Raw genomic sequence first — 288,358 nt, 5'->3', positions numbered from 1 at the left:
TATCTTCGCAAAAACTGAATAAAAAACATTTTTTAATTTTTTTAAAAAAAAGTATTCCGCGAATTTTTTAATTTTCAAAAATTATATACAGTTTTGAAAAATAGACAAAATTACCTTTCCATTGATATATAACATGCCTACCTAATGTTTTTTAAGTGACAAATTAATTAGGGAAAACTCAACATCTTTTAGAAAATTTACCTAGCACTATTATTTTCATCCATATATGTAACAAATTTAAGAGTTAACCTTATGGATGAAAATAATAGTGCTAGGCAAATTTTCTAAAAGATGTTGAGTTTTCCCTAATTAATTTGTCACTTAAAAAACTCGACAACACCTCCTCTTTGTGCGTACCAAATTTCATCAAAATCGGATTAACCGTTTAGAAGTTACCGAATTATTTCCCTCTTTTTTTTTTCCTATACCACTGTGCGTTCGCTATATAAGGATGTTAATGTTAAGCATTTGGCTGTTCGTTATATCGGATTTTCGTTAAAGTGAGATCCGTTATACCTAGATTTGCCTGTATATAATTATAATTACATACATATAATTATATATGTATACTAAAATTCAAGGCCATTTTGCGAGAAAATTGCGGGTGATAGAGAAATACAGATATCATATTCGTTTTCAGCAGCTAAAAATACATTAAAATCAGTCGAGTTGGTTTCAAAAGTTTTTATAAAACTTATTGTACCCTCCACCACCATCAGTGGAGATAGAGGGTATATATAAGTTTGTCATTCCGTGTATAACACCTAGAAATATTCATCTGAGACCCAACAAAGTATATATATTCTTGATCCTTGATCACGTTAAAACTGAGAAAAAAAGAATAAACCAAATTCACCAAAAAAATATTCATTGTTGTCCTAAGCAGTTTGGTATTGAAAATCAGCAAAATCGGTTCATAACGTTAAAAGTTATGAATCAAAATTTCAGACTACCTCAAAAAAATTAATTTTTTTTTTTCGTTATTCTTAAGTCGTTTTCTCAGAAACTACAAAAGTTAATTCGATAAATTTTGTCACACGTTATTTTTTTACCCAGGGATCAATTATGTTGAAAATCAAAACAATCGATCAAAAATTTCCCGTAGCCCCCATACAAAGGTACATATTTCCGGAAATAGATTTATCGTTAATAACTTCCTCAAATATATCGGTATCAACTCAAAATTTTGAACATATAAATAAAATATCAACAAAAATCATACTACTAACGTAGATTAGTATCGGTCCACAATTGGTCACAGCTCCCATATAAGGCCCTCTTCCGAAAAACACTCAAACGTGCATATTTCACTGACAAATAAAGCTGTCAAGATAAAATTTAACATGAACATATTTTGTGTATGTATAAATCACTCTACGAAATTTTTTCCGAATCGGTCCATAATAGGTCATAGCTCCCATATAAGGCACACTTCCGAAAATCATTTAAAAGCTCATATTTTATTGCCAAATAAAGCTATCTTGATAAAATTCGACACAAATATGTTTAGTCTAAATATGAATCATTCTACGAAATTCTTTCCGGATAGGCTAATAATTGGTCATAGCTCCCATATAAAGTCCACTTCCGAAAATCACTTAAACGCATATATTTCATTGAATTATAAAGCTATCGGGATAAAATTCGACACAAATATGTTTTGTATACATACAAATCATTCTACAATTTTTTTTACGGATCCGTCCATTATTGATCATAGCTCCCATATAAGGCCCACTTCCGAAAATCACTTAAAAACACATATTTCATTGTCAAATAAAGCTATCGTGATAAAATTCGACATAAATATATTTTGTCTAAATATGATTTACTCTACTAAATTTTTTTCGGATAGGCCCATAATTTGTCATAGCTCCCATATAAGGTCCACTTCCGAAAATCACTTAAGAGCATATATTTCATTGAATTCTAAAGCTATTGGGATAAAATTCGACAAGAATATGTTTTGTCTTTATATGTGTCACTCTACGAAATTTTTTTCGGATAGGCTCATAATTGGTCATAGTCCACTTCCGAAAATCACTTAAACGCATATATTTCATTAAATTCTAAAACTATAAGGATAAAATTCGACTTGAATATGTTTTGTGTACATATAAATGATTCTACCACTTTTTTCCCGGATCGGTCCATTATGGACCATAGCTTCCATATAAGTCCCTCTTCCGATTTAATTGTCAAATAAAGTTATATTGATAAAATTCGACACAAATATGTTTTGTGTTCATATGAATCACTCAACTAAATTTTTTCTGGATAGGCTCCCATAAAGGGTCCACTTACGAAAATCAGTTAAACACATGTATTTCTTTGAATAATAAAGCTATCTGGATAAAGTACGACTTGAAAATGTTTTGTAAGCATATAAATCATTCTACCAAATTTTTTCCGGATTGGTTCATATATGGTAATAGCTCCTATATAAGGTTCACTCCAAAAAATCTCTTAAATGCATATATTTCATTATCAAATAAAGATATCTTGATAAAATTCGACACACATATATTTTGTGTAAGGTCATAGCTCCTATACATATAAAGTCCACTTCCGAAAATCACCTAAACACACATATTTCATTAATTAATAAATCTATTGAAGTAAAATTTAAAATTTTTTTTTGGCATATTATACGAAATTTTTTCCTTATCGGTCGATAATTGGTCACAACTCCCATATAAGGACCCTTTCCGAAAATTACTCAAATGCACATTGACCATCAAAGTTATCGGTATAAAATTCGTCATAAATGTGTATTTTGTATAAATAAATCATTCTACGGAATTTTTTTCCGGATCGGTCGATAGGTTGTCTTAGCTCCCATATAAGGTATATTTCTATCACTTAATATCATTTAATTCGTAATTAAATTCGTCATAAATGTGTATTTTGTATAAATAAATCATTCTACGGAATTTTTTTCCGGATCGGTCCATAGGTTGTCTTAGCTCCCATATAAGGTATATTTCTATCACTTAATATCATTTAATTCGTAATTAAATGATTATATCCGGATAAACTTCAAAATGAGTATGTTCTGTGTAATAGTGCTGTTCAAGTATCGAGTATCGAGTATTTGCCCTATTTTTTGGGTACTCAATACTACAATAAACAATGTAAAAATAATTTAAAAACTGTAATAATAGTTAAAAAGTTACAAATATTTAATGACGCAATCTAAAAAAAAATGTCTCAAAAGAGGTGTGATGTCTGGTCTAACTTTACTTAAAAAAAGGAAAAATCCCTCGTTTTTAATTTAAAATAAAAGAATTGAGTACCCAAGCGAAAAGTATTGAGTAGTATTGAGTAATCAAAAGTAGTAGAATGTTACAGCACTACTGTGTACAGATAAATCATTATATTAAAATGTTTTCAAACTGGCCTATTAATATACATTTTTCTCGACCTAATTAAAATTAGTTCGACATATGCATAAATGTTTCCTCAATACGGAAACAAAAATTTTGCCAAGTTATCTAAAAATTAGATAGTTAAATGGGTTTCAATAAAAAGTAGCTTGCTGGTGGAGGGTATTTAAGATTCGGCATAGCCGAATATAGCACTCTAACTTGTTTTTTTTAAGTTTAAACGAAACGAAGTGTAACGTGCAAATTCTGAGTTTATTTAACGAAAATTGAGACATAGATGGTACTGTTTTATTTGTGGTGGTTTGTGTCTCGACTAGTGAGGCTATTGGCGTCCACAACCAACTTCATAAATTCACCTTAAGTATAAAAATGTTCAACACTACTCATGCATTTAAATTATACTTTTTTTGTCTGGTTCAAAAAAATAAAATACAAAAAGCCATGATTGTAAATTATACTTTTGTAGAATTTTTTAATTTTCATCAAACTCTTATTTTCCTGCACAAAAATTAATTAAAGAATTATTAACTTCAAAATTGGAAAACGAAAAAAATTGGTCTTAAATCTATTTTAAATTATAGGAGTTTTTTAAGTTTAATATGGCTTTAACGCCAATTATAAACTAGCACTTTTTGGGTTTATTTGGTTTTTTTGAAGAATTACTGAAATTTCTTTGGTTTTTATATACAAATTAACACAATTATGTGCCTTTTTCTGGTGGTTCGATTGTATGTGGGCTAGGTTTCGTCCTTTGCATACAAATTTGGGGTAAAATTTATAAGATCTTCTGAACACATAGTTATATCTAGTAATTCTTCACTGATTCGATTGACGAAAGTTGCCTTATTACCCAAGTTTCATATGTAGCCGATATTGACAACCCTGTTGAGAGGATTCAACATAAGATACTATGTTGTATTGGCCGATATTCTATTGGCGTAGAAAAGAAAGAATAATGTTTACATTATTTAATCCAGAAACATTGTTTCGAATCATCCAAGGTTCTTGGATTATATATTACCTATGTTTATTTTAGTTATCAGAACATTGGTAGTCGTCTGGTTCCGATGGAGGTTTATTTTATTCCATTAAAGTCTAGATGACACTTAAGTTGGAGATAGTGTCTAATGATGCTGTCGGAACCATCTTAGGTGTTTCGGTGTTCTTATCGGTACTTGTTGTAACAGTCATTCCAATCAACACCTTTCCAATTATGGAAAAGACAGCTGCACTGTATTCTGCGGAGTTTTTGATTACCTCCTCGTTTTTAGGATTTGACTCCTCATTATGCTGTGGGCACCGTCTTAAATATTTCGTTGTCATTGTTGTAAAAGCCCTTCGAATCGGCATATTCCCAATTTTGAAGATGTCTCTACCTTTTTTCTTGGCAAGACAAGCCATTGAGTTTTGGTCAATACAAGTAGACTTAACTCAGGATCTTCTTTTCTCTGAAAGACATTACATTTTTCCATGGCCAGTTCAGCATTTTAGCTTCAAAGGATTTTCAATATTCGCTCATTAGCCAGTTTATTGCCCCATCCTTTTATGTAGGACTTTGAGAGCACCGAAAGTTCCTTTTTCTTTGCTAGCCCCATCTTAGCGCCGCCCTAAGGACGGGTGATACTTTCCACCAAGTTCTTCAGAATACCAACTTCATCAACATCAATCCCATTCTCAGCTCACGATCTCTATTGGTTGTTTAACCTTTGAAGCGAATGCGATCTCTGTTGCAGTGCTGTCAGATAAATTTGTAAAAAAATTTAAAAAATCGGAAATGGAAAATACGTTTTCTAACCAAAGAAACATACCACATTTCTTTTGAAACACACTTAACTTCGATGTCGTTGTCACCCTTACTCGCAGGACTCTAACTTGAGATTTCTTTGAGTGAGATATGGCTTGGCTTTGATTGTATATTAGAAAACGGGGAGCTTTTTTTCTTCTTAGGTTTATTTTCGGTTGCCAGCTTCTAGGAAGATCTGATCCTCTTTGCCTCAGATATTGAGAGAGAATCTAATTTTTCCTTCCTCCTCTGTTCTCCAGAAAATCGTTGTTTAGTAGCAGGTAGTTTAGTTATGCTATTGCTCATCTCCTTCACCATTTGCTCCACTTTATCATTTTTGGGATTTGGTGTGAGGATCAGAGTCGGAACTCTCGCCAATATTTAAAGGATGAGTTAACTTAGAGCTCTAATATTTTCGTAATTTTTTAATATACCTATATAATGTGAAATAAAAATACATACTACATCTGTATATAATGTTGTAAGTATTTACATGTTAATGTTATTTATGTTATTTCTATGTATGTACATTTAGAATAGATTGGGGTTCTTAAAATATGCGTCTGAAACATTTAAGTATTAAATGAATTATTTTTACTAAGAAAATAATGTGATTCCTGTGCCCATCCCTTCCTACAGCCAAATAAAGTGATCTTGCATCCACCCATCCATCTGCATCTGCTCGAATGGATGACTAAATAAATAGTATGTTTGTTTATTTTAAGAATAAAGTAGCGACACGAGTATGCGCGCACATGTTGTCAACCTTAAAGATGTTTATTTATATCTGTGCATTTTAAACTTTGTATTTACATACGTGATGCAAGAGTATATTATATCTTTAGAATAAAAAGTGTGCGTGTGCTAAGCCAATTGGACTCTAACTATGTATTTCTGAATCACTTCTTTGAATTACTGTAGATATACTTACATATTTATTGAGATTTTTGGAATATATACTTTAATATATATGTAAATATTATGTACATTCTATATAAACTTCTGACAGGATCGACGGAAGTTAGAAGTTGAAAATGTTTAAAGTTCACTTAAAACAATTAAATATTTAACTTTTTGTAAATTAACCGCTTTAATTTGGAGTTTTAATTGCATACATACATATACTAACGTACAATGACCTACCACAAATATTACGAGTAAAAGTAGTAGAAGTACTTGTACAAAAGAAAATTATATGAGTTGGTTGTAACCGCAGAAGTAACTACTTAGTAGAATGATAAGAGTTTTAAAGCAATAACAAAACAAAATATTTGAAAATGAATGTTAATACAATACCTACATACATACAGAAATAACTATAAACGTTTGTAAACATTAATGCAAAATAGTATACCCAGCAATTTATGAATCAAGTTCCGTAACAACGTTTGTAGTCGTAATAATTTGAAATTGAGAAGCAATACAGTTGCCTATAGAATCCGTGTCCTCGAACTAGTCATGACGTAGAGTATGTACCTATCAGGGACTTGATTGCAGCTGGACTTTCGGAATAGATATATTCGATATCCTATGGCACCAGAGCCAGTTTGCTTTTCGTTTTATGGCAAATATCTAAGCCTGATTTGGACGACAATCATTGCCGATTCCGAAAGTAATTCTGACTCCTTATTCTGGAATAAAAATGGCTCCCCTTACTCGTTTAGAGCCATCCTTGCACATACATATATAGGCTTCGTGGAGAGAAATTTTCCTCCAGTTCCATATTTTCCGAGATGAGGAGACCTTAGTTTCTCTTGAGGAAGGGCTTGGGGACGCAAAAATCAGTAATATCCGGTAGGGCTTCTATCCTATTGTTAAAACTTCCCATATGATCTGTACGATTTATTGCATTCAATCTGAAAGCCGTTTTGAGTGCTTTTTTTCTGACCAACAAGTTTCGTTAATGTTGACCCCATTGAACCGGTTATTAGTATTGATATTATCCTTAAAACTTTGTCAAGGAGTTTGCAATTTATATTTAGTGCTTTCCACCAAACAATCACACAATTGGCTTAATTATTGCTTCAAAATTCATTTTACAAGTTTGGGTTTATCTCTCATTTTGATCCTATAGTTTCTTACACATGTACATTGTAGTTAGGGCTTTCGTCGGTTTTGCCATGAGGTTGGATTTCCATAATAGTTTACTATCGAGAATTACGCCTAGGTATTCATCACAGTCCGAAAGTGAAGAAAGAAACCTGGGATACTAGTCTGACAACCTTCATTGCAAACCAGAAACCGACATATAGGTACTTCCGGCTTCATAAGGTATATAAGAATACACAGGATTACAGGCACAACTATAAAAAATTGGATCAAGGGATTCTAATGAATGCAGAGGAAGTAAAGAGGGCATTGAAACTCTGGAACATTGTCATCACCAGGATTTTACCGAAATTAGATCAATATATTTTGGAAGCGTTGATATTCCATATAAAACTTAGATTGGAAAATTATAATCTAAACTGACTTTTAACATATAGAGTTGACATATGATTCCACAAGAATTCCGCATTTTATTACGATTTCTCGTGAGAAACATTGGATTAACGTATTCTAATGAATGTTGAGGAAGTAAAGAGGACATTGAAACGCTGGAACTTTGTCATCGCCAGGTTTTTTCGAAATTAGATCAATATATTTTGGAAGCGATGTTATTCCTAATAAAACATTACTTAGGGATACTGATTGGAAAATTATAATCTAAAGTTAATTTTAACATATAGAGTTGACATATTATTCCACAAGAATTCCGCATTTTATTACGATTTCTCGTGAGAAACAGTGTGGTTAGAGCAACAGATAGGTGCACCAATACAATAACATGATTTCATTGGTCAATACCGATCCATGAGAAATGTCAGTAAACGTGACCAGGTCCTATTAATGGAATTCACATCGCAAGCCGTAAATTAAATTGAAGAAACCTTCTTGCATGATTAGCCGTTAAGAAACCTCTCATTACCAAAAAAAATTTTCAAAATTTTGTAATGAGTAATCTAGATAATGTAGTTTTTTAATACATTACCTGATAATGAGTAGTCGTTATCAATAACTTATTATTTAATTTGTTTGAATGGGATTTGTAGCCAATTATCTAGAGCATCAGTCCAATTATCTAAAGCATCTATCCAAAGTTTGTGGTTCGATTCATAGTTGATATCAGTATTTTTTTTTAAACGTCGATTTATACTTTTATGTAAAAACTATTCCAAAAAGTACTATAAAATAACTTGTTAATGGAGTACTGAGTATGCGGAAAGACTAATAAACACAAAAAATAACTGAAGAGCCAGGTTTAGGCCCGGAAAAGTTGGGTAAGCACATTTGCAACCAGTTATTAAATAAATAAAATAATTAGTTATTCACCCCAAAAGTAAGTACTTTCACATTGCTCCAATATTACTTGCTTGCTTACCGGGTAAGTAAAGTTTTTCCTCGATAGTAGAGAAGCACCTATAAATTGCTATATTCAGTTAAAGGTGCTTTTATTATTTTTAAAACTACTGGGTTTATGATGGTGTATGTAAAAAAACGAAAGCTTTAACTTTAACTTTTCCAAATGTTGGCTCACTGACTGACTGCAACATCCAAAAATCCATTGCCATCATTTTGTGCCAAAAAAAACGTAAAATCAAAAAGAAAGCAACAAAAATACTCTGAAGCTAACATTTGTTGCTGTTTTTATCTAGATACATACGTACACGTTACACACTTACATAACAGCATTGTGTGATGTAGTTGTATTATTTGTTTGTACGTTTTCAGAACGAATACAAACTGAAAATAGAAGCGGAAAAACTTTTAAAACATCAAAACTTATCCTAGAATACATAAAAAAATACGTGCAAACTTTCATTCCGTTTATTTAGTTAGCGCTTCAACCAAATTTTTTTTTTCATATAAAACAAAAACGTTTTCTACACTTGGAAAAATAAGGAAGAGAGTTTTTTCATAAATATCTATGTATATTGATTTTGTAACATTGTGTAACACATCGAATGATTGCTTGCACATCGTTAAAAAAATTTTACGTTTCATTGATAAAATTTTTTTCCGTGTTATTAACTCAATAGTTTTCTATTACAAAGCATTTGCTGCCTCAAGGCACAACTCGTGCACTTTTGCAGTGCTTCAATTGTACTCGAATACAGTATTTGTGTCTTTATACATATGTACATATTTCTATATGTGTGTATACGGTTGAGCTTTTGTCTGATGTGGGTAACAAATCTTTTTTTCGATGTCTATTTGTCAATGTGTGTATAATGGCTTTTCTTTATACAAATATTTTTTCAAACCATATTTGCTAACGATTTTATTGTACATGTACAAGGGAAAAAGTTTGTACAATTTCATCTTTTTGGTACATTTCGATCTAAAATCTCAAACGGTTCTTGAACTTAATAATTTAGCAACAGGTTAGTTAGGTTAAAAATTTGATTGTATTTTATATTAAGAGTACTACCTGTTTATTTAAAATATTTATGTAAAAATAAACAAATAATTGTCTAGTAAATTAAACTGTTGGTACAATTTATTTTAAGTCTTTGTATTTACTTCTCATCCCTCACCTGTGTAATTTTTCTTTGGCTTTGCAGTTTTGTGTAAATGAATTCAACATTGTAGTTTTGTTGTTTTTGTGTGAAAATATTTTTTTTTTATTCTTTTTTTTTAGTATAAATAAAAACAAAAATAAAATTTTCTATTTTTTAGGTTATAATCATTTGAAGTTTTTTAGTTTGTTAGGTTTGTGCGTTGTTTAACCTTGTCAAGGACATAGAATATAATTTCAAAATATAACTGCATTATTATTCTTTTAACACAAAGTGAATAAAATATTAATACATACTCATACCTATCGTACATAAGTAAAAGTAATCATAAATGTTAGTTATTAAAAATAGCTAAACAAAAACGATATTTAAAAAATACCCAGCATTTAAGAAATTACCAGACTTGTACTTATCAATAACTTACTTTTCAATGTCAATTACATATCATCTGCATCACTTAAAAGGAGTCTTACTATTAATTCAATATACTATTAGTATTTTTAGGCTTTGCTATTATATTTGATCGCAAGTTAACAACAAAATTGTATTTGTATGTGAAAACCTTAATTTGACGCGCAATAAATAGTTAAGCAGTAATGCAGTTAGTACAACAGTATGAATAATGTATTCCCCTAAGAACCAAAAACTGGAAAAATACAAATATGGCAAGTGTCGTCATCCTGCAACCTTGAGCAAAAGACTACCTACGACCCCATGGCGGACTATGCGTGAAGTGTATAGCAAGCCATTGGCAAAAACATAGGTGTGAAATAGAAGAATATACTCGGAGAGATCTGAATCCCCAGATGATAATAAAAACAACATCACAGCGAATCCCCAAAAGGAATCCCAAATAGAGAAAATGGTGAAGAAATTACAAATAAAGGGCTTTCTGTAGCCCAGAGTAGGAAGTTGAAGAAGATGCTTCAGTAAATCATAATGTGCCAATCCCACGACACTCCGAAAGAAAAATCTTATTCGTACCAGATACAAAATATGTCGGGAACTTTGAAAAACTGATATCAGATAGAATATCATGGTCAAGCGAAACTTTAGTGCAAATATCCGTAGAATTCCGGATGGCTCTAAATTGGTAGGCAAAGTAGGCCTGGAGTTCTATATTGTAGACTCAGAAACAGAAATATACCACCGTGTACATTGAATTAGATTAAATATGGCCCTACAGGGCTTAACATATTTACCGACAGCCAGAATGCAATTAGGGCGATATCAGGTGATAAAATTAAATCTAAGACCGTATTGGATTGTAAGAAATCAATATCCGAATACTGTCCCAGAGGTAAGGTTTACATTATATGAGTACCAGACCACTTGTGGGTAGTCGGCAACGACAAATCGTATGTAATAGCTTTTATTAGAATAAAGCTCGATGTAGTTAACTTGACGAACGCAAAACCATATGACGCAACTAGGGCAGAATTAAAAATATGTGTGAGACAATCCCATAAGGCCTCTTGAAATAATGAAACGGTAGGTAGAACCACAAAGATTCTATAGGTTGACCCAAATGAGAGCAGGACGAGAAGCGTCCTCAAAATTAGAAAGTCTTATGTTATAATGATGGTACGTATTCTGTGTGGACACACAGGCACAGCTATACAAAATTGGACGTGTGGATTCAGACGAATGTAGAGCATGTGGAGAGGATAGTGAAACTCTGATTCAAATATCTTTGGAGTGATATTATTCTCTCACGAACACTGATTGGAAAATTTTTAGGAATTACTTCCAAGAAACTGAGTTTCTGAACAACGGACGATAATGCATTCCTATTTCTTCGGATTTGGTGTAGATACTAGGGTGATCGATTATTTGACATTTTCCAAAAACCGGTTTTCGAATAGTTCGAATAGTTGACATTTAAAAAAAACCGGTTGATATTTTTCAAATTCTGAAAAAACCGGTTAACCGGTTTTTCATTATAAATAAAAAAAATATATTTTAATTTGAAAAACTTAATGTTTATGTTTAAATTTGATTAATAAAACATGGCCCGAAATGATTTTTAACAGTTTAAAAGATTATAACTAGATAGATCTAGTCGTCTGATTTACATTATTTCTTTAATATAAAAAATTAGGAAAAAAGTGGGGCACTTCTGTTAAATAATCCTAGCTTATTTAAAAGCCCTGTTTACGAAATTTGCATAGGCATTCCATCACTTTCATAAAATTTCAGCCGTAAATTAATTATTGTAATTGTAATCTTAAGATAGATAAAATTTTATCAAACAGTTATCAATTTTACAAATAAATGTTTTTAATTAATTAGGAAAATCAAAAAAGTTTAACCAAAGGAGCTGTAGAAAAATATACGCTAGTTCCTCGATTCGAATATTTTTAAAATTTAGACGGGCTGTATTATTATTTACTTAAAAAATTTAATTTAAATAATCTTTGAACACAAAGCTAATAAAAGTATTCGAAACCGGTTGTTAAAAAGTGAAAAAATCGGGTTATTCGATATTCGAAAAATCAACATTAAGAAAAAACCGACACTGGTAAAGCAGAAAAAACCGGTTTTAAAACCGGTTGAAAAATCGAGTCGATCACCCTAGTAGATACATCCTCCTATCAACCTAACCTAAACTTAACAATGTGGGCATCTAACAGTCTGACGGTATGCTGCCACGTGATAATCTTTTTAATAAACGTTTAACTTGGCATCACCATATAGATACTACAAGGTTCCATATGAGACTTAAATCTTGCAGAATTTGCTGACGAATTAACCATCTAATTAGCTTTCGTTCGTGAAGCATAATCGTCAAAACTTCTACTAAATTTGGATATCCTAATAATAATTAAATAAAATTAAATATCAAAATGCTTTGTGAGAAGTCACATTAAACATATTTTCCACCGTAATTATTAATCTACAATAAGTAAAATAGTGCAGAGTCAATACGCTATTTGAACACTTTACATACATATGTACATAAGTATGTATGGAGCTATTTAATAATCAGCAAATTCACTTGTTCGGTAAATCCATTCCGAACTGCAGGAATACTTTCCTTTCTTTTTTCGAAAAAGCACTCATAATTTAGGTTCTCAGTAAAATGTACTTTAAATAACTTCATTATCCTTTGGTATTTCATTAGTATGTGTGACTTGTGCTTGTATTTCTATAATGATTATTAGTTCCCTAATGTAGGCTCTACTTGAAATTTCTTTGTCGTAGGTCAGTTATGTATCTCGTATCCTTCTGTGTGAGAATTCATTGACTTATTCATATGCGTAACCACAAAGTTCTCCATATTCGTTTATATACACACAATTACGCACACACAATAATAAAACTCAAATACTTACACATTTCGACAAACAAAAGTACAAACAAGCAGTATCGTGTGCTTTTTGTATCTTTTATGTTTTAGACATCCAATGAATGTATTCTTACAACATTGATCCTTGTCTTTTATCATTTACTATTTTTTTCTATTAGTGTTTGTTGTTGTATTTTTTCTGGTCCTTTGCCTCTTTTTATTAGTGTAACAGGATGCGTTGGTTGAAAATTTTATAAAGAAGGGTTAAACGTACGAAAAATATTCAAAGTACTAAACTGTTGCATATTTATGAAATTGTTTTCTGTCATTTATTGGGCTGATTACGAATACATGTACATAAACCCTTCCTTTTTTATTCATTAGTTGATAAGTGTTGAATTATAACCCAACATACAATTTAAACAAGTTTCCTCAATGTTGCTATTGTTGCTGAGTAAAGCAGTTAAGAATATGGAAATACACACTTCTAATCAAAAAATAAGGGCAGATATACTCATATGCAAAATGTGTACTTGGTTGCATGATATAATAAAAGACAGGTGCTTTTTCATGGTTCAGAAATTATGTAAAATTATATTTATAACTAATTTAAGTATTCTTTGCTATTTTTATGTAAGTAAGATGAAATTTTTTGCACTCGTGAGAATGTCCACTAATTTTATACAGCAAAATTTATTATTGACCTTTAAAGTTTATAGAAGCAAACCCAGCATAAAATATCGAACTAAGAATATTTTGATTGTCAGTTTAACTAAGTTTTAGATAAATCAGCTATACTTGTAATAAAAAGCCAACAACATTGGAATACTTATGTAAGAGAGATACCACCACCCAATCAACCAATTAAAATAATTCTTCATCCACCTTAAAGTATACTAATTTTCTTAGTCGACTGATCCTTGTTCGTTCGTCCGTCTGTTTAAACATGCACCATAAATCTCAATTTTTGACGAAATTTCTAGAGGTTGTCTAGGACTTTTGGTCATATATCAGTTATTTATAAACCTATTTTGCTGACTTTAAATAAGAAACTCCTCAAAAGCATGTCTCAAAGAATTGTTGAAGATTTGGTTCCCGAAGATATCTGAGGTCTTCAGAAAATTTATTGCAACAAACATACAGGCGGAAAGACAGACAGGCAGACGGACATAGCTATAGTTCGTAACTTTTTTAACAAATTATTTTTTATGTGTAACACATGTCCTTCGAGAATCACGACACATTACTGTTTGTTCCACTACTTTGTTGCATATAGATTTTTTTCTTTCCAAAGTAAATCTACCCCCAAAAAAATCTGGACATTAATTTAGCACAAAATAAAAAAATCATTAAAAAATTAAAAATAAAAAAAAACAACCGGCTAAATTAATCTTATTTCACTTAAAATTTCATATTTTGTAGAATACTTGCACATTTTGATAATATCATTCCTTCTCCTGTACACAATCTTCACCAGAACCCACTAGAAATTTCATGGCATAAATTTTTTTACTTTCAGCCCATAAATTGGCAAAACTCTTATGCATTTCTGCTTTTTTTTTTTTTTTGTTGCTCCATTTCATTTCATGTGTTCTCTATTGGATTGGGATCGATAAATTATACTAGGAACCTCAAACATGTCAATCCTGCTCTCTTTAAGCAGGTCATCTCTTTCTTTTAGCGTATTTGATGTTATATGTAACAGATATACTACTTAGGGTCGGAAAATTATATTAATTACAAACGGAATGACGAACTTATATACATACAGTGTCTCTCATAAGTATTCGAATTTAATGTATTATGAAAACAGACATCATTTTATAATAGATTTTGTGGGAAAAATAAATAAATAAATTTATTATGTTGTCCAGACAGTCCTTAAATTCTATACCACATTTTAAAAATTAAAAAAAAAAATTATTTACATAAACTAATTTAACTTTTTTTTAAAAAAGTGCAAAAAATAGCTTCACAAAAGTATTCGAATTTTTTGTATAAATCATATTTAGATTAGCATTATGAAGTAAAAATAAATAATTAAAATGAAATTAATGTTTTGTATAGTAGCCTTTGTTTTTAAAAACAACTTCCAATCGTCGTGGGACCGTTTCTACCAATTTATGGAATAGTTCTGGCGTTATTATGTCCCATTCTTCATGCAAAGCAACCGTATGGTGGTTTTAGAGGATAATGAGTGATTTAAAAGTTGTTCTTGTAAATATAACCACAAATTTTCAATGGAGTTTAAGTCCAGACATTAACTCCATTGAAAATTTGGTGAAAGAAGATACTTAGTGTTGTTAATGATCAACATTTTCACGTACCAGGTCGTGTATTTTGGATCGTTTTTCTGTTGAAAAATAAATTGAATGGGTTGTAGCCCCATTTTGGTGGTACTAGCATGCAAATTCTGCTCTAAAATTGACAAGTGGACCTTCTAGTCTATAATTACAATAATAAATTTTAGGAGTCCAACACCGTGGACGGACACAGAACCCCAAAATATGGCAGAGCAACTTGGGTCCTTTACAATTGATTTTAAGTTTGATAATTCCAAGGCATCTCCAAGCTTTCGCCATATCATTTGACGACCATCAGAGCCAAAAATATTATATTTGTTCTAATCGTAGAAGATAACCTCCTTCCAGAATCCAATATTCTTACTTATGAGTCTATTTGCGGAGTCAAGACACTTAACATCGATTAACTTCGATATGAGCGGTTTCCACCTTGGTACTTGACCATGCGAATTATTGCTCCCTAGTACTTTGCGCACAATTTCGACACTAATTTTTATTCACAGGACTGTCATGAGTTCGTTGTTAATTTTTGGAGCTGATAGATGAAGGTTCTTTCGGTATTTCTTCAGTATTTCTCTGTCGCCCTGTATTGACAGCAGTTTTGGACGACTTGATAATGGTAAATACTCGATGGAATTCTTTGTTCCATGCGTGTAATGACAAAATATATTGTCGATGGGAATCTATCAACCATTTCCTATATATATTTAATTGATCGGCCTTGTTTATACAGATATAAATTAATTTTTTAATTTGAATTGATCAACTCTTTTTCTTTGAACATTTTAAGCACTTACACAGGAAGGATTTACAACATAATTATGCAAATTTCCAAAAAATATAATGTTAAATATTCCATATAACCACTACCTGCATAATGGGTTAATTAATGGGCAATAAAACACGTGTTCAAGGATTCTAATAAAGTTCTTAGAAAAAATTCGAATATTTTTGCGCAGTACCTGAAATGACCCTTTTTGGGTTTTTTCCATTTTCTTGGAAACCATTAATGATTTTTTATTACTTTTTTCTTGTATTTTGTAAAAATAATATAAATTAATAAAATTTCATTAAAAAATTTTAAATACTATTATTATTTTTAAAGTAGCATCATACAATAACACAGTAATTCATAAAAAATAATAAATTCGAATATTTATGTGAGACACTGTATGTATATCCTTCCCACGAAGGTGAAGTGTATAATAATTAGTTTGGAAACGATGTTACACAATGTTCAGAAACTGAGTTTCTAGACGTAGATCCTAAAAATGTTCAATCATTGTTCCTGACGGATCTAATTTAAACGAAAGCCTATTAATGACAGAAAAAGTGTTCTAGTACCATCACACTAACTTCGGACTTAATCATTCTGAGAAGGCTTTTTGAAATGTTTACTATTTTCGGCGTGGGAATGATTCCTGGTAATAAATTTCAATCTTCTACTTATGTACATATGTATATGCTCTAACGTTTACGTTATCCAAATGTCTTCTACATGAATCTATTTGTATTCCTCTTTAATTGAAATAAAATTATTGAGCTACAATAAACGTGAAGTTGCCTGCTTCATTGAATTATTAAATGGCAATCTTATCTTGAAATAAATTACCATGTTCTGATTAGCTACTGTGTGTGTATGTGTTCCATTCTTACTTACTCCAATCGTACCTCGCTCGTGATCTAATATAGATGATTCATTCGAACATTCAACCATTATTATTTAAGTTCAGGCTACAACAGCAACGATAGAAAATGCGTTTCGTGTGAATGTTTCATTTTTCCTTATATTCTTCAGGTTGCTTTCAATTCCATTATGTTGCGTCTTTTGGTATGGTATCAAACAAGTTTGATTGAAATATAAGAACGAAGTTTGTGTTGGTTGTTCTTTATCATTTGTTTTGCAACCCAATATTGTTATTGTATATGCATTAAACAAATTGTCCTGCATTCTGGGTTTATTTCAGAAATATTTGTACAGTTTTAAAGAGATGAAGATTTAATTTATTTTAATATTTGTTTTTCAATGAATACAGCAACAACCAACATGTGTTAATAATTTAAGAAATTTTGAACTAAATGAAACACTTTTACTTATGTTTTTAGTTTAAGAGATTTAAGTGAATGTTATTAAATCAGTAGAACTAAACTAAAGTGCAATTGGAGTATAAACATATGTATGTATCTATGTATGTACACGTGTGTATGTATTTGTGTAGGAGGATGCCATATTTTGAATTATTGGATATTGGAAAAAATTAAGTTTTGAGAGGAATTAATGAAATATTTACATATTTCTTTTTTTTAGGAGAAGTGAATTGTTTCAATTGTATTTGTAGAAACTGCTTTATAAACTATAACTTAAAGATTTTGTACATACATCTGGCATCACTTTAAACAAGTATCCTTGTGCTTAGGGTCTTCAAGTAACTTTATGTAGATACAGGCATGTGTGTACTATCTGTGAGTTAATTTTAATGTCTTTATTTAAAAACAAAAATTATGCATCTGCACACTAAAAGATGATGTAGATAATTAAAATACAAAAGAGAGAAAACCAACCAAAACGAATTCAAAACAGTTTGTGTTTCATATCCAAAATGCACACAATTCGTTCACACTTACACAAGTTGAATGGACTTAAAATCAGGATAAAATCATTGTATTATTTTCACTTATTTTATGTATATAAAAGGTACGTGAGTATAAGTGTGTATTCGCGAATATGCATTACAACATTTCTTATATACAAATATGTACAGTGTCTCGCATAAGTATTCGAATTTAAGTGTCCTTTTAAAAGAAACATAATTTAATAATATTTATTGTGTGTAAAATTAATAATTAAATTTGATATATTGTCTAGAGAGTTCTAAGGTTTAATATCACACTCCTTAAAATTTGGATAAATTACATTTATTTAAATAAAATTTAACTTTTTAAAAAAAGTCCATAAAATTACTTCACAAAAGTATTCGAATTTTTCCTGTATTTTATTTTTGACCATATTTTACGAAACACAAAAATTAGAATCGAATGGTCTTTTTGCTTAAAATTGTTTTAAGGGGTTACTATCAACCGAAAGGATATATTTTTGGCCTATTTGGCCCACAATTTTGGGGCATTTGTACCATCTTTTCATATAATGTCATTAAAATGACGATTTTTGACCATATTTGTCATTTTTTTTCTCTTTTTCCAGAGATAAAACCAAAATTTAATATTGGGATTTAATAGATTCCTTGAGGTATCTAAAAATAATAATTTTTGTTATAAGGATCTGTTTTTAAATATTCCTAGATATATTTTTGGTATCGTTCTTCTGTTCCTAATTGAATTATCTGGATCTTAAGTCCCTTTTCGTACCACTAGGATCGATATTTTCCGACAAAGTTGGCTAGTTATATTATTGTAGATATCAGTACTAATATATTTTAAATTTTCAAGACATCGTAGCGGTATACAACTCCAAAACATGCCTTAACAAAACGTCATCCTATACATTAGATTTTAGTTTTTACTACTCATAACATTCACGATTATGTTGCCCATTACAACAACACTGTATGTCCAAAATTTTGGGTTTATTTTGATCATAGTAGATAATATTTAAACAGATATCAATATTTTTGACTTAGACCATAATGATATGGTGACATTCAGCCTAGAGGCCATTGGTTATAAAAAGAATGATTCCACTATATTGAATGGCGTTTCTTCGAGGCATGCTTTGGAGTTGTACACTTCCACAGTATATTGAAAACTTAAAATGTATAGCAGCTGATATCTAAAACAATATATAGAAGACAAGTTTCCCCGAAAATTGTTGACCCTAGTATTATAAAAATGGACTTGAGTTCCAATAAATTGAATTAGCGATAGAAGAATGATTCCAATAATATATCTTGGAACGTTTAAATACAGATTCTTGTAACAAAAAATATTATTTTTAGATACCCCAAGGGGTATATTAAATCCCAATAACAAATTTTGGTTTTATCTCTGGGAAAAAAGGAAAAAAAATACAAATATTGCCAAAAATCGCCATTTTAATGATATTACATGAAAAGATGGTACAAATGCCCCAAAATTGTGGACCAAATGGTCCAAAAATATATCCATTCGGTTGATAGTTACCCTTAAAACAATTTTTAGTAAAAAAACCATTCGATTCTAATTTTTGTGTTTCGTATAATATAGTCAAATATGAAATACAGAAAAAATTCGTATACTTTTGTGAGGTAATTTTATGGACTTTTTTTAAATAAAGCTAAATTAATTTAAGTAAATGTGAATTTTTAAAGTTTTAAAAAGCGTGATATCAAAGCTAAGGACTGTCTAGAAAATTTATCAAATTAATTTATTAATTTTGCATACAAAATATGATATTAAATTTGGTTTCTTTTCATATTATACCTAAATTCGAATACTTATGAGAGACACTGTATGTACCGTTTACGACTTGATCCTGTTTTAATGATTTCACCTAAAAAAACCAAGGAAGAAAGTTTAGTCAGTAGAACTCGAATATAAGGTATCCTACAAAGAAATTTTATGGACAAATTATATGGGGTTTATGGTCTTTGGATTTGTAAAACTCATTTATGTCACATTTCATCTTAGAACCAAATTTTCTTCAAAGAAGTAGGAAATTATAGTCGGGCATGGCCGACCATATAATACATGGCCGACCATATAATACAAAAAAATTTGTATTTTTCATAAAGAAACTTTTATCTTGAATTTTACCTTAATTTCAAAGTATTTAAGCAATTTATTGATAAAAAAAACTAATTTTCTATATGAGGCTTTATATAGGAGTATAGGTCAAACATGGGCCGATCCTCATTAAATTTGGGAAAAGGATATATTTTTAAATAACAGTTAGTTTTGAGTTTCATTGCGATGCAAATGGTTACAAGTCAATTTTAAACGTTTAAAACATTTTTTGAAGGGGGTTTGTATGGGGGCTAGGGTCAAATAAGGGTCGATCATTACAAAAATCTGCAATGTCATTTATACTTATATAAAACTTATTTGTGCTAATTTTTAGAGAGATAATAGTATATTTGACGTAATTATGGCATAAAAAGCCCTAGGGGCTAGGTGAAATAATGGACCGATTTCAACCCTTTTCAATAGGCTTCGTCCCTGTGTCAAAAAACATGCTTGGTCCAAATTTCATCAAATTATCTTGAAAATTGCAGTCTGTACCTTGCGCACAAGGTTTACATGGGCAGCCAGCCAGCCGGACAGACGGACGGACATACCTTAATCGACTCAAAAAGTGTTTCTGAATCGATCGATATACTTTAAGGTGGGTGTAGGACCAATATTTTTGTATGTTACAAACATTAGCACAAACGTATAATACCCTCCGCACTATAGTGGTGTAGGGTATACAAAAGTGTACAAAATTTTTTTTGGAACTATGACAAATAACACTGACATACCAAAGAAAATAGTTTATTCTCTTTTGGACTTTAGTGGATGATTATGGCAAATTAAGTGGTTATAATCTAGGTTAGGTTGAGAGGAAGATTTATAATACATCGAATACATTCTAACTACGATTAATGTCTTAAAGTTCGCGACAACTTACATACTTAAATATGTCTCTGGTATACAATTGTGCACATCCGATATTCCTGAAATAAGTCCAGTATAAGTAAGTTAGAATTCCGCTTTTAAATAGCCAGCACCGATGTGCCTTGTTGATCGTATTCTCTATGTGGTGTCTCTATCTTAATTTTCTATCAAGGATTACACCAACTCAGGAATTTTTGTTTTTCTTGTGATGGAAATGATTTATAATGTCCGGTTTTGGGAAACATTTGTGTTGTGAACTAATAAACCAATTTTTACCTGTTTGTCCTTGATGAACAGAAGATCACTTACCAAAATTTTAGCAAAGTCGTATTTCCACCCATAGGTAGGGTGTAATAAATTTATATAAAGAGAAGCTTAACATGTTTTTATTTTGTTTTCTTTTATTTCCATCATCTTCAGGTACATCATCGTCTTCCATTTCTGGACTTATTCTATTTTGGTATATGCGAGGAGATGTTTAATCTAGAATATTTTGCTTATAGAACATTATTTAACTTCTGTTATACATATGTATATGTATATGCATTTAATAAAACCTTAAAAAAAATTCTTAGACAACAAACGTTAGATTATTGTTAATGTTGTGAACTTCCTAAATGTCCACATATTCTTAATGGTACAGGAAGATATCCAATATTTGATTTTCACTCTCTCGGCTTATAGCCGCTATAGTAATTGGTCTTGAGTTAAAATTATTTTATAGAAAAAATCATGTGAACAAACTTTTTGAGAGCAGATTTGATTCGATCAAACCTTTTCTAATTTTATATTTGAAGTTTTTATGCGCCAACATGATACTTTACCCACAAGATTTGCTCTCGCTCATCCTTTGTACTCGTACACTCACACATGGACACCATAAATATAATTCCTTTATTTTATATTTATTTTGTTTCAAATGTAAAAAAAAAATCGTAACATGAGAACACACAAGGCTCTACATAGTAACAACAACAAAAGAAGGATGAAGAAAAAAAATAAGCAAAAGTAACAAAAACAACTACAACAATTCCACGGCAATGCCGCTGCATACACAAAACCATATTAAAGTACACTATTTTTCTCTCATGTTGTTTTTGTTTCTCTTTTAAATTCCTCTTCTTCTTGTTCGTTGTTGATGTTGTTTTTTTCATTTCGAGTTTTCCGAAATCATGAAATGAAAGGAGCAGATGTTAAATTTTTAACATTTTATTTGCTGTTCTTGTTGTTGTTACATTTGTATGAATTGTTTTGTTGATTCGTTTGGTAGTTCAGTATGATTTTATTTTTTACAATGAATACAACAAACTCATACATCCTGGCTCATGTACTCAGATACAGACAAATACATACATACATGCATATAAATATTTGCTGTTTAAAATTGTTGTTGCTGGTGATGCATGTGTTTTTTTGCTTGGCCTTCTTCCTTGTAGGTTTTTGATGGTTTTGTGGCTAAACTAAATTGAACTGACTAACGTACTATTATGATTGGATGATCAAAAGGATGGTTGGTCATAGGAAACAGCTAAATGGTGCATTTGAAAAGAAGTCTGCCTGCATGCATTTGTAGTTTGTGGAGCCACTAATGTTCAATGTTGATTTTGTGCAGAAATTATTGTTACCATCATATAAACGAAAAAAAAATCTATTCTATTGTAAATTTATTTGTCAATTTAGAGAAAATAGAATGAACATGTCAAAAAATCGATCCTTTGATTCTTTTGTATTCATTATCAATTGTATTGCTTTTGTCTGTGTATTTTCGCTGAAGTCAAGTGCAAGAAACAATTTTTCTTCATAGGAAATTTGCAAAAACTAAGACAAATCAGTTGAGAGATAAGGATCGCACTTATCCCCTCCTAGCTATAGTATTTATCATATTTATCATAGTCGTCAACCGAACAAATGTAAAGCCTTCTTTCAATGAGAAACGTTGTAGACAACGGAGTAGGCTGGATATGTATGTATGTATGTATGTATGTATGTATGTATGTATATCGATGTTGATAATAGAATAACTGGACACTGGGTGCTAGGCTTGGGCACCCTTCCAATGAATGCTGTTTCACTCTCAAAGACAGTGAAAGGAAGAGACGGAAAAGATGGAAATCTTATCTGCGAAAGCCCTGCTCTAGCCGCTTTCCCCTGCGGCATGTTACCTTGATGAATCTTCCCCCATCTTGGTGTTATTGCAACTCCGAGGAAAAGTGGTGCTATCAGTACCTCTTATCTCCCCGGACTATAAACTGGTGATGATCAAATGCATGCTCGGTCTCTCCTTGGAATGATTTGACATGGGATCGAGGCAGAGAACCATGTAATCTGGTACCATGGAAGCCGCTAACCCACAAGGCAGAGTTTCCGACTTTGTCTTGTCACGGTTATTGTGGAGGTGCCTTCGGGTTGCACGTGGTTTCCAAATTCGAAAAGAATATTGGTTAAAAGACTGATGCACGACGGTACTGCATATAATTTGGGTTAAGTTCGGTGTTGTTGCAACAGACAAGAGATACCCCACAGAGGAGTGACTGTGCGACTAGGCGTTGGAAATGAGTTGGAGCAATTGTATATGATACGGGATGGATGAAGAGGTACGCGAGCCTTACCCACCATTTTACCTAGAGGGAGTGTGTTGGATGTTTTTCTCAACGAGTGTATCGGATGAATGAGAAGTATGCTGGGTTCAAAGGATGTAAGGTACCTTATACAAGTGATACGATTTAATTTTACTTCCTTGTCCGGGTATGTTCTGGGTTTACTCTGTTCATAGCAGATATACCACAGTGTGTTCCCTGTGACTTACAACAAGTTCTCGGCTTATTTGATGGATTCGTGTTCTGCCCATTTCTGTTGCCGACTCAATAGAGGCCATCCCATCTACGTGGTTGTAAACGGAAGTGATGTTTTTGCATCTCGGAAGTTGAGCAATGCGGCAAAAAAGGTTTGATATTAGATAGCTCGAGTAATTGAGCAAAATGCTTATATATGAACCGGTAGGACCATGTACAAAATTTGCCACCGTCGTGAGTGATACACAATGGATCGGTGGCGAGTCGTCAAAAAATCTCACCATGTGGATGAAAAAGGCCGCCGTAAAATTAGGCCGTCAATGCAGGTGTTCACGTAAAGCACTTCGACATTTTGTTCTAGCCACTAGGGGAAACAGTTTACTTGGCGATCTCTTCAAATCCATCCTTGGTGAGATATCAGTGTCAAAAAGTAATGGCCTCGTGAGATTTCTTACGGCTACAGACTGGATCTAATACTATACAAAACATGATTCCTGGAACATAAACGTTTTTCATATTGATGGCGAAATACTGACAATACATAACTATTACATCTTTATAACCCATATCAATATAGAAGGGAGGGTATAATGCGTTGTGCTGATTGATCCTATACCCATCTTAGAGTAAAATAACCTATGTCCGTCTATGTGCCCATGTAATATTGTCTACACGCTACAGGTCGCAGTTTTAAAGCTATGTAAACTTCAATAGGCCATACCATTCTTTTAACTTGACCAGAAAGGAAAAAATGGGGGAAAACGGTTAAAATTAGTACTCCTTTATATAATGTTAACTTTTTATTGTAATGTAAGATTATTTTGGTTTTATCTACATATACTTACATTATGTATGTATGTATATAGCGTTGCAACGCTGAGGATAATTGAATAATTATGTCATGTGTGAAGAGGATTTGAATGTGCATTTGTATGTTATGTCAGTTTGTAGGTTTCTATTTTAAATGTTTAACATTAATTATATATTTATATCTTTATGATTTTACTTACCTATTAGTAAAAATAACACCTTATACTTTTATATTCCAAATGAAATATAAAATTTTGCTTAAAGGTATTAAGGTTATAATTACTACGCCTTTAAAACAAATTTAAGTCCATATGTAGGTTTGTTTTAAAAACATACTTACATACATATGTATGTATGTATATGAAATTTCGAACAAAATTAAACACCTGTAGGATTTGGTTTACAAAATACATTTAAAATACGAATGGTGTTACACGCAGGCACTTGTAATAATTTTGAGAATTGAGTGACAAGATGATGACAAGTGCCACCACATACAAGTTTGTATGTATATGTGTGTTGTATGAGAAAGTGTGTGAGTTAATATCTACATACAAACGTATCTTTAAGATACAGACAATAGTGTGATACATGTTTACATTTCCTTCCTCTTTATACTCAAATTGTAAAACACAAGTTGTGTCATAAAATTAAATGGTGTTTATTTTTGCCAGTCATTTATAGTTGTGAGTATTTTTTTGTATTACATTTTGCCAGTTCCCTTGACCGATAGTGTACAATTTTAAAGTAAAATTTAAAAAAAAATCACAAGCAACAAATAAACTTTAACAATACAAAGCAACATGTACATCACCTTCCTTGTGAGTTCAGTTTTTCCGAAATCTTGAGAAAAGCAGATGTTTATTATTTTTCCTTTTGGACTCACATACAACTTTTAAACAGGCACAATAGCAACAGCAAAAAGTTGGGCGAGTATTGTTTGTTATTAACGATTTCTTACCTTTAGGGAACAGGTTAAGTTGTACGCACTGCACTGCACAAGTTTGAATACGAAAATAAAGAACAATGTTGTAATTTACTTTGTATCTGACAAATGATGGTCAATGTTGTAAAGTTTTCGGGATTTTTTTTTTATTGATAGTGTACTATTTTTGGAGGTCAATTCTGTATATAATTTTGGTTTGGATTGTTAAAAGTCGTCTTACTGCAATATTCTAAAATGATCTATCTGTGACCTTTAGTCTGCCGGTTGTAATGAAAAATGCACTTTGCAGATTGCAGACACCTATAGTCTATATTATTGTTAATATAAAATATAAGTACATTCATATGTATGTATATTTCTAAAATATTCCCATCTGTAACAAAACTTGTTTTTGTACACTTCCGTTCATCCATCTGTACCATCACTGCAAATCACTCATTCATTCATAAATTTAAAAAAAGTTTCTTTAAACGAATAAAATTATGTGAATCATTATATAAATTCGTTTTAATCAAATATTTTTTTATCAAAAAAATAACGTGAAAAACGGGACATGCCATCCTTAAAAGAAGAAGGACAGGCAAGACAATCTTTTAAACCGGAAGTCTGTAAATAAGATTTATGTTTTTGTTTATTGGCAAAAAATGGACTCAAAAAAATTAAAAAAAAACTGGATTAATTTAGCTTTTAAATGAAAAATTTGCGTTTTTTTTTCTTTGCAGACGAAACGAACAAAGTGACATCTCAAAAAAATGCTATGGACAATAAGGGATATTCAACAAAAACACCTTACTATCGCGATAAGTTGAGAGAGGAGGATCGTCTCAAACGCTTATATGGCACTAAAGAAGATAATAGGAAATATGCGAATTTGAAAAAGCAACATTCCACAAGAGTGAAATATAGAAAAAATAAGAGTACATCTTGCAGTAAATTTAAAAATACCAAAACTGTCACACATACTAAATCCTTTTATAATAGAGCCAATGTGATGCCGCTGCCTCATGTTATTTTTGTACCTGTGCCGCTGATAATGCCAGATCCTTTTATGAGATTTTTCAATTTCCCAAATGCAATGCCCAATATGATGACACCTGTGCACTTTCAACAGATGCCAACATTTTCCTATATGCCTGTACCTGAACATGTAAATTGTTGCAATATGAGAAATCAATTTAATAGATTTGTTTAAATTATAAATTGGTGATTGTTAAAATACTTACATACATATACAATTTAAGGAGGGTGAAAGTTAATAAATGATGTTTTAAATAGACTTATTTTATTAAAATTTTTTAAAATAAAAAATTAAATGATAATTAATTGCAAGAAGTTGGTAAGTAGTATTTGTAATTGCATCAAGGTTATATGTACTGTAGATTAAATGAATTGCTAACTGGTCCACCTTTTCTACGTAAACGTTTAAGATATGTTGTTTACAATTAGAAATGTAGACTCCTCAGAAAATATCGATATCAAATCTTCCAAAATAGAAATTTCCTTCAACATATCGTTTATTTACCACAAGACTGGTATAACTAAAAATCGTTTTTTAGACCGAATATTACAAAAATTAATTATTTTATTTATTATTTTTAAAAATGTGAGTAGTTTTCGGTGCTAGTGTATTCAAAGAAATCAGAGACGCAAGCTTTAATTGAGAAATCATTTAAGCGACAATAGCAACACCAGCTTTGAAGGCCTAGTTTCACGATTGCCTTTTCATCCACAGGGTGATCTTTTTTGACGACTCACCACCGTCCATTTGTGTATCTTAAACGCCGTTGGCAATTTTTGCACATGTTGCTGCAGGTCCATGTACAAGCACTTTGCTCAAATACTCGAGCTATCTAATATCTGACCATTGCTGCCGCGATGCTTAACTTTCGAGATGCAAAAACATCACTTCCGTTTACAACCACGCATATAGGATGTCCTCTATTGAGTCGGCAACAGCACCTAGAGGCGTAATCGGTAGACTGAAACACGAATCCATCAAATAAGCCGAGGACTTGTTCCTACTCCTGTTGTAAATCTGGTATGAACAAATTAAAATCTGAAACATACCCGGAAAAAGAAGGAAAATTCAATGGTATCACTTGTTTAAGATTCCTTACATCCATCATCATTCAACACAAACACACCCAACCCCTAGATATATGGAGAGTCACGTGACATTAGGGTTGTCAATTATTCGTGTTTAAAATTATTCGAATAAAAATGTCTATATTTTTTTCATTCGAGTAGTCGATTAAATTTTAAAAATTAATTGATTATTCGGACCTTCAAAATTAATACAGTATCAGTAACTTAGTTGAATCTCAACCTATTTTAAAAGTGGAAGCTGAGGCCTTTATAATGATATACAATATGATGTAAAAACGTCTGCAAAACATGTTGGTTGTTTTGCAGACTTTTTACTAACTGTTTTAAATAAGAAAATCGTACTATTTATTAATCTATCTTCTTGCCCAGAAAACAGTGTTCGGTATACTTAGAAATTGTTGTCTTTTTTTGTGAAAACAGGTACTTAAAAAGCAAATTACTTAATATTTATCTGTTTCACTTATTGCAAACATTTGAAAAAGTGAAAATAATCACTTTTAAAACTAGAACTATTTTTAATATTTAACACAAATTTTTAAAAACTGCAAAAAGTAATAATAGTTTTGTTTCAATTATAACATATGTTTATATTTAGATTTGTTTTCCAAAATATTAACATAATTTCAATTCTATGTATAATAAAATATTCGTAAAATGTAACATTCAAATATTCGATTAATCGACAAAAAATTGTTTGATTTACTCTTTATTCTAAATTTAAAAATAAAAATAAAATTTATAGTCCCGGCAGACTAGAGGTACTGGTAGCACCTCATCAAGGTAATATGCACCCGAGAAAGGTTACATTAAAATCATATAAAAGTTCTCTTTACCTGATTTCTAAGCCATTACGCATTGTCAACAGCATCGCAAATTGATCTATTGGCAGTCAATATGCATATACATAACCAGAGGGAAAGGAAATATGCACGCCTGGTACCAAATTGATACCAAAGAGTTTATAATTTTTCAATAACATCCTTTGTCAAAGACAACGCAACGTTGTCAACATTGCAGCAATTCGTTATCGAAATCTAAATTTTATACACATCTGTTAACATTTGGACAACGGATGTGTATAAAATTTAGATTTCGACATCGAATTGTTGCAATGTTGTCAATATTACATAGTGTTGTCGTACTTTCACAACGGATGGTATTAAAAAATTATAAACAGTTTAATGTCAATTTGGTACCAGGCGTGTATATTTCTTTTTCCCTCTGTGCACATGTAGCTACTGACAAAAAGAGCCAGCTATGATTTATAATAATAATGATAAGAAGTCTGGGCATAATTGAGTAAAATAACTTAAATTTTAGTAATTTTTTCTTTAGACAAGAGACATTTTCAAATCAAATGACACAAATTTAGTATTAAATAATTAATTAAAAGTTTAACGTTTTTTAAAGAGTTTATTACATATCATTTCTAACACGAGTCTTCATACATACCTTTTATTTGTATGCATTTAACACTTTCTGGTTTTTCAATTATTACCAACGGTGTTATAAGATTAAAACAACCTCTTAATTGATTCGTTGACCTTTTTTAATGATTTTTCTTATAAGGAAAAATTCCTTTACTCGACAGAAAACCTCTTCAACCTTAAGTCATTCCTCATTTCTCACAATAGTACGCATTCGGCAATGCACATACAATTAAGAGAAGCCGAAAGAAACTCTCATTGAGGCAACTCAATCAACGATGTTATCTTTTGAAAACAGTTTAATTATTGCAAGTATGTACTTGCAACATTAAAAATAGGTTACCCAATGAACTAAAGAATACAACAAAAACAACACAATACACACATGCATACACATCCTACCACACATACAACACAAATGCATACATACTGCCACAATAAAACACTGACCGAACCATACAACTGTGTTTTCTTTCTTTTTTTCTGGTATTTTTCATGTTTAATGAGCGAATGAGTGAGTGAAGTGAAATCCCTTGTTAGAGTGTAACACTTGCACAAAACAAAATAGAATTCAACAAAATGTACAATTATTGCAAATTCTAAAATTCATCAACATGAATCATGAATCATAGAAACGATGAAAATGAAATGTGTAAATACCAAAATTAAAAACAAAACGAGGGTTTGCTATGTGTAATTAAACGAAAGAAAAGAGGAATTGAAAATAAAAGTACATTTAAAAAGAAAGTGCAAACTATATAATTGCAGAGCAGCAAAATGTAATACACACATTTGATAAATAAGTTTCGAAGAAGAAAAAATGTGTGTGCATTAAATGTTTATTGCACAACAAGAGAAGCATCAAAATAAATCAACAAATCATCGGAAACGAAATGAAATGAAACAGTTTTTGAATGCATTTCCCTTCAAACAACGAAACCATCACAAACTAGTTGCGTGTCGTCATTTTATTCATACAGAGATCTTACAACGTCACACCACCATCGTACCATTAACAACAAACAGTCAGTGATGTCAACTATGTATGTGATGATTGTTTTTTTTTGTGATTATTTGTTCAACTTCGTCTTTGAAAGGAATGTGACGTAAAATAAGGCTAACCCTTTATTTTAAAGTCGACAGATTGGGCTTTCAGATGATATAGGTACACAGAGGGAAAAAGAAATATACACGCCTGTTACCAAATTGACACCAAACTGTTTATAATTTTTAAATACCATCCGTTGTTAAAGTATATACATACGTACGACAACACTATGTAATGTTGACAACATTGCAACAATTCGTTGTCGAAATCTAAATTTTATACACATCCGTTGTCTAAATGTTAACAAACGTGGTAAGGTCACTATTGACAAACAATCCGTTGCCAATAATGAACTTACCACGTTTGTTAACATTTAGACAACGGATGTTTATAAAATTTAGATTTCGACAACGAATTGTTGCAATGTTGACAACGCAACATTCTTAGTGTTGTCGTAGGTATGTACATATATACTTTGACAACGGATATCATTGAAAAATTATAAACTCTTTGGTGTTAATTTGGTACCAGGCGTGTATATTTCCTTTTCCCTCTGTGTAGTAGATTTTTATAAATAAACGTGTCTTTACGATATTATCTCAAACGGTGTTTTTAAAACTTTAGAATCCGATGTCTCGAAAACATGATGTGATGAAGAAATTCTGAGCCCAGATTTATATGTGTTGGTATGTTGGACCCTTGGTTAAAAATTTGTGTGGCCTGTGTATTACGATGACATCCAAGAAATCAGAATTTCCCAAAAATACATTAACACTCTTCGTCCTAGGCACTTCCCATAGTATAAATAAATACAATTATATCGGATGTTTTAAAGGCAATAACGGTATAACAAACTGATTAGACAGAAGCAATATTTTGGATATAAATTAGAGACGATATAAGAAATCATTGCTGTCAAAATAACATATGATTTTAAAAGATAACTGGTGTGTTATCACGATTATTTAAAAACGCGATATGTTTTTAATTTGTTGGCATCACTATCTTTGGCAGCAATATCTTTTACCCATCATCATCATCGTCGTCGTCAATTACCACCATACAAGCATAATGCTAAACATCCAACTTCATGCAAGAAAAATAACGCATGTTGTTTCGTACACAATTATGCATACATTCATACTCATTGGTTGACCCTGCAATTTTAAAGGTTAAATTCTTATCTTACGACAAGTTTTCATACTATATTTTGTTGTCAGATCTTACAACGTTGGCAGAAAAGTGTTCAGAAAATGTCTAATAACCGTGTGAACTTAAAATGTTTGTCTTGTAAAGTTGTCAGATAAAGCATTACCGGTATATGTATTGTAAAACAATAATATTGTCAGATATCTAGCAATCGTTTAAACACATTACGTTGCCATTGCCAAATAATTGTCTGAAAATTTTTATTGTCAGATGTGTGAATTTTATACATCTGACAATAGAACCATTTTCAGATATATGTTTTCTATTCGCGCCGTATTGCATTAAAAGAAGCTAAAATAAAATAAGCAGCTAAAATAAGATCTGGCAACTTTTGTCATACAATAATCTGACAACAGTGTGAACTGACAATTTTTGTTGGCAGATAAATTTATTGTCTGGCAATGAAATTATAAGGTTTTCTTATAAACATCTGAACTGACAATTTATCTGTTGCTAACAATTTTTCATTGTCAGTACATTACCAGATCTGCCAACGTTGTAAGATCTGACAACCGTGTATACTAGACTGACCGGATCTTATATGAGGAGAAAAAAATGTCGGGATCTTGTTCGTTTTAACCCTGAAGTTATATATAAATCGAGAAAGCCTAAGGCGTAAACTTTGGAGGTCAAAGGTCAAATTTAGCAATATTTGGAAATTCTCATTAAAACATGTGGAAATATTATTTATTTGTTTGCTATATTTACTAAAATTACAGGAATATATAATATATGGACCGATATTTAAAATAACAACAAAAAAATAAAATTAATTTTAGTAAATATGGCCAAAAATAAATAATATTTCGATATGTTTCAATGAGAATTTCCAAATATTGAAAAATTTTACCTTTGACCTTCAAAATTTACGCTTTTGGATTTCCCGATTTATATGCATATAACTTCGGGGACATATTTATCATTATCTGAGAAATAATATTCTGTAAATATTTAAATGTATAACAGTAAAGAATTAGGACTTATTTTGTAAAATATTACAAAAAAAAAAATAGTTATTCGCGAAATTCGCAGAATTCAAATCGCAGGTACAGCTTAACTATAAAAGGTATTGACCTATTTTTTTCACTATTTTATTCCCTAATCTATTGAAAATAAATTCCCCGCCGATATTTAAAATATTTTAAAATTTGTTTAACAATGATTTAAAAAACTGAAAATGGATTTTTAAACTGCCGTGTAAAAAAATATTTTTTTTGTCATAGCTGAGAATAGGTTTACGATATCTTTTAAGGGCAAACACTTATATTCTGAGACACGTTAATGGCCTGGGGAATTTTTAATAACTTTTACATTTTTCAATCAACTTTTGTGTTTTACATCCGTTTGAAATACTAAATCTATGTACATTATGATTCTTTAACAATAATATGTATAATATTTATCTAATAGCAAAATTTACCTCATAATATCAAAATATACGAAGTATGCTCCTACCGCGACCAGGTCACGTTTTTGGAGACAAAATCTGTTTGACTTAAAGTAAAAAGAATTACATATAATATATATAATATAAATTTTAAAGTACAATATTAGCTTTGTTTTGAGGTACTAAGTGTGTTTCTATTATTTTCCGTTCTGGAGTTTTAGCTTCATATGTTAGCTTTTCGGCTATCTCAATATCTGGAAAGGGGAATCATTTTGTGGGGTTTTTTTCTTCTTATATAAGATCCGGTCAGTCTAGTATACATAGCTTTACTAACTTAATTCAATGTTAGCGGACGGTGTCAATCGATCACCGTCTTTCGTCAGTACAATCGCTACTTTCATATTTGGAAACGAGTTTTTAATTTAAAGATCCGCTTTTAAATTAAAATTAATCTTTGAATGTTGTTCTCTTTATGTTTTAAATTTTAAGGGGCCAATAGGTCAAGTTTTTATAAGACATACTAAGTCCGGATGATGGGAAAATGTTAATATTAAATTCTTTAATTTCCCATTTATTAACTGACGTCTGATGTCGATTTAGAACTCTGGCGCATTGTGTTCCATGGACTGCAGGGCATTTTTTCTCTAGATATTTAAAAATGTGCATTAGTGTGTGCATTCAAACAAAAATAAAACATAAACACACACTCTCGCACACACACAAACTGACATCAAAAACACATGAGATTATAACGAGCAAAGAATATGTAAATAGCAACAACAACAAAATAAAAGAACAACACGAACACCAAACCATACGAACGAACAAGTCGACAGCAACCAGGCAGGCAAAACAAAAACAATCAAACGAAGAAAACGAAAACGGTATGAGTGGCATTGAAACGGGGGTTGGTTTTCATTTGCTCAGGCACGGCGCGAACAGTTGTTGTGTATCCTTCGAAGGGTGAAAAGTTTTGTTTGTATGGAACTTTTACACCGTAATTGTATTTGCCAGCGGCCGAACGTTTTTTAAAACATTTTTATATATTTTGAATTCATTTTCCCTATTGTTTTGTGAGTGTCTTTTTTGCACAAAAAGCCGCCGTTATTCAAATAAAAAACTTCCACTGTTCGTTCTTTTATTGTTTTTGTATCGCAACTTTGTAAATGTATTTATTACGTGCTATTTTATTTACGAATTATAAGAAGAAAAGCAAATAAATAACAAAAAGAAAATCATAATCCTACAAAAAAATAAAAACAAAAACCTGGTTCAATTTGCTCGTTTTTAAAACGCGGGTGTTTGAAAATTAACAAAGAAAATAATAAATAAACAAAATTAATAAATAAAAAATATATATTTAAAAGAAACCTAAAGGATAAAGTGTTTTATTTTTCCTTGCAGCAAAGGACTGCTTGATGAATTTAATAAATATTATAAAACCCCAAAAAAATATTTAATTTTTATAACAAATAATAATTTAAACAGTGCTTGTTTTTAATATGTTTCAATATTTAATTTAAGTGTTTAATTAAGAAAAATATTTTATAAAATTTATTTATATAAAAAGTGTGTTACAATAATATTTGAAGAAAAAAATATTTTGTTTTATTTGTCATCCTGTTGTAATTAACTTTAGTTTTACAACATTTATTTTGTGTCATTTAAACTACACGAATTTGGATTACATTTTTTTACAATTTTTATAAAACTTCGTTTGGCAACCAGCTCCGCAAAGAAAACAAATCAACAAAAATTTTTGGATTAAAATCAAACAACGGTTGGTATTTTTTTAAATGTAATTTTATAGAAATTATTTTTGTTTTAGGGAAAGTTTAATAATAAATTGCAATTAAATGCCCGAGGATTAGAGAAATAAATAATAATAAAAGCATTTATTTAAAAATGTTTTTTTTTATTTGTTTCATGGATGAATGATTGTGTAAAGTAAATAGTTTTTTCTTTTTTTAATTTTATACAAATAGTAAAACATATTTAAATAGTTCTAAGTTTTACAATTTGTTTATTTTATCCGGTAAATTTCAACCCTTTGGAAATAATATATATTTTAATTTAGGGGAATTTAAATAAGTTTTAATGGAAAATATATTTCAATTAAAATTGCTTTGTGTTTTTGGTTAACAGAGAATTTACAGCCTGAAGGATCTAAATTACTTGATAATTTACCAATTTTGACTCATACAGCATTCAACACTTACCTTTCAATATTTCTAATAAAAAATCGAAATAATTAGTTAGAAATAAGTTTAAAACATTTCAATGGGGTAATATCTTAAGTATTTTAATCACTCCTATGTCTGTGCTAGTTTCAGATGCTAATTAAATTCATAGTTTCCTTAAATTTTTCATTTAAATCCGATTATAATATACATATAGAGGGACTATATTCAATAGTCTTTATCTAAAAGACTATTGAAGATTTTTGAAATTTTTCTTCTACAATGTATTTGTACGACCATATTCTAAATTGTTATATAAAAAGAATTTAAAATTTTGCATTATTTGCAAAATTATTCACAAATTTATATCAGATAGCCTTTTTTTCTACGAACATTTTTTTACAACCTTCAGATAGAGAGTTTTTCATAGAAATATAAATTTTTTATTTGATTTATAACAATAAATATTATATTTTATGCAATTTAATGAAATAATAGAAACCAAATTGTTGAAAAAACAACAGATTATAAGGTTATGGTCCAAAATCAATGTTATATGGTCAAACACGGCAATAAAATTAATCAGATTAGTATCATAATGAGCGATATTTCGAAAACTATTGGCGGATTTGTGTTCAGCATGTCCAAATTAGTAAAAACACTTATTTTGCAACAGAAAATTATCCAAAATAATAGATTTTGAACCAATTTTTGAATAAGATAGAGAGTTTTACATTCAGAATTTTTCTTTTTTAAGATAGAGAAATTTAAAAATTCCTATAAAATTGTAAAAAAAATATTTTTTTCTTTGAAATTACTTGAATTACTTTGCCATCAAAATCTTATTTTCATGAAGATGACAGATAGAGACTATTGAATATAGTCCCTCGATATACATTTGTACATTCATATGTATGTAAACATATTCCGAAATTGCTTTTTAAACAATTAACTATATTCAGAAAAATTATTAATTTTCCGAAATTGGAGGAACTATTGGACATAGTTAATGTTAACATCCATAAGATCAGGGGCCGAAATTTATCGCTTAGGTGATTAAATAAACTTTCTTATCGAAAATAATTACATTTCGATATCGAAATTAAGGAAAAATGTATAAGGTTTCTTGTTCGATATAGAATGTATCTTTAAAAGGCCTTCAAATGATTTGTAAAAAATTTAAGTTTTGACCTCATATTGCTCATTTACTACAAGACTGGCGTAATCCAAAAATTAAGTAGTTGCGAGAAAAATGTCTTTGAATGTTTAATGACATTTTACTATTTTTGAAATAACTTTTAAACAAATCGAGGGATTTGAAAAATTAAACCAGATTCAGTTAGTAGTGGTTAAATATGTTTCTGATCTAAATTGAAATTTAATTTTTATTTATTTAATATATATGCGTGAAAACATGAGTTTTAAATTTTACGTTTACAAAAAAAAAAAAAAAAAAACGATCTCTATATAAATAATTTAGTATAAAGCATGTTTTATAGTCCTCAGATCCAAAATCCCGAATTTGGGATTATGCCAGTTTTGTAGTAAATGAGTGATTATAGGTACATGTATTAGAACCAATTTATATAAAATTTCATATCAGAACATTTATGAAATACAGAAATGCGGGAGAGGTCACGTATTGCCATTGTTTTTGGCCATTTCCATTATATGTAGTCTGTCCGACAAAATCGAGGGAATTTGAAAATTTAATTAGTATTATTTTATCCAATAATATTCCTGCAAAATCTTAACAAATCTATTTTAATGTTTTTTTTTCAAATTTTGGAGTCAAAGTTAATTTAAAGATTCTAAAAAAAAGTAATAAAAATTTGAAATATGTAGATTAAGGAATGACTAATAAAAGAGTAATCTGTTAGATGATATTCTAACAGACTTTGAGAAAAGCCTGGGAACCAATAAAAGAAACAAACTACAACGTTATATAAATATTTATTTAATTAAAACTAAATTTAATCAAAAACCAGCTAAAATAATAAAAAATAAAAACAATATTTACAAGTAGCCAAATGTACTGTTATTTATACAACTACGAGTATCTAAACAATTGCGTTAAATAGATACATATTTCTTTTATCTAAAAACCATAAAAGCAGATATATTTTATCAAATAAAATAAATAAAAAAACGAAGTAAAAAATTCGTCATTCATTCATTCATTCCTCCACTTAAATGTAAGTAAAATAAGTCAAATTTCCAAACTACGAAAATACAAAATTGACAAAAATTCACAAAAATTTCTTGGAAAACGAGTATAAATAAATTTGATTATTGAAATTGAAGTATTTGTATAGTGCTCTAGAAAATAAAAACGCGCACACACACACATAAATAAATACATTCAGGAGCAACAGAAGTTAGCGTACACGCATTTAGAAGATTCAGAAATGAAAGAAGAACAAGAACTGAGAAAAAATAAGAAACTTTATTTGTTTAAACATTAAATGGACGTCTGTAAACAACATGTTAAACAGCACAACAACCATAAGCAGCAACAAATACAAAAAAAAAAAAAAAATACAATATCTATCTATACAGATACTTTAATACTTTTTTATTCTACTTGATCAAATTTAACTATTTAGTATATGCTACCAGTTTTAATAGAGTTTTGAAAGAATTCAATCTTAAATTGAAAGAAAACAAACGTTTAAAGTAATTCCATACTCTTAGTTTGACATTTTACAACAAAGTAGTTATTTTATAATCGTGATGATTTCACCTTGGAAAAAATCACGCTTGATGATTGTTTCAATTCAAAATGCTCGCTCGGGTGACGAAACCTTCAAAAGACAGACGGATGGAAAAATAACGACTTTAGACTTTTTCTTTGGGGTTTCATAAAATCGCTGGTCTTTGATAACAAGCTTTTGTCCAATACCAAACAACAAAATGGGTTTGAAAGTAAATAACTCTTTAACAAATCAAGGGATTCGAAAAATTAAACCCGATTCAGATAGTAGACTTTAATATCGAAGGAATGTGTATTAATAACTAGGCTGTGAAGGATCAATGGACATTCTATTAGGATTAGAACATATTCAAAGAACTAGTCTAAGAGATAATTCGGTAATCAAAACTACAGGGCAGCCACCTAAAACTTATGAGATTCAGAGTTGTGCAATCTGCAATAAGTAACTTATGTATATACTCTTATATATACATATACTTATGTACATAGGTATTTAAATAACTCTCGATACAGAAATATAATGTAATGGTACTTAGCAGTATAAAAAATTCTAATTTAATAAAAGTTTTATAAATTTATTAATTTATTTTAATTAATGCAAAACCTTCTTTTACAATCTGTCAACAACTAGTCAATTTACAATATAAATTCAAAAGAATATGAGATACATATTTATATAAATAATAGCAACAACAACTATCTACTACAAAAGATATAAAAAATTACAGGAATAACATCAACAATAACAACAAAAAAAAAAAAAACAACTTGGAGCCGTGATATTTTTAAAGTTCAAAAACGTACTGAACTAAAAATCGAAAAAAAAAATAAAACCTAAAAGAAATTCATAATGAAATCAAAAAGAAATAAACATAAAGTTTTTCCTTTATTTCTTCTTTATTTTTTTTTTCATTTTTCTTTATTCAGTCTTATTTTGTTATTGTACAAAAAGGAACGAAAACAATTTGCAAATACTTTTTTTTTTGTATTACAAATGCAAAAAAAAAAAAAAACGAAAAATAATAAAATTGAAGAAAAAAAACCTAAAAGAAATACTAAACATAATGATGATTTTTATTGTGTGACAATTGTCAATAAAAAAATAAATGAAATGAAAAACATTCATTTCAACTTCAGGAAACTGTTGCTTTTAGAGGACTGAAAAAAAAAAGAATTTAAATTTTTTTCATAATAAAATTGGAGTGTTCGTTGTTGTTTTTTAGTATTTTCCATAATATTCATACAAATTAGTTTTCATATAAAGTTTGACTTAAACTTTTGAATAAAAATTGTGCTGTTGTTTTTAAAGAATATAAAAAAAAACTAAAGCGTTAGAAGACAACAAAAACAATTTGAAAAAAATATATATTTTATCCATTTTGTTTAAGCAAGAGATTTATAAAAGAAAACGTGCAAAGAACGTGCTTGACATTAAAACAGTCATACAATGAAATGTACATACATACATATATATTTATGTGTTATAAGAACACACTCTGGACTAGGTTGGTGCAAAAAAATATTCGATTTTCATAATATAAATTCCAACTGTTCGGGATTACTGTCCGTAACTAGTAATTAGGTTAAGGTACCTATGTATATCCAATTACAGAATCAAATGTATAACTATAGATTTTGAACTTGTCAAACGCGCAAATTAATTAGTCCTACGATGATTCAATTTCAAGTGACTTTTAATTAGAAATGAACTACATCCTGAAGTATAATAAAAGATAACAAGTTTCAAATGTCCCCCCTTTCGTTTACTTCAGGACTGTAAAGTGACGAATGTGTCGACTCTCTCGTTTGCTTGGGTTTCAGTAAAGTGACCACTCTCTTGTCGCTGTAATCCACAGTTTTGGGACCAAAGACTCACTACGCACAAGTTAGAGTTAACCAAGTGGTTAGACATTTGTGAAAATTCTCTCTTTTATTTTTTATTGGCTCTTGGTCGAACATATTTATATCGTTGACTCCCGATTTATAAGGTAATCAATAGGGTGTCACTTGGACCACTTTTGTGGAGGAATACCTCTCAAAAGATGCGTATTAATCAGGATTGGCAAAATTGGTGCAATTGTACTTTTTTTTGGTACAATTCGATCTTCAAAAGTACAATGGTACACCAATGACTTATTTTGTACAATTTTACATATAATTCACTTACTGAAATAATAATTTAAAATTGTACTTTTAACACAAAGATGAAAGAACTACGGTAAAATTTTTACTAAACTTCAGAACAATTCTTGTATAAGGAATGCTTTAAGAGATTACACGGTGTAAAGAATCCGGGAAGAGATTACAACCAGACAGCAGTAATAACATTTACTAAAGAGAGTATTTAGTGAATTAGTTTGGACTAGTATTCGGAAGGTTATTCAGACAAGACAGTACACTAATCTAATGTGTAATCTATAGAGTAGTCTATAAACTAGATAATAGATAGATAATAGAATTCTCTAGACAATAGATACAATCTAGTCTAAGAATCAGTATACTGACTAAATGGTCTTGTTTATTGTTCTAATGAATAATCTATAGTTTTAAAAGTACACTTTTAACTAGACGTTTAAAGTATTTTTTACTAGACTATATGTTCGTCTATTGACTCGTCTAACCAGACTTGTCTAATGGTCTCTTTCAAAAGAATTATTTAAAATTTTTCTCGTGTTTAGTCCATTAACCCCCATTATCTCAATGTCTGGTTATATTTTATCATAAGATTCTTACAAAAATTATTTTAACCGGCAATATATCTACCGGTTAAGAGATAACCGGAGGTGGAGTTAACGGGGCTAAGAGGTATTAGATTCTTAAAAAGGCTCGGAAAACAATCAACTTCCCTCCGCGTTAAAAATAGTACATGCATTAAATGTTAAAGACATACATTTGAAAACGCTTTTCTCATCTAAACATTTTTAGGGCCCAGATAAGAAATATATATACATAAGAAGTCTTGTTTTATGTGAGAACATCTTAAATTTTTTTGCAGCCATCCTAATAACAATCTATAAGCGAAAATTGTTTTAAGTATTTGTAGTAAATAACGGTACCATGCGTAATATGTACATAAAATTATGGTTGTTTTATGTATTAAAAACTATAGAATTTAGACCAATAACAAAAAGTTATACATCCATATATACTTCTTAATACATTAACAAGATATTATTTTGACCCTCCAGTTCGGGGTGGCTGATATTAAATTTCGATTACAAATATATAACTGACCCTGCTATAGAATACTCTTGATTGATAAAATAACATTAAAAAGATTGACTCCCCGCTTAATTACTTGGGGACACCAAAGTGACATTTCTCTTATACTAAAAAATTGATTTATTTGTGACAATCACCATAAGAAAAGGATAACTCTTTGCAAAACTGCTGGGTTGTTTTAGCACGTTGGACATGTGAAGGTGTTTGTGAATGTATGGATGGATGAGTATGAAGAGAATAAAAAACAAGTGAAATAAAATCAGAAAAAAGCAGCAATTTAGCTTGTATTTTATAATTACAAAGAGTGGGAGACAAATGTCCACATACGGTAGTTTCTTAAGCAGAAGACCAAACAAAAAAATATATAAATACAATATTAAAAGAGTTGCCATATAAAAACAAAACTTAAAGCTTCAAATGGAAATTAACTAATCTTTAAAAATAGAATAAGAAAATAGTTTAAGATCATACTGAAGAAATTAAAGGATTTTTGTATTCTTTTCCACAGATTTCTTGATTCCAATAAAAAAATTTAAAATGGTAATTCTGTCTACAAACATACACTCAAGAAACAAACTAAAAGTTATTAAAAAATAAAAAAATAAACTGTTTTAGAAACAAGAAATGAAAAAATTTGAACAAAAAATCGACAACGTAACTCTGCACAAGGCCCCCAATGAACAACATCATTTACACACAACAACAACAAAAAAACGTCACAGACATAAGCAAAAAAAAACTTTAAACAAATCTACAAAAACAAATAAATAAAAAATATGTAGTCATATCATCATTCCCCACTCCCCACCCATCCAACCTACCAACCATTGAAAGCTGGCTGCCTGGCACAAAAAAAAATGGAAAATGTCTTAAGATGAGCCGCCACACATTCTTGTAAGGCTTTTTTTCATTGCTTCCGTAGATACAAGAACGCGTTGTGTATCTGGTTGTGTGCGAATGTCTGTCTAAATTTTTAAATTTACACAAAATACAGTAATAAAACTAATGTAAAAAAATGGCTAAAAAAAGAAGTTCAAGTTCAGCATTTACTTGACGACGAAAAAACACGACAACGCTGACGACTACGATGATGATTAAGATAATGATGATCTGAAAGTCAACGCAAACGGATAGTGCTGTAAATATAGGAAGATGAAATGTTTAAGGCCTACCCATACCATTTAATAATACGAACAACAACATTTAAGGAATACACATAAAAAATGACAAATATATCGACCAGTTTTGAACTTCCCTGCAGTTCGAAATGAATGTCCAGAATTAGTGATTATTAAGATTATTTAGAAACCTATTATTTTGCAATTAATTAAAATTATGGGTAAGAGAATACTCTTGGAATAATGAAACTGTGGGTAGAACCACAAAGATCGAATGGGGTATGGTCACCCCATAGTAACAAAAATTGGACGTGCGGATTCAGAATGTAGAACATGTGGAGAGGACAGTGAAACTCTGGAGCACTTTTTTTACCACTATCAGTCGAAGGTAGATCCAAATATCTTGGAAGTGATATTATTCTGGATATAACTGAGTTTCTGAACATTGAAAGATAATACCTTCCCAGCTAAAACTCGGTATTGGGTTCCTGGTTCCGAAGTCCCTGGTTCGTATTCTAGCTGGCTCTTTTAGTTATTAATAAACAAAACAACTTACTCAACAACTATTTTGTAGGAGAAATTGCAAGTACTTCTTTAACTCCCTATTTGTAAGCGAGCGTAGAAGTACTTGCATCCAATGTTAAAAAAAATGACTCAAAATGCTAATGAAGAAGTAGTGAAAAGAGGTTTTATTAGCTTCTTAACTCATTACTTTTCAATGTAAGTTTTTCCTGGGTTTCAATTAACAATTTTTTTACCAATAAATTTTAATCTTACATGAAAAGGAACGTGCAATAGTGGTCTAGGTGTATTTCTTCGGATTTTATGTAATTTACATTCTCATATAAACCTAATCCTCTAAATATAATAATCATAATTGACTTGGACGTATAACGTAATGGAATGACCGTTACTACTTTGAATCAATTCGTAAAAGGTACTGTCTAAAAAGGGTCACATTGACTCCTATATAAATGCCGGATTAGTTTTTTGCTCTTAAGTAGACATTTTCATTATCAACAAAACTAAAATTGCAATACAAGATGTACGTATGTATTTGTTTAATATACATACATACTTACATAAGTTTACGCCTGTCATTTCTATATTTTTACACTTTTAGTTGTATCCTTTCCTAAAAAGCATATACTGGCGCTCTAATGTTTTTACTTGATATTTATTGGTGCAGTTGTTATATCTTTATATGAGCTGGCGTTTTCTCATATTTTTCTTATTGTACTTTACGTTTTTACACTTGACAACATTGTTCAATATTTCTACAGAACCTGGCAGTTCGGGATGATCCCCTTCAAATTGTGATTTCAAATAACATTTAAATATACAGAATTAGCCAGTTAATTTAAAATGTGGACATCCCGGGTAAAAAGGCATTTCATTCGGATTATAAAAGGACATATAAAGAACAACTGGTTACTTGGAACGTATCAAGTAATAAATAAATTTCTTGTCGCTTTACAAAAACAAAAATATTGATTTCCCATAAAACTGCTGGGTATTGCTTAAGAGTACATTTGTTCGTATAACAGTATATGCATATGTATTCGGATCTAAATACAAACATTTTCATTTGTCAGTGTATGTGATATTCACACATGTTTTTTTAACATCCTCATAAAAAAGTGTGCTGTTTTTGCAAAAATAAAAAAATGAAATAAAAATATATGAGAAAATAAGAATAAATAGTACAAGTATTACTTGTACTTGGCTATTTTTAATCTTTTGTACCCCCAATGAATTTGCAAAAATATTTGCAAAGACAGCCAGCCACCATACACCCATGTAGTGAGTGTTTGGATGGATGAATCCAAGGAGATGATGTTTTAGATGAACACGAGTGCACGCGCATCATTAAATGTATTTATGTGCAAGCACATTTAAAAATATACATACATATGTATTTGTGTGTGTGTATGAATGTCTATTAGGGTGGTATTATTTTTAATTTTATCGAATTGCGAGTGTTTGAATTATTGTTAGACTTTTAAATATCAACCAGTATTGACAGACAGTAAAATGTCGAAAAGACCTAAAAATCGATAAACTCTCTCCAGTTCTTCCTGAAATTGACTAAGAAATGGACGTCGATATTTACCATATTTATACCTAGCTAAACCATCATGGGATAGGGCAGGTCAGTATTTGGCTACAGACTCCAATATCACCACGTTATACTGGATACACATTTCCATCTATGATATTTCAGCCTATAAAATATTACATGGGTCTTATGTGTAAATCTTAAATACAATTTTAAAATTTTCTGCAATCTTTTCGTAATGGGTCTCAAAAATTTCGTAATTTTCAGCTGATTTTGGAAAAAATAATTTTACAATTTTGTTGGAGTATTTTTGGTCCACAAAATGATTTCTAGTGGGTTTGAGAGGCAAAATTCAAAATTGTCGTAATTTTTAGCTTATACAGAAAAATTGTTGGGCATTTGGTCAATTTCAGAATTTTTAAGATAAATGGTCAGAAAGTCATTTTGCGGACTTAGAATAGTTCCACAAAAATTTTAATTATTTGTCACGCAATAAGCTCAAAATTACGGAATTTTTGAGACCCATTTCGAAAAGATTATAGACAGAATTTTTGTTGAATATATTGTAGTGAGATAAAGATTTTCAAAAAATTATTTGTTTTTTTTTTTGTGTTCAGTACATTAATACTCATCAATTGAATTGTATTCCTAGAAAAAAGTGGTCCACGGGACACCCTAATGTATATTTTTTGTAATTAAATGTTATTTTAAAAATAGATTAAAACAAGTTAATATTAAATTATAAAGTTGCAACCTTAAGTTGAAAACTGAGTTTGGAAAAATTTTAAATATATAACGGATAAATTATATTTAAATTATGTATTTAACATTTAATAAATTTAATTAAAAACAATAAAAACTCCATTTATGAAATTTGTACACAGAGATACAAATGCAACAACTAAATTAGCTCCAATTCGAATGATTATATGATTGCAACAACAAAGAATTAGTTAAATAAAAGGAAATACAATTAAAGTAATGCTTAAGCAAATTAAAATATAGTTGCCAGAACAATTAAAGTTAGTTACTATAACTGAATCGAAATCTATTATCATAATGGATCTGTTTACTCTCTGTGTTTAAAACGAAAAATTAAACCAAAATTGTTATATTACATAGAACATTATAACTAGTAAAGAACATTATTTGGCTAATTGTCCAAAGATACTTTAACCCCTACGACTGTTCTAAAAAACGAACCTAACTTGTCAATAGTAATAACACGTTTGCCCTTACTCACCTAATCACCCACTTACTCGTTTACGCCTGGCTATTTAGCAATATGTGTGTATATTAGTTCAAAATGCATCATTTCTGTAGATTTAGATTTAAATGCTTAATTTATGCAGCAAATGCGACTAGTAGGTGATGTGCTAAATATCCTTTACTTAAGGATATTTAACACCAATTTTCACCATTTACCTTCATATAAAGGATTCTTTCTGTTTTAATGCATACATTTGTAACTGAGTTTGTGTGTTTTTATGTGTAGGGTTGTGTCAGTAAAATGCATTTTCATATTTATGCAACAACACAAACAAAGAAAAAATGCAAACATACTGAGGAGTACACAAACATACATACATATGTGGATGTATGTATTGTATGGAATACATGAAGTGCATTAAAATAGAAGGGATAAAAATGGTTGCAAGGTCTGTTTTGTGTTCGTTCGTTGTTGTTGTTTTTTTTTTCGTTTGTTATATGTAGTAGTCGATGTTGCACACTTTTATAAAATTAAAAAAAAAAAAACAAGAAAAACAAATGAATCCTTATGACAGTACCATACTGACACGATGCACCACTCATATTCGTTTAAACATTTCTACTGCCTTAGTAAGCCAGGAATACTTAAAATGCATTATATGTAAATGTGTGTATGCCATAGCAAATTGTATGTGCAATACAACACCAGCTGCAGCAGCAACACCAACAAAAACAACATACTATAAACGTATTAAAGCAACAAAGAAGAGCTGAAAAAAGCGGAAAAAGGAAAAATAAAACAGGAATGCACACAAAATATGTATGTATGTAAAATACACATGAATATATTTTTATTAAACAGTTGTGGCAGCAGCAGTAGTCCAGCGGTTCTACAAGGAGTCAATGTACCCTTTCTTATAGTTTTTTTGTTCAAATTTAAAAATATATCAATTTATGAATGGTTGCTTAAGTGGTTAGTGTAGTAAGTTAGTTAGATCGGATATAGGCAATTCTATAGTCTAGACTATAGACTATTTTATAGTTCAGACTATTCTGTGGTCTAGACAGGAAGATTTCTCATGTATTCATGCTCACAGAAGTGTAAAAAGCCAACAAAATCAGTCAAAGAGGTGATTTTTATATTATAGACTATATATAACTTTATATAACCCAGATTCTATACAGTCCACACAATTCATTATCTAGTCCTGACAATAGACTATTTTACAATTCTGATTATTAACTATTTCTTAATCCACACTATGTACTATTCTGTAATTCAGACAATAGGTTATTCCATAATCCAGACTATCGACTCCAGTCAACCCTATAGTCCAGACCAAAGCATATTCCTATTATTATCCAAATGGCACAGTCACCATGTACTGTGTGGAAGCAGCAACAGCAGAAGTTTTATGAGTAGTAGTGGCTGTTGTGGCATTACGATTAGAGTAAAAACATCAGCAGCAGTAGCTGCAGCATAATTTTATTTTTTTTTACAACATACGACGAGTAGTATTTGTATCTGTTGCAGTTATTTTCTTATTTAACAAAAATGAATACATTAAATTTGCAAAAGTTGATGCGTTTCGTTTAAGCTTCTTTATGTTGCTGTATGGTATGTTGTTGTCTGCAACAACAACAAAAAGGGTTAATACACGCTCGAGTGGTTGTATTATTATGTCGCAGCACAATTCGTAATACGTTAAAAGTAAAGTACATAACGTATTTTATTATTGTAGTTTGTGTATTTAAGTATGTGTGCGTGTGCTTGCATATTATCCTTTCTGTATGCACATTTTTCATAATCATTAACATACACATGTGTAACTATGCAATTTACGAACACACAGTGGTATAGGAAAAAAAAAAGAGGGAAATAATTCGGTAACTTCTAAACGGTTAATCCGATTTTAATGAAATTTGGTATGCACAAAGAGGAGGTGTTGTCGAGTTTAGGTTTTGAATTTGGACCTTATAGGCCAACCAGGGGCCCGGCGGGGGGTCCTCAAATTAGGACACCTCGGCTATGTTAAATTTTTAAAACGATCCTATTTCTTCATTTGAGTTCCGATTTAAAAAAAATTTCGTATATAGAATCTCCTCATCGAGCACTATAAAAAATGTCGTCGTAGCAGTAAATTATCTCTTATAGTTTAGGAGATATTCGCATTTGAATATTAAAATTTTAAAATTTTTACCGTCCTTACTTTAGTTTTTTTGATAATAGCAGGTCCAAATATTTCCGATTTTCGCCATTTTTTTTTATTTGCTTAACAACAAGTTTATATACCAAGCAGTGAAAGAATTATGTAAAAATCATGACTGAGTCCAAAGTTATAGGCATTTAAATTTAAAAAATTAAAAAAAGGCGATTTTTTGTCATTTTTTTGGGAAAAAAGTATCTTTTTCTTTTTAAGTTATCTAAAAAGTTTCTAAGAAGATGTATATAGAATTTATACTTTTTGGAAAGCTGACTTTACATAAAATACGATAAATGAAACAAAACCTAAAAATTTTTGATACCGAGGGGACCAGGTCCATCCAAAAAAACCCTATTTTTTATGGAAAATTAAATTTTGAGCAAAAATTCTCAAATCGCATAGTCGATATCAAATTATAGTGACCTGTTTTATATGACCCAATAAGTTCTTAATCATTTTGTAACGGGTTTCGATAACCCCGCCCCTGGTATGGATATAATAGGCAAAAAACCAAAAAATCCCATTTTTGGGATTTTTTAAAACTTTTTTGGGAATTCCGGGATTTCTAATAAGAAAATTCGAAATTTTTATTTAATTTTGGATTTTGAGTAAAAAAATCTACCTAACTGTAAAATTTCATCAAAAAATATTCATAAATAAAATTTTTATTGCAATTTGAAAAATTTGTATCTTCGCAAAAACTGAATAAAAAACATTTTTTAATTTTTTTTTAAAAAAGTATTCCGCGAATTTTTTAATTTTCAAAAATTATATACAGTTTTGAAAAATAGACAAAATTACCTTTCCATTGATATATAACATGCCTACCTAATGTTTTTTAAGTGACAAATTAATTAGGGAAAACTCAACATCTTTTAGAAAATTTACCTAGCACTATTATTTTCATCCATATATGTAACAAATTTAAGAGTTAACCTTATGGATGAAAATAATAGTGCTAGGCAAATTTTCTAAAAGATGTTGAGTTTTCCCTAATTAATTTGTCACTTAAAAAACATTAGGTAGGCATGTTATATATCAATGGAAAGGTAATTTTGTCTATTTTTCAAAACTGTATATAATTTTTGAAAATTAAAAAATTCGCGGAATACTTTTTTTAAAAAAAATTAAAAAATGTTTTTTATTCAGTTTTTGCGAAGATACAAATTTTTCAAATTGCAATAAAAATTTTATTTATGAATATTTTTTGATGAAATTTTACAGTTAGGTAGATTTTTTTACTCAAAATCCAAAATTAAATAAAAATTTCGAATTTTCTTATTAGAAATCCCGGAATTCCCAAAAAAGTTTTAAAAAATCCCAAAAATGGGATTTTTTGGTTTTTTGCCTATTATATCCATACCAGGGGCGGGGTTATCGAAACCCGTTACAAAATGATTAAGAACTTATTGGGTCATATAAAACAGGTCACTATAATTTGATATCGACTATGCGATTTGAGAATTTTTGCTCAAAATTTAATTTTCCATAAAAAATAGGGTTTTTTTGGATGGACCTGGTCCCCTCGGTATCAAAAATTTTTAGGTTTTGTTTCATTTATCGTATTTTATGTAAAGTCAGCTTTCCAAAAAGTATAAATTCTATATACATCTTCTTAGAAACTTTTTAGATAACTTAAAAAGAAAAAGATACTTTTTTCCCAAAAAAATGACAAAAAATCGCCTTTTTTTAATTTTTTAAATTTAAATGCCTATAACTTTGGACTCAGTCATGATTTTTACATAATTCTTTCACTGCTTGGTATATAAACTTGTTGTTAAGCAAATAAAAAAAATGGCGAAAATCGGAAATATTTGGACCTGCTATTATCAAAAAAACTAAAGTAAGGACGGTAAAAATTTTAAAATTTTAATATTCAAATGCGAATATCTCCTAAACTATAAGAGATAATTTACTGCTACGACGACATTTTTTATAGTGCTCGATGAGGAGATTCTATATACGAAATTTTTTTTAAATCGGAACTCAAATGAAGAAATAGGATCGTTTTAAAAATTTAACATAGCCGAGGTGTCCTAATTTGAGGACCCCCCGCCGGGCCCCTGGTTGGCCTATAAGGTCCAAATTCAAAACCTAAACTCGACAACACCTCCTCTTTGTGCATACCAAATTTCATTAAAATCGGATTAACCGTTTAGAAGTTACCGAATTATTTCCCTCTTTTTTTTTTCCTATACCACTGTGGAACATCCACTATCACATACATATTTCCACGTAAATAGATTACATTTATTATTACCAGAAGTGTAAAAGGATAGATATATGTCCTCATACTCACCACGAAGTATTCAAATCAGTTCAACTTAGTATCATTTTCTAATACAATTTAATTATATTATATTCTGCATAATTCGGTAATATTCGACCCAATACTTCATAGAGGGCAGACCCCAGCTTATAATCAAAGCGATTCAGATTTTTATTAGTAAAGGGAAATCATAGGAGGAAGTAAAATTTCCATCTCTATATAAGTCGCTGTGAAAATCAATTATAGACAAAAAAATAATGCATTCCTTTTAAATACTGCAAATTGTAGTTATATACCCCATTTGTTAAATTATACGTTTTTCAAACAAAAAGGAAATTTTTGCAAACGAGTAGGTGGTGTAGTAAATGCATTTATTGCATTGTTATCTTTATGTTTGGCAATATATTTCAACCCCCTTATTACTACTACATTATGCAGCACTTGCAACTAACACGGAAAAAAACACAACAACAATGTTTATTTAAACAATTCATGTACACGTACAACATGCCACCATTTTTACCTTGGCCATTGAAAATTCACAGAACAGTGTTTGAATTAAATTATATTTATGCAGTCTTGTCTCTATCGTTTTTTTTTCATAATTCAAGTTAAGGGATTTTATTTTAGTATCAAATGTTTTAATTGGGTCTTATTTGAAATAAATGATAATTTAGCATCGATATAATTTAGATGAAAAAAGAAATCTGGGCAGAAAAATATGGTCTTTTATTATGTCACGTTTCTTATCATAATTCTCATACATACATAATGTACATAATTTACAAGTCTTAAAAAATATATACACTTTCATAAACAAGTCCTTACAGTATTCATTATAACCTTAAATAAGCAACTAAGTGAAAATTCTATAAAAAAAAAACAATAACAAGCCAAGTATATTCCTTTACTCTCAATCGCTTTTTGTGTTTTGTATACAACACGCACAAAATAATTTAGACTTAATAACAAAAACAAAAACGACAATAATAACAAAAATTTCCTTCATAAGGCCGGTGTTGTTGTTATTTTTGTTATACTCATATTTCACCTTCACCTTGTAACATACATTCTCTTTGCTACATACAAAATTACACACAAACACACATTTACAAGGATATTCTCACAAATACTTTGTTAGCAGACATACATCTAGACAGTTTAAAATTTTATGAATGAATTTATTTGTTTATTTTACGTAAACAATTTGCCTGTTTTAACTTTATGGCCCCCCAAAAATATTTAACCCACTCTGTTTCTAACTCTTACATACAAACTTTTCTCTTCGATAAATTAAGGAAGACTGTGTCCTTTTTTTAGAAAACAATTAAAATTAAATTTATTTATTTGAAGACATTTTAATCAGGCTGTTAATTCCATAAATTGAGAGTCTCTCCCTTAGTTGCAAGAGAACGAGGAGAAATTTAAAAATATTAAAGTAAAATATTTTTTTCAACAGATTTCAGTAATGAATTATTCTTAAAATTAGTCAGTATTAAGTAGTAGCTAGAGTCAGATTTAGAAAAAGTATTCGAACCGATATTAAATTCCAATTAATATGCAGCATACTCTGCCGATAGATTTTCAATTCTGTATTAAACACTTACAAAAATACGTTGTTTATACCCACCAACAAAATATATGGAGGTATTTTGACTTTGTCATTCTGTTAGGAACGCATCGAAATGTTAGAGTAAACCCGGAGGAACTAGGGAGCTGGAAATTTAGGGTCTAATTATGTTAACTATGCAGCAATTGTAATACAATTGTCAGCATATACCATTCCATTCTATATAAAAGAATTTATTTTTCTATCAAATTAGGTTTGGCCTATAATACTGATTCTACCACGACTTAGTGATCACTTTCTCAAATTCTGTAGTGTTCGATCTATAATTGACCCAAGTCCTATAAAAGAACCTAATCCGAAAATCATAATATTAATATCGATATATGTATACAATTACGAATGATTCAATCCATAATGACCGAAAATTCGTCATAACTCTTGCTTGTAATGAAATTTGAGAAGTGGAGATTATTCAGAAACTTTCAATCTCTGAATATTTGAGATTAGAAAAATGTTAAATAGTATATTGATATTTGTATTTCTCGCAAATAATGCACATCAAATGCATTTACGCTAAGTTTGGTTTACGACTTGAACAGTCGAGCGGACTTAAGCTTGATCGCTGCACCATCCTACAAAAGATAGGCAGGCAGAATCCGGGAACTGAATCTCGAAAATTTTACTGCACATATGTATATATTTGGACAGCCTTTCATCTATCAAGGTTCTTCACTCTAACTTTATTCATTCGAAGGGTCATCTCAATTGCATCCCATAACTGGCACAACATCACGTCGAGTAAAGATGGGTCCCAGGATATGCGGATATCCAGGGAAATAAAGTGTCGGATGAATGCGCAACCAACGGGTAGTCCATAAGCGTGACTCTTGCGCAAAGGGATATTCACGCTCCATTGGTGACCCCATCGAAATTAATAGATGAATGAGCTTTGAGTGAGACAGAACTCAGGTGGTCAAATATCATCACTCTTTTGTCTTTTGGTAACGATTCGATTAGGCTTCTCACGAGTATAATCATTGAACACTAAAGCTATTTGGATGAGGAGGAATCGGTATAAAACCTTATACGTGACTGTCTAGCCTTATAAGAACATAGAATAATATATCTTGTTAGAGATCTTTTCCATGATCTGTACTGTCTCATAGATTTATCAGTGGTAAATATGATCAGATTTATTAGAAGTACTGGCTGGTTCTCACGGGGACTACAGGAACAGCATAATCAAATTCTAAAAACTACATTTTCTTAACTACGATAAATACCATGATATGATTTTCTGACTACCCATACATTCACATACTTTATATGAATAATTTAAAAACAAATATCGCAATATTTTCCATTTTAGTTGTTAATTAAGTAGGAATGGCAATTAAAGCAATTTTTAGTTAAACAAATTTAGCCAAACAGGTCCTTAAAGTATTTTAAGTTAAGTAAAAAAAGTTATAATGTCATAAAGTACAGTAAATTTGCATTAAGTTTTCAATTTTCAATAACTATAGTAAAACCAAAAAAAAAGGCGATAACTTTGTTCAACATACACAAATGTACGTGTTCTTAAGTAAATGTAAATTTACTATATATGAAAGTACATAATATATCTATGTACATACATACTTATGTAAATATAAACTACCTATTAAGTACATAAAAAATATACGTACATAGCATGTAAAATTACATGTGTGCATGTAATACGTTGGCATTGAGTGGATGGAGGGCATACATACATATAAATACACTTGTGTAAAAATTTTTATTTCTTAAAAACACGCTAAAATTGCAAAAAAACAACAGCAACAACAAAAGAAGCAAAGTCGACAACATAAATAAGGGAAATGGGTACAAGTACGACAACAACAGCAAAATCATGTTATTGAAGAAAAAGAAGTCACAGGTGTGCGTATCCTTGTACGGTTTCAAGAAGTCATTGCCGCTAAATTATAAATAAGAAACGTGAAAAACAAAAACAAATTTTATTTTATTTTCTGTTCCTGTTTTCCGTTTTCAGTTGTTTTTTTGTTTATTCTCTGGAATGAAATAAACCAAACAAATTTTAAAGTTTACACATGATGATGATAATGTTGTTCTACTTATAGGGCTTACGGAAATAATTGAACTTTAAATGAATATTAAAACAACAACAACAAGCTAAAGTTTTATGGTCTCTTTAAATTTAAAACAAAAACAGAAAATAAAAGCTCGAACTGAATGACTGACTGACAGTAGAGAATCGTTAACACAACCATTATAAATTGTTCGAAAATGACAATGGCAAAAACGAAAAAAAAAAAATTAATTCATGCTTCATTAAAACATTTGAAATTCAATTAAACTTTGGGAACTGAAATAAAACAAAACAAAAATTAAATAAAAAAATCTGTAAAATCGCGTATAATTGACAGCAAGAAATCAAGTATTTGTTTATTAATCCTTAAAAAAGCTCAAACACACAATAACAAAAAATATATATGGATGTATGGATGGATGTTTGTGTATGACATTATAAAAATTATTAAAAATATACATTGCAGCTGCTCGTTTAATAATGAAAACGCATTTTATTTTTACTGTTACAATGTAGAGACATATACGAGTCAAAAATGTAATGTATGTATATGGGTAATATACATACATACTCATATACTTGTACCTTTTATTCATGTATTTTAATTAGTTTCAATGTAGATATGTACATATGTATGTGTGTATGTATGTATTAAAACAACTACAAATAAAATGTTTTGAATGCAGATACTCAAATGAGAATAAATAATAAAATATGTAAATCTACAATCGGCATGTATGACTTTTAAGCACACACTTCTTTCAAAAGATTTTTTTAAGTTGCGATACTTTTAGTTTAATGATTATCTGTGATATATAATGTTATGCAAACTTTATATAGTTAACTCCCAATTACAGTTTAACACAGAGAAAATAACGCATTCTTGTAAAATTTTAGAGTATGAAGGGATTTACACACACATACATATGTTGGCTGATTTGATAAAACTTTCATAACGTAAAGTCTGAAGGTATAAGATTTGTATATAGATAGGGATGGCAACTATATATAGCAGTAATACATAGGGATGCAAAGCTTTCTCTACTAAAAACCAGATATCAAAATAATATCGCTATGGGTTTCGTTAGAGTATTGTGGAGGCAGTACATTTAGTTTGTGCTTCTGCTGCAGTTCCGTTGTATTATGTACCCAAATCCCAAATTCATGTTGAAATTCATGTTCTTTCAAATATTGTGTGTATATGGTGGATTTCATGTCAAGGGACCTAACTTTTGAAACCGATGCCCTTCGATCGGAATGACATTTGCCCCAATGTTAGTCCTATTGGATGATAGTTTAAACATAATTTTTCAACAAGATCGGACAAGAACTTCCTGAGTTACAGTGGGTCAAAGTTTGACAGTAATCCCGATCGAAAGAAATTGTTTTCATAAATTGGTCCACTTGACATGAAATGCCCCTTATAACTCCGAAGCCAAACATTAATCCGAACTTCAGTCCACAAAAATTCCACAATGCTTAAAAACGATATAGCATTTTCCAAAAATATACAACCAAAAAGTGGTACTTAACCAACAAGTACATTAGTATGTACATGTAGAGTACGTAGTAAGTAGTAAATATCAACAACATTATACAAGTGTACACTCGTAAGGGAAAAATATAACAACAAAATTAACGCGAAACACTGCATAAAAATGAATTAATAAATTGTGTGCAAACTGTTTTGCACATGGTTACATTAATTCAAAAAAAGGGTAAAATAAAAATTGCCAAAAATAAAAGAAAAGCAACGAAAAAAAACCCAAAATAAATGAATAAACCAAAATTTTTGGAGGAGAATAAGGAAAAAACACAGTAACAAAGTGTTTACTGATGTATGATATCTGTGCTTGTAGAATACTATACATACAGACATTCATCCATCCATCCATCAACCTTACATCACATGTATACATTTTTACATATAAATTTACAATGTATAGTAAGTATGTTTGGTTAAACGTACTTGTATTTGTTCATGAATATGAGGGTTTATTTTTTTATACATATTATTTTGCTCTTCTTCTTATTTTTCTCGTTGTATCAAAATTAGGTCAACAAGCATATGCATTTTGTAGGGGAATGTTGCACACAAATGAAATGCGAGAAAAACAAAACCAGAATCAGATTCTGAACCAACAACAACAACCAAATGTACGAAATATATAAAATCCGTTATAATAGTATATATATTTTTGCCTCACCTTGTCTCCACCCCCCAAAAAAATTTAAAAAAAATTGAGAGAAAAAATATGTATATTATTTATGCATCTATCCAACCAACCAACCATCCATCCATCCATCTAACCATCATCCATTCTTTTATTCATTCATCTACATCTCTTATATGCACTTAAATACACGTGCAATTAGTGTTTCCTCTTGCGAATTCTATTACGAACTCAACCAAACTACACAAATATTTTAGTATCCCAGTAAAAATAATGATATGAATAATGATAAGCATACTTTAATTTATTACCTAGAAGTAGTATAGTAATGACTTATTAGGAATATTTTATATAAACACTTAATCATCTATCTCTTATCATATTTTCGTAGGAGATTCTAATAAGTTTATAGCATTGTAATGCATTACTTGTAAGCATTTGTAGTAAGTCCTTTATAGTAATGAGTTAAAATGTTTATATGATGTAGGTGTAAATGTAGGTGTGAAAACCATTATTTTAATCCTTTTCTTTGAAATGAAAATTTTTGCTGGGTATTTTTAAAATAAATAAAAATAAAAGTAATTCTGTACAGTATTTTTTTGCTGCTGTTGTTGTAGTTATTTTATCAAACAATACCAAATCGGTAAATAAAAAATTGTATATATATTTATATAGATCTACCTCTATATAAATACATTTTAATACAAAAAAATTCTTTACATTAAGGCATATCACAGTTGGTGGTAAACAATGAACTTGATTTTAAGGATATCGTCAAATTTAGATTGACGATGACTGACGGGCGGCCTATACTGTGAATACCTTTACTAATTCAATATCAATATTTATAGGTAAACAGTGACAAAATAATGTTTTATGGTTATATTGCTAAAACTCAATTTAATGAATTAGTAAAAAAATTACAAATAATTGTAAATATTGTGATTAGAAAAATACTTAAACATTTTTTTTCAATTTATTTTATTTAGAAAATTGCAACAGCCCTTTTAGGACAAATAAAACAAATTTTTAAATCTAGCTAAATAAATATAAATTTATTTAAAAATGCTTAGTTATTAAACAAAAGTAATGTATGTATGTTGTTAAATGACATTTAATTTATAACAGAAATTTAACAATTACTGTCATTGTTAAGTATTTTTTTCTATTTCCATAATTAGAATTCAAATAATATTCAAACACAATTAATTCAATATTTGTTGCAAAAAAACATATAAAATAACTTATTTGGTGTTTTATTTATTATTTGGTTTTTATCTTATCTTTAACCTTTGAAAGCCATAAAATATGATATGAATTGAAATTACTGGCAATAAAAATGCAAAAATATTTTATATAATTTATACAAGCTGTTATATAAAGCTAAAATAAGTAAATTGGACATATTGAGATATGTACTATAATTAATATTTAGTTTAATAGTGCAAATATAAGTTTAATTATTAAATTATAAAGATTTTATAAAGTAAATTAAGAAAAACAGATTCGGGTATTTTGTAAGGTAGAGAATAAGCACTGAACATGGAATGAACAAAATCAGCGCTTACTATAAACAGTCAATATAATTTTTAGCTTTAAATGCAACAGCCGAAATTTATATACTAAATTTAATAATCGTAATATTTTCCTTTATTTTTTTACAGATATGAACAAATAAACCAAAAGCTGCAAAAATCTCCCAAAATTTAATGAAAAAAATTTTTAATAAAAAATTTTTGTAAAACAACAAGAAACAAATTTTAACTAAAACCAAAATAAATTTTATGAAAATTTACAAAATTTTCCCTTATAAAATAAATTAAATAAAAAACAAAATATACATAATATAATAAAATAAATTTAAATTTAATTAAATAAGTCAACAATTGTTAATTAAGATTTAAATAAAAATATATTAATAAGCAAAACAAACAAACCCAAGGAAGACATAAATTAAATAATTCAATAAAATAAATAAGCAATAAATTAATTAAAATAACAAAAAATAACATAAAACGCCACAAATTTAAGAAAATAATTAAAAAAAAAAAACAAACCTACAAATTTACACCCCAAATAATTAAAAAAATATTAAATAAAAAAAAAACAAGAACAAAAAACCAATGTTTTTCTTTTCTAAATATTATATTAATATAAATATATTTTTATAAACAAAAACAAAATAATTACTAAACAAAAGTACAAAATACAAATTTTAACAAAAAATTTATTAGCAACGCAATAGTATAAAATAAAAACCAACAAAACAACAACAAATTTTTAATAAACAAAAAAACATAAAATAATCTTTAAAACAAGTCTGATAAATAATTAATAAACAAAAAATTATACCATATAACTTTTTTTTGAAAATAAAACAAATTTCAAACCAAAAATACAAATTTTAAAAAGAATTACAAATTTTTTTGCAAATATCCAAGTTTAAATAAATATAAATATTACTTATAACAGTTAAAAGTACAAAAAGAAACAATTTTTTTATTCAAAATTACCATTGTTAGTATAAAAAAATAAGTAAAAAAAAAAAATATTAACAAATATAGTCTGCACAATTACAAATTTTTCAAATATTAAATAATTCTATAATCAATAAATAAATAAACAAAGAAAAACAAATTTACTCCATAATCAATTAAACATTTTTTTGCAAAATAATCAAATACACAAAAATTATAACGAAATACGTACAACTTAAAACATCAACAAACAAATAAAAAACAAATAATTATTAAAATATTATTAAAAACAAAACTACAAATATTACAGTAGTGTTGTAGTAAATTTCTTAATAAAAACATAAATTATTCCCAGTGAAAAGCTAAAAATACAAAAATATGCTTAAATAAAACCCTAAAATTATTTTGAAAAACTACCTCAAAAGTGTAAAACAACAACAAGTGTACAAATATTTAAAACAACAAAAAAAGCTATTTTATTCAATAATAAAAAAATAAACAAAAACTAAAGCACAAAAGTTAAGGTACAAATTTCATGCAGCCACAAACAAACAAAAAAAATATTTCAGTTAAAATTTAATAAAAAAATTGTTTTTTGGAAAAAAGTTTAACGAAGGATACACACATTTTTCGAACAATATACCACTACAACTACAACTGCAAGTTGTAAGTAAAATAAATAAAAATTTCTGACTGACCCCTGTTAAGAGTGCTTACAACAACGGCCATGCAACAGGGTAAACTTAAATGGCGTCTTCAATAGTGGCACAATCCAGCGGCGGTACACAAGAAACGTCTGCAAACTCTCTACTGCACCATCATCAACAGCAACAACAACAAGCCCAACAACAGCAGCAGCACCAGTTGCAGCAACAGCAACTTAATCAGCAACATCACGTTACATCTGCTTCTGCAGTTACATCCAGTAATTTGCACAATACCCACTTGCAACATTTAAGCAGTCTAAGCCATCATTATACACACGCTTATCAAGCGCCCTCAACGGCCACATTTCAGCCGCATCATCCTCACCAGCAACAATATCAACAACATCACGTTGCCTATCCGGGCATACAACAGCACAGTCAGCCACATACACAACAGCAGTTGTATCAGCAACATCAGCTACAACAGCAACAACATTGGGATTATTATGCGCGGCAGCCACCGCCCCAGCAACAACAACAGCAGCAGCAGCCTCAACAGTCCCAGCAAACACAACAGCCTTTACAATCGTCTACACCCACTAGTACCAGCAATAACTCAACGTCAACTTCCAATAATAATGCCCCGACGGCCACAAATGGTTCAAGTTCCGTTGCCACAGTCGAAAGTCAAAATGGTACCAATCCAGGAAATAACAATTCTAGCAGCAACAACAACAACACACATGCCAGTTCGACCAGCAATAGTAATACCAATGATTCTGTAAGTTCTCAAACTAACGGTTCTAATAACAATTACACGCGCCCTTGGGAAATGGAGTCCAAAGACACAAACAGCAACTCCAGTTCCAATCCACCACAACCAAAGAGTGGCTTTGAGCCATTTTCAAAACTGCCCTCCTTCTCGAGTCAATTCCATGGCTTCGATCAATTAATGGCCGATGGCACACCCATACCGCCAACGGCCTCCTCCACCACAACTGGTCTTAATCCATCTTTGAATTCTCTGCAAACAGTGGCCATGTCACCAGCCAGTATATCGGTTAGTTCACCGGGTATGGTGAGTGTAGGTTCCCCTCTCACTCAGCTGTCGAGTTTGCAAACAAGCATAACGCCACCGACGACGGGGTTTGCACCTTTGGGTGCACCACCTCCACCAGTGCCGGCCAATGCTTTTCATCCTCATCACCGGCCCGCATATCCATTAGTGCCAGCGGCCTTGCCAGCTCGTGATATAGCGCCAAGTTTAACCAGTTCGGTGGCCAGTAGTTATGCTTCCGATCCGCTACTATATCAACCATTGACACCTTCATATGCTCCTCCCACGCCCAGTTCATTAGTACCCCCCTCGATACAATCCACATCATCATCACTGTCTTTATCGTCATTGTCCTCACTGGGCAAAAAGGATAATTCTATGTCAGCATTTGATCTCAATACAAATTCAAATGGTTCACACATGAGTGCTACTACATCGAATACGCCAAATACTATAGCCACGCCACTGGGCATGCATACGCCCACACCTTCGTACGATGGTGCCAGCAGTTCGTCAATGATGGATATTTCCAATAGTGGAGTAGGTGCTAATAATACTGGTTATCATACACCCCACTCGACCCACACTAGTACGGGATCTCATACACCACACACAACCCAGCCGCATACGCCCACTCCCTCGACAACTACGCCTCTGAAGGCGGACAAAGTTCTAAACTCGCCGGTGGCTAGAGTGGATGCCCGAAAGAAAGAGAGGCGGAAAAATCGGGCCCATTCGCTGGAGTCCAGCGCCGAATCTGAGGCCAGTGCCATGGATGTGGACCCCAGCAATCCCGGCCAAGTAGATGCTGTCTCAAGTACTGCTAATTTTAAGAGTCCCATAAGTAGTTTGGGCATAGGAGACAGCAATGATGGTACCGGGGAAAAACAGGTAAGTTAACATATTGACAAGATAATAAAGGAATGGAAAGTTAGACCGATCAAATATCGGTTCCATCTATAACTTTATTGTCTTGGTTAAGTACTAGTTTACGCAACAAACACCAATTGTGATCAAATTCTTATAGATGCCTTCTAACATTTTCCAGTCAAAAAAGAAACGTAAACGTTGTGGCGAATGCATCGGTTGCCAGCGCAAAGATAACTGTGGTGATTGTGCTCCCTGCCGCAACGATAAAAGTCATCAAATCTGCAAACAACGTAGATGTGAAAAACTGACCGAGAAAAAGGTAAGAATACAACAAATAAAAAAATGCAAAATTCATTCATGATTTCAAACAGTCACGGCTCGTATTGACTTGGCCAAAAAGGCCAAGGAACCGGACAAAGAAACAGGTTTCAATATAATCGCTTCTTAACGTAAATTATATCCATGTGTCTGTGAGTGAGTGTGCAAAATTTGTAGATTTTACGATTTATGTCAATTGTGTGGCAAAGTATAAACGCGTTTTTCCAGTAAATGAAAAAAAAAATCGTGAACCTACAAAACACCAGATGTTTTTTTCCTCCAGTACGTCGGTGTTGTGACCATAGTAGTGCTGCAGCATCTTTGTTTAAGGATTTTTGTTGCCATTGATGTTTATGTTGTTGCTCTTTTTGTTTTCACTAGTTTAATTGATGTGTCGTCTTCTCTTCTTCAGATTCTTTACAGTCTTCATCTGCGCTGATGAAGAACATGTGTTTCATGTTTGGCATACACATGCTTTTCAGCGTTTAAACACGTTTTTAGCCCGTTGAATAACCTAAATAATGTGTGTAAATTACAACAATAACAACAAAAATAACAAATAAAAGTACAGCTGATATCATATAATTAGTAGTTGAAAACAAACGTAAGCAGTCACAGGCATCCTTTTCTTCAAAATCTTGATAAACCAAATAAAAAAATATTTAATTCTGCCCGAGAATTCTGAATAGCAAACAAAAAAACTGAATGTATAAAATAAGTGTTATAACTGAAGATCATTTAAAGTTTTTTTTGTTGTTCTTGTAGCTGCTGTTATGACCGTATTTCCGTTTGTAATTTGTTCAAGCAAGTGACATTAATTATAATTGTCAGCATCAATTCGGACAGAGAAAAATTCACAAAAAGTGAAAAAAACAAACGAACAAAAATGAAAGGAAGACATCAACAAATTGATACGAAATATCATCTTACAAAATTGTTGACGAGATCTTCAAACTAGTTTTTGTTTCCTTTAACAGGAAGACGTTGTCCATATAATTTTACTTTTCATTTACACATACTAACTCAAAGATACACGAATAGTTGAAATAGGTACTTAAAGTATTTAAGTGTTTACAACGTACAATTAAGATTTATCATTTAAATATCTTAAAGATTCCAAAAGATTTTTTTAAGCAGCTGGAAATAAGTTATATGTACTTTGTTTGTTTCTCTTCCGATGGTAAATTCCTAAAGGCAGCTGTATTGTAATTAATTTAGTTATTTGGATACTTGTTTCGATTTGTACAAAATAGGTCAGTTGTTAGGTTAGAGTAAGAACCCATTTCTATTTAAAAAAAATATATATTCATAGACTATTGGACAAGACTTGATAAGAACGTTAAGTGGTCCATAAATGAACTCTAATTTTAACTTTAAAAACCTTTACACCGAATATAGTAGACTTTTTTTAAAATAGATAAAACTAAATAAAAAACCTTATAACGGTGTATACTTTTTATTATTCAGTTCAAAAAACCTGAATTTTGAATAATGCCAGACTTTTACTATATATTTTACAATAAAAACATTTAAAAATTTCAAACTGAAATTCTGTTATTTAGTTAAAAAAATAAAATGAAATGAACAGAATAAAATAAAAATATAAAGGAAACCGATGAGCAGATGTTCACTAAAATTCATGACGACAGACAGAAAACTACAACAATACGATCAGAGCAAAAAGAAATACACAGATACTCTTACACAAACACTCACACACAAACACATTAATAAACTCAGATAAAATATCAGCCTTTATGTGTTTGTGATTGTCAGACAAATTCTGTTTGTTATTAAAACAGGAGACAGCTGGACAGACTTAAAAATAAGAGACAGACAATAAATAATAAATATATGTATGTATGTATGTACGTAAGTATGTATCTTTTAAATATAAACAGCGCAAACATAGCAAACAATAAAAATTATTTGTAATCAAATTATCTAATTAACTTTGATAAAAAATTATGAATATTTTATTTGGGAAGTTAACTTTTTTTAAATTTTATTTGTGTATCTTAAACCTAATAATCCAACAAATTATCTATTGGTTTTTAACATATAAACATTTCTATAGTCCTTTAGACCCTAATTTAGTTCATGCTAAATTTTTGTATTTATTTTTTTTTTTCTTTTTTGGTTTTCATCCTTTCACGGATCATTGAACGTTAACCCGTTCGAATTTTAGCCGTTTTTTTATTTCTGTTGTTTCTCAATTACTCCTTTATTTATGGCCAATACTTTGATCATTATTTAGCTGCTCTGTTACTTTTGTGCATTTTGATATCAAAAGGATTTCAATTTTTTCTGGTTTCTGTTTTTAACTAACTTTTGCCGTTGTTTTGTTTTAAAACTGCAGATGTTTTGTTTTATTGAAAATATCAATAACTGTTTTTCTTTTTGATGAATGGAAATACATATTATGTAGTACATTTGTACAATTGAGGTTAAAAGGGTGAATGGACTTTTGGAAGATGTATATTTCATGTAAAATTGAGAAAATACATTTTTTTCGTTATATGTCAATTGAATTGATTTTTAGCCACGAAATTGTTATTCGTAGGATATTAAAAGTATTACTTACATACATATACTATATATGTCCTTATTTCTGTTAAGGTAGCGTGTCCTAATGTCCATGGACGTTATTACACATTTAAAAGTGGACATTTTGACACTTTTAAAACAGAAATATATTGGAAAATTTGTTTAGAATTTAAGAAAGACACTCTTATCCCGAAATGAATTGCTCCTAAATTTGGTGTATGTTGTATTTTGGATTCCTTTTAAAAAGTGTCGGCCGGGCACAGGGATTTTAAATTCTGGGGTATTTCGAATACCGGCTTCGCTAAATTAAGCCTAACTTTGATAAATGGACTCATTGAAATCCATGGACTTTATGTCACATTGCTCATGGACATTGTGATAATTTTGAAATTGTTATATCATTTATGGACATTATGGCTCAATTTAGTGTGTCCATAGACATTATGACACGCCACCATTTTGGATTCTTTTCAAAAAGTGTCCTGGATATCAAGCCTTCAGACGGCTTCGCTAAATTAAGACTCTGTGAAATCCATGTCACATTGATCATGGACTTTGTGATACTGTTAAAATTGCCACAACGTCAATGTACACTATGACTCACTTTAATGTGTTATAACGTCCATGGACATTGTGACACGCCACCGCCTGGTTAAAGCACAAATCGACAACCAAACGGTGCTCCTTATGTCTTACCAAAAAGAGTCATAGTATTTCAAACTCCGATGTTTTTTGAATTCCGGGTTCGCTATATTAAGTCTTTTCATGATGAATGGAATATTTGTAATCCATGGGCTTTATGCCACTTTTCTCATGAACATTATGATACTTATAAAAGTGGACGTTATGTCCATGGTCACCATGACTCTTTTTTGTTTGACATAACGTCCATGGACATTATGACACGCCACCCCTTAAAACTATGTATACTATACAAAATAAAACTGAGATTTGCAGGGAAACGATAACAGGATATTTAATGTTATTCCGAAAGCCCAAGATTTAAATTAACTTAGCATCTTAAACTTATTTAGCAGGCTTGGGGGTAATGACTACATTTTCAATTACAATTACATTTGAAGTAATTGTAATTGAAGCATTACCAATTACAATTACATGTAATTGTAATTGAAGTTTTGCCAATTACAATTATTTTTAATTGTAATTGAAGTTTTGTCAATTACAATTACTTGTAATTGTAATTGAAGTTTTGCCAATCACAATTACTTGTAATTGTGAATTTTGTTCCTTATAATTACATGTAATTTGTAATTAGTAATACCTAAATTACAATTACAAGTAATTGTAATTGAAAATTTCAATTACAAATACAAGTAATTGTAATTGGCAAAACTTCAATTACAATTACAAATAATTGTAATTAGTTATTTGTCAATTACACATTACAAGTAATTGTAATTGGAAAAATTCCAATTGTTATTTAGATACAGGCATGGGGGTAATGATTACACAAAGTAATTAATTACAAGGTCAATTACAATTACTTGTAATGTGTAATTGACAAATAACTAATTACAATTATTTGTAATTGTAATTGAAGTTTTGCCAATTACAATTACTTATATCTGTAATTGAAATTTTCAATTACAATTACTTGTAATTGTAATTTAGGTATTACTAATTACAAATTACATGTAATTATAAGGAGCAAAATTCACAATTACAAGTAATTGTAATTGGAATTTCTTCAAATACAATTACAAGTAATTGTAATTGGAATTTCTTCAAACACAATTACAAGTAATTGTAATTGGCAAAACTTCAATTACAATTACAAGTTATTGTAATTGGCAAAACTTCAATTACAATTAAAAATAATTGTAATTGGCAAAACTTCAATTACAATTACATGTAATTGTAATTGGTAATGCTTCAATTACAATTACTTCAAATGTAATTGTAATTGAAAATGTAGTCATTACCTCCTAAGCCTGTTTAGAAATAATATTAAACTTAATCATTATGCCTTCGGAAAGTATAATGGAAAACTAAAAATTTAATTTTATTATTACAACGAGTATAGTTAGTAGTAGTAAATGTAGAACTTTTATTTACATTATTAGAAAACCATTATACTTAAACTAAAAGTTAATAACTCTAGATGGTTTTGAAAATATTTTTACGTATCATATCTTTTTTGTTCTTGTGCAATTGTACACGCAGAAAAATGTTTTATGGATTACAATTTCCATTCAAATATGTTTATGATGGCACAGTAGTCATATTTATAATTGTCACCATCATATTCTGTTATATTAATCACTTAAATGTTTGCCGCAATCAAGTATATTATTATAGCAAAGAACAATATGTTTGTTATAATAATGTTTATGATTATGGATTGTAGTTGTAAAATATTGCATATATTTTAATCATTTAAATGATAAATTTAACAAAATGTGATTACGATAACTATAGATATAATTGTCGCTTTCATTTGTATTATAATCAATGAAATTTTTTCTCTAGGTGTTTGTATTCCAAAGAGGCCTCCTTAAAAACTAATACAACTAAGACTAAAAATATAAAATAGTAAAGTAGTAATAGAACAGATTCTTCATATATTTATATTGTAAACATGTAGTAGATCTGCAAACATTTAACTACTCGTACTCGCATTTTTATGTTCGTTCATCTACTTGTTCGGATACTTCATATATTACTAACACATATGTACATATATATTTACATTTGTATGGATGTGCAACATTAAATATCCTGATATTTGCTACCGTATACAAGTATAGATACATACATGTACTAGCAAACATTTACTCATATTTACAATGTTCTGATACCTATGTATGTATGATGTGTAGCATTTTTATTCAAATAGTAGAATATCATCATACATTTGCATTTCGCATACTACATACCGATAATATTCGTACAAACATACATACATATGTATGTATGTACGTATGGATTCATATTAAATTGTATATCTGTAATAGGGTTTCTTGTACAATTTCCTTTTAAGGAAACCAATAGTAAGATAAACTTTAAAATTCCCTGCAATTTATAAATATTAAGAAGATATATATGTATATATGTTTGTTTAAATTACATATTTGGGCAATTTCGTGTCAAGTGACCCAACTTAAAAAATCGATTTGGATGAAACTTGCACCAAGATTAGTACTATTGTATATAGGCCAGACTATTTGCTCTATCGGTCAAAAACTGCCGGAGTTAGAGCAGGTCAAAGTTTGATATTTTGGTCATACAGGGTTTTATTAAAATGGATGTAACTTCCTTTGTGTCTGGCCTACTATCCAATAGTACTAACCTTGGTGCAAATTTCAACCAAATCTGAAGTCATAGATTTTAAAAGTTGGGTCACAGTTGGGACCGGAAATTGTCCATATATCAGAAACCCTTTAATTATATAAAACACAAGTATATACACGTATTATACTATGGAGTACTAGTACTCTTATTGTATGATGAAGGAACGTTATACTACATTTGTATTGCGCTTTAAGTGCATTGCTCCTTCAAAATGTCGTTCGTGACATACTGCACTCTCCTCCGTAAATTTTCTTAAAAATCCTTATATAAATATAATAAAAAAAAAAAAAACAAAAATAGCAAGAGAAGAAAATAAAATGAAGTACTATGTTATAAATTTTTGTTTATTTAAGATTTTAAAAGCTTTTAACTTAAAATTTTTGTGAACAAATTAAATTTAGTGTTAGCAATATTACGAGTCAACTCCAACTAATAAGTTTAATCCTGTAACTAATGTGAGTAGTTTAAGTATAATTAACCAAAACAAAGACGCCAGCTATCGGGCGAAAATAAAACTTCACAGAAACACTTCCCACGATCCATTTACAGTAGTTCTTGATTTTAACGATTTTGAACAAATTTTACTTCTTTATCAAAATATATTCATGATAAAAGATGTATTGTTTAAATTTGTATGTAAATTCTTTATTTGATAAATTTAAAACTATCGTTATTTTAACATATAAGTAGTATATACCAAATAATTATAAAAGTAGTAGGTTAACAGTGTGGTCATATTGGTGCTTTTATTATAAGTGTTTCTATTATATGTAACATTAAATTTAGAATCTGCTTTTAGGGTCGATTTTATAGTTTTGTTCGATTTATTTCATATATTCCCTGCAGTTCGACAAAAATTCATCCGAAAAATACAATGATTTCCATTAACGTCTAACCACCTGGTTGACTCTAATTCGCCTTTCGTCTAATTCGTCTTACTCTTTGTAATCGAGGCTGAAGATATTCTCGTAACAAACATAAGCTTTTTGTCTGTCTTTTCGTAATCTATGGGGTGACGACTGACTTCTTCGTAGGACAAACACATGTTAAAATAGTTAGTCACCTGGACAGTCGGTGGCTATGTGTAACCCTAAGTGGTTTGTTAAATAGGTAGTTCGGGACTGTCCGACCGAACTGCTGGGTTTGGGAACAAAATATAAATAACAGGTTTTAAAAAAACTTCGGGAAAACTCTTATGAACCCTCTAAGGTCTTGTACATAAGGTAATAATGTCAATATGTGTTTAATTTTATTTGAACAGTAGACAACACAGTCTGAAATCATGTAAATGTATAATACAATGGCACATTACAGGATTTTTAAGCATCCTTTATATATTGTTGTTGTTGCTGCTGTTTTTTCACATTAAGCATCAGGTTTTAATGTTGCAGTTGCATTAGCAAGTACAACAAATATTATGGATTTCTACCATACACGGCATGTAGTCACATACTTACACACACGAGGCATGCAACATTATTTTGTATGCTTTATTATATTCGTATTTTTTCTGAATTTATTGTAGTTTTTATAATATTTTTTTTGCATCTGCCACGGATGCTGCTGAAAGTGTGTGAGCGTGAGTGTGTGTAGAAGTTTGTTTGCTGGGATATATAAAATTCTCGCTTGGTTTGGTTTCTAGGCATTGATAATATGGACTGACTGACTGGTTGTTGCACATTGCAGTTATGGTTGTTTTAGAAAATCTTTGCATTGTGTGATTGTTGTTGTTATTTTTAAAGGATTTATTATTTTGTTATCACGTATTTCGCATCTGAAAATTGCATCTGCATTTGAATTCATACGAAAAAAATTATTTTTTTTAAACTTACACGTACATTAATACATTCACAGATAAATATCAATGTATTTTATATGATTTTTATAACATTTATTTGAAATGCAAAAAATGCATATTTGTTTTGTTGCAAAAAATCTTCATTATTATGTACATAAGTACATGAATATAGGTTTGAGTTTGTTACATTTTTTTTTTTGTCTTCTTTCATAAAAATATAGTGTTTTTTCTCACCTGTGTCAATTAATTTTTAATTACACTGAAACATGTAAATTAAACACCATCCGCTTGGTGGCTTATAAAACTGCAAAATAAATTAAAAATCCAAATAAAAAAAAACAATAATGCAAAATGCGTGTGTTTGTAAATAAATATTTACATAAATATATTACAATTGTTTGTCATATTTAATCATTACAAATTTATGTTGAACACGTTTCATTATGTATTTAAAAAAATACGAAAATTAAGTAATTACACAAATTGTTTTAATTCGTATTTATTTGCTTTCCGTTTAAAATGTTATTTATTTTACATTGTTAAATTATATTGTAAAAAATATTATTACTTTTTTTGACATATGTAGTTATTTAATACATACTTTTAAAGGGATCTGTAGTAATATGCTGACATTTTACATACTATTATCGAAAATGTATCAAATTTGTTCTACATTTTTAGGAATTAAAAAAAAAACTTGTTTTCATTTTAATTTGATTGTAACTCTTTAAAGTGAGTTGAAAATTTTGAATGTTAAACTTTACTTCGTCATTTGCTTCAATGAGAATTCTGTCTGTCCGTCCATGTAAACCTTTTAATCAAACTACAGGTCGCAATTTTGAAGATAATTCAATGAAATTTGGTACATGATCTTCTATTGTCCCAGGGACAAAGCCTATTGAAAATGGTTAAGAGCGGTCCATTATTTCACCTAGCCCCCATACAACTGAACCCCTGAATAGGGCTTGTAAACCTTGTAATGAAACTACAGGTCGCAATTTTGATGATAATTCAATGAAATTTGGCACATGATCTTCTATAGTACCGGAGATAAAGCCTATTAAAAATGGTCCATTATTTCACCTAGCCCCCAACCCGACGAATAGGGCTTTTAAATTCATAATTATGTTTAATATACTCCTATCTCAACAAAAAGCTGCAAAACCAAGTGCTATACTAGTCTTGATGACTCTCATGAATTTTATAATTATAGGGTCTCATTTGACCATAACACCTATACAAAGCCCCCTTCAAAATTTGACTTAAATGTCCACAATTTTATTCAACAATAAATGGCTTAAGTATATCTGAGGCAAGGTACAATTCAACTTAAATGCTTTATTATGAAAACTAAATCACATTTTAATTTTGTAACAGGTGTAGGGTATTATATGGTCGGCCTCGCCCGACTATAATTTCTTACTTGTTTATTAATAAAGCATTTAAGTTGTTTTTTACTCTAATTCCGAAATATTTTAACAAGTTTTCAATCAAGTCATTTTCTAAAAAGGAATTTGTATGGTGTTAGGTTCAAATGAGTCCTGATCATTACGAAAATCGGCAGTATCATTTAGACTAATAAAAAACTAAGTTTTGAAGAATTTTGTAGACGCACTAGAACATTTAACATAGTTATGAGCTCAAAAACTCCATTCTTGAGGTCCGATTGTATGGGGGCTAGGTGATATAATGGAACGATTCCAACCATATTCAATAGTCTTAGTCCTGCAGCATGTGCACAAGGTTTACATGGACACATAGACGGGCATATTTTTATCATCTCAGAGATTCTGGGCCGATTGCTATACTTTAGGGTATGCGTGGGACCAATATTTTTGGGTGTTACAAACTTCACCACACAAACGCATAATACACTCCCCACTATAGTTGTGTAGGGTTATAAAAATGGGTGAACAGTCGAAATGCTAAAACTGAATTCAAAACTCTATGCTCAATTTTAAAATGGGTCATAATTTTAGATTTGTTTTCAATGTAGTATTTAAAAAAATTATAAAAGTGGAGATTGCTGCCTCTGTTACTATACTTTTGAAGCAATATTTTCATATGTTCGAACTTTGAATTCTCTCTCTCCCTATTTGGTGGTGTTTATTACAAACTAAAATTATAATAATTTGATTTCCAATGGGGTTTAATTCATTTATGTATATTAATATTTTGTTTGATTTTAAAACAATAATATTTAATTTAAATATTGTACAAGTACTTAATTTAATTATTTCCATAATTATAATTATTTATTTTAAAAATTGGCATCAAAATTGTATTTTTTCTCTATATTTTAAACCAAATTATATTAATTTTTTTATTTTTCTTTTAATTTTATTTGCAGGAACCTAAAGCCAAACAAGTATGTATTAAATTTCATTAATTTTTTATTTATTTCTTTTTTTCAACATACTAAGTACTTGTTTTTCAATTTTTTTTGTTTGTTTTTTTTTTAATCCTGTAATGTTTATAGAGTGTCCTATATTAGTACACACAAACTTACATACATACATGATGATTATGTGAGAGTGTATTTATTTATTTTTTTTTGTTATGATTAAAAGTGAAAAACAAAATATAAAAAAATTCAAGTATTAAAACCAGGAATAACAAGCAAACCAATTAAAACATGATATTTCATGGTAGAGCAGAACATACCAAAAAAAAACTAAAGAATATATACCAAAATATTGTTTAAGGCAGGTGGTTTTCAATGTGTTTCGTTTTTTTCTTCCTTTTTTGTTTCTCCTGTTGTATGTGTGTGTGTGTGAAGAGTTTTTATTTTTGGTTTATTTTGTTACGAGTACTACTCTATGGATTCACAAGAAAACTTGAAATTTTATATATGAAAAGAATAAAAACAAACTGAAAAAATTGTTGTTCTTTAATACATCTAAAGTTCAATAAACTTTGTTGCAGGTATTAATCCCAATTCAAACAAACACACATACATATTTTTCACACATACTTAACAAGTTAAGAATAAAGAAAAGGATATTCTGCCTGAAGAAACAAAACAAAAAACTATAAAATGTTCTTAAAAGTAACCAATTTTATTTAAAAGTTTCGATTTTACTTATTAATTTAAAGCGAGTATATTAAATATAAATATTTCGTTATAGTAAAACTGACATACATATAGATTAGGGTGGTATTTTAATATTTGTTTACGAATTATGAGTAGTGCTGGACATACATAGGTGACTTGGTTTAAAGCTAACATCCCAGCAAACACCTTTTATCGCAGAAGTCTAGCAGAAATATGTTCTACCAAAAAATATTTATTACAAGAATACGCATCTCGACGTGCGGGTTGTTATGATTTACACGTATTCTTTATGTGTTGCGACCCGCTATTAAATATTCTTGATTCTACGCAATCAGACGATCATATCGTGGAAGTCTTGCGTCCTCTATTTAACATCTATTATTTAACTTCTAAAAGACACCCAAACTATCATCCAGAAGAGTCTTAAACATATATCCAGAGGACCAAAATGATTTCACTCTGAATTGCTGATTTCCAATAAATTATGGTTTAGTTCAGATAATATATACTGCAACCAAATTTAGAAAGCCTAAAGCAAACCCTTCCCTGGGCAGTGTAAAATTGTCCTGTAATAATCAAGCATAATGGAAAGAATACCACCCTAATATAGTACATGTGCTGCATTCTAGAAAAAAAAATTTTTTGTCTTTAAATAATGCATTATAGTAAATTAAATAATAAACTACAATATTTATTTATGAAATTGTAAAAAAGCACTTCTTGGATTTGGATCCATTGTCTACGTGGATTGTGTGTGAATAAAATCAGACACAGAACTAGTGTTTGGTTGTTGTTGTTGTTTGGTGTTACACAGCTTCCGATGATGGTTGATGGTACATTGACTAGCTGCATATATGTACGTATGAATGAATGAATGGATGATGATGGCTGCTTGGTTGGTTTGTTGGTTGGTTAGTTGACTAAATGGGTATAAGTTGGGTTATATGAATGATTCTGATGATATTATGGATGATTATAGAATTCATTTAGACAAGCAGTAGTTCATAAATGTCAGTTATTTTTACTCACGAAACAAATACTCATGAACATTCATATAAACTGACAAACTGTATGACTCTGTAACTGGAATATTACATACAAACAAACATTAATTTTGTTTGTGTTTTTATTCATTTAAACATCCATTCATTCATCAAAATTTTAAAATACAAAAAAAAGTTTGCTGTAACAATAAAACAAACCAAATAATGAAAATAATAAAATCCAAAGAACTACAACAACTGATTGTTATGCGTTGTTAAATGATGATAATTTGTGACATCCTTTTTAACAAAAAAATAAATAAAACAAAATTCTAAAAAATAATAAAAATATATGATTTTGATTGAAAGTGTTAAATTGATAAAATACTCACTTTGACATACATGATTTGCAGTTAAAATGCTGATAAATGATGGTCAGTAGTTGTTGTTGTTGTATAGCGTATAATATTTTATCTTTCAATAATCTGCGGGTGCTATAAGTTCTAATAATACATCGATGAAAAATCTAACGGAAAGCGACTGCAATAATACCTTTGCTAATATCTAATTGATGTGCTACACTGAAAATAATCCATGTCTAATATATACGAAAAATGTCATACATTGTACGATTGTTTCGTTGTTTCGCACCACGAAATTGTTTCGTGATATATACGAATGGATTTTATTAAATAATATTTCGTATTATAAACGAAATTTTCGTAAATATTATGAAAAAATATTTACGATAGCTTATCGCTGTGAAGCTAATAGAATCAAAGACAAATATTAATAACTATAGTTATTTTTAGGTACAGTTCCAAAATAAAAGGTTTAGTGGTTCTTCTCTCTAGAGTACTTAGCGACATTAAAGTGGTGAAGGTTTTCTATACATGACCATTCTAGAACCATTGACTTCCTCTATTGGAAGAATTATGGGAACAATTTTATATATTGGGTATACATTGGGGGTAGTTTCAAGAAAAAATTTTGAAATTTTTTAAATCATTTTACTAATTCCACATAGGAACGCGGTATATCTTATAGAAATTTGTTAAAAAACCTGCATTTTGAGTTGTGCCGGTTTTGTTACAAATGAGCGATATTAACATTATAAAAGTAATATAATTTATCAACTTTATAGGTGACCTAATATACATAGATACATTCTCATTTCTTTTGTTACAATTTTCCCTATTTGGTAAAATATAAATAAATACTCGATATTATCTAGTAATGTATATTTTAATTTAAGCAAAAAAGTTTTTAAAAAACCGAATAATAACGTAAAATTCCAACAAATGTTCATTATTTTTAATATCCTTGATAATTTTTGTTTTATTATGCTGCATGGCAGAGGGGACATACTATTTGCTTAAAATGTTTATTTTTGGTATAAATTTTTTGTAATGCAAGTACATATTACTGCTGTAGCATAGTTTTTCTTAGAATGTTAAAAATTGTAGAAAAAAAGTAAAACAAAGAAAGGGTTAGTTTATCTTACCTTTAGGGCTCATTATATCAATACACTGAAAGAAAAGTTTGAGGAAATGTTTAGGACACCAAGTTTAGAGTTTGGTTTTAAAAGGCTTAAGGATTCACTAGCTGGCAGCAGTAAGTTGAACACTTGGTTGTCTAAATATGTTTTCTTTTGAATTGAAATTTCTTACAGTGCATTTGCAAGTATAAGTTCTACATTGAACAAGGTCGTTATTTTCTCATACAATGCTTAGCAACCAAGAGAAATTGAACAATGAAAGAAAACTAAAAGGAAAACAATTAGCAAATGCATTCGTTCTCTTTCTATCTTTCTTAATACATAGAAACCAACATATACATAAACACAAATACTCTTGCAAACATATTCAAATTAAAAGGAACCAAACATACCCTGCAGTTCGGAGTAACCCTCCCCAACTAGTAATTGTATCCAATATTTAGAACTAGATATTTGGTGGAAGTCTACTGTACCTTTATGTACAATCAAAATTGTGTGTCCTTCGGTAGGTTAGTGTTCTTGTCTGGTAGACCGGAGATTGTGGGTTCATTTTTCACTTGAGGCACTGGTTAAGGAGCACACAGCAGGCCCGATAGACCCCTAGGTATAGTTCTTCGGATTTGTTCCTTTCAAATTAACTAACAAAATAAATTTCCTTAAAAATTTACAATTGACTCTGCGATAGATTACCTATGGTGGGTAAAATATCTAGAGTTACAAAAATGCACTACAGAAAGAAATATTACTTGATTTGCACTAAGTCACGAGTTGTCACACTAAAGTGACAATTGGTTTCTGCATTAAAAATCACTCAAAAATAAACAATTTCCAGTTAACCAAGTATTTAAGCATTTGGAATACTGCCTAAAAGAGGAAACATTAACTGTCAGTAAAACTGCTGGACATTTAAGCACAGTTTGGTATGTGTGGTAATAGTGAAAGCCAATAGTTGCTGTTATAATTGCAGAGAACAGGTTGAAAACTGTAGTTAACCCTTTTTCAAAATTATATTCCCATAAAGACAGACAGACACACACACACATACACAACAAAGTGCAAGTGCAACTTTGTTATTTGTTCTTTAGTTATGACCAAATTGTGGTGTTTAACAAACCATGACACAACAGTCAGTTACACATTCAACCAGTCAGTTAGTCAGTCATCCAGTCAGCTCAACTCAATAACGAATGTTGTATAAATATTTGTTTGGTAAAATCAACGAACAGGAAAACAAATGTAAATGGAACTTTTGAACCTACATATACACACAAAATACACCTGCACACAATTACAAAGAAATACTATTGCAAATTTGTATTCAATATATTTGCTATAATTGTTGTTGTTGTGGAAATTGTAGTTTGATCAAACTATTATAAACAAGTCAAAGGAATTGGAAATTAATGCTTTTGAAGTTTTCTTACTCAAAGGATAGAAAAAGATTCAAAACTTTTATTTATTGAAAAATGTTTTTAAATAAAATTGCAGTATTTTTACATACATACATACATATGTATGTATGTAGTAAAAATAAATATAAAAGTATATAAATATTCAATATATTTTATTTATTATATACTTTTTTCCAATTTATTACATCATAATTTGTTAAAAAAAGCAAAAATAATACAAAAAAAAAAAAAAGACAACAATTTAATTTTCTAAATCGATTTTACATTACATACATAAATACAAACATATACGCCAACAAATACACACATTCATACTTTCCTATACATATTCTTACAAACACTTGTTTAGTCATCAATATTTTGTAAGTTATTGCTTAGAAAAAATTCAATTTCATGTCTTTTGATTATTTTTTTTTCATCTCAAGTTGTCTTATTTATTGTTTAAACAACAACCAAATATTACGAAAAAAAAAATCAGAGACCGGCCGAATAAAATAAAAATTTTGTTCTTTTAAGTAAAATTATTATCGAATGTTCTTTTTTTGTAGCACGATTTTCGTATTGTGATAAAACTTTTTCTATTTATGAAAATTTTAGGATTAAACGTGTATTAATTGCAATTTGTTCACAAATTCTTTATGTGTATAAGTTCTTCTATATAATGAAAATTTGTCTATAAATATCCAGACGAAAAATAAACCATGCCTAATATATGTATATGAAAATACATATACATACAACTGAACCCCCGAATAGGACTTGTAAGTTCATAGTTATGTTTAATATACTCGTATCTCGACAATAAGCTGCAAAGCCAAGTTATATACAAGCCTTGATGACTCTCATGGATATTATAATTAAAGGTCCTCATTTGACCCCAGCCCCTATACAAAGCTCCCTTCAAAATTTACATTTAAGTCCATTTTTATTCAAAGATAAATGGCTTAAGTATATCTGAGGAAAGGTACAATTCAACTTAAATGCTTTATTATAAACACCATATCACATTTTATTTTTATAACTGGTGTAGGGTATTATATGGTCGGCCTCGCCTGACTATAATTTCTTAAAAGTTGTCCTACATTTTTAATTTAAATCAAATTTCGTGTTATACACGAAATTTTCGTAAATATTATGAAGAAAGTAGTTACGAAATTCGGTGGTAAAGTTAAACATGGAATATTATGATGGCATTGGACTTTGGAAATGTCAGTGGAAATATGAAATTTTCAATCACTTGCAATTTTGTATCTCTATTCGGTAAAACACAAATCGTTTTAGTGTTATTCATATACATATTACCATAACTTATTTCTTTAATATGAAAAACAGCAACAATATTTTCTTGAATTAGAAATTGAAAGTGACAAAAAAACACAAATTATGGTCGTTGTAAATCGAAAAAATTCAATTTAAGTTAAAAATTTGTAATTTAAAGGTTTTACCATATATTTACGTGAATTATTTTTTTACAGCAAAAAATAAATTTATTATTATTTTTATATTTTTTCGCCTGTTAAATAAAAAGTCATTGCATTATCATCCCTTAAAGTTGGAAGAAAAAAGTTATCAAAACAACAACAACAAAAATATTGTAACTTCACCAACAACCACATAGCGAAATGGAATCATCATTATCATCAACATTGTACTCCTCATCATCATCATGTTTTTCTTCTTCAACACCATCATCATTTAACAACATTTCGTTAAGGGTAGTTTTTCTTTTATTTTTTCCCGGAGTTTTAACACAACAATTTCAACATCAACTTTAAAGTTTTTAATATGAAAACGAAAAAATGCGCAAAAAAAGTTGGAAATAAATGAAATAAAAATACGACGTACATCATCAAGTGAGAATTGAAAGCAGCAAAAATTGTGACGTATTTTTAATTTTTTATTTATTTTCTTCGTTTTTTTTAACATAAAAACACAGTTTTTCTGTTTCTGTGCTTCTTTGGCAACGTATTATATGAACCAGAGTAGAGTAGAGCAGTGCACAAGAAAACCACAACGAAAGCAGGCAAACAGGAAGCGTTGAAATAGGACCTCAGCGTTACAAACGAAGCCAAAACAATCTGAAAAAAACCCACACCAATATGATGGATTTTATGCTGTTTGTTTTTTTTCCTCAGTGTTTTAATTTTGTAAAAAAAAACCTTCAACATGAACATGAGTCAAAAACAGGACTTTTGCCACGAACAAACCCCCACACAGAAACTTTCAACTTACATACATACATACACACACACACACGCACTCCATAAAACAATAACCACCAAAATACATTACTTTTTTCTGATTTTTAACTAAAAAATCTAAAATACATACACTAACGTTTGCTAAAAAATTCCAAACTATAGTGTAAAAAAACACACTGCATAAAACAGTGAAATCCAACTAGAAAGGATGTTTTGTTTAACTTTTCGTGGTCAATTGAGTCATAAGGTCCATAGACTTAAGGCTTAATTTAGCGAAGCCGGTATTCTAAATAACCCAGAGTTTAAAACCCCTGCGCGCGGCCGAAGTCCGTCTATCCAGGATACTTTTTAAAATGAATCCAAAATTCTTTTCGGGATAAGGGTGTCCCTTTCTTAAATTCTAAACAGAGTAGAGTAATTTTAGACTCTAAGCTCACGTGGAAACGTAATGCTGAGAGTCGAATGAAGAAGGCATTTGGGAAAAGATGGAGTCTTAAACCATACATTGTGCACTGGATTTACACCGCGGTTATAAGACCTATTGTGACCTACGGAGCCCTTGTTTGATGGAGAGCGGTGGATACCAAGACTTATCTCTCCATTCTAAACAAGGCACAAAGATTAGCATGTCTTGCAATCACTGGCTGTTTGAGCTCCATCTCTCAGGCTAGTCTGGAGACGATGCTAAACATAACTCTCCTTGATATATACATCTCAATTGTATTCAATCATTGGCACAACTGATAAAACATCATGTTGAGTTGATATGGGTTCCAGGACATGAGGGCATCCGGGAAATGAAATATCTAATGAATGCGCAACTAAAGAGTCATCCCTAGACTTAACCCTTGCGCAAAAGGATATTCACATTCCCCTAACGACCCTATCAAAATTAATAGATGAATGGGATTTGAGTGAGACGGAACTCAGGTGGTCAAATATCACCACTTGTAGAATATCGAGACTGCTCTGGCCCACTCTGACATCAGATAGGACTAGGACTCTCTCTTGTCTCTTAGTAAGAACTTGTAGAATATCGAGACTGCTCTGGCCCACTCTGACATCAGATAGGACTAGGACTCTCTCTTGTCTCTTAGTAAGAACTCGATTAGGCTTCTAACTGGTATAATTACTTCGTACTGTATGATTGGACATATGTGGGAACGTATGGGCTACCCAAATTATAGTTACTGTAGAAGTTGCTTGGACGAAGAATAAGTGGAATCGGTACAACACCTTCTATGTGACTGCCCAGCCTTACAAGAGCAAAGACTACTTTATCTTGGTAGAGCTCTTTTCCATGATCTAGACTGTCTTAGAGATGCGTCACTAATAAACATGATCGGTTTTATAAATAGCACCGGCTGGTTTACACGGAGACCGAACGAACCATGTAGTCAACGAAATTGTTAATCTTTTTTCAGAGGTTCCACTGTATTTCAAATACCTCTTATCTATGTGTTATGTTTGCTTTTTTTCAACGTACATACATATATGTACTTATGTATCTCATAGTTTTAAAAATTGAAATTTTTACAGTTAGTTTTACTTTATATTTTGTTCTTTTTTGATTTTTGTGTAGATTGTGCTGATGATGTCATTTTTAGTTTGAAAACTTCATACAATAAACATGCATTTGTTCTGAATACATTTAATGTTTTTTAGTGGCTGTCACCACATAACGACTTTATAGTTAAAGCTTAGTTCATTTTTTTCGGGGAAAATATAATATTTGTTTTATTAAGCAAGTTCGGAGGAGGATGTTAAATAAAAGTAAAATTTTAATTTTCAGTTTGTTAGTTATTGGAGAATGTTTAAAAATATACATAGAAAGGATTTTAAAGTTCTTTTAATATATACAAATTATATCTTTAAGAGCCTCCAAAACGGTATCAAAGAACATCAATAAGGTAAGGTATCAATTTGGAGATAATACCTTACTGATAATCTATAAATCTCACCAGATAAACGAAAGTGCAGTTATGGGATATTGTCTTTATTAGGGCAACAATTTTTACATTATTTTTATGGGAAAATTTCTGAATATGAAATATGTTTGTCATAAAAGAATGACCAAATATAGTTACAAATTCAGTTTTTGTTAATTTATGATAGTGTCATGCTATGGGTGAAAATATTTCGAAGAAGAAAGGAGATATAAACGATGTTAAACTTTTATTTTAAAGTCTCGAAAACTTGATGTGATGAAGAAATTCTGAGTCTAGATTTGGTGTTAACGTTAAAAATTTGTTGGCCTGTGTAATAAAATAGAGAATGTACATATTATAATTGGTGTTAAGCTTTTGTGAAAAGCCGACTAAGGTTCGTGTGTTGATCTTATCTTTGGGTTCACATTCGCGAATAGTACCTTGATTCTTAGTACATATGTTGGTCAACATCTAAGTATTTTCTAAACAAAACTCAGATTTAACTTTATTTGCAAAAATTTTAGTATCTTTCGGTATGTGTTCCCTTATATGTATAAAATTGTTTAATACTGTAACCCTTTTTATAATTTATCCTTAATCATTGCAAATTCTTATCGTATAGGAAATATGATAAAAATTATAACAAAATCTAATAAAAAAAACTTAAAAGAAAATACAGTTTAAAGTTAAAAAAATAAATTTATCTTAATAAAGATAAAAAGAGTTCTCTTACTCATATTAAAAGCTATGAAAGCATAATTTTTTGAAAAATATAAACTTTAGATTGGAGATTATAAATGCATGTGACTTTGTAAAAACAAAATGCGTATCCTTGTTTATGAAAATTTATGAAATATATACATATGTATGTATGTATGAATAAGCATATCGTCGCCATAAATGAAAATAAGTGAAATTATTTCAGTTCTATTAATTGCAATAAATTGACATACATACATAGAATGTAAAAATATAAGTGCAACATTGAAAATTTTGCCACCACAACTAACTATGTACATGAACTCAGTTGTCACAACTAAAATTTTCGCATTTTTAATATAAAAGTTATATTAATATCTTTTTATATTTTTACTAACCTTAAGTTTTTCTACGCATATTTCTATCAAAGAATAAGAAGAGTCTGTTACAAGTAGAGAAATACAAACTTTATTACGCCTCAAAGTAAAACAAGCAAAAGAAGTCTTTTACGCAGCTTAACAAAAAATATTAGTAAAACTAAGTAAAACTTTTAACAGTTGTGCAACTTCTTTCTGCAAACTTTTTTCAAAATACAAAAAAAACTTACTCCTTTTAAGTATTTCAGAACTGGTAAAATGTTAAGTAAAGATTTGTTTTAAAGTTTATTTGTTTGCTTTTTAATAGGAAAGTTTTTTTTCGAAAAGAAGTTTTATATTATTTCAATTGTAGAGTTTGTAGTATTTTCTTGCCAATGACGCACTATTTTCCCCCCAAAATTAGTTGTTTTTTTAATATTTATTTCTTGTTACTCTACCGCTTCACTTGACTTATTTTGTCAAAGAAATACAGCTGCTTTACAAGTGCTTATTTTAAACTCATACTATTTTTTCACTTCTCTTAAGTTTATTGTAAAATAGAGCTTTTATATGCATACGTAGATACACCTAAAGAAAAAATATGGTAAAATTATTACCAGAAATTTAATAATATTATTGTGACAAAAAAACGTGTTATGTTAAATTCATCATTCAGATAACTGACGCTATCATATGTATGATTCCACGTGACCATAATATTGTTGAATTTAAGTACAATATTTTTCTCTCCGTGTAAATTTGTTCATATTCGCATAGTGTAGTATTAAATAGCTGATGGTACTTACTTTTACTTGCATTTCAAGCTAAAGGCTAGATCTACTAATTGTAACAAAGATTCTAGAACTTTGATAAAAAATGTACATAGTATTTATGTGTGAGAGTGTGTTTTTTATAGAATGTTTAGCAAATATTTGTATAAAATTCCTTAAGAATTGCAATCAAAAATACTATATACATATATAACAACATCGTCAACAACAACAAAAGGTTATATGACAAGTTGTATCCCCCATTTTATTCATAGAACTAAAAGAAAATTTCTGCATAGATAGAGTAAGAGTAAGATTTGTGCAACTTTAAAATGAAAGAAATAATAAAAGACTAAGAAGGGTTTCTATCTTCCAGTATATGATTTTTTTCTATTTATATAAAATATGTATGTACTTATATTTATGTATATATTAACATTCATGTATATAAAGACGTATATTTATGTACATTAGGGTGCTTTTTCATGAAGTGTGGGACTTATCGCTTTCACATTAAAAATTTTAAGCAAATCGGCTAATGTTAAGATCCAAAAGCACATGGTTCTTAGTTTGGACGTAAGTTCAATACTTCTTCTTCAAAAAATTTTCCTTCAGATCAGAAAGACGTCAACTTTTTTACGATGGAGGTACACAGAAATCAAATATTTTAACCTAGCAGACTTTACATTCATTCGACACACTCACTCTAGGTATACGGGTGGGTATGACCCATATATCCATATGAGGGATGAGTATCCCGTATAATATACAAATGACACCAACTCATTTCCAACGCTTAAAAAGCACCCAACTTATCCCGAATTATATACTTTACAGTGCATCAGTCCTCTAACCAAATTTCGTATGTATATACCTGACAACGGATGTTATTGAAAAATTTGGTGTCAATTTGGTACCAGGAGTGTATATTTTTTGGTACCAGGGGTGTATATATTTCTGTGTACGTGCACACCAAAAACTCTGCCCTGTGGTAACAGATTATGTGGTTCTCTGGTTCGACCCTATGTCAAATCATTCCAAGGAAAGACCTAGGCATTGTTGCACCTCACCTGGGATTGCAACAACACCAAAATGGGGGAAGTTCATCAAGGTAACATGACCCCGGGGGAAATTCCAGTAGTAAGTGAGCGATATGTATGTACATTTCTTACGGATTAACATGGAATAAAATGAGTCCAATTAACTTTTATGGCTTAACTACCGTTACCGCCAAATTACCGTTACCAAAATGACTGAAAAATCCAGTTGCTGTTAAAATAATGTCCTCGTTAGATTGCGAGCCTGCCAAGTAAACTACTCTAACATCAAATGCAAAGTGCGTAGTAACAGCACTAGTACTGTTATTTACTAACTTATTCAGTTACAATTATAGTAAAATTACTACCATATGCAGACATACATAGTATGCATATAAAGTATAAGTAAAAGAGTTTAGCAAATGGTATGATAATTTCATTTTATTCCAATTAAAATGCGTTTTTTTAAGTTGTTGCCTTAATAAAGAGCACTAAATAGATAAAGTTTTAAGATGTTTAATATTGATATGATACTTCCACTCACTCTTATATATTATTTTCTATTTACTAAAAGTTAGTATATAAAGTACAACTATTTACCAACTACTACCGTTTCCTATCCTTTAAAATAAAATTTTCAATTGAAGTACCTGTAAAAATATAGCTGTATTTAGTTCAAGTTTCGAGTCATCTTTTCAACTAGTTCAGCAAAAAAAAAAAAAGTATTAAGTATTATATTAAGTTTTTATTTAATTAAGTATTTATAAATGAAAAAGCAAGGTATATAAATAGAGTGGGTGCACTAAATTTCAAATGTTTACGTTACTATTTAAAATTACTTATACGCAACATGATACCAGTTACTAACGTATGAGTAATGATTTTCAAATTAAAAATTCCTATTAAAACATTAATAGAATTGATTAAAGTTTGTACCATTTAAGAAAAAAGTAAACTTCCTTTCCCTTTCCTTAGAAATTACTCCAACACCCTCTTAAAGTAGTTTATCCTTTTTAACTATTTATACAAAAGATCTTGTATAAAAAAAAAACTTTTTTTCGTCACATTAATATAAGGAGCAGAAATGAAATACTTAGTACATATGTACATAACTAGCATTTGTACATGTAAAGTGTTCACAAAGTGGAATGGAATTTTGAATGCAAAAAGAATTTCACATCCTGTTAAATGCACATACATACATATACACACATGTATCTCTATATACATGCATACATATTAAAGTACACATTTCTGTAAGACAAGTATGTATATAACATTTTACACATACTAATACAACAATACTTGCTACCAACTCCTTTTCATTTGTCTGAAACTTGCAATGAGCTGAAAACCAGAGTATGAAATACAAGAAGAAGAAAAAAAAGTTGCAAATAGAAAAATAAAATTAGAAATGAACAAAGAACGAAAGTTGCTCGATGACTATGATGTTGATGGTTGTTGGAATGGAATGTCTTAAACGATAAATGAAAGACTTTGAAAATGAACAAACAACAATAACAAAAAATGAAATAAAATAGAAAACAACTGTGTACTGGAGAAAAAAAGTTCTAAAAGAAGAATGCTGCAATAATATGAAAGTACAAAAAAAAAACTCCAAATAGAATCACCAACTCTAAGTAGTTTATGTTAAAAAAAATGGAAAGAAAGAATTGAAGTTAAAATCTACACACCACTGATATTTTTAGAAACATTCCAGCAGTTTGTGATGACTGCCCCCAAACACTTAACCCTGGATGTAACACTAGTTGAAAAATTTACCATGTGCTTATTCTTGAAGAAAGGCAATCGACCGCATTTACAAATGTAGCATTGACTATGTAGTAGATTACTTGGGGATGATAAAGTGTCGGTTGACGTCCTCAGCCTAATATTAAATAAATTACCGAGTGAGGTATCGATGATCATATGACAGTTGTACTAAAAGAGCACCTAAACCTTTGGTAGAAATCTAACCCACTACCCCTATACTTTTAGAGGGGTTTCAAACCAACTCAAAAATATAGAAATGCGAGTTAACCAAGTATGAATTTGAAAAAATATCTGAAACGGATACATTGATTTCTTGCAAAACTGCTGGGTTCATATTCGTTGTGATAAAAGAAGCAGCAGATGAAGAAGACACATAAGAAACAACAACAAGAACAATATAAAATGCAAAAAAATGTAAAAGAAAATAAACGTAAAACAAAGTTTACTCCATATAAACTTTAAGAAGGAAATAACATAACGTACACGTTGAAATGTGGCTGTATGTTTGTTTGTGGCAGGAGTAATACAAATGTATGTGTTTTAAGGCAGAGTTTTAAGGGAACGTGTTCTTCCTAAAAAGAAAAACATTTAAAAATCATAGCTAATACTTTTCTAAATTTATTCAAAGTCAAAGCCGAAGTCAAATAAAGTTTGACAGAAGCACTGTGCTTTACATCTAGAGAAAAAGTGTTTAATACTTAGACAACGATTTGTTTAAAATTTTGTTGTATATTACCGATTTTGAATTCAACTAATAATCTTGATAATATGAGACAATATCTGCTGCTCCACAAGAGGATTTCTACGAATTCGACTTTCGCAAATAGTTTCCTGTTTTCAGGCAACAGAATCTCGCCTGTTCCCAACCATATTTCATAAGTCATAAGTGAAAGGAAAATAAAAATTGTATCAGAATTTCGAATTAAAACGAATAAAATTCTAAATTTTGTTTAACAAAGATTCAATTCATTTAAATTACTGCCAACAATACAACTACTAGTACAAGTAGTAGAATTTCCGCTTCAGTTCTTTAGAAACTTTTGTGTTTTTGTGCTAAGAAAGGAAGAAGAAAACAACAGCAGTAGTAGCAACAGCAACATTAAAAGAAAGAAACCAACAACGACTTTAGTATTGTTGCTAAGAAGATGTTGTAATTGTTGTTGCCGCTAGTACGTGCAGAGGAGTATCCTTAAATGTAGAAGTATATGTTAGAAAAGTGAAGTGAATGTGCATGTGTTTTTTCCATTTTTTATGCGGAGTATATGTGGACGTTGTATTTGGCTTTTGCTATTTTACTCTACTTCTTTTGAAGTTTTTTTTTCTTACTGTTCGCTGTGGTATTGGTGGCAGTGGTAAGCTAGCTAGCTGGCTGATGGTTATAACGAGCATGACGATGATGATGATGGTATCGTATGTTCTTCTACATACTAACATATACATGATTGTATGTTTTCTTTATATACTAAATGCATGTTGTATGCCATTTCTTTTTGGAGGTCCTTTTGCATATTTACATTAATTTTATTTCAGTTTTTTTTTCTTGTTTTCATTTTATTTGCATTTCATGTATTTTTTTGCATTAAAGTTTCCTTACACTCGCGTCTTCTGGCAGATATTCTCAAAGCAGTTGTAATTTTTTTTTTACTGTTTTCTATCATGTTATTTGCAACATTTTTTTGTTTTGTTTTCATTTCACCGCTGCTGTTTAATGCGCTGCAGTTGTTGCCATTGCCAAAGGACATGCAGCAAACAAAATACTTGTATTTATACTAACTTGTATGCTACGCAAACCATTTGCTGTGTTGGTAGGTCAACGCACGTACAAAAGCCACTTCTGCTGCTTTGGTAAAAACTCTACTCTGCCAAACAAAAAAAATTAAAAAAAAACTGTAGAAAATGTAGGAAAAAAGTTTAAAAATAATAGCAAATAGAAAAAATGAAAATAATAATAAAATAAAAAAACAATGCTGCTAAAAAACCATCAGAACTTTATGTACGTAGAAGCATCAACTTATTATGATGGCATTGCATTTGAAATACAACCCCCGAAAAAGCGAAAACACCAACTACAACAACGACAACCGAAACTGACGAAGAAGATGAAATTTTGCTCAGCAAAAAGGATAGCAAAGCATTTGCTATTTCCGTTAAATGTTTTTGTTAAAATTTTGTTATTGCTGCTGCTGTAGTTGTAGTACTTTTTATTACAAATTTGCTGTTGGCATTGCTCTGAATTCATTTCATTTCGCCTTTTTAAACAGTTTTTTTTTTGTAATTTCATTTTTCCCTGTTGTTTTTCTTTCTTTTTAGATGCAGTTGGTTCGTTTTTTTTTTTCTTTTTTTTATATAATTTGTTTATTTCCCACATTGACTGCAGATATTTTTCTAGAAATTTATATTTCTGCTTGAAAACGCTGCACAGCTGAAATAAAAAAAAATATAATAAAAATGAAATGGAAAATTGAAATGAACTTCATTAGTACTGATGTTTTCTTTTTTTTTTTTTTCTTTTCCATATTTTGTTGTTTTCCGTTTTAATAATTAAAATATGTACCCACTACCATAAACTATATGCAAGAAAATTTCATAAATTAAATATTCTTTATAATTAAACATTCTGTTTTTAACATTTAAACACACTGAACAAGTACAACAACAACAACATTTAATTTCAAAAGCATAATGAGAATTTGCCCCAATATATGTGAAACAGGCAAATTTTGTAATAGATTTACTACATCTTGCTACACTTTCACTTTACTAAAGGACAATTTTGCAAAATTACACATGTACAAAGTACTGGTCACAATTTAATATAATTTTGTGGCATTAGTTTTTTGTTATAGTATTGCAATTAGAACTTTGAAATAAATATGAAGTTGTGAGTTACACTACCGGAAATTAAAGTATCTGGCTGTGAATACTACTTATAGTTAACATCAAACGAGATCATACATACACATCACTTCGTTTAGAAATGTACTCTGTAATAGACTAATTATGACAGTTACAATAACTACTTTTAAAATACAATGCAAAAAAGTTTAAAGTGTCTACTCTCTACATTACTTGGGAACAGTAAAGTGATTTTTGACTCCATTTCTGCATTAGTTGGGTATTATTATGTTTCGATTGTATTCACCTTGCATTACAAAGAGTACATTCAAAGTTCCTTATACGAGTAAGAATCCAGCAGGTGGTTAGACATCAAGGCCCGTCAACGAATTCTATACCAATCGAATGTGGAATTACATGCATTAGTATTTTCATTTTTCTTTCCTTAGAATAAGTAAAATTTCATCTTTTTCAGAATGAAAGAATTATAAATTTATATAGTTCTTGAGTGTATATTTGTCGTTCGTGTTAATGTTTGTTCCTTCGGGGCTGTGTTTACTTCCAATTAGGTAACTAAAACTGTTAGTGTCCTTAAAGAAATTAAGGGAAAAATTTTAAAATTGTCAAAAAACATTTTATTAATACCAATTAATTCCTTATCAAATCTTTACTAATCCAAAGTTCTTTCAACATTTATACCTACATATTTTCAAGCCAATAAACTAATCCTTTAAAATATAATTGAATGTAAAGGATTAATTTCGCTTTAATTACAAATGAATAATAAATTAAACAAAAATTACTCACACTCTCATAAGCAAGGATATTTTGTAAAGGTGAAAAAATAATAAATATTAACGGCTTAAAATAAAGGATGTAAAAGTTGGAATAAAAAATGTAACAAACAAATTTTAATTGACAAAAATTTAATATGTATGTATGTAACAAATGCAATATTAAAAATACTAAAGAAAAAAAATCTGCAACACTGTTTGTTTGTGTGTCGGCTTGGAAAGAAACAAATATAAAAATTCATTTCCTGCCTGAAGCCTAATCGTGTTTCCCTTTGTGATACAAATGAATGCAAAAAAAACTTATGAACATACCCTGCAGCACTTGAGACCAGTTACATGATAAGGAACAAACAGTGCTTGTCCGGCAATCTACTTGTAAGGTTTGTCAACTGTATTACACTTTAATTTTACAATAAAACAAGAAACAATTTAATTCAGATATATTTTAACAATTTGTTGACATAAAATGGGATTTTCTAAAAGAAGGGTTATATGGGGACATTGAGTTAATATGGACCTATCCTTATAAATTTTGGTAGAGGGATTTACGTCTACATTAAAGATATTTAAGCAGAAGATCATCGTGATATTAGTATTTGTAAGCGAATTTTGACCATCAAATCATATTCTGAATTAGACAGACAGACGGACATAGCTTAATATGAGCAGATTGGTATACTTGAAGGTGAGTGTTGGACCAATATTTTTCGAGGTTACAAACATCCTCACAAACGCATAATACCCTGCCCAATATAGTGGTGTAGGGTATAATAAATGATAATAACTACAATATTAGTTCACATTAAAACCTTTCTACCTTTAAAACTGCAGGGTTTATAGACATAAAGAAAATTACACATACAATAAAAAGCATACACAGATTCATTTAAATCCAAATTGATGAATACATTCATGCAAACAACAACAATATGCAGGCAATCATGCCAAAACCATAGACAGTTTTATTTGCAATACAAAAACAGCCTGAAAAGCAAAATGTTATAATTCAATATATTTTGCTATTGTTGTTGTCGTTATATTGCTGCTATTGTTTTTGTCGTTTGTTGAAAAAATTAAAAAAAAAAATAGTATAAAAGAATTTAAAGGATTCTAGTTGCTGTAAGTTGTTCTCTAGTCTCACCAACAACAAACACATTGTAATTGTAGAAGAAAAACTGCAGTCATATGAACATCTGTATGAATTATAAAGCATAAATGAAAACAACAACAAACACGATTTAAAAATAATATCCTTTTTATCCTTGTAGTCATTTTCAATAACACGTACATGGTTTTAAACACACACTCACACAAAACCATTTGCAATTCTTTTATTTCTAAACTATGGATGGTTTGATTCTAAATTGTGAAAATAAAACAAGAGAATCAAATCACAAAAACAGCAAAAATTAATGTGAATATAGAAAGATTGCACATGTTGGGATTTTATCATATCTCTCTCTTTCTCTATCTTTATCTTTTATATGCTATTTTGTTAATCATAGAAATTTTTTTTTGATTTCTTTTGTTAACAATTTCTGTTTTTGTTTTCAATTGCGTTACGCACATTTTTGTTAAAGGAAATAGCGAAAAACAATAACTAGAAAATAAAAATAAAATTGTATGATACATATTAGAAAATGAGAAGATGAAAAAAAGAAATAGAAAAGAATAAATAAATACATAAATAAAATAAAAATATGCTGGTGGTAGTTAAAATAATCATCATGCGAATTCTTCTTCCTGTTTTCTTCTCATACATTCATATAATTTCTGCATGTTTGTGTATATGTGTGTAACAGGAAGGACATGAGAGGTGGCAAAAAAGAAAAAAAAACTTTTTTGTATTAGTGTATGCTGTATGTATTACCAGTACTTGCAAAAAAAAGAGGGTGGAAAATAAATTATTTTTAATTTGATTTCAACTCAATTAAATGTCAAGAAATGGAATTTTAAATTAATTTTGTTGGAGTTTTTTTATTTTTGCATGTATTTGTATACGCAATAACAGCAAATAAATCAACTATATTGTAGCCTTGTAAATATAAAAATATTAATACAACAAAAATAATTAAAAATGCAAAGCACATCCTTACATACCGTTTTCGGCCGATGTATAACATTTATTGAGAACTTGATGGGAACTACACATTTAAAAAAAATCTAAAAAATCGTGGTTGAAATAATATATTTTGTTAATAATACAAATTTTGTAGGAAAACATTTCTGTTTTTAAAATTGGAATAAGTTAAATTTTAGGCTTTGGGGTAATGATTACAATTACTTGTAATGTATAATTGTGCAATAACCAATTACAATTATTTGTAATTGAAGTTTTGTTAAAAAAAATTACATGTAATTGAAATTTTGACAATTACAATTACTTGTAATTTAAGTTTTGCCAATTAAAACTACTTGTAATTGTAATTTATGTATTACTAATTACAAATTACATGTAAATCGAAGGGAAAAAATTCACATTTACAAGTAATTTTGATTGGAAATTCTTCAATTACAAATAATTGTAATTGGCAAAACTTCAGTTAAAATTACATGTAATTGTAATTGTCAAAATTTCAATTATAAATAATTGTAATTGGAAAAACTTAAATTACAATAATTCAAATTGGTAGATTTGAAGTAATTGTAATTGAAAATGTAATCATTACCCGCCAAGCCAGTTAAAATTTGTGTATAAAACTTTCATTCAGCCTGATTTCTGGAATTTTTGGTTGAAAATCGTGGTAATTCAAAACTGTTGAAAAAACTAAACTTTTAGGAAATATGTATCAAATGCAACATTCAGAAAATTTCTCTTAATTGGAAAATTTTGAATTATTACATACTTTTAATGCAGTCATAAGAACATCCTTTAATTTTACGGTCGAGTTTACCATGAGGTATCAAGCGTTGTTATGCTTATTCTAAAGTTTACATTTTACTGCCTGTAGGCAGTATTAGGAGTAGTGTTCTCATTTCTTTCAGAGAATTAATGTGACATTTTTGTTCCATTTCCAAAAAGTTAATTTCGGAAAAGTTGTTCGATAAATCATTTTTCCCGCAATATAACATACAAATCCCTAATTAGAGATCTTATAGATACATCTTTTGTTGGAACAATACCAGTAAAATCCCAACCAAACCATGGTAATGACTTGTACTTGCTCAACAAGATACTTTTCAATGACTACAACATACCGTTTGCATTAACATAGAAGGAGTCTAGTAATGTCTTACTAATAATATATTATGTTTCTTGTTTCCAAACTTTGTTTTATAAACAAACCAAAATTTTTTGTGAAAGCTAATAGTATCCTCGTAGGCAATCTTTTGTCAGAAACAAAACTACTTACTTAACTCCCTATTTGCAGGAGATCCTAGTAAGTACTTACTTTATTACCTATTTGTTAGCGAGGGTAGTAAGTATTTGTCTCCAATGTCATCACCGTGTTAAAATAATGACTTAAAAATGATATTGTGTAATTTTTAGCATTTTAATATGTGTGTATGTAGTTATTCGTGACATTATTACTTTAGAGCAGGCGAGTTAAAGTCTCTTCAACAAACTCCCTTTCGTTTAAAGAAACCCATTATCTCAACTAAACTAATAAACATTTTGTTGAATCCATAATTAAAGTTTAAATAAAAATTACCGTAATTGAAAGTCCAAAAAATTATGTCATTCAATTTTATAACAAGAAAGGCAGCTGTCAGTTTATTTTTTCGGTTTGAGCTAAAACTTTTCAACAATTTTTATTGTTGTTTAAAAATGAATTTTTAAATTTCAAAAATCAACAAACAACATCCTGCTAAAACACTGCAACAAACCTAGTTAACATGTTGTCATTGTTGTTAAAATAATTGTGTCAATTGAGAGATGGACTTGTGTCAAAATTTAAATTGTAACCAATAATAAGGGCCGTAATGAAAGAAACCAACAAATTATTAACATGTAATTGCATATGTACATTCGTTCGTTCAATCACTTTATTGTAAAGTAAATATGGGGCACAGTGCCAAAATTGTAAGTAGTAGCTGTAAAGTACGAAAACGAACCCTTTTTTTTGTCTTTTACTGGGTCTTATTAATATTTCATCTTCATTCTTGTTAATTCATTAAATATCAACCACAAAATGTAAAAAAATATAAATACATTCATATTGTATTTTCATTCTCAAAATATACACAAATTGTACGAATAGGAATACGTTGATTTTGTAGGTATGCTTGAATGTGGATTAAATACTGGTTGGTGTACATTTCATCAACACCATAATTGTCGTCATCATCCTCATCATCATCACCATCAACAACGTAGTCTTCGTCATCGTCATTATGAAAATGTACCCTTTTTGCATTTTTTTCTCTTGTTTGTGTTTTGTTGTGAAAATATAAATTACGTTACGTTTAACTGGTACAAAATACAAAACCTGACCTATGTTAACCCAAAATGTACTAATCAAGAACCTAAAAAAGCAACAACACAAAAAAACAACAATAACAACAATAACGACATTAAATAAAAACAAAAGCAACAAGAAGCAATTCAGTTACGTACTTTTACGCACGCAAACCCTATTAAAAAAGAGAAACTGATGCTTTTTTCTCCCCGTCTTCCTTGCGTTTTGGTACGTTTTTATGACACATTTATTACTTTTGTTGTTGTGTTTTATATAAAGTTTGTTGTTGTTTTTGTTTGTTTTTAGCTTTTGGGGAGAATCCTCAAAAATGGCAGGCAATAAGACCGAGTGAGTTCTTTGGCATTCATCACAATTAAAGGGGGAAATTGGAAACAAAAGATTATTGATGAACTTTTATTCTTTTGTTGTTTTTTTTTGATACTGGTTTTTACCGGTAAAAAAAGAACACGAACTTTTTTTTGGTTATTTTCAATTAGCTTATTCGTAAAATCAATATTTGTTTTTAACATAAGTTTTTAAAAGTTGGTCAAGTGGCATGAATACTTATTGAAAGGCTGATTTTAAAAATATTTATATGCGGTTTTGAAATTTCGAAAAATATGGGTCCCAAACATTATATAAGGGAATTTTGAAAATATTGTAGCCAAATTTCTTAACGAACGAGACGAATAGAGTCATCAATGATAGAAATTAGTTCAATAAAAATAATCCACGCTTAATATATACGAAAAATGTCGTACATTGTACGAATGATTAGTTGTTTTGCACTACAAAATTGTTTCGTAATATATACGAAATTGTACGAAATATTTTAGTGTAATGAAAAATAATTTTAGAAAACTAGGTACATAGGTAGATAAGTTACGTGGGTGATCGCTAGCAAGCGAGTTCACTCAGAGGACTCGTGGCCCATAGTGATACCCTTAGAATTACCATTCGCTAATATTGAGAGAATGGTTTCCCTCCCTAATTTCGTTGACTACTTGGTTCGTTCAGTCTCCGTTGCTTTTAATAAAACCGATCATGTTTATTAGTGACGCATCTCTGAGACAGTCTACATCATGGAAAAGAGCTCTACCAAGATAAAGTAGTCTGTGCTTTTGTAATTCTGGGCAGTCAAATAGAAGGTGTTGTACCGATTCCACTTCTTCTTCGTCCAAGCAGCTTCTACAGTAACTATAATTTGGGTAGTCCATACGTTCCGACATATGTCCAATCATACAGTGCGAAGTAATTATACCAGTTAGAAGCCTAATCGAGTTCTTACTAAGAGACAAGGGAGTCCTAGTCCTATCTGTTGTCAGAGTGGGTCAGAGCGTCTCGATATTCTACAAGTGGTGATATTTCACCACCTGAGTTCCGTCTCACTCAAAGCCCATTCATCTATCAATTTTGATAGGGTCGTTAGGGGAGTGTGAATATTCTTTTGCGCAAGGGTTAAGTCTTGGGACGACCCTTTGGTTTCGCATTTATCAGATATTTCATTTCTCCGGATGCCCTCATGTCCTGGAACCCATATTAACTCAATATGATGTTGTGTCAGTTGTGCCAATGATTGAATACAATTGAGAAGACATTTCGACTTAATAACATTGGAGTTAAGAGCCTTAATTGATGCAAGGCTTTCCAATTATACAATATGTGTAGTCGAATTTTCGAGATTTAGTTCCCGGATTCTTCTCGCGGCTGTCAGGTAGTCGAAGAGAGTAGAAGATTTAGTTTTTCGGAAAAAATTCCCGATCCCGTGCCCCTTTCTGTCTTTGAGCCGTCAGTATAGATTGAGATCACGTCGTCCCTTAGGACAGTGTTCGCGGCCCAATCATCGCTTGTCGGTATAGTGGTCTTGAATGACCTATTAAGATTTAGTTAAAAAACTAAATTTCATAAATTGTAAGATGTACATTTAGTAACGTTTTTGTTCATTTAGAATAATTTTTGCAATTTTAGTTAGCAAATTATCATCCACACGAATTTTTTTCTTATATATGTATGTATATTAGAAAATAATTCGTGAATTACATTAAACTTTTTTTAAATATTATAAAAATTATGTAAATATAATGTATTTAATATTATTATGTGTAATTTCTCTTAAATTTACGAAAAAGATCTTACAAAAGATATTCGTACTTTCGAAAAATTAGAAAGGTGTTTGATTAAATAATATTTCGTATTATACACGAAATGTTCGTAAATATTACGAAATTGTGTTCGTAAAGTTAAACATGGATTGTTTTCAGTGTAGGTAGGGATTATTCATGTTTTAGTTCTTAATTTTCCGTAACAGTTTCAGATTATAAGTTAAAAAAATCTGTTCACAGACTTGCCTTGCCTTTAAAATTATTGAAATGAGTTGATATCATATTCAAAAGTTTAAAGAGATAAAGTCTGTCCCTAATTTAAGTTGAATTTCATAATTTTTTTCTACGTCACAATTGGCTTTGTATGTAAATAAAAAAGCTCTGTTTTTACTGAAATATAAAAAAGAATTTAAAAACATTTTATGCCAACCTGAAAAGTATACAAATGAACTTGACCTTGATATTTAAAGTAGGAAGTATATAAAAACAATTCCTCGTTTTTATATACTTAGTGAAACATATAAATATATACATGTGTAAAAGCGTGTGAGCGTGTATATGTAAAAGATTAGATGACATTGATTATGTGTTTATAAACCTCCCCTCCCCTCCCCCATGCTCTGCATTTTCAAAACACACACGCATATACATACATAAAATGCGGAAATTATCTTTAAATATTTAAGGGTTTCCTTAGGGTTTTAACATGTAGCCGATCGACCCTAACCTAACACAAAAGTATTAGAGAGAATGCGTAGCAATATATTTCAAATACATACATATTTATATACATAGGTATATGAATGTATGTAAAAATGTATGTGTTTGTCAAACCAAAAAAAATATATTTCAAAACAAGGGTAAAATCATAAAATTAACTTGTATAAACACTTGATGGTTAAAGATTTTTTTTGAAAATCTTTTGAAGGGTAACTGAAAAAGTAATCAACACAATTTTACACTGTAACACCATTTTGGCACACTTCCTTAATGATTCATCTCGTTCGGGGTTCTTCTCCCCTAAAAATCTACTTGTGAAATGAAATGATTCACAGCTGTAGTCAGTCATAAACAACTCTCACATACAAATCTTTATTAAAATTATTTCAACTACTATTTCAAGGAACTACTACTGTTCAAGGACATGTTGCATATAAAAATTGTATTTTATTTTATAGGGATTTTTATGTTTTATTGTGTCGCCCACATTTTATGAGTCAGGAATTAATGTGGTTTGGTTGGTTGGAGGAAATTGCGTTTACAACATGATTGCATTTATTGCTGGTTATTTAGCATTTAAGTAAATAAAAACATAAGAGCAAATGGGGAAGTAAAAACTTTGATGTCCAGCCACAGTACACACACATACACAAAATAAAAACTTTAGTTATGGATTCAATATTGTCCTTTTTATTTCCTTTACTGTTATAACTGCTACAATGTGTCACTTTGTTATCACTTGTTTCTCTTTTAACAATTTTTTATTTTCATCTTGTTTGCTTTAAATGTATTATTTAGAACGCCGTCATCAAACAATAAAAATTCATGCTGATTAAAGAAGGGGTTTTCATTTAATTTTACCACTTAACCTTGAAATTATGTTGCTTATTGTTCAAACAAATTTAGGGGGAACTCAAGGTCTTTGCTTTGGTTTTATTATTATGATTATGTTTACGAAAACACACAAAAATAACCTTAGACAACAGAGATTTCTTTTCTTTTATTTTACGTATTTAGAATGTATTATTTTGTATACAAACTTTCCTTACAATTAAAAAACAAAACGAATCTGCAAAATGTTTAATTTTATTTGTTGTTTTATGAAAAACATAATTAATTGCATAAATCATGTCAAGTGTGCTCCGAAAGTATGCTTTAATTTATAAAAAATATTTGTTTTTATTAATATTAATTTTTTCACGAGGTTTCATTTCAACGATTAAGTTTCCCTTTTAAGCCATGTTCTCATGGAAAGATGAATTACTAAATTCACACTCTGAATTACTACGGCGAATAAACCCGTTCTTATGACAGATTCGCAATTCGATTTGACATATCATGTGTGGTTTTTTAACACATTATATTCACATAAATATACAATTCATAATTATTTAACAAAGGTTCTTATGAAAATTTGTTTGATAAATAATTTAAAATACTTACACTGAAAAAAATGCATGTCTGGTTGGTTGGTTAACGTGGTACTTCACTACACAAGAACTGTCAAGTAGAGTCGAAGTGACACCGTTTTGATCGAACCACTCCAATCGCCAAATGTTAAATTGTATACTATTAGATCCTGCCTTTAGCTGTGAGATATCATTAAGCTTAGATGCAGATATCTCACCAAGGTGGGATATAAAGTAACTGCCAAGAAAACAGTTTCTCTTAACGGCTAGAGCAGGACATTCACAGAGATGACCCTGCCTTTGCAACTGCGATAATGTTCATTGAAGGAGAGCCCAAGCCAACTTGCATGTCTGCCTAACACCCATAGTCCTGTTATTAATGCTATTAACCTCGATATATCCCACCTACTTCGGTTTATAAGGTGTCTTGTGTATTTCTCATTGAAAGAGGGCCACAGTAACCTATTTTCAGCCTTTTGAAGAAATTATCTGAGGATACTGCTCTTGATAAAACCTAAGGGAGTCGCTACTGAAACGGCGTTAGACATATAAAGAGCAGATCCCGTTCTGGCAAGCTCATCTGCCTGTTCATTTCCATAATATTACCTGTGCTCAGAGACCCAAACAAGGGTAATGTCAGACAGGCGGCCAAGCCTTGATAGATCCTTCTTATATTGTCTAACTAATAGGGAAGTGGTAGTATAAGATTTTAGTGAGAGAAGTGCCGCTTGACTATCGACAAAAATTCCTATATTGCCGTGAATACTGAGGTCATGCAGACGCTTACAGGCTGACATTAACGCAAATATTTCAGACTGAAAGACACCACAGTTGTTGGGAAGACAGTGAATATACTTACCCCAGCTTCTTCACAGAAGACACCAGAACCAACCCCGCAGTTCATTTTAGAACCATCTGTAAAGATTCTGGTAGTATATTTGATCGGTAGGTTACTTCTACACCACTCGCTCCTGGAAGGAACTCTGACTTTGAAAACTCTATCAAAGTCCGTGTGTGGGGTAATATAGTCGAATGATTGGTTCAAGATTGCAGGTAATAGGCTTATAATGTTAGCGTGTCCATATTTTCTTGATCTCTAACTTCCGGATGAGTTGAGACTCGCTGCGCTTCAAGCAGATATGGCCATTATAACTTAGCAGGATGTGCAATATAGTGTTCAGAGCTTCTGAATGACTAGTTTTTAGAGCACCTGTTATCCCAATGCATGCTGATCTCTGAACTTTGTATAGGTGATCTACAACAAATTTCCATGCCTTATATATACGAAAAATGCCGTACCTTACCACGAAATTGTTTCGTATTATATACAAAATTGTACGAAATATTTTAGAATAATGCAAAATAATTTTAGAAAAATGTAATTACATAAATTGTAAAATGTCAATTTAGAATGCAAACATTTTTGTTAATTTTAAAATATTTTTTTTTAATTTTGGTTAACAAATTATCATCCTCAAGTACTTTTTTTCTTTCATGTTATGACAATTATTCGTAAGTTATATGATAGTTTTTCTATAATTATAATGTAATTAATATTATTCTGTTAAATTTCACTTAAGTTTACGAAATAGAAAGTACGAAATATTTACGTACTTTCGTAAAATTAGTAAAGGTTTTTATTAAACAATATTTCGTATTATACACGAAAATTTCATAAATATTACGAAAAAGGTAGTTACAAACTTTTTGGCGTAAAGTTAAGCATGTATTATTTTCTGTGTAATAAGAAGTACTCATTGAGAGAAAGTGTGTACTTTTGTTTACTGCCAAACGTGTGTCAATCTAAACAAATTCGTAGAATTTGCCGCCATTTTTTCCTTCTATTACTTACATATTTTATGGTCTTGGTCTAATGATTCAAACGCAGAAAAAATTAGACATGAGTTTTCCATTCGTATTTATTTGCGCGCTACTCCTACGATTGTATTTTTTGTATTTAAGTATAACATTTCTTATAAAAGAAATTGTTGTTACTTTTATGGAATATACAATTTACTAGGACAATGTCAATGTCCTTATTTATAATATATAAATATGTATATATATGTTTGTATATGTGTGTTTTAAATATATATGTACTTCGTATGTGTGTTTTGTGCTTGTGTTGTTATCCTAGTTCCTAGAGAGCCTGTTTATATCCTTATTTTTCATTCATTCAAGTTTTATTTTTGTTGTTATTTCTGCTGATTTTACTATTATCGTTGTGTGTGCGAAAATTGCCAAAGTGTTTGTGAGTATGTGTGTGTCTATTCGTGTTGTTTTGGTTTTTGCCTATTTTGTTTTTTTCTTTTGCTCCTGCTTTGAAAAATAGGTTCCGTGTCTGGTTTTGTTGTGTGGGCGTTTTTATGACGTTTTTATAATAATAAAGTTGTGTTGATGATGACTTTGAACTTGATATTTACTTTGAGGCCAAATAGAAGAGAGTAGAATACAAAAATTGGTAAATAAACAAACATACATATAAACATAGATACTTACACGTACAAATAATACAAATTCATAGAATAATTCATAGAAAGGGACATTTATTTGGGTTAATAAAAGTTCATTGCAACCAATTTGTGACATTGAAAAGAGCGGAATATAATAAAGTCATCAATCACATTAGTAACAAATATATTATGTTGAATTATATTAAATTAATCATAGATTTTTTTGTAATAATTGTAGAATGATTATTTTTATATTATGTATTTTCTCTGGTTTAGAATTTATATTAAAAACTTATATCAAGCCGTAGTTCTTGCAATTACATCGAAATTCGAGAAGAATCTATTTCTATAGAAATATTAATAATACTATACGACAACTAATTACGACACTAAAATGTTTTTAAACATAAATAAGTCAACGTTGACATTACATTGATTATTTTCAATACTTCTAAACAATTTCTTACAGCTGTTGAATAGAAAATATTGTCAAAGCACTTTCAATTGTCAGGGTAATTGAAAATAAACATAAAAAATATCATAATTCAATATAGGAACCTAAAAACATATTATTGAAGTGTCTACTTCCTGGAAAACAAATCTTAACGTTCTAACCTAGCAACCAAACCACCCCATCTACTATACATTCATATACACCTAAATCCTACTTGAAATAAAATATTTGACAATTGTATTCTTCTGTAACACATTAAAACTAAGAACATACTTAAACTAAAAACATTCTCAAGACCATGTTGTCTTAAATTGTTTAGAGGGAAAAGAACTTTAAATTTTTGGGATTTGAAATTTGAAACCTTAAGGAAATCATTATTAAGAATTTTTATTGAATGACAATGGTCTCCAAAAAGAAAAAAATATTTAAGTGACATCTTAAAAGTTAAGCAGCGCAACTTAAGTGCGTAAATTAAAAACAGTTGCGTGTCAACGGTGAGAAAATGACATAAAATACAATAAAGTTGGAAATGATTCTTAAGAAACACATGTGTTTTTTGAGCTGCTCGTATTATAAATTAAGATGCGCTTGTAAAACGAACTAATACTTGTGTAGTTAGGGTTTTGAAAATGTATTTCTAAAAATTCCTATACATACTAAAGAAATACATAAATATCCTTCCTTTACTTCGTTGGGGTTCTAGAAATATTTTTAAAACTTTTCAAAATCATGTGTGTTTTAAATAAATGTATATGTATGTGGTGTTTTGTTTCTTTTCTTATTTTACATCTGCATTTTCAACACCCATCAGGCGTAAACACTTCCCCCCATTTAACAAATGTCACTTTTATTTTAAAAACAGAAAAATATTTCTCATATTGTTTTTTTTCTCCACGTTTTTCATGTGTTTTAAATTTGTATGCATTTACTTCAGTGCATTTATATGTCTCGGGTATTATGCGTGATAGAATCCCAACATTTATGCCTGTTATGGTTGACATGTGCTTGCACAATTAAAATGACAGCCATTTTTTCCTTCCAAACTCACACAAAACCCCAAGTATTTACTTGCTACTGTTGCTTTTCTTTTGGCATGCAAAACTATATATTTAAGTGCAAAAAGAAAAAATTAAAATAAAAATAAAATTGTGACACGCGTGCGCTGTTTTTACACACATGTGTCGAGATGCAAATTCTAGCATTTTAACATTAAAACATTTTTTCCCAATGCAAGTGCAATTTGTTAGTTTTTCTGTGGAACAGCAACAGCTCCTCCTTGGAAATGTTTCAATATTTATTTAAAGAACAAAAATGGAGAAACACGCCATACTGATCTCTATGTTGCGAACAAAGAAAATGTAAGAAAACAATATCCCCTTATAAAATATGTTTAGAGATTAAAAAAGATGGCTGTTTTCTTGTAAATTCTATATTTTTACCTTGATCTTGGTGGCTTATTTTGTTATTAATGCGAGACTTTATAAAATATAATGTCTTTAAAAATACTAGAATTTTTTCTAGGGAAATTAATGTCCTTTTCTAATATGCAAACTTTTGTATCTTTCAATATATTTTTCCTTTGAAAAACCTTAATTTTCCAACTTTCGAAAATAGTTTCCAGAAAAATATCCAGCTTTATACAAATTTTATTTAAAAATTGCACATTTGAAATTGTAAAACAATAAAACTATTCAGAGCCAATTTTTATACCCTACACCATTTAAGTGGGGAGGGTATATTGGGTTTGGGCTGATGTTTGTAATGTACAATAATATTGGTCATATACCCAGCTTAAAGTATACCAATCGGCTTAGAATCATTTTTAGAGTCTATTTAGCTTTGTCCGTCCATGTAAACCTTGTAATCAAACTACAGGTCGCAATTTTGAAGATAATTCAATGAAGTTTGGTACACGATCTTCTATTGTCCCAGGGACGATACCCATTGAAATGGAATAGGGCTTTTAAACTTTGTAATCAAACTACGCATTTTTGAAGATAATTCAATAAAATTTGGCACATGATCTTCTATTGGACCAGAAACAATGTCTATTGAAAATGGTTAACATCGGTCCATTATTTCCCCTAGCCCCCATACAACTGAACCCCCGAATAGGGCTTTTAAACTTTGAACCAAACTACAGGTCGCAATTTTGAAGATAATTCAATCAAATTTGGCACATGATCTTCTATTGGACCAGAAACAATGTCTATTGAAAATGGTTAACATCGGTCCATTATTTCACCTAGCCCCCATATAACTGAACCCGACGAATAGAATTTTAAGTTCATAATTATGTTCAATATACTCGTATCTCGACAAAAGCTGCAAAACCATGTTCTATATTAGCCTTGATGACCCTCGTGGATTTTATAATTATAGGGCCTCATTTGAGCCTAGCCCCTATACAAAGCTCCCTTCAAAATATTTATGACTGAAATGTCCACAATTTTATTCAACAATAAATATAGCAAATAATAGCTGAGGCATATAAATACTACATCTAACGAGTGGAGTGGTCCGGCCAAAACGAGTCTCTTCGACTCTACTTAACAGTTCGCGTACTGTAAACTATCACGTTAACCAACCATCCTTAAAAATAGCGAAGTTTGTCTGTCTGTCCATCTGTGTGTCTGTTGAAATCAATTTTCTGAAGACCGCACTTATTCACGGGGTTTAAATAAAATAAATACATGATTTTGAGAAGTTTCCTCTTTAATAACGGAGATATGAGCAAAAATCCGAGAAACCTCTGAAAATTTCATCAAAAAAAGACAATTTTTTGCATACATTGATAAAAAAGCAACAACAACATTGCTTATTGAAAAAACGTATGTTTGAATGTTTTTGGCTTTTTGTGTGTTTTATTTTGTTTGGCGTTTTTGTTGTTGTTTGTTTTGATTATTGAAATTACAGATATGAAATTATATAAAATTAATCTTTTAGATCCTTTTAAATCCTTTATTATCTTATTATTTTGTATTATATCTGACTTTGCAACCCTGGAAAACTCATTATTTTCCCTATAAATTTTAGTACAACAAAAATATTTATATTCACCTCGGTTGTAAACTTAACTAAATAACTTTTAGCACAGACACTTCCGCCTAGGGCTTTGCTAAACGCAAACTTTGTGGCAACTTTGAAAATTGTTTAATAAAAGCGACCTCTACTTGTAAGTTATAAAAACTCTCCTTACCTACAATCAGTATTAACTCCTGTCTACAATCTTAGGTTGAAAGTCACTAAAAAATCGTCATTTATAATTCAAATTCTCATAGTTTTGAGTATGTATGTCTCAGCCAGTGGTGAGATAAAAATGTTAACTTATATACCCAATCTTAGTCTGGAAGTCCCCAAAAATTCCCATAGTCCTATATGTCTCGCTAAGACATGTCGCTTAAACTGCGTCATCTGGTAGTCAGTGTAAAATAAAACTTAAAAAATGTGTCTTTGATAAGCGTACATTTAATGAAATATAGATGGCGCAATAGAGCAGACTCAAATTTGCTGCGCGCGTTTTTTGCAATCTTAGAAAAAATAAGAGATGGTAAAATAAGAGATATACAGATATATCCAGAATGTCAAATCACATATAAAAAAAATTTGACATTTATTGAAAGCACATAGAAAAATTTTCACAAATCGTCACCAAGTGTCACCTCACCTTTGAGGTGATGCTAGAGAGAGAGGTGCTGCGAATCAGCAGATTTTGCTGCGCCCTCACACAAACACGTGTATTTCTTATGGGAGCTAGGCTGCTGCGTATCCCTAGGCCCACTTTGACTTGACGCAGCACATATAAAAAAAATGGTTTTGCTGTACACAGCGAGACGAAATTTCTGTGCACAGCGGGATGCTCTCTTCTGTCTTTTTGAGAGTATTTATTTTTTTTTAATAAATAACAAGTTAGATTCAGCGTTGTCAACTTTAAAATTTCAAAAAGCACCAAATTGAAAAAGCACTAAGATAAAATATTTTTCAGTTTTTAGAGGAGCTATGATCAGTTATGGAGCGATCGTAAAACCATTTTATAGTAATATATCTGTGTATATAAGCAATACTTGTACCAATCGGATATCTTAATTTAGTAATGAGTTATGTGTGTTTAAGTAATTCTGGAGGGGACCTTGTATGAGAGCTATAACTAGTTATGGACCTATCGGAAAAAAATTCCTCAGTAATATTTCCGTGCATATAAGCAATACTTGCATCAAATTTTACATGGATATCTTAATTTCACAGTGGTGAAATGTTATTAATATACTTTTTTACAATTGTTAAAAAAGTAAAAGTTCCAGTGCTACATTCAACCAGTGTTTTTAAAAAAATTGTGAAACATGTCCCTAATCTTAGGCTGGAAATCCACAAAAATCCCATTTTTAAATTAAAATCCCCAAAATCATCATCATGTCTCAGCAAGTCATGTTGTCCCACAAAATGCTTCATCTGAAAGCATAGTCGCCATATGATACGCTACACCAGTCAGTATGTTAAAATGTGGATTATAAAAATAGGCGTTTTTAAGTTTATTCCAGAATATTTTTACCTTTTTCAAGAGGGCTAATAGGGAAGTATGGGTAAATATGGGCCTATACTTATAATTGTTGGTAAAGGAAGTTACGTCTACTTTAAAGTTATTGGTTTTCCAATCAGATTGTAATTGAAATGGATCTGGTTTTGTTTCAAAGAATATTTTCTAAAAATAAGATAAACATAACTTCCTTAGAAAAAATCTGTTCATAAGGGACCCATATTTTTATACATAGGTCTATTTTTCGAAAATCACAATATTAATATAAATATTGTGATAAATATTGATGTAAAACTCACCAATTTCTCTTCTAAATATTTAAAATTTCCATATAAATCTAAATTTTCACGAAATAATTCGCCCAACTTTTTGCGATGATCTTCAAACAAATCAAGATCACTGGAAAGAGATTTATCATACATTGTCGACAGAGGACCATTCTCTATAAAATAATTGGCCGAAGCAGCATGCAATTGTGCTAATTTTTTCAACACCGCTTTAGTATGTAACAAATCCAAACCCAAATGTCGATTAAAATTCTTAAAACCTTTTAGTCTTAAATCTTCCAGTATAAGAACATCATCATCATCATCATCAGATATATCGATAAATTACGGCACAACTAAGTTTTATAGAAGTCTTGATGACCCTGCCAAATTTCATAAAGATCGGCCCCATTTGACCCTAGCTCCCATACAAAGTCCCCTTCGGAAAAATACTTGAATGTCCCAAATTAACTTATAAACACAAATATCGCGATAAAATTCAGCACAATAAAATATTATGTAAATATAAATATATTCACAAAATTTTATCGGGCTTGGTCCATATTTGCCCCTAACCCCCATATAAAGCCTCTTTCAGAAAATTAGTTTTTCATCCATAAATTGCTTAAATGTATCGGAACAAGGGAATATTGAAGATAAATGCTTTATTATGAAAAATAAATCACATTTAATATTCATAACTGGTGTAGGGTATCATATGGTCGGCCACGCCCGACTATAATTTCATGCTTGTTTTATTTTTATTTTCTGAATGAAAATATTATTTGTCGTGTTACGATCATTTTTTTTTTCATATTTAACTAACCCATTTACAACTATCCATACCCTAGCCTCCATATATGGACCCTTTAAGACAATGGTTTTATGACCATAGCAGTCTTAAAAATATCAGTATAGCAATGAAATTTGATGTATGATGTTGTTTTAGGATGGGTTCATATGTCCCTCATACATAAAATAAGTTTACAGTTAACAAATCTTTCAAAAATTAAGAAAGTATGAGAAAATTCTACAAAAATGATTTGTTTTTGAATATAATCACCCGTTTAAATTATATAGACCTCGGTCCACAATTATACTCAGATATGTGGCATTTCATTCACAAACAAATTTAATACGTTAATTTGTTCAAAATTTTTCTATATTTCTATAAACGCAAACGGCCCTAACTAACCAAAAATTCAAAATTGATTTTATTGTTGATTCTAATATATTGCATCAAAACAAATGCCCACACCAAAATTATCAATTTTATTGACAAAAAACAAAAGGCCCTATCTACAAAAACATTAAAATTTTAAAGGCAAAAACTCCAATTTATCCATATTTATATACGCCATTGTCAACTATTATAACAAATGATAAGTTTCACTATTAAACAATTTGTTTATTTACTACAAATAAATCGCGTTGATAGAAACAAAATTTTAAAATGTTAGATACGTCCGTGTTTTGGCTAGAATTTTTTATTAAAATTTTTAAAAGTTATATTGCTATGAGTGGCCTCCGGTAGGTTAGTGGTTAATGTTCTAGTCTGGTAGACCGGAGGTGGTGGGTTCGATTCCCACCTGAGGCACTGGTTAAGGAGCGCACAACAGGCCCGATAGAGGCCTAGGTGTATTTCTTCGGATTTGATGTATATACATCCTCCTTTCAAACTAACTAACTAACTAACTATATTGCTATGAGATATGTCTCACCATGTATGAAAAAATTAGAAAAAATATTTAATTTTTAGATTTTATAATATATTAGCTATACCCAGCGTGCTTTGCTACCCTAAAAGCAATATACACTTAACGATTTTGAAGATTCTAACTATAATTGTTTCTCATATATATAATGAGATGCCATTAAAATTATTGCAAGTTCGCTAATTTTTTCAAACGTTAATAAAGATTTAAATGTAACCTATGGGCTAGTCCGCCCACTTTTTGTCCTAAATAATCATATTGACACTAAAGTGGCTCCGACAAAATTTGAGGACTCTATCTGTTATATTTTCTCAGATATACAGATTTAATATTTTCTTCATATGGAAGATGCTACGCCCACTATAGTCAATCCGCCCATTTTATCCAATAATATTCTTATGGATGTCAAAGTTGCCCATACCCAGCAAAAAATAACTGATGTCATACTTTACAAACGACATCTTAATCACATCTAAAAATGCGATTGCATACTTTTAGCTTTTATAAACCAAACATATACTTACAAATTAAAACACAGTTAAAAATGAGAAAAGAGATGTAGAAAAGTCACTACAAACAACATATTCGAAGTACTTCAAATTTTGATGAAATTAACATAAGCGTTTCATTGAAAGAATGTGGTTTATTTTTGACATACAAATATCGGATTTTTACAGCTTCTAAAGATAAGATTAGATGTAGTTCAAAGTTGTCGTTATGATTTGAACAAAAAAAAAAAAAAAATAAAACTTAAGAAAAATTATTATTTTCTGAGTAATATATAAAACTCAAAGAATAAGTTTTTTAATAAAACTTAAAAAATAAAAAAATCATTGCAAATCATTGTTTTAACCGATAATGCTTCTTTAGAGAAAACAAATGGTATATTAAATTAACTTTTACTCTTAATCCTTGTAGGTATTTGATTTTTGTTTGTTTTAAATTTTAAGAATAATCATTATTTTCTGTCCCTGAAAAAAATCATTCAATAAAACAAAAAATGTACATATCGTCATGTGAAATCCAAAAAGCCCTAAGTTACATTGAACAAATTTTTCAGGAGAAGCAAAAAAACCTTCTAAAATGATAAATTTTCCAAAAATTGTCAACATTTTCTAAAGTTAAGCTTATTTTTTATTGACAAATTAGTATTTGAAGAAAAACTTGGGGTTTTATAGCCACAGCAAGGTTTGATGCGTTCAATACACAAACATGTACATTTCTTACTTAATTGAAAAACTTCATCTTTTGAGAAAAACTTGCATTTTCAGAGTAAGGTGCAAAATAAGAGTGGAACAAACAAAACTTAAAAATTAATCAATGAAAACATTATATATTTTTGAAGAATAAAGTTTAATGTCGCATAATTTCCAAACTACATATCCAATTCTTAGTTAAAAAAACTAAATGCGAGTGAAAGTAATCATCGTATACAGAAGATTTCAATTCTCTGATCCCTTTTCCTTTTTAAAGGACTTTCAGAGATATAAATTTTTGCTTAAATTTTTTCAAATATTTATAACTTGTGTTCATGGGCGACAAATTAAGTAGAACGGTCTCTGTAAATGGCAAAGATAAAATTTATAATATATTTTATTTTTCAAAAATTTTAATTGATAATAAATTTAAAGAACATTATTTACAATTTTTCAACTTGAGAAAATTATAACAATATTTTTTTTTAATTTAATTATCTGGATAACAAATTCAAAAACAATTCTTCACCATAGATACATATCTTCAAAATTTATTTTTATAAATTCCTTACCAAAATGAGGTTATAATGTCAACGACAACGTATACAAAAATGTTGATCTTTAGATATCTTTAGATAGCTGAAACTATATTATAATTTTAGTGTTAGTATTAGAATAATCGAAGATACCTTTTTTTATACTTGACTCAAATATGTATGTTTTTGAATTTATTATACTTAAAAACTTTTAAAAATAGTAATATTACCATATAAAAAATACATATATATTTTGTTAACAAAAATATTTTACCTTTTATCCTTGCAGGTTGTTTACGGTCCTGATGGTACACCTGTGCGTGCTGAATCACGACGAGGTCGTGGTAAAGCTAAAAATCCAACCGGAAATACAACACCAACAACTGGGGTAAGTTTTTTAAAGTTTTTTTTAAAAGCTTAATATAAATAAAAAGCTAAAACTAGCCCAGTCTCGTAAGATAATAACAAATATTTGAATACTGTTCTGACAGTAAAGCAGGAAGAAATTAAGAATTTTTTATTAAAACATTTTTATACTCTACACGACTTTAGTGCGCATAGAATTAATGGTCCTATACCCATTTTTTTTAAGTATACCAATCGGCTCAGAATCATTTTCTGAGAATTAGTGCAAAAGTAACAGTTAAATTCCGTCAAAAGTAAAAGAATCGCCAAAAATAGCAATAAATGTTAATACCAATTTGGGGAAAAATCACCGTCATATTAAAATACAAAATTTGTTTTACCAAAAAAATATAATACCTCATTTTAGGTTAAAAGTAAAAATTAAACTATTTATTACACTTGTTTATACTTTTTTGTCATGGTAAAATACAAACCATCATAACTCATAAATATGTATGTATATAAAAAGTCTATTAAACGGTTGTTAACTACTGCAAATGTCTATGAATGACTGACTGCCTGTCGTGACAATGAATTTGCACAAAATTTACGCGTAAACACTTGTTTTATAATATTTATGAATGTTTGTATAAACGTATGCTCATTACACCAAACATCATTGCACTTGAGTTTTATCATATGAGTAGATTTCTTAAGTAAAGCTGTTTTAAAAATTTCTTTGTTTTTTCCCCTTTTTCTTCTTTACAAAATCAACATGTAAGCCATTTAGGCTCGTTTGTATTCAACTTGAAAATGATGATGATTTATGAAAAAGTATAAAAGTGTTTGTATGTGTGTGTGTGTCTTGAAGTATTTTGCAAATGTCTAGCAAATGTCTAACGTCTGCTGTCACAAATTCATCAACGTCATCAAAGCCTTAGTCATATACATACATACATACATACACTTACACATATTAAACTAACTAAAAGAAATATGCAGACATGTTGAACATATATGAATTATTTTGTTAGACTTACGAAAATAAAAACCAAAGTGATTTTTGTTGCTATTCAATATCCCTACAACAATAATAATAACAAAAAAACATTGGCAACAACAGAAGCCGGAATAAACAAAATGTGTATTTTATACAAAAAAGTTGTTGATAAATGAACATTTTATTTTGTATCCCAAGAGAACTTTGAAAGAATGAATTTTTGAAAAGCAAAACATTTCCTGTTGGCAGTTTATTAAAGAATTAATTTTTAAAATACATACGCCCGTTCTCTCAATCTTCAGTTATCGTTTACATAATTGGTAGATATTCTGCCGGTTTAAATAATTTCTGCATGAAAACTGTCAATTTATCGTTAATATAAAAATTTGGGTCAAAATGTATTCAAAATTTTGAATAAAGTCAATATAATAAGAATACTTACCCAGCAAAAACTTGGTAATAACAAGTATTTTAAATGAACTAAGCAGTGATGTTGTGAGTACCATAGCCATTAACGAACTCGATACCCAGATTCGTATTCTTGGTCTGAAATTTGTTTGTGCTTAAAACAAAACAATTTTTACTTCCTATTTGTAACGACTTATTTAAGTACTTATTTGTAAGTGAGAGTTGCAAGGACTTGCCTCCAATGACATCGCTGTTTTAAAATAATAGTGAAATGTGGATTTCTAACTCATTACTTTTCAATTTGAGTTTTTGCTGGGTATAAACCAATATTGATTACTAACTTTCATGACGCAGAATCACAGAATCATTCCAATTCCTGTGTAATTAAAGCACCAATGCTTAAAACATATTTAATTAATGCAAAATATTTCTCACTAAGTCTTCATTAAAGTTTAAACCCACTGTTTACAAGCCGGCTTAATGTGTGTAGGAATGTGTTTGGAATGTGTAAGTATTATTTTATTGTCATCACTTGTTGATTGAATAGATGACTTAATCATAAAAAAAGCTAAACCAAACACAAAAGCCGACAAATGTGTGTGTCTACTGGCCATAAAGACGTCTTAAAGAAAGCGACAACAACAGCCACAAAATCATGTACGCTGTCAAGCGACCACCATCAAAGTAAAACTAAAGAAAAAGAGTCATTCAAATGTACGAGTCCAATAAACACACCTCTGAAGAGGAACAGCAAGCAAGAAAAAAAAGGCACAAAGCTCTTAAATTACCACAGACAGTGCCAAACAATTTGAAAAGAAAAAAAATTAATACACATTCGTACATACAAACATAACATATGGATAAATATGAAAAGTTACTAGACAGACTGGCGCCAATAATAATGATGACGACATCATGGATGACGATGACTAGTTAGTCCGTCTGTCCGTTTATCCATTGGCTACTTAACGGACGGTGTTGGTAACTTGATGACGATGATACCGATAATAATGGAAAGTATTTGCCCATAGTAATGATTTTGTTATGGCATTTATACAAAATACTCCAAAGAAGACAACAATTCATTGGCAATGAAATCCAAACCCATCCATTGGTGTCTGGTCGGACGACGATATTTAGTTTTTCGTATTCGCATTACGCTGCATGATGATGATATTTCTCTGAGTGTTGTATCAATTGAAGAAGTAATGAAGAAGAATTTCTTAGCATGCGTATTCATCCTGTTTGGAGTTTGAGTATTATAACGTCACCAGACTTGAACAGAAAGAAGACATTCCCCAGCGGCATTTGAGCCAATGTTCGTGTTAATACTGCAGACAACTGAAAAGACATTGTGGTCGAAATGACTTTGTTGTTGTTGTTTTCTCTTCCCCAGTCAATAAGGCAGCCAGCCATACATCGAACATACAAATGAAGAAAGGAGGCACGAATCGTGCCAAACCAAAACAAACTGACGGACCAACTAACTGACATGAAAAAGAGTCAATGCTTAAGTAAGTGGTTTGTTCTTTGATTATTGGTCGGTCGCTCATCGGTCTGCAATGAAACAAGACACATTTTTTATATTCATTCCCATTCTCAACGTCATCAGCACCACCATCAATGGCATGAACATATTATAACCAAAGCCATCATCGCCATCACCAGCACCATCACCAAGTCAAGTAAAGTAAAGTTTAGTTTATTTTTCAAGCAGTCAGTCCAAAGCGCCAGCTTGTATTAAGCTAATCCATATTGCTGGCAGTTGTTGTTTGTCGTCATCGTTGCTGTTATTATTGTTTTTCATGCAACACCATGCGTTACGTTGGCACGTCTCTCCATGAATTTATACAAGTACTTTTAGCAACCGACAAACATAGATTCAAAATCTTGGTCACACACCACAAACAGTTGGGGGAATTTTTTTTGTTTTTGTTGTTGTCTTGTCTCGATTTTTTGTTTTGGCAGTACATGTGTGTACATGCCGGTACACATGATTACGATTACGACCAACAACAGCAGCAGCAGTAATAGTGTCAGTCAACAGTGGCATTTAAGCAAAATGCCACCAACATCTAGACATTTAGTTGGACAGACTGCCAACAACTAAATAAACGCCACCAGACACATCACAGACAATCATTGTGCTTTTTCAGTTCTTTTTTTCCTTATATCATTTCTTTTAAGTCTTTCACGCAACAGAAGCAACAAGAACAAATATCAAGGAAATAAAGTTGCTGTTAATAGTTGTGGCAGCCAGCAGTACAAGTAGTTTAAGGTAGCAATTGCTTGTCTCACGTACAAAGGCATCAAAGTGGTAGCAAACCATTTAAACATTCATTCATCTGTTCAACGTCCGTTGTACGTTCCTTCGTTCCATCTTACTTTTATACGTTTGTTCGTTCCATTCATTGCTGTTGGTGGTTATGTGGATGATGACGTTCAATGAAAGACTTTTTATGCCAGAAGGGTCTAACTGTGCTTTGTGACGTTTTTTTATTATTCTCTTTGTTTCGTCTTGGTTGGAGTGTTTGTTTCTAGCTGTTAGTTTGTGTTTTGTGCAAAAAAAGTTTACAGCTTCAATTCAAACGTACAAAAGTAACTGCTTTTTTGAAAGTTTCTATCTTCTCATGTAAAATATGCAAGAAAAGGATTCGACCATTAAAAGAATGAATTCATTGAAATTAATGAAACTGAAAAAATTAATTGGTTTGTAAATCAAATCCATATGTATATCCAAATCGAATTATATTGTCGAAATAAATCTCTTCCGGTGCATCAAAGTAACACCCTTCCTCTTCCCAGCACAGCATTGGTCCAAAAGAAAATATTTAATTTCCAAAGCCTCTCACAAACTAACAACAACCTTTAAGGATCTGTTCAAACGAACATATGCAAGGGAATCCCAACAGTTTTGAAGATTTCCCTTTATGCAAGTTTTTACTCACTTTCAAACCAACGACAAAAGCAGCACGTGATGTGTTGGGTTAATAAGGCAGCAAAGATTACATAAAAGCACCGCATATCTGAACACAGACAGTAAGCATTATAAAATGTATTGCCAGAGCCATAAGCCAGACAAGCGGTCTACTTTTTATGCCAGAACTGAAACAAAAACTTAAACACAAACAAAAGAGAGATGGGAAAGTGTAAGTAGGAAAAAAATCATCATTACTAAAAGTATTTAACACGATGATGATGATGATGAGAACTGTAAAGCAGACTTCCTGAGTTCAGTTGCTGTTTTATCAGGAACTTTTACCGTTGCCATTCATTACCACTGATGTTGCTGTTGCTGCTGTGGAAAAGGCAAGGGCGTTTGATGTTTGGTAGTTTCATGCTTTCCACACCCAATGACTTTGACCTGTTATTGTACGTGTGTGAGTATGTGTGTGTGGGCTTTCACTGATGACATTGGCCATGAGAGACATTCAAGTCTTTTTTTCTCTCTTTTTTATGCTGGAAGTTTTCACTATCGTTTTCTTTCTTGTTGTGGCAGTATTATCCATCAAGGACGTTAAAGTTCCTTTGAAACGTTTCTTAACGTACAGACTTACGCTCATGTTCACGTACATACATACATATATTTCAATAACATCATGCATAATCGTACGCAGTAAAAAGTTGTTTAAAAACCATTACATTACATTTCTTTTATTCAGTTTCAGCTTAATACAGACATTATTATGAAAAAAAAAAACTCGTAATAATAAAAAAAGGAAAATATCGAGATACTTTTGACATTGATGCTAAAGAAATTGTGATGTTTATGATGACACAGCCACTATGTGGTATCATCATTATATATGTTGTAAAATGTTGTTGCATGTGAGAGCATGTGTGTTGGCTTTGTTGTGCTTCTTGTTGAGAAAAAATCTTATTATGGGTTATAAAATGTGGAAAGTTGCTTTCATTGATAACACTTGTTGCTTAGAAAATTTTTAATAGTTTTTATAAGATTTGCAACATAAAAAGTAAGGTTGTGATAGTTTTAGCAATGAATTTGATAGAAATATATTAGATCTTAATCATTTTTAGGAGAATATATATGACAGTTATTTTTTAAATAATATAACACAAATTTATTTACTTTTCTCTTTTTGTTTAGTTTTATTTAAAATTTTAAAAAATTACTTGCTGACGTTTCTGATTATTTTACTGGACTAATAATAACTTTGTTTGACTTAAAAATTCAAAACACAAATCCAGTAATTGTAGCCGTGACAATCCCTATGTTCACACGCAAGTAAATTTCAACACGCAACCTACAAAGTTTTATAAAGGGCTAATAGCATAAATTAATTATGTCTACATAAATTTTGCTAGAAACATTACAGCACACACCACACCTGAATGCATAACAAAATAGTTTTAAAAATGTAATTTTTCAAAAAATATCTGGGGTCTTCTGAAAGCTGAGTTCAACATACATACGAACGTGGCTAAGTCGACTCTGCTATCAATAAGGATCCAGAATATATATATATGCTTTATAGGCTCTGAAAATTATATTACACCAAGATAAGGTACTCTGTTTGTAGCACACACATGGATACAGTTAAATAGACTCAGAATCGGGTATAGAAAGTATATTTAAAAAATTTTACTCATGTTAAAAAAAATCACATGCAACAAGTTGTTATTGAAAACTTACTATAGAAAGTAACACTTTATCCTGTGGATGCAGCATGACATTCATTTGATTTGAATAGTTTTTTATGTGTCAAGCATTGCACTGCATGCAAATGGGGAAGAGGTAAACATTTATAACCAAATAAATGCCTCTGCCTGTCTAGAGATTTGTTTTTGGCAACACATACAAACCGCACAATACTACTATGTGTTGCACAGAGTGGCTGGATAAAAGGAAATATATATGTATGTATGAAAACCCCATCATCCACCTTCAGCTTCAGAGGCAACCTGTGAAAAGGGAAACAATACAAAACATGGGAAAAAAGTGTTAAACGTGTTTAAACTAACTGTAATGGAGATACAATGGTGGTGATGATGATGCTAGTTATGGCAGAGATAAGTAATAATGATGATAGTTTTCACCATGTTCTATATTCACACCGATTTTTTTTTTTTTTTTTTGGAGGTACGTGCATAAAATGGCAAAGAAAAAAAAATCGCACAAATTCAAAACAACTCGTACGAGTTGTAGCAACATGCACTTGCTAAACGAAACAACATGGCAAAGTTTTTCTTTGTTTTTTTTTTTTTGTACTTTTTTGGCGTTTTGTTTTGTCTGTTGCAATTTGAAATGATTGTAGCAACAACCTTCATTTGTCGTTTATTTGCTTGTGTACTTTAGAGTAGAAAGAGTTGCTTTTAGAGTAGAATAAAGTTGAACAGAGTATAGGAAAATATAAAAACAGATTGTGTTGCATGAAAAAGCAGAGTATTGTAACTTTGGCATGACATTGAATGTCGCGTATTCAATGACTGCCATTTAGTTGCTGTGTTGGCTGACACACTTTAACAATATGTGTGTGTGTATATATGAGACAGTGCAGCTCCTCTAACAACATTAAAGGAAAGTTGTTCCATTGCAACAACAACAGCCAGCCAGCCAGTTCAACAAATAATACAAAATAGTAACAGCAGCAGCAAATAATAAAAAAAGAGTAGCAACACATTTTGGCACATAAACAACGCTTTGGTTTTCCTAGCATTTGCCGGAGTTTTTTGTTTTTTATCCACATCATCATTGGTGTTTCTGTAACTTTAACACAATCATCCACATGCACAAAACCATGGTCTCAGTTTTTTTTTTTTGGTTGCTGCAGTCGTCCCCTTTGATGCAGTTTGTTTGGTGCAAAAAATGTAGAGATTTTTTTCTTTTATTTAGTTCTATCTTTTTTGTTAGCTTACTGTTCCAGTAATACTGTATAGAAAGAGAGATTTCAAACAGAGTAATGTAGACATCCCTGATTGTCTAGTGTATGCAGTAGCTGCAATATCTCCTATTAGTATCAGAGTGTATCAGTGTTTTTTTTTGCTAGCTCTCTGTTGTCCGTCCGTTTATCCAGTCGTCGGTTTGCTCATGATGTGCGGCCTGGTTATTGTGAAAGTGAAGTTTCCACTTGATCTACATTTTCAGGGTAAACGATGATGTTATTCTATTTTATTCTTTTTTAGTAACGTTGCTGTTGGTTCTATCTATCTGTCTGCCTTTTCCGTATGTCTGTCCGCTTCAGTTCAGTCTGTCCATTTGTCTATTTGTCGTTACAAATACCTACTAGTATGTATGTATGTGTGTTATGCAGCAGACACATTGACACAGTTTTTATTCATTGTTTGTTTGTATGCATAACTACTCCTCTAATGGACTGAATTTGAATGTCATGCACTCACCCATGTTGTTTGTGTTGTTGCTCCATCCAGCCTTTTTTTGCATTTGTGTTGTGCATGTGAAGGTCAACACCATTGGAAAATATTTCTGTTTATTAAAGTTACAACTGTTTAACTGTTGCATATTTATACATACATACATCGCTGCATCTATAGTTTATGCCAAAGTGTGGCCAAAATATGATTTAATACTTAGTTTGTACTCTTTTGCCACAGACTGGTTGCAACTAGTTTCAGGCTATACACATGGGTTGGTTACTTTTTGTACTATATTATTTTCACAGCTCTCTGATTGTCAGCTGCGAACATCATTTGGCCAACGACCAGTTTTTTTGTCGCGATGTTGCTGCAATGTTGTCATTATATTATCAGTTATTTTTTTGGTAATTTATAAAATTATTTGCTGTTATTGAGTTAAAACCAAATTAGGTTAAGAAATGTGTGTCACAATTCACTTTCTATGCATATTAATGATTTGCTTTAAGAAAACATTTAAAAAAAGTTAAACTATTAAGGAAAGAAAACATTTATCGCAAATGTCCTTCAGAATAAGAGAGATGAGATATCTATCAATTACCCCAAAAGTATTTGTCAATACAACAAGTCAATAAACCCTCAAAATAATCTCTTTAATAAAACGACATACTTACAAAAGTCATTGACCTTTGAACTTCTTATTTCCTAAATCAAAAAAAAGGAAAATAGAAAAACGTGCATTATGGAAACAAATTTGAAACCCTTCAAGAAAATCATTTAACAACCTGTTGCAAATTCAACTTTATCATGCAACAACAACAAACAAGTATAAAAAAAATCATTTACAATGAAAACATGACCCAAGAAAGACAGACAAAAAATACTAGAAAAAAACATTTTATGTAAAAAAAAGGTCAAACTTCTGAAGTCAAGCAACCCACAAACAGCAAAGACAATCAATTGAATAAGAAAAGAAGAAGAAAAAAATTCACAAAAATAGCAAAGGATCAAATTGATTTCTTAGAAGACAACGACATGAAACAAGGAAAAAATTTTAACAGAAATCCACAAAACAACAAAAACACTTGCAATTTGAATTTTATGGAAAAATAGAAACTGTTCAGACACTTAATAGACACAAATGACATTTAATGAAAACCACACGAAATGTTAAAAAATGTGAAAAAAAGTTAAAAGAAAAGTCAACAAGTTGAAAGATGTTGGGAAAAAAGGACAGACAGAAATGTACATCATGTTGGGTTTACAACAATTTGTTTAACAAATATACAGCAGAAAAAAGGGAAAAACAATCCAGTTAATAAAATCAAACAAGTACAAATGCAAATCTCTGGTAAACGGTTGATGAACTTTCGAAAGATGCCAAAAAAAAGTTGTATAAGGAAAGAAACAAATTACACCATTTCCAAAGCTATTTCTATTTTTTCTATTCTCAGCTAAAAAAAGAGAATTATTTGTTATGGCAAAGAAATGGTGTACATTTGTTTATTTATAATATAAAAGGGACCAACAGTTTAGTCACGTGTTTTTTTTTCTCCTTGCTAACCAGGAACTACAAAGAAAATTCTTACATTACTTCCTGAAACTGATGCTACCGTTGCCGCTGCTAACTGATGCCAATTCAATAAAAAAGGGTTAAATATAACTTTCTCGTTTGTATTTATATACAAAAAAAGGGAAAAAATCTACAAAAACTTTTTTGCTACTTGAAAGGGTCAAAAAGTAGTAGTCAAAGGAAAAAATAAAAAAAGGAAAAAAAGTCGGAATTGTGTAATGAAGTGAACTAAATATGTATATAACAAGCCCAGCAGCAACTAGAGAAGGACGCACGTAATGAATTTGTTTAATATTGCAAGAAGATGAACAAGGACTTTTTTCACTTCCTTTAGCCTTGACCTTAATACTTATATTTCCTCCACTCGATGAAGAAAAAAAGGGTCTATTTATAATAAAATAAACAAGGAAAATGCTTAAAAAAAGAGTCTAATAAGGGTTTAAGTTTCAAGGTCGTTGCCAGCAAAACAAAAGTGACAAATAAACGTAATACAAGTATTGTAAGAAGAAAAAAATAACATTTTGTATATTAAAAGAAGTAATGACCTTAACCTAGAACTTGAAATATAAAACTTGTCAAAACAACCTTCAAAACAGACACCCATACAACACGCACCATACAAAGATATATACATACATACATATGTACATTGAAAGAGATAAGCCTTAAAGCATAATAGGCCTAATATTGTTATTATTGCCCAGTAGTTTTACAGGGAGTAAATGTATTCGTTTTTAATAGCATTTGTCCCAAAGGTCTAACTTTTTGTTTGATTCGTTTTTATTTATATTTTTAGATCATTTCACTACTGACGTCCTTTGTAAAACAAAGGAAGTCAATGGCAATTTTTTAAGTAATCTTATGTATAAAAAACACCGAAATATATTGCAAGATTTCATTTCATATATGTAATTCCTCCTAGAATAGACACATATTAAAATATATTAGAAAACTACTTTGTTTAACCTGACGTCATCCTAATTATTACATACATATATACAAGCACTACCTCGGGACATTCATTCCGAACTGTTGGTTAATAGAAAAAAAAATGAATCTATACATAAATGTAATCAAACATACGTCAAATGTTGTTGCTGTTATTATTCATGTGATTTTTGTTTTGTCAGTAAGTATGTGTTAGCAACAACAAATGACACTTGGTAACGTTAAAATGTTTGCTACAAAAATGTTACTAGAATTATGTGTTTGACGCGGTGGTGTCTGTCTGTCTACCGGCATATTTTGACTCGACAGTCTTAGCAGACTAAACCAAATCGACTTTAGCTTTAATACTACAACAACAGCACAACAACTGTCAATGACAATTGATACATTTGTTTTGGTTAAAAAAAAATCATTTTTTTCTGCTTTCTGAGTGTCTGTCTATATGTCTGGTAGAGGGTCTACTATAAATGTACGAAAGTGGTCTGAAAAGTTAGTGTGATAATTTTAAGTTAAATATTTTTTAAAAGTATTTATATTAATGAATTTTCTACACTACAATAGATCCAAAAAATAAAATTATGCTCTCATTTTCATTGAAAATATTAGTGAAAGTCTTTATATAACGATTTAAGACAGGAGTTTTCGTCCAAAATATCAGTTTCTAATATCTTTATTACATCGCTGCCAAGATATTGGGATTGAATTTCGACAAAAGCCTGTCAATGATAGATAAAGAGTTCCGGCATTTCACTGTCCCGTTCACATGCTCTGCATTCGTCTGAATCCCTTGATCCAATTTTATATAGTTGTGCCCCTGTGTGACCACTAAGAGTATGTACTAACCTATAACTTATTCTAACCTATAACTTATTCTCACCTATAACTTATTCATTATAAGAAAGGTTTGTCCCGTTGGGGTCACCACATAGGTTTACAATGGCCCTATCCACTAATCGATTATTCCGAGAAACTGCATGGGAATCTCTGGCCCCTGTTTTAAATTCAGCACTTGTTGCGTCGAAAGCTTTTGCATTCGTCAGGTTAACTTCTTCAAGCACTCTTCCCTTTACAGTGATTATCGCCCATTGGCTAGATAACCATATGATATAGAGCTTAACACTGGAAGAGGATTCGGTTATAGCTCTCTTACAGTCCAATAGGATTATATTTACTTTAAAACATTTCTAAAAGTAAAAATTTCTCTTAAAGGATTTCGAAAAGTTAAATTTTTTATAGAACTTTTTCGTTTAACCTCGTACATTTATGTTATTTTGTATTGTATTTGTTAGAGACGACATCAGTTAGACGTTTGCTCATGTTTCATTGCATGCTCTAACAAATTTGCTCGCATACAATGCGAATTAATGTGACTGTTGAGAGCAAAAGCAGCAACATTAACAACTACAGCAACAACAAAAAACCAAAAAAGGGGCTCGGCCATGTTTTAGTACCCAAAGAACATCAACAGCTATAACATGAGGCAACAGTCAACATTTATACATTTTTTATTATTTTCGGTTTCTATGACTAAACATGCATGTTTGGTTTTTCTGTAGTATAAGCTTCATACTCAGGGAACAGTAACAAAAACGTCAACGCCTCGGGAGTTAGACGATGACAGCTTAAAAAAAATAAATAAACAATCAAATACACACACACATGCATACAGAAAAACACATGTAATCCACCGGCAGCAGCAGTCGTCATGTTATAAATTGAATTGTACAAAAATGTTCATACGTACGGCCTTCGCAAAAAAACACACAACTAAACGTAATTTGTATCATTTAAGCTGTTAATACTCATACTAAAAACATTCAGACACCAAAAAAAAAACTCAGCCTGCTTATTATTAAATCAAACATTTAGTGTCGACTAAATGTCTAGCAAAAACCAGCTAACAACTGAAGTGTACAGAATTAAGCAGAACTGGTCATGATTGTATGCATGACTGTCTGTTTAGTTTATATGACGCCAATTGACTAATACTACATTTAGCCAGTCCACTTTGAGCGTTACTTTTTTTCTAATTGTGGTCTAGTGTTGGTTACGCATTTCTTGTTAATTTTGTTTTTTTTTCTTCACGATTGATTTTTGGATGTGCGTGTAATTATCATGGCCATTTCCATTGACACCAATGTCTGAATCATTTAAAATGACACTTACATTGCATGCACGTCATACAACATTACTTAGGCAGGCTTCTATTTTATTATTATTGAAAAATTCCCATGAAGAGAATGACTAATAGTTTGGCTTCCCTTAATTGAGAAAAATGTATGTAGTTTAATGAAATTTTTCATAATATGTCTAATTTAGTACATTTTAACAATATTTATTTTTGCGTTAATTTAATTATTCATAAGTCACTTAATAAAAAAAGTATTTGCAGAAATCGTGATGATGATAAAGTATTTCAAGATCCCTTATAGAAATCCTGACGATTTCCCTAAAACATTTGTTAAAATGTAAGTTAGCAAAAACCAGCCGATTATCAATACTAGCAAATCGGTGGTTGGCTTCTATTGACACGAATAACTGGGTAATTTTAAACAAAAGTTATATACAAAAACTTCTAACAATTCAATAGATTCAAGAATATCTATGAGGACGAACAAAGATTATTAAAAATCTGCTGCTTAAGTCCAACTGACATTTCAGCATTTATAATACAAAATCTCATTGTCATTAATTTTTTCTACTCCAAGGATATTCAATTTAACAATTAAAGAGTCTCTTAAAAATATTTGCATAAATTCTAAAATAAATTACTATTTTAGGTAATCTCTACTTTTCAGGCTTAACATTTAAACATTTTTATGTAAATTTTACTATAATATACATAATTTATAGTTCGTTCATTTTAATTAAGTTTTTTTAATTAAAAATTTTAATGTCAGTTCTTAGTCTCTACCCCCCAAAAAAATACAAATTAGTGTTCAGGGCATAAATGAAAAAACACAACAACTAATTTATAAAATTCATTTTAAAGCTTAAATTCCTTAAAAAACAAATGAATGCCATTAATCAAAGTTCAGTACAGTGAAACCTAAAGCTATGGAAATGAAACAACAACAACTAAAAACACACTAGTAACAACAAAAAGAGAGTAAAATAATGAAAAGATAGATGAGTCTCTCATATGGCAAAGTATTATTCATAAATAATTGCTTGTACTTGACATGTTCGTCATTAGACAAAAACACACACACATACACATAAACATACAAAACAACTACAGCTGTAGTAACGACCAGCTTCAGCAACAAAAAAATTATTAAGCAGTTTTGCATACATGTGTATTTGCATGTAAATCCTTTAAAACCCATCGAACAGTGGAATTGATAAAATAATTTGAAATGAGCTTTTGTTATTTAAGCATGATTTTGATAACGATTTGAGTATAATTATTTTATTTTTTCGAAAATTAGTTTTGAATTCTTTTGTTTGCTGGGTTTGTTGTTAGAGAAAGGGTTGAAAATATTTTGAGCAACAAAAACTAATACCCCAAAATGTCAAAAACAACTAAGTTTTTGTTTATTTGTTTCCATATGTGTGTGTGTATGTGTTTTTTGTAATTTTTTATTAGTAATAAAAAGGACGAAAATAAGTTGTGAAATGTTTATATTTGTAGTAGTTTTACTATAAATAAATGAAAAATCCCAGATGAGCAAGTTTTCTACTTCCGTTTCCGTGGGTGTTTAGAAAAAATAACATTGACGTGTCTGCTGGGCTTTCTAAAGTTATTAAAATGATTTGTGTTTAGAAACTTTAGGCACTTGTAATTTATTTAACATTTTTGTTTTTTTAATTTTATGATTAAATACTTTCTTAAGATGGAAATTTTATTAAATTATTAAATTAAATATTTTATTATACATATAAGTATGCATAAAGGTCCAATATAAATATAAATTCAGTTTGTAAATTTTTCAACCCCCTCTGGATTTCGGTTTATTTTGAATTTTTCCAAAATATCTTAAAGTTATTTATACACAAACGGATGTATACACACCTAACTAGTTTTGTTTGGTGGTGTGCACATTTTCCTAAAAAGCTTTTAAAATATTTTTATTTAAACAGCGAAAAAACCACCACCCTCTAAAATATTTGCTGGTTCTATAGAAATAAGAAAAATTGTATAATTTATTTAGAAGCACTTAAAAAATGTACATTAATTTAAAATGGATTTAACATTGTTTAACACATTTTGAAATTTTTGATTTTTCTTTTCTAATATAAATAATGATATTCCAACTCCGATCTGGAGATAAGCCACCTTAAAGCTTTTTGTACCGGCATAAAAATATCGGCTATAAATTGGAGAGTGTAACAGCGAAATCACTGAGATATAGCGGTAGAACTCATCTGACCCAACAAAGTTTTTATCTATCTATATATCTATATATGTATATATATAAAATTTAATGTTTGTTTGTTTGTATGTATGGATGTATGTTGGTTTGAAGTCTATAGCCACCTAAACGGCTAAACCGATTTTCTGGAAATTTTCACAGTGTGTTCCTTTATGCCTGGAAGGTAAAGTAGGCCACTTTTTGTTTTGAAATTTCAAGTGGGCGAGTTGCCACGCCTACTTACTAAATAACTATTAAAAGTCGTGTATCTTGGAAACTGGTACAATTAGAGTCCTCAAATTTTGCACGGACAACTTTGAAATCCATAAGAATATTTTTTGACAAAATTGGGGGGGATTGACTATAGTGGGTGTGGCAGCTTCCATATTAAGAAACTATTAAATCAGTATATCTCGAAAAATGTAACAGTTAGAGTCCTCAGATTTTGTCGGAGCCACATAAGTCTCAATATGATTATTTAGGATAAAAAGTGGGCGGACTAGCAGTAGGAGGCGTGGCACCTCCCATATTAATTAAATACAAAAATTCGTTTATCTTGGAAACTATTCGAGTTAAAAGCTTGCAATTTTGCACGAAGAACTTTAGCATCCATGTAAATATTTTGGGTAATAAATTGACGCTTCCCCAATGGGGGAAGCGGCACCTCCCATATGAATTAAATAAAAAAATATTTTATCTAAGAAACTAATAGAACTAGATTCCTAAAATTTTGCAAAAAGGACTTTCATATCCATCTGAACATTTTGGGAAAAAAGCGTACATCAGGGGGTGGCTTGGAACCCCCATACGAATTTTATAGAAAAATTTGTATATCTTTGATACTCTACAAGCTAGAATCTTCAAATTTTACATGAAGAACTTTGACATTCATGTGAACATTTAGAGAGAAATGGGTGGACTTTCAATGGAGGGATTAGCCCCTCCCATATGAACTAAATACAATATTATTCACATTTTTCATAGCTTATATTAAAATCCTTATTAGCGTTCGGAAAAATTGGCGAACTTGCAATAATTTGCGTGGCATCTCCCATGTGTAAGTGGGTTTTTTTATTTATATTTCTTTTAGGGTGGCAAAGCACACTGGGTATAGCTAGTATATTTTAAATCAAAATTATATAAAGTCTACATAAAAGTACTATGTACACAAAGCGAAAAAAACGATAGAAAAGTACCGAAATTGAGCTTACCACGTTTGTTAACAATTAGACAAGGTATGTGTATAAAATTTAAATAACACATAGTTATGATTTTGACAACCACCGTTGTAATCTAGACAATGCATCGTTGTCATTGTAACAAGGCATTGTTGTCATTTTGATTACGCTTTGTGTCATTTCGACATTGTTGTGACTTCGACAACGCAACATTCTGTTAGCGTTTTCACTCCGAAAAGATGCCCTATATAAATAAAAAAATCTTTAAGAAAAAATTGTACAGTTTCGTAGATAGCCGCCGACAGTCGTAGATCAAATATGTATATTTTATATTTTTGTTGTTGATTTGACAATGCACGTTATTGAAAAATTATAAACTCTTTGTGATCAATATGATACCAAGCTTTTATAATAAAATAAAATAAATGTAATAAAATAAATTTAATAATTTTTGCCTTTTGTTAAGATTTAATTAAAAAAGAAATATAATTTATGTAATAATTTCCATATAAAATACGTTGTACATTCTCCTTTATATGAAAATAAAATTATTTTCTACTTTTTCAATTTAATTTTCACATTTTCGCGTTGGTTCATTTTAATTTGCTAAAAAAAATAAAATAAAATAAAAATGAAAAGAAATAAAATATTCAAGATGGAAATTAACGAATGTCGAATAAAAAGTTTCAACATTTTATTTCAAAGTACTTTTAAAGTACTCACAGGCACCTACTTACAGTAAAAGCTCTTGTTAAGGGAAAACTTTGACATTATCTAAAATTTAAATTTGAAATTTTAAAAATATTCAAACTCTAATTCAAGGTAATTCTTCACTTTATATACTTATTCTATATTAAGGTTGTATACTATATAAAGATTTTATATTTGTATATGTATGTATGTAAGTAGAAATATTTGTATGTATGTATAATTTTTGGTAAAATGCTTTTAAATGACATGTTTCGAAAGTATTTTTTTTTTTTTAATTTTGCTCGTAAATTTATGTTCATTTTAAATTGAATTTCAAATTTATTGCTGTTGTAATTTGTGGCTGTAGTTGTGTGAGTGTGGCAGTAGTGTGTGTGTGGCATTAAAAGGAAACGGAAATGTTGTTGTTCGTTTCAGTTTCATTCTCTTTTTTTTGCTTCGTTTTTGTTTTAATCTTGATATATGACTAGAAGTAAGATTAAATAAAGCGTTAAAGGTAATTTAAATTAATTTAAAAGTATATTTCTTTAAGTCTCTAAGAAGAGCTTAAATAAATTAAAAGATTTTTTATAAAAATTAAATCTAAGGAATAAAGTATTGTACAAAACTACTCAATTGGAATAATTTTTTAAATTGCTTGTGGTCTTTTTAAATTTAAAGGAATTAAATTGGGAAAAAATAAATAGATTTTATTAAGAAAACGCTTGATAAAGAAATAAAAAAATTACTAACTCTCAAATTGGCTCTGAAAACATATTAAAATTTTTTACATCCAATAAATCCATCTACTTTAATATAGTCTTATGCTTTTAACACCAAACTTTAATATTTACTTTGTAACACAAAATTGATTAAAATTTTAATTACTTTTTTCAGGTTAATAACCTTTTTTACAACAAAAAGGTTTTATATTTCGAAAATATTTTCATTTTTTCAAACTAAGACACACTCATACTCATATAAATAATATTTTACATACGAACGTTTTAGAAAAAAATATATATTACATACATTAATGAAAACTCATTACAACTTAAAAGCAAAAAACTCTTTCTCTCACACCTCTGCACTGTTATGTTGTGAAAGAGAGAGAAAAAACATGAAAAATTTAAAGCACTTAAAATTCAAATAATGTTTTTAATAAGAAAATTTAAAATTAATTGCCAGACACAAAAGCAAAAGCTATTATTATTATTCACATACACTCACATCTACACAAATACATATCCTTTTACTTATACATACATAGTAATACATAGACATGTACATTAAAATACATGTATACACCGACATACACATATAGATACACTTTTATACATATTTCAGATGGTATTATACGAATGAGAAAAAATTGTAAGCATATTATTTTATAATACAGCTATGTTTCAAATACTAGCAATTAAATAAATTTTAAATTTATTAACTTAATTTTTAATTAGCCCAACTCATGTTCTATCTAGGGTAGGAAATATTTTCAAATTTTCAGAAAAATATATTTATGTTTATTCCTTATTCCCGATTACTGATAAAATGCTTTAATGACAAATGCGTTTAATTTGTAAGATTTTGCAATATAAAATCTATTCCCCAAAGTGAAAAGAAATTCCTAAATAGAAATTTCAACAAAGTTTGCTATAATTTTGAACTCTTCTATACACACTTCTACATCCATACAATATTCATATAATGTGCAGTGGTAGTAACTATACAACTAGAAGAGGAAAGGATGAAATACACATTCTATACACAGAAAAAAAAGTTTATATTAAGTGCAAAAATTTAATATTAAACCTCTATTATTGTATAACTAATTACATTACATTATTAGGTTACATAACTACTTTCTTAGCTAATGAAAAAAAGTGGATAAGTAACTTCTCTTTAGATTACTAAGGGATACTTAAGTAACGAATAACATTTTACAATGTACTGTAATTTATTTGCAATAGTGTAGTGGGTGGTGGTGGCGAGGAGGTTAGTAGGTTGGTTAAATGTATTGAAAGGTAGTTATTTGCGTTGGCAAATGCTGAAATACCACTACAAACAGAATACCACACACATACACATTCATAGAAGCAGGCACACATATACTAGTAAATACAATATTGTGGTAAAATGAATATGGGCAGCCGAGTAAATGCAGAAAATTAAATTTAATAATTTATATATAAAATACTTACATACTAATAATACACATACATTAATATATAGATACTATTATACACATACATAAATACATACATATATAAAAATTTATATACAAGCAAACATTTTAATATATACGCAAATATTCAGACATACAAACACACAATTTATGAGTATGCACAGACATACTTAAACACAAAATATATTTACGAGTTTAAAACTTTTTTGGAATATGACATAAAATAAGTTCCTAGAAAATAAATTTCATAAAAATAAATTCACATATAAAATAAAATGTATACAAAACCATAGATTTTTCATTAATTATATACATTAGACTGATCTCATTTTATACGAAACGGAAAAAAACATATAAATGCTCCTAAAAATATACCTTGTTTAAGTTGATTATGTTTATCAAGGAGTATAACGCTTGTATTTATAAAAAAATCTTATTTTGCTTTTAATGCACTCAATAGTTAAAGCACACTTTAGCCTTAAAAACCAATTATAAAATTGTGATATTCATAAACAAATAATAAACGTATATCAACTATTGTGCTGATTTATGTTTAAGTTGGCAGCACTGTACAATATGGCTGTCATTTTATGTGTTAGTGTTGCGTACAATTAGGATAAAATATTCGTTGATTCGGTTTTCTTAATTTCATATTTTTGTTTATAATAGATTTTTGACAATAAAAACAAACTTTTAAGAAAAATAAATATATATATGGCTTTAATAAATGTCTATTTAGTTCAGATGTATAAATATAACATATAATTTCTAATTATTATTAAAAGTATCCGAATAACGGATATTTTGCGACAAAATATACATCACTATGACACATTTTCTTATTTTTACTTATTTTCCTTGTAATTTTTGATAAATTTTTGCAAATATTGATAAATTTCTTTGATATTTGACTAATTTTAATGCCGGCGAATATATTTTGCATTAGTATAACACTAATCAATATAATTTACATGGTTAATTACTTTATGGCATTATATTAACCAACAAACTTTGAAAAAGCCAAATCAAATGATTTTGTCCATCATTTGGTTGACAGACGGGCACTTCCAAATTGCCTAAAAATAGTGCTGGACAATTGGAATATTGTCAAATATTCATGCATTAATCCAATAATGCCTAGATTTGAGTTTTTTCCTCAAAATATAATCGTTTAAAAATTTTCTGGGATTTTATTTACAAATTTGTAAACGTTAAAATTAGAATTTTTAGATTTTATTTTAAAAGAAACCATAATTAGTTTTCGCAATCAACCTAAAATTACCGGAAAAATCTTTATCTGAGAAAAAAATTGTTAAAAATCAACTTATTGTTGGCTTAAAGAAGGGTCGAGCCTACAATAAAATTCTTCTAATTGTCAATGGTTTATTGAAGGTGTTTTAAGCTATTTCACGTTTATAAATACGATTTTCCTGAATTTTGCCTAAAATTGTTTAATAAACCTAAAATAAGTTTTTATAAATACAGCCGTAAATCTTTTAGGAACAATTTAAAACCCTATAAATGTACCTTAAATATAAAAACTTGACCAAACATAATGAATAATCGCCCCAAATTTTGAACATTCATTTCTAAACATAACATAAATTCAGGCATACTTTAAGGGTTGTAATAAAAATTACAATTGTTTCTATTTCTATGAGTCGGTCTAATGAACATTTCATTTTCCAATACATACATACGAATGTAAGTAATATAATTTTGTACATTGTACATATTTATAAATATTTACAATTTCCTTAATTGTAAAATAAAAAAAATATTTCAATTAAGAATTATTATGTAAATATTTAAAACTACATTTACACGTGTATGTAATATGTATAAACTTTTTAAATACACACGTAGAAATTAACAGATTCTTTTATTATAAAATAAATTAATTTTGTTTTATTATAAACAAAATTTAAAAACAACAATAAAACTCAATATACATGCATACATTACAACATTAAAAACGCTAAATAAAAGAAAATTGTTTGTTTAACTCAAATACCTTCTCAAGATGGTAATTATGACAGGACGAAGAAAAGGACACACATACAGTGTCTCTCATAAGTATTCGAATTTAGGTAAACTATGAAAAGAAACCAATTTTAATAATATATTTTGTGTGGAAAATAAATAAATTAGTTTGTTATATTGTCTAGATAGTCCTTAGTTTTGATATCACGCCCCTTAAAATTTGAAAACTTTACATTTACTTAAATTATTTGTGCTTTTTTTAAAAAAAGTCCATGAAACTACTTCACAAAAGTATGCGAATTTTTCCCGTATTTCATATTTGATAATATTATACGATACACAAATTTTAGAATCGCATGGTTTTATGCTTAATATTGTTTTAAGGGGTTACTATCAACCGCATGGATATATTTTTGACCCATTTGGTGCACAATTTTGGGGGATTTGTACCCCCTTTTCATGTAATATCATTAAAATGGCGATTTTTGGCTATATTTGTATGTTTTCACCCTTTTTCCAGAGATAAAACCAAAATTTAATATTGGAATTTAATAGAATCCATAGGGTATCTAAAAATAATATTTTTTGTTATAAGGATCTGTACTTAAACGTTCCAAGATGTATTTTTTGGTATCGTTTTTCAGTTTCTAATTGAATTATCTGGATCATAAGTCCCTTTTCGTACCTCTAGGGACGATATTTTCCGACAAAGTTGTCTAGTGTATATTCATGTACATATTGGCACTAATGTATTTTAAATTTTCAATATATTATAGCGGTATACAACCCCAAAACATGCCTTAACAAAACGTCATCCTATATAGTAGATTTCAGTTTTTACTACTCGTAACTTTCACGCTTATGTAGCCCGTTACAATAACACTGTAAGTCCTAAATTTTGGTTTTAATTTGATCATAGTAAATAATATTTAAACACATATCAGCATTTTTGATGTGATCATAATGATATCGTGCCATGCAGCATGGAGGCCATTGGTATATAAAAATAATGATTTTACTATTTTGAATGGTGCTTCTTCGAGGCATGTTTTGGAGTTTTGCACTTCCACAACACATTGAAAACTTAAAATGTATAAAAGCTGATATCTAAAAGAATATATACCAGAAAACTTTCCCCGAAAATAGTTGATCGTAGTATTATAAAAATGGACTTAAGTTCCAATATATTGAATTAGCGACAGAAAAATGATCCGAATAATTTATCTTGGAACTTTTAAATACAGATTCTTGTAACAAAAAATATTATTTTTAGATACCCCAAGGGGTCTTTTAAGTCCCAATATCAAATTTTTGTTTTATATCTAGAAAAAAGGAGAAAAATTTGCAATTATGGCCAAAAATCGCCATTTTAATGATATTACATGAAAAGAGGGTACAAATTCCCCAAAATTGTGGACCAAATGGGCCAAAAATATATCCTTTCCGTGGATAGTAACCCCTTAAAACAATATTACGCATAAAAACCATTCGATTCTAAAATTTGTGTTGCGTATAATATGATCAAATATGAAATACAGGAAAAATTCGTATACTTTTGTGAGGCAATTTCATGGACTTTTTTTAAAAAAGCACAATTAATTTAAGTCAATGCAAATTTTTCAAGTTTAAAAGCGTGATAGCAAACATAAGGACTATCTAGACAATATAACAAAATTAATTTATTTATTTTGCACACAAAAATATAATTATTAAATTTGGTTTCTTTTGATAGTTTACCCAAATTCGAATAATTATGAGAGACACTGTATGTACATATGCTTTTGCTTATCAGTAATTCCGAAAGTGTTCCGATTATGATTACAAAGGAAATGTTAAGATCCTATTGGATACCGTTAATATTTATGTAATCGATACAAATGAATAGATGTCTAGATAGTTCTAATTTAGATTCCAGTTTACTCTATTCAGTTTGAGTTCCTAGTCAACAGTTTCAAATAGTTACTAGTAGTCTATCGATTACAGTTAATAAATAGATTCTAGTTCAGTTCTAATTTAGTTCCAGTTCAAGTTCGTTCTAGTTCAGTTCTAGTTCAGTTCTAGTTCAGTTCTAGTTCAGTTCTAGTTCAGTTCTAGTTCAGTTCTAGTTCAGTTCTAGTTCAGTTCTAGTTCAGTTCTAGTTCAGTTCTAGTTCAGTTCTAGTTCAGTTCTAGTTCAGTTCTAGTTCAGTTCTAGTTCAGTTCTAGTTCAGTTCTAGTTCAGTTCTAGTTCAGTTCTAGTTCAGTTCTAGTTCAGTTCTAGTTCAGTTCTAGTTCAGTTCTAGTTCAGTTCTAGTTCAGTTCTAGTTCAGTTCTAGTTCAGTTCTAGTTCAGTTCTAGTTCAGTTCTAGTTCAGTTCTAGTTCAGTTCTAGTTCTAGTTCAGTTCTAGTTCAGTTCTAGTTCAGTTCTAGTTCTAGTTCAGTTCTAGTTCAGTTCTAGTTCAGTTCTAGTTCAGTTCTAGTTCAGTTCTAGTTCAGTTCTAGTTCTAGTTCAGTTCTAGTTCAGTTCTAGTTCAGTTCTAGTTCAGTTCTAGTTCAGTTCTAGTTCAGTTCTAGTTCAGTTCTAGTTCAGTTCTAGTTCAGTTCTAGTTCAGTTCTAGTTCAGTTCTAGTTCAGTCAGTTCTAGTTCAGTTCTAGTTCAGTTCTAGTTCAGTTCTAGTTCAGTTCTAGTTCAGTTCTAGTTCAGTTCTAGTTCAGTTCTAGTTCAGTTCTAGTTCAGTTCTAGTTCAGTTCAAGTTTAGTTCTAGTTCAGTTCTAGTTCAGTTCAGTTATGGTTCTAGTTCAGTTCAGTTATGGTTCAATTCTAGTTCAGTTCTAGTTCAGTTCTAGTTCAGTTCTAGTTCAGTTCTAGTTCAGTTCTAGTTCAGTTCTAGTTCAGTTCTAGTTCAGTTCTAGTTCAGTTCTAGTTCAGTTCTAGTTCAGTTCTAGTTCAGTTCTAGTTCAGTTCTAGTTCAGTTCAGTTCTAGTTCAGTTCTAGTTCAGTTCTAGTTCAGTTCTAGTTCAGTTCTAGTTCAGTTCTAGTTCAGTTCAGTTATGGTTCTAGTTCTGTTACTGTATTTAAACTAATACTACATGTGTGTACAACAACAACAAAATGTTCTTGAGAATCGTAGCATACTTTTAGGGGCTTAAATGGTAAAAAATGTATTGCAATTCACTATATCAGAAAAGTGAACTAATGCTCCTAAATTTGACAACTAATTGAAAAATATCTTAAATATTATAAATACAAATCAAAGGAGTACTTCATAAATTATTCCTTTTGCAAAATGTTTTTTTTTTTAATTTGTTGCTTGTATAATAAAAATAGTGTGTTTGTGCCTGCATCTTAATGTACACAAAGATACATATTTTCATAATTTCATGGGAGTTTTAGTTTTTAAACTTGGCAATAACTTTGTTTTATTTAGTTTTTTATCAACATTTATGTTTGTATGTATTTCTTAAAATTTTTTAAATGATTATTTTACAACCATAATAAACCAGCCTTTAAGAAAACTACAATTTAAAATGCAAAGAAAAAAAACACAGAACTGCATCATAAAATGAAGTTTTTCTTAACGGAGTCGTAAAGAAAAGAGAAGAAACAACAGCAACAACGTCTACAAACCGTCAACTATACATTCATATGTATGAATGTATGTATGTAGCTTTATATTGCAACGAGTCTCTCGTGCAACAAACCCAGCAACCAACCAACCAAACAACAACCAGGCAACGTCGAAACTTTAATTGCATAATTATGTGCAGTTTGCAATTTATCATTTCACATTATTATTTATGGGTTTTTATGTTTATCCTGTCGATGTCGATACTTTTTTTTTCTTCGTATTTCGTTATTTTTTTCCTCTACTGTCTCTGGTGGATGTTTTTACGTTTATTTATATTTTTTTAATATTATTTCTTTTAATGCAATATTGGTTTGTAAGCCGTTTTCTATTTTTACATTTTTATTAACCCTTTAAGAAACATAAGGGTTTTGTAGTTTGTAAATTAAAACATTTTTGAAAATTTTGTAAAGTTTTATTTAAATTTATTTATTTTGTTAAGAATTTTGAAATTTAAAAAAAAATTGTTTTTATTTAGTTTTAAACATTAAAATTTTTGAAAATGTTAAATTTTATTATTCAAAAATAAACTAAAAAATTTAATACAGAAAAAATACGCCCTAGTTAATGTTTAGTCCTGAATAGTTTAAATGTAGGAAAAAAACTTTTCCATAAATTAAATTTATTTAAAAAAATTGCAAGAAATATTTGGTTTGTGATCATATATCAATATGAGTATAAAGGCTTTTAAGAAAATAAAATGCGAAAAATTTATTATGAAATTTTAATAAATCATACTTACATAAATAAAAGTAAATAATTGCAAATATTCGTTAAAAAAACAAAGAAATGTTTAAGAGATTATTGTTTTGTGTGGAGTTTTTTAAGAAAAAGACAAGAAAAAAGAACTGACGCAGCAAAAGCTCTATAACTACCCAGCAAAAACACGGTAATTACTTCTACTTACTCAACAAGTTACTTTTCAATGACTACTATATACCGCCTGTATTACTTAGAAGGAGTTTTGTAATAACTTACAAATAATATGATATGTCCTTACTTTTCATACTTGATATACATATTTCCTAAATTGGGTATGTGAAGCAGTTTATTTTGGATATTATGATGAATTTGTGTCAGACCACATCTTAACATGCAATGAAAAGAATATTAAAAAAAAATCGGAATGGTTTGTTGGTTTTAACAAAAATCTCGAGGATCAAACAATGAACGCTCTAAACACAAAAATTTTCATTTATTTTGTCATTTAGAACTAAGAATGTAGTTCTCACAACTTCAATAGAATTCATTGTATTATATTTTAAATATTTTATATAACTACATATTAACTAACAAGAAACCGATTTCTATTCCCATGAATTTTTATGGCATTTTTAATTTTCCAATAAATTAAAATTACCTATTAATATTCCAAATAAATTACCAATTTAAATTATGTTTAATAAACGAGTAGTAGTAGTAGCATTTTGTAACAATTTAATTTTTTTTCAACTGGTTTATTTATAATTTGTTTTGTACTTCTAATTTGCATGAATAAACTATAAAAAAATAAAATAAAAACGTATAAATATAAATAATGTTAACGTGTAGCCATTAAAAAACAGGAGAAGAAAAAAACAACAAAATAAAAAAATAAAAATAATAATATTGTAATAAAGAAAATTGCAAGAATGAAAAACAGCGTTTTCTCTTTAAAAACGAACACAGAAAAACAACAAAAACAAAACGTAGAAAAAAAACAAGCTAAATAAATATTGTACTACAACAAAAACAGCAACAACATTGACTAAAAGGAAAAAAAGAACTATGATGTGAAAAATACAACAAAAAAAGAAGAAAATTGATTGCGCGCACACGCTGTATAAGAATAAAACAGGCAAAAGTGGTAGAAAGAAGACAAAGAATAAGTTGAGGAGAAAGAGGAGTAGCAGCAGTAAGTATAAGGGGTGAGAGAAGAGGAGGCAGCACAAGAACCATTAGTGGAACCAAAAATACAATAAAACAACAACAAAAAACTCCAATAAAAGAGTGGGCAAAGAAGGAGGTGGTTCAACTACTGGTGAAATACGATTGTTGTTATTTAAAAGAATAAAATCCTTTTAAAAGGATAATAAGCCCACACTGAAACAGGTTTTATGTTAGCATATGTTAAGGCTAATATTAAAAGAAACACTTAAGAGAGTTGTGAGATCTTATTAATAGAGAAGTTTATGAAATGTGTTTGCATAATTTTAGGGGTTGCTTATACTTTAAAATTTTAAAAATGTACAAAATTTCTTTAACAAAGTTTTTAACACATTTAAAGCAATGGAGTTGCTTATTTTATGAAAAAATCTTTGTTTATACTGCCTACTTTTAGGCAAGTAATTAACTTAAATATTTGTCAAATTTTTAAGCAAATAGCCAAGAAAAAATTTAGCCTCGTCAGATTTTGGAATAGCATTAATCGCTATGCTTCTAAGGATGTTCAAGGAACTAATTCTTTGGCACTACCCTGCTAAAATGTAGACTACTCCGCACACTAGTGTAAAGAGTACTCCTCAAAAGTATTAAGACTTGATCAAAACTAATCCACATGTAATGAAAAAACATACTCTAATTAACATTGTGATGACCTAAGAGAGAACCACATTATACCGGGATTATGAAAATTATAAAATATAAAAAAAATGTATAAAAAATCTAAAAGAAAAAAGAACTAGTTCCAGAATTGTTCTGAAGAAAACTAGAACTAGTCTTGGGGGCGGCAAATTTGAATATTCCTTAGATCCAAAATAGAATGAGTTCAGGTTATAACCATGCATTCTTCAACTAATTGTGGAACTAATACAATCTAACCAAATCAGAAAATTATTTCAACAAATAATTAATTTACATTCTGCATTTGAATATGTTGAAAATAAAAGAAATTTGTTGGAAAATAAAATAAATTGCACAATAAAGAAAAATCAATGTTGTTCTAGAGGAGATACATATACAATCAGCCAACTTTAACTACATGGGAAGGAAGAATAAAGGCTGGTTTGGTTGTTTGCCGGAATAACAACGATTCAGGAGTTAGCCGGGAGGTATACGTACGAATATATAGAAGAAAAAATTCACAATATTTGCAGAAGCTTTAACTTTAAACAAGTAGTACTATGTATAGAAAAATAATAATAAAAGCTACAGCAGCAACAACAATGCCTTCGAAACGAAAACAAAAAATAATAGGACTAGTAGCGAGTAGCAGCAATAGCAGTGTAGAAGAATAGAGAACGACAACAACAAAATAACCAGTAGACATTAAAGTTGAAAAAGAAGTTGAGGAAGTGGCAGCAATAACAGCAACCAACAACAATAACAGCTAAAGCTTTTTTCACTACTAGTAGTAGAAATTGTAGTAGCAACAACGGCAGCAGTTAAATTAGAATTTTATGCAAATAATACAACAATATTTATATCATCAAGTATATGACAGCAGCAAACTAAGATACACACACTTACATAAATACAATATATTTGCACATAAACTGCTGTATAGCAAAACACGATTCTATTAATATGCATTATAAAAATTATTATACAAACACAGACAGACGGACGGACGGTCGGACAGACAGACTTTATTACAAACATATATTTAATAAATAAATATATAATTTATACTAAATTTTATACTATTTTATTTTACCTTATTTACCTTTTTTTGTAACATTTCTTTTGGTGCTTTGTTTTTCTTTTCGTCCTACCTTTTGCTTAAACTTAAACACACATCCAACCATGTAAAGCCCCATTTATTCATACATAATTCCTTCATATGGAAAAATGGCTGAAGAGACGTTTTATGTTTGTTAAATGGAAAATTTTGTTTGGCAAGCAATTAATTTTGATGGACTTGAGAGATATTTCATTATTATTATTATTATGAATGACGTCAATTTAATTTAAAATGAAATAAAATGCAGTCATAAATACTTCAATGTTATTTTTTTTTAATTTTTTTTTTTTTGTGAACAGACCTTGACAAGGATTAAATCTTTCAAGGATTTTTGTAGTAAGCATTGTTGTAGAGCAGTGTGTTACTATTTGTATATAATTTTATTTTAAAATGTTATTAGATAATAATTTCTTAGTTCAAGCTAAAAACTACTTGTAACCTTGAATAATTATAAAAAAACTGCGCTAGAGTTTTCTTTTTGCCGCTATCTTATAAAGTTGAAAAGATTTCCATTTGTATGACCAAATTTATAAGTATTTTACATCTCTGCATTTATATCTCAAAACACGTGATGTGTATTAAAAATATTTAATTTTACAAGTGTAGATAAGTATGTAAATATATTTGATAGAGTGTTTGTGAATCATCATTATTTAAAGAATTGAACTCTTCCAGCTGTTAATGAAATTTTATGTCAATCGTAAAAATAATTATGTTTATAAAGGTAAATATTATGTAGAAAGTATTCTTAAGAATCCATAACCAATCAGAAGTTTTCTATATAACATTTTGGCCTCAAGTGGGGCATTAATCCCAAAAAAGTATACTGGTTATACGATATGGTTATTAAACCAATCTTATTTGGCGGATCGGTAGTTTTGTGACGTGCACTAGAAAAGGCAAACTACCAATCAGAGCAATAATGACAACAGGGGCACTTAGAACTACTCCAACTAAGGAACCGTTCACAATCATTAGCTGTCTAACGCCAGACATGGTGACAAAAAATGTAGCTGCGAACACTGAGTTTAACTGCCACAGAGGAATGGAAGTCGTAAGTACTATTTTATCCGGGATTTGCTAGATATATCCCGAAAGGTCCTATTGTGACGAAAACTTTCACGTAAGTGAAAATATCATCCAAACGGATCAAAATCAAATGAAAGAGTCGACTGTGAAATCTATTCGATTGAGTTAAACTTGTAACTTTTAATAAGGCTGCCAGATCATTACAGCACCCTTCAGTCCGAAGTAATGGCCACTAAAGTAGCTGCGGATTAGATTCAGTATCACCGGATATTAGGCGGAAATATCATGATAGTAAAGCGGCCATTATATCCCTTGGGAGCGTGAACATCCCTTCCATAATTGTTCATGAATGTCTCTTGATGAGATAACAAGACATTCATCGATTACCGTCATATAGAACATGATGATATATATGGCCAGCTAAGAGCTGATATCTTGGATAAGGCGGCCACCACTTTGAATTCTAGCGAAATTCACTTTAAAATTTGTCACTCCTCTTATAAAGGGAAAATAGCTGATAGCGAAAAAGCTCCAATTAATTACAAATAAAAGATGGGAGAGGGAAAGCATCCATACAGAGACCAAAAAGATTTGGGCCTAAATGTATAACTCCATATTAAAACTTAGAAACCTCATAGTGGTTATAACTAGACATTAAACAGTGGGTAAATACATCAAAAGAAAAACAAACTTCCTTACAATGATTAATGTAGAAGTTGCAACTCTGAAGAAGATGAAACTACAGAACATCTTCTTTGTCACTGCCATGTATTTGATGAACCACGACGGAAAAGGTTGGTCATCGAACACTAACGAACAATACCTGTCTGTTAAAAAGCGATTTACAGAGCAATAAATTGGCTTGAAGGCAATAGGATTAGGCATGAATTAGTGCTGTTAGAAATGGTATCACAACGGGACCTATATCTAGGCACAAGTGAGCTATGCTATAGATGGCTATACAACAATAACCTAAACCAACTAAAATCATATCAAAACAAGTTATTGGGGTTTTTTATGCTTTTAAATAAATCTTTCAAGTTAAATTTTTTTAATTTGAAAATTCTTGAAGTTTTTTATAGTTCAAACTAAACATCTCGAAATCGTATCCTTAAATCTATTGGTCATACATTAAAATATTGTTATGTTTTTTGTATATTTTGTCCAATTCGTGCTTAATGCAGTTTTATCTTTTTAAAAAACACCATCATCGCCATTGTCATCAACAACAATTTGACATAGTTTGAGAAATCACAAAATATTTACTTTTAAAGTCACACACAGTTCCAAAACTAAATACGAAAAGATTTCATGTCAAATATTTGCGAATGTTAAATGCAATTTTCTGTCTTTGGAATTTATAGTTTTCTATTTGTTGTTATAAATTTATTTGTTTAAATTTTTATTTTCTTTTTGTTGTTAATTTAAGTTTTTTTTTTTGTTGTCTTGTCTTTTCACATGTTTTATTTATTTTGTTGGCCTTTTTTTGTTGTTTGGTTTGAGCATATAAACATATTTTGTTGTATAAGTTGTATGTTTTTTGTTGCAACAACTACAACATCATTTTGTATGTTCAATATTTTTTACCTTGTGTATGCACAACATGTTAAGATGTGTTGTTGCTGCATTTTTTGTGAGATCTGGAATTTTAGAGTGGCCGTGTCTTACAAAAAATGGAAAAATGTTATTAAGGGAATTGAAGGAGTATTATGGTCTTGTATTATAGCGTTTAAAAGTATATTGGAATATTTTTCAATAGAATATTCTTTTGGACAATGTGTAAGGCTCAGAATTCCAGTTAAATATATCCCAAAATATTTCTGCAATTCACAATCGGCATTGTATTATAGGTCATTTATTATAGGTTTGTTTTGGAAACAATATGACATACAACGATACAACTCTACGACACCTATTGTGAATTAGGCATTTGTATTTGGAACCAATTTTTCTGAACTTTTGTACCAACAATGTTTAGGTCTGTAAGATGTTAGAAAGTTTCGAAATATTGATTTGAACCAACATATCAAACTAGTTTTCTTGGCCCCATAGAACTGTTTAGAAATTAAATTTTGATTTGATTAGACTTTTTTTGAAGAATTATAAAATCTTTCGAGCTTTAAGATTGAAAAGTGGACCTGAAAATGTTTAATAGTTTTGGTCACCTTACTGTGGTGGTGAATGTTTGTTTAAGATGTTTTTTGTCTGTTTTTTGTTTTTGCGTTTCATTTCATTTTAGTTATTTTCCTTCGTTTTATTTTATTATCTGTTTATGTGTGTGTATCTGTATCTGTGAGAATGTTTTGTTCCTTTAAAACTAAGATCACTTTTTTCGTTTTTTTTTTGCCAGCATAAATTCTTTTATTATTTTTGTTGTTCTTGTAGCTTTTGGGATTCAATATTCGTGTTGGAGTGTTTTTTGTTCGTTAAACAAAAAATTTTATATATATTTTTTTCTGTGTCTCTCTGTTAGTTTATTTGAGTAAAGACAAACATATTTAGGTTTGTATATTTTTTTTCGCTAAACTTAAACTTTAAGAAAAAGATGATTGTGTTGGAGTTGAAGGAAGAATAAAGCAGCAACAGCAACAAAACAACAACAACAACGAGAAACATATATTTAGAAGGACAGACAGACGTGGCATGTAGACTTGTTTAGACCACATTTTTGCATTTTACTTGTTGATTTTGTTTTAAAAAAGATGAATATTTTTTTCTTTGCTGTTGTTGATGTTTTAGTTTGTATTTTCCTTTTTTTCGTTTTAGTGGAACTCGATTTTTTTTTCTCATTTTGTTGCTGTTTGTTTGTTATTTTATAATTTTATCAAGAAATTGCCTTTTTTCGGAGTACGAATGTATGTATGTATGTGCTTTTAAGTTTTCTTTTTTTTCTTTCATTTTAACGTCAACATAGATTTTTAATTAAGTTGGGTATGCGGTTGTCTGCAACATCAACGGCAACAGCAACAAAAACAACAACATTAAGTTAAGTTAAGATATCGACATGTTTGCACGACTTGTATATCTATGCCACAATTAAAATTGCATTTTTGTTGCTTTTTGTCGTTACATTTTTCATCTTTCAATTAAAATGAAAAAAAAAACAACTCTGTGCCACTTTTCTTTTAATAATTATAGTCCATAAAATTTAATATTTATTATAAAAATTAATTAATAAAATTGAAATTTTTTAAAGCATAAAAATAGCATCATTACAATTTGTTGCATAAACACAATATAAACTTTGAATATTTAACAACAGTGTTGAAACTTAATTTTCTATTAAAAAATCCAATTGTACTTTTAGAAAAACCAATTTACAACTATCTATGCAGGGTATATGGTACAGTTAAGTTGTTCTAAAAAATTCAAACTAATATTCATCGTATAAATTTAATTAATTTTATGTTCAAAAATTGCCATTTTTCAGTAAAGAAAAACTGTAACTATATTTAGAAAACTGTACCATCGTCATAACATTTAATTTTATACTCCTTCAGCCTTCTCTGAATAGTAATATTTGTATGTTGAGATGTTACTACTCTAGTCATATGATTGGTATACAAACAAATGTACCATCACCACCATCCATCTATGAAACCAACCAACAATTTAACCTTCTTACCATCCTACGTACTGTGGTGTATCTTTTCTTTTTCTATAATAATATTTCCTAGGTCTCCTACAAAAACAATATACGAAACACTTACTCCTCCTTTGTCTTTCTTCCTCACCCGGTTTTTATACAATTATTTTATTTTATGTAACATTAGTTTGTTCTTGTCAAATGCCCAGCGAAATGTTTGATGTTGAAAGTAATTGGAACAACAATTTGAAGGTTTCCATTAAGAAGTTATTCCAATACTGGTTATGAATGAAGTTTTTGTTTTGTGGTATTGTTCTTGTCATCAAATGGCATTTTGCATTTTATTTTAATTTCCCTAAAAATATGCAACATATTTTAATTTTATTTTAACTAATTACCTTTTCTATCGCTATGAGGTCAACATTTTAACAATTTTTAGGTCCAATCTTTCCATTATTTTCCACATTAGGCTAAATAACCATAACTAATAACTGGGTTATATTTATTTAAGTGTTTAGTTTTTGTTGCTTTTATCGTTGTATTGTAGTGTTTTAAAGGCACAAGGTGTAATTGTATTTTTAATGAAATTTTATCATGATTGCATACAATCCATTGCCATCCATTTTCATGGATGTTTATTTAATATTGAAAGCTTTTACTTTTTTTTGTCGGTTGTTTTTGTTAGTTATTTTTCAATATTGAAAGTAATTTTAGAATATTTTAATGAACATTTTTAGTTAAGGACCTTAAATATAAAAATAAAATGTTTATTATATTTTCACATAAAATAACAAAATATCTAGTAAAAATTTAACAAAAAAGAAATAATAATGAAACAAAATATTCAGTTTATAATAACAAAATAATTTTGCAATTAAAAAATAAGAGGAGGTAGCAAAAACTAAGGATCAATTTAAAAAAAAAAATCATTAAAATTTTTGCAACCCACAACAAGAAAATGCAAATTAAAAAAATGTACATTTAGCCTTAAACAGCTAAACAAAGTTCAATTTTTTTTTTGTTTGCTGGCTTTTTAGAAAAAAAAAAATGCATATTTAAAATAAAATAATCATAAAAAATATTATAACCACGTTTTTAACATGGCAATATTTAATGGAGTTACGCCCCTTTTTATAGTTGTGTCTGCATAAGAAAAAAAGTTTCTTTTAATGTCGTGATTTTAAGATTAGTTTTTATGTTAAAGTTTGGATTTTTTTCAGATATTTTTCATAAATACTTTTAGCAGAGCGTCTAAACAATGTGTTATTTTAGCATTTATTATATGGTGGTTGCTGTTTATAGAAACAATTTTTAATTTTTTGTTTAATTCTTCGATTTATTTTTTTCATTTAAATTCTTATTTTGTTTTCAAGTAACAAAAAAAAAAACATAAACAGAACTTAAAAATCGCACCCATATTTAAATACATATAATGTTCTTGCAACACACACTTACAAAACCCAACAGTTTTACAAGGATCTAAATGTATCCCTACAGTAATGAGTAGGTAGTTTAGTTATTTCATACATTACTTAGCAATGAGTGATCGTTATCGATAACATTTATTAATTTCTTTGAATAAGATTTGTATGCAATTGTCTAGAACGTACATATGTTTAATAAGGACTTAGCTTCGATATTAGAAGCTTTTTGAAGAAATATTGTTTTTAAATTTATGTAAAAACCATTCTAAATAACACAATGAAATAACTTGTTAATAGAATATATACACAGATAATAAATATAAAAGCAGGGTTTAATCCGAAACAAAAATAAGTAGTTATTCACACAAAGAGTAAGTACTTTGCTCCAATATTACTTGCTTACCTACCGGGTATAAGTAAAAATTTTTCTAAGTTGTAATGCAATTGTCTACTATTTAGTATTCCCTAGTAATCTAGCTAGAAGGCAATCGTATAGATACTTTAGTGTCTATAACGAATCTAAGTAGTAGTTACTTATTTGCTCTTCTATACCTTAACCCTTAAAGGGCGAATATGACAATACATATTTTATATCAAACACAAATAAGCTATAGCGGAGTTGACTTACTTTCAATCCGAACTGCAGGGTTGTTTAACAAATACACATACATACAAACTTTATTGAAATATACTCCAAACAACAAACACAAAAAAAGAAGAGGGAAATAAAAGCGATTTTAATTAAATGATATGAAAATCAACAAAAAAGAGAAGAAAAAAAAAATAACAGCAAAACAATATAATGAAATAAAGAAAAGAAGTAAATATAATTAAATATTTTTTGCTGGTGGGCGTTTGTAGGCGAATTTACTATAATCACATACACATAAACATGTTATTATCCTACACAAGCCCAGCAGTTTTAAAAGAATATCCTCATTAACTTACTCTCGCAACATGCCACATTATAGCCACTTTACGTTAGCACATTCACTAGTAATGGCAAGAAAGTCACTTAAAGCTTTCTCTCACATGAGTGTCAATAGCATGTTAATGTTTGTTAGTAGCTTACTAATTCTTCAAAGTGGTTTTGATGCCATGCTTTGCAGGGTTTAAATATTTTTAGTGTGTGTGTCTTTTCTGTTTATACATATTAATAAGAGTTTCATTTTTCTGTATTATGCCGCGCTTAAAAGCTTAAATATATAAACATGCAGCACATTTAAGGAAGATACATTTGTAGTCATTTTGTTGCTAGTGGGTGCGGAAACATTTAGTGAGTAGAGTATTTTATTTAGACTCCCAAGTCAAGGGTAAACAATAATGTTTACATGTAATACTTTTGTAATTGTTAAACTTTGTAAAAGACAAATAATTACAAATTTCTATAAGGGGGGAAGAGAGGGAGAGACCTTTAAAAGCGAAAATTTATGAATATTTGCAAATAATCGATATAACGGTACTATAAAGAAGTTTAAAATATGACAATATTAAATTTCTGTTGAAAAGGGAGAAACTAAGTTTTAAACTCATTTAATTTATTGATAGAACTTCGAATCATTTAAGTCAACAATCGGGCATGTGAGCTAAAATGTCTGTTCAAAAACGTCTAAATGTTTAAAATCACAAATTGAGGATCCTCACTGTAAAAGTTTATGTTTTCTGCTTTAGTTTTTAGTTTCTGTAATTAGCCTTATTGATCTATAAGAGTCTAAAGGCCCACTCTGTCATCGATTTGAAAACCAACAACAACTTACTATTCAATGACTACTACATACCGTTTGCATTACTTAGAAGGAGGCTTGTAATGACTTATTTTAATCACAAACAAAACTACATACTAACTTAACTCCTTATTAACAAGCGATGGTGGTAAGTACATATTTAACTCCCTATTTGTAAGCGAGCGCACTTGCCGCCATCAACATGTATTAACTTTAGATGTTGTTGTGTAAGCAAAATTTAACCTCTTACTTGGTAATGAACGTTTATGCTGGGAGCTTTACTTGAAAGCAATAAATCAATATTGATTACATATTTTTAAAACCTAATTTTTTGTACAAAAACAATAATTTCGTTATTTATGAAATAATAAAGTACATTTAATTAAAAGGTCAATGTTTTCTGCCAGTTTGTAAAAAAAAATCAACACAAATGTCAACAATCTCTAAAACGTTTAACTTTTTCTGTATTTGAACAAAATCAATCAATACAGTATTCGTGTAAAGTAAAAAAAACACACAAATACGACAAATAAAATATTTGCAATAAAACAAACAAAGTAATAATTTCACAGCAAAATATTTATGTTTAAATTGTAGCAATTGTTGCAACAACAATGAGAACGAACTTCTTAGTATCGAAAGAACATTAAAGTGCATTGTACTTTTAAGTTTGGTCAAGTTTAAAGTCAATAACACTTTGGCAAGTAACAGAAAAAAAAAACAAAAATAACAACAATTTGTAGCCGTTGCAAACAAATTTGCACTATTCGTTCGAGCGTACTACAATTTAGAATGAAAAAAAAAAACTAGAAGAAACAAAAAAAAGTACAAAAATTCAAATAAACACCAACTAAAAGTAGTAATCAAATATAATTTCCTAAGAAATACTTAAGCTCAGACACATATAAACACACAAATTTACAAACTTACTACGATAGCAATGGTGCTGTTTTTCTTTTTTTTCGACAACGAAGTATGGCAGATATACAAAACAGAAAATAGCAATAGCAACATGCAGAACGAACAAAAATTACAAAAATGGTCATTAAGTTTCACACACACACAAAAAAAGAAGGAAAAACAAAAAACCTTCTTTAGAGAAACCCTTTACTGCAAACTAAACTATACATATGTGTGTGCTACGTCTGTCTGTCTGCAGAGGATATTTACTCTAATACTAAACACTTTTTGCTAAAAACTTACAGTAGAGAGTAAAATTATAGTTTACTTTTTGCTAAATATTCCTGGACTATTGAACTGTGCTAATTGTTGGCTCATAAGTGTTTCAGACCCTTACTACTTAGGTCAGCACAAGTGTATGTATGTGTTTCCTAATGATAATTACAATAATGGAAAAGTTGCTGCTTTTAAGTTTGTGTTTAAGTGTGTGTGTGTATGTCTGTGAATTTTGAGTATTTTTTAAGCTGTCAGCATTAGTGTTTACAAATTTTCAAAACGTCCAGCTGGTATATTTTAAAATTAACAAAAAACAAAAAATGTCTGTTAAGAAATATGGTTTTAAAAACCCTTCATCAAACTTAAAATGTGAGCTTTTTTCGGTTCTGATGTTTGTTTTAGTTGTTGTAGTTTTTATGTTCTAAATACATACTTATTATTCGTGACTTTAGATGAAATGATTAAAAATTAATACAAGATACAGGTTGTTTTTTTTCAAATGTCTGCGCAAAAACACAAACAGCAACCGGCTGAAATCGCACTAAAATTCTTAAAATGTTAATTTTTTTTGTTTGGTGTTAGAGTTGGTTTAAGAACACAGCTGGTTTTAAAGTGGCAACAATCTGCCACATTCTAATAGTTGTGAGCTGCAATTAAATAGATTTTTTAAGAATTGTATATAAAGTAGAAGTATAAAAGGGGAAAACGGATTCTTCTTTTCTTTACAATTTTCGTAAAACATTTGTTGTCATTTTGAGAACCAACCAGAAATCTATAGCACGATCATCTTAACTTCTCATCCTACTAGTAAACAGTTGGCAAAACTTAATTAATTTCGCTACTGCTTACCAAACTGCTTACAAATATCTTTATTTTGATAGTTCTCATTTTCCCAATAACTAACAGCTTTACTAGTCTACACAATTTTTAATTATAAATGACACTAGAAAATACTACTTATTAGTAAGCAGTTTGGTAAGCATGATTCATTGACAACTGCATAAAAGCCTTCTAACTATAATCTCTAATTTATTTATATTTTTTTTAGAATCACAACTTGTTATTTAACAAGTAATAGAAAGACTTAAAAAAAAATGTGGTTGCTAACTGAATGTGGCAGCTTTATGTGTATTCCAGTCCGTCTGTCTGTCTCATGATAAACTCCTTTTTTTACTATTTATCAGTTATTTATCTAAAAGCCATAAATTCTGCAAAACTAAAACAAATAAATGAAATATTTCTATACAATAGATTAACTAAAAAAAAAATATTTCAAATAAATTTGCATTTAATTAAAAAAAGTTATTATAAAGAATACAGCTTCACTTTATTTACGTCCTTATTTTCATTTTTCTCAATAGCAATAAATATTGAAAACGGTTTTTTTTTATAAAAAAGAATTTAAAAAAAGTGAACAAAATAAAAGCTAAAAAATGTTTATAAAATATTGTTTATCTTAAAATTTAAAGCATAAACTTTAAATCATTATGAAGTCTAAAGACAACAACATAAATATTGGCAACAACAACAACATCAGCAACTACCAAAACCCAAGTAGACAACATAAAGAATAAAAAAAAAAAACTTAAAAAAATACAGCTTAACGTCCATGATTTATTGCTTCTCTGTATATTTAATGGCTTTAGCCCTAAAAAAGGAGCAAAAAATAAAACGAAAATACTGAACATTAAAAATTTTTACCACAATTTAAAAAAAGCTATTGATGAAAAAATTTTTTTAAATACTGGTATATGAAAAATATAAAACAATAAAAAATTTCAATATTGGTTTTTGAAAAAAAAAAAAGGAATTGTTTTTGAGTTGTTTTTGATATTAATTAAAAGCCTTAACTTAAAATGTTGACTTGAAAGTTGATGATAGGTTAGGTTAGGTTGATAGGAGGATGTATACTACATCAAATCCGAAGAAATACACCTAGGCCACTATCGGGCCTTATCATGAAAAAAAGGAACTGAATGAATTATTTTTCAGTGTTCAGAAACTCAGTTTCCTGAACGTAACTCCTAAGAATCTTCCAATCAGTGTTAGTCAGGAATGTTATTTCCGGAATAATATCACTACCAATATACTTGGATCTAACTTCGACGAATGCCTGACAGTTGCAAAGAAAGTGCCATCATACTAACCTTGGACTTGCTCATTTTGAGGAGATTTTTCGTCTTGCTCTCATCAGGGTCACCCCATAGGATCTTCGTGGTTCTATCCACTGTTTCATTATTCTTAGCTTACCTCTGGGAGAGTATTCAGTTAAAGCTTTCTTACAATCCAATACGGTCTTAGATTTAGTTCTATTGCCTGATATCGCCCTAATTGCCTTCTGGCTGTCGGTAAATATATTAAGCGCTGTGGGCGCCATATTTATTCTAATCAAATTTACGCATCCTGTTATTGCTCGTACTTCTGCTTGCAAGCTTGTGTTATGATTTGATAAACGGTGGTATATTTCTGTTTCTGGGTCTTCAATATAGAACCCCAGCCCCACTTTGTCCCCCAATTTAGAGCCATACGTGTAACAACGGATTCCTATGGTATTTGCTCTAATGTTCCGCTTGATCAAAACATTCTATCTGGGATCAGCGTTTCAAAGTTTCCGACATATTCTGTGTCTGGTATACGATCAGGCACGTCCGATGATTGTGTATAACCTTCCAATGTGTCCAGTATACATTGATGACGTGTCCTATAACCGCTTTTGGCCAGTTCGCCTAAGGTAAAGCACCGTTCGGCTGTAAGCGCCGCCTCATATCTTAAATATGTTTCAATGGGTGGAATATCTAGCAACGTTTCCAGAGCCTTGGTTGAAGTAGTACACATGGCACCACTTATACCCAAGCAGCATGTACGCTGAACTCTCTGTATTAGTTTGATGTTGCACTTTTTGTCTAAAGCAGTCCACCAGATTATTGAAGCATAAGCTAGAATTGGTCTAATTACACTTTTATAAAGGTAATTTGTCATAGTAGGACTAAGAGCCTATTTCATGCCTATAGTTCTCCTACATATCGCCTTGTTGATCCTATCCTCTATGTGGTGTCTCCATTTTAACTTTCGATCAAGGATTACACCTAAGTACTTAACTTTGTCTGTCACTGGTATCTTCTTGCCCAGGAAGCAAGGTTCAGTATAAGTAGAAATTTGTGTCTTTCTTTTGAAAAGACAGATTTCCGTTTTTGCCGGGTTAACATTGAGGCCTCTCGGTTGAGCACAGCTTAAGGCCGTATTCAGAGCCTCCTCAGCTCTCTGGATGATAAGTATCGGAATACTAATCTCCACGGAAATAATAATAACTAAATATTTATTTCAAAATTAATAAAAATTAGGGCCCTTTGTTGTTTTAGATTTGCTAAATAATATTATTACTTGATGATGATAAAATTCAATACACATTATTTCCTACAATTCAGTATTAACTGCTTTTTGTAATAAACATAATTTTAAATCATATATTCTACTTTTAATTTAGATTTCCTTTCAAAGAAATTTCTGTAGACTACTTAAGCTGAAATGAATTTTTCTGAATTGTTATTTTTATTATTATTGGATTTTTTTTCGGTTCTGTTCTTATTTGCAAATACGTTCCATTATAGTTGAAGTTACCTTTTCATTTGGTACGAGTGAGTGTGTATGGAATATTGTACTAATAAATAATGTGTATTCCTGGCTCTTCGTTACTGGGTTGCTCTTGATGTGCTGCACAACCGAAAGGGTATGTGCTATGTAGAACAATAAAGTAATAAGAAATGAGCTTAAGTCCAGACATTGTATGTGGAAAAAAAATTCAATTGAAAAAGCAATATACGAATAATACACACAGAGAAATGATAATTAAAGTATATAAGTCAATTTAAAATTTTTCATCCTCAAGGTAGGCAATGAATTTTTTTAATAAGTAAACAATTTTTATACCGAAATGACTTAATGCCGTTTCACACAGTAAAACTTTTGATTTTGCGTGTGAGAGAAAGAGATGGTTGATATTACTTTCTCTTTCTTTCACACACAAAATCTAAAGTTTCCCTGTATGATCCATCACTTACATGAGTAAATAGTACTTGTTGGCCTCTAGTCATACTTAAAATATGCAATACTTTTTGTTATGTCACATTTTACACTCTTAAAAATGATTTTCAATAATTAATACCAAGTTTATGTTTAACTAGATCTAATATTAAACATCATCGAAATGTTGATAATTTAGGTTTGATTTGGTTTTTCTTCATATTTTTCAAATATTTTTCTCCGTGTATTTGTCAGGTCAAAAGCACAACCAAAATCCTGTAATATTTTCATTTTTTGTTTTTATTTTTTTGCATTAAAACTTCTTACTCCCCTTACCATCAGCATAGAGCAATAACAATAACGAGGTGTATGTAGTATATAAAAAAAGTTCATATAAAGTATAAAAGTACTCCTCACTCGTGCGAACACTTTTTCGCAAACATGTATGAAAAGGTTACTCAAAGTTTTGTAGGAATATAAAGTACTATTAAAATATATATAAAAAAATATTCTCATTTAAGTTTTTGTTTTTTTGTTTATACACGTTGAAAAATTGCCCTTTTTGACTTTAAGAGAACAATAAAGAATGTGGAAAAAAAACCGAAAAAATCGCAACTAAAAGTAATAATAATGAAGGCAAAAAAAAAGACAAAAGGCTCATAAATTGTTGTATCCTTTTAAAATTTATTTGTAAATATTCTGTGTGGTGTGTTTCTCTATATAGTTTTTCTTGTACTATTTTCCCGAGGCCTATTTACAGTGTGGAGTAAAAATTTATCATTCATTATAGCAGCTGTTTTATTATAAAAATTTTAATTTAATTTTTCAAAATTTTGTATATTTTACTTAAAAACTATGGCATATTTTGGGTCTGTTATACAAACATATGTATTAAAATTTATATATTGTTAATTAAATTAATTCATTTGAAGCTGTTGCATATTTTAAGGATGATTGAAGTATTTTAACAAAGAATAAACAAGAAGTGAAACGCTGTCATTTTTTTACAACAATAACATTACGCTCTTCTCACAGACGAGTGCTGTGTAAATCCAACACATATGTAAAAATTTTATTCTCTCTCCAAACTTCAAAACTTTTTCGCGAAAATTTGAGGATAATAGCACTTTGAAATATTTTTTATCACTTAACATTATATTTTATAATTTTTTTGCACAATTTAAACACATTTAATAGCCCGAAAATAATATATTTTTTACAAACGAAAAAAAAATATTTTTAATTTTTTGACATTGAATTTTTGTTGGTTGAAATTAAAACTAAAAAAAAACAATGTTGTAAATTTTCGTATGGTAAACGAAAAAGATATTTCAAATAAATAATTTATTTTTTCAATATTATAGATTAAAAAACAAATAGACGTGTTTATAAAAAGTTTGTAGATAAAATATGTGGAAAATATCTTAAGAAACCTTTCAAAGTATAAATTGAAATGTAATATTTTTTTTCAATATTTTTCAATACGATTTTTTGCAACTATGTTGACTTGAGAATTCTACTAATACATTCTTAGAGTTAGGTACCGGATGACAGTAGACTTAGGTACTTTTGACAACAGTTTCATTTCTTATTTATTCTTTGTATTTTAATATAAAGCAGTATTTTAAGGGCGTAATTTTGTAAAAATATGTTGTTATTTAATCGACAAACTGATGAACAATTTTAAAATTTATAACAACACTATTCTTTGAGAGAATTTACATAATGTAAATACCTTTTTTCATGAATTTAACGCCACTGTTTGTTATAGCTTTATTGTAGTTTTACGTGTATTTTTAGTTATTTATTATATGCGTATTTATATAAATTTGTGTTGGTCTCTTTTACAATGATGTTTATGTATGCAGCAGTGGTCGGTATAAAGATATCAAGCCTCACATATTGATTTAAAATATGAGATATATTGAAAGTTCCCAGCAAAAACTTAGTAATGACTTGTACTCACACAACAACTTACTTTTCAATGACTACTACATACCGTCTGCATTACTTTTGAGTGCTCTTATAATGACTTACTAATCAGTGGTATTGGGAGTACGAAAGCTAACTAACGAGGCAAACGAGGTTTGTATTCTCTGTAAGCAATTTTTTGTGCGTAAAACTAAACCACTTTTTTAACTTCCTTATTTAAATAGTTATTTGTAAGCAATTGTGGTAAAAACTTGCCTCCAATGTCACTGCCGTATTAAAATAATGAGTTAAAATGCTAATGAATACATAGTAACTTTTACTTTTAACTTATTATTAATGTAAGTTTTTGCTGGGTTTGTTTGCACACATTTGACAAACATTATAAATTTCTTTTCGGCCCCTAATGACTGTAAATAACGACCATTGATATGTACATATGTATTTGGCTATGTAAAAATAAGTCTGTATTTTAAAATATGTAAAGTTTAATTAACATTTTGTTGTTGTTGCTGTTGCTGTTATTATTGTTATTTTCAACATGCATAAGGATGCTCTTATGCGTTGTAAAGTAATTTATATTAATGTTGTCGTTGCTGTATTCTTGTGTCTTTTATGGTTATAATTTTTAATTAAAATTAACATACATAATAATCCACAAAATATAAAAGGGTGTAAAAAATGAAAGCACAATACTCACACATACATACATACTTACATTCAAAAAAGTATTTTAAAAAAATTGAATTATTTTTTGATTTAATTAGATTTTATTTCATTTTCATTAAAATATGATGATAAATTTAAAACAATTAAGGCAGAAAAATACAATTTCAAACTGATTTTTTAAGTGACACTTAGAGTAAAATTAATTAATATTAAAAAAAAATTTGAATGATGATAAGATTTAGCAGAATTGAAATTTAAGAATATTTATATATTTTGTTGTAAAGTAAATCTGTTGTAAATATAATAATAAAAAACTTCTTTTAGTTTAAATAAACTATTTACTACTAAACAGCTGTTTTTGAGAAAAAACGTGTTCTTTTACCATAAATACTATTTTTATAGTAAATTTTTTATACAACAATATCGCACATGCAATACAGTGTTCTCTGGAATAAAAAAAGCTTCATTTATACTCGTATTATGCCGGCAGACGTCATAAATACATACAAAAATATGTGTATAAACTTTTACTTTCATTTCATATCAAAAAATAACAACCACAATTGTAGTTATATCGAAAAACATACATATGTATGTATGTACATTCACATATGTATGTAGATACACACGTACACATTTAAAATATAAAAACAAATTATTACTAACACTATTGGTATTACAATCAGATTGCAACAAAACTATTTACTACTTGTTCGTACAACAACGATGAGTATCAATAATATTATTGTCACCCATAACAAAAATCTAAAATTCACACACTCACTTATACATGCAACAGTTGTATTAGGGGGCAAAAAACTACAATACATACATACAATATATAAAAATGAATTGTGTACTATATGAGAATATGCAAAACTACTCAAACATACATATGCACACATATATACATATATTTGCAACATTATATGTCTGTATGGTTGCTACTTTTTTATGTTGCAAAAAAAGTGCAATAATATGCCATAATAATAACAACAATATCCAGGATTTTAACTATTAGTTTATTATAGATCAGATGCAGTTTGTTCGTTTTTTTTTTTTTTTTGTGGGTCGAGTTATAAAAACTTTTGCCACTCATACTTTTCATAGGAATTGATTCAATGCAATGTGTGTAGATTCATTGCATATTTTATATAGATTTTTACACGCAACATCAATTGGCGCCATTTAAAATTTTATGTTCTCTACGTTAAGCTAGAAGTGAGTATAGACTATTATGCAATAAGATATCTTTCCCTAGAATAGTTAAAATGTCTTACACGTTCGTTTGTTGAAAAATGTAGTATACTTTAAGGTTAAAAAATTAATCATATGTTTTGAAAATAAAGAATATCTTAGGGCTGTTTAAATTAAAAAAAACCTTTGGATATAATACAATATTTCAATAATAATGATACCCTTTTGGAATTTGTTAAAAGTTATCATTAAATAAACTTTAAACCTTTATATTTACATTCAAATAAAAAAATTAATGGAAACTATTGCATACATCTCGTCCACTTAAAACTATTTAAAATGGTTTTTTGAAATTCTATTAATCACTATAGAATAGTGAAGAGTATTTAAGAGTTCGTTTGTTGAAAAATGTGGCATATTTTAGGGCTAACGAATATAAATGGACAGTTTTGTGAAAATATGTCTTTCTCTCTCTACCTAGAATATTGTCATATAAACAAAATAATCTATTGCCTACATTCAGGCTGCATAATAACATTAAGAATTTGTGTATTGAATTCGACTTAATCGTTTAACAAAATACAGTTTGTTAAAAGAAAAAGAAAATATTGCCTACATTTAGGCTGCATAATAACATTAAAATGTGGTGTTTTGAATTCGACTTAAACGTTTAACAAAATCCAGCTTTATTTGTTTATACTCCATTTGCCGGCATGTAGTATTTTATTTGTTTTTCATATATTTCTTCTTTTTGTTATATTTGTTAGAGCCATAAAAAATTGTTTTTAAAACTCGAATTTTTTTCTGCTGTTGTTGTTACGAGCCATTTATGTATCTGTACGTAGAAAACATGACGTTTTAATGTTTGAAAGCGAAAGGATTTTTTTTAACTACCACAGTAAGCATGGGTTTAGTTTAGTCTACATGTCTATGACTAGTACAAACATACATGCATACATATATACGTATGTATATCTGTGTATGTGTAGAGATGTGAATTTTTATGCTGGATTCACTAGTAAAAATTCATAAAAAATCTACTACCAACTAGTATCAGTTTAAATAAACAGAAAAAATACCAGACAAAACATGGCTGAAATGTTTTGGTTTTTCTTCTCGTATTGTAAAAATAAAATTTATACATAAAACATAAAACTAAAAAAATATACATATAAACCAAAACCAAAGTAATAAAAAATTAAAACATTAAAATCCATACTTGTATTTATAACTTCAATAAGGGTAAAAATAGTACCAGCTTATTTTGCTCAAATTGTTGCTGCTGATATTCATTCCAAGGCAAATACGGCCAGGAGTCATAATCATGACAATAAGCTGTAGAGTTGGAAGTAGTAAGGTTCTATATATGACCATAAAAACAAATAATATTGCACTTTTTGCCTTTACTGCACTTTTTATTGCGAACGGTTAGTCTGAGATATTTTTTAAACATTTTTCTACATTTGTTTCATTTTACGGCTTTGACTTTAGTTTTTGGTTGTTTCCACAACATTATCAAATGAAATCAAATTTTTATGATTTTTTGCACTTTTTTAATTAAGTGAAAAATAATGAATTTTTCATGTTCATATATGCATTTGTCTATGTGTGTGTGTGTCTGTTTATTTATATGATGGTTTAAAATTTTATGTATTTGAAAAATTATTCTTTCATTGTTTATGATTTTATTACTTTTTAAAAATACATTTTTAAAAGCACTTTTTTCTCCACTGAAATTGAAGCTGTTGCCCTGTGGCTGCTGCAATGTTTCATACAACCACATGGAACGACAGACAGACATTTAGGCTTTCGATTCAGTCGAGCCTCTGTGTATTAAACATCATCATTATGAACCTCACCAGCATCATGATTATTATGTTTATTGTCATGATTTTATTGCAAAATTTTTTTGTAGTATTTTTTTTAGATTGTATTTTAGTACCTTTAAGCCATTAATTGGAGGAAACCAGTTATTGTAGGCCTTTTTTTTGTTTCGATTTATATATTTTTTGCTGCTATATCTATACATTGGCGAGTGTATATACAAATGAAAGTGAATTTATATGTTAAATGATGACATTGAAAAATTGTTGACTGGAGTTGAGTTTGAGATAACCAGGCAACAGTCAACCAGACAATCCACCAACTAAACATTCAGCCATGCCAAAAAGGAGAAAAAACTGAAAACAAATTAATGGAAATGGCATAAAAATGTATATATTTTTTAATTAATTGTTGATTAAAAAAATGTTAATGGTTTTTGTTACGAATAAAGAAAACAAGAAATAAATCAGTAGTGCAAAAAAATGAAATTTTCAAAGTATTCGCATTATTCAAAATGTAACAAAAAAAGGGTAATTAAAAAAATACGTCAGCCTAAAAATATGCTAAGCTAATATTCATTTGCTAAGCCGTAAATTATACTAAATTATGTTGACCGTAAATAACCTTTCCTCGGGCTAACTTAAAATACCTTTAAAATAAATGGTGTTTAAAAATGCTGTAAAAAGGTCTAACCAGTTAATTAACTGGGTGCTTATAGTCTTTAAAAGATTTATTTAGTAAACATTAATGTTATTATTAAAATAAATAGCCTACTCTACGGCGCTTTTTATGAGAATTGCTAAAAATGTACTAGAAAATAATTTCAATATGTTTTAGATATAATTTGAAATTCTCTAATATATGTATGTATGTATATCCTTAAATATTCCATTAGAAATTTAAATACATTTAAATTCCTTATGTATTTTTTCTTCAAAATTCCACCATTACATTGTTGTGGGTGGGGTAGCTAGAAGAATGTAACATTGATTTTTCATAAATTTTAATGCACCATTTAACGTAAACAAAACTTATTTACAACGAGAAAAAAACACCAACAAGAGAAATAGAAAAACTGCTTTAAAAAAGAAAACAAGAATAGAAAATAAGTAGGACATGGTAAAAACCTCTGAAAATAAATATACATAAAAGCTTATATAAGTTTTTGGTAATAATTTTTAACCGAAAAAATGCCTAAAAGTATACTACAACAAATACATTAAGTTTTTCTTTAAAATTATATAAAAAAAATAATAATAAACAACAATGGCGCTAAAACTTAGTAACAAAATATAATAATGTTTATATACATAAATAAAAAGAAATTTGTGGCTGCCACTGCTGCTGGGGGTAAAATTTTATGTAGCGTAAGTATTTTATGGCTTGAAAAATGCTTGTGAAAAAAAACACACTAAATTATATTATACAAAAAAATATTTATGTAATAAGATGAAAAAAATTGCTACTAACAATATAAAACTGTTTATCATAATTATAAAATACGTACATATATATAAAAATAAAGTAACTGCTGATAGTATAACAGTAGCAGCAGCTTTAAATACAAAGTATATTTTTAGGGGCTTTAGCGTTTTTTCATTTAGATATGCATTATTTTGTAAACAAATTACAACATTAATTTTCATTTTCTAAAAAGGAAGGAAAACATTAATATTTCTTTCTTTTTTTAAAAACAAAAACAAATCACCACGTGAATTTATTGTAGAAGAACAGCAACTACGACGTCATCATCAACATCAACACATTATGAAACGTATTGAAAATACAACTTAAATAAAAATTCTCACAATAACAAAACAATAAAATTTTATAAAGAAAACTGTGCAAAAAAACAACACAATACAAAACAATAAATGTATGTAAAAATATTTTTGTCTGACATTGAAAAATGGCCGGTCACGTTTTATAGCTTTTTTGAGTTAAAGGTTGTTTTGTTCGCTTTATTTTTACTTCATTTTTTTTTTTGTAACATGGACCTTTTCCCCCTAACTTTAAATACATTTTTTTTGTAAGCAAAAAATAAAAAAAAACTGCAACACAACATAAAACGAATTATTCACTATCCACAACCAAAAATAAACATATTCGTAGTCTTTCAGACAGTTTTATTTAGGTTTAATGAATACATTTTAGAAAAAAAAATTAGTTTTTAAAATCAGCTTTAACATCATATGTTTATGGAGCATATCAAATTTATCAGCCTAAAAATATGCTTAATATTTTTAACATTAAGTTGTTTTCACTATTCCAGAAAAAGAGCGGAATGTGCTGTTTATCTCTCTTTATACTTAGTGATCTGATTAGCGAAAACAATCCGGATATATATGTACATCAGCATTTTTAAAAAGAGAGAGAAAATTCTATATTTGAATCTTGTTGATATTATCAGAAAATGTTATTTTATCAGCAGAGAAATATGCTAAATTTGTACTAAAATTATGTTAAGCTATTTTTAAAATTCCATAGAGAGAGAGAGAGAGATCTGCAAAACTCTCTCATTTCTATTCAAATATCACTGAAAACAAATTGACAAGCTTATCACTTATGTAAATGTATTTGTATGATTTCACCAAAAGAAAATTTTCGAAACGGTTTATAAAATAGTTTTTGTTTTGTTCGTAATAGAGTAACTTCACTGTTTATTTTTATATTAATACCAATAGTATTACTTCCCAAGTTAGTTATAAAAAAATGTAAAATAAAACTGCAAATAAAAAAACTCTCTTCAAAATTACGAGTATATTTTTTGCAGTTTTTGTTATTCATTTTCGATTGTCAGCATCTGTGTCTGTGTAAAACCTGTGTGCAGCAGCTACTTTCGGCTGGTTGGTTGGTTAGTCGATTTTATTGTTGCTGTTCAAAATGTATTTTATGTTGTTTTTGATGTCTTTTACTTTTAGTACGTTACAGGGATGGACAATTTTGTTTGGAAAACTTGCAACAAAATCTATGGAAACAAAATAAAAATCACAATTGATCCTTAGGACATACATACTTTAAAATTTAGTAAACAATCATACCTCCTTGTTTTTTTCTGGGGTCCTAAGAAAACCAGCAATAGAAGTTAAGCATGTGTAGGTTAGGTATCGAGGGAAGCTGCTAAAAAAGCAGCTCACTTGGGTCCATTAAGTTGGTCCCGTTGTGTTACCCTTGTGGTCGCAGGAAGTATGTTCTAATGTCACTCTCTGCTTCCAGAACTAAACCAACCGGGTTCATTTATAAAGCATAGGATATTCTTCAGACCTATCCCAGAAAGCTTCTCCATGCCTGACAAGAAGAGAGCACCAAAGTGATGTTCCATGCTTTCAGTGAATGCAGGCCAATATCAAAGTAGATGCGATATCGTCTCATCTTCTTCCTCATTATGACAACTTCTACAGTAGTCATTATATGCAAGGTCTAGTCTTCTGGTCGATTTCCTCCTCATTCAACATCGCGCCGTTTATGGCTAGTTCATTAGCATTAGCAGAGTTGAGGGCAAGTTGAACGGCCAATAAGTCAACTGTTAACCAGTTTAACATGGTGAGCCGTGCTTTGGTCGGTAAGCATGTGTAAAAACTGTCCGTTTTTATTTTTGTAAGTTTTTAAAATCTTAATTCTCCATCTCTGTCATTTCTCATACGAACATAAATATGCTTATTTGTTGTAGTTGTTGGTGTATTTTTTTTTCAACATTATTTCAATTTTATTTTCGTTTATATCCTGTTTTTCGCGAAATTGAAAATGATATTTGTATGTTGTTATTTATTTTTTTTATTTCATTATATTTTTTTCTCTCTTGCAACTTTTATTTATATTTTTGTTTGTTTGTTATATAAAAATGTTCCTCTACTATGTATTATAAAATACATACATACATATTTATAAAGGGATGTAAAAATATATTGTTAGTCATTATTATTGGTATTTTCCAATATGTAGTATTAACAACCATCAATATTGATGATTGTTGTTGCTGTTGGTCTGCTGTTGAGTTTATTGTAGAGGATACAGACAGAGAGAGAGAGGAGCAACAAGACATACAATAGATAATGTTGTTGTTAAATTTTAATACAATTTAGTGCAATTTTAACATATTTAGTTGAAGTATTTAAAAGATAATACCTACGTAAACTATTTTTATAACAAATGTTTAACATTTTTAATTGAGACAACAACATTTTAGTATATTTTAGTTATCATTACAAAATTTTTGTTGCAGTAACTAAAAAAGCGAGTTAATGGTGATTAAAGCTTTCAGCAGTTAAATTAAACACTGTTAAAGCTAAGAAATCTTTAATGAATGAATCAAGTATTTTTTATTAAACCACCAGATTTTTAGTTTTTTAAAACTTCTCTTGAATAAGGAAATTAAAGCTTTATAACTCAACAATTTAACTAAAGTGCTGTGAAATTGTACCTTTATTAAAAAATAAACTATATACAACTCCATTTTAAGCTCATTTTTATTATACAATATTGTTGTTGTTTCTTTTTTTGTTATTGTTGTCTACATTCGCTATTAAAACTACAACATATTACAAAAACAAATAGAAAAAACAACAACAGCGACAGCAACAACAATAACAAATAATAACCGTTTACAAAATAATGCCAACTTAACAATAAAAGTGTTTAAAATGCAAAAAAATTATGTATAAACTTCATCATATAAATTAAAATATACAACACTGACAACACTACTCCTCACCTCATCTCAACACACCCACCCCACTTGTCGTATTGTATAGTGAAAAATACCTGTCTAGCTATACAAACACACATAAACTATATTGTATAAATTTATTTTAAAAACATCCTTTACCTCCTCTCCACCTCCTGCTGGCATAACATTTACACTATACTCCTGTTTACATTACATTTACATACATACAAATGTATATTTACATACATTTAAAGGTTTCTACATGCATACATATTTATAAACATTTTTAATTTTTTTTTCCAAAAGGAGTGGTGTTCTCATAAACAGCCAGCAGTTTATATAATGCTTATGTATCCTTTTTAGTCTAAATGATTCTAACTATTTAGTTGAGTCGAATTAATGTAGAATTAGATCTAGTATCCTTAAATAATCCTGCAACCAGAAGTAATTTAAAATGACTCGTTAAATCTTTAGTTTGGCATAGTTACCCCGAACTGCTGGGCAGTAATGAAAACATTATACAACAAAATATCTGTTTAAAATTTTTGGGAGGACATCAAGGAAGCATTTGCTGATGTTGTTATTTACCCATATTACAATATTATTAATAACATTTTATTATTTTTGTTGTTGTAATGTTGCTGTTGTTGATTTTTGTTGGTTTATTTACAATTTTTGGTTGTTGACTCTATAACAAATGCAGTATTTATACACTTTTAATTTCGAATAATTTTCGAAAATATTTTCTATAAATACCTACTCTACTTTCAAACTTTAATTTATTTTAAGTGTTTCAATATTGACATTTACCCTAACAAATTGCGATTTTATGTTGAACACATTAAGATGTTATCTATATACAGTTTCCATTAGTTTGTATTAGGACAGCAGACAGATCATAACCCAGCAAAAACTAGGTAATGGGTTGTACTTCCATAACCACTTACTTTTCAATGACTACTACTTACTGTCTGCATTACTTACAAATACTCTAAGTAATGGCTTTCTTATAATCTGATATAGAAGTACTATATTTTTGGCTTTGTCATTTTGTTTGCACATTTTATTTAATTGCGTGTTAAAAATATGTGAAAACCATTATTTGACGCGCAATAAAATAGCTGGTTCGTATTCTAGTTGGCTCTTTTTATTATTAAAAAACAAAACAACTTACTTAACAACTGTTTTGTAAGAGAAATTGCAAGTACTTCTTTAACTCCCTATTTGTAGGCAAACGAAGAAGTACTTACCTGCAATGACATCACCGTGTTAAAATAATGACTCAAAATGCTAATGAAGAAGTAGTGAAAAGAGGTTTTATTAGCTTTTTAACTCATTACTTTTCAATGTAAGTTTTTCCTGGGAAGTTATTTGAATTTTCAGCATTTTCAACATCAAATCTATCTTATCAGTTAAAAATATTTTAGTATAATTTTATTAGCTTAGAAACTTCTTTCAAGACCCCTATAGTGGAAAGAGCAGCCAGGAGAACGGTTTAGAATTTTACAAGTACCCAGAATAATAGATACATGTTCTTTAGGAGATCTACTAACAATTTTTAATGTAAATGAAAAATCAATACACAATTACTTAGAAAAGTTCTATATAAAAACTCTTAAATGATTACATAAAGTAATACATTACATAGTCAATTGCAATTACTCGTAATGTGTATTTTAGCAATAATTATAATGATTTGTAATTGTTGTTTTGCTAATTACAATATATTAGTTGACCAAAAACCAATTACAATTACTTGTAACCGAAGTTTTTCCAATTACAATTACTTGAAATTGTAATTTAGGTATTACCAATGACTATAATATGTAATGATAAGGGGAAAATCACAATTACAAGTAATTGTAATTGATTATTGCTTAAATACACTTTACAAATAATTGTTATTGTCAAAATACCAATTACAATTATATATAAAAGTAATTGGTACAGCATCGACTACAATTACTTCAAATGTAATTGTAATTTGAAAGAGACTAGAGTTTCTCCCGAAATTCTCCTATATTATATTTAGAATTTTTAGATACTTTGATAAGTTTCAAATTAACTAGGGAACAATTCTAACATAAACCTCAAATTTTGAAAATTTAGCTTCTTAATTTGCAATAACTTAAAAACTGCTGATCTTTATATATGTAAATTTAAATTTTGTTATTATATTATAAACCCTTTTATTTGCTCTTTTTAAAAATTTGCCCATTAATTTAAATATTATTTATTTATAACAATTATACTAATTACAAATTTCTTTCTTTTTATATCATTCTAGGTAAGTCATTTTAAGCTTCAAAAATATTGTGAATTTAACTAGTATATAGTTTTGTAAGTATGTTTTGTTTCTCATTTAAAATATACACACTCGTCTATTTACTGTATATACTACATCTTTACATAAAGATCCCAGTAGATCTAGGTGAAAGTGAATCAACAAGCAGTCGAAATTTCAAATTCAAAAACAAATGACCATCTTCTCGATTACTTAAGGGTACTATAGTATAGATTAGTAATGTAGACGAATGTAGCATATAAAGTAAACAAATGACTTTTATTGACATTACAAAAAGTTTTCAAGCCACAATCCATATGGTTGAAAACGCTAGGTGACTGTTGACTTTACACTAGATTACTCGAAAAGATATAGAATCAAGTCAAGCAAAGTGTTAGACATCTTTTACAAAAACATTGTTTCAAAGTGATACATAGACTATTTGCCAAACAGCTGGTATCCTTGTAGAAACCTTAAATTAAAATTTCATTTTTGTTTCTTGCTAAAATTTATATTTTAAATTACATTTTCATATTCCTTGAATAAATTATGTTGCTTTTGTTAACACAAAACACAATATTCTATAATATTCAAAAGTTCATTTTATTATTATTTGTTGTATACATAAATAAATTAGATTTTTAATTAAAATTAAAAAGGTTGGATATGAAAAAAATAACAACTTACAGACAATTTTTAAATTAGTTTGTTGCTTTAAGAACTTAGCAAAAATCTTAACATAGATTAATATGGAAATTAGGGAAATGTCATTAAAGGGCCCTTTAGACGATCACACTTTACGTACGTAAAGTCCAATGAAAAAGTAAAATGAAATTCCATCCGTATAACAAAAAAGAGAATAAAAGTCGTATGATTTATATTTTTTGTGTTTACACGATTGGTATAAAACAATAACAAAGTAAGATGGAAACAGCTGTTTCACTTTTTTTGTATGTGTTTACATAAAAATACATCCCTGATCTAATGTGACTTGCTTGTTTTTTGAATAATTTCAAAAAATTAAGAGAGCCATCTGTATTTTCTCTTAATGTTTGATAATTTCATTACATATTGCGTTTAGACGATTCCATCCGTTCTCTTCTAGACAAAATTTTGAAAGATCATATTATTTGTGTGCTCATGTGAAGGGGGCTTTAATATCGAAATTACTGCTTTAAAAAAGGAAAAGTTAAAAGTTAAAATTTCTAATTTGAATACTTTGCTATATTTGAATTTTAACATTTCTTGGAATATTTTAATTGAAACTTTTATTTAATTTAAATGAAAAATTTTCCCTGGAAATTAATTAATAAATTCTCTTTTATGTTGATGAAACTATTCAATAAAACAAATCAAATTCCTCAAATATTTTGATTTCGAAAATATTGTTTTTGTTGTCTTTTATCTTTTCATTCAATTCAAATGATTCATTAGTGAATAATAGAAAATAATTACTTGACAAAATATTGTACATCTGTGTATGTATGTTTGTACAACGACGTATTGATGAGCAAAACAATGACATTTCTAATGACATCTAAATGTTGAAATTTACTTACAACCCACACATTACGAATTAAAATTAGGGTTATTGTAACGAAAATTTCTGGAAAATTTTAGGGAATGATTTACGAACTCGGAAAATATTTTAAATTATAGAAAAAATTTAATAAAGTTCATTACTTATAGATCAAACACAAGTTCATTACTTGAAGAATACAAATGTCTCTATTTAGAAAGTTCTAACATTTTCAAGTCGCTAGTATAGAGTCTAGCATTTAGTATAGAATCCATACTTTATTATAGGATCTAGTATCTAATACTGAGTCTAGTAATTTTTGGAGATTCTTAAGAATTTGGAAATGTTTCTAAAACTACTTCAATCCCGCAAATGTTAGTCGAGGAATTTAAAACCCTTAACACAATATCAACAACATGTCTAACGAAGTGGATTTTCTGAAAAAATCTTTTTGGCCATTCCTGCTGCTGGCCATTGTAAATATCTGTAATTGTGCAAAAACGCAATACAGCCAACAATGCAAAATGTCCTTAATTTTATTATAATTGAATTAATTACTATTTACTTGTATAATAACACAAAAAATGATGGAAAGAAAAAAAAAAAAAGAGAAATACTTGAAAAAAAAAAAGAAATAAATGCGAATAAAACAAAATTTAATTAAAAAAGTGCATTAACTTTAATGAGTAAAAAGCATTTACCAGCATAGTTTTCTGAGAAGCAAAAAAAAAATCACTAAAAATAAAATAAAAATATTTCATATATGAAGTATAAAAAAGGCAGAAACAAAATACGTTTTAACTTAATTTTATAAAATATTAATATTGAAAATAAAACAGAAAAGAAAAAGCAATAATAACGAGAAAATCACTGTTGCCAATTTAGCTATTTTCTCGTCAAATCTAGCGATTTTTAATCCCATTTTGCGGGGAAAAATATGATTTAACTATTAGCGGGAAATCTAGCGATTTTTCTTTAGATTTTAAGGCGTTTTTATTCATTTATATATTGATAATATCGCTTAAAAGTTGCTACGAATGACGATATTTACATATATATATGTATGTATGTATGTATGTATGTATGTATGTATATAAAAATATGCATTCAATGTAAATTATTTGAGTTTTAGCTGTGTGTATTATACTTATTTTGAATGCTCTGAAGAACATAATTAGGAGCAAATATTTGTGCGTACAGGCAGGCCTGCCAGATTTGCCGATTTATCGGCATTTTGCCGATATTTTACCTTCAAAATAGTAAAGTGCCGATTTCCCGATTTTTGCTTAAAAAATGCCGATTTTTTACCCAATCGAACAAATTAACGAATTTATTATAACTTTACATAAGCAAAAATTACATGGAGCTTTTAAAACAATTGGGAAAGGAAAATTTACAGTACGGTAGAACACAATTTGCTCCATCACCACTGTCAATTGGATCGATTATGAAAAGGAAACACAATTTATGTATGAAAATCCTGAATAGGTTCTAAAAGTCTGATCTAAGGGTGCTAAAATTTTAAAATTTTTAAGAAATTTTTTATGGTTCGAAAATAAATTTACACATTTTTGTGGAAAAGTTAAAAAATCTGGAGAAAATTTCCCATTATAAAAATGTACTCAGCAAAATCTTTACCTATCCGGTTTTTGTTCGACGATAACCAATAACAAATGTGATTTATTTCCTGGATTTAAAATCGGCTTTGCACTAATTTTCTGTGTTTATTAGTCTATTCTATTTCATCGTGCAATTTGGAATGGTTTTAACAAAAATTTAAAAAACAATATTTTTTCAAAAAACTTCTAATATTGACTAGGACTAGAACCATTAACTAATTCCACATTAGACACACGCTCTAGACAATTGGTTACAAATCCTATTGTAAAAATTAATTAATATTGTTGATAACGATCACTCACTGTCAAGTAATGTATGAAATAACTACATCACTCATAACCAAAATTTTAAAATTTTTTACAGGGTAAATGTATAGTAATCCACAAATAATTATGCATTTACATTTTTCTGCAAAAGTGACACAAATTCTAATAGATTTTATTCCAGTAAACCAAAGTTTCGGTGTACCCTTACAAAGAGTTATTTTATTAGACCTATTCTGAATAAAAATTCCCTGAGTTATGCATGTATGTAAAAACAATATTGTGATTTTTGAATTTATTTGTGTTATGTTTCTTTGGTACAAAATATTGTTTCTTTCAATTGTCGATTTATTGCCGATTTTTAAAACGTAAGTGCCGATAAATGCCGATTTTTTGGGAAAAAATTGCCGATATTTCTACAAATTTATCTGGCAGCCCTGCGTACAGGTAAAGTTATACGAAAAACTTTAAAAGGGGTATATTTTGTTGTACTCAATTAAAAAACGAATATTTAATTATTCTAGTCTTTTAGTAAATGAGTGATATGATAATAAAATTTACCATAATTCTAAAAATTAGCGAACATTGGAAATAAGTGACGAAAGGATCGATCCATAAAGTCCTAAAAATTTACAACATTTCTAAGGCGTATAGGGCCGCATATCGATATTGCAGATAAACTTCCCACAAAAGGAGTGTATAATAATAATTTTGGGTGCCCCGGTAGGCTAGTTGGTAGTGTGCTAGCCTGTCAGTCTGGGGGTTGTGGGTTCGATTCCCAGCAAAGATCCTGGTCTGCTACACTACAACGGTCGTATGGTTATCGTCACCCTGCTCGGTAAATTAGGTTAGAATATAATTTGTAATTGTACTGTAATGGAAAAATAAAAATTACTCTTATGCCGAAAATAAAGGATCGATCCATAAAGGCCAGCATTTCGAAATTCAATTTATCTTTACAACATTTCTAAAGCAATCTGTATAGGGTCGCATATCGAAATTAACCTCAACTTGACATTTTTCCTAACCCAAAGTGAAAATATTTAACATAAAAAAGATTCTCTTATGTGTTTGTTATAAGATGTGTTTGTATCACTATCCCATTCCTACGTATGTATATAGATTTTAGCGATAAATCGCTGACTTTTTAGAATAATATAAAAAATCTGAAAAATTTAGCTAGTTTTTTTAGCTATTTCTTTTCAGAATCATATAATAAATATTATTTTGACGATTTATCGCTAAATTTTTCAAAATGTCTTGAATTTAGCTATTTTCTAGCTATTTTTCAGTCGACTTTAGCGATATTTTTGGGAAAAAAGTTGGCAACAGTGGAGAAAATGTATTCAGTTTACTGTACTGCTTGCTGCACACACACTTAAAAACAAAACACACACACATACTTGTATAAAATGGCATGCCACAAATTTCAATTACATACAGGAAGAAGAAGCATCATCATAAAATTGCTAAAATAAATAATAATAATGGAAAAAATTCACACGAAAAACAACAAAAAAAAACATAAAAGAATGAAAATAAAAATAATACAACAAAAACACAAAAAAGAAAAATAATAATGAACAAACATAAAAATATTTACCTCCAACACAAATACACACACACTTAGGAATTCCTTAAGCCCCCACTCTTCCCTTTTCTTCCCGTTAATACTATAAAATTGCCGGGTGGCTTTAATACAAAATTGGGAGCTTAAAAAAATGGAAATTTTTAAATTTTATATAAATAAAACTAAAATTTTTTATTAAATTTGCTTAATTAGGAAAAATCTATAACAAATATTACAAAAATACTTTACGAATCTGTGACATTGCTAATTTAATAATGAATAATTAAATGAGCAAGCAAATGGCACGAAATTAACAAAAATTGTATATTGTTGTAAAGAAATTTTAATTATTTTCAATACAACAACAACAAATCAATGTTGAAGCTTAAAATTGAAGAAATTGCTAAAGGGTGCGGAAAATGCTTACAATCTAGAAACCAAAAACAAAACAACGAAAGAAAGATTCAACCCAAACCAATATAAATTTCTCTCACACTTATACCAACGAATGTGCACACACACATACACTTGCACATAAAACATTGTTGTAAGAACAACAAATTCCATTCAAACCCTTGGTTTTACCAACACCCTCTAAAAATCTTCTTATACCACCTCCTATACCCCCTGCCTCTTATCGCAACAACCAAACACTAAACGGCAAAATCAATAAAGACGCGCAAAAGAGAATAATGGAGAGTGACGACAAGTTTGGAGCAAGAGAAAGTGCAAGATTTTCAAGAAAATTGCAGTGATACATACTACAACAAAAACGATTACGATTACTACACAGACTCAGGCCCCACGGCACACACACACACATACAGAGACAGACACCAATTCTGAAACGAAACGAGCAGGAAGAAAATAAACCAACAAATATCTAAGACTTTCATAAGTTCGGCTTTAAGGACATTTCGTGATAAAGTAATTTTATATCTATTCAAAATGAATATCGTTTGCCTTCCAAAATGCTTAAATTCTACAAGAAAGGATCCTTTAAGAAAAGTGTTCACTCCCATTTATGGGCTAGCTTTACTGATTCGAGATTTGGGTACCAGGAAGTGCAGGTCATGCTTTATAAAACAGGCTAATCCGGTATATAAATAAAATTGGACTTTTTAAAGCCACATTTAAGTGGTAACTAGGACAAAATTCTTTTCAAAGTTCCTTATTCCCAAGAATTTTTGTGGAGAGATAATAGACTCTACGCGTTTTGACGACACTCTTTAAGTGAATGAACAAGTTGTCACTTATGAAAAACTGGATTCCTTAGAATTGTACCAGAAATTATGAAAGTTCTAGGTATAAACAATGGTTGTACGTTGTCAGCTAAAATAAAAGACACCAGCAGCAGTTGTAGCAACAGCAAGCAAGAAAGCAACATACACACCAACCAGTCAGCCATTTAGACCGTCAGATATCAAGCCAGCAAAACTTAAAGTTCTAACGAAGAAACAAAACTGGCTGCCTGCTGTTAACTGCGATAACAAAAACGTTAACGCCGCCAATTCTGCCACAGATGTTTCTAACGCTCATGGTTGGTGTTGATAGCAATTGAAACAAAAAGAAAATATCGCGTAATAGAGACTCACATACACTTGCAGACAGGCAGGTATTTTAATATTCATACATACAAACATACACTCTCTTACACACACACACATATTGTTCCACCATTATAAAGTTAAGGACGACAAGAACGACAACGTCATTTGTACTCAGTGTAGAAAAACATCTCTGCACAAGGAAAATAATGAAAACAGCAGCAGCAACAACAACCAAGCAAAAAGATGGCGAAAGAAGAGAAGAAAAACAAAACGGAAATGCTGTTGAAAATGTATGCATATTTTACTCAAACACGTACACACAAACATATTCAAATTATTATTGTTGTACATGTGCACAAAAAGCAGCAGCAACAACAACAAAATTTGAAAAAAAAAACTTTATTACTTTTACCCTTGATGCGGTTTCAACACTGTATGAGTGTGTGTATATGCGGAAAAACATTTCAATGTATGTATGTATGTGTATTACAGGGTGAGGAATGTTGTCTGAGAAATATCGATTTTTGCTAGTGTATTGTGGAGTGCGCAGTAAAACTACTGAAATTATGTCTGTTGTGTTATGTTCTGTTCTTGATACGACTTAGCTCGGCTGAGTTTTATTCTAGTGTATTCTATTCATCTGGTTTTTATGTGTCTGTAGCTGCTTTTGTTTTTGTTGGCATTACAATATTCCTGCTAGTCTTTGTCTCAGTTTTTGTCCTGGTCTTTTGAAAACACTCATACACTAACACGTTGTTTATTTTAGAGTTTCCACGTCTAAAAGTTTCTTTCTGTTTTCATTTAGCTTTCGCTATATTGCAAATGTCGTCCGTTGTATGCGCGCATTGAGTATTTTGACATTGTCTCTTGAAATTTTCACACAAAAAAATGAAAGCTGAGACAGCTGGGTAGATAGATGGAATGCAGGCAGCCCATGGTTGTTTTTATATCAGTGCCACACAGTACGTATGAGTGTGTAAAATTGATAATTTTGTTGTTGCCCTCATCATCGCCATTGCTGTTGTTGTCGCTGTCGTCTTCGTCGCAGTCTTAAACACATACACACTTACTTACCATACCGTGTGGTCTTTTACCATATGTACCTCTGAGCTGGGGCTGACTTGACTGACAAAATGTTGCTGACCACGAACAACAAAGGAAATAAATGGAAAATATTTCTTAGAAACTAGATGATGAGAAGAACCAAAAATAATAATAAGTAAAGACAAAGTAAAATGAGAAGAAAATACTATCACTCATACTAATGTTAACACACACTTATACATACATATGTACACATAGGTAGATGTGTATGTAGAAAACTCACATACACAAAAAGGCGTTGTTATTTTCGTGAGCTGGCAGCAGCAGCAAAAAATAGAAACAAAAGCAACTGAATAATAAAAAATCAATAGAAAATTAAAGCTACTTTAAGGATTCCCAACAAGATAGAAAAATTAGCAAAATTTTTAAAATCCAAAAATTTTATTATATTTATTAATTTGATTTTTTTATAAATTAAAATTTCTTAAATTTTTATTTTAATTAAAATTGAATTATTAATTAAAATTTACTACAAGGCAATCTGTACAAACCTTCATTAATTGACGTCATTTCCGTAGTAAATAATTAAAGTACAAAAAAGTATTGCATATGAACAGGCTGAATGAGGATATCTTAAGTCATTCCATATTTGCTACAATTCCAGTTAGGTCAAGTATAAAAATTAATTTTCAATACACTTTCTATAAAACACGTGAGTTTTAAATAAATTTTATTTAAGAACTTTTTAAGAGTTTCTCACTTTGCTTTGAAGAAAATCCTCCACTCGACTTTTGTCTTAATTTAGAAGGTTGGAAACTTCGAACACTTAGATTAAGGTTGAGTTTTCAATGGTACTTCACAAATATATAGTTGGAGTTTGAAAGGTCTCCACACTGGTATTTTATGGTCTCCATCGGTCTAACAATAATCTTATTTTAATGAAATGAAATGATAGCGGTTAACGCAGACAACATATAACTTGAGACTATTATACGAAGTGATACATTACACCAGTACGAGTAAGATGCAAAACTGTAGAAAACCAAACAACAGTTATCGGCCTGACCGGCGATGACGCACGTTTTGTTCTTCAACTCAGACCAGTATTGCAACTCGAATATCGAGAAATTTTTTATCAAACTACTTCTTATTATTCACTATTACGCAAAAAGTGTTGCATATATGTAGGATAAATACGAAAATCTTTAGGAAATGCTCTGTGTGAGCATTCATTCACATATTTGACCTTTATATTTAACAAGATAAGAAATGATAAAATTTTGTTATTTAATTTCATTGATATTTTCAAATAAATCAACTGCAAACTTTAATGTTCAATACATTGTTTTCTATAACACTTATAGACAACTTTGTTTTCCTACAAAAAAACTTTTTTTTGAAAAAAAGACAACAAAAACACTAACAAACAAACCGAACAAACAAGGTTCTTGACCTCAATCTTAAAGATATTTAAGATTGACTTTAACAATTGTTTCTACACAGTTCTTGTTGTTTTTTTTTTCTTCATTTGGCTTATATCTAATAAACATTTGCAAACAAGCTTAAAATAAGTATAAGGAAAAAAATAAAATAAACAAAAGGAAAAACTTTAAGAAAAATTGGAAAACTTTCTATTTTTATCAATGCTTTTGTATTCGTGCTTGTAGTATTACTTTTCAAACTCAAATTCAAACAGGTATTAAGATTGTTATTTAGTTGTTTTTGTTATTGTTGTTACTGGTGAACTTGGGAATTCCCAATGCCAGATGTTAGACTTGTTGTCTGTCAGTCCGTCCGGGTGGGCGTATATGTATGAATGTGTAAATGAATGAATGAAATGTTGTTTTTTTTTTGTGTGTTCTTCTATTCTGTTTCATGAAAAAGTATCACTTCCGTTTCAAGCCAGACATTGACTTTTTTCCTTTATTCATTTCAAGCAGAAAAAATGGGAAAAAAACGACAGACATAAAATGCCTTTTTTGTCAATTGTTTTGCAAGGCAGCAAAAGTTGCGTAGCAAAAAAAAAACAACAAAATTATATGCCAAATCATAGCAAAACTTTCACACACACATACAAACATTTATCCTTGTATAAAAACTCAAACACTAAGAAAAAATTAATGCCACAGGATAATCAGAAGCAAAAAAAAAAGAAATAATAAAAAGAAAACACGCAACATCAGTAGCAAATACCAAACCCAAGCAACCAATGTCTGTAGCAACAACCTGTCAGACAACAACATCAGCAACAACACATTCCTATACTACTGATCCTTTTTTTCTCATTCTTCTCTATGGTTTAGTATGAAAACTGTAAAACTTTTCCACTTTTCTACTACTACTTTCAGTCTTATATATTTTTTTCTACTTCCTTTCCACAAAATTCAATGAATGTGTTTCAGACATGATGAAGAAAAACTTGCTGCAAATAAAAAAATATGAGCTGTATTATTTGAAAATAAAAATGAAGACTAATAGACGAATCATATACAAAACAAGAAAGAAATTGTAAAGAAACAAGTAGGAAAAAAAATAAGTTGAAATGAATCTCACAAATTCAAACAAATAGGAAAGAAAAACTCTTAAACGGGATTGTTGACATTATGAACTTGAAAAATACACACAAAACTCAACTTGATACTGAAATGAAAAAATATTCTTTTTGTTTCCGTTTTTTTTTTTATTATTTATTTATAATTCTTTTTTGCTTGACGTATCCCTACTGTTGCTGATGCCTTTCTTGTTCGGTTGGTTTCAAGATAAAAATAATAATATTGTAGTAAAAATAAAAATTCTAAAGAAATAAATAAAAACAAACACAGTTAACAACCACACATACACACACAATCACATTCATATTAAGGAAAACAAATTGTTGTAGAAAAAAAAGTAAAGAAAAATCATGAATGAAAAGTGTAAAAAATGATTTTTTGCGTATTTTTAGTATTTTCTAGAGTTGAGGAAAAAAATTCTTTTACTTAAAAACACTTTCCTTGTTAGAATAAAAGAAAAAGTCTGAATGAATGAATAAAAAAAAATAATACCCCAACATGAAAAAGTATCAAAAAGAACCCAGACGTTTTGTAATGTCTGCTTATGGTTTTTTTGTAATAGCAAGCAGCAGCAACAGTAGCAGTAGTTGTAGTCGATGTTATTGTGCTCAACATTAAGCAAAGAAAAAAATATGAATTTTTCAAGGGATTGTCTAGAGGAAACTCTAGCAACCAGACATATTCAAACAGTTACACACCAACAATAACAAAAAAAAAAAAAAACTAAAAGCATATAAAAAACTACAATAATACAAACATACATATACATACATACATGGTAAATAGTAAATATGACAACGCATAAAGTCTACTACAACTACTTACTACACGACACTACAACAAATACCGCAAATAAAATCTCAAAATAATAAAAAAAATTGAAAGGAAAACGGAAACATTATCCGCACAATACATGCAAGAAATAGTACGCACATATTCTAACACATGCATATGTACACAACAATTGCACTAGGGAGCGTTAGTGTGAAAAAAGTGTGAATTAAAAATTGCACTGAAACTTAGATTTTTGAAGAATCTACCTCTAACAGTTTCCCAGATATACGAATTTTTGTATTTAATTCATTTGGAAGGTGCCAAGTCACTGTTGAAAGTCCGCCAGTTTATTACCCAAATGTTCACATGTTTGTCAGAGTTCTTCGTGCTAAATTTGAGGATTCTAGCTCAAATAGTTTCTCAGTTATACGAATAATTGTACTTAATTCATATGGGAGGTGCCAAGGCCCCCTAATGAAAGTTCACCCATTTTTCTCCCAAATGTTCATAGTATGTTAATGTTCTTCATACAAAATTTGAAGATTCTAGCTCCAATAGTTAAACAAGTTTTGGTACTTAAGTTATATGGGAGGTACCACGCCCATGTTCACATGGATGTCAAAGTAGTTTGTGCAGAATGTTAGGGTTTTATTAGCTCTAACAGTTTCTGAGATATGCTACTTTTAATTCTTATTTTGTATGTGGGCGTGGTACGTCGCCCACTTGAAAATTTTATAAAAAAGTAGTCTACAGTTCCTTTTAGACATACAGGAATACACTGTTAAAATTTCAGACAAATCAGCTCAGCCTTTATCAGTCTATTAAGTAAAAACAAATAAACAAAATCACATTTATTTTTATATATAAAAATTTTAAAAGTGTTGCATACATTTAGGCAGTATGTGAACAACTTATTGAAGAATTACTATACATAATTATACATGTAGTATGTATGGGTGTTTGTAATTCATATAATGTATTGAAATGGTTTCTAATTTTTTACTCAAATAAATATACTTATGAAATTTTCTTCCCATTGTGCATTAATACATACGTAAGTTTTGAATACACACAACTTAAAGAGCAGAATACAAAGCAGAAAAAAAACGTTAACACTCGCGGGACACTTGTTATTTTTATGGAATTCATAGAGAATAAAAGTGTTGATGTGGAACACATAAATGTAAGCACACACATTCATACCCCTGAATAGCAGTCCGTCTGTCTGCCGGTTTGTCTAAGTATGTGCATGATGTCTGCAGTTGAGTGAGTCTGTATGAGTGTATGTTACTAGTGTTAAAGTATTTAACACTAATGTTCTGTTGTTGGAATTTTGTTAGGTTTTTTCTATTTCCAATTCCTTTGGATGCCAACTGTAGCAACGAAATAAGTATCTGTGCGTGTGTTTCACAAAACTCTCACACACTCATACAAATTATGCACAAAGTAGATCTCGACATGCTACAAATTCAAATGTTTAACACAAAACAAAAAAAATAATAGAAAACTTTTTATGAAAATCAAGGTCAAAAACTTTCTTTTTATGCTACTGGAAACAACTGCAGAAAGCAAAAAAAGAAAATACTACACAAAACAAGAAGAGAAACATAGAAATGAAATTGCAACATGATGGTCTTTGGCAACCCACAATTTGTTTTAAATTCACAATTTGTAGTTTTGTTTTAAACATGCATACATTCATTCATTTTCACAGACATTCTACATTTTTGCGCTAAATAAAAATGTCATGTAAACGTTTATAAAAACCTCATACATACATTTCCGCATCCGTTTGAAATGTAAATCGAAAATAAGAAGCAAAAAAACACCAAGTGAGTCCGAAAAAATGAAATAAATAATGAAACGTGCTATTCACTCCGCATATTGTTTGTTTCTTTTTGCGTGAGTGCAAGTGTTTTTATGCCACGAACAAATAAATGTTCCTGGCAAATGAATTCCAAGTTACGTATACGTCATCGTGTTTGCTACAAAAAAAAAACACAATTGTGAGTGGCCTTGTTGTTGTTGCAGCTAATAGTAGTGTTTGTAGCCATGTTGCCGTTGTAAACACCAATGACCAGTTGATGTTTGTTTGTTGTTAGTTATTGTTGTTGCTGCTGTTATTATTGGTTATATCTTCATTCTTTTATTGCAACTAAACGGGCAAAGTCTGCATGCTGCAGCATATGACGAGAACTGTGTTGCATTTTTCCAATGTGTGTGTGTGTAAATTTCGCGTGAAATTCATGTATTTTTTGTGGTGCCTTTTGTAAAAATGAAAATGAAATGAATTTCTTTTTAATTTTTTCCCCCGGTTGATTTTTGTTTGCTGCTCTCAGCCAACTTTTATTTTCAGCTCAACACTTTTGCAAATTTTGTGCACACATGTTTATGTCTATGTGCATGAGTGTAAAAAAAAATCAAACAAGCAACATACTTTTTTATGAATGTGGGATTCCTAAATTTTTACTATTTTTTTTTTTTTTTTGTTGTTATTTAAACCCAGCATTCACATGCATTGCATGCAACTATACAGCGACTTTTTTATTTTGTTGTTTTTCCCCGTATTTGTTTGCAAAAATTCAAATGTGTGAATATGCCGTGTGGATTACCAATGTTTTTTTGTTAGTTTTGCCATAGTTAGTAGTAGTTTTTCACATGCCACACGACCTATATTTCATATACTTTACTCTACTCACACAGTTTTAGAGTTTGTATTAAATACAACTACAACGTGTTGCAGCAACACCAACTTACATTCGTAGTATTTGTTTTAATGCGTGAACAAATGAAACACAAACTAACCATAAAATGGTTAAAATGGTACAAAAGCATAAGTAAAAAACTATGTTTTTCTAACATATTTCTATTATTTTGGTGTAATAGTTTTTTTTTCCTCCAAACGATTTATTTCTATTATCAAACCGTATAGCTGTTTATCATCATACGGCATCAGTTTGTTTGATTTAAACCAAACACCTGTTGTTTACAGTTTTGCCAAAAACACAAAAAACAACTAATAGCAGGAGGTAGTAAATGATCAAATGGTGTAAAGTTGTTTTAGCATTATAAACTTTCGCACAATGTTCGAAAGGGAAATTCTCGGTAAGATTCTTTGACCTGCACGCAGGGGATGATACCTTTCATGTAGTGGACATTTGACTTAAATCTTTTACATCAAAAAATGGCGTTGGATACCTCTGAGGGAAGTCTATTCCACATACGGACGGTTCTGCTGAAGAATGAATCGACCACAAATGGGTGTGTTCTTGATGAAAAACGTGTATTTCGTAAAAATATACGGGTATCGGGAACAAGATCCCTAATATCAGAGCAACACATTCCATTCTCTTTATTTCTATCTATATTTTCACAGTGTCTTCCTGTATGTCTGCAAGTAACTATAGGCTACCTTTTGTTTTAAAATTTCAAGTAGGCGAAGTGCCACACCCACATAATAATAATAAATTGGCGGACTACCAATGGGGGAGCGTTACTTCCCAAATGAAATAAATACGCAAATTCGTTTATTTGGGAAATAAATAAAACTAAATTTTTAACATTTTTCACGAAGAACTTTAATATTCATTAAACATTTTGGGAAAATTAAGCGGACTTTCATCAAGGGGGGCTTGGCAGCCCCATATGAATTAAATAGAAAAATTTGTATATTTGAGAAATTATTAGAGCAAGATCTTAAAATATTACATGAAGAACTTTGACATTCATGTGAAAACTTAGAGAGAAATGGGCGAACTTTCAATGGGGGGTAGGCACCTCCCATATAAATTATGTAAATACAAAATTTCATATATATATTTCGTATTTATATTGCTTTTAGGGTAGCAAAGCACACTGGGTATAGTAATATCGGTAAAACAGAGAAATACACCCCATGTTGCGACGATGATCTAGTGAATTAATAGAGTTGGATACTCTACTGCGAACAATGAGTATCTTCTCTATTTCCTGTACGCGGGCGAGTAGCTCCATAATAGACTTTGAAGCTCCCACCCATATTTGAGAGTTGTATTACATTTTCGGTCGTATTTACATAAGTGATATAAATAATGAGGTGATGAGATAGAGTGAAGTATGTCTCACACCGTTTTAAAAAACCGAGACACTTGAATGCTTCTTTCGACAGTTGAAAAATGTTTTTTGTTCAGAGGACATCGTGCTGGATTCTCATGCCCAGAACATAAAGAGTTTATGATTCCTTAATATAGATATGAATGGAACAACATCATCTACCATGCGTTTGGAAGTCAAGAAGCAATATTGAGTGTTACGGGAGTTGATCGCCTCTATTAGCTCGACCGTATTCAGAGATTTTTACTAAGTCATGGTTGAACGATTATGTTATGTATCAATGTCCCAATATGCAAAGGTCTTGGCCTGAAGGAATATGGCAGATATTAATATCATGAAAATGAGAAACATTGTAGGGGAATGAACGGAACCATGCGGTACCCTTGAATTTATTTTGAAATTATAGTTGATTAGCTAGTGGAATATATTTTTAACGTCCACAATTTTAAGAATTTATTTAAAAATATAGAAAAATATTAAAGAACCTAGCAATTGTAATATTTTAATTCTCCCTCTACAATGTCGCAAACGCAACGAAAGCTATTCCTAAAGAGGAAAAAATCAAAAATTGAAATATGATTATAATGATGCCAAAGGTATGCAAATTTATTGCCGGAAATGTAATTTACACAAAAAAGGAAAAGTGTGCAAAAAAAACCAACCAACAGTAAAACGAAACTGAATTGCCTACAGCTATGGACACACACGTTCATTATAACGAGCGAGTAGCATAAATAGTAGAATATCGTTGTTTTTTTTTTAAGGAAGGCGCCTTCACAACTCGCTATTAAATATTGTCTGTTTAAGATGAAAATAACGACATTGATAGTAATAAAAGAAATATACAAGTAATATTCATTATTTTCATGTATTATAGAAAATAATAATGAAAGAAAATAAATTGTTATAATAACAGCAACAATGCTAATGATGTTAATTATATGCCATTATTATATAGTTGATGTTGTGCTGATGCTGTTATGTTTTCCCTCTTGATAAAGAAAATTTAAATTATTATTTTCATTATATATAGAAAAAAAACGAAGAAAATTACATTAAATACTTTGTACGTACATACATACACTTTTAACTATGTATGTACATGTAAAAAGTGTACTAACGTTCAAATGTATGTATGTGTAGCTTTCAGTTTTTTTGTTATTGCCTTGATTTAATTTTATAATGCTTTTGAATAAATTACATTAATTGCATTAAGTATAAAAAGAGAGAGAAAAATGCAAATTTAAATATTAAGAAAATATTCATTCAAATCTCTTCTAAATTTCGTCGTTCATAGCAAATTGTTCAGTAACTCGGTGAAGGCTTGTAATTAAGTATTAAGTACTTTTTTTTGAGTTTTGTCGTTTTATTCGCACATTTTATTGGAACGCGTCCTAGCAACTGGTTTTTACACATACACAAAGAAATTTGTTTTTTCTGTCTTAAAACCCTTATTTGGTGCACAATAAAGTAACTAAGTAACTGAGCGAGTAAGACAGCGAACTAAGTCCAGGTTCTTAATATGTGTGAGCGATTCTTTTGTTTTTAAAAACAAAACAACTTTCTAACTCTAATTAAAAATACTTGTCGATTTACAATTTAGATATTGTTTAAATACTAACGTTCTACACTGAAAGAATAGCCTTCGTAAATACAACGTTTTTCTACGTTATATTAATGATTTTGTTCTTGAAATCAGTTCAATTGCCGGTGTCATTGTATTAACGAAAAATGTTTCATTAATCTTAAAATTTTCATAAATATAATGAAATAATGTCATTTTGTATTAATAGTATAACGACAGGCTTCGTTGATGTTAAGAAACTTGTCATATATGCAATGAATGTTGGCATTGTTTCACTAATTAATTAATGGAGCGAAATTTTAACATTTCAACAACAAATGTACGAAAATCAATGAATGATTTCATTAATTTTCCTACAAGATTTTTCAACACTTTCTTTTTTTAAATTTTGAAACAACTACAAAAATTCAATTTTTATGACATTCGATTATTACAAATATTTTATTTTTACATAATAAACAAATTGCCAAAAAAAGCTTTAAAATCTTTTTCGTCCAAATGCAATTATGTTTTCTTATCCAAAAATAATAAAAAAAATATCTCCTTTGACTTTATTCAATTATTTTTCTATAATGAAATTACTGCTCCAAAAGAAAATTAAATTTTCCAAAACGTTGTTGCTTTTTTTACTTTGCTGTAAGCAGAAATTACAAGGAAAAAACCTGTAACTAATTCTAATAAATTGCCAACATATTTTTTTACTGTTAAGGAAACTATAACAATATTTTATATTTTATTACTTTTTTTCAAATACAAGTTTTTACTGCACAGGAAAAAAGAAACTTTTAAACATACAAACTAAAAATATATAAAATTAAAAAAAAATATTAATAATTTTTTATAAATTTTTTGCATAAAATTTCAAATAAAATTCAAAGAGGAGAATATTGTACAATAAAAAAATTTTTGTTCAAAAAAAGTTTTAACAACAAAAATGAAAAGTTTCACCACTTTTGCCCTCTAAAATATTTATCATTTGGCTGACAAAATAACTACTACCCCCAACACCTGGGCCAAAAATTATAACACCCACTCCCCCCTCGATTTTTAAATTAAAATTCTTCTTACTCTTCTCTATGACCTGCTGTAAAAGTAAATTTTATCACAAGTTTTTTTGGAAATTTTATTTTTAGTTTTAACTTAGTTGTAAGAGACATTATATTTCGCCTTGATTTTTTACTCTCTCTCTCTCTCTCTCAATCGATGTCTGCTTGGTGTGGCTCTCATTCTCTTTATGTTTGTTAATATTTTTTTGCGCATAATAAATGCATATATTTCTTGTTGTTGTTTTTCTTTATATAAGGGGGAGTTGGATTTTGCAAGGAGAATATTTTATTATTCAAGAGAATGCACTGTGTGAGTGTGTGTGTGTCTTAAAATGCATTCATGGATGATTATTAAAGGATTAAGATGATATGAGTGGATTATGGAAATAATAAATTTTTGTTATTTATTACGTTTTTATTTATTTACTTAAAAAAAATTATCAAGGATTATTTTAAACAAAAACTGGAATGATATTAAGTTATAAGAAATCTTAAATTTTAAATTATTTTTAAAGAAATTTTTAAAAGTAATGTCAAATTTTAGATCGGTTGAAACAGGCTTGGATCTTGAAATCTAAAATTTACCAAAAATGTAAATACATTTTTGATTAAACATTTTTATACGGCCGTTTATGTAGTATAAAGTAGATTTTCTGTAAAGGAAATTTAAATTATATAATGCTTTAATTATAATAATTATAATTATCTATGTTTAATAATCTTCTACGGAAGATAGCTGGGTGACTAATCACTAAACTAAGACTGGTGATTAGTCACCCAACTGATTAATTAGTAGCAAGCTTAAAAAAATGATTCCAATGATTAAAATATAATTTATTCAAAAAACAATAACCAAATCTACATCATCCATATGTCTGAAATATGATTGTTTATACATTTATTATATAATTATATATCGCTCAGTCGGAAGATGAAAAACTGTTTTCAGTATTAATGTATTTTCCAGCTAGTATTTGGAAGATTGTTGGATGATTAATCAGTAAACTGAGTCATTTTTGACTCCTTTTGATGAACTAAAAGTGATTAATAAGTTTAGCGCTTAATAAATGATTCGAAAATGATCCCGATATATGATGGAAAACTGATTATTTGAAAAACAATAACAAAAAAGGTATAGCAATCATATATTGAACATCCTGGTGTTTAAAATATGATGGTTTTAACAACTTATTTTGTGATCATATTTCAAGCACTTGGAAGAAAAATTGTTTCTTATGTAATTGTTTTTGTTTGCAATGGAACAGCAACACTTACACTTAAAAATGACTCACAAACGATTCAAAACTGTGTCGAAACTGATTAGAAAAGGGGCTCAGAAAAGACTCTTTTAGAAGAGTTGGCAAAGAAAAGACTCTGTTAGAAGAGTTGGCAAAAATTTGTATGTGGCCTAAAATGAGTTGATATAATTCTCATTTCGTTTATAAAATTAAATGTATAAGTATTTCAATTTGTGTGATATTTATAAAGTCGATTTTCTGTCAAGAAAATTAAAATTATATTATGCTTTAATTATAATAATTTTACATGTTTAATGATCTTCTACGGAAGATAGTTGGGTGACTAATCACTAAACTAAGTCGAAATAATTCCAATTAATGTTTAAAATCTGATTTATTTGAAAAACAATAACAAAATGTACAGCAATCACAAATAGGTCTTCCAGGTGTATGATTGTTTATAAATTTATTTTGTAGTTACATTTCGCGCAGTCGGAAGATCATAAAAATTACTCAGAAAAGACTCAAAATATATAATTACTATAATATGATTCGAAAATAACTGTAAAACGACCAGTAAGTCTGCACATTAATGACTCAAAAAAGATGAAAAAATGAGTTAGAACTGATCAGAAGTGGAGCTCATAAAAGACTCGCTTAGAAGAGTCGTGGGTAGGTTACCATTTTCTCCCGACGAATGTATCATTTATGATCAGAAAATGAGCGCATATATGACCATTTTAATCGTACAGAAGAGTCGTAAATGACTCGAATGTGAAAATTTCAAACAATGCTAGACTCAGAAAATATTCAAAAACTACTAAAATATGATTCGAAAAAGAGTCTAAAACGACCAGTAATTCGATTCAAAAATTACTCAAAATTGAGTCGGAACTGATCAAAAGAAGTGGTCATAAAATACTCTTTTAGAACTTTTTTTCTATTGACTAGTCTAAGGAATAGTCTATGGTCTTGACACTAGACTATCTGTGGATTATCTATTGCCTAGTCTAGTCTATTGACTACTCTATGGACTAGCCAATTGACAAGTCTACAAATAGCCTATTAACTAGTATATTCCTTTGCATATGGACTAGTTTGTTCACTAGCTTATGGACTAGTCCAAGCATAAAAGAAACGATAACTGAAAATTTGTTATAATACTTTAAAAGTATGTATGTATGTTAAGAATTTCATTCTATAATTACATACTTTCAAAATTAAATAAATTTATTATTATATTACTTTATAATAAACACAATAATTAAATGTTTAATTAAAACAAAAAAAAAACCGGCTTTAAATTAAAAATAAAGAAAAACATCACAAAAATGTCAATTACGAGGAAAGAAATATAAATTTATAGCCTGCAAGTAATATTTGTTTTCTAAAAACTCTAAGAATATTATTACATGGATTAAAATACAGCTGCTGCTGTTGTTGCTAAATTGCAACAAAACAATAACAACAACAGCGACAGCGAAAAAAGTAATAAATGATACCGATGGAAACCTCACATCGCCCCCTACTTCTAATACAACACAATAGAATGGAATACGAGTTAACTTGAGATTGCTGTTGCCATTGTCGGGCTGACGGGCAAGCTCTCTGACTGACGGGCTGACTAAATGACTGTCAGTTGGCTGCTGACGATGATAATGTTGTTGCTGTTTTATTATATACCTACATATATTTAAACAGCGAGGAGTCATTATGAGGTGTAGTACACTTGAATCCAATCCATTCTTTGCTATTCTGCACTACACTGTACTCGTACCAACCAGTCAACCGAACAACGAACAAAAGACGAAACAAAATGCAAGACGTAACTGAGAATAATTGAATTTTATTACATTGTTTGTAGAGAGCTTCATCAGCCTCATCAGCAATAACAGCAATGGCAACAACAAAAATAATAATAAAATCAGCAACGACAACAGCAATATTGGCTGCAGCCTCATTTGGGGCGCGAGCGCAGATGAGTTAGCGGTGGCAAAAGCAAAAATAACAACAAAATAAAGTGGAGAAGATGTAAAAGTATAAAAAGAGATGACGATGTTGTTGTTGCTGGTATGTGGTGGTGGTGGTGATGTTGCTGGTGTTGGAGCCACCATGTATGTATGCGAGTGTGTTTGTATGTGCACATTAGCGTCGAAGAGAATAATGACCCCAAGCTTTTGTTGCTGCTGTTTGTTTTCATTTTTACTTTTTTCCTTTCGTACTTTAATCATTTTGTCTACACTTACACATGCATTCGCCACAACAACAACAACTTATTTCTATCTGTGTGAATGCCAGCAATTGCTGCTCTTTCTCAATTATTTTTATTTCTATATGAGAGTGTATTTTATTAAATTTTTATTGTAAGTTTGTGTAGATGTTTTAAAGAAGCCGGCATAAATAAAATGTACAAAATAAACGTAATAAGAAAAAAAAACAAAAAACAAAAATAATAACAAGCAGCAAGAAGAAAAATAACTAAAATAAAATAACAACAAGAGAAAAAGTACAAACAAAACAAAATATAAAAAGAGTTCAATGGTGGGTGTTTAATAAATGCTCCCCATACACACACTCAGGCTCACACAAACAACTCATTTGAGTGTATTTGTGTTGTTGTTGCTGTTGTGAGTAATTGTTTTCGTTGGTATAAGTATTTTGAGTTTTTAAATTTTTGTTCATTTTAAGATTTAAGACAAAAAATAAAATAAAAACAAATACATTTTAAAATTGCAAGAAAATAAAAAACTAACAATAAAAGGGAATAATGAAAAAATATTAATAAAGTTAAAACAAATAAAAATTAACACACAAAAAAAAAACAAAAATTTAATTTATACATATTGATGTTGTCTGTATGGAAGTATGAGTATGTGCATTATGCATGCAGCAATATTTATTATACTCATACGTATAGATACAGCTGCAACAACGTTGCTAGCAATATTATCGTCAGCATTGTTTCTAGTTTGTTGTTGTTATTGCTTTCCGTATTTTTTTAAAGAAAATTAATATGAAGTCGTGGGTAAAACAATAACAAAAATTACTGCTTTTAAAAAATAAAAGAGAAAAACCTTTTTATGGTTGTATGTATGTAGGTGTGTGTGTATATGTGTGTGTTTGCTTGACTGCTAATTTAAATTAACATTTTCATATTTAATGAATATCTACTGAGAAGATCCTGTTTTACAACTACGTAGTTTATAATTTAAATATTTATAGATTTTTATTTATAAATAACTAATAAAACTTTAATTAAATTGATGCAATAATCAATTATCAAGATAAGTTAGTTTAGATTGAAAGGAGGATGTATACTACACTAGATATGAACAAATATTATGTACACCTAAGACCCCAATAGGGCCTGTTGTGCGTTTTATTATATAAAAAATATTAATGGGAAAACCCTTATACAGTGGACGTCCACTAGTACGAATTATATAGTGTCAGGCCCTTTCGTAGTACCGAAAAATTCGTATTATTGAACAACACATTTTGTATGTTTAAATTCAAATAATACACATAAAATATTGGATTTTATTTATTTTTGTTTTATTTTTCATGAAAAATTACATAACGGAGCAAAAAATAATAAATGTGTATTATTTTAAATAAATTTCTTGTACATAAACAGGCATAAAAGGGACATATTTACGTATATGAATTGTTAATTTTGAAAGTATCGTGAGTCCAATGGTTGAAATGAGATATAGAAGGTTTTAAATTTTAATGTTTTTAAAAATATGTGTGCCAAAGGCAATTTGCATATCTGTTCCAAAATGTATTAAACATGTTCAGATTACATAAAACTTTTATTAGAAACTTGAATGGAATATACCACAATTCTCTAATTTATAATTTTCTCTTAAAAATTAGAATAGTTATCCTTAAACCCATTGTTTGGAATGTTCATTGTTAACAGTTCATACATACATATGTATATAAATAACATTTTACTTATTAAAAAATCCATCATTTAACATCGATGTTTATTACTTTGTAAAATGATTCCTACGGCCTTTTCAATAACAGCGCTATTGTCGGGAACTAATAAAATACTCTCCTCATTGGCGTTATCATCCAATTTAATTTCTTCTCTTGGGTCATCAAAATTCCAATAAAATAAATTAATAACACTAAATAATTGTTGATTTATAAATATACATAAAAATGCGTTATTCGTACTATCGAACAGAAAAATTGTGACTTTATTCGTTCTATAGAGTAGACAATGCAACAATTTTGCCATTCGTATTATTGGACATTCGTAATAAAGAGTATACGTACTATTGGACGTCCACTGTATAGTGCTCTATAAAGGTATTATAGTCCGATGTTCAGAAACTCAGTTCTCCGGAAGTAGTACCTTAGAATATAGTTGTGAACGTAATCTTGTGTATCCACCCAGAATTCATACATAATCCTTTCGTCACAAAGAGGGTGAAGATAATCGTCACTTTAGTGTCCCCTTTGCAAGCGAGAGAGGGGTCACTTAAAAAACAAACTTAAGCTTTCTGTCTGTCTCTTTGTGATCTATGGGTGACAACTGACATTCTCGTAGGACAAGCACATGTTAAAATAGCTAGTCTATTGGACAGTCGGTGACTAGGGGTAACACTAAGTGGTAGGTTAAATTGGTAGAAATATCAGACTTGCTCATTCCAGATATAGAAGTAGGTATAAAAATTAAAAAAAAAATATTTTGTTTTTTATTAATTAAATTTAATTATTAATTTTTTACTTAATTTACTCATTCTTATTATTTCTGTTTATTTTTAGGTAAGTTTCTTAAAGGAAGAAAATCAATGTTAATTTTTTAATATTTCTAAACAAAATACATACTTTGTAAGTACATATTTAATTAAAAATATAAAAATGTTGAAAATCTTAAGCCCCAACCCCTAATAACTTAAAAATTTTTCATATTTTTACCACAAATATTTTTACAACCTTTTTATATTTCTTTGTTTTTAAAAAATTGATCATTATTTCTCGTCTTTTTCAACTTTTCTGCAAAAAAAAAAATATACAAAACAAAACAAAAAACAGAATAAAATTCAAATGAAATACAACAATAAAAACGAAATAAAAAACATAGAAATACTCATACAACAATAACAAAAAAAAGTAAACTAAAAGAAGCACACCCAAAAACAAAAGATGAAAATACCAACACTTTTACAATTATAATAAAACCAATATCTAAGTGAATGTGATTGTTTTTGAGAATAGTATTTTTGTTTTCTTTTGTATTTTCTATAAATTTTCTACTCATATTTTTTCTCTTTTAAAATGAGCTAAAAAATGCACAACAAAAACAAACAAAAAAAATCCAACTAGCTACAATTTGCGTTTTATTCTACAACTATTTCACCACTACACTCTTTACTATAGCTCACTCATAATCGAAGTAAATACGTTGAAACGTAGTTAGAAATAAAGGATTTGTGAACAGAAAAAATCTTACAGGATATAAGCAATTGAAAAGGCTGGCTGATTAACTGTCATTCAATGTAAGCGTGCTTTAAAAACAATAGTCGAATTGAAAAAAACAATAATATTCGCACAACGTGCTAGTAACATTTATCATTACTCCCTAGTTTATCACACAATTCTCTCATTTGCACACTCTCTCTCTACCTATCTCTCTGTATGTTTACTGGTGGTAATAAACTCTTTTTGTTCGAGAGTAAATAGTTAAAATTTTTATTTTAAAATGAGTACAAGAAACAACAATATTTACTGTGCTGCTGCTCCCCCATTTTGAAAAAAATTGTTTACAACATTTTTAAACATTTGTATGAGTTGTTTCTGTATATGTTGCTGGTCGGTCTACTACCGATTTATAGCGCAAAACAAGGGGTTGTTATTAGTTGTCAATGGTATGATGGTTTTTAGCTCCCCTTGGTATACGACGACGACATTATTAATATTAAACTTAAGTGCTGTCAACTAATTTTAGTATAATATATAATTTCAAAATTATTATAAAAGATGTCATAATGTTATGCTTTCTAAGGTTTTGCAATAAATCGAAATTCTATGAGAATTAGGAAGTGACTTGTTTACATTATTCTGCCTTATTGAAAAAAAACCCTAAAGGACTTATGGACTGCCAAAAATGCTTTAGATGATCTATTTTGATCTATAAAAAGTTGTTCCATACAATATTTTCTATATATGATGGGTAGGACCACTTAAATCCTATAGTATGATCCTATTGCCGGTAGAACGAGATTAGTATGATGGTACGGATTATTTGTTGACACACAACTATGTTAAATCGAACGAGAGGACGGTGAAACGCCAGAACTCTTTCTCTCATTATCAGATTTTATTAATTATATCTAAATATCTTGAGAGCGATGTAATTCCAGATATTACACCCCTCAGTAACACAGGAAAATACTAGGGAACAACGTTGAGGATACTGATGTTACTATAGTTTTCAATGAATCTTCTGCCCTAAGTGTATTTTTTCGGATCTGAAGTTTTGAGTTAGATTCTGAACAATTTGCTACTCTATATTAGAAGATCTTAACATATGAACGTTACTAAGATTGGCCAGTGATACTGAATTATATATCCTGCGGATATAATATGGAGAATTGTTGCTGTGATTCAGGAATCATTAGGTTCTTACTATTTCTGTAATTAGAAGGATCAGTCAATGCTAACCTAATATGTTAGAAGACAAATACTACTAAATAGGGATCATTGTCGTTCTTAACATAGAGAGGCGTTGTGAGGTCAAGTTGGTTCTTAAATAGTTCGCACTTTTAGAATGTCACGTAATAGCTAATATTGTGTCCCCCACATTATCAAAACAGTCTTCTAAAAACACATTAAATAACAGTGAACTATTCTGATGGAACACGAAAGACCAGAGTGAAATGATTGACCAGGGTCCATTTCAAAAAGTCATCACAGCAGAAAACATTTAATAATTTCTTAAATATTTATTTTATTAAAAATTAAATTCAAAATCCATATTTCGTTTAAAATCCCCCTTTTCAATTAAATTGGCCACACTTTTATTTATTTTTATTTGTATCTTTTGTTTCTTCTAAAGATGGACGTTGCCACTTTGTTGTTCTTGTTGTTTTTTTTTTGTGCAAAATGCATCTTAGAGATAATTAATTATTATATTCTCTCTCTTACTTGCCATCTATCTCTTCTCTTTGTATTTCTTTGTATACATTGTTTTTTATTTATTTTTCAATTTGTTAATTTTAAATGAGTTTTATGTTGATTTCTTCTTCTTCAATTGCTGCTGCTGCTTTTTTACCTTTTATCACTGTATGAGTTTGTTTACTTGGCGGTGTATGCTTATGTGTAAGTGTGTATCGGAGTATCTGTGTGTATTTTTTTTTTTTTTTTTTTTTTGATGAGAGCACTTTTATTAAAAGTATCTCTCAGAAACTCTTGTTGTTTTGTTATTTGACTTGGTTTTAAATGTGTGCAAGTGTGTGTTTTTGTTTTTCGTTGTGCTCTTTTTGTGAGTTTCTTAATTTCGTTTTGTTTGGTTTTTGTTGTTGTATCTACAATATCTGTATGTATGTCTGTTTGTCTGTATGTGTAGTTGTTTTTGTTATTGCTGCTACTTCGTCGTTGCTTGACGTTGTTGGTTGCTTCCACCGATTCTTTGGCTTCTAGATGTGTGTTTGAGTGTGTTTGTGAGTTTGTCTGCTTGTTACTGCTTTAAAATGTGGTTGTTGTTGCTGCTATAATTTTCGTTGTTTCGCCTTCGAGCGTTGTACACAACGTCGTTGCCAGAGATACACTTTACGCTTACACACCACGTTCAGATTCATTCTGTAATCGCGATTCCTCGAGGACGTAACATTAACGTAAACACGTCGCTGTATTGCACAAATACCGCGCGTTTATGATCAAATATTAAAGATACAGCAACAACAGCAGCAGCTCATCACCAGTACCCCAAACAGCAGACAACAACAATAAGAATACCAAAAGTGAAAAATAAGCAAGAAAAAAATCCAAGAATTATTTATGACAAATTTAAAACGCAAGAAAATTCTTTAAGTTTAAATTAAAAAAAATAATAATAATAATTTCTTTAACAAAATGGAAATTTTCTTAACATTGTTATATGCGAGAATTGGTGTTTTACTTTTTAAAAAGTAATAAAAACATATTTTTTAGTTTTTGTATCTGTTAGATACTTAAAACAGTTGATGCAACAGTATTTTTTTGCAAATGAAATTCTTGTTAAAATAAAAGTGTGAGTGTGTTAGTAGGTGTTGTGCATTTCTATTTTGAAAACCAATTTTTAAATTGATTTGATTGTTTACATCCGCTTCCGTTTCATCAAAACAACTACAACAACAATCATTGCAGCATAAAAAACGAAAACAACAAAATACCACAACGCCTCTTAAAAAAATGTATCATCGTCAACGTCATCATCATCAACAACCACAACAACAACAAAACACCTGCTGTGATTGTGCGTGTTAACGTAACAACAAAAAATATTTGCAAAAAAACACAACAACAAAACAAAATATAAATAAATTCATACTTCTAATAAAACGTTAGTAACCAAGTAATAAACAAAACGCACATGTTTCAAATATTTAGTTTCCAAAAAAAAAGAAATATTTCAATTATTCTCGATATCAAGCCGCTCTAACGACTTCCCCCATCCACCCCAACATGTTTAACGATAAAAGATAAAAAATAACAACAACACCAGTTATTTAAAAAAATGATAAATTATTTAACTTTTTATTAAGTTAAACATACTTTTGCCATTATTTGACAATTGTTCTTATTTGTTTTTTCTTTCATTTGTTAAATTTTAAACTAAATAAAGAAAAAAGTTATTAATAAAAAAATAAGAAAAGAAAAATAATACTAATTGTGTAAATAACCTAAATAACAAAAAAAAAAGTACTAAGTATTTCAATGAAAAACATAAATAATAATCATTATTAATAATAATAATAATGCTAAAATAAACAACAATCTAATTGTTAAACACTGTGTTGTGAAATAATTTAGTAAATATTCAAAATAATAATAATACAAAAAATATTAATTAAATAATGTAAATATTAAAAAATTAAAAAATATAAAAAGTAAATAATGTGCAATTTATTTTCAAAATAATTAGAACAAAAAACAAAACATACTTCATTAAATTTAAAACTAAAAATAAACAAAAGAACGTAAAAAAAATTTTAAAATTAACAAGAAATTTGTTAAAAGTGTTTGGAAAAAACCCAACTTCTGTGGAATTAAACACTTGGGATTATTCAACAGAAAATTTTAGTATAAAAAGTAAGTTTATTATTGGGGAATATTTTATACAAAATTTATTTTTTAATGGAAGTTGTAATAAATCAATTATTTTATTCATTAAATATAAACTACTAATTAAAAAAAAAATAATTGTAAATTTTTTCCTTTAACTTGTTAATTAATTTTTTAGTTGAAAATATTTTAATTGTTTTAATTATCCCTTTTTATTGTATCTAAAATTTTGTCTAAAATATTTTAATTAATTTTTAAATAATTATTAAAATTTTTAAATAATTAATAATAATTCAAATAATGGTTTTAAAAACGTTCACTTGATTAAACATAAAATGCAAAGCAAAATTTTAAAAACGTTCAATTATATTCAAAGTTTATGTTCCCAGCAAAAATTAAACAAAGTACTTCCAAAAGAATAACATTTATCACCACTTCAAAAGTAGCACTAAGTGAATTTTTTTAGCTTCTGTGGAAGTGCTGTTTAATGCCTTGCGAAGAAGCGAAAAAAGTTATATATTTTTTTTTGATGCTGAAGATCTATTTTTATGTTCTTGTGTCTATTTCCCTTTTTAAAATTCTTCTTTAGAATGACTTTAGAAGTAGTGAATTTGGAATCAAATAAAAAAGACATCCCTATCGCTATGACAAACCTGTATTCAAATCATCACTTCTTTAGGTCAGTCCTCTACTTCTTTTTAGCTTATTCGTAAGTTCTTTTTGATGCAGGGTTAATATGACAGAAATAAATATTGAAATGATTTTAAAATGTGTTAGACCAAGTTAGATGTTTCTAAATGATTGAGCTGTGCTAAATTCGAATATGACCTCAGATTTTCTCCAACACATATGGAATTTGAGATATTGTGTTTTAAAATAAACGCCATTTTTGGCCCTTTTTTAAGACGTTATAACAAACTTGAAAACTCACTTATAGTGCGGAGGGTCACAGCATTGAAAAGTAATGACTTAAAATACTTAAATTTACTTACATAATAGTATTTTAAGTCATTATTTAAATTCAGGGATGACATTGGAGGCAAGCACTTACCACGCTCGCCTACAAATAACGAGTTAGGTAAGTACTTACTACGATCGTCTGCAAATAGAGAGTTAAGTTCTGAGAACTTACTCCATATCACTTTCTGATTCTACTCAACGATGTCTGTCCGTCCGGCAACCTTAACGGATGATATCTCAAAAACTACAGGAGATTTTTAAACATTTCAAAAAGTATTTTCTTTTGAAAATTGGAATATATAAGTTTTTCATGGATAATATCTGTCCGATCGTCAATCTTAACGGATGATATCTCAAAAACTACAGGAGATTTTGAAACATTTCAAAAAGTATTTTCTTTGGAAAATTGGAATATATAAGAAATGTTGGAATATATAAAAAATGTCAGATGTTAAACCTTTATTTTAAAGTTTATAGAATAGACTTTCAGATGGCATACAACATTTCCTAAATAAAGATGTCTTATGGCTGTTGTAACGTCTAAAAAAGGGCCAAAATAGCGTTTTTCAAACTTCCAAAAGCCACTGGGTCACTGGTTTTAAAATTTGTCGGCCTTTGCAATTAGTTAATTTGGAAATTTATCCGTGAGTAATAATTCAAAATAATTTGCATACTTTAAAGTCCTAATGCTGATCCCGAACATGGTAATAGAAGAGTCGTATCACCCACCAATCTTCGACATTTTATTTTAGTCCTCGTGACTTTATACTTGTGTCTAAAATATTCAATATTTTATTTTACAAAAGTTGCGAATATTGACCGTCTCTAAATTTAAGTAAAATCGAATTAACCCACAATCTGTCAAAAACTCGAGCTATGCTAAACTATATAATGAAGATCCGTATCATGTTCACATCGCAAAAATTGAAATTAACCCTTAAACGTAAATTAGAATATATAAACGAAATACGAAGTGCCAATTGCACTTTTTATTGAATAACAATAGCTAAATAGCAAAAATTCTAATTAGTAATTTTTAATTTAAACAAAGTTCAAGCAAACTATGACACGCGTTGAATATTGCAAATTATGTAAAATTTATGGCCACGCTTTTAATATTTTTTAATTAGAATTCCCAGTAATATTAAACTAAAAAATATTAAAAATTTCAAATATTCCTAAATGGAATTTGTTAAAATAAAACATTGAACATTCTTTAACTATAAACTGCAAAACGCTAACACACGTTAGTTAGAAATTTTCTTTAATTTTGTAGTATATTTTTATTTTATTAACACAACAAAAACAGCAATAAGAACTAAAAATTTATGCTAATATATTTATGTAAACAACCCTTATAGCAATTTATTCAAATGAGAAACAACATGACGACAGTCGACAGTGAGCAGCTACAAAAAAAAATATTTTTATATAAATAAATATACTACAACAATAACACCAAGAAGACAAGAACAACAAAAAATTAAATTCCATTAAAATTCATTTGATTTCAAAATAATAAAATGCAAAATAAAACAACACTTTTTTCCAATTCTATTTTCTTTTCTCGAAAGGGACAATCGATTACAAGGGTGTCACGTTTTTATGACGACAACAATACAAAATTTTCGATTTTGTACAAAAAAAAAAAATCAGTTTTGAAAATGTATACATTACTTTTAATGGTAGATAAATATTTTATTAACAATATTATTTAATTTTCTTTATAAAATGCGAATAATGCTAACTGTGTGAACAGAGTATTGACAAAACTTACCTAAGTACAACTTACGAATGTGTCTTATACTGTGTTAACACTTTTAAAACTTTTGATTTATGTATAATTGCACATATGTTTGTAATAATGAATGAATTATGAATTGATCCAGCCGTGTGAACATGACAATAGGTTTGAATTTCCCTCTTAACAACTTACAAATTAGAAAAAATGTGCCGTGTGAACATAGTATTCGCTTTCAATTTACCCAAACATTAGAAAACATTGTCCAAGTGATCCAGCAAATCAGCAACAATTTTGCCGTGTGAACATAGTATTAAGTTTGAATTTGTCCCTTAACCTTAATTTAGCCGAAAATTAGAAAATATTATTCAAGTGCTATCAAAATTTATATATAAAATTGGATCTGTTAAAAGTTCATTCCAGTTTGAGAGGAAAGTATCAAACTGGAATGAAATTTTTCATTAATGCAAACATCTTTTTGTTTCATTAATTTTGTTTTCATCACTGTTTGTTTACATTCATGTCTGGTGATTAAATGCGCTTAAAAATTAAATTTTTCATCATATTTTTTTCCTTCATATCATTGTTCATTTCTATTCCTTTTCCATTTTTTTACTTGTCTGCATATGTACTTTCAACTTCTGTTTTTTGAGACATGGAGGAAAGTCTGTAACTTGAATAAAACAATTTCAGTTAAAATGTTGTTGTTGTTGTTTATGAGGATGACCACCATTCAGATCTTCCTTTAACGTGAAAATACCCTCTAATTCGCCAAGAGTAATACCCATCCCGAACTAAACAAATTTCACAATTTTTAATTACAACTAGCTATAGAAATGAAAACTTTAGGCTCAAAAAGGTGGCAATTGCCTTCCCGCTAGATTACTAGGGGACACCACAGGGGCGATTGATTTCTCTTTACAGTACAAAAACCTCATGGAAGTCAACTGAGACTTGTTTTAAAAGGATACATTAACTCCTTTTAAAACTGCCAGATATCCAACACCTTCAACTCCTTCTTTTCATACATAAAGTAGTGTAAATGTGTTTTTGTATAGATGCTAATGAAATAAATGAAAAGCAAATGAAGAGAAAGAGAAGACAATTAGCTTTTTATTATAATATTTTACAACATATTTTCGCCAACAGCACAAAAACTTCAAGCTCAAAAGCAAAAATGAAAGAAATTTACAAAAATAATAATAAAATTTGCAAAATAAAAGAAATATAAATAAATTATAAATATTTTTATACTAAATTTATGTATACATAGTATGTACTCAATCTAGAAAATTCAAAATATGTTATTTACGTAATTTTATGTAATTTTCAATACAATCTTTTTTTCAGATTTTTTGTTATTGCTCTTACTACTTTAAAGCAATTATTTTGAATTATTTTTTGTTTCTACTCTTGGTATATTTTTTCCACTGTTTATGTGTATTTTTAATGTTACTTGGAGAAGAGAAATATTTAATGTCGTTAATGGTAGAGAAGAAGGAACAAAAAAAAATTCAATTTAATATTTATTTTATGACGCGGGTTTTTATTATATAATTTTATTATGATCCCCCCGTCATTAGTGTGTTATTTGGATGAAATATAATTTGGAAAATAAAGCCGTATTATGCTGTGCTACAGCTTTAAAAAAACTTTACTGAGTAATTGTTGGTTTAAACTTAGTTTAACTGCCAATGTTGAAATAAATTGTGGAGTTTAAAATAATTAGTTATTGTTGGTTCATTTTTTTTCCATTAGAATGGAACTATAAAATTTTCAGTTCATTGTATTCATTAATTTATTTCCAATGGTTTTGAATTTGTTCACTGAATGTATTATTCTTCAATGTTCAAAAACTCAGTTTCCTGGACGAAATTCCTAAGAATTTTCCAATCAGTGTTAATCCGGAATGTGGCCTCCGGTAGGTTAGTGGTTAGTGTTCTACTCTGGTAGACCGGAGGTGGTGGGTTCGATTCCCACCTGAGGCACTGGTTAAGGAGCGCACAACAGGCCCGATAGAGGCCTAGGTGTATTTCTTCGGATTTGATGTATATACATCCTCCTTTCAAACTAACTAACAAACTAACTAATCCGGAATGTTATTTGCGGAATAATATCAATTCCAAAATACTTGGATTTAACTTCGACGAATACCTGACAGTTTCACAGAAAGTGCTCCAGAGTTTCACTATCACTCCCCACATGCTCTACATTCTTCTGAATCCGCACTTCCAATTTTGTAAACCTGTGTTTCCGCTCAGAATACGTACCATCATACTAACCTCAGACTTGCTCATTTTGAGGAGATTTCTCGTCTTGCTCTCAACAGGGTCATCAAATAGGATCTTTGCGGTTTTACCTACCGTTTCATTATTCCAAAAGGCCTTATGGGATTCTTTCACCAATATTTTTAATTTAGCTTTTGTTGCGTTGGGTTAAATACCTCGAGCTCCCTTCCCTTTAAAGCTATTACATTCGCCCTTTCTTTGCCGACTAATCCCGAGTGGCCTGGTACCCATATGATGTAAACCTTACCTCTGGGAGAGTATTCAGTTAAAGCAATCCAATACGGTCTTATATTTAATTCTATCACCTTATATCGCCCTAATTGCCTTCTGGCTGTCGTTAAATATATTAAGCCCTGTGGGCGCCATATTTATTCTAATCCAATTAACACATTCCGTTATTGTTCGGACTTCTGCCTGAAAGCTTGTGTTTTGATAGGTAAACGGTGATATATTTCTATTTCTGGCTCTTCAATATAGAACTCCAGACCCACTTTGTCGCCCAATGTAGAGACATCCGTGTAACAACGGATTTCTACTGGTATTTGCTCTAATGTTCTGCTTGACCAAGACATTCTATCTGGGATCAGCGTTTCAAAGTTTCCGACATATTCTGTGTATGCGATCAGACACGTCCTATGACTGTGATATGCTTTACTACTTAGTTCTTGATTTGACTATTATACTGTTATATTTTTAAAGATTTTCCTTTAAAATTGTGCAAACTATTGTTGTAGTAGCAGGACTTAATAGTTTACAAATGTCAGATATTTTTTTGTTTATTAGTAATGTGATTATACCCAACAAAAACTCGGTAATGGGTTGTACTTCCATAACCACATACTTTTCAATGACTACTACTTATCATCTGCATTACTTAGAAGTACTCTAGTAATGACTTTCTCATAATCTGATATAGAAGTACTTTATTACTTATATAATAAAATAGAAAGCAGTGGTTCAGTGAATAGAATATTTGATTAACAAACCGAAGTCTCTGGTTCGTATTCTAGCTGGCTCTTTTTATGTTTAGAAAATAAAACAACTTACTAAACTACTTCTTTGTAAGAGAAATTGCAAGTACTTCTTGAACTCCCTATTTGTAAGCGAGCTTGGAAGTACTTGCCTCCAATGACATCACCGTGTTAAAATAATGACTTAAAATGCTAATGAAGAAGTTGTGAAAAGTGGTTTTATTAGCTTTTTAACTCATTACTTTTCAATGTAAGTTTTTCCTGGGTACTTACTGACTTATGCATTAGTCATTTCTCAACATTGATGTTTTTTCTCATTACTTGTAAACTTTAGTAATAACTACTTGCTTCCAAATGACATTACCCTGTTAATATAATGACTTAAAATGCTAATAAGTAATTAAATATTATAATTTTAATAACTTGATTTGTAATGGCAGTTTTAATTAAATTAATTAAAATTCATTTAACAACTTTACTATATCAACCTAATTAATTTAATTTTCTTATTTTTCTGTTTATAAAATTTAATTTAAAAAATTGTTTGCCATTCGATATATAAAATTTACTTTTTATTTGCAACACATACTATAATCTATATTGGATATAATAAAATTTAAATAAGACGAAAGAAAAAAATATATATAAAATTTTGTAATTTATTTTGTCAGAGATTTCTTGGGTTTTTTTAATAAAATTAATTGAATTGAATTTAGTTTTGTTTATCACAAAAGCTGCAAAAATAACTTAGACAGCATGAAAATATTTTTATTTGAAATTAATCTCATTTATTTTGCTGTTGCTGTTGTTAGTGTTTTTGTTATATTTGTGGTTTGTTCTTAATTTCTGGTTGGTTTTCCTTAAATATTTCTTTTTTTTTGTCTGAACTAAATAGATACAAATGAAAATGTGTGTGTGTTTGTGTTAGTTTTATTATTTTTGTGTAATAACAAAGTAAATAAATAAAATAAATCTTTTTTGGTTGCATATAAATTATATTTATTTTTCCTTTTTTACGTTTTCTTGAAAGAGTGTAAGAGGTGGATGTTTAGAAACGATAAGAATAACTAAGTATCTTTACATATACACACACACACATACACACAATTTGAGATACTTTTATATGTAAGCCAAGAAATATAAATAATATTTTATATCTACTTATACAAACAAGCAAATATATCATTGTTAACACGTAAATACAAAAATAAATATAAAAAAATATGAAAAAATATTATTGTATCACTTAAACCTAAATGGCCTTAAATTTTTATACTATTTAAAGGTGGTTGATTACAAATGTTTTACTTTCTTGAGGGGTTAAAAAAAATGTAAAAGAAATCCTTTCGATTGTTTAGTTTTTGTAATTATATTTAATGGTTTTGTTTTGTTATATATATTTATTTAAATCAAATTTTAATATTTTTTCTCTAATGTTTGTTTGTTGTGGCTTAACAAAGATTAATTGCTTTTGTTGAAGTTGAAAATCAAAGCAATTTTTTTTATTTAAAATATATATGAACTCTCCGTCATAGACTACAATTTGCTATGAAATGTTTTTTTTCAAAATTATCATATAAAATGCATAAAGAAATAAAAATTAACATAACCTCAAACAACAAAGTTATAAAAATAAAACACACCACATACGCATACATTAAATAAAAAATAATTTCTTTTGTATGCAAAATAATGTAAATTTCAAGTTACTGGTATCTGCATACACATTAACAATTTTAATTTACCATACATTTTTTTAATTTTTCTTAAATTTAATATAAAAGCAAGAAGTTTGAAAAATATAAACCGGAAAAAATTTTCAAAAAATGTATTAAATATGCTCGACTCATTTCTAATTTTAATCAAATTTTCAAACTTCTATTCGAATTCCCTAGACATAACCATTGCAGAGCTGAGTCTAAATATTGAACTCACAATAATGATCAAGAATAGATCACTTGCATTTCATTTGTAATTTTTCTTTATTTTTTTTAATTAAATTTTTTGTTGTAATCACTTTGTCTTGAATTTTTTAATATTTCAATAATTGTAAAATCATTTATCAAATGTTGTTTAATTATTATTGCTCATTTTTTCATTTTGCTGCATATAAAACTACATTTAATAAACAATTAAATAAGTTTTTCATTTTTTGTTTTGCAATTAAAATAAGCAAAAAAAAAAAAAAAATAGTAATAAACTTGAGGTTATCATCAAGTACACAAACTATAAATAATTGTATGTATATTTAATTTTTATTATTGTTTCATTTGTTTGTGCTTTAATTAATATATTCATTAATAAAATGCAAAACTAAAAACAACAATTATAATAAGTAATATTTACGCTATAGCCAGCAAGAACTTACAATGAAAAGTAATGATTTTTTACTACTTATTCATTAGTATTTTAACTCATGACAGTGGAGGCAAGTTCATACTATTCTCACTTATAAATAACTACTTAGAAATTAGTTTAAAAGTTGTTCTGTTTTATGAACAAAAACATTGCTCACAGAATACGAACGTGGGTATCTTGTTCGTTAGTTCGCTTTCGTACTCACAACACAGCTGCGTCAAATATTTTTTTTTTTTCACACAGAAACACTATTTTCTTTCTGTGTGTGTAAAAGGATAAAATTCAGAATAAAGTACTTATGTAAGTGCTTATAAGAGTACTTAAAAGTAATGCAGACGGTATATAGTAATCATTGAAAAGTAAATGATTGTGTAAGTACAAGTTATTAACGAGTTTTTGCTGGGTAGTTATAAAATGTAACAAATGCATGTTGCATATAAATATTTTATGAAAATAATCTTGAAGAATTTGGCATTTTAAACACTTTTTCAGATCTAAAAAATTTACAAATACAAATTGTATGTAATTCTTTTAAAATGTGCAATTACGTTTAAGAAACCTTCGAGTGTTACCCAGCAAAAACTTGGCTTTAATAACGACTTATTAATAGTATCCCAGAAATAGTAAAAGTAGAATTTGCTCCATGGAAGTACTGAAAAAGACCTGAAGAAGTGACGATTTTAACAGGGAGTTGTCATAGGATGGATGTCCTTTTTATTTCACTACTCCTGAAGTCATTCTCAAGAAGTAATTTTAATGCTTTTTTTGGAAGTTATTCGGAAGTGAAATTGTGGTATTATATAATACAACTAATTTGACTTTATATTAACATTAATTAGGGTAATAGAAACGTTTAAATATAAAAAATATATCTTCAACATTGAAAAAATAGAATTATTTTCGCTTCTTCGGAAGTCTTTAAACATTACTTCCTCAGAAGGTAAACAAATTCAATTAGTGCTACTTTTGAAGTGGTGATAAATGTTATTCTTTTGGAAGTAGGTACTTCGTTTTATTTTTGGGATGTTATATAAATACTTTCTAATTCATTAGTCAGCTTCTGCGTGAAGATATAGACGTCATTGAAAAGTAAGTAATAAAGTAATAGTTTGATATAAATCCTTTTTTAAAGGATCCATTTTTTTTAATTCAATAGCAATATACGAAATAATCAATTTACTGGAAACATTTAAATAAATTGAAAGATTATAAGATTAAAATAAGAAAATGTACTTTCAATCCAGAGAATTAAAAACCACAAAATACCCCTGAAAACTTTCGTATAACTTTCTTCTACTTAATGCCTTAAATCAACTTATTTTCAACTTGCAATGGCCCGTATAATATGGTTAATTAACCTAAATGGCAATAAAGAAATAAATAACATTTAAAGTATAAATTTAAAAAAGAATATTTTCTTTAATCCGGAAATAAATGATAAAAATTAAAATAATTTATTTCCTGTCATTAAATAAAGAAAAGTATAAAAGAAAAAAACATATTCAAACTTTTAACACCCTCCAGAAATGGCATAAAAATAAATTAGAACATGTAAGAGAGTGTGAGTGTGAATAACTCCATTGTATTTCTTGATCTTATTACAAGCTGTCTTTTGTTGGCCATAAGTTATTGTTGTTGCAAAGACTTTGCAAACGTGCGTTTAAAGGCGTTTGTTTGCTAAAGTGTATCTGTATTTTTTTTTTTTTTGTTTCAGAGTGTGTGTGTGTGTGCAATATTTTACCCTGCATGTGTCAAATGGTTCAAATATCAAAATTAATTGACACTTTTTGTGCTCAACATTTATTTTATTTGCTTCTCTCACACTGTCTTCTGTTTGGTTTTTCTTGTTGTTATTGTTGTTTCCTTTTCATGTTCATTATTATTTTTATATTATTTCTATTTTTATTTTGTTGTAATTAAATTTGAAAGTAAAACAACAGCTACAAACCTAACATAACAACATAAAGAATTGCTGTAAAAAAATCAGCAATTCTCAAAACACAACAACAGCAACTATATCTACCAGAAACAACAATTTTAACAAACAGCAGCAGCAAAAAAATAATAATATAAGAAGGAAAAATGTCTCATGTTTTTATTTTTACATTTATTTATTTTATATTTTTTGCATTATTGTTTGTTGTTGTTTTTGTGATTTCTTCTTCTTAGCACTCATTGCATTAGATCGAAAAGATGTGTTGGGTTTTAGAAATCCCAGCAAACAGTAATGATTTCGTAACAACAATTTACGGCCAAAACAAGCAGAAATTTGACCAATACTGGTTCCTAAAAATATGCTGTTAACTTTAACAAAATCTTGAAAATCGATTGTTTCTTAATTTTCAAGCTCAGCTCGGAAAGCAATTTTCTAAAGGTCCTTTTAAAAGGAAGCTAACTCAACATGTTGTCCAGTAATATATAATATTTTTTCTTAACTATATCTATGCCTAAAAGTATGCTACATAAACTGAACAGGAAAAGAACTCGTTTACAAAATGAAGCATAATTTCAGTATAATCTTAAAATTTTATGAAATTTTTCATAAATTCCAAATATTTTTTCTGGAAATTTTAGCTTTAGTTTGGACATTTTGCTGGGTTCTTGCGTCTAAATTTCATGCATTTTGTAGCTTGGAAACCATTACAAAAAAAAATGCAGTTTCTTCTTTTTTCCTTGCAATTTTCTTGATTTTATGTTTGTTGTTAAGCTGCATGTAAACAATTTAAGTTTTTTGCAAAAAAAAAAACAAAAAGCTCTCAATGTTCAACAAAATAAATATACAACAGCATAAAAACAAAATAAATAAATAACACAAAAAAACTAAATTGTATATAAAACATTTTTCAAGCGAAATAAATTTAATTTAATGCTATCAAGAGACATACTAACAACAGCAACTACAACAACAATATCAAAAGCAACCAACAATTGCCATGTGCAGTTACAAAAACAAATAAAGAAAAAAACATAAAAATGAAAAAAATTGTAATAAAAAGAAAAATAAAATCTAAAAAAATATTTAGTAGAAGTATACATCAGCATAAGTGCCCTGACTAAGAAAATAATAAAATTAATTCATGATAATCTAATTTTTTGTTTAAATATATAAAATGAAAAAAATTTGCTAAAAAACAAGAAAACAATTTAATTAAAAGATTTTTCTTTTTTTTTGTAAAATTTAATGGGAATATTGGGAATTTAAGGGAAATGTAATAAATTTTAAGATTAAACTGAAACAGGGAGCAATGACTTTTTTTAACAAACAGGGTTCATAATAGTTCTTTACATCTAAACAACTCTTCAGCTTTAAATGTAGCCTATTTTAGGCGGACGTAATGAAGGGTATTGTATATCAATGGATAGGAAATTTTGGCAAAAAATATAAGAAACTAAAATAACTGCAATGTAAATTAGGACTTTAACTTTAACATATATAATTTTATTTATGTAAGTGTGTGTTTTAACAAAAAATGTGTAGTAATCATCTTAAGATATCCACTTGTAAATTTTTATTGTTATTATTGTTGTTGTTATAGCCAATTTAGTTTATACGTAAACGTAAAAAAAATCTCATTTAAACAAATTCACATATACTCACATAAATTCACTTACATGTTTGTTTATTTGTATGAATTTTTTTAAAAACCCTGCAGAACCCAAAGGTGATTTGTATTCATAAATTGTATGGTTTACAGTGCTTTCTTTCTCTTTGTCTCTCTCTTATAAAATTCTTTATTAATAAGAAAATTGTGGATAGATTACACAGGCCGACAAAATTTTAAGCCAGAGACCAAAGTATACTTTCCTAAAGGATCTGAATCTGACCTCACATTTCCTCCATCTTATATGGGATTCGAGATATAGTGTCCTGAAGTTTGAAAAAATGCAATTTTTTGCCAATGTTTGAGACGTTATAACGGCACCAAGACAACTTCATTTATAAAATGTTGTTTGCCATCTGAAAGTCCATTCTGTCGGCTTTAAAATCAACCCTTAACATCGTTCAATCCTTTTGAAAATTAAAGCTTGGTATAAGGGTTTCGAAATTTTTCAAATTTTTAAGAATTTTCCAATCAGTGTTAGTCAGAAATGTTATTTCTGGAATACTATCACTTCCAAGATACTTGGATCTAACTTCGACGAATGCCTGACGGTGGCAAAGAAAATGCTTCAGAGTTTCCGAACTTCCAATTTTGTATAGATCCTGTGTGTCTACTTAGATTACTTACCATCATACTAACCTCGGACTTGCTCATTTTGAGGAGATTTCCCACCGTTTTATTATTCCAAGAGGCCTTATGGGATTATCTAACCCAACGGTTCCCAAATGGGGGTCCGCGAAGACAAACGAAAAAAGCCATGAATAAACAATATTCTGCTTTTATGCAATAATCCCAGATTTTTTGGTAACTTTTTGAATTTTATTTTTTCGGTTGTTTATCAGGAAGAAGCTAGGCCCTACAAATTTATTGTATCACTTTTATAAAGTAAGATATTGCCTGATATGTAATTTTTATTTCCTGTATATGTAGTGAAACAATGTTTTTTATTTCAGACGGATAATAAATAAGGGATACTGGTATTCCGGAGTATGAAGTTAGGCCACATTTTATAACTCAAAGACAAGCTTATACCAGATTTAAGTTTGTCAAATTGTAAGCAAAAGTGTTCTTGTTTGTAAGGACTAAAATTATATATTTCAAAAACTGAGGTGACTCTTTATGCACCTTCAATACGTTAATTTAGTTAATTTTAAATATAAATATTCCCTTCCGACGTGATACAAAGATTTTAACTTGATTTTATCGACCAATATTATTAAATTAACATCAGAAAATCCATAGCGTTTTGCGTAAATATGTAGGCAAGACCATGCAGTAAAAGAGTTCATGTCATATATTATACGGATAACGCATTCCGCAACAACATGGAACAAGTCCAACTTTCTTATATTATTTTCCCGAAAACTTAGCTCACTTTACCCCTCTGTAATCGCAATAAATTTTTGGAACGTGACTCCTTAAGCACATGTCGACAATATTTGATAAAGAAACCTTTTTGCTACCTTGAAGAAAAATGAACATGAAAGATCTCACGATCATAAAATTAAACATCATGTTAACATTTCAACAAAGAAGTCTTTCTATCTTCAAAACCATGCAATTAAAAACCTATCGGGAATATTTTATAGATATGACATCTCAACATTTATTTGACCTAGGGATTTATGGACTAGGTCAATTTTCGTACGAACAATTATTTAGAACAATAAGATATCAAAATATGTATGGAGGTCCGCGAAATTAAATAAGTTCCTCAAGGGGTCCGCGAAGTAAAAACCGGTGGGAACCGCTGCTCTAACCCATATTTTTAATTCAGCTTTTGTTGCGTCGAATGGTTTTGCGTTTGTCAGGTTAACTACCTCGAGCTCCCTTCCCTTTAAAGCTATTACATTCGCCCTTTCGTTACCGACTACTCCCGAGTGGCCTGGTACCCATATGATGCAAACCTTAACAATGGGAGAATATTCGCCTGATATCGCCCTAATTGCCTTCTGGCTATAGGTAAATATATTAAGCCCTGTGGGCGCCATATTTATTCTAATCCAATTTACACATTCCGTTATTGCTCGGACTTCTGCCTGGAAACTTGTGTTATAATTAGGTAAACGCTGGTATATTTATGTTTCTAGGTCTTCAATATAAATCCCAATTTAGAGCCATCCGTGTAACAACTTATTCCTACCGGTATTTGCCCTAGCATTCCATTTGAAAGATAAATATGTAGACATATTTTTAATAAATTTTCATTCATTTACATTGTTTAAAATTCTACCCATTATATCACTTTAAGGGATACCAGTATACACAAAGGTAACTAGTGTTTTCTTTAATAAAGATTAGCTTTAAAACTGCAGGGTAAATATTTAATACTCATACACACACACATTCACCGACATATATTTAATACCCATAGTACTTGCTATAATGGGTAATTATTTAAAATTTATTACACTCAAGGATTTCCTTCTGCCATTTATTTGCTTTATATTTTTGTATTATTTTACTCTTGCTGTTGTTGTTGTTATTATTATTTTTTTCTTATATTTTCTCATTTTATTTATTATTATTTTTATTTTATTTGTTGCTATAAAATTGTTTTTACTTGTCTGTGTCCGTAGCTATTGTAAAGAGAAAATTTTTTTGTATGGCAATTGTACCTTTAGACATAAATAAATATTAAATTTCTTTCTTTTATTTTATTTATTTATATTATTTTTTATCGAAAAGGAAATTTAAAGCTGCAATTATTGTCCTCTTAACTGCCTATATACTAATACAAATGTATTAATATCATGCAACTTTAATAATAATTTCCACAACTATTTTTGCCACAAAAATGGTTTAATTGTAAAGTATTGAAGTAAACTCTGAAAATATTTATTTTGATTTGTCTTATTGTCATCTTGTAAACTGTCAACTTGTAAAATTTATCCTTTAGGGAATTCATTTAAAGTTTAATTTTCAAAATTCAAAAACCTGGCTCTTATTTGGCTGCAGTTTTTTTAATTTTTTTCTCCTTTTTTGTTCAATAATTTATTATTTACATAAATACTTTCAAATTATAATGCTGTTTGAAAAAAATATTTAGTTAACATTTAACATTATGCAAATTATTATTACTGTATTTTGTATAAACAATCAGGCTGCATTAAAACAAATAAAACAACAAAAACAGCAACAACAATCACATAAGCCTTGTTATTTCTAGTCAAATAAAGTGTGAGAGTCAACAATGTACAACAAGTACGTTCGTTCATTCGTTCGTTGCAACAACATCAGATTAAAACCAACAAGCACTTTATAATGTACAAGACAACAGCAACAAAAATATAAAAATTATAAAGTCAGTGTTTTTTTTCATTATAAATAATGTCAAGTCAAGTTATTCCGGGGATAAAAATAGAGTTTCCAATGATAAAAAAGGCAAGAAAATGCACATTTTCTTGCCTCTTTTCTGTCCCTCTTTTTTGTAAAAAAAGACGTTTTAAAATTATACTCGCCTGGTATCAAATTGCCACCAAAGTATTTATAATTTTTCGATAACATCCGTTGTCAAAGTTTGTACGGATAGTTGTCAAACTAACAACAAAAATATCAAATCAACAAAAAAATAATATTGTGTTACCAAAATGACAACGCAATGTTGTCAAACAGAGCAATTCGTTGTCGAAATGACAACGAAATCACAACGATTCATTGCCAAAATGACAAAAAGCGTAATCGAAATGACAACAATGCGTAGTTGCAATGACAACGATGCGTTGTCAAAATTACAACGGTGGTTGTCGAATTGATAACTGGGTGTTATTTAAATTTTATACACATCCGTTGTCTAAATGTTAACAAACGTGGCAAGTTCACTTTTGACAACGAATTGTATCAATTTCAGTACTTTTCTGCCGTTTATCCCTCTGTGTATGTCCCTTTTTAAGATTTAGTACTTTTATGGATAAAAATTTAGTACCAAATTAAAGGTACATAGACCAAAAATATATTATCTTTAAGTTATTGAAAAGTATTTGCAAAGATCTTACAACGAGTCAGATAACTTATATGACCAGTTTATGCTCTTAAGGACAAAATTGCAAAAATATTTTTTTGGGAAACCCTTAAATATATATGTATTTAATTTTATATTTAGCTATTATGCCAGCGTACTCTGTAAAGCACTTAGCAATTATTACTATTTTTTGCTTGTTTTGTTTATATATATTTTATCAATTTGACATATTGACGTTAAGCTAAAAAAGTGCATTATTAAAAAATGAAGAAGAAAAAACGTTTTAAAGAAAATCATCCTATAATAAACAGTTTAATGTTTAAATGAGGATAAATTGCTAGTTTCTTTTTTATACATATAATTGAGCCTTAAAATAGGCTACTTAAGGAATAAACCTGAATAAATAATAGACAAGCTTTTTGTGGATAACCGGAAAATGTCTAAAAATTTAAAATTTTGTGTATAAGAATCTAGGAAGGATAACAAATAAAATGTTGATACTTTAACCTGAAGTTTCAGACAATATGACAAATAACCCTAAAAGTAGGCAATAGAAATAAAATCCATTCTAAGCCTAAAACAGTGCTAATCTTTAAAGGAAAACAATTTTAATTTTTTTTTCTAAATATTGAAAAATGATTTGCTATTATGGTTAAGAATTCAAATTTGCTTCAATAAGTAATTTAAGTTAAACTTCTGGTGGTAGAAGAAGAAAAAAAACCCAATTTAATTTATTTAAATCTTTTCCAACTCTAACAAAAGCTCTCTTAATTTATAAATATTTTTAAATAAATTTTTATTAAAACTTCCTGTTGTTGGTTTTTCCAACGTTACAATTATATTAAGAAAGAAACTTTTTTAAAAAAATAAACTAATAAAACTTTATGATTTAATTAAAAAAATACTGCATTAATTAATTTTTATTTCATTGCTCTTACGTTTTTGTTTATAAATAATAACGTTTTCTTTTATATCAAATGATAATTTGTCTAATTAACTTAATGGATTTTATGTTCATTTTTTTTCTTTGTGGTAAAATTGCAATTTTATAATACAATTTATTTATATCTTTAAATACGTGAGTGTGCGTTTTTTTGTTTTAAGTAAATTTTTTTCATTTAAAGGCCATAAATTTTAAAAGCTAAAAAGCTACAAAAAAATATATATAAAAGAGTTTTGTAACAGCCCACAATAATCAACATTTTGTAAAAAAATATTATAAAAATAAGAAAAATGAAAAAAATTTCTTATACTATACAAATAATGGCTTTATAGTAAACGTATAAAAAACAGTACGTTTTCATGTGTTTATTTAACTAAACATACTTATTTATTTTGTAAATTTTTTTTGTTATTATATTTTTTTTTTTTTTTGAAACTAGTTACGGCAACTTTCTATAAAATTTTCTCTTCCTTGTAAGTTGTAAACGAAAAAATAAATATTTTCTTATTTTTAGCACATTGTTGCAAAATATACCACAAAATATATACATATTTTCGTTAAAAGTAACCATAAATAAATTGTGTCAAAAACAACACACAAACACAAATTACATAAAAACAATATATTTATTATAAAGACAACAAGTATAAATTACTATTATTATTATTATTGTTATTAGGTTTAATTTAAACTTAATTTAGTAAAAATTTACATAAATTGCATCAGCAATTTTTAAGATTTTTTTTTAATTTTCTTCCTTTAGTTGTTTTTGGTATAAACAAACTAACTTACCGACCCTGTAATTTATATATATATAAACTTGATCAATTGTTAAGAGTATGTATATAAAGCTTTTTTATTGTGTTTGTAATTGAAAAACTTTTTTAGCGGCTTTTAATCTTGTGTAAAACTAGATTCTGAAAGCCCGAAATCATTTAAAACTTAATTTTTCAATTATATATAGTAAATGTTCGAAATTTGTGCTACTTAATGTCAGTCAAATTGTCATATTGACGGTTCTAAAGCATTAATTGAGGGCCTCATAGTCGATTTAACAATGTCCGTCTTTCCTTGTGTTAGTTAAACATAGGTTTCTGAAGACCCTATTTTAACTTGTATATCCAAAACTTGTAGTAAATAATTCAGACAGCAAGTCGAGATTTTCTCTATTAAAACTACACAAAATCAGAACTTAAATAAGCGATTTATAGTCACTGAAACCACAAGTACCTTAAGTTTTGCTTTTACCTACTTATTTTTGAATACAGCTCGGTTAACGATAACTGGATATCGACAATTTGTATATCAAATGAAAGGTAATAACAAGGCTGACTACACTAATTTATCTTTTAAAGTATTGTAGGGTATATAAACTTCGCCTTATTCGAATAATCTTACATGTTTTTCATTTATTTTAGTTTTAACATTTATCGTTAATATTTTTTTACTTTTGCCAAAGCTTTGCATTAGTTGTGCTCTAAAAAACTCTGGGGTCTGAAGTCTAAATACAAAAAATACATATATATTTTTTATAATAAAATAAGGAATTTTTTTTCCTCTTTCTTTTTGTTTGTGTAGTTTTTATTTTCTTCTAACGAAAATAAATATTGACACGGTAAATTAAAGTCATTGCAAGAAAACTGTCATTTATTTCAACACACAAACATATACAGTCGAACGAATATAGATACATACACACAGATATAAAAATTTAGTTATGCATATGTATAGGTTTAAGTTCTTAATATTATAATGTTGTTGTTTTTGTTGCTCTTTTAAGCTCAAAAAAAATGTATTGGTAATCAGATTGTTAACAGGAGGATGCTTTACTTATTTGAGCAAAACTTTGATACACAGACGGAGGGAAAACGGTAGAAAAGTACCGAAATTAATACAATCCGTTGTCAAAAGTAAGCTTACCACGTTTGTTAACATTTAGACAAGGGATAAATAAATTTAAATAACACCCAGTTATCACTTTGTCAACCACCGTTGTAATTTTGACAAGGCATTGTTGTCAATGCTACAACGCATTGTTGTTATTTCGATTACGCTTTGTGTTATTTTGGCAATACATCGTTGTGATTTTGACAACGAATCGTTGTCATTTCAACAACGCAACGTTATATTTGACAACATACCGTTTTAATTTTTATAACATATCGTTCTCACTCACACACAGATTTAAATATTTAGTTATGCATATGTATAGGTTTAAGTTCTTAAAGTTGTTGTTTTATTGCTCTTCTTCTTGTAGGAAGAATTTTAAGCTCAAAGAAATGTATTGGTAATCTGAAATTTCTTTTTAACAGGAGGATGCTTTACCAGGGAAAAAACCGGTAGAAAAGTACCGAAATTAATACAATCCCTTGTCGAAAGTGAGCTTACCACGTTTGTTAACATTTAAGCAACGGATGTGTATAAATTTAAATAACAGCCAGTTATCATTTTGACAACCACCGTTGTTGTAATTTTAACAACGCATCGTTGTCATTGCAACAAAGCATTGTTGTCATTTCAATTACGCTTTGTGTAAATTTGGCAATACATCGTTGTGATTTCGACAACGCCACGTTATGTTTGACAACATAGCGTTGTCATTTTGATAACATATCGTTCTTACTCCGTAGTCAGACGCCGCCATTCGTAGATCGATTCTACATATAAATTTTAATTTAATTTTCTGACAAAAGATCATAATTCAACCGATCTTTGTTTTTATTTACAATATATTTTACAACAAACTTTCTTTGAGTGTAATCTCTGAAATGGTGGTGTTTTTACACTATAACGAATGTAAATATTTTCTAAATTATATTTACTTTCATGGCGTAGATAAATATGATAAATGTACTCGCACACACATAGAACATTCCTTTTATTAATAATTTTTTCAAAAATTTCTTAAGGGAAAACGAAAAGAATAAACAAATAAAGCGGAAAAATATAACAAACTACAAAGTGAATTTCATATACATAAAAACAAAAATAAATAAGTTATTTGTTATTTAAAAATAAATAAAATTATCTTAAAAAGTTATGGCATTAAAAATTTTTTAATAAATATTTAATATAAAATTAAAATTAAATATTTAAATAAACAATGAACAAATTTTCTTAATGACTTGAAAAATGCATGTTAATTTTTTTTTAATATTTTCTTAATATTAAAATTTAATATTATAAATAAACATTGTTAATTGGAAAATATTATTATGCAAAATAAAACAAAAAGATGTTTAAAATTTAAATTAAAAATAATAACACAGCTGCACGATCAGTAAACTGTGTGTGTAACAAAATTTAAGCTTAAAGAATGTTTATTAATAAAATATTATTGCATTTTTTTTTTGTTTAAAATTAAATACAATCTATTATAAACAGGTGGTAGTAGTGATGGTGGTGGGTATTCATTGTAATATAAAAAAATTTAAATAAAAGGTTAACAATTTGTTATTTGCAAAATTTATTGTTCAAACAAAGTCATGTAATAGGTTGATGAGAAAAAAAAATATTGTTTAATTTTCAATATGAAAACCTGTAACAATTATTGAAATTTTATAAATGTTGGCGACTATATTTGGGAAAAAAATCTTTGAGCAGTAATAGTTATTAAAAAGTATTCATAGACAATCCTTTAAAATGTCAATAAAGTATTTTTTTAAGTAAACGTTTAACAAATAACTTCGATAAGTTATTCCTTCAATATATTACTATATACTAGTCCAATTCAGAATCGATCGTTGTAGCGTTGTATGTCATAAACATTTTTCAGATACAATTTTTTGAAACAAAAACCAATCAATAATAACAAAAATTACGACTTACTACGATATAACCGTACAACACCGATTGTAAATTGGACAATTGTTTGTAATAATTAAAATAAAGAGCGTTTTCTTAGCCTACATGAAGGCGCTTAAAAATTCCTTTTAACATTGTTTATTTTTAATTTATCGTTTACATTTTTTTCTTAAATTTAACTTTATTTGATCAAATTTCTTAATGCTTTGCAATATTTGTTTAAACTTTTACAGTTTACTTGACTATGTCACATTTGCCCTTCTAACGCCTTAACATATGCCATAGTTTATTTAAATATAATTTCATTATATGGTTTTTATTTACTTAAGACTAGAATTGTTAAGAAAAAATCTATACTCTGGTATTGTTTTTTTTTTATTTTTTTACCTTATTTTTTTGCAAAAAGAATAAACTATAATTTATATGCAAAAGTTTTTAATAAATTTATTATCAAAAAGTTTTTCTCACAATTTCCTTACAAGACAAAGAAAACAGCAACAACAAACGCATAAAACTGGAAAAAAAATAAAAGTGGTATAAATGGAATGAATACATATAGAAAGCTTGGGCACACGGTGGGGCAAAAGATTTAAAAAAATGCTAAAATAAAGAATTAAAAGATTTTTCTTTCATGTCCATAAACGTTAAAAGTTAAAATTACCATTTTGCAATTTTGTTCTTATTTATACCCACTGTCCGTTATGTCGTTGTATGCATTGTTTAAATAAAAGGAAAGAAAATATGTTTGAAAAAAGGCATATAGAAAGATAAAATGAAAAATTGCAAGAAGTTTTTATTTTTATTGTGGATTTTTCTTTTTTTCTATTTAGTTTTGTTTATGTACAACAACATAAAAAATTTATGGCACTTTCGTAAAACTTATTAAATTGAATTGAACCAAAAACACAACAAAAATAAATTTAAAAAAATAAAACTCAAGAAAATGTAAATAAAAATAGAAATTTGTTTTAAGAAAAACTAATGACAACATTTGTGGTTAAATTAATTTAGAAATATTTTAAAAATAAATAGAAATATTTTTTTTTTTCTCAAATAAAAATTAAATAAATTAAAAACTAAATTGACAGTTTATTAGACAACAATTTTTATTAAGAAAGACACTTTAAATAAAAGCGTTTTTATAAACAAAGGCAATTTAGTTAAGAAATTTAAAAAAGTTTGCAAACAATTTGTGACAAATGGCTAAAACGAACTAGTTCCGGGACTTATCATATACCTAGTAAATATATGGCAGTTCTTTTTGATCTTGAGAGGTTTTGAAAAGGAAATGCAAAAATGTTATTTTAACAATTTGTATTTTTTGAGCATTTTAGTTTTTTTTTTGGTAAATTCCTACTAAATTGATTTTTTAAAACCAGCACTTAATAATAAACATTAATATTTATATAAAAAATAGTAAATTTTATATTACTGTCATTAAATTTTGAAACAACGTGCGTTCAATTTACCAACTTAACACAAATACTTTCTATTTAACACAAGTGTCACGTTTGACAATATAAAAATTATCTCTAGTACTTAAAACCCAGTTAATGACAAACTAGATTTTTATGCAGAGAAATTAATAAACTTTTTAATTTTGTTTTGAAAAAGTTAAAATTTATTTATTAAACTGTTTAAATTTATTTTGAGAAATATATTTTTTTTTTTTTGTACAATTGCCGTATAACAAGGGATGACAATGTTAAATTAAGCGAAAGAAAACTCATCGATTGTATATAATTAATATTGATAAGTACCAATACACACAGATACAGATATACAGATATGTAAGTAATAAAATGTATCTGTATTTGTTAGTTTAAATATAACCAGCAGTTCAAAGTAAAGTAACTAATTGACTTCTCTTGATAATATTAAGAGTATAAATATACAATTAGCTTTACCCTAAATGATTTTTATAGGACAAAATCTAGATACTTAGGGACACTAAAGTATCTAGAGTTGTTCTAATTTTTCTGCAAAATTTAATTAGACACATATACTCATAGGAAAAAAACAGTAAAAAAGTACCAACATTGATACAATCCGTTGTCAAAACGTTTGTTCACATTTAGACAACATTAGACACATGTAAATAACATCCAGTTATTATTTTGACAACCACCGTTGAAATTTTGACAACGAATCGCTGTCATTGCAACAACGCATTGTTGTCATTTAGACAACATTAGACAAATGTAAATAAGACCCAGTTATCATTTTGACAACCACCGTTGTAATTTTGACAAAGCATCGTTGTCATTGCAACAATGAATTGTTGTCATTTTGATTAAGCTTTGTGTCATTTCGGCAATGTATCGTTGAGATTAAGATAGCACATCGTTGTCATTTCGCAAACGCAACGTTCTGTTCGACAACATAGCATTGTCACTTTGATAACACATCGTTTCTATTTCGAAAATATAAATAAATAATATGAAAAAAATTTTAAATCTGCGTTTATGATTTGACATTTGATTTGATAACGTCGTGTATTTTTTATATATTTGTTGTTGATTTGACAACTATCCATACTTACTTTGACAAGAGATGTTATTGAAAAATCATAAACACTTTGGTGTCAATTTGGTACCATTTTAAATTTTAAAACGACTTTTTCCGTCTGTACTATAACGCAAAAATATATAAATTTGAGCCTTTCAAGTTGTTGGGTATCGAGATAAATAGAGTACATTGACAACTTTGTAGAACTGTTGGGTAATTTTTGCTATTAATTTTTCTATACCTGTATGTATGTATGTATGCATATGTAAACATTACACTGTCTGTTGTATGTATTTAGTAATGAAATCCATTAATGCGTAAATATACACAGTTCAATCAACTTAAATATTTATAGAATTAAATATTATAACTGTTAAATTTCTACAATAAATCTTTAGATAAAGTAAACAGCAAAATAGTTTGAAAATTAAATACATTTCATTTTATTTACGAAAACATTTCATTTTATTTACGAAAAGATTTCGTAATATTTACGAAAACTTCTACTATATAATGAGAATTCTCCTAATATATTACTTTTTGGAATATTAATAGAAATAATGTAAGAAATTGGTCGATTCTCTTGTCCTTTCTTTTTATCCTATAATGAAGCAAAATGGTCTCAGAGTAGCGTTGCACCTTTCTAACATAAGCTAAAGTTAATTTGAAATAAATTTTTAAATTTTAAATGAATCGTTTGGAAGTTACATTGATATTCCTTTAATTTTCTATATAACAAATAGTAAATTTCAAATAAGACTTAATCTTTAAGTTAAATTGCCTAGAAATTTCCAATTCATTTCTTTTCTCTTAAAAACTAACTGTATTTCTCTTGATTTTTTAATAACTATTACAAAACCTTTTTTCCTCTCTTAATAACTTAAACTATTTACATTTCAATTTCTATTTATACTCCAAATTTCAAGTAGACTGACAACAAACGCCAAAAGTCTATAAGATTTTCAAATAAAACTAAGACGTCTAACTGTCTGTCTATTACAAAATATATCGTTTACGCTGTCTATTTAAGTTTTATATATTTTTGTTTTTTTTTTTTTTGCTTTTGAATTTTTTGTAATTTGTAAAAATATAACTAAACAACTATTTATTAGTTATGGACAATTAATGTTAACAATTATTATTGGCAACTAGTAATTTATATATAAATGTATCTGATGTAATTAATACATGTTTGAGAGCGAGTAGTATGTAATTTGTAAAGAAACAAATCTATTTAAAAAAGACCAACCAACATACATAGATACATATATAATATAATTGACATTTGTTAAGCAGAAAAACATTTAAACAAAAAAACTAACTTCAATTTATGTTCAATTACTTAAATAACAACAACAATAAGAGCAATAATAATAAAAAAATTTATTATAAGTTCAATAAACTTTTAAATATTTATAAACATAATTTGCAGAAAACACAATTAAGTCAATACAGTGTAATAAAGGAAACTAACAAAGAGTTTTAGCATACTTTTAGGATAAAAATAAATCCGAATTAATATTTTTTTACTCAACATAAAAATTTCAAAACTTTGTTTCATAAATGTTTAGATATTTATTAAATATAATTCTGCCAAAATTAAAATCAGGCATATACTGGTAATAAACACTAACAATTAAAAACTATAACATACTTTTAGGGTGAAAATATTGAGATATTCACAGTACTAGTTTAAGGGATTTGTTCTTCTTTTCAACAGCTTTTAAACCATTTTTAATCATCAACTGTTCAAAATTAATTGCAGTGTGTGTTTTCTTTCCTAATTGTATACATTTCCTGACATTAAATATTGTTTATTGATAACAAAAAATGCTGTTCAATTTACTATTTCTTTTGCTATTTTATATTTCTCACATACTTTTATAAAACAGTTCTTTTTTTGCTTTTCATTTTCTAGTTCAAATACCTTCATTAAGTGTTTGTTATATTACACAGATACATAAAATTACATTTGTAGACCTACCAACAATAAACAACATCTACAACAACAACAGCAGTAAATTTATTGAGATTTATTTTTACATATATTTTTTATATATATTTTTTTCGTTTTTATGATTTTTCTTTTTATTTACTTGTTTTTATTTTTATACATAATTCTTGTAGAAAACTTGACTACTTTTAACACATGTTCGAAAATCTGCCCAAGGCGGAAAAAAATTGGTATGGGGACTCTAAGGAAATTAAATTTTAAAAGCTTAATTTTGAAGAATACTTCAAGTCTATGTTAAAAGAGGTAAGAGAGAGTAGAAAGCCTTTACATTGTAGATGAAATTCTTATTCCGGGAATTTTCATTGGAAAGTTCTGATGAATTGTTTTAGCTTTCCTATATTTGCCTACAGAGATCTTGGGCATAAAAGCTTAAAGTAATTTTTTAAATAACTCTCTACTTAAAGAAAGCTTTTTAAAAAAGCTTTATATTTATGAAGTTTTTCAAAATATTCTGTATTATCTTTTATTTAATATTTTGAAAAATTTAGTACAGAAAGCTTTTTAATGAATTATTTCATTTAGCAGATATTTTTGCTAAAAGTTCTCTCTCTATGTCAAAACTTTATGAGACCCCTGACTATTTAAAAATTCAATAGAAAGCTTTTGTTAGATTTTCAACTTTTGGAACAAGGTTCTGATAAATTATCTATTCTTAAGAAAATTTACAAAAAGTTTTAGGAAAAGATTATAAGTTAGTTAAGAATATGTCTTGAGAGAATCAGGTCGGTTGTCGTACTTCACTGTTTGACATCTCTAAACATAATAAATTCAAACTATGTTGGGTACCTGGCCACGAATTACACTCTGGCAATGAAAGAGGAGGCACACGGCGCCCTTTTATTGGACCAGAACTTTTTTTTGGTATCCCCAAAGGATACATTAGGGAAAAATGCGTAGTGCATGGTGCCCTCTTAATCAATGTCTTGAGATAAAAATTCATAATTTAAGATTCTTTTTTATAGAAGCCCTTCCAACAAATTTTTCATATATACAAGATTTTGGATAAATTCTTGTCATCATGAATTCTTAAGGATTTAAAAAAAAAAGTTTAAATTATCTCACAATTTTTAAAATGTCTACTTTTTGAAATAATTTTCTCTATCTATAACCACCTTTTTTAAGAATGGGGCTGATTTATATTCGAGAGCAGAGATATCAATACAATTTATATAGACACACAGATATTTACACGCATATACAAATACATATATAAACCCAGATACATATTAAGCTGAGGTCACGTACATCCATTTATATTAAATTATCTCCACTATAATAATAAATTGAATGCAATTATTGAAATAATCGTTATTTATTGCATTACAAGACATAAAAATGTTGTTGGTTGCATCTTATAAAACCAGTGGAAGAACGAGAATAAAGAAAGAAGAAACCAACAACAACAATATCAAAAAACGTCGATAAAATACAAGAAAACAAAAAGAACTTGAAAATGATTTTTTCTTATAATTGGTCTCATTTAACGTGTTTTTTTCTCAAAGTGTTTAAATGCTACAAAACAAAAAAAAAAAAAAAAGATAAAAAAATAAATTATAACAATTTAATTTACACAGTCGAAGAAGATTTTAAATAATAAATTTATTAAATAACTTAAATTTATTTAATTAAAATTAAACATTTGTTCAAGTATCTTATTTTCAATATCTTACAACTAAAATGTTTACGTGTTTAATTAAGGTTTAAGAATTTGTTTAAATATTTTTTATAGATAAAGTATATAAATATTTTTGTTGTTGTACTATTTTGCTGGGTCGTTTCTCCCTAGACCATCATTGTCATGCTAATGAGGCATTTCCTTTTCGTTGAATTTTTATAAATGGATTTTGATAGTGATTCACCCTCATGCACGAAAAAAACAACAACAAATTAAATAAAATCAAAAAAAAAAAAAAAAATAACGAAAGAAAGAAAATACGAAATATATTTTTATATAAAAAAAACAAACGTACAACAGAAAATAATCTCTATATAAAATCACTATAATTAAATGTAATTATTTATATTTGTTGTTGCTGTTGTTATGGTGCTTTTTTAAACAAAATTAATTGTTGTTGTTGTTTTTATTTATATTTTTGCGCTTAATTTATGCATTGAAAAATATAATGCTGGTATTGTTGTTGCAAAACAGCTGAAGCAAATAATTTAAATCAATTTTTAGTTGGAATTTCATTATAAAACACATATTAAGTATTTATTATATTATAAAATTGCATAATTAATTTGCTGTTGTTGTTGTTTTTAACTTTCTTATAAAACATTTAGTACACACACTTAAACAAAAGAAAAGACGATAATTATGCAAAATTTCGTTTAATTTACAAATTTCACTTGAGAAAATACTACATTTACAAGGCTGAGTATAATTACTATTTTAAAAATACATGCGACAAAATTTCTTAGAAATTTAAAAAATTTAGTTTTTGTATAAACATTTTGTATTAAAATAAACATAAATTATTATTAACTACTAAATTTCGGTACTTTTTTTCCTTACAACTATTAATCATATTTCTCTGAAATTTGTCTTAAAATAACTTTAAAAAGCTTTTATTTAGCTTTATTGAAAATTTTAATAATTTGATTATGAATAAAATTATTAATTGAAGGACGTTAGAAACTAAATATATCATTTCATTCTACTGGTGTTTAACATTTTTTTATACCCACCATCAAAAAAGATGGGGGGTATATTGATTTTGTCATTCCGTTTGTAACACATCGAAATATTGGTCATAGACCCACAAAAGTATATATATTCTGGGTCCTCAATTAATTCTAAGACGATCTAGCCATGTCTGTTCGTCTGTCCGTCTGTCCGTCCGTCTGTCTGTCTGTTGAAAGCACGATAGAGTCCGAATGGAAAGAGCTAGAGGGTTGAAATTTCACATAAATATTTCTTATAGGTAAGGTTTGTTTGGTATTGAAAATGGGCAATATCGGTCCACGTTTTCGGATAGCCCCCATACAAGTGGCCCCTCGAAAAGCAGCTGTAACAGCCATAACTTGTTTAAAAATACGAATATAGCGATGAAATTCGACATTAGTAAGTTTCTTATGATCCAAAATCACTATGCAAAATTTTATGAGGATCGGTCCATAATTGACCCTACCCCCCATATAAGATCCCCTTCAGAAAATGACTTTAACGCTCATTACTGGCTTAAAAATACTAGTATATAGATGAAATTCGACATAAGTAAGCTTCATACGAGTCAAAATCTATCTAAAAAGTTTTATGAGGATCGGTCCATGATTGACCCTACCCCCCATATAAGGTCCCCTTCAGAAAACGACTGCAACGCTCATTAATGGTTTAAAAATACGAGTGTAGCGATGAAATTCGACACAAATAAATTTAATACGAACCAAATTCTGTCTACCAAATTTTATGAGGATCGACCCATAATTGACCCTACCCCCCTACATAAGGTCCCCTTCAGAAAATTACTTTAACGCTTATAACTGGACTAAATATACGAGTATATAGATGAAATTCGACATAAACGCGGTTTGATGGTGGGTATATAAGATTCGGCATAGCCGAATATAACACTCTTACTTGTTCTTTTTCAAATATAAATTTAATTTATCATATAAATTACTTAAACATTTAAATTAAATAAATGCTCATTAATCATTAATGATCCCTGCTTAAAAAACATTAGTCTGTATAACTAAAAAAATATTAATAAAATTAATCAAATTAATAGGGAAATCTAAAAAAAACCAAAATGAATTGCAAAATATATTAGAAACTGTTACGATACACTTTAATCGTTTTTACAACGGAAATTAATGAGACAAATTTCACCAATTTTCTAATACTCGGTATCCGATTACAAGAATTTCTCAATACAAAATGTTCTAAAAATATCCGTTAAAATATTTTAAGACTTTGGTAAATACAAGTAGTTATTTCATACATTACTTGGTAATAAGTGATCGTTAGTAACCACATAACTTTATTTATCTCGAATATAAAAAATACTTCTAGTTCAGTTCTAGTTCAGATCTAGTTCAGTTCTAGTTCAGTTCTAGTTCAGTTCTAGTTCAGATCTAGTTCAGTTCTAGTTCAGTTCTAGTTCAGTTCTAGTTCAGTTCTAGTTCAGTTCTAGTTCAGTTCTAGTTCAGTTCTAGTTCAGTTCTAGTTAGTTCTAGTTAGTTCTAGTTCAGTTCTAGTTCAGTTCTAGTTCAGTTCTAGTTCAGTTCTAGTTCAGTTCTAGTTCAGTTCTAGTTCAGTTCTAATTCAGTTCAGTTCTTAGAAATTTAAAAAATTTAGTTTTTGTATAAACATTTTGTATTAAAATAAACATAAATTATTATTAACTACTAAATTTCGGTACTTTTTTTCCTTACAACTATTAATCATATTTCTCTGAAATTTGTCTTAAAATAACTTTAAAAAGCTTTTATTTAGCTTTATTGAAAATTTTAATAATTTGATTATGAATAAAATTATTAATTGAAGGACGTTAGAAACTAAATATATCATTTCATTCTACTGGTGTTTAACATTTTTTTATACCCACCATCAAAAAAGATGGGGGGTATATTGATTTTGTCATTCCGTTTGTAACACATCGAAATATTGGTCATAGACCCACAAAAGTATATATATTCTGGGTCCTCAATTAATTCTAAGACGATCTAGCCATGTCTGTTCGTCTGTCCGTCTGTCCGTCCGTCTGTCTGTCTGTTGAAAGCACGATAGAGTCCGAATGGAAAGAGCTAGAGGGTTGAAATTTCACATAAATATTTCTTATAGGTAAGGTTTGTTTGGTATTGAAAATGGGCAATATCGGTCCACGTTTTCGGATAGCCCCCATACAAGTGGCCCCTCGAAAAGCAGCTGTAACAGCCATAACTTGTTTAAAAATACGAATATAGCGATGAAATTCGACATTAGTAAGTTTCTTATGATCCAAAATCACTATGCAAAATTTTATGAGGATCGGTCCATAATTGACCCTACCCCCCATATAAGATCCCCTTCAGAAAATGACTTTAACGCTCATTACTGGCTTAAAAATACTAGTATATAGATGAAATTCGACATAAGTAAGCTTCATACGAGTCAAAATCTATCTAAAAAGTTTTATGAGGATCGGTCCATGATTGACCCTACCCCCCATATAAGGTCCCCTTCAGAAAACGACTGCAACGCTCATTAATGGTTTAAAAATACGAGTGTAGCGATGAAATTCGACACAAATAAATTTAATACGAACCAAATTCTGTCTACCAAATTTTATGAGGATCGACCCATAATTGACCCTACCCCCCTACATAAGGTCCCCTTCAGAAAATTACTTTAACGCTTATAACTGGACTAAATATACGAGTATATAGATGAAATTCGACATAAACGCGGTTTGATGGTGGGTATATAAGATTCGGCATAGCCGAATATAACACTCTTACTTGTTCTTTTTCAAATATAAATTTAATTTATCATATAAATTACTTAAACATTTAAATTAAATAAATGCTCATTAATCATTAATGATCCCCCGCTTAAAAAACATTAGTCTGTATAACTAAAAAAATATTAATAAAATTAATCAAATTAATAGGGAAATCTAAAAAAAACCAAAATGAATTGCAAAATATATTAGAAACTGTTACGATACACTTTAATCGTTTTTACAACGGAAATTAATGAGACAAATTTCACCAATTTTCTAATACTCGGTATCCGATTACAAGAATTTCTCAATACAAAATGTTCTAAAAATATCCGTTAAAATATTTTAAGACTTTGGTAAATACAAGTAGTTATTTCATACATTACTTGGTAATAAGTGATCGTTAGTAACCACATAACTTTATTTATCTCGAATATAAAAAATACTTCTAGTTCAGTTCTAGTTCAGATCTAGTTCAGTTCTAGTTCAGTTCTAGTTCAGTTCTAGTTCAGTTCTAGTTCAGTTCTAGTTCAGTTCTAGTTCAGTTCTAGTTCAGTTCTAGTTCAGTTCTAGTTCAGTTCTAGTTCAGTTCTAGTTCAGTTCTAGTTTAGTTCTAGTTCAGTTCTAGTTCAGTTCTAGTTCAGTTCTAGTTCAGTTCTAGTTCAGTTCTAGTTCAGTTCTAGTTCAGTTCTAGTTCAGTTCTAGTTCAGTTCTAGTTCAGTTCTAATTCAGTTCTAGTTCAGTTCTAGTTCAGTTCTAGTTCTGTTTTAGTTCAGTTCTAATTCAGTTCTAGTTCAGTTCTAGTTCAGTTCTAGTTCAGTTCTAGTTCAGTTCTAGTTCAGTTCTAGTTCAGTTCTAGTTCAGTTCTAGTTCAGTTCTAGTTCAGTTCTAGTTCAGTTCTAGTTCAGTTCTAGTTCAGTTCTAGTTCAGTTCTAGTTCAGTTCTAGTTCAGTTCTAGTTCAGTTCTAGTTCAGTTCTAGTTCAGTTCTAGTTCAGTTCTAGTTCAGTTCTAGTTCAGTTCTAGTTTAGTTCAGTTCTAGTTTAGTTCAGTTCTAGTTTAGTTCAGTTCTAGTTCAGTTCAGTTCTAGTTCAGTTCTAGTTCAGTTCTACTTCAATTCTAGTCCAGTTCTAATTCCCTTTCTAGTTCTGTTTCGAGTTCAGTTTTAGTTTAGTTCTAGTTTTGTTCTATTTTAGTTATAGTTTACTTCTGGTTTAGTTCTAGTTCTGTTTTAGTCAAGTTCTAATTCAGTTCTAGTTCAGTTCTAGTTAAGTCTTAGTTAAGTTCTAGTTTAGTTCTAGTTCAGTTCTAGTTAAGTCTTAGTTAAGTTCTAGTTTAGTTCTAGCTTAGTTCTAGTTTAGTACTTGTTCAGTTCCAGTTTAGTTCTAGCGTAGTACATTTACAAATTTTTATTAAAACCCCTTGCTAATTAATAACTCTAGTACTCAATTAAAAACGATTAGTATCATTATTTAGTTTTATTAAACGAACTCATATAAAACTATATTTCAATGAATATTTTATATATATTTTTTAATGGATTTTTAAGAACTATTTATACAATAAAAAAAAGCAAATTAAACAACAACAACAACAAAAACAATAAACAAATATAAATTAAACAAAAAAAAAAAAAAAAACAATAAAATCTAGAAAAAAATAAACAAAAACAACAATAATAAAAATAATAATAATTACAGTTTTTCGTTGACTTAATTGTTGACTATTTATAAAAGTGTCCGAGAGACCTTGAAATAGTGCAACGCCTGCAGTCAGAACCATGATAATTTAAAAAAAATAAAAACACATTCACATACACACACAAACACTCGAATGCACTCTCTGGCATACACAGATACAAAAGTAATAATCAGATAAACAAAAAAATATCCAACAAAAACAACAATAAAAGCGGGGTATCTTACTACAACTACCACGTTTATGGAGAAAAACATAAAATACAAATTAAAAATGGGGGAAAAAAGTAAAACGTATGAATGAGTAAAAAAAAGTAAATAAAATAAACTGCACTCAAGAGATAAAAATGTTGAATTAAAAAAAAAAAGAAATAAATACAATCATACAAATATACTGAACATCATCACAGTAAGAAAATTCACATCTGCAGTTTGAAGGAGGTTAAAATGGAAAAGAAGTAGAAGAAGATTAAAAAAAAAACAATAAAAATACAACAAAACTCGATTAACTTAACATTAATTTTAAATCGACAGACCAACACCAACTACAACAACTAACCATTGTAAGCGGGAGTGGTTGTGGGTTTCTTTAGTAATTTTTTTTACTGATGGTTTTACAGAGAGATCTTTTATTGGGTCCTTTCCATAAAACAATTCAATTGAAGATTTTTATTTCAAATATTGTCAGATCATACTCTTGTTTACTCCGATTTTTATATATTTTATTTTAACTCTAGTTTCTTTAACAACTTCTCATACTCACCTCGTTTATTTCATATCAGATAATAAATAATGCTTTCAACTTTTCAATTTATTACAAATGTCATTAAAATGATTTATGGCTGAAATAAAAAAAATATAATTATTAATAATTAGTTAATTAATTTAGTTTTTTTATATATTACTGGAGAACTTTAATAAATTATAACTAAATCGTAATGATAAATGTTTTTCTTTAAATTCTAGAAATATTTTAATTGTTATTTTAATATAAAATAATCAGTTTAAGGATTAATAATTTAAGCTTTTAAATGTTTAGCATGGGGGAGAACTGTATTCGAATATATGTACATGCCCAGCAAAAACTCGGTAATAACTAGTACTTACATAACCACTTACTTTTCTATTAATACTTCTTACCGTCCGCATTACTCTTAAGTACTCTTATAATGACTTATATATAATCAGATACGTAAGTACTTTATTTTGGGTTTCAGTTTTATCTGCATTGCGCTCTAGCGAACTGACGAACAAGAAACTCAGGTTCGTACTCTGTGTGAGCAATTTTTTGTTTAAAATAAAACAACTTAATAACACATTATGTGTAAGTACTTATTTAAGTAGTGCGTGGTAAGTACTTGCATCCAATGTCATCACCGTGTTAAAATGTTAATGAAGAAGTAGTTAAAAGCGGCATTTTTATTACTTGAACTCATTACTTTTCAATGTAAGTTTTGGCTGTAGGTATCTGTATCTCTGCAAATAATCTTTGTATCGGGGTTTCTTCCATTTACGATTCTTTTTTATGATTTCATTGGATTTTTTTTTATTTCTTTTTTAAAGTATTTTAAAGTATTTAGAACTAATATTTGCAAAATCTGGTTAAAATTCTCATTAACTAAAACATAACGTTTATAAATTAGTTTCCTTTATATAGAATTTATTTCGCGCTTTAATATAGAATTGTGTTTCCTTTTCATAAGTTAAAACACACACAAATAAACTCTATTGCATTTTGAAGAAATTTTGAAATTTTATTTTTTAGTTATTTTTGGCATTTTGCTCTTTTTTTTCTCATATTTTGCACTAATAAGTGGAATCAAAAAATACCTGATTTACCTGCCATTTCCGTCTAAGTTGATTAAAAATTTATGAGTTTCAAATGAATAAAACACACAGCAATAAAATCAAAAGATTTGTTTGTTGCTGCCGCACAAAAATATAAATTTTAATCGAAAAACTTTTTTTAAAGAAATGAACATTAACAAAAAAATTAAAACAAACCATAACCAATTTTATTTATATCTTAGACATTATTTTTACTTATTTTTTTATTAAATTTTATTAATAATTTTCTCTTCTTGTTTCTTTTTAGGTAAGTTTGATTTGTCATGTAAAATTGCCAAATCTCTCTCAAGTTAAAGTAAAATCAACATAATTGGTAAGCGTAATTATAAATTAATTTTTAGGGCCGTTAAAATGAAAAAAAAAACTTTTAAATGAAACTAGGTTAAACCGTACAAACAATATGGGTATAATTAAATAATTTAATTAATGATTTTTTTAAGAAATTAAAAACCAGATATTTGTGTTAAGGCAAAAAAAAGAACTATAATAATGAAATTGAAATTGTACATGATTCATCTTAATTTAAGTGGAAAACATCATCATTATGATGATGATGTTTGTTTATTATTATTTTATTTTTTTCATCTTTTTAATTTAAATCTCTTTTTTTTTTTGTTTGCTCTTTGTTAAGTTTTTTCTTTATTCAAACTCAACATTATTTAATAAAAGTTTAATGAACTTTTTGGGGTTTAGAATTTTTATTGTAATAAAAATCGGCTTTATTGTAGTAAAAACAAATCAAAGAAGGACTTTAAGTACCAAAATTTATAAAATTTAATAAATTTATTCAATTAACCTTTCCACTTCTTTACATAAATAAAAACTACATAATAGGTTTCTATAAATATATCGAAATACTTTCCTTAAAGAGAGAATTTAGTCGAAAAACTTATATAGTATTCACTAAATGTATTATCATCCGATGTTCAGAAACTCAGTTTCCTGGACGGAATTCCTAAGAATTGTTCAATTAGTGTTATATCCAGAATAATATCAGTCCCAAGATATAGGTGTGCTCGTAATCCTATTTGTCCACTGAGAATATTTACCTCTGAATTTTTCATTTTGAGGAGACTTCTGGTGCTGCTCTCGTTAGGGTCACCCGGAGACCTTATTTCTCTCACCCATAGACCTTATTTCTCTCACCCATAATTTTAATTCTTCTCTCGTTGCGTCAAATGTTTTTTCGTTCGTCAGATTAACTTCCTCAAGCTCCTTTCCTTTTGAAGCTATTGTATTCACTTCCGAATGGCTAGTACGCCTATGAGGTCAACGTTACCTCTGGGAGAGTATTCCTTTAGAGCTTTTTTACAATCCAATACGGTCTTAGATTTAACTTTATTATCTGATATCGCCCAAATTGATTGATTAAGCCCTGTGGGCGTCATATTTATTCTAATCCAATTTAAGCATTCCGTTATTGCTCGGGCTTCTGTCTGGAAGCTAGTGTTGTGATTAGATAAAAACAATATACATAAAAAATTCTTTACTATTTTCATATTTCCTTTTTAATGGGAAAACCACGCCCATTTTTCTAGTCATCAATATATACATTCCAAGATAAAAATATTTTGTATTTAATTCATATAGGAGATGCCACGCCCATATTTCTAATCGCCTATTTATTACCCAAATGTCGATGTCAAAGTTGTTCGGGCCAAATTTAAGGATTCTAGATACAATAGTTCCCCAGAATCATCATACGAATCATATGGGAGGTGTCACACCCCCTATTGCTAGGTAATTTTTCCTCAAATTGTCCATATGGTTTCCAATGTTGTCAGTGCCAAAATTTGAGGCTTTTCGCTCTAATAGTTTCCCAGATATGCGAAATATTACATTTAATTCATATATAAGTTTCCCCGCCCCCATAGATAGTCCGCCCATTTGCTCTACTTTCTATACTTTCACTATTTTGTACAAAAAACTTTCATTAAATTAAAAATTTGAAGAAAAAAATTCCAAAATCTTTTTATAATCAAAAAATTTTAAAACTGGGAAATAGAACGAGACTTACAGTTAATGTGCGGTTTGAAAAACCTCAACATAGGGTTTTATTTGTAAATTTGTATCTCTATCTAAATATTTAGAAGATTTATGTCTTAAAATATTAGAAATAAAAATAAAACTAATTGACATAGACGCAATTAATATGGATTACAAAACACATACATGATAATTAATTACGAAAGTATGACTAAAATCCTCTCAATTAATTGCAGTATTAATTAAATTAGTTTTAATGTCTTAAACAAGACATTAAACAGACAGATTAATTGAAAGCAATATGAAATTAAGAAAAAAAATCTCTATATAAATGAACACATTTTGCAATAACAAACTCTTGCCTTGAAACAAGTACCTATATATTAAGTATTTTTGTTTTTTTTTTCCTCTAAATAAATATTTAATTGCTATTTATTTTAATTAAAATAAATTTCAATTCTTAAAAATGCATACACACACACATAGAAACATTTCATGCATATTCTAGTATTTCTTTGGCCATCACATGACATGCCATTCCATCACATACATGTTGAACCATCTCTATATCGCTGCCATCTTTAGCAGGGAACACTCGCTCACATAAGTCTAAACACACTTTACGCATTCTTGCAGCTAGTGTAGAAGGCTGCCTAGCACACGGTGCCACAGTTCCACAATCGTCATTATTATCATCATGTATTTTGCATTTTTTTCTTCCAACTACTTGATTTAATGTTTATTTTATTTTATCTTGTTTGGTTAATTATTTAAAGTGGCATGACACTGAATACTAAAATGCACCACCACCACCACCACCATCGCCACCAGTACAATCACCACCAGCTACCTCCAACCAAACAACATAACAAACCAACCCATCACCACAAGAATGAGGATTTTTGCAAACTTGAACATTTCTGTCATTTCTTGTGCATTTTTTAAATTAAGAAGTTTTTTTTCGAGTTTCTTTTAGTTTTGTATTTCTTATTATTTTTTGCCTTCTTAGTAATTGCAGGTGGTCTTTATTTTGTTTCGTTTATGTCAACTATCATGGACTGACAAATAGACTTTGGTCTCTCTCTCTCTCTCTAAGAAAATAATGAATAAAAACTAAATATGTTGAAAAAAACATTAATGTAACATGCATATGCATGAATAGTTGTTATTAATTTGACACATGAAATGACAGTTTAATCATTTTGATTTAAATTATATAACAAATAACTGTCAAATTAGTGCTTGAGGTAATTTGGAACACATAAGTAAAATATTTAAAGTTAAAAAATTTATTTTAGATTAAAGCCAAAATTTCTGAAAGTTGTAAAGTTATTTAGCACAAACAGTTCATAAAATTTTAATTTTGTTTTGAAATTATCAAGCCTAAATTACTTGCATTGTAAACTTGAACCCAATTACTGCAGCCTAACGTTAGGCTATGTTTTTAACGACTTCAGTCTTAATTAAACCTGTTTGTAATTAGAGTAGTTTATTAAAAATATTTAAAAAACTAATTCAATTTATTTAAAAGAAAATGTGTTACTTAATTTTTCCACAACATTTTCAATTGAAAATCTTTTACAAACATAAACATTTTAAAATAATGTTGCTTGTCATTTATCTCAGCTCAGAGGATGATTTAGACTAGAAAAAAATCCTCATCATCATTAACTTTATATTTTTCTCAACCATAAATTTTAATTAAAATCTCAAAAAAAAAGTACAGAAAAAAACTAAGCAGTTTTAATTTGGTTTTAGTTTAGCAACTTTTAAGATTAAGATACTAAAACAAACCAACAGCGACGTAAACATTCATACATTTTGTTTTTGTTTTTTTTACTTTTATTATTATTTATATATTTTTTTGTTGGTCTAGTAAACCATATAAAATGTTAATAAATAAACATAAATAAATAAAGTAAATAAACTTGGTTACTAATGGTAACGATCGAAAAGTAACATTAAATAGTTGTGAGAAAATGTATCTTTTTAAGATGAACGAACAAAACTGTGAGCTGGGATTTTAAAACAAAATGGAATTTATAATTAATGTTTATTTAGCATGTTGTTGTTTTTTTTAGTCTTCATGTCTTTTTGCTTTTATGTCAATTTAAAATATCCTCAATATTTTTCTTATTTACAAAATATTTATATTAAAAGTTGTAAACATTTTCGTGTGAAAGTGGTAGGAGAAGGGAAATGATTTGAGAGATGAGAAGAAAATAAGTTTAGTCAATGATATGATGATGTATATTGTTAAGTATTAAAATTACACTGGACCTCGAAGCTATAGTAACTTTAACAGTTTCAAATACCCGATTGATCGTCCCGATATTTAAACTTTAAAAAAGTTCAGAGAATTCTCAAAATAAAAGCTCCACTTTTAATGATTCTTTCTCGAATGTTTTGTTACAAAAACTTTCTAGAAGTTTAATAAAAGGTTTAAAAATATTTAAGCAATTGAGTTAGTTCTTTAGTTCTTCAACTAATTCTCTCTTGAACTAAGGATTTTAGTTCAGTTTTGCTTAGCATTTCAATCAGTGTCAATTAAGTTTCTAGCATATTTGAATTTTAAAAAAGTTAAGAAAATTTTCAAAATAAAAGCTCAACTTTTAATCATAAATTCTAGAATGTTTGGTCACAAAAGCTTTCTAGAAGTTTAATGAAATGTTTAAAAATAGTTCTTTAGCATTAGTTATCACTCTTCTACTAATACTCTCTTGAACTAAGGATTTTAGTTCAATTTTGCTTAGAATTACAATCAGTGTCAATTAAGTTTCAAGCATATTTGAACTTTAGAAAAGTTCAGAGATTTTTCAAAATAAAAGCTCCACTTTTAATGATTCTTTCTCGAATGTTTTGCCACCAAAGCTTTCTAGAAGTTTAATAAAATGTTTAAAAATATTTAAGCAATTGAGTTAGTTCTTTAGCACTAGTTATCCCTCTTCAACTAATTCTTATTTGAACTAAGTATTTTAGTTCAATTTTGCTTAGAATTTCAATCAATGTCAATTAAGTTTCAAGCATATTTGAACTTTAAAAAAGTTCAGGGAATTTTCAAAATATAAGCTCCACTTTTAATTATTCTTTCTCGAGTTTAATATAATGTTTAAAATTATTTAAGCATTCAACTAATTCTCTCTTGAACTAAGGATTTTAGTTCAATTTTGCTTAGCATTTCAATCATTGTCAATTAAGTTTCTAGCATAAAGTTTTTCCTTAAATTAGTTTTCTTTATTTTTATATAGAAAAAAAAATAAACAAGATTGTTGTCATCAACATCATTTGCACAAAAAACAACAACAACAATTTTACTAACAGTATTCTCTAGATGCAAAAACAAAACCTACTTAAACTAGAGGATAGTTAGTTGAAAATAATAATATAACAAACCATGTAAACTAAATCTAAAACATGGTAAAAAAACCTATAAGCGGACAGACAGACACATGCATTTTAACATGTGGCAGCAACAAAAAAAAAAAAAAACATGCATCATATTTTACCTCAGAAAACTCTCAAACACATACACAGGCAATCAAACTCACACAGATTCATTTACACATTCCGGCAATTCGGGTTGACTGGCCTGATCTCTGCAATAGATTACTTCTAAAGAATGAAATAAGTAGTTTCTAAGTAACAGCTCAGAAAAAAATCTAAAAGTGTCTACTCTCTAGATTACTTAGAGACAATAAAGTAACTAATGTCTTTGTTACTATATTACAAAGTGTCAAATTAAAAAAAATCTTTTCAAAAAGGATACAATTAAACCAAACTGTACTGGGAAATACTCGAAAGAAAAACTTATTTGTTCATCAAGTTGATGATGACGTTGATGTTGTTGTTGTTGCTGCTGTTGTCGATGAGGAAAACTTTGTAATTAACTTTTGTCACGTTTTTCTATGTTGTTGTTATTTTGTTTTTAATTTTTGTGTTGTTTTTTGTTGTTTTAGTCTGTCTATTTCATTTCTTATGAGATTGTCTTGTTGTATGCAACAGCAAAAACAACAACACCAACAATAAACAACAACAATCTAACTTAACTATCATGAGGATTTTTAATTTAATTTTTGTGGCATTTATTTTTCATAAGGTTAAATGGTTTTGAATTTTTCCTTCAATATTTTTATTTTAAAAAACAATATTTAATATTACTTGATTGTTGTTGTTGTTGCTGTTTTCATTTAAGAAAAACTAATTAAAATTTAAATTGAGTACAAAACACAGAAATAACAACAAACATAATCCATTTGAAATTTTAGTTGTATTTTATGAAATTAATTAAAGATTTGTTTAAAAAGATAATAGTACACAAAATAATATTACTATTTACAAGCATTATTGTTGTTGTTGTTTTCAGTCATTTAGTGAATAGTTTTGTTGAGCACGTTTTAAAAGTGTTAGACTACTTTTAGGCTGCGACCATGAGTTTTGACAATTACAATTATGATTTACCGTTATTTAGTACGTCTGTATTGTTTTAATTTTTTGTTTCGTTTTAAACAAAGAATGTGACCTCGTGGTTTAATTGAAAATTGTGTTAAATTAAGTTGTTTTATTTATTTTTAAATAAATAAATACATTTTTCTATTAAAGACAGTAAATAAACAGTGTTTTTTGTTTGTTTGTTATTTATTTAAGTATGAATGAGTTTTTGTTTAAATTTATTTTGTATTAAATTATTTCGTTTAAAGTTTATTTTTATATTACTAACTATTCTATTTGCTACTGTTTTTGTTGTTGTTGCTGTCATTTACTCATTCTTTATTATTATTGTTGTTGTTGTAGTTTGTTATTTTTTGCATTTTAAGCACGAGGTCAATTAACGCCATGCTAAGAGTTCAATATCCGCACAAAATATTCATATACATACAAAAAAAATATTGCACTAATACATAAATATACATATACATACTGTTTACAAATATTTATGTATACATATACATCTATTCATAAACAAAATTGCAAGTACAAATAAAAGTACGTTGCTATACACCACACTATTACTGCAAGCAATACCCAGCAAACATTTAGAGTTGAAGTACAAAAATGCTCGCAAATTCTTATTTTCCTTTGTAAACTTTCTTTAAAAACATCTAAAGATGTACATACATTTCAGTAAACATTCCAAAAAATCTGAGCCGTTTTGAGTATTGCAAAGTTGCAATGGAGTGACCGTAGCAATATTTAGCATTTACTATATAACAACACCATTTGCAACAATCGTTAAACTACGCAACATAATTTTTAGTCACTTAATACAGAAAACTCTTCCCATTAAAATTCTTCTAGACAGAACTCTTCCTACAAAACAAATTTTCTATGAACAATTCTTCAAAATGTTCTTGTTGAAGAATTTGCTCTTCCCATTGCACATCTACTATATAAAACTCTTCCCACAAAAAAATCTATGAAAAATTCTTCAAATGGAAAAACTTTTCTTCTAATTGAAGAATGTTCTACAGAAAACTCTTCCCAGTGGAAAATTTCTAAAAAATAACACTTGCCAAAAAATGTTTAATGAAACTCTGAATATTTGTCTATAGAAAAGTCTAGCAGTAAAATTTTTCTATACAAAACTATTTTTAATATCTTGCATTGAACAGATTTCTATAGAAAGGTCTTTCTGCTGAAGATTTTTAAAAGAACTCTTTTCACTGGAAAACTCTTCTTATTGAACAAAAAACTCTTCTCACTGAACAATTTCCTATAGAAAACTCTTCTCACTCATGAAATTGCTAAAGAAAAGTCTTCTCACTGGTTTATTAGGATTTCTGAAAAAGTTTTTATAAAAATCTCTTCCACAAACTGTTTTCTATAGAAAGATCTTCTCTCTGAAAAAATTTAAAAGAACTCTTTGCAGTAAACAGTGTCCTATAGAAAACTCTTCTTAATGAACAATTTTCTACAGAAAACTCGTTTCTATTAACAATTTCCTATAGTAAACTCTTCTCACTGGACAATTTTTTATAAAAAACTCTTCTCACTGGATTATTACGTTCCCACGACAATTAGATCTTCGCTCCGGAACGGCTCGAGTCATACTCGACAAAGATTGTCAACCCAGCGACAGCTGTATCAATCAGAAGTTTTTCTCCAGGAAATAACTATTACAACAAAAACACGAACTGTTACAACAACAACAACTGGATTACATATTAGGATTTCTAAACAGTTTTCTATAGAAAGATTTTCTCTCTGGAAAATTGTAGAAGAACTCTTTTCAGTAAACAATTTCCTATAGAAAACTTTTCTTACTGAACAATTTTCTATTGAAAACTCTGCTCAATTAACAATTTTCTCCAGAAAACTATTTGCAGTGAACTCTTGTCACTCATGAAATTGCTAAAGAAAACTCTTCTCACTAGACAATTTTTTTATAAGAAACCCTTCTCACAGGAATATTAGGATTTCTAAAAAGGTTCCGAGTTCTGCCATGTTAATTGCTTAATAAAAAGTTTGCTGAGACACTCAATTAAACATCCACTCATTTCACAACATATGGAAAACTTTTATTATTGCAAGTTGCAACCAAATGGCAAATTTGCAATTGGGTCGACATAACGGCCACCACACAAACATATATGAATATCTTTTCAAAGGCATTAACGATAAATAACAAGCAAAGACATATTTAGAGCATAATAATGAAAAAGGGGGAACGCATAAAATAAGAAACACTTAACCTTTAACCTACAAATTTATACTACAGAATATCTCTTCATGAGCGGATATAAAATCAATAATATGGCTAAATGCGCCATACGTAGCGACTCGCTTGTCGCTTTAATTGTATTTTTCCTGCTTAAGTATTCATTATTATAGAAATTTCTAAACAGTATGTGTTGAAAGTGACGTAACATGAAACAAAAAAGAACTGTAAACAAAAACACTTTAATTAATATAATGACATGGTATTGCAAATTATTATCAATTTCTATTTTACATAAAAAAATTTTATTTTTCTCAAACAACACTTTAGTATCCTTGAAATTATAGATTTTTAAAAGTAGATATCTATTGTATGTTTATGTTTTAAAAACAAGAATTGAAATTTAATTTAAAAAAATCTAGAAACTTGACTAGTCTATGTGGCAAGCAATTTTGTCGACAGCATTTTTGAATAAAGCAAATTCTAATTCGTCATTCTGATTTTAGTCAAGTGATGCTTTCAATCTTACATTTAAAACAACATCAGATTACTCCACTGACATGTTTTTATTTTTAATGAAATGTCAGTAAGACAGTTGTAGTACAAACCCTTACGGAATTTTTCTTAAAGTCATTATTAATAATCTCAATATTTTTGTTTTTATTCCAAAAAATTCAATTATAATTTTTTATTTAAAATTAAGTAAATAAATGTGTCTTTATTTTTAGCATTAATTAATTTTGAATTAAAATCAAAAATAAATACAAGACATCTGTATGTCCGTGTAAGTCTGTCCGTCCATCTGTCAGACATACAGAATATGTACATGACAATCTGTCACATTCGTATACATATGTCGGTGTTATTGTTGATGTTTTGTATGTTTGTGTGTGTGTGTGTGTTTTATTATCTGTCTTTAAAACTTAAACACACAGAAATTTAATACAAAAGTTCATTTATTTTTATAATTCGTTGAAATAATTTCAAATTAAGAATCCATAAAAAATTTAAACGAAATCAACACACAACCACCAAAAAAAATTAAAAAAAAAAAACGAAAGACAACAATAAAACAAAAATTGCATTGAAAATAAACAGAAATGAGAAAAAAAAAATAATTTTACAAATAAATATATAAAATATGAGAACGTCACTTGCACACAGGTGTTCAAATCATGATTATTATATTTTTATTTATTTATTTTTTTTGTTGCTTTTGAAAAAAAATGTTATTAAATGCTGTGTAATCAACACAATAAACGGCTGTAAGAAATTGTCAGTTTTGTACAAGAAATACTACAAAAAAAATGTTCAATTCCGGTTTGTGAATAAGATGAACGTTAAACGATTTTAAATTAATGATTCATGCATTGAGCTGTAAGATTTTATTTCGTTTTTAAGTGATTTATAATATTCACAAATTGCGTTTATCTTGTTGGCATAAAGTGATATTTTTGCCAACAAATCAAATTTAATTAAATTATTATTAAAGGAATTTCATTTTTTTAAGGGAGAGAGACAGTTTAAAACGCCAACGAGTAGGCAATTGTTTTCTTGAAATATCAGTTAAGCAAGAGCAGCACTTTGTGACTAAAGCGGAATGTTGCTTCGTGAAAATAATGCTGATTTTTCGAAAATTATTACAGGGAGAATTAAAGACGCCTAAAATTAGGCAATTAAATTGACTCTTTGTTATTTAAGTGTTGTTACGACTGTCATTTGATGAAAGTTGACATTTGATGAAAATTGTGAAATTATTAAAGAGAGATTTTAAGACGCATAAGAGTATGCTATTAATTTAATCAAATGTTTACGCCTAAAAGTATGCAATTAATTTGATCAAATGTTTACAAAGCCTGACAATCACTTTATGACTAAAGCTTAATATTGCAGCAATTTGCAAATGACATTATGTGAAAGTAATGAAATTATTAAGGGGGGTGGGTTAGAAGCCTTAAAGTAGACAATTCGTTTGATCAAATGCCTGTAAAGCAGTGGAATCAAAAGTTATATGTTAATACAGCATGAACATATCGCAGATTTTCAGCTTATTAATCTTAAAGTGTTTTCTACAATTTAAATTTTGAAGCGCCTAAAAGTATGCAACTAATTTAAGCAAAGAGAAGCACTTTATCAATATAACATTAAAACACTGCTGATTATTGATCAGTCATTTGAGGCAAATAAGTATGTCTGTATTTTCTTAAGGTGTCAATGACTTCCTTTAATTAACTAAATGTTTATTTCTTTTTCATTTTTCTTCCCCTAAACTTAATCAATAACTTCACAGATAACGCAACACCATTAAGAAAGAAAAAAAACCCCATTTGATATGGGCCATGCTAAAATTTTAAGGGTTCAGACCATTAACCCACTTTAGCTTTAACATAAAAATACCTCCATTTTCATTCTACATAAATTAAACATAAATCAACATTTATTTTGAACCCACCACCACTTGTGTACAATTTAATTATTTTTTAATGGTTCTCGAATTTATTTCTCATTTATTTAACAATAAAAATTCTTTAATATTCAATAATCGAAAACCGACATTTATGGCAAAAAGAAATAAATTAAATAAATAAAATAAACCTTTTGGAAAGTAAAAATAACAACAACCAAAAAACGAACAAAAACGTACAAACAGCACAAATATTCCAGCCACACCCCACCTTTATTGTAATATTTTTTTATTATTATTTTTTTAATAAATAATTGTAGTCTTTTGTTGTTGGCGTGGTTATGCCATCATATATTCTTTCTATATGAAATAAAACAAAAAAATTAATTTTAATTTCTTAGTAATTTATTTTTTTTATAATTATTATTGTTATGTGCTGAAAAAAAAACAAGCAAGTGGAAAAAAAGTTTCTTAATAAATTATTCTTATATTTTCTTCTTATTTTATTTTAATAATTTTTTCTTCTTTCATTAAATATTATTTTGAAAATATTTTATAATTTAAAACATGACTTGGTTTTTGTTGTTGTTGTTTTTAGTTTTAAAAATTACGGCATACATAGCTGGCATGCTTGGTGGCGTTTGCTGCTTAGCTAGAATGTTGCCTACTTTTAGTTCATTGCACTGTAATTATTTATAATTAACTTTATTAACATTTATTTTTAGTATTTTTTGCCAGTTTTATTAATAGCTCAAAAAAAAAAACAAAAACCTAATTAGGGTTTAATGTTTAGGTTTTATAAAAATAATAATTAAAAATAATTTATTTATTTAAACATAACAAAAGAAGTTATTTAATTAATTAGTTTTGGAAGTTTACTGTAATAAACCTTTTATTAAATCCATTTTTTTAAATTATTTATAAAAAAAAATCAAATTAAAATTTATAATTTTCGAAAGTTTTAAAACTTTGCTAAATATTTTTCCATAAAAAGCCAAACATTCCATAAATTTTTACTACTACTTTATATAGTTCTTTATTAAAAATGAATTCTTGTTTATATTTTTTTAATTATTCCATTTTATAGTTAATTATATACATTTTTAGTAACATTTAATTAATATTTTCCAATATGGCAGCAATTATTTATGTATAAAATTGTAATTTGATGCCAAAAACAAAACAAACAAAAAAACGGAAAACATTATAATAAACAACATGAAAAATCTTAAACTTGGTCTTAGGAGACTTTACAAGCCGCTATTGATAAGCATGACATAGTTTGCTAATCTGGTGTCGTGTTATCTTTAGTTTAAACTATAGTATAGTCCAGACTATAGTAAAGCCTATAGTTTAGTCTATAGTTTGGACTATAGTCAAACCTATAGTATTGGTTTACACTATAGTCCATAATCTGGACTATAATCAAGTCCATAGTCTAGTGTATAGTCTGGACTAAAGGCTTGAATATTGTCTGGATTAAAATCTTGTTCATAGTCTGGAGTAAAAACAAATCTGTCTAATCCAGTTTGGATTAAAGTCTGAACTACATAATAGAACTATGTTCCATAAACTGGACTATAATCAAGTCTATAGTCTCAACTATAGTCTAGTGTATAGTCTGGACTGTAGTCAGAACTACATCATAGTCTATAGTCTGGACTACATTGTAGTCTATAGTTTAGTATACAGTCTGTATTATTAAAATCTGAACTACATCATTGTCTATAGTCTGGACTATATGGTCTGGACTATAATCTTTAGTTTGGAGTACAGTCTAGTCTATAGTTTGGGTAATAATTAAATCTATAGTTTCAACTATAGCCTGATCTAAAGTATATTATATAGTCTGAGCTATAGTCTTGTCTATAAACTGATTTATATTCTGGACTATGGTCTAGAGTCCCAAATTCTAGTCTATAGTTTGTTTAATAGTCTAGTTCATAATCTGGACTATAGTTAAGTCTATAGTTTTAGGTATAGTATGAACCATAGTCTAGTATATAGTCTATAGTCTAGTCTATAGCATGGACTGTAGTATAGTCTGATGTCTGGATTAAAGTCTAAAGTCTAGATTTTTGTGTAGTTTATAGTCTGGACTAAAGTCTTGTCTATAGTCTACAGTATAGACTGGTCTATAGTCTACACTATAGTCTAATCTACAGTATGGACTATAGACTAGTCTAGACTATTGTCCATACTATAGACTTTACTATAGTCTAGCTTATAGTTCGAACTAATTTCTAATCTATGGTCTAGTCTGAACTATAGTTTAGTCCAATATCTGAACTATCGTTTAGTCAATGGTTTGGACTATAAATGACACTCTAGTTTACTTAGAGAACTAAAATTACAATTGTCTATCCACTAGATTACCTAGGACGTAGAGGAACCTGAACTAAACTTAAATTCAACTAAAACATGTGTTACTTATACTAGGCTTCATATAATATGCTTGAAGTAGCGTATCGGTTTACAAGAAAGAAAAAAAACTAGGTGGTATTTTAACACCAACATCAATTTTACAACAATTTTTTTCACAATTTTCTTATGTATGCAATAAAAAATATCCATTAATTATAAGATTTTTATAATTATATAGTAGTATTTTATATAAGATTTTATTTGCAAGCATATATAGAAATATAAAACACATTATTTTGATTTATAAAGTTTGTCAACCCCACGCGTTTTATATGGCAGCAGAAAATTGAAAAATATTGTAATTTGTTTTTGTACAGGAAATATTAAAGAAATTGCTTAAGAGAAAAAAAAAGTGAAGAAATAGATTATGTTGAAAGGCTAAAAGACAAATTTAAAATAAAATTTAAAAATATGAACACATTTAGTGGTTTTAATAATATGTGAGGATAATTCTTCAAAACTAACGGATCTTTACAGTTTTTTATAAAAAATAAACTAGAGCAGCTCACAGTTTTTAGTAAAAGTACAAGAGCAAAATAACGTTGTTTTTTCTAATCTAACAACACAATATACAAACTTGCAATTGTCATAGCATTGCATCTTAGCAACACTTAAAATGGTGTAGTATTTTCGCAATATTTATTATGATTCACTCTCACTCTCTTTTTCTTTTATTAAGTTCCTTAAGTTTAGATATTGAATTGAAACTATTCCTTTAACTTTGCTAATTAATTTCACTAAATAAGCATTAATAACCTCAACCTAAATTAATTAGTTCTTCATAAGGATTTTATCATAATATAAGTAATTTTAACTTGAAGTTAAAATAAATCTCATATCCTTATTGCCAATTTAATATAATTACTAAACTATTATCAACCACAACTTACTTACTGCTTACAAAATCATATAAAACCAAATTGTATTACAATATAATAAAATTATCAACCTTAAAACTGAATATGCAACAAATTTTGTGCAACGTTATGAAATTTTGTGAAATATTTAATTATAGTTTGTGCAACCATAATATATGTATGTATGTGTGTATGTATGTGTCTGATTATTGCAAAAGATTTTAATATTAAAAGCATCATTAAGTAAAACTTCTGATTTCATTAATTTCCATTTTACAATAAACTCATAATGACAAATTGCATTATGGTTGAATGGTTAATGTAGGAAGTTGTAGTAAAAGGGAAAAGGAAATGTTTAAAACATCTTTAGGATTAAAGTATTTTTTTTTTTCTATTATTTTCTTTAGCTAACAATGTGTTTAGCTTTTAAAATAATTAAATTTTAAAATTGAAAAAGTTTTTGTTTTTGGTTTTTAATATTTTGTTCATTAGTTAAAACACAATTACAAACAAACATTAATTTAACATAAAATTGTATTATTACTCTAAGGCTTAGGCTTTTAAAGAAAAACTTATTTTAATTTTAAAACAAAATAAAATAAAATTTTATAGCAAAAATAAAAAAAACAACATTGTGTTAAATGAACAAAGTTTAACTGTAGATTCAAAAAACTTCCCGGCAGTTTGAGAGGCGGTTGTGCCATTGAAAAAAGGGACAAGTAAAAGTAGTCAGTTCATCTCTCAGCATTACAAAGATTTTGGACCCAAGAACTTAAGAATTTGAGTCAACCAAGAAGTTAGGCAAAAGTGATATATGGACTTTTTATAAAACAGCTGGATCACAACACCCTTTCGCTCACATATGAAAAACCAAAAACTTTTTAATTAAATTTTTTCACAAAAAAGAAGTATACTTCTAAATTTTTGTTTTCTTACAAAAAAATTTCATTTTAAATTTTTAATTAACAGTCGTTTTTTTTTCTTGATTCCAAAAACTACAAAATATAAATAAATTATGTGCAGTTCCTGTGATTTAAAACTAAATTAAAGCTATAAAATACTACAAAAACAACAAAGACTAAAAAACAAAGAACAAAGATTTAAGTTTTGTTTATTATTTTGCTGCAAATATGAACAAAAAACAATACAACACTAAACTGAAACAAGAAAAAAATACGTAAAATAAAATAAATAAAAAGGAATTCGTTAACGACTTGACATGCCAAAATTAATGGCATGTCTGACAATAATTAAACAACAAAAGAACGTTTGTTTGTTACTATCAAGGCTCCTTCAACCATACAGCCAACAACAAACACACTCTGCAATATTATCATAAAGTTAAAAAAAAAATAAAAAATAAATATTGCAAAATTCTTAAAAGTACAAAATTTTTTAAATAATTTTTTAAAATTTTGTTAACATAAATATGAGTTTTAATTTATTTTCTATTTAAATATCCTTAATTATTTGACCTGGAGTATAAACAAAACCAAGACAACAGCAAATGCAAAAAAAATAATAATGAAACATTTTGCAGCTTGAACCAAAAAAATAAAATAAAAAATCAACTAAACAAATAACGAGCTTAACAGGCAAACAGCAATGAACTAACGTACGGATGGCTACAGCCTGGTAGACTGAGTGCCTGGCATACAGACGGACATCCAACAAACATCCAACATTATGGCCAATACTCGAGACTGTATTCAAGGCAGCCAGCCTGGTTTAAAATACTTTATTTAAACTTAAATAATAAATATGAAAAAAGGAAACAAGTTCTTATACTAACTCTCTTTTTTTGCTTGTTGTTGTTGGTTTTCTGTCTTAAAAACAACAACACAAAAAATGAACAGAAAATCATCTGAAATAAATTATAGTTTTTTTTTTCGTTTCACTTTTGTTTAAATATTGGTTTTAAATTGTAAACAATATGAAAATTATACTAAAAACTTAAGCAAAACTATTTTTAAAATAAATACGAAAAAAATCAATTTCCTATACACACACATCGACTTACACATATATAGTTAATACAACAACACTAAAACCAATAACATTTATTTTATTGTTGTAAAACAAACAAAAAACTTAAACCAGCCGGAATATGTTATTTAAAGTTTTAAGGCTTAAAATGGGATATTGTCTAACGTAACGTAAACGTTAAGAGAGACTAGACAATAGGCTAGACTATAGACTAGTCTATAGTCTAATCTTTAGACTAGACTACAAATTAGTCTAAAAACTAGACTCTAGATTCGACTATAGACTAGACTATATACTGGAATATAGATTATATTATAGACTAAAATATAGACTATACTATAGACTAGACTATAGATTAGACTATAGACTCAACTATAGACTATATTATATACTAGACTATATACAAGACTATATACAAGACTATGGACTAGACTATAGACTAGACTATAGACTACACTATATACTAGACTATGGACTACACTATAGACTAGACTATAGACTAGACTATAGACTAGACTATAGACTAGACTATAGACTAGACTATAGACTAAACTACAGACTAGACTATAGACTACACTATAGACTTGACTTTAGACTAAACTATAGACTAGACTATAGACTACACTATAGACTAGACTATAGACTAGACTATAGATTAGACTATAGACTAGACTATAGACTAGACTATAGACTAGACTATAGACTAGACTATAGACTAGACTATAGACTAGACTATAGACTAGACTATAGACTAGACTATAGACTAGACTATAGACTAGACTATAGACTAGACTATAGACTAGACTATAGACTAGACTATAGACTAGACTATAGACTAGACTATAGACTAGACTATAGACTAGACTATAGACTAGACTATAGACTAGACTATAGACTAGACTATAGACTAGACTATAGACTAGACTATAGACTAGACTATAGACTAGACTATAGACTAGACTATAGACTAGACTATAGACTAGACTATAGACTAGACTATAGACTAGACTATAGACTAGACTATAGACTAGACTATAGACTAGACTATAGACTAGACTATAGACTAGACTATAGACTAGACTATAGACTAGACTATAGACTAGACTATAGACTAGACTATAGACTAGACTATAGACTAGACTATAGACTAGACTATAGACTAGACTATAGACTAGACTATAGACTAGACTATAGACTAGACTATAGACTAGACTATAGACTAGACTATAGACTAGACTATAGACTAGACTATAGACTAGACTATAGACAAGACTATAGACTAGGCTATAGACTAGACTATAGACTAGACTATAGACTAGACTATAGACTAGACTATAGACTAGACTATAGACTAGACTATAGACTAGACTATAGACTAGACTATAGACTATACTATAGACTAGACTATAGACTAGACTATAGACTAGACTATAGACTAGACTATAGACTAGACTATAGACTAGACTATAGACTAGACTATAGACTAGACTATAGACTAGACTATAGACTAGACTATAGACTAGACTATAGACTAGACTATAGACTAGACTATAGACTAGACTATAGACTAGACTATAGACTAGACTATAGCCTAGACTATAGACTAGACTATAGCCTAGACTATAGACTAGACTATAGACTACTATAGACTAGACTATAGACTAGACTACAGACTAGACTATAGACTAGACTATAGACTAGACTATAGACTAGACTATAGACTAGACTATAGACTAGACTATAGCCTAGACTATAGACTAGACTATAGCCTAGACTATAGACTAGACTATAGACTAGACTATAGACTAGACTATAGACTAGACTATAGACTAGACTACAGACTAGACTATAGACTAGACTATAGCCTAGACTATAGACTAGACTATAGCCTAGACTATAGACTAGACTATAGACTAGACTATAGACTAGACTATAGACTAGACTATAGACTAGACTATAGACTAGACTACAGACTAGACTATAGACTAGACTATAGACTAGACTATAGACTAGACTATAGACTAGACTATAGACTAGACTATATACTAGACTATAGACTAGACTATAGACTAGACTATAGACTAGACTATAGACTAGACTATAGACTAGACTATAGACTAGACTATAGACTAGACTATAGACTAGACTATAGACTAGACTATAGACTAGACTATAGACTAGACTATAGACTAGACTATAGACTAGACTATAGACTAGACTATAGACTAGACTATAGACTAGACTATAGACTAGACTATAGACTAGACTATAGACTAGACTATAGACTAGACTATAGACTATTTGTCAAAAGTTTTGTAGAAAATGTAGCGAAAATGTCGTGGGGTTTTACAACTTATCTGACGAAATTCTCACTGTCTCGGATATTTTTAATCAAATTCTCCATAAAACGTAAACGTTACGGGTACGTTTAACTAATCACGCTTTCACATTCGGTGTATTAATGTTAAATATTGTTGTTGTTAAGCTCTCAGAATATTTGCAAAGATAAACAAACATTATGCCAAGGATTATTAATGTATACGAACGTTAAACTTATTACACATAACAAAATGTTCGAGGTTAAAAGCGATATAAAATAAAAGTAAAACAAAAATACAATTTTTTAACTAGATATTAAGCGATAAATATTTCATTAAATAAAATCTGGCAAATTTATTTCTTTAGATTTGACAATTTTTTCACAGTGTACAAACAAGCGCAAGATTGTCTTTAAACAAAAAAATGTAGTCATTGTTTCTTTTTTTCTGTACGTTTTTGCATTTTTTTAAGCTTATCTGACATTCTAAAAATAAAATTAAAACAAAAATATACATTCTTTAGAAAATATATGATTTTAATTAAAAATTGTTGTGGTTTGTTTTTTTTTTTGTTTTTGCTGTTTGCAAAGCGGCTGCTTTTTAGAAAAAGGTGTTATTTTAGCAATTATATAAAAAGTAAGAATATAAATAAATAATAACAAACTACAAAATTCCAAAATCAAAAAGATTTTTTTAGGACTTAAGAAAATTCTAGTAAAATTCCTTTAAAAAATTATACATAAATTTTATAGTTATTTATAATACGTATAAAAAAAGAATCAATAAAAATTTACAAATAAATTATTTACATTTTATTTTCTACTCCCTGTGCTGTTTACAATAACTGAAAAAAATCCTATAAAATATATTTGCAATTTAATTTACAGCAAATATTCAATCAAAATAATGCCGGAAACATGATAAAATGCGCAGTAACGGAAGTAAGAAAAAAATGTAAATAATAAAAACGGAAGATGCCAAAGAAAATGGCTACGGAAAATTAAATCGAAAATATGCTAAAAAAAACAACAACACCAACGAAGTATATTTTAATTTTGAAGTATGTATATTAAAGTATACACCAAACAATAATTTAAACAAAAAAAAAAAAAAAATAATGAAAAAAAAAGTAAGAAAAAAAACTTGTTAAATATTCTATGCAATTGTAGAGATATTTGTTCTACAAGAATTTCAATTTAGAAATTAAATTTCATTCACCTACACTCATTCACCATATAATTTGTATTCATGTCATGGCAAGTTGTGAACCATCATCAATACAGTTGGCCATAGAAGTTAATTGACATTATGTATTTCGAAATTTTCAGTTTAATTAGTTTAATTGCATAAATCTAGTTAAATGTTAAGAGGAATTATTTCGAAATTGTTACCTTCAGAACTGGTTCTGTGGATGCTTTTGGTGTCGACACTCGTTCTAGGAAACGGTACTGGAACTAGTTGCTTATTCTAAGATTTTAGTTCGTACACTACGTTATCAAATGTACACTGCGTTATCAAATCAACAAAAAAAATAATATTGTGTTACCAAAATGACAACACTATGTTGTCAAACAAAGCGTTGTCGAAATGAAAACCATTCATTGTCGAAATCACAACGCATTGCCGAAATAACACAAAGCTTAATCGAATTGACAACAATGAGTAGTTGCAATAACAACGATGAGTTGTCAAAATAACAACGGTGGTTGTCAAAATGATAACTGGTTGTTATTTAAATTTTATACACATCCGTTGTTTAAATGTTAATAAACGTGGTAAGCTCAGTTTTGACAAAGGATTGTATCAATTTCGGTACTTTTTTATCGGGTTTTTCGCTCTGTGTATGTATTCCATTGAACTAGTGTAGTACCAATGTATAACTAGTGCCAAAAATTCTTTAAAAGTACTTTGGAAACACAACAATGTTCCATAGAACGGGTACCAGAATGAATGCAAACATCACTAGTTTCAAGGTTGCTGTTCAAGACCCTGAACTGTTTCTGTTTGCATCCGATCACTGTCTTAAAGACATAAGTTTCAACTTTGTTTACATACTTGTGTAACTCACTGTACTTGTGTGTAAAAAAAACACACATATACAAACATTCAACAATAGAACCTTAATTAAAAGCTAAATTTACGAAAATTTTTATAGGAAATCATTTCGAAAACGTACAACTTTGTTTAGTAAAACTTCAATATAACATAGTTGCATATTTACCAAGTTAAAACAACATCATCATCAGAAACTTCATGGCACATGTACAACATAAAATCATGACTGTAAATAAAATTATCCTGTTTCAAAAAAAAAACTTTAGCAAAAAACAAGAAAAATATATAAATTATTATATTTACACATTCTTGTTAATTTTTTCCCTTTTCAATAAAAAAAAATAAAATTTTTTACTAATTTTTATTCTCAAAATAAAACCAAATTTTATAGAAACATATTTAAAGTAATTTCTTTTAACATTTGTGTTATTTATTTATATAAATATTTAATTTTTTATATTTGTTTAATTTTACGTTTTCATATTAGTTTTATTTGCAATTTGTTTGCCAGTAACATTGAGTGCCGGTTGGTGGGGCATGCAACAATATTTACACACCCTCATTTTGTGACAACAATTTACATAATTTTATGCAAATATTCACAAATATTTTACACTCCATTCAAAATATACATACACATACATACGAAACGAACAGATAAAAATTTGTAAACAAACTACACACAATATTGTTTTATTGAAATATTTAAATTAAATTTAAGAAAAGAAAAAACTTTATTTATTTTTTTAATAAAATATATTTTGATTTAAAATAATTGTAAAGTCAATTTAATTGAAATGGTATTTACTTACATTAGTTTCTTATTTGTTTAACACAGAAACAGACTTTTTTAAATGGGAAACAAACATTATTTGTCAAATTAAAAGTAATACATTTTTTTAGGTGTCATTTGATTGTTTTAAACAAATTAATAGAAATTGTTGGGTTATATTAAAAAATATGACAAATATTTTAAATTTGAGAAATGGGCGTAGTATCAACTAAAGGGGAGTGGCAAATTTATTATTACAAGAGAGAAGAGAAAATTTAAATATTATTGCGTTTGTTGGTCTCAGCCTCTCTCTGTCTCTCCTTCTTTGTTTATTTATTCAAAATGGCGTGAATAAAACTCTTTGATAAAAGTTGTTTATTAATTTTTAAATAGTAACAGTTTAACATTTTTTTTAATAAAACTTTTTTTCAAATTTTTCTCACAAATTTAATTTGTCATTTTATAAATAAAGCAATTATATGTATTATTTTTTATCTTAAACAGTTCAAAAGTTACTACTAGCTTGTCAAAGTTTAAACTAAAGAAAAACCCCTCCAGCTCAGCTGCCTTTAAGGAGTGTTGTAAATTACAGAGAAAATGGAACTTTTCTTTAAATAAATTGTCTGAACAGTTAGTTGGAACATTAAAATATTTTGCAATTAAAAATGGAGAGAGAGAGAGGAAAAGAAAAAAAATATTTTGAGACAACAATTGCACTTTGACACTGAACATTGAATAATTTAAAAGACAGTAGTTACTTACCAAATACTAAGATTTACTATTACTCTTACAGTAAAATCACATTGAAAGGGACCAAGAATTTTAAAAGACCTTAGTAGTTTGTCAGAATATTTAAAGAGATTATACTGCACTTTAGTTATGGTGTTTAACAAACATTAATTAACCCTGTCGGTTTGATTTCTCTCAGTGTATTTTTAAATTACATTCCAGTAAAAATGTAAACACTGTAATATTTGTCTTCATTAAATTTTATTTGTATTTTATTTTTAAAATATATATATTTTAATTTTCTCTCTTTAACTCTCTCGCTTTTCAAACAGTACTAAAGACAATCAAGTAAAAAGAGTACTGTGATAAACAGTTGTTTAAAAGTAGTGAGTATTAAATTCAATAAAACTCTGCAGTTTTTGTTAAGCTAACTTTATTTTTGGAAAAAAAAGAACTCAAAAGAACTTTACACCATAATATCCACTTTATGGTAACTAAGTAATCAACAGGGTAGTCAGTCTTTGTGGGAAATAAGTCATTGAAATCATAAACATATTAGATATTTAAAAAAAAAATTCTTACAAGTTCATCAGCAGTCTCCACAACTGCTGTCGTTCCCACGACAAATGGATCTTCGCTGCGGAACGAACCGAGTCATACTCGGCCAAAGATTGTCAACCGAAAGTTTTTTTCCCCAGGAAAGAACTACAGTCGAACTGTTATAACAACAACAACTGCTGGGCTATTTAAAATGGTTAGTTGGTTGGTATCAAGTACTTTATACAATTTATGCCTGACAGCTGTCATTTATGAAAATTTATTATTTGTATTTATTAAGTTGTTGTGGTTGTTATATATTATTATTATTACTGTTGTTCTTACTGTTTTTTCAACAGACCAATATATACAGCAAAAGTTTGTTATTATTTATTCTCAGTGTAGAGAGGAACTTACACACAGAGACAGACAGACACTAAAAATAAATATGAATGAATGTTTAAAAAGCCTTCAGGATATGTAAACAATTTCTGTAAAATATAAGATAAAAACTGAAACATAAAACTTTAAATGAAACAGCAAAAAACAACAGCAACAACAACAACTAAAATAAAGTAACAGAGATATAAAAGTTTACTTTTTGATTATTATTTACAACATGTTCCTCTCCTCTGTGCTCTTCCATACACAAATATTTATACATAAATTTTGTACAAACAATTGTAATGTCAATTACTTATGAGAAATAGTTGCAACAGAATGAAAAAAGTTTGCAAATGTTAATTATGAAAAATAAATATTTAAATAAAATTATTTTAATTAAATTTCTAACAAAATTTTTGGAATGTTTAATTATAATATGTACTAATAAAATTGTTTTTAAAAACATTTTCCCCAAATCTTGTCGAAAAACTTTCAACTGACTACACTTTACATTATTTGGGAAAATAAAATGATATGTGACTTCAGGTTAGATTACATTCGTATCTGGACCCAGATATTCTCCATCACATTTGGGATATCGTGAAAGTTCATTCTATCATCTTTAAACTAAAGGCTTAACATCTGACATATCTTCTTGTTTCTTCGAGATATCTTTTCTTATAAATAAAGTTGTCTTGACGATGTTATAACTCCTCAAAAATTATGTTTTTCAAACTTCAGGACAGGATATCTCAAATCCCAGATATGATGGAGAAAATCTGAAGTCAGATTCGGATTCGCCTTTAGAAAAGTATAACATGGTCCTAGGGTTTCGACTTTTTTCGAAGTTTATCGGCCTGTGTAATTAATCGAATTCTCTGGGTGTTAAAAATATAAAAATTAAAGTCTGCCAAGTTTTACAGTTAAGTAAGCTGACAAAGAACTAGTAACATAACTAGTTACTTTACTGTAGTAAAGTTTTAAAATTAACTTATGAGAAAAACCAGATCTTTTAATATAAAAGAAACAATTTAATATTTTCTCAGACATTATTAATAAAGTAATGTTTATTTAAAATTTAATTTTAATTATTTGTTCTATTTATTTTCCTTTTTATTTCACAAACGAGAAAAACTTAATGAAATGTAATCAAAAAATTAAGCTACAAATTGTCAGCTGTCATTGTCAAAGTAACGATTTGTCAACAATAATATTTACATTCACTTCAAAGTCCCAAAAAGAAAACAAAAAAAAAAATACTACATAAAAATGTTTATTGATTTATAACCGCCAACAAAATAAATACTAAATGCCAAATATTGTTGTAAAATATGTTTTTGGCATAAAAATTCTATAATATATTTTTTTTTAAATTCTAATTATTATTTGTTATAAATATTTTTTTTTTTGTGGAAAATCAAAAAAAAAAAAAGAAAACTTTGTTAAAGTTTATTTACTTAAATTTTAATTGAAAAAGTTTAAAACAACTTTTTTTCAGATTTTGCTTGTGGTTTATTTATTTCCTCGTTATTTTTTTTTTAGTTAAACAAAATTAAAATTACACAACTTTGCTGCAAAAATTGTGGCAGGGGGAGAGAGAGAGAGTTAGACTTTTCAATTTTAAGTTTAAATGAATTATAATAATGTTGAAAATTAAATTTTTAATTACAGTACATATGTAGTTTGTAATAAATTTCAAAAAGGGGTTCGGGTTGCAAGGAGCTATAGATAAATAACGATGGACATAAAGCTCTCTCAGAAATTATCTTGCATTCTCACGTGCGTATGCTCTTAAACTAGTCTTTGCCAATAACAGATCTAAAATAAAATTTTGAGACAACTTTCTCTTTGTAATAAAATAAACAAATTAGTTTGTCTTATTGCTACACTCAAAAATGTATAGCTTTTTTGCAATACTTATTGATTTTATAAAGTAATACAATATATATATTCAGAGAATCTAAACAATCTAAAGGTATTGACTACACAGAGGGAAAAAACCCGATAGAAAAGTACCGAAATTGATACAATCCGTTGTCAAAAGTGAGCTTACCACGTTTGTTAACATTTAGACAATGGATGTGTATAAAATTTAAATAACATCCAGTTATCATTTTGACAACCACCGTTGTAATTTTGACAAGGCATCGTTGTCATTGCAACTACGCATTGTTGTCATTTCGATTACGCTTTGTGTCATTTCGGCAATGCATCGTAGTGATTTCGACAACGAATCGTTGTCATTTCGACAAAGCAACGTTCTGTTTGACAACATAGCGTTGTCATTTTGGTAACACAATATTATTTTTTTGTTGATTTGATAACATAGTGTATTTTTTATATTTTTGTTGTTTGTTTGACAACTATCCGTACATACTTGTTTTTTTGACAACTATCCATACATACTTTGACAACGGATGTTATTGAAAAATTATAAACATTTTGGTGTCAATTTGTTACCAGGCGTGTATAATTTTAAAACATCTTTTTCCCCTCTGTCTACGTTCAGTTCTATAACTAATTATTTGGATGCCTACCTTTGGACTGTAAAACTTATTCGTACTTTTGTTAATATTCCTTGATTTTCTTAAAATATATATGCAATTATTGTCTTGCGTTATAATTTATATTTTTCATATTTTTTCTCCGACTATTTTATGTTGTAGAGATTTTCTTTGTTAGTAAAACAAACTCTCATATGCAAAATATACTCGAACGAACATTCCCGTACATATATTCATTAGTCAAACATAGTGCAAAAATTTAAATTTATGATGCTAATTTATGGCTCTTCTTATATATTTTTATGTGTTTTTTTTTTTTTTTTTTTGGTATTTTTTAAGATAACAACACAACAGCAACAACAATTTGCAACAGCTGCTGCTGCATTTTAGTATTCGTAACTAGAGAAATGTCTGCATATTTTGTTGTCGTAGTTGTAGACGAGCAGCTAAACTTCAAAAACACATATTCTTAAAAGTAATATTACCCGGTAGTTATGGGAGTTTGGCCCGTACTAAAGGTTTTAATTGCTTAAAGAATAACTCAAGAAAAATATATGCTTTTTAAAGAAAAAAAGAACAAAAATGTTATGATTTTACTATACATTACTTGACAGACTTACGGCCACAATCTCAATCTTCGGTTATCGTTTAACTGGTAAATATTCCATCGGTGATAATAATTTTTGTAAGAAAACTGTCAATATATCGATAAAGTGTTAATAAACTACTTGCTATATTACCGGTGATATATTAAGTAAACAATTGATTTCTCCTCACAATACAAAAAACACTTCAAAATCATATGAGTAATGAAAACTTGCTTAAAATTATTAGATTCAAGTAAAACTTAACTATATAAAACTACAACAAAAGAGCGGATCCAAGGGAAGGATTAAAATTTGTTTCCCTTCCAATTTATTAACTATTTCTAAAACTAAACAGTTTTTAAAAACAATATACAAAAATTAAGAAAATTACAATTTTCTTTTCTCCCTTATATCCTATTATTGTTTAGTAACAAAATTTCCTTCCTCCCTTATTCCTTTTCTTACTCCCCAGCCTTCCTGCTCTCAAGTAATATTGTAAAATCCTTATATCCCTGTTTAGATTTAATATTTTCCTTAGTGTTTTGTTTTTTTTTTTCAACATTTTCTTTAGTGTTGTAAAAATTTATTTTAATTGGCTTGATTTTTTTTCGTACTTATTTTCTTACTCTTTCCACATCTTGCAAATGTTTGTTGTTGTTTTTTTATTTTTTCGTATTTTTTATATATTTTTTTAACTATATTTATGGAGACTCCTTGTTATTGTTGTTGGTTTAGTGTTGTATGCATTATTAATAAAAATTGCAAAATAAAATAAGAAAAAAAATTAAAATTTATGGCTTTTTTATTTTGTATGCATAATATTCTTTAAACTTGATTTATGTGTTTTAATTTGTATACAATATTACTTATTTAGTTATTTATATTTTCTGTATAATTTTAATTAAAACTAAATGTATATAGAAACGAAAAACAAAAATCCGAAAGATATCAATAAAGTCAATGCAAAATTGTTTTAAATGCAGTTTTGAAACCCCCTTTTGTTTTGAAGTAATTTTAAAACGGCATAATAGCTTTATTTTTAACACTTTAAGTGCTGCCAAGTTCTACTTACCCTACAATAAGTCAAAAAAATCATCAATAGTACTCTCAACAAACTTCAAATTATTTACTACAAATAATATCCTATTACTAGTAATGCATTGGGTAATTAGACGCATTACTTTGTCATCGAACTAGTAATTAGTTGTAGGTAATAAAATTTTTTAGAAAAATTATGATAAAAATTGACACTACAACATACATATCTGTATTCATTAGGCAAAAATACGCCTCAATGACAACCACTAAACATTAAAATTTTCAAAAACATTTAACTGAAATTCCATATTGAAAACTCACCTTAATTACAATAAATATTATCTATATATTTTTCTATTTTACAATATTTACGATGTTAATTACGCACAAAATGCCAAGTTATTTATTAAATACTCTAAACCAAAGAGTAAAATTGTTTGTTTCTACCATATATTTATTTACATATGTTTAGAATACAGCAAAATGTTTATAATAATTATAGGAAAATATTTAAATTTAATTTCAAAATCAAAACAATAAAACCACACTATAATTTTTGAAAACACATACACACACACATGCACAACAGCATAAAATTCAAATTCTAAAATCTAATGAATTTCTATTGTTTGTTTATTTATTTTCCAGACGGGTCGTGGTCGTAAACCATCTGCTAAAGCTGCAAAATTAAATGCGGCCGCTGCTACAGCAACTGCGCATTCTCCACGTCAGGTTGCAAATTCAACGATTAGTCCAGTAGCTGCCACAACAGTGACGGCAACAGTAGTGCCACATCCCTCACCAAATACGAATACCAATAATAATACTAACAACAACAATAATAATAACAACAATACGGTGGTTGCTAATAATTTGTTGGTAAATAATACTCAACAGCAATTAAATACATTGCATCATCAACAACAGCAGCAACAGCAACAAACAAGTCAACAGCAGCAACATATACAGCAACAACAGCAAATACCAAATAATCAACAATTGCAACAGCAGCAACAACAACAGCATCTAACACAAACCTCTAATCAACATACTCAACAACAACAGCAGCAGCAACATCATTTAACTTCACTACATACTCAACAGCAACAACAACAACATCAACAATTAACGCAACAACAGCAGCAGCAACAACATCATCAACTTACTACTCATACTCAACCTCAACAACAGCAACAACAACAACAGTCTCTGCATCATCAGCAACAACAGCAGCAACAATCACAACAGCAACAACATCATCACCATCAACTTCAGCAACATCAAATAACCGCACAAATTCAAACCATGAAAGATCAACCTCAACAACCTATGGTAAGTTCAAAAATGAATCTTTATATTTGGATCTTATATATTTAAGATATATCCAGGTACTTGGTACCAAACTTTTTTCTATAAGTTGGCCCACAATAACAGGAATTTGTAAATATTTTGAAATTATTTCTTTCGGAACCAAATCCACACTGCATCAATTTTAAAGTTTGACCGAAACCGAACTTTGTTCCTATTTTCAAAGTTTGTTGAACCCAAACTTTTTGTAAATGTATTAAATGTTATACCTAGTCAAAATATTTTGAAAGTGGGTCTTTAATGATGCCTTGGGTCAATTATGGACTAAAGTCTTCCGAGTTTAAGAGAGTAATAAATTTCTAATTGCAAAACTTTTATCTTAATACTTTGATTTTTTGTTGGTTTCTGTTTATTAGGAACCGATTCTTAAGACAGTTTGGTCATTTTCTTAAGCGCTCCTTTTTTGGGTGCCATGTTTAAATATGAACCGATTTTGTCCATTTTCAAAGCCATTCAAACTATGTACACCAATAGGGAATATTTATTTCTTTATCTCCTCCCGTTTACTTAGATTCTATCATACTTCAAAACACAGACAGACAAACATGTCTAGATTGTTTTTTTTTATATTCTATAGACATCGTTTTTCTGTAAACCATATTATAGAACCTTAAAGGTTGCAAATTGTTCCCCAAATCGATACAATTAACTTGATTTTAATAATGAGACATAGTCTCCGGTTCGGTGTCTTAAAAATACAAATAGAATTAATAAATTTTACATAAAATATAAACTGAACCAAAATTTACCTAATTTTATATTAATCGGTTCATAATATACCCTCCACATAACCCCCCTTACAGAAAAATATTTTATTGTCAATAAGTCGTTTAAATATTTAGATATTAAAAGAAATTCAACAAAAATGACTTGATATTAGAAATCCAACACTCACTTAAATTCAGAAGCTTCGGTTCATAATTGACTCCAGTCCCCCTAAAGGACCCTATTATGAAAATCACTCTGATGTTCATATTAAAATTGATATATTTATGAAAAGGTTTGCATGGTGGGTATATAAGATTCAGAAATTAAAAAAACAGATATTATTTAAAATTTCACGAACCGTTAAATTCATCCAAATTTCTCAAAAACTAAATTTTGATTTCTTTCTTCCCTATATAAAGGAAAACTCTCTTTCATTTTCAACTGTGATTGTACCATTTCTCAAATTATGGTCACGGCCATTTTGTAAATTAGTCCGATATAAAAGATTTTTCCAAATACATTTAAAATGCAAATCCTTATCAAATTTGTTAATTCCCTGAGGAATTTAAATGAAATATGTTGAAGAGTACGTGTGTGTGTGTGTATAAAATGTATTTATTTAAATTTATATAGATTTCATATCTAAGCCCAACCAATTCAAATTATAAGAAAAAGAAAAATTATATACAATATATTATATACGAAATACAAGTCAGGTGATTATAATTTCCTGGAGGGTTGGCACTAATGTTCTTTACGAGGGTGGTGGTAATGTTGGAAATATATATTAAGAAGTGTATGTATGTGTGCTTTAAAATAATGGTGGTTAATGGCAGTAAAATAAATCTTAATGACAATTTAAATCCACCTTCTTTCCACTTTCTAACCATTTAAGTAGATGTTAAAAGATAAAGGAAATATAAATAAAAAAATATTTAAAATAATTCATGTAATAAAATAAATTTCTTTATATATTCATTTAGTTGTTATATAAACTTTTATGTTTTATTACTAACATTCATTTTTTTTTTTTAATATATTTATGCAGCTCATATTTGAGTAGCATCTGAAAAATTAAGGATTTTAAAGGTGAACATCTAACTTCTAACTAACTTCGTCGAAGTTAGATCCAAGTATCTTGGAAGTGATGTTATTCCGGAAATAACATTCCTGACTAACACTGATTGGAAGATTCTTAGGAATTACGTTCAGGAAACTGAGTTTCTGAACACTGAAAAATAATACATTCAGTTAATTTTTTTTTCATGATAAGGAGCGCACAACAGGCCCGATAGTGGCCTAGCTGTATTTCTAACCTAACCTAAAGGTGAACATACATTTGTATATGAAAGCCAATGTCTTGTAGAAATCTATAGGTAAATCTGAAAGTTTTTCTGAACCAAGATATTACTAAAAATTATCTCAAACTGTTATTGGTTTTCCTAGCAAATAAAATTTGAACTTTTTAAAATTTTAAACTGTAAATGTCTTACATAATTATAAACACGTGTTTCATACATAAACTTATAACCATAGATCCGCAATATATCACGATTTGACTAAATGAAGGAGGGTGAATTTTTTGTTTAAATTAAATTTTTACTTTTTCCATACGAACAGGGTGGGTAAATAAGTAATATTTTTAAAATTGTTAAAAATTTTTAGTATGATAATAGAAAATATATTACTATTATTATTAAAATAGCTCATTTAGCAATAATTATTTGTAGAAATATTGCAAATTAAATATTTATTATAATGATTATAATTATTTCTTGAAAACATGTAAATTTTTGCATACTTTTCTTGTGTTATTATTTTTTTAATATTTATACCAACAAGTATTTTATAAATTATAGATATTAAAATTTTGTATACTTATTATTTATGTCTGCATGTATTTACACATACATACATACTTGTGTATACTATATATATAAATATGTATGTATATGTAGCAACATATTGTTGCAATTACATTGAAAAAGTGTACTGCCTGAAGCAATAAATTTATAATTTATGTTGGTTGTACTAAAAAAAAAAGAAAAACAACACAAGAAAGAGAAAATTTTCTGGAAAACACTCAAAAAAGTGTGGCAGTTTTTTTTTAACAAGTATTTACATAAAATTTTTTCATATTCTAGGCACTTTTTTGTCTTCAAAAGTATAGTTTTTAACTACTATTGTAATAATTTACATATTTAAAAACGTTTTTTTTTTTATTACTAACATTTTTCCTTTGAGTGTATGTAAATAATTTATATGCTTTAAAATTATGTTTATTGTGTAGGAAACAAAAGAAAACAGCATTATCAGCCTTCATATTCTATATAATTTTGTTATTTCTTTCTTGATATTGGTAACAATATTTTATGGATTTTTAAGATTTATTAACAACAAACTATCGTAAAATATGAGAAAATCAATATGATAGAATATTTTCACACAAATAACAGTAATAAGATGAATCCCTTATATTGAAAATGTTGCGCAAAACTTGGTATTTAAAAAGAGAAATAACACCAAAGAGCAGTTATATCATGCGAATTCGCATTTCAAGCCGACTTCTTCAGTCAGTCTAATCAATATTTGTTTGTATTAATAAGTAAGTTCATTAGTCAATGTTCTAGTCCATTGACTAGACAATAGACTATTCTATGGAATAGACGGGAGACTAGTCTATAACTAGACAATTAACTAGTATATAGAGTTTTTCTACTAGTCCAAAGACTTCATAGAATAGTGCTTTTAATACTTTAAAGGTCTAGTTAAAAGTACTTTAAAGCTATAGATTAGTCATTAGACTAGTCAATAAATAAGATCATTTAGTCAATTCACTTGTTCTTAGACTAGTCAATAGATAGTCTATTGTCTTGCTATGGACTAGAGGATAGAGTAGTCTATAAACTAGACGAAAGACTAGTCTATAGATTAGACATTAGATTAGTTTATTGCCTTGTCCATAGAATTGTCCATATACTAGTCCAAAGACTACAATAGAAAAACGATCGAATAAAAAAATAATTATAAAAGGTCCTCTCTTTGTTGTCTGTTTACAAACTCTTCCAGGATTCTTTCCAATATCCACTTCCGACATTTAGTAAAAATTTGACCGAAGTCGGTAGATCTTTGAACTTTATGTTAAAAGTACAATTATTAAATTATCTTTTCAATAAGGGAATATATTTTGAAATTGTACAAAATAGATCATTGGTGTACAATAGTACTTTTGTGCCAAAACGGTACAATTGTACCAATTTTTCCAATGCTGGTAGAAAACAAACAAAATCGGCGAGAGTGCTTATTGTCACTCTCTGCGGATAATTGGTCTAAAGGAAGGTTAGGCAGGGAGTGACGAATAAGCTCTCTGACTGATTTTGTTGGCTTTTTATATATGTATGGACTTACACCAGGAATAGAGCTATCTTAAGAGCACTATTATTTTGCTTTTACGCCAATAAAATAATCTATGAAAGCTAATGAAATCAGTGGTAGTAAGGAAGAGAGGGAGAGAGTACATTGCCTACAAAGCCTACAATCATATAAAAAAGAACCAGGAAGCTAATTTATAAATCTCTGTTTATGCCCGATCTATAGATACCGGAGCTTATAATAATCAAATGATTAAATTCGTATTTGTTTAAAAAAGAATCAAATGATTCTCTAATTACAAAAAAGATATATTATCTTTGGCGATACAAAATTCGTTTGATTAAAAGAGTCTTCAGTCTAAAACTGTTCCCCAGAAAACTATGATAAACTAAAAATAAACACAGTTTTTTCTTCAACCAAAAAGCCTTAATATATTTTTAAAACAATGTATTAACAACTTTTTTTCCTTAATTTTCACACTTCGAAAATAAATTGAATAAAATAATTTATGCAATTTATTTAATTTTATTTTTTTTTTTCATATCTAACGGAAATTGCATGTTAACAAAATAAAACTTTCTCTTTTGTTGTATGCATAAATAATATAATAAACTTATACAATAAAAACAACAATAATACCAACAATTGCTAAATAAAAATAAAAAAATATATGTATACATTTCATAAATAAACAAATAAAAAATATTTTAGCACAATAATATTCGCAATCTACCACGAATTTCATTGATAAAAATATTTTAGTTGAATGTATATAATTTGTTATAACAAATCGTCATCAGATGATGATGACGTTTAAATTCAAACAAATAATTTAAAAACAACTAAAATATAAAAACAAAATTTCACACATACCACACAAAAACAAACTGCAAAATCACACATACATACATAAAATTCAAATAAAACAAAAAAGTTCATTCAGTTTAAAATTTTTTGAATGAAATGCTGATGAACGTAAAATTAAATTTTTCAAAATAATAAAAAAAAAACACACACACACAACGTATTTATGTGTAGGTACATACATGTGTTTCCTCAATGAAATATCAATAACTTTTATGACGTAAATAATTTTTATTTCCTTTATTGCAAAAACAAATTTGTAAATATTTCGAAATACTTTTCGCATAAATTATAAAGATATTTTTTATTAAATTGAAAAAAGTATGTATGTATGTATGTTTACATCGTAAAATTTTAATTAATTTTTATTTACTTACTTTCACACACAACACGCACACACATTTTTGAAACTAAATATTCAAATATTTGCAGCACCCCATTTCGAAATACATACATACATATGTATGTATACACAGCACACGTGAATTAAAAAAATCTAATTTGCATAAAAATGCCTAAATACAAGATAATTTATTGTGAAATTTTTCCGAAAATCAGTTAAGACTCATTTGTTTTGTATGCTTTAAAATAAAATTCAAAAAAAAGTAAATTCCGAAATCATATAATAAACATCCCTCTCCAATATGTAAACAAAAGAAAAGGGGTTGTAGGGGTTGATTTTTATTTTCGAAAAAACTAATATTTCAATAAAAATTTTGATTATACGATACACATATTGAGGATTTCAGTACAAAACTAGTTTGCCAGCAATTTGTATGACCATATGTTAGAAAATCTTCCTCTATCATAAATCAAACTCTCAGTTAAAAGCATTAAAGTATTAATTTACCTTAAAAGTATGCTCACAAAAAATCAACTTTTAATATTTTATTATTCTTTTGTTATTTTTTTTAGGCACCCATGGCCTTTTATCCCACATGGCAAGCTGATCCTTCACAGGGTTGGCAAAATCAATTCATCCAACAGATACCACAGAATACACCAACCATTACATCGCTCAACTCGTTGGACTTTCAGACACAATCATACGGTTATCCATCAAATGGATATGTACAGACTGGTCTAGGATTTGATCCCAACTATGGTCGCTCGCCCTATGGAGCGCCCGTACAGCGTTATGATTTCCAGAGTCAACAACTATCCAGTGCACCTATAAACCAGGTCGGTTTACAGGGTGTAGGATTCGGGCCGGCCGCAGTAACGTATGCCGGCCAGGTATCAACCACACCTGCAGCACCTTCTGCGGTGGGTCTACAGCAACAGCAACATTTGGGCAGTGTTTCAGATCTCAATAAAACGATGTCGGGAAACGACACGCCTGGATATCCACGGGTGAGCAGCGTGCCGCCGCGCTCACTCAATTGTAACGGATATTCAGGCGACTATAGCGGCAGTCCTCAGCAGACTTCAAATTCTAATAGCAACAGCAATACAAATGCAGCTGCTCATGCCACCGTTGCAGCAAATAACTCCACTTCATCCTCAGCGTTATCGGCATCCGCCACAGGTCACAATGGAGGTCAAACTATTGCTCATAACACATCGGTTTCACAACCGGCAGCTTCTCCCATGTTGGCTCCAAACAATCAAACTGTGCCACCCTCCCCCACACGCAGTGTCATGCAACAGCCTCAGTCTCAGCCGATGACACAACAGCCACGCCATGTTTCTCAGTCACCCAATCAGATTCCACAATCACCTAATGCCAATATGCCATTAACGCAACAACAACAACAACAGCAACAGTATGGTGGCACAACCATACCTGCTGCTCCTCATCATAGCGTGGCCAGCATGCAATCCCAGCAGCAAACTCATGCTAATATTGCTTCTCCACCCCAACACCCCCAACCCATGCAACAAGACTGGAATTGGAATAGCCAATCACAGGCGGCCAATGATCCGTATCAACAGACCACTGGTCCTGGTGGAGAACGTTTAAATCTCAATACTCGCATTAAATCCATGATTATGCGTAAAAACGATCCAAAAGATCCGCTTTCTGGTACGGCACCACCCGATATACATGGTATGTCCGGGGCACCACCTCCACCCTTGAGTGGACTCAACGCCCCAAATGCCAACCAGCAACAACAACAGACCGGTCATTTTTTATCGTATAGCCACCATCTCCGAAGCGATTCAGTAATGAACGCCAATGGTTCGAATGGTACTAGTGGACCTTCGGCTAGCCAGCAAACACAATCAGGTCTGGCAGCAGGAGGCTCACTGGCAACTGAACCAATCGGAGGTGGTGGCGACCAAATTTGGAAACCACACCACGCAAACTCTTTTAAGAAACCCGTGGTATCTGGTTTTCCAACTGCGGAACCTCATCATCATAATCATCATCCACACCACCAGCAACAACAACATCAACAACAACCCATTGTCCAAACACCTCCACAACATACTACGACCGCTCATAGTGAACCAAAAAAGTCCCGAAGTAGAAGTAAAAAGTCGTCATCATCCTCTGCCTCAGCGACAGCATCAGCTACAGCCGCCGCAGCTACCGCCGCCTCCAATAACAATCATGCAAATGCCGATAATGCAGACATTGATAAAAATAGTCATGATCCTGGAGGTGGTCATCATCTGGCCCATTTGGCAAATATTAAGTTAGAAAAGAATGCTCCCTATCCACCTCCACCCTCGCATTATCCACCACAGCATCCGGATTATCACCATACACCGTATATTAAAACTGAACCCGGCTTAATACCGGGTCAACACAATAAAATGGAGGGTTACGAACGCAACTACCAGAACTTTGTGCAATATGCCGACTTTTGTCAAAATGAAGTTCAAGGTCAGCCCAATTCCGGATCCCAATCCGGAATGCCTCAACAACCTCCACATCCACATCATCAAAGCCAACAGGATTATGCAGCGGCAGGCTATCACCCCAATACCGGTTACTATGGCACATCATCGAGTTTTCAGCAGAACTATCAACAAAATTTCGTCCCCAATTATCAACATTCAGCCTCATCTTTTGGCAATGCCCATGGTATGCATCCACATGCAAACGCCATGACCCACAGTCATACAAAATCAATGAACGGCCCTTTAGCTAAACACCATACCTCCAGCCTTCACCATCACAACAGTCATATGATGGATGTGGATCGTAAACCAGAAACCAATAGCATTATACCGTTGCCAACCAACTATGAAAAGGACATACCAGCTCATGCCTATCCCATACCACCGCATCGGTACCCGCTGGGACATGCGCCTCTCCATGGTCACCTAGGTCCTGGTTTATTGGAGCCTAAAATTGAGAATATCGATAGTGGTTATGGTGCTACTGCTTACCCTTTTCACGGTGAAGGAGGTCCAGCAGCTATTAAAAATAGTACTGGATTCTCCTGTTGTCGTCAAGGTGGCACACGTGCTCCCACTGCAGAACATCTGAAAGATGGTTCCTGCACGGGCATGCAAACCAAAGACGAGATTATAATGGAAGAAGAAGAGGCACAGGCGGCCAACCAGAATGGTGCTAAACCAAAGAAAAAGAACATAAAGCAAGAGGAGAGCAACGAAATCGTTGTTAAACATGAAAAAATCAACCCTCTTTTCGATACTTCGGATCGTTTGGAAAAGGGAAATAAAACAGAGGTTCCGGAATGTGATTGTTTTCAATCTGACAAAAGTCCACCCGAACCTGGTACATACTACACTCATCTTGGTAAGTAAAATAATTATTATTTTTTCTTGGGAATCATGTCATCTAAATAAGTTGTACATTTATTTAGGTACTGCTTCAAATTTGGCGGATTTGCGAAGAGAATTCGAAGAAAGAACCCAAGTTTCGGGTCGTCAGTTGCGTATTGAAAAGATATTGTACAGTGGTAAAGAAGGCAAAACTTCTACAGGTTGCCCATTAGCCAAATGGGTAATACGAAGAGCAGATCCCGAAGAAAAGATTCTAGTCGTTGTTAAAAAGCGTCCTGGTCATAGGTGAGTATTGAAACTAAATTTATATCAAAATTCTAAACAACAGAGAGTTGTAATATGATTTTTGTTCATTCTATAGATGCATAGCTGCCTACGTTGTAGTGTGTATGGTTGTTTGGGATGGTATGCCCCGTTTAGAGGCAGACAATGCTTATAAGAATCTTATACCAAAACTTAACAAGTTTGGCTTGCCCACAACACGTCGCTGTGCCACTAATGAAAATCGAACATGCGCATGTCAAGGTGAGTAGAATGTTGCTCAGAATTTTATAAGTACGATTTATAAATTTCTAAATCCAATATCTAGGTCTTGATCCCGAGTCATCCGGTGCATCTTATAGCTTTGGCTGTTCATGGTCCATGTACTACAATGGTTGTAAATATGCACGTTCCAAAACGGTACGAAAGTTCCGCCTTTCGGTCAAGAGCGAAGAATCTGCCATTGAAGAGCACATGAATATGTTGGCCACGATTTTAGCCCCGATGTTTAAACAAATGTGTCCACGTTCCTATGACAATCAAACACGTTATGAGAAAGAAGCACAAGACTGCCGTCTTGGCAACAAGGAAGGAAAGCCATTTTCAGGTGTTAGCGCATGTTTGGACTTTTGTGCCCACGCCCACCGGGACTTGCATAATATGCAAGATGGATGCACGGTCCAAGTGGCATTACTGAAGCCATCAAATCGTGATGTTGCCAATCCAGACGATGAGCAGCTTCATGTCTTGCCTCTATATACAATGGATACTACTGATGAATTCGAAACAATTGAAGGGCAGCGAGACAAACATCGAACTGGTGCAGTTCAAGTACTGGACAAGTGAGTGTAGTGTTGACATTTCATGTTATAAATTTATATCATTAGACTTGAATGAATCTTCACACGGATCAACATCATTAAATTATTCTTTAATGTTTTTCTTTTAGATTCCCCTGTGAAGTGCGTGTTCGTTCCACACCTCTTATACCTTGTCGTAGACATGGCAAAAAACGTAAAGAGGACGAGACAACACCATCAGAAGCTGAAAATAATGCGGCTACACCTGCTCCTGCTCCAACAACAGATGGCAGTGGTAATGCTCAAACGACTCCAAATGGCTCAACACAAGTTGCAGCTAAAAAAGACTCCAACGGTAGCTCAACAAACACTAATGCGAATACAGGCGCCAACAACAGCCCAACTGCAGCGACTACAGCTACAGCCCCGGCTTCAAAATCAAAATCGAAGGCAAAAACGCAACAGTCAACGACTACAGCAACATCTGTACCGCCCACAACACCATCACCTCGTTGTCAAACTCCAGTCACAAATAATCCCAGCCCTGCAGGCAGTGCATTCACGACACCGCCCGTTAGCAACAATAACAATCATTCCAATTCCTCAGCCAGTAACGGCAGTACTTCTGGAGGTAACAACAATCAACTTATGTCGTCCAATTCCAGTCTAATGAATATGGCGACTATGATTGATACATTCACAGATGCCCAACTTCAATCGAATCAAATTTCGAGCACGGTTTTGGATTCGCCCTACTCCTACGACTATCAAACCGGTTCCTATATAGACTCGCGGAACTACTACGGAAACTGGCCTCCACCACCGCATCCGCACAATCCACATGCTCCTTCGCATACGGTGACACCCATGGGAGCAACAGCACCTATTGGTCCGCCTACAGCTCCAGCAACACCAAATGTAAATGTTAATGCCATGGCGAACCTGACAACCCCCAGTGGTGGCGGTCATCAGACACAGACTTCTCAACATTCAACTGGTCCAGCACAAATCGAGGGCAATGGTTATAACACTGGGTGCTATAACAATTTACCGACTGCAGGCAGCCAACAATTGACCCAGGTCCATGACGTACGCGGAGAGGTTAAAAGTCGAGGCAGCGAAGAGAACCCCGATTCCACCACATTAGTCAACAATAGCTTAGCGGCAGAAAGTAAGTTAACTACTCTTACTCCTATGACACCAATGACTAATCTAACGACTCAACATCATCCTCATGCTCCTCCTCCACCTCATCACCCCCATGCGTCACCACTTGAAGAAGGTTTTGTCAAGCCAAAGCCACCGACTGAATACTCTCAGTACTCCCAGTATCCAAACAATTATCAGATGTATCCACCACCTCATTCTGCATATTCAGCTTACGATGCCTACCAGAATATGAACTACAATTACGGCTATCATCAGGCGTATTCACCGTACGGCATGTATCCCCAGCAAACACCACCACCCACGCCACCACCTTCGGCCAATTGGAATATGTATGGTCATCATCAAGGCACGGCGAGTACAGTCACAGGCACTCCATATTCCTCAGCTCCACTACCACCCTCAGCAACTGGACCCATACATCAAAGTGGCCAAATGCTCAATTCAAGTCCTATGCTACCAGTTCAAACGTCACTGTCGAATGGCAACACGAATATGAAGGTAGCAAATGATGGTGGCGTTCTTACTCCTCCGGCAATGGCAAGTAATAATAACACACCACTCTGCGGCCAGAACACAGCATTATCGAATCCTCAAACCAGTTTAACTGATCTCAACAATACCCCGGCTTCGAATAACATCAATGTGGAAACTAATGCACCAGCAAACACTAGCGCAGGACTCACATCTCCCGATAACAATATTGTTAATGGGGGCAACAGCATGACAGCAGCTACTACAAACCTTACATCAGCATCAAATGACAATACAAGCATGAGTGCAACTACTCCCTCGCCAGTTTCGATGGCCACAGACTCATCCAATCCAGCCTGTCCCCCCACAAATAACAATCCCAATAAAATTGAACCAATTGGTGAAGTTACTGAATTTAACGAAAACCTTGAAGCTTTTCAAGATCCCCAAATGGGTGGTGTGGCAATAGCTTTAAATCATGGCAGTGTCTTGATAGAATGTGCCAAACACGAAATGCATGCCACAACTGCTCTAAAACACCCCAATCGTCACGAGCCGACACGCATGACTTTAATCTTTTACCAGCACCGTAATCTTAATAGAACCCATCACGGTATTGATGAGTGGGAGGAAAAGATGCGTGTGAAGAAGATCAACACCGACTTGGACAACAAGGCGAAAGAGGAGAAAGAAAAAATAAAAAAAGAACAAAACGTCGAAAACGAAGACGATGAAGAGGATGAAGATGCTTCCTCAGCAGCAGTTGCAAATGCAGCAGCCAATAACACCGCTTCAACGAAAGCAACACCGCCAAAAAAGGAAGTTAATACAAGTGGTAGTGGTAATGGTAAAGGCGGCAATGGAAGTGGCGGCGGCGGAGGAAATGCACCCTCCGGCGGGAAAAAGAAAAAAGAATCAGCTAAAAAAAATGGTCAAAATTCGCAAAACAATAACAACAACAACAGCAGCAATAACAATAGCAACAACAATGGCAGTGAGCCAAAAAACGAGAAAGTTGCCCTCCGAGCACCCACATTAACAACAACTTCGTGGACAACCCTGTTTCCTATGCACCCATGTGTGGTTACGGGGCCTTATCAGGAGGGCAACAGTAGTCCAACGTCCACAACAGTTCAACAGCAGCAGCAGCAACAACAACAGCAGCAAATGCTCGAACAAACACCACAACAACAGCAATTGCAGCAACAACAACAGCAGCAGCAACACCAACAGCCTATGCAAACATAAATTTCCATTAAAATGGAATGATTTTCGTAAGAAATCCAAACTTCAGAGAGTTATCGAAAGCGTAAACAAACCAGTGATTTCCCGCTTTCACTTTCACAACATTTTCGACTGAATTTTTTTTTGTTAAACATTTTCCAATTTAGGTCTTTTCGACTTTTGTGCCATAATATTAAATAATTAATACTAAATATTTTTATTCAATTATTACTTGTAAATTTTCTTGGTTTTTGACGCGATGCGTCGTATGTTTTGTTCGTTTCTTCATTGTTAATTAATTATTTGTTTGCAAACGATTTTTGACATTTTTATTTTAGCTAAATAATAGAAGTTCATTTTCCAATTAAAGCCAAACCATCGATTGAGTAGAGTTAAAAGACAGGCAGGTTTTTTTAGAGAAGATCTTGCCCTGTAGCCAGCCTGAAATTTATTATAATTTAACCCCTTAACTGACTGCTGGGTAAAAACGGAACCATTTTAAGCATCACTTATAAACAAAGACATTTATTACATAGAAATATATATAGTTTTAAATTCATTACATAAATACATAAAAAATATATATAAAACGCTTTTTAACAAAATAAAATATTTAATTAAAAATAAAACAAACAAAAAACTACTAAACAAAAATATTATTAACGGAAATTTAAAATACAAAAACACAGTACACACGAATTTTGTTTTTTCTTAAGGATTTTATTTTTAATTTTTTTTCATTACACAAAAAAACAACAGCAAAATAAGAGTGATTATTAAAACATAAAAATACAAAAAAATAAAAATAATTAAATTCAGTTGTAACCTAAAATTAAAGAAAAAAATAAAAAAAGTTAAAAAAAATACTGTTAGAAAAAGATCATTGCCAAAAGTACAAAACAAAATAAAAAAAAAAAATAAAACACAAACATGAGAAAAAAATAATATTACTAACAAAAAAATTAAATTTTTTTAAAAAATCTCGCTACTTTAAAACCAAACAAATACAAAATAAATTAAATAAAATATTTTTTTAGATCATCATCACAAATTACGAAACAAAATACAAAAACTGTCTGGTAAATAAACCAACTAAACTTTTCTTGGTTAACTAATGCAACAACAACAACAAAATAAATTAATTATTTTACTTACAAGCGCAAACAACTTACTATAGCAACAAAATACAAACAAACATACATATTTCTATGTTAAATTATGATTTAATTCTTTTAAGCAACTGCACTTTAAACAGTAACAAAGTAATAGGAAATGAACAACAGGAAATAGTTTAAATTTTTAGTTTTTTTTTTCTTTTGTTAATAAACTAATGTTTAAGATATAAAGGGATTAATAAAAGATTCAAATATATTGAGTTGCATTTTAGTTTGCAATATCTTGCAAATGTAATTAGTTGTCATTGCAAACATTGAGACATTATTTATAATTGCACTTAAATAAATGTATTGCCAAAGACATAGCAAACTACCGTTGCAAACTACCATTGCAAACTTTACAAAAATCTCGCATAAATCATGACAACAAAAAATACAAAATAGTGATTTGCTAAATATTACCACATTGCAATATATAGCAAATGTAACTAGTTGTCTTTACAATATAAAACAACATTTGTCACTTTCTCATTATTACTTCATTTTCGACATATTGACGAGTCTTATAAAAACAAACATTGCTAAAATGCTAGATCATAAAATGTAGTATGTAGTGCTAAATAGTTAAAAAACTACCCTTGCAAACTTTGCAATAATCACGCAAATCACTAGATCAATACAACAAAAAGTACGAAATTGTGAATTGCTAAAATTAATCACATTTGCAAGACTACAAATAATTGAATTCGGTAAAAGAAAATTTTATGCCATTATAGTAAATTTGCAACTCTTGGAAGTTTAAAGGAAAGAAGTCCCGATACATATTTTAAACATTACTTTATTTACAATTTATTTATTTATTTATTTTTTTTTTTTTATTAAAAATTTTCATGAAATTCTTAATTTTAGCAAAATTTTTGTTTATGTTTTAAATTTACTAAAATTGGACAATTTCTAAGATTGCAAACTTATTTTTAAACATTTCCTTCGCAAAACAAATGTTTAACAAAAGAAGTCACAAACTTACTCACAAACAAATCCAAAATTTTTAAAATTGTAAAAATAAAAACAACAAAAAATTGTATAAAAACTTAATAAAAACATTTTCACAGTATAAGTAAAAAAAAACATTAAAACACAAAAACAACTGAAGAAAAAATCATAAATACATAAATAAATATTGATTATTTTAAACATCACATTAAAAACAAAATATTTATACATGAAAAACAATTGAAATTGAAAAGAAATTAATTAATAATAATTAAGACAAAAAACATTATTAATATTTAATAACATTAATAATGGCATAAAGACAACATTTAGGCACAGCAAACAAACCATTTAAAAAGAATAATAATTAAAAAAAAATAATTATTTTTTTTAACAGAAGGGAGACATTTTTTATAGTTTGTAAGTTTAAAATTTAGTAAAAAAAAACAAAAAAATTAAAGCAGTTTAAGAGAATGAGAAATGTTTAAAGAGAAACAAGCAAAACAAACAAACAATTTAAGACATTTTTTTATTTAATTTTTGAATTAAAAATTATATATTTAAATATAAAAAAAACAAATACACACAAAAAATAAATTTAAACAAAAAAAAACATATTATAAAAGTTACAAACCTAAAACTTAAATTAAAAAACAAAAAACACTATACATTTATGCCTAAATATTTATTTTACAAAATATGCTCTAAAATTTAAGAAAACAAAAACATTTTAAAATTAAGTCATACAACAAAACAAAAAACTAATAAAATAATAAGCATTTTTATGAACAAACGACAAAAAACAACAAGAAAAAACTTTAATTAATTTAGTTTATTTAAATTTTAAATTTTTTTTGTTAAATAAAAACTGAATTGATAAAAGACTCAAAACCATGCAAGTATTAAGAAGAAGAAAAATGCTAACAGAACAAAAATATTATTAAATTGTTTTTAACAAATTATAATATTGTTTAAATAATTTCTTTAAATGTTACTAAACAACAAAAACAAATACAACTTACTCAACACAAAATATAGAAAAAAAATAATTAAAAAAAAACTCACAATATATAAAAAGATCTGCCATCCAATTCATAAACAACAAAAAAAAAATAATAAATAAAATGAACATAAAATAAATTTAAAAAAACACACACACAAACAATTGCATGATTTTATTTTTCTTGTGTCTAAATAATAAATCAAATTGTTTATTTGCTTAATAAAATTTATTTTTATAAATATTTAAAAAGAAAAAAAATCAAAATAGTTTTTAATTCATTTTAAATTTAATCCTCATCATATTGTCACTGTCATTTGTCATTGTATGTCATTGTCGTCTCTATATCTGTCAAGCAAACAATCGATAAATGTTTAAAATAAATTTCTAGTTTAAAAATTATTATTATCGTTATAATTTAGTTGATATATTTCTACTTCTGCAACTTCTTATTTTACTTTAATTTTATAATGATTATTATTGAAAATATTTAATACTTTAAACTTTAGTTTTATCTACAAATGTATTTTAATTTTTTTTTTTTAAAGAATTTCTTAAAAAAAACATATTCTCATAATTTTATAAGTTTTATTTTAAATTTATCTTTTATTCATAAATATTTTCTACAAAACACACAAAAAACCTACACATAAAAATAAAATGAAAAAAATAGCTGAGTAATAAATATTTTCAATTATTTAAATTATTATTAATTAATGATTATTATTTTTTTATTATTATAAATCATAAAACTATTCGTTTTTTAAACTATTTTTTTTTTAATATAAACAAAAAACCCACAAAAAGTTATATAAATAAATTTTAATTTTTAAATATTAAACAAAAAATATATAAAAAAAAATTGTGTTTTATTTTTTTCCCTTATTTCCTTTAAAATTCAGTTTTTTAATTCCAACAACAACTATACATACGTATTTAAAAAAAAGTAAAAACAAAAATACATATTTGAGTATGCTCCAAATATTTGTTTTTCAGTAAAGTATAAAATTAAATTTAAAAAAAAAACAAAAAGATCAATATCAATATTGATGAAAAAAATAAAATGATATACCATTGCTGGATTATGCAAATGCGAAAAATGTGAAATAATTTAATTGTAAAACATTTGAATAAATAAAATATTACCAAATAAAGACAAGAAAAAAAACATAAATTATATTTATTTAACATATAAATAATAAAATTAATAAAAAGAAAAACAAGAAATAATAAAAAACATATATGGGTTGCACTTTATTTTTGGATCCGATGTCAGTAGAGGTAAATAAGGATACTCAGTTGCTAATTTTATTTTAAGTTATCCTTAAATTTGGTTAGTTTATCAACGAAACTATTTAATTGTTTGAACTAAATGATCTTTTACAGACCACAGCACAGTGGACCAAATGCCTAATCTGGCGCGCAATAGTGTTTTACTCGACTCAGTAAGCACTTAGATATCTAAAATTTGGAATGTGGCTAGAAAATTAAATGAACTACAATATCGATGGAATGGGAATAATATTTAAAACGCATGACACATATTACAAGTGTGTCAAACTACAATATAATGAAAGAAACCTTTTACTGCACATTTCCTGTATATAAACTTTGTTTGAAGTATCCGATTTACTTAAAATATTCGGAGATTGTTGAAGTATTTCTCGTCGGAAACTTTTTGTTCTGAATCTTGTAGGGGGCGAGCTGCCATGCCTACATACAAAATTTATATTAAAAGTAGTATATATGAGAAACAACATCAGATAACGTTCTTAAATGTTACCCAAGAACCATTAACATCTATGCAAATGCTTGAAGAAAAAATGGGCGGACTATTAATAGTGGGCGCGGCACCTTCCATATGTTTTAAATGTGTAAAATTATTATATCTATGAAACTATAACTTCTAGAGTTCTAAAATTTTGCAAAAGTAATCTTTGGCATCCATATTAACTTTTGCAAAAAATGGGCGAACTATTAGAAGTATGCATGGTACGCCAGAAATGAAAAAATAATTAAATCTGAGAAACTATAACAATTAGAGTGCTTAAGTATTGTACTGTATACGATCAGTACTACACAGTATACAATAAGTATAAATCTTTAAAACAAATATAGGTGGACCGTCAATAGTGGGAGTGGCAACTCCCATATGTATTAAATACTAAAATTCGTATATCATAGACACTATAACAGCTAAAGTTTAAACTTAACACGAAAACGGTACTACCAGTTGTGGGCAGCACCCAGATGAAGTCAATACTCAAATTCATATGTATATCTGGGAAATTATAACACTTACAATCGGCATTTTCTTTTAATAAATCACAATTTGGCAATTTTTTATAATTAGCTTCGAATTTTTTCCGCAGCCTATTCACACTTGCAATTCTAGCAAAGATCATGAAGAAATTTTTGGACAATTTGCTTCAATTTATTGTAATTATCACTAAGTGTTCATTCATGATTCAATTTTTGCCATTACATATTTAATAACGGTGTCAAATTTATTTTTTTGACATGAGTACTTATTCAAAAACTGAAGAATTCGCGACCAAATACTTGAAAAATATCTTCAATATACCAACACTCTTCGATCTTAATTTTTTGGCGAAGGATATCATAAAAATGTCACATATTTATACAATTATATAAATATTCCTTGTAGATAATAAATATGAAATAAGTTTGTAATTTAACTTCTTACGATCTTTAAAAAATCACTTCAAACTATCAAATAATTTATAAGAAATTTGCAAAAAAAATTTATTTAAAAAAATTGCTCTTGTTTGACTGTTTACAGCGATGTCAATTTCGTAGAAAACAGAAAAATATGTTCACCCTTAAGCAGAGTGGAAACATGGTAAGTATAAAAGCAATACAAATTTTGTTTTAAAAACAGCTAATCGCTGTTCTCACTGTATGACTCTCGTTAGACCAAGCTACTTCTTTCCGCTTTGCGGCTTCTTTCTGCTATCATTAGCAATGTGTTCACCATGTCTACGAATTTTTTCACTGAATCCCAGCAGCTTGTCGATCGAAGCATAACTCCTATCATATTATCGGGAGACAAGAATTTGCCAATACCTAAATCCAGTTGTTGTCTTTGTATTGCAAAGCGCGGACATTTGAAATAGACGTGCTGCGCAGTTTCGTCTTCGTGTGTACATTCAGGACATCCAGGTGAATTATCGTGACCAAATCTGTAGAACTAACTCTTGAAGGCTCCGTGACCCGGCATCTTCCCTGTTGTGTATTGTTCCACCTTTGTTGCCAAATACGAATAGATCTTTCCCTTTCGGCACTTTTTAAAGTTCTTCTTGATATATTCGGATAGTTTTTGAGCGCATGATATATAACAGAAAGCTCGTTAGATGTTATGTCTATTGGCATAGCACCAGAAATGACGCTAGCTGCATCTACGGATATTGTGTGGTATCCACCGCATACTCTTATGCAGCTTCTTCTAAAAAGGGAAATTATGCCTTCTTGGCCGATATTTTTGTCATATTGTCCCAAACCGGTGCTCCATAAAGGATTATAGAATTCGAGACTCGTGAGAGCAATAGTGCTCGAATTTGACGTGGACCTCCAACATTTGGCACCATCCAGCGCCAGTGCATTAACTGCCCCGGTTGCCTTTTTGCATAAATATTCCTTATGGGTTTTAAAGTTCAGGTGATCATCGATTATCACCCCTAGGTACCTGATAGCTCGAGATGACCTCATTGTACTGCTTCCTACGCGGATTGTTAGTGTTTCGACCTTTCTTTTTCTGCTGACAAGAACAGCTTCTGTCTTGTGGTCTGCGAGATTAAGGTTTACTCACCAGGATTTCATTATACCTATCGTTTCTGCAGTGTTTACTATAAGATTTATCGCATCGTCTTTATATAATTATCTCTAATCATTTGCCTACTGTATCTAGGAGGTATATTTGGCTATAGGACTGAGGTTTCCCTAAAGGTTTGCCAGGCTACGGTATCAGTATTAATCTTTGCCTTTTTCATTCGGTGTAAAATGCCTAATAGCATTTCGTAAATAATCTAGCGAATATTTGTGGTCCAGATTTAAGTGCAAGCTTTAGTGCTTTGTTTTATAATAGCGTCCAACCCTGGGGCTTTATTGTCTCCTAATCTTGAACACAGGTCTAGAATTTCCCTTTCCGATACTTGTACACTGTTTATTGACATTTCTTCAGGGACAGAATTATTTTCGACATAGGGTTTTCCTTCTGGAAATAAGGTTTAAACTACTTTATTAATCAGATCTGGACAGGTGATTTGTGCCCATTTCCTCCCTTTTAGACGTGCCATTACTATTTGGTAGGCGCTACCCCATGGGTTTAAGTCGGCTTCCATACATAGCCTTTTAAAACTTTCAGATTTACTCTGGTTTACGGCATTCTGGAGGTTTTTCCTAGACTGTTGATATAATTCTTTATCAAACAGGTGGTCAGGTCTTGATCTACTTCTTTGGTAATTCCTTCTGGTTTTAAGACATTATTTTCTATGAGCAGCAATGTTTTCATTCCACCAGTAGTTTTCTTTACGATGCCGCATTTAACGATGAGACTAACTGTTCAGCCATTTCGGCAGCGGAGACTTCAGCTATGTTGTAGTTAAGAAATATTTCCAATGTGTTACCGGCGGCCGACGACTGGGTATTAGTCGATTATCCGATTCAAATGTAGATTCTGACCAATAGAATTTTTATGACTACATGGGTAATAACACTACATATAGGCAGTGTACTGTCCTATGGAATCTATCACCATTAACCCCTTATTAATGAAACTAAGTATCTTCTATACTGTGCAAGGCAGTAGCGTATGTGTATGATGTCGCAGGCAAACAGATATTGTTATATACACATGTATAATGGCCATAGTTAGGACTTTTGGCGTCAATCCAATCACTGCGTAATCCTACTTTTAGGACAGTTTGTTTCAAACTGCATAACCAATTCAGCATCCTCCGGGCTTAGATCTAAGACATAAAAAGAGCGGTAAAATGTATGAGGTACTTTAGGATATATGGTTGAATTACGAACGAACACTTTCTTGACCTGTGTCCTGCTTTGTCCACAATTATATTGGCCAGTTTTCAAGATACCTTAAAATTTGTCTTTTATTAACTACACAGGCCAACAAAGAAAAAAGTTTTAAATAATTTTCACTAATCCCAATGTTAATTCGTGTGCTGATTCCGAATATAGAAATAAAAAAGTCGTATCACCCACAAATTTTCCACATTTTAATCTTTTTGTGGATTTCGGATTAAAATTTTTGAAAAACAGGCTTTATTCTTTACTGATATGCATTCTATATAAAACTTATAAAGAATATATAATTCAAGACAATAGAAAAACATACATCTGAAGTTTTAGTAAAATCGAATAAATAATAACCCAAACTCAAGCTAGGCAATATTGGGAAATTCTCTTGAAAAAAAATCTAAAATATATAATAAATAAAGTCAAAAATACAATGATAAAAACTACTTATTGCTTTATTAAAAGACATTGATTGCTGTTTACAATACATTTCATTACATAACAATTAACTAATTGTAAAATAGAACACTTTATTTTCTTTTAGATTTTTTATTTTTTTTTATTTTCTATTTATTTATAACTATTGCGAAAACTTAAAAGTAAATAGTAGTAAAATATTGGCAAACATGGATTTTTTTTCCTTCAGTTTAGTTTAAAAGAAAAATATATATAACAATACTTGGCATTATTAAAAAATAAAATTAAAAAAATGTTTTAAAACTAGAATGATGCGTTAGTACTTTAATGCTATGTCTTGTGCATAAAACTTATTTACAAGTACTTTCAGTTTGTGTGGTTGTGTATAATGAATGAATCAAGTGGAAAAACACCATCACTATACGAGTCTCTGTCACTAGAACTAAGTTCTTAAATTGAAAAGAAAAGAAACACATACGATTAAGTACAAAAGGTAATCACATACTGTTACTGCTGACAGACAGATATCTTAATGAGTCTTGGGAATGCCCTCCCAAAAACTATCCAGTGCTGTGTTATTTACAACACCGAAAGACCATTGCATATGCGGGTTATCTTCATCACAAATATTAACATATAGCTTACGATCTCTGGGCGAAGCTTCCAAACATCTTTTGTTTTGACCTTTATTACGACCGTGTACTAACCATTTGTTTTCACGATCATATGACCAGAATTGATTACCACCTTGACCGTGACAGTCCCACAACCAAACAGGAGCATTCTTGTATGTCTGTTGAACATCCATGCAGTCAAGTTTACGGCGCAAACGTAAATCTCTATGCCAACTTAAAGCCCAATTTTGATTACGGCCCGGTCGTTTAGGATCTTCATGGCAGGGATATAAACCAATTTCGGAATGGCGAGGTTTACCAAGTGTATCTACACACAATGTAGGCGTTCCCAGATTCTTTAGGGCGCCGTAGGCATAATCTGGGGGTTCAATTGGAGGATAAACCTTAACTAAATCAAATGCCACATTTTCCATAAACCACTTGAATGATTTACACTGCAATTTTGTGCGTATGGCTTTCTGCTCTGTCAGATCACCAGCATCAATCTGTTCGTAGACGCCCTGGCCATGTTCATATAAATAGTTTTTATATTCGTCCATCCAAACTTCAGCAACACGTTTATAATTCTAAAGGGAAAGAAGGTTAATAAGTATTAAATGATGAATAGATTTGTTAAACTTACTCTGTGAACATAATCCCCTTTACGGGGACTGGGTGGACTATTGCGAGGTCCTCTGTAGATGTGAGCTACACGTGAGCAAGGAGCATCGTACATATCGCCGCCACACATCCAAATTTTGAAACTTAGTTCGTATTGTTCTCCACCCCAGATGTCTAAACCTTCATCGTAACCACCCAACTCGAAGAAAAACTCACGAGAAATGGCAAACAGACCCCCAGCCATAACTGGACTCTTAAAGGGTTTGGTACGGTCGATTAAGTCCTCCGGCAATAATGGCAAACGTTTATAGTAAAATTCCCAATCAAAAGCACCACGTGCACCTTCATCCTGAGCACGATACTCAAAATTACTATGATCAATAACATCGATGAAGGGACACACTGCAGTACGTTTATTGATGGCTATCGGTTCTAATAGAGGTGGCAGCCAATTGTAGTTGGCTTCTATATGTGAATCCAAAAATATTAAAACCTCTGCTGTAGCCTTACGTGCTCCTGCCATACGGGCACCGATCAAGCCGGTTCTCTTGGGCAAACGTATAATTTGTACCAACTTTGGGAAATTCTCAGCAATATATTGATCCAATTGCTTGAAGAGATATTCACGATCACTAAAATCATCGACTAGAATGATTTCCTTTAACAACTCGGGAGGCGAACGATTAACTAAACTGTGTACTGAGCGCATTAAAACACTAAAGTGTTCATTGAAATATGGAATGACTATGCTCACAGTTGGCAGTACCGAAAGATATTGTTTAGTGCGACAGCTATAAAAAAAACGAAAAGATGATATTATTTAAAGGTTGAATCAGAATTAAGAACGATTTTTGATAAAAATTATAAACTTCATAATTAATTCTGGTGAAGTGTTTGATTAAAGAATTTGTTCTTTAATGGAATTTTGTTCAAAATTCTTTTTATCGAAATAGGTTCTACGGAAGCTATTAAGAACATAAATACTTTGTGTGAAAAAGTTCTAGTTTCAAATTGTTAATATTAGATTTCTATTTGTTACAAATAGACAAAAACAATTAGAAGTTAGATACTTTTCGTATGAATATCGAATTAAATAGAACTTTTAAATTATAAATGAACAATCTTAATTTTTCTTTACCACAAAAAATTCTAGATGAAATTAAGAAAATGTTTTCTATGAAGTGATTAGATAACTTAATAGATTCAGAATATTTATATGTATCATATTTTTCTTTTAAATAGCGTAATTTCAAATAGAATACTCACCCTTTATTACGTATATCGGGCACTGAACGATTCACCGATATCATATCCGATAAATACGCATTGAAACCATTTTCTAAAGACATTTTGCGTTCTAAATCTCGAGTGGTTTCATCATTGTTTGTGGCACGTTTGCCCTGTTCACCGAAACCAATACGTTTTGCATCACGTTCCATGGCGGTATAGTCGTGCCAATCTTTTTTCGTTTGATTTGGTGGCATAATCTGTTGTATTTGTTGTTGCTGCCGTTGTGATTGATTATCATTAATATTTTCTTGTTGCTGACTGGGATCTTCTTCGTCAATGGCATTATTCACCTCTTCTTCCTCAATGAGATTTTCCTTGTCATTTCTATTAATTTCAGGCTGATCAACAGGTGGCACAATTGGCGGTGACTTTCTGACATGTTCCTTATGGTGCTGTTTTTTCAACGGTGGTTCGTCTAATAAAGGATCTTCAAGTTTTCTGCCCTGTCGCTGTTGTTGCTGCTGCTGTTCCTGTTCATATGGCACTGCATTCGGTCGTTGATTTGGCAAACGATTTGTATATGGACTGGCTGATAAATAACCCGTTAGGAGTATAAATAATGTTCCAACTATGATAAGTAGGCAACCAGTTTTAAAAAGCCACTTGATATTTGGTCGTCTCATGGTTATCGTATTTGTTGGCAATAATTTTGAGTAATTTCTTCTCTTTTTTTGGTCCGCTTCAACTTTATCGTTTCATGAAGATTTTTTATTGCAAATGAATTTTTGCAACTATAAACAAATTTAATAAATATTGCGTATGGAACTTGTAAGCTGCTAGTTTTATTTTTCTTACTTTACTTTTTCATTTACGTGTTTTACCCCACAAACTAAAATATTAAATAATTAAAAAAAGAAATAAAACTGTAGCTGAAAGTAAAAAAAAAAAAAAACCAACTTGTTAAGACAAATATTTCAACAAAATTTACTGATAACAGTTAGTTTGTATGTACAAAAAGTAGTACGAGTTCTTATTTACAATAGAGTTTACCATACATACTGTAAAAAATAAAACATTTGGGTGGTTCTCTTGTCAAAAAAGTCTTAAAATTTAGGTTACAGTTTCCTCAAATGCAAATTGAAACTAAAATTGTAATTATTACAAATAAACACATTTAAAGTGTGTGCGGTCTGGCTTAAGATTCATATTCGTTTTATCCAGATTATGCTGTGAGTAGTAACATTAATTGTGCATTGTACGCTTTGATATTTTCCCTGCATGACTTAATTGATAAAAAGTGCATTTTCAACGGTAAAATACAATGTTTATTATATAGTTGTGTATGTGTAGCTTAAAAATAGAAATGCTTTTATCCAATAAAATGCTGGCTTAATTAATAATTATCACATCTAACAGAAATGTTTAATTTGATAATAGTTTTGTGCCAGAATTTGGACATATTGAATTAAAAAAACTGAAAAATAAGAAAGTTTATTAGATTCCTTAATATGTTTAAAGACAAGGAAAATCGTAAAGGTTCTTGTTATTGAAACTTCAAGAAAATTTTCAATTCCACTTTAAAAACTAAAAGTGGTTTAATTTCGAAAGAATTTTTCATTTTCGTTTTCTGAAGAAGTAGAAATTCAGAAATAATTACATTTTCGAATGTAATGGTGTTCTGTGAAAGTCTTGATAATTATGGCAAATATTTTATTTTAACTATTATATAATTTTGTTTAACTTTTCCACTATTTTACCCACAACTGTATATTGAAAGCAAAATGATAAAAAATAACACTCGTACATTGTTGAATTTAAAAGTTTCTTGATAAAATATAAAAGACTGACTACAACTATTACAAGTATTTGGTTTTAACTTCAGTTTATGCAAAAGAAATTCATACACACACAATTTTTTTATCACAAAAATTGTTTTAAAGAAATCTTAACTGGCAAGCAATATGTTTTATTTTAAATAAGAGAATTTTAGTCAAGATAAAATTGTTCTTTGAACTTGCGGTTTTCTATCTATTCGTATTATTATATTCTTAATTTATACCACAAATGCTGGAAAAATTTAAGTATTTCTTAAATAACTAGTGCAAACCGAAGTATTTCAGATTCTTGAACATTAACTTAAGAATAACAAACGATAGAACATTATTGTTATTTCAAATATCTTCCAATGAATTTTGTAAGAACCAGTTCTAGTTTATTTTAGTTTAAAAGGGTTGTAACCCAAGGAATACATCCACTCGGAGATCCAAAGAGTCCATTGTGATTCCCTTTAATGAAGAATAAAGAACAAGAATGTTAGAGAGAAGACAGAGTAGAAAGATAGAGAGTAAAAGTGAGAAAAGCAAGAATTTCTCCCCATACAGGATTACAGAAAGAAAGAGGAAATTGAAGGGAAATCTCCATTGTCCGTCACCTGAATAACCAAGATATTCCCCTGATGAAGCCTAATATGTCGCCTGCTACATCTCCCAGTTCATCGTGGTATCTTCTACCTAGCCATTTCAGTCTGAGACTCTGTACTCTGGGACAGCTGCATAAGATTTGTCCTACTGTTTCCAGTTCCTCTTCGGCCTCACACAACCTACAAAAATCCTGCGTGTTATCGACCCAGTTACCCTTAAAGGCCCCAAATGCGCAGTGACCAGTTATTACCCCTACTAAAGTCCTTATACTCTTCCTGTCCATTCCTACTGGTTGCTTTTGGGTTTAATTTCTGCCATATTGCCCTAGAAACCCTGCAATCCAGCCTACTTTGACAGGATCGGTTGGTAGTTTTTGATTTTTCCGGAGATTTGTCTATAGTAATAACAGATAGGGGTTTTACAGAACTATCCCTACTATTAAGATCAAGCTCTGAACCCTGTCTGGCCAATTCATCTGCGATCTCGTTCCCCAGAATATCACAATGTCCCGGTACCCAACTCAATCTTACTGTATATAACCTGACTAATGACTCCAGGTCTCTTCTGCAGCTAATTACCAAGCTAGAATGTAACATGTGACATTGTAAAGCTTTAAGTGCTGCCTGACTGTCAACATATGTAAATCGTTACCTCTGACCCCCTAGTAATGTGTGTCTTAATGGTGTCCACGGCTTTCCAGATCGCAAAGATCTCCGCCTGGAAGACGAAGTATATAGGACGCTCTTATGTTGAACCAGTTCTATTTTCAGATACATTTTTAAGGCCAATTATTGCAACTTGCTAATAACCAGGGAAACCAAAATATGCAAATGCATGTTTTTTGTGGTGCGTCGTATGGACTCATGGATAAGATATTTACACGTTTCAGACCAATTTAAGAATTTTGGCATCGATTTGTTAGAGCATATTTTTGCATATTTTACCCATAAGAGCATAATTTTGCATGATTTGACTTTTGTATCATATTTAAGGCATATTTTCGAGTTTTTAGAGCATATTTTACTCTTTTAGTGCATATTTTTTCATTTTTGTACATTTTTAATTTTCTTTTCAAAACTTTATTTAAAAAAAATCAAATTTATTTTTTTTAATTTTTTAGCCTATTTTACAATTTTGAAAAAAAATATTTTCTTTGTAGAACTTAAAAACTGTAAAAAATACATTAGTCTCATGAAAACCAATGTTATATTTTTTATTCAATAAAGCATTAAATTTTAAATCGGACATAAACCCGATTACTTTGGATTTCATGACACCAATCCATTTTTATCGTTTAAAAAACTAGTATTGATAACACTGTAAGTATGTTAAAAAGACACAGAAAAACGCCGAGACACCTAAACTTAATTTTGGGTCGTAGAATCTATTGGCCTACTCCGTTTTGAAAATTTAGGTCAAAATCGGGAGATATTGTGTTTTAAAGTATGAACTCTTTATGAGGTGATTTTTTAATTTTTAAATTTTTGAAAATAGTTTTCACGCATAGACATACGAACTAATTATAAAAAGCTAAATATATGTATGTGCATAATTAATTCATAATTTTCTATGCGTGAAAGTTTTTTTAATTTAAATAATCAAAAAACACCTCAGAAACAGTGTAAAATTTAAAATCCAATATCTCCCGATTTTTACCTAACTTTTCAAAACGGAGTATGCCACTAGATTCTACGACCGAAAATTAAGTTCACGTGTTTCGGCGTTTTTCTGTGTGAAGCTATGAATACAATTGGAAGAAATGTGTCAAACTTTGTAGTTTGAAATATGTTTTTTTGGGGACCAAATGGCTTCATGTTATTTATTGGTTATCTGAACGTAAAACAGAGTTCTATTAAACTAGTTCTTCAAACTAACAGATGAATCAATTATAAAAAATCTAGTAGGATGAAATATGACATTAAATATTTATTATTTCATTACAATTTCAGTCTTTTTAAGCTTTTCAATGTTAAAATATAATTTAAAATAATTATTTTTGGAGCATATTTTTTAAATTTTAAGAGCATATTTTGAGATTTTTACGGCATATTTAAAGCGCTTAAAACACTTTTTTTAGAGCATGTTTTCGGTTTCCCTGCTAATAACTAAAGATAGTATTTTATAATGCCGATAATTTGTTTCTCGTTGTTATATGTATACGGTACAATTACACATCTCCTGATGCTTTATCGATATCATTTAACTAAATTATATCGATAAAACGGTTAAAGAACTAGTCCCAGAACAGTTCCACATAACGATTGCGATCTCTTCCACAGAACTAGTTCCAAAGGCAGCAATTTCGAATAAAAATCTTTTTTTAAGCCATCAGCTACGTTCAATTAATTTTGTAAACTCTTGTTTAATGTTCAACAATTTCAAAATTGTATTTCGCCACTTATAAAACTTGATTGAAAAAAAAAATGAAAAACCCGTCTACTACTGAAATCATTGCACGTTTAATTGATGAATTTTAACAATACCGGAATGAAGTGTGTTTTCCAAAATACGTACCACACAAATTACTTGTTTTTCTACTACCAAATAAAATCCTGTTTTCGTTTAAGATTGTAAAATGCATCATGTATTACTGTGCATATATTAGTGGTATAAACATTTTATTCAGCATTTTAATGAAGAATTAAGTTATAAAACCCCTGAAGGAAATCGGGGAACATGTCACCAGTTTTTTCTACTATTTTTCTGACTTTTGGGGTATCGTCGAAATTTTTATATTTGTTTTATGCTGTAATGGTTATTCATAATATTAGTGTTTCTAAATTGCAAAAGTATATAAAAACGTACCAAAAGTGTAGGCTAGAATTACTAAAATATAAAAGTGAATAAATAATTTGTATATGCGAAAGCAAGTATTTGTTACATCCTTAATATACATACATGCATATTCATCAAAAGACCAAAATATAATTATTAGCTCAAACATTTATAAAAACATTGATGTGGGATACCATCTTTGGAAATTGCATCACAACATCAAAGTGGTATAATTCTTAATGAATAATACAAACTGAGTATTTTTTATAATCGTCATCAAAAAAAACCAGTACAAAAGGGCTGACATTTTCCACAAGTACGCTAAGCTATGTACACGCTTGTCTTATTCACCATTAATAAGTTTTATTGTAACCAATATCTCTCTACCAAGTTTCATAATAATAAACTATAATATACATATAACGTCCCTTTATAAAATACTTTATTTCAATTATTGTAATATTTAATGCTCATGACGGTCCTAAGATGTAATGTAATTCGACAAAAATATGTTTTAGAAAAACCAAATTTTAAGAGAAACGGTCCATAATTGATCCTATCCCACTATTTACATATTTAGTTTTAAAATGTGGAGATGGACCAAAGACCCGATTTCACGAAAATCTTATCAAATATCGAAAAGAGGTTTAATAAGTATAATGACGATATGTGGTATATTTACATATTGTTCGTTGTTATTTTTTTCTAACACTGTATTTTCAATTTGTCTAATTACCAATGTACCCACGTATCCATGTTTATGTTACAATGCATAAACAACAACAAAAGTTGTCATTTATATTGTAGTTTTGCTTCAATGTTTTACACTGACCTTAAAAAAGTCAATAAACTCGAATGATGAAAAAATTTGCAGCCATGAAAGAAGTATTCATTTGATAAACAACAAAACGCCAAATGATCATCAATTTAATGGAACGAATCGAATATGTGTAGATATGCAGGTGATTAATCCACCTATAAAATTACAACAAAAAATACTGATTTCTCCAAAAAAAAAAAAATTGAAGAAAACTTCAAGTAAAATACCTATTTAACAGCCACCGTAAGCGACTATTTAAAGAAAAGAACAAAGAATAAGACAACTGAAGAAAATGAACTAAAAAGTAAAAAAGTAGGTTAAACCATAATCCAAAAACATTATTGTTGCTTGGGGGCAGCAATAACAAAAAGATAAATAAACCAACTCATCAAAAGTAAGAAATTTTAAGAAGCACTCAGTGAAACGTCAGCTTAAATATTAAATAAAGTTATTTATTTTGTTTATATTTGTTTTATATTGTTTCATTATTAAATATAAACACAACTGCTTAGATGAATTTATTAAAATAAATAACAAACATACCACCAGACAAAAGTTATATCTAAAAGGTGTGTGTGCTTGTAAATAAAAAAAATAATAAAACTAAAAGGAACACTTTTAGTCTGAATGGAAGAGTAGAATATTTGCAATGTATGCGTGTTAAAAATCTTAATCATTTACTAGAAACAGGTTTGGGAGGTAAATTAATTTACATACATAATTGTAATTGAAAATAGCAACTATTAAAAACAACCTTAACCAATTTTGTATCTTTATATTTTTTGAACACAAAACGTATACAGTTTTTATCTCAACAATTGTATTTATTTTGTTTTTTTAAGTGCACCACTTGATAACAAAACTACCAAAAACACCACCTTCTATTTAATTAGTACTAAAACAATATATTCTTCTGGGATTTTTTTCTTTTTTGCACTTGATGTGTTGTGTGTTTTCATGTTCTTACCTCGGAAAAATACACTTTTTAAAACACGTCAATTTGGCATTATATTACTTTTTATTACATCTACAATTTTTACTTTCGCTTTTGGAATGTTAAGAATTTTTCTTTTAAAACCTAAATTTGTCCAGAGTAACAAATTTTATAAATAGTTTAACGACTATCTACGAAAAAAAAAGATGAATTCAGTCTTGACCGGTTGATTGTTATTTTGACACTAAATTTAACAATAATGCAAACACTGTTGCTAACTTTTATTTTAACAAAATAATATAATTTGTAACAAAAAACGCTCGAAACACATTTGTTGTAATAGTAAATTTTATACAAAACTAATGAAACAAATTTATTATATTTAAAATCTGAGAAATTATCATTAAAATTTATTAAATGAATGAATTACCAATATAATAAAACACACGAAAAACGCTGTATATGAATTGGAAATACTCCATATTGACAGCACTCGTATGCAGAGTTGTAAAAAATCGTAGTAACGGGCGTTGCCATATATAATTTGAAAGAAAATCAATCAATTAACCCTCATATTACCTTTAATACTTAAATAAGAATGCTAGATGAGTTTTCTGATGAAAATCGTCTAAAGGGTTTGACCAAACATATTTATTAAAAAATTTCATGTTTTTTATGTTAATTCTCTCATATTTAAGCGATTTGTTTTAATATCGTAAAATAATCTAAAAAATTTCGACCTGCACTTTTTACATAGGTAATCATTGTGGTCACCAATTTATATCAGTTAGTAGATATCAAACCAACTTGCGTTAGTAACATTGAATTGAATTTTCTGAAAACCTTTGATATCTTAGGGATCCAAATCTTGAATAACTCTATCAGTGTGTGTTAGAATGAAAAAAGTATGTTTGTCAAGCCGCTTGTGTAGTCTACCTTAACAATAATTTCAATATCTATGAAAAATTTTTTGTCGTTTAATATTATATTAAAAAAAAACAAAAATTTTGCATAAAATCTATTAGAAAATCAATAAGAATGTTTAAAAAATCATTCATTGAATTGGTTGTTAACATTGTGAAAAGCACCTGATAATGTTGCTAGCATTGTGGATCCGGCTTAAGCCCAAAAATGTTGATATACAAAAAGTATTTTTAGCGTTCTTTAAAACCATAATAGAAAATCTCTATACCAGGTTGAAGAGCGTCTAAAAGAATGTGTGCTTATAAACAATAAAAATTATTAATTCTTATTAATTTTCTGTTACATAAGTATTTTCTAATTTACAATTGGTGATAAAATAATCTCTCAGCTAAATATTTTTCATATAGGAAACCAAAATCGACTTTCGAAATCAACCTTATTTGAAAGTCCAAAAGTCGACTTTTTCTAAGATTTTTTCCCTTAGCCATAAACATTAAGCTGGCAACACCTATCTGAACAGCACATGTTGACACATTTGGCAGAAGCAAAACAAATAAAAACAATCTGGAAAACACATGGGTATAGAAAAATTTTTATATTTTACGAAAAAATATAATTTAATGATCCAGTGATATTTGAATATTACTTTGATTCTTAAAATTACGTTCCTAGAGTAATGAAAACCTTGACTACAAAACAACAAGAACGTAGCGAAAAGAAGAAAAAGAAATTGGCAGCATTAGCCAATTTAGTGAAACTGAATGATAAGGATAGGCAGGAGGAAATAATGGCTGAGAGACGAGTAGAATCTGCTCAAGATAACGCAAAACCGAATGATGACAACAATGATGATGACGGATTTATTCAGGTAATTTAAATGCAATTTCTTTTGTGATGTAGTTACTTAAATACTCTTATGTTTTCAGGTGTCTCAAAAAAAGAAGCAGGGAAAGAAAAATCGTTTTCCCAGCAATTCCGAAGAACCCTTGAACAAAAAACAAAAAATTATGAATGAAGATCAACCAACGGAGAGTGATGTTACTTCTGGTCCAGAAGAAGAAGAATTAAAAAATTTGAATTTATCAGAGGATCAATATAAACAACTTAAGAAGGAACTGAGAGAACGTAAAAGACAGTTAGAAAACATACCAAGCCTCCGATTACGCGAATTTGGACAACGCGCTCTACTTTCTGTCAAAGATGATGATCGTACACCTATATTCCTCACAGATGTACAACATCTTGTTATGTCAGCACTTCTGGGGAAAAAGTCTCCTTGCGCTCCTGATAGATGGTGTTTCTTTGACAAACCGCAACAATTATCACATACGGTAGTTGTTTGCCTAGAAGGCCTATCTTTATATCACTATCTTTCAAATGAAAGTAAATTTGAAAAAATTAATAAAATATTTGACACCAGATTAGAAGTTGTTATGCCAAGTAGCAAAAAAGATGGGAAATCAATGGTAATGATTGAGGAATTAACACAGGTGCCACTGACAAATGCCCAAGCTCATGAACTAATCGAAAAACATGGCTCTCTAGAGGCAGCCGTAGAACTAAATAAGGACCCAACACTTTTGATTAATGGTATTTTTCCAGTAGAGGATACACCCGTTGATCCAGCGAGTAATGATTTACACCCCAATGATAAATTTCCACGCACTAAATTGTTGCTTTCTGCACTGCAAATGGTAGATGAAGGTTACCCAATGCCTCTAAGAGGTGAATTAAATAGACAATTTTCCACTTATGTGATGACCAAGGAAAAATACGCCCCTGTTACCAATCGTAGTCCTCTATTTGGTGTTGATTGTGAAATGTGTCGCACTGTTAAAGGCGTAAACGAACTGACACGTATTTCCATCGTTAATGAAAACTGTGAGACAGTATACGAAACTCTTGTAAGACCCACCAACAAAATTGTCGATTATTTGACCCAATATTCCGGTATTACTGAAGAGATTATGATGAAAGTAACTAAAGAACTGAGCGATGTCCATAAGGAAGTTAGAGCTCTTTTACCTCCAGATGCAATTCTGGTAGGGCAATCATTGAATTGTGATTTAAATGCCATGCGAATGATGCATCCATATGTTATTGACACCAGTGTATGCTTTAATATGAGCGGGGTTCGGAAGCGCAAATCAAAATTGCAGAAATTGGCAATGGCCTTTTTAAAGGAAACAATTCAGGGGCATGAAGGTGGCCACGATTCTGTTGAAGATTCAGTTTCAAGTTTGAAACTGGTAAAACTGAAACTAGCCAACAGTATGGAATTCGGAGATGAAATATTAACACAAAAGAAACGTTTACACGACATAATAAAAGCTGCCAGCGGCGACACTATAAAAAATAATTTATTTGCTCATGCCTCACAGCGCGATAAACGAACTGCAATTATTACAGCCAATCCACTGTCATCGACCGTGCAGGAACTATTGAAGAAAGCTGAACAAGCTTCACTGGACAATTCACAAAAATGCTTTTTACTTCATGAACTCTCATCGAATAAAGAGGCAGTTCGTAAGTGCAAAGAAATATTGCTGGAGAACGCTCTGACCCTTTGTAATCTGCACATAACTTCAGATGAACTTCGAGCATCGTCATTCGATAACACAATAGAAAGTGTTAACAAATGGATATCGAAAATTTGGAAGAACATGGCACATAATGGTTTACTTTTAGTTTTAATGGGCGGCGCCGCAGAGTGTTCATCCGGTGTTGCTAAAATTGCCATTAAAAGTAATGTAGCTGATGTTGCAGCTGAAGTGCCCTTAACTGTTTAACAAATGTAATTTAGCGTTTAATAGGCACTTGACTTTTCCATTTCCCCTGGTTGGAAAATGCACTACTTGTTACGACTTACATACACAAGCAAATCACCTTCAATATACAAACATACATATGCATCTGATTTCATAATGGATAATAAAAAATAAATATATATTTTTTGGGTAAAATTATATATAAAAATTAACGTGTTTTGAAAGTTTAAAAAAGGGTAATTATTAATTAGGAGTTCCAAATTTGGGGTTTAATAGTAAAATAAATTTTACGGGTCGATTGTGTATATCGGTCGCCACTTCACTTGCCTTGCCAGTTGCAAAAATGATGTGGTTTCTGGAGGCTTTTTAAGAAATACCTTGGAAACTATAAATAATGAATGTTTTATTCATCAATCATATTCGTCCAACGAGTTTTTGGTTGACTTGAACCACTTCTAGACTAAGATCTTTTTCTTATTTTGAAGCTGGCAGCTGAAGTTCGGTTGCCATCGACTCATTATATCAGCTGATACATAAAGATAAGCCAAAACTAATTATCAGGTCTCTAACATTTCGATCGGATTGGTTTTAATTCCGTATTATTATTCCGATCGATTTTGTTTTAGTTTCTCCAAATTCCGAATTATGTAGTTAGTTCACAAAAAAAATAAAATTTTTTGATTTTATTTAAAATTGATTCTGTTTAGCTTTACAAAAACAGCATCGTATTTAGTAAAGGTTCTTTTTATTGAAACTTTAAAAAACATTTCAATTCCACTTTAAAAACTGAAAGTGGTTTTATTACGAAAGAATTTTTCGTTTTCTTTTTCTGAAGAAACAAAAATACGGAAATAATTCGGAATGGAATTCTGTGACAGACCTGTATATTTCATATAATTTAATTTAAATATATAATTCACATAAATAAAACTGTTTCTTTACACTTTTTTGGGTTAAAAAAAATTAAGTTCATGTAACTAATTTACTCAGTACAAAAGTTTAGACCATTTCCTTTAAGAGTTTTGTGGATACTTAGTGGGATGCGAGTGGGATATCTATAAAAAAATATTTGAACTCAAAAAGCAGTGTTCTTTACATAAGCCCCTTGCATCCCATTATGTAACTATAAAGCTCGTAAAGAAAATGGTCTAATGGTCTGGAGTAAAAAATACAACAAAAACGTCCATTTTGAAAAAATAGGAGGAAATTAAGTGCCAAATATTGAGAAATATTTTATTCTTAAGTTAAAAATATTTTTTTGATAGATATCCCACTCGCATCCCATTATGGGACTATAAAGACCTTAAAGTATATAATAGGTGAAAAGTTACATATATTTGAATAAAATTCTGTATGACCAAATTGTCAAAATTTGATCGCCTCTAAGTCCGGCAGTTCTGGACCGTGTCTGGCCTACTACACTTAACACGAAATGACCCATATACTACATTTTCATAATAAGAGTTTAATTATTAATTAAGTAATATAATGTGTAAATATCAATTTTCAAACAGAAGTTATTAATTTTTGTACACATCATGTTATTTGACCAATATTAGTAATCGAAAAAATTTAATTTTGAAAGTGTAACTTTAAAGACAAATTTCTCCACGAGCAAACATTTTATCAGATTTTTTCCTGCATATGTATATTAAATTAAATTATCGCAAAATAATTTAAAAGATGTAATTTAAAAGTTATATTTGCAGAGATAATTTTAATAGAAAACCGCTGCTGTACCTATCTGCCGCATCTTCACCTTCAAAATTTGGAAGACTTTTAAGACGTTAAGAATTTAGATAATTTTCACTTTACTTAAAAAACCGGTTAATTCGTTATCGTTTTCGATTTGAATACTCTA

At 29.3% G+C, this 288,358-nt stretch overlaps 3 protein-coding genes across 8 annotated transcripts; 2 read left to right on the top strand and 1 right to left on the bottom strand.

Annotated features, from left to right (window-relative positions):
• The first annotated feature begins 58,172 nt into the window (after positions 1 to 58,172).
• Positions 58,173 to 265,458, top strand: LOC119607850 (DNA N6-methyl adenine demethylase). Of its 4 annotated transcripts, XM_037962239.1 has the most exons (11): positions 58,173 to 60,513; positions 60,650 to 60,811; positions 70,818 to 70,835; positions 107,883 to 107,981; positions 251,520 to 252,203; positions 258,099 to 260,898; positions 260,966 to 261,170; positions 261,247 to 261,410; positions 261,475 to 261,988; positions 262,096 to 263,117; positions 263,226 to 265,458. In XM_037962239.1, exons 1-11 carry the CDS (start codon positions 58,666 to 58,668, stop codon positions 264,833 to 264,835), a joined length of 9,126 nt encoding a protein of 3,041 aa, XP_037818167.1. In that variant the 5' UTR covers positions 58,173 to 58,665; the 3' UTR covers positions 264,836 to 265,458. The 4 variants fall into 4 exon arrangements, with proteins under 4 accessions (XP_037818167.1, XP_037818087.1, XP_037817930.1 ...); XM_037962159.1 differs by having other exon boundaries at positions 60,671 to 60,811; positions 262,096 to 265,458; XM_037962002.1 differs by having other exon boundaries at positions 262,096 to 265,458.
• A 7,945-nt stretch (positions 265,459 to 273,403) lies between these two features.
• Positions 273,404 to 283,079, bottom strand: LOC119603856 (N-acetylgalactosaminyltransferase 6). 3 transcript variants are annotated; one of them, XM_037956287.1, is made up of 5 exons: positions 282,839 to 283,079; positions 276,712 to 276,785; positions 275,893 to 276,647; positions 274,649 to 275,417; positions 273,404 to 274,592 (listed from the first exon to the last, which is right to left on the bottom strand). In XM_037956287.1, exons 3-5 carry the CDS (start codon positions 276,537 to 276,539, stop codon positions 273,921 to 273,923), a joined length of 2,088 nt encoding a protein of 695 aa, XP_037812215.1. In that variant the 5' UTR covers positions 276,540 to 276,647; positions 276,712 to 276,785; positions 282,839 to 283,079; the 3' UTR covers positions 273,404 to 273,920. The 3 variants fall into 3 exon arrangements, with proteins under 3 accessions (XP_037812215.1, XP_037812055.1, XP_037812136.1); XM_037956127.1 differs by having other exon boundaries at positions 275,893 to 276,785; XM_037956208.1 differs by lacking the exon at positions 282,839 to 283,079 and adding an exon at positions 281,884 to 282,043 and having other exon boundaries at positions 275,893 to 276,785.
• A 1,158-nt stretch (positions 283,080 to 284,237) lies between these two features.
• Positions 284,238 to 286,705, top strand: LOC119605748 (RNA exonuclease 5). The gene is made up of 3 exons (XM_037959070.1): positions 284,238 to 284,308; positions 284,402 to 284,597; positions 284,656 to 286,705. The coding sequence occupies exons 1-3, from the start codon at positions 284,253 to 284,255 to the stop codon at positions 286,516 to 286,518; spliced, it is 2,115 nt and encodes a 704-aa protein (XP_037814998.1). The 5' UTR covers positions 284,238 to 284,252; the 3' UTR covers positions 286,519 to 286,705.
• Positions 286,706 to 288,358: the final 1,653 nt, after the last annotated feature.

The sequence above is a fragment of the Lucilia sericata genome, unplaced genomic scaffold (assembly GCF_015586225.1).
Source record: "Lucilia sericata isolate MDLA Ls3-8-SP2 unplaced genomic scaffold, ASM1558622v1 Contig000000F_arrow, whole genome shotgun sequence".
Taxonomy (NCBI): domain Eukaryota; kingdom Metazoa; phylum Arthropoda; class Insecta; order Diptera; family Calliphoridae; genus Lucilia; species Lucilia sericata.
The sequence above is the reverse complement of the archived record's forward strand: the minus strand, read 5'-3'. Positions and strand labels throughout refer to the sequence as shown.

Bases quoted from the DNA above. Each gene is read 5' to 3' on its own strand.
- LOC119603856 (XM_037956127.1), bottom strand. From the start codon at position 276,539: ATGAGACGACCAAATATCAAGTGGCTTTTTAAAACTGGTTGCCTACTT. The intron at 275,418-275,892 runs GTGAGTATTCTA...TTTTTTTTATAG, and splicing joins CCCGATATACGTAATAAAGG to CTGTCGCACTAAACAATATC. The intron at 274,593-274,648 runs GTAAGTTTAACA...CTTTCCCTTTAG, and splicing joins AAGGGGATTATGTTCACAGA to AATTATAAACGTGTTGCTGA.
- LOC119605748 (XM_037959070.1), top strand. From the start codon at position 284,253: ATGTTGACACATTTGGCAGAAGCAAAACAAATAAAAACAATCTGGAAA. The intron at 284,309-284,401 runs GTATAGAAAAAT...TTACGTTCCTAG, and splicing joins ACAATCTGGAAAACACATGG to AGTAATGAAAACCTTGACTA. The intron at 284,598-284,655 runs GTAATTTAAATG...TTATGTTTTCAG, and splicing joins ATGATGACGGATTTATTCAG to GTGTCTCAAAAAAAGAAGCA.
- LOC119607850 (XM_037962002.1), top strand. From the start codon at position 58,666: ATGGCGTCTTCAATAGTGGCACAATCCAGCGGCGGTACACAAGAAACG. The intron at 252,204-258,098 runs GTAAGTTCAAAA...TATTTTTTTTAG, and splicing joins ATCAACCTCAACAACCTATG to GCACCCATGGCCTTTTATCC. The intron at 261,171-261,246 runs GTGAGTATTGAA...TTCATTCTATAG, and splicing joins AAAAAGCGTCCTGGTCATAG to ATGCATAGCTGCCTACGTTG.